This window comes from Lissotriton helveticus, chromosome 12, assembly GCF_964261635.1.
Source record: "Lissotriton helveticus chromosome 12, aLisHel1.1, whole genome shotgun sequence".
NCBI lineage: Eukaryota > Metazoa > Chordata > Amphibia > Caudata > Salamandridae > Lissotriton > Lissotriton helveticus.
The window spans coordinates 796,231,713-796,520,070 of NC_136073.1; the positions used below are offsets into that span (position 1 = coordinate 796,231,713).

A 288,358-nucleotide genomic window follows, 5' to 3' on the forward strand; every position below is an offset into this window, starting at 1 on the left:
GACTGAGACTGGTCGAGGGATCCGTTTGTCTCGAGGAAGGCAGAGAGTTGTTTGTTGACCGTCTTCTCGATGACTTTGGCAGGAAAGGGGAGGAGCGAGATGGTTCGAAAGTTCTTGAGGTCCGTGGGGTCCGCGGTGGGTTTTTTCAGGAGGGCGCTGAGCTCGGCATGCTTCCAGCTCTCCGGGAAGGTGGCGGATGCGAAGGAGCTGTTGATGACGTCCCGGAGTTGGGGTGCGATGATGGAGTCGGCTTTGTTAAAGATGTGGTGTGGGCATGGGTCGGTAGGGGAGCCGGAGTGGATGGTGCTCATTGTTGCAGCGGTGTATTCGGTGCTGACCGGGGTCCAGGTGCAGAGGGTGGTGGTTGGGTGCGCTGGTTCGGTGGTTGGGTGCGTGGTCTGTGCGCCGAAGCTGTCGTGTATGTCTGCGATCTTGCGGTGAAAGAACGAGGCGAGTGAGTCGCAGAGGTCTTGCGAGGGTGTAATGTCGTTGTTGCAGGCGCTGGGGTTGGAGAGCTCTTTAACGATGCTGAAGAGTTCCTTGCTGTTGTGGGTGTTGTTGTCCAGACGTTGTTTGTATGTAGTTCTCTTGGTGGTGCTGATCAGTTGGTGGTGTTTGCGGATGGCGTACTTGAGGGCTGTCATGTTCTCTGTTGTCTGGTCCTGGCGCCAGGTTTTCTCCAGGGAGCGGCAGGTTTTCTTTGAGTTCGTGAGGTCGTCGGTGAACCATGAGGCTTTCTTGCTGTGGGGTCTGTTGGGTGGTTTCTTTAGTGGTGCGAGTTCGTCGGCGCAGTTGGTGAGCCATTGTGTGATGTTGCGGGCTGCTTCGTTGGGGTCCGTCGTGATGGTGGGAGGGTTCTGGCTGAGGGAGGTGGTGATCTGGTCGGTGGTGATCTTGCTCCAGCTTCTGCGGGGGCCTGTTGCTGGTGGTGGTGGGTCGTGGTTTTCCTGAAGGAGAAGTGGACGCAGCTGTGGTCTGTCCAGTGGAGTCCGGTGGAGTGGTTGAAGGAGATGTATTAGCTGGAGGAGAAGATTGGGTCAAGCGTTTAGCCGGCGTAGTGGGTGGGGGTGTTCACTAGTTGCTTGAGTCCGAGGTTGGCGAGGTTGTCCAGCAGGGTGGTGGTGTTGCTGTCATTGTTCTTCTCCAGGTGGAAGTTGAGGTCTCCTAGGAGGATGTAGTCTGGGGAGGTGAGGGCGTGCGGGCTTATGAAGTCTGCCATGGCTTCGCTGAATTGAGCGCCTGGTCCCGGGGGTCTGTAGATAAGGGTGCCTCTGAGGGTGGTCCTGGGGTCGGTGTGTATCTGGAAGTGCAAGTGTTCGGCGGCTGTGAGGGTGTCTTCCGAGTTGGTCGTGATAAAGATGGTGTTTCTGTGGACGATGGAGATGCCTCCTCCAGTTTGGTTGGTGCGGTCCCTCCAGGTGATCTTGTAGCCGTCCGGGATGGCTATGGCGATATCGGGGGCTGAAGAGGCGTTCATCCAGGTTTCTGTGAAGAAGGCGATGTCGGGTGCTGTTGTGTCTAGGAGGTTCCAGAGTTCGACTGCGTGTCTGTGAACGGAGCGGGTGTTGACCAGGATGCACTTGAGGTGATTCTTGCTGGTGGTAGGCTTGGCGGGTACCCGGCCCGGGGCGGCTGCAGGTGAATTTGCACTCTTGGCAGGTGAAGGGTCCGTGGGTGCGTTTCGGGGTAGCCAGGTAGCATGCGGGGTTCCGGTTGGTGTTGAGTGCGCGGAGGGTGGCGGCTTCGTAGGTTCATCGGGTGCGTTGACATCGTCGAGATCCAAGGTTCCTGGCGCTGGGCGCGGTCCAGGCGTGGACGGGCGTAGACGGGCTTGCCTTTGGAGCGCCTTCGATGTGACCGCTGCGCATACGCGCCGACTCCGCCATAAATGGCCGGAATGAGGAGGGAGGGAGGAGCAGCTGGGAGGCGGGAGCGGGGTGGCGAGATGGAAGGGGAGAGGGTACGGTAGGAAGAAGGGGGCGGGCCGCAGGGGAGCAGCGGCAGGGAGCGGGGTAAACCGTGGGAAAAGGCGGCAGGAAACAAAAAACGCTAATTCAGGGGCACAATACAGGGAAAGGCAATCCGAAGAAAGCTGGCACAGAGAAAGCAGAAGACAGGGAAAAAAGCAAGAACCTCGGCCACAGGGGCAGCGGCGAACGGGGGCGGAAGCGAGGGACACCGGGTGCACTCAGGAGGAGCCACGCAGCGGGTGGAGCGACTGGCTCTGACAAGGTCAACAGTAAGAATTCTTTTGCTCATTGTCTTTATTTATTTTTCCATATTACTTCATTGTTTAATTTCTTTTCATTTCTTGTTTTTTGTTTTTATCTTATTTTCTGTTTTTTCAAAGTCCAAAACTTAACAAATACAAAAGATAAATATGAACATTTCTATTCCATATTATAAAATCAATCCTATACACAGGACACAAACAACATTATTGTAAACCCTGGTTCGTGTACAATAAATACATATACCACCTACTCAGTCATACCTATCCATACACTCAAAAAACCTCATACATATAACACCTGTACATGGTAGATACAACCAGATGAACAGCAGACCCCTCTATAATCCAGTTTTTAAGGGTCATAGAGCTCAAGGCTCATAATAAAACACGCGTTTCGGAGAAAAAAGGAGATTAAACCACCTTCATCAGGACCTTGTCAGATATCGATACACACTATGCACCACTCCCAGGGATTCAATAAAAGCTCAGTAACTAAGATTTTTCTACGGGATTCCTTTAATTTGATCAGTACATTGAAGTGTTTTGGGATCTTGTCAGCCTCGTCTCCGCCTCTTATATCCGGATCCGAATCACATCACTCCCACACAGATATCTTTTAGTTTGGCACTAATGTCACCTTCCTATACCATACGACACAATGCTGCCTGCATGACATCCAATTTCTCAGTCACAGAATGTAATTCCAATCTCTACGTCTCTCTTCTTGGAAGGTACACTAATATTCCTATCATTTCTCCAATTTCGTACTGCACTTTATTGTCCAATTTTCTTTTTCATTGGCACTTCCATCATCAAGTATTCTCCCACTGTTTCTTCGGCGTCCGTCAATTGATTGACGGACCCCTCTGCTCCCTAGTCTTTAAAGAATTTCCCATAGAGGGGGTCCCCTAAATTATGCAGTAGCAATAGCTGGCCATGCCTAAGAAGAATCGCAGCATGGTTACATGTTGTGGGGGACAAGTGGATGACAATGCTTGTACTTTTTCAGGGTCAGGAGCCATTCCCCTTTCAAAGAAAATGTGTCCAAAGCATTTGAGTTTGGTTTTGTGAAACACACACTTTTTTGCAATTAAAGATAGACCTGCATCAGCGAGCAGACAGTATACGATTAAAGCCATCCTGAAAGGTTTCTGCGGCCAATGACACACCAAAGCTAAGTCTTTTGTATCTGAACAGACCAAAATTAGTTGAAAAAGTAGTAGTGTACCTAATGTTCTTTTCCAGAACAAGTTGGTGGTATCTTTTGTTCAAATCAAAACGGGAGAAGACTTTGGAACCGTTTAGCTGTGTAATCATGTCCACTGTGTGTGGACCTGGATGTCTTTCTCTCTCAATTGCTTTGTTGGCCTGGCGCATATCAACACAAATGCGCATTGGACTTCCGCTGTCCTTTTTTGGCACCACCACTAAAGGTGAAACCCATGTCGTCGGACCCTTTGAGCACTCGATGATGTCATGCTTTAATAATGCTTCTAGTTGCACAATGGCAAAACATTCACCCCCAGTCACAGATCTGGGTTTAATCCATCGTTATTTTGCTCACCAAGCCTTTTGTATCGCTCCTAGGAAGCTTGTTTCCGGTCCAGGGAAGGCATGGCTTGGCAGTTCGGGCTGGACTGTTCCCATGAGGCACAGGGTCAGACTGAATTGCATATGGGCATGTCTGAACTGGGGTGGCAGAGTGGGCTAAAGAACAGTGATGGATTAAACCCAGATCTCTTGACTGGGTGTGAGTGTTTGATTGGTTCAGATGCTCTGTCCATCACCACCCCCTTTTGTACCGCTTTGTTCGCCATAAGTTGGCAGGGTATGCTCAGACGTGAGTCCCTTGCTCACTTTGCCACTGGATTCAAGCAAGCCTGGCTGAAGACGGCTGAAATGCCAGAAACCGGTCCTTGGAAGCTTGATTCCGGTCCAGGGAAAGCATGGCTTGGCAGTTCGGGCTGGACTGTTCCCATGAGGCACAGGGTCAGACTGATTTGCATATGGCCATGTCTAAACTGGGGTGGTAGAGTGGGCTAAAGAACGGTGATGGATTAAACCCAGATCTCTTGACTGGGTGTGAGTGTTTGATTGGTTCAGATGCTCCGTCCATCACCACCCGCTTTCGTACCATCTAGTTCTTTCTCAGCGGCCCCTGTAAATGAAAATCAATCCGACTGTGTCGCTGAGCAACAGTGCGAATGGCCTCATTAATGTGAAGTTGCACCTTCATTTTCTGGTTGTCTTGAGTTTCCCTAATCCATAAAACAATGACAGGAATTGACCTTATATTTCACAATGTGCATTAAGGTTGTAGTTGATGGATATTAGTCCCATGTCAGCAGTAGTGCTGAAACTGAGTAAACATGCACTTGGCGAAGTATTTTGGAGGACATGAATGGGTGCTTGGACTGTTGTTTTCTTATAGCTCATGGTCGTTACAAATGACCCTTGACTTTGCAATGGCGTAGGAGCAGCCCATGCGTACCCTTTGTTTTCAACGGCATTCAACATGGTACCGGAGACTGTTTGTTGTATTTCTCTTATGGCATGATATTGATCGTGCTCCACTGTCTATTATAAAAGTTATAGGGCAGCTATTCACTTTTAGCGTGATATTGGGGCAATGTCCAAATGAGTCTTTCTTTGACTTGTGTTCTTCTTTGCAAACAGTCAATCCTACATGTGCACGTTGTTCTGCAGTCGACATCATCATTGCACATCTATCTTCTTCACTGTCGCTCGATAGTGATGTTGATGAGGCTTTGGAAGATGAATTTGATGACAATTGACTTTGTTTAGTCTCTACTTGCCTCAATTGATGAACCTTTTGTGCTTGTGAGCGTGGCTAGAATGCTTCTGGAACTTTCTGGTGTCCATTTTCTCTTCTCGTCATGACACACTTAGTTTCTCTTTCACTTTGCAGACTGTTATGAATTGGTTTTCTTTCCCACAGCCTTTGCATATCAGTCCAATGGCAGGACATTTACCTTTGTGCAGAAATGAAAATCCACATCGGAAACACAGTTTCTTTTTCTCCAGAGACATTGTCTTATGGGCTTCCGCTTTGTGGTTCTGCTCTTTTAATGATCAACGCTGATTCATTCTGGCTGTTACAGCTTCTATATCAGCAGACTGTCGATCAGCACGTTCCTCAGGTCTCGCAGCCATGAATACCTTTTCTAGACTGAGTGTCTCTCTCAGCATGGGTCGTCTGAACGAATCAGAGAGGCAACCATTGATGACTGCGAAGCATGGCTTCTTTGTCATTGAATTTACTGTACTTGCAGTGCCTGGTGAGGGTATCAAGTCTTTTAACAAACATTATCCATTGTTTCACAAGCATGCAGTCTTGCATGGTTGAAAATGTACCTTTCATAATCGACATTCAGCATTGGATTGAACTTGGCATCCATCGTTTCTTTGATAAGACGGTGTGATATTTCATCAGCTTGTGATATTTTCTTTTTCAATTTTCACTACATCACCTGCGAGATTCTTTAAATATTTGATGATCTTTTTGTCATCCGCTTCTTCTACAGCATCTGTGAAGTCATTGAACATTTCGATCCAAGCAGTCCATCTGGTGCCAATATTTAGCTTTTCGCCAGTATCGAAGGGAAGTGGTGGTTTCAGGAAAATGGCTGCACCGTATTTGGTGCTCCCTTCCGCAGCCATTGAAAAATGTCACTATTCCAACTAGCTTTTCGTCAGATTGGATGCCACCGGCTACTTTGGACGAACCAGCCTTCTACCAGGGTCCAATCTGATGTCGGGTGGCACTTCTTCGTTCACGCTGGTAAGTGCACTTGTACTCTCTGTACTTTTTTTTTTTTTTTTTTTTAGAGTTTTAAACTAGACCCGAGACATCGGGTATCAGAGCACATTACATGAGCACCAGTTTTGTTACAAATGGACACATTCATTTTTGTTAGGCACAGGGAGATTAAGTGATTTGCCCAGAATCATAGGATGTTGAGTGTCGTTGCTGAGACTCGAACCCGGTTCCCCAGCTTCAAGGTGTACAGCTCTAGCCCTTAGGCTACATCCTCTTTGTTACTGCCTTTAGCGTTTCTTCGCACCTGGCCATCTCTGCCTTTAGCGCTTGCTTGCATCTGACTGTCACTGTCTTTAGTGCTTCTTTGTACTTGGTTGTCGTTGCCTTTAGCGTTTCTGCTTTGTATGGACGCTGGCTCTGTGTTACACTGTGGCACAGAAACTCTTCTTTCAGCCTTACAAGTAGGCTTGTGGAGGCTTTCTGACTATGCTCCTCTGTAGGGCCTTCACCTTCTTCAAGGGCCTTGTAAGAGCTGGAGAAGAGCTTTGACTACACATATGCCAACCATAGACTGTTTCTTGGGGCACATGCACAAGCAGTTTGCTGTTCCTCAGAAAACTCTCAGGGAGAGCAGTCTTGTTCCATGATGGCACGCATCGCCTACTCGCCGCCAGTTTTTGCATCCCTCCCCAGCCTGGAAGTATACAAGTGACCACGCCACACACGCAGCTCTTTAACACACTTTTATTCTTCGGCATGCAACCATTAACTCACGTACTGTGTCATAAACTTTAATGACCACACCCAGATACCTTCCAACTGATTACGTAACTTTGTAAGAAGCTCGCCGAGAACCACAAGGGTCCTATTGCTCATGATCCCACGACACTACACCTTCTGCCAGAGCACTCTGCACCACTCCACTCTGCACATCTACACTCTAATCTACGCCACTTCATTCTATGATGATACATTGTATGCCGGTTAATTCTAAGCTGCTGCACTCTACGCCACTGCACTCTACCCTGCACCAAGCCACTCTACACCACCTCACTCTATTCTGAAACACTTCACTCTATGCCAATGAAATTACACCACTGCACTCTACTCTGTACCACGGTACTCTCTGCCAATACACTCTACGCCAATGCACATTACGCCAATGCGCTCTACAACACTCTACTCTGCAACACTGCACTCTCTGCCACTGAACTCTGCGCCACTCTACTCTGGAATACTGCACTGTATACCAATGCACTGTACGACACTATACTCTGCATCATTGCACACTACCCCAGTCCACTCTGCATCTCTCTTCTTTACGCCACTGCCCTCGCTGCCACTCTGCTCTGCACTACTGCACTCTACCCTGCACCACTCCACTTTGCACCAATACATTCTACTATGCGCCACTCTTTTTTGGGGGGGTGGGGGAAGTTTTATGTAGCGCGAACTAGACCTGAAGGTTTCAGAGTGCTTTACATGAACACCAGTTGCGTTACAGACCGACACATTCATTTTTTTTATTTTTGTTAGTGACTGGGAGATTAACTGATTTGCCCAGAATCACAGGTTGTTGAGCATCCCTGCCAGGACTCTACTCCACTTTTCGCCATTCCACTCTAGGACACTCCATGCCACTCTCTTCTATGCTGCTAACTTTTAGCCATGCTTAACAGCAGCCACACTGGTGTAGAGCATGGCTAAGACACATTGGCAAAGCCAATAGCTCTTGCATAGGTGAGACCTATTGGCTTTGCCAATGCTTGTTTAACAAGGCAATTCTGCCTCAGTTTACTTTATTAATAGTGTAGGGGATTAATACGCAAAGTACAGCCCGGGAGCCGCATGCGGCCCTCCTGATCTTTACATGTGGCCCCCTGGTCAACAGCACCACTGGACTGCTGTTTACTCTACTTAGTACTAAAAATAAAAATATGTTAAATAGACAGGCAAGCATTTATTTAGAGATTATTTGATGTTAAAGAAACAATGGAACTAGTGAGTCATGCACAGCTTAACTTTAGGAACACCTTCATTTTTTAAGACATCTTGCCTCAAAAGTATAAAAATATGACAAACGTTTTTCAAAATTCAAAAATGTTTTTTATTGACATTCAGAACCACCTTTTCACCTTAGTACATCAGATCATATCAGTGCATTGAGAATTATTAATTTACAAGTAATCATTTTCAAACATTAAATCCCCTCCCACCCCTCTACCGCCCCACCCTGACAACAATTCCAGTTGTGAACAAAAAGGCAAGTCAATTGTTACTTGTACTCTTAGTGTGGCTTGGGATCCTATTATACATGAACATTATAATGTTTTAAATCAAACACAGGAGAAAGTGCACATAGTGAAGTCATGTATGCATACATGCCAACCCTCCCAATCCAGGTGGGAGACTACCGATTCCAAGGCTAGTCTCCCGCCTCCTAATTCCTGCATGCAATATCCTGATTCCTCTGTGGGCTTCAGACATCAGGGACTGGTCTAGTTGACTCAGAGTTTGCACTGCCAGTAACCTTGCCCTGCAGGTCAGTGCACAACATTTTTACCATGCTTTCTCTGCCTGCCATACCGCTTTCTTTGTGACCCTGACAGGTAAGAAAACCCCTGTCTACTTGCATTTCTAATATGCAATCCTGCAGCAGCAAACTTGCAAGTCCCATACATGACAATAACCCGATTCTGGCCTCACTAGAAGTCAATGGGGGAAATGCATTCTCCCAATTCTTTTCTATAAATCTCTCACTTTTCTCTTCTAAAATGTTGGCAGATATGTGTATTTCGAGATCCTCTTATATGTTATAATGTAGAAAAAGGAGGGAAAATGAAATAAAACAATTGACTAGGATCACACAATTTGGTAAAGCGAGCAAGCCCGGATTAATCCCATGTTTTCTGGTTTCACACTGTTCAATTAAGCCACTAGATCAGTTCTTGATTTGAGGTGGTGGTTTCCGGTGTTTGGCACTGGCACTTAGTTGTCAACACAGCACCTGTGACAGTCTGCCATATGGTGGCACTCTTTATTTTATTTAGAAATGGGGAAAACAACAGTTGTTTATAAATTCAATATACATTAAAAATAGCTAATACTAGTCGTACAAACCATTCTAATTGCTTTTGGGGGCCTGGAATAGTCTGAATTGTCACTTGTTGGAGTGTGATAGTAGTTGTGTATGTATTCTCCATGGCAACGCTGGCAAGGGCAATAAGTGGTGCAAGCAAAAGTGGCCTCCTAACAAGGACCCTGGCACTTTTCGTTTTACAAATTAAGACCTGGGTATATGCTTTGCTTACCCTACACCCACCATATCGCCAAACCCCCTTGACCCCTCTTTGCCCGACCTCCACCCTGTTGGCATCAATGTGACCCCCGGTTACATCACAAACCAAACTTTTTGGCCCCTGGGAAAATGTTTACGAGTACCCATGGTGTAGGGGAAGTTTTAAAAAAATTAAAATATTTTTTAAGAATTCTTTTCATATATTTGCTATTTTAAATTTATGTTTAAAAGGATAAAAGTGCTACCCTAAATTACATTGCTTTTGTGCGAGATCCTAATATTAACTAAACTTTACTTCAATACTGGCTTAATTATTATTGTTGTTGGCCATTCTTCATGTAGTAGTAGGTGTACAAAGAAACATTTAACAGTTGGAACTGGAGATGTGTTTGTAACGGGCCCTTACTTACATTAAAAGTATTCTCGATTAAATATGAACTTTTTTTAAAGTCCCAGCCTTTTATTTCCCTTGACAGGCAGGCAGTTGGTTTTCGAGACATTGTACGTTATAACTACGTTAAACCTGCGCCTCGTCTCCAATAACTACGGCATGAGATTATGGTACCGCTGAGCTTTAAACCAATCAAGTAAAAGAAAGAGTAATCTACTACTGGTATATGACCTTGCATTGGGCGAGGACGGATGTCTTGTCGCGGATTGGGCAGGGAAGTTATTGTAACTTTCTCATTGGCAGTGGGACCCGCATGGCTGTACCGCGCGCAGTGATTAGCTGAAACGATGATTGCCAGCTGTTCCTTTGACTGAGATAGTGTCCAAGACGCGCGTGCTTGTGGCACGTGCCACCTCCATGAGTGGGCGGGTTCTGACCTTAGAATGACTATTCCACTTAAGAGAGTGTTTCCTGGGGAGCTGAGACGCATTTCGGCGCCCCCTGTCACGAGCGTGAATACCAGAATGGTAGGTGGCGAGTAGGTCGGTGTCCAAACCGACGTTGCTTAAACTAGACACCGACTCCTCCCCACAACAGTGTTTGTAGCACCATCCGCCCAAGAGAGCCATCCGGACTGTAACTACGTCACGAGTAAGTCACTTCCTGTATACCTCCCTGTCCCATTCTCTCTAGTACCGCGCCTGGGTTCAGGCCCATAGTGTGCCCCCGTGCTAACAGCAGAGTGGTCCTCGTGTGAGGGGAGCTTAGGCCCGCAGTCCTCTCCGGTTGGGCGTCTCCGACAACCCACCTTTGGCTCGCACTGTGGCCTCTACGAAGCGGGTGAGTCTGACGTGCGTGTGCTCACCCTATGGAATTAAACTGCAGTTGGTTTTGAAAACATTGATACAAGGGGGTCTGAATGTCCCTTATCACAACTGCTCTGAGGGCAAACTGTCATGGTACTGTAACACTCGGTTATGAATGTACTTGGATCATTGCCCCCATGGGGTTGTTATGCGTTGGTTACTTGGATTGAACTAGTTTGTCAAATTGACAGCAATGGTTTGTAAAGTCTAGACACAGAAGGCATGTGGTGACATGGAGTGAGGTGGATAGGTTTCACCATTCTTCTGTTTATGCAGTTTGTCTAATACCAGACTAGTCTCTGTTAGATGTGCGCTTCTGTAGGAATCAAATGCTGCATGTGTGCTTCCGAGGGCCCACTGTTTATTTCATGATTTCAACCTCTGGCTTGTTAAGAATGTGGACAAGTGTTTTACTAATGTTAATGCATTTCTAAAAGGATCTCTGAAGGGGTGCATGGTATTCAGTTGAGCCCCGAGCCGTGTGGGAGAACTGCACCCTAGTATTTCTGACCACAATGCCTTGGACATGGGCGTCTTCTTCTAGGGAACTGTTTCGGGGGTGTGGTGAAAGGTTTCTTAACCCAGGGAGTGTGTGGGATGCTGGAGGAACATGAAGTTGATTGCTGCCTGTCTCGGGACTTCCGGTTGTTCTGTCATATGGAACTGGCTGACATCTGTCAGGGAGAGTGGTAGACATTCACTCAGTAACGCCCTGCCTTTGGGCTTGAAGCAGAAGGATGCATCATTCTGACTCCACTTCATCAAACGTTCCTGAAAAAGGAAACCTCATCAGTTTGCATGAAACGATTTAACCCACGGTCACTTAACGTGGGTGGAAGGGTGAGGGTGGAATAGCATGTGAATGCCACGAGATTATCTAGTGTTTGCAGCTGTATTTCAAAGAATGTAACACTAATGCTCATGGAGCTACCTGAAGTATGTATTAACAGGACCTAAATATGAGAACGCCCCGACGCATAGAACCCTAGCTCTAACTACTTTCAAGGTTTTTGTGTTAATTGCAAGTCTTAGACCTTCAGGTACTACGTGACTAGCTTCTTGACCTTCTGTATTTCTGCCTGGCAATCCTGTCGCAGATGCCACATGACACAACTACCAACTCGCAGTAGAAGCACAGCTGATAGTGGCACCGAAGTGCTGCGTCTCCTTGTACAGTTTGGGCACCATCCATATTGCAGCAGCTGTTCCGGGTATCTGAGGCAGCTGGCTTGACAGTGGACACTCGGCCGTCGGAGTGTGAGGTGGTTCTATCCTGTTTTTTTTTTTAAACTTGTTTTTATTTCGGGATGTGTTTAGCAGGATGTGTTTAGCAGCAGTGTCCAATTCAAGCATACATCTCATACACATTGTTCACAACTGAATTTGTAAAAGACATGTGAAAGTTGCATGTCCAGGTATGTGTTATGGTCAAGATGGTGAAAAACAGGCTGCAAATCCCTCTTTTTCGTCTTTTTTGGCAATTAAGCAACCACAGTACAATTTGCTGCTATACATATCTATATATATAATAAAAACGAATGTCTGTCTGTTTGTCCTTTATGCATTACTACACCATTCATCTGATCGCCATGAAACTTTGGGAAGTTGTTGAATACACTCCAGCGAAGGTTTCTGGCATATGCATTACTACACCATTCATCCGATCGCCATGAAACTTTGGGAAGTTGTTGAGTACACTCCAGCGAAGGTTTCTGGCATATGCATTACTACACCATTCATCCGATCGCCATGAAACTTTGGGAAGTTGTTGAGTACACTCCAGCGAAGGTTTCTGGCATACATTTTTTTAAATTATCAGCCCCCCAGCGCCCTAATCTTTCTAATACTGAATTTTTCCATTTATGTATCCACAAATACTCGAATAAATAGAATTAAAACGACACTTTGAAATGTTTTCCATATTAAAATGAATACGTTTCAATAAAAATGACACAATGTAAATTGAATGTTATCATAACAAGTTTCCTTGAATATCCTTTCTTCTGAGATCGCAGCAACGCGCATGCTAGTAACTTATAAATGAAAGAAACTAAACTGGGCAGCAGTTGACAGAGCAGCACTCCTCTATATTTTCTGACATCAAGGACCACTAAGTTTTACGGTTATATCTATCCCTCCTCTGTCTCTGATGGATCGTTTTTCCTGTTCTAGAGTTGAACAAAATAACGTGAGAGGTCTCCTGGCCTTCACGCCTCCCGCATGCAGGCTTACCTCTTCCCGCACTTTGTAGTGGTTGAGGTTTTAGTACTCCTGGGAGGTGTAGACTGGACATTTGAGGCTTGCTTTGCCTTCGTTTATTGCAGTTTGTAATTATGGGTCCCAGTTGAAAAGTACTTCTTACCCCCATCATGCTTTGTCACGGAACCTAGCTGTGTGATAACATTTGTATAATGCAATTATACGATCTCTGTGGCACTGCAACCCAACCAGAGTCCTGGAACAGTTTCCCGTACTGTTTACGAATTTATAGCTTGTAGCCCAGGATAACTGGTTTAGTGTGTGGTCTGTAAAGATGAGTTCATTGTATTGGCTTCTAATTGCTAATATTTATTATTGTGTGAAGTGGACTCTGCTTATCCGACAATAGATCTGTCGTATGATCTGCTCACAACAAAGTCATGGCATATGTCAAAAGTCTTTGCGTTTACGTGTTTTGATGTATATTATTTTGTTCCTGCCCTCCATTTGAATTTTGGCCAATTTGTGTGTTTTACATATTTTTTTTTGTGATGCTTACATAGCACAACATACAGGAAGTTTGCCATTTTAAGAAAAGGAAACATGCTTTTTCCAGTTTAGTGGTACTGTTTTTACTGACACTGGAAGGTTGAAGGACGGAGTTGGCATTGCATGGAATCTAAATGCTGCGAGTATGCCACTAATTGAACCATTCCTCCTGTTTACTTCAAGGAGAAGTGGAGGCAAGTGTCCGGAGACCGCAGTGTTTTTTTTCTAGTTCCTTGATAAATATACTTGTCCTGTAACAAAGTCCTCATGTCCCTTTGGTCCATGTGTGCAGGGACAAATTATGACCTTATTTTGGTTATGCCAGAAATCATACCATAATAAGGTTTTAATGTTAGCAATTCCCATATTTTGACAACTTTCCGCAGATCTACTACCTATTGGGCCTGGAGGTAGTGGTAAGCAATAGTTCCTCATGGATGGAATGCCCCTCTGAGTCTGTGTAAACCTACTAACTTGCATGCTTAATGGGCTTTTATCAGCTTGTCTTTAATATTTTCCCGTACAGAGAAATGTTGGAGATTTACTCCTAACCAGGGCAGAAGTAAATTTCTTCCAGGTTTGGGGAAAAAATTGGTTGGTGGGATAGTGAACTTGTTACCGTTCAACAGATTTTCGCCTGAGCATTTCACATGCATATTTTCTCGTGCTAAAATGCAGTTCACAAATATTTTCTAGGAGTACTATTTCTGGACCTACTTCTGTAAATTCTTGTGAATTCATGTAAGCCATAAATTAGCACTAATACAGGACATTTACCATGGGTGCACTTTTGTGACTTTCTATAAGAATTGGGTGCCTATTTAGATCTGCCGTTAACCAAGACCTTTTAGTTTCTTATTAGAATTCATTCTCTCTCTCTCTCATCTAATCTGAGAGCCTCCTAAAAGCATTATACGTATTCATATTCTTTAACTTTGCAAACGATGGTGTACACATTTTTATACTGGAACAAAGCAGTAATGCAGACTGAACTTACATTTTCTTAGACCGCTCACCCTAATAATAAAGTCTTTGTATTGAACCATAAATACAATTTCGAACAGCATTAAAACATAGACACAAATATTACCTTAACTGCAGACCATGCCCTTCCCTGATCCTTAATTTGCTATTGTAATCTGGCAGTGAAAGGGTTCATGCTGCAGATGGTTGGGTCTACTTGTCCCAAGGACAAAATAAACATGAAAACTTGTTGTCCTAGGTGTCGGGCTATAGGAATTCCACACCCCTTAATTTATTAATGCAAAGGCTTTACTTTTAGGACAAGGTCTATATAGAAATTAGTGAACTCCGCTTGAATTACTGTAAGTAGTTTCAGTTTAAAAGCTTGTCTAAATGTTTCAAAATGTAAATTTTGAGGCTACTTACAATGCTCCATAGCTATATGCAAATATAAGCAGGAGCCTGAAAGCATGACTGGTGATTGCTTTAAATATATAATGTACGCAAAAATTAAAACTTGGAATAAAAATTACGACATTTGGATAATTTGTATCAAAGACATTGGGTAGTAAAATGATTTTCGTGTTTGTGTGTATATGTATGTATATAGACTATATAGAAAACCCACTGCGGGCAATACTGTGCTCCACGCATCGAGTCACCATCCGCGGCACCTGATACGCAGCATCCCATATGGTGAGATGCTGCGTATCAGGCGTATATGCAGTTCCGACGTGGAATGTGAGATTGCACAGGAAGCCAGCAAACGCCGTTTCTAGGCTAGGGGATATTCTGCCAACATGATTGATGTAGCCATGAAATAAAACCAAAAACCTATCTAGAAGTGAAGCATTGATGCCTAAAACACAGAAATCAGTGCAGAGTAACTCAAGATCTAGCACTCAGTCTAGGATCATTCTCACTTACAGCAGGCAGCATCAGGAGCTCAGGAAAATTTACAACCGTAACTGGAACCTGGTTCAGGGGGATCCACTTATTGGAGACTTGGTGTCCAACAAACCAGAACTTACATTCAGGAAATCATTTTCATGAGCAACAGTTTAGTTAGCAGTAGCCCCGACGTGGCCATTCCAGTAACTTGGATGGCCCAGGTTAACGGTTTCAGACAATGTCCTAGTTGCAAGGCGTGTCGATTTGGGTGTAACAAGACCCAATTTTCCAGTCCCTTTAAATCAGAACCCATCATGATCAACAAAAGATTATCATGTGAGACTGAGTTTGCTATTTATGTGCTGGAGTGTCCTTGTGGGCTCAAATATGTGGGTAGCACTAAGCTACCGGCCCACAAACGGATACTCCAGCACATAAGAGCCATCACGGGGAAAGACCAAACATATCCAGTCGCCAGACATTTCGAGCAGACCCACAATAGTAAACCGAATTTCCTGCAATACTATGTGATAGATACGGTGTACCTATGAAACGTGGAGTCAACCGGGAGGCTAAACTGCGCCTCCTGGAAACTCGATACATAATATAGCTCGATACTAAAAATCCAGCTGGATTGAACGCTAGCGAAGATTTCCATACTTGCTTATAGTCTCCCTTTTGGTATAATGATCATTGGTATAGAAACTTCAATGTGGGCTCACATTGAATGAAATATGAGAATGTCAGCTGCTGTATATATGATCTGGTTTTTACACATGAATTGATTCATTGTTTATTCTTTATGAAATTGTATTTTGAAATAGTTATAACAAATATTGTTTTTAGATACTCTCTTTGGGGAATAATAGCTGTAGACAGGAGCACCTTTAACGGGTGTTTATGTTTACTAGGATATTTAGTAATTTGCACTTATTTTTGAGTAACGGCATTAAAAGATGTTGAGCACAGGATGAAACCTATGACTGTATTAGGAAGAAACATTGCCCACAAGGGGCTTTATCTAGTACATGGATTCAAGCAACTGTTAAAAAAAAGAAAGTAATCTAACTGTTCAGATTGTGCACAATGGGTATACGGTGGATCTAAGAATAACTGCCCTTAACACAAATGCATGTGCTTATTACCTAATTGTGGTTTAGGATTTCAAAAGGGCTGTTGCCATATATACTGTATCAAACATCAGACATTGTGGGTGTCTCAAACGAAAATATTACCGTTTTTATAGCATAAAGTTTGTGTGTATATACATACATACACTAAATCAGTGTAAAACATGTATGTGCTCAAATAAATTAGGGATCTAGTTCTCAAAGAAAGTAAAAAAAGTGCCCACAAAGGTATTTATTCTTGTATTGGCGCAGATGTATGACTTTGAGGAATTCACTAACCTTTAGTTATACAACTGGAAAGTGTGTTCCTAGCAAACTTTGTGTCAAGCTTTTCCCCTGCACTTGTCAGAAGTACATTTCCAACCTTTACCAGTGTTGAAAGAGATTTGAGAGGAGTTGGTGAATAACCATAAACATAATTAGGTAGTAGTGTTCACAAAGGAAACGTCCGCACCATTCATTCAGAGACAATATTATTGTATAGACAGGTAAAAGCGTGATATATTAGGTAAAGTAGAACACAGTTTACACAAAATGGGTGCTAAAGAAACTAAAGGCACCTACTACCTCAAGGTGCTTATAGGTACACACAAATGTGAAACCAGAATACAACTGTTAAGGAATGAGGTTCTGATTACAGCACACCTGACAATCAGGAGTATTTTAGTCTTGGCTTAGATAATACGCCCTCAGAAAAAAACTCTATCTATCATAGAGAGCAGAATTAAGCACATAACCCAATGTTTAAGCAGAAGGGATCCAGGCAGTCCAAGATACATTCAGAGGGAGTCCTCTTCGGATTTCATCAATTCTTTCTTTATCAATATTTCATAAAAAGATCTCCCAGCACGTAAATCACCAACACGTGTTTCGTCCCACACAGAGACTTCATCAAGTCATAAATATGGTTGAATAATTTCTATTGATCCGCCATATCATTAATACAAGCAGCATGTGCAGTATATAGGAGACGGAGCACCACAATAAGTATAAGTGGGTGACTGAGCATTTACGGAGCCTGTTCGTTATTTTGCGGCACGCAACTTATCATGGTTGCGAACTTGGATAGACTTTAATTAGTGGACGGTCTTTTGCTACAATACGGATTCCTTACACACTGGCTATTTACTATATGGAGCCCGTATACTATCTTTCATGTTAAGTCACATCTTCTTATACATGGTTGATGCTGCGGCTTCCTTACAAATTTTACTCCGGCTAACCAGTGATGTTCTGATATACTTTCTATACTCATCCACTTATACTTATTGTGGTGCTCCGTCTCCTATATACTGCACATGCTGCTTGTATTAATGATATGGCCGATCAATAGAAATTATTCAACCATATTTATGCCTTGATGAAGTCTCTGTGTGGGACGAAACACGATTTGGCGATTTACGTGCTGGGAGATCTTTTTATGAAATTTTGAATATTAATAAAGAAAGAATTGATGAAATCTGAAGAGGACTCCCTCTGAATGTATCTTGGACTGCCTGGATCCCATCTGCTTAAACATTGTGTTATGTGCTTAATTCTGCTTTCTATGGTAGATAAGAGTTTTTTTCTGAGGGCGTATTATCTAAGCTAAGACTAAAATACTCCTGATTGTCAGGTGTGCTGTAATCAGAACCTCATTCCTTAACAGTAATAACCATAAACATCTAAGTCTGTGAGTGTGCAAAGACTTAAAGAATTTCAATTCAGGGCTACCACTCCCTCCTATTATAGTCCATGTATGTAGAGTTGCAGTCATTGGAGAAGCTTGATTGGCAGAGTTTCAAATTAGATAGAGCACTCAAGGCCCGGAAAGACTCATCGGGAATTTTCACTGAGGAGGCACATTGTAGACCCTGGTACCCAGCATGTTGTGGTCACATAGATGTAAGAAATGCCTGACCAAATAATCTTTTGATAAGCCTTGTGCTGGAGAGTAAAGGTCCTGTGTTTACATGCGTTGGTCCTTGCATCCAGTACCGCTACGTAATGGAAGGGTGTATGGAGGTAGTGAGGATGGAAACTTCTGTAATCTTGGCAAATTCATTCCTCTAAAGAATATTTATCACTCCAGTCAGGAGACAATTCCATATCAACAGGTAGGTTCACAAGGACCTATGAGTAAAGTGAGTCAATTAGAAGGGATAGGTGGCAGTGTACGCTAGGAAGTATGTGGAACGGAAGACTATTAAATGCCGAAGTAGAGATGAGGGATCAATAGAAAGAGGGCGGAAGATAACCAGCTGGAGCAAACGGGCGACATTGAGGACGGGAGGCCAAAGGGGTGAGAATGTAAACCATGTGGAAGACCAGGAACCACCAATAAGGAGAGTTTGTGGGATTCGTACAGAGCAGACAAAAAACATAGAACTCCGTTTTAGTAACAGAATAGAAGGGCAACATTAATTGCAGAAAAGGTCATGTCTTTGGAGAGACTGGCTAGTTCACCGTGCTGAGAAATCCTTTGCTAGGCTATAAATTATTGGTGGGACAACAAGGTTTTAGAACAAGGGAGAGACCAGAAACCTTGTGGGAAGGCATGAAGGGACCAGTACTGTGCGGAACAGTGTGGGCTGCAGGGCAGAAGAGCACACAACAGAAAGCTAATAAGAGATGCCACCGAGTGAGTTCTAAAGGACTCTGATGATACACCAGCGAGGGGAGCTGGCGGGCCGTGAGCGGATGGAGACTTTAGAGTGCCAGGGCATAGACAGCAAAGATCTGTGTCACATTTCTACATGCCACTTGTCTTTCTCCATTCTTAGGCTGTTAAAATATGGCCTACATCAGTGGTTCTTAACCAATCTGCTAAATCTACTCCGGGGGAGAGGGGGGCAGGGGGTGCTTTGCGGCTGCTTAGAAAATTACATAACATTAACAGAGTAATGAAGTGTGTATATAAATAAAGAATCAAAATGTAAACATGGAAAATTAACATTTTCTGTAGATGGAATGGATTTAAAACTGTAGGCTAAATATTAAGTTAGTATCCTCTGATTTTTGGGAGCAGCGCATGTGCACCAAACAAAATATAGGATGGAACGAGTGAGTGGCCTCAACTAAATTTAGAAAAGCTCCAACCTTCCCATTAAAATTTTGCTAAAATAAAAAAATCTGTGAATTAAATGCAGTATTTCATTATTTGTGTATTTGTTTGATCAATTCTTGTTTCTGTATATTTTGTGTATTTTTTGTTATTCAAATGCTTAGGCCAGGGTCCTTCGCTTCCAGTAATGACTCGGGGTCCTTGGATTCCAACAATAATTTAATGGAGGCCCTGGGTTTCAGCAGTGATTAAGTAGGGGTTCAACAGAAGTCAAAAGTTTAAGAACCAATGGCCTAGATTATTCTGTTTGTAAAGGTAATACCAACATATAGCTTAGTTTCCATTCTATTTTTCAAGTTGAAATTGTCCGTTCAATCCAGCCGTCACTCTGGATCTCTGGGTAAATACATAAACTGCTTAATCAAGACTGAATAATTAAACTAGGAAAGTCGCACGGGTCACATTTACAGTTGAAGGGGGTATAAGAGGTCTCTGGTTAAGGGTTAGTTCCTTTGCATCGGATGCTGATGCTTCCAAAGTCAACCATGTGTAATCCTAGTTTTCTAACATTTTTCAACTTCTCACATTCCTTCACTTAAAGCCACTGTGAAAGGCAGTGTGTGCATATAATGTAAAAATATATAAAGGCATCTTAATCTAATCACAGAATGTGATTTACCTAGGCAGCAAAGAAACCACGTTGAAGTCTGCTTGACAGAACCACAACACATCCCAGCAAGAAATTCACATTTTGTCTTAAGGTAAGCCATAATGCCACTCTCTATCTATATATCAACTTCAGGTATGAAATTGTTTACGGTGCTGTGCATTCCTAAGGGACATCTTCGTAGAGGTTCCTCAAATCCACGTGCCATTCGGCCGCCAGGTCTCATTGCTTTGGGATTCGATGCTCATGCCGGATAATATGGTATGAACCCCCGTTTATACTATGAAGTGATTCTTCTCTTGTCACACAACACGTTCCAATTTAATGGCCTGTATTTTGACTGACTTCCTTGCCTACAGAAGTAGATGGACCTCCTCCTGCACTTTGCAGTAGCTTTTGTGAAGGTGTTGATACTGCAGGTAAGTGGCACTAAGGAGGTTGGAGCCTAACAGCTTATAGTTTGTGCCTGGTCCTGATCTCAAATATAGCTGAGTAGGCTTTCGTGTCAGTGCTTTCAGAGTCTGGACTCTGTTCGCATATGTTCAGGGATATCTAGTTTGCAGCCAGGAATATCTTGTGTAATGTTTGAGTGAAGCCAGTTTGTATAATGCATTACTTGGTATTGATTCTGCCTAGTCCCTTTCTCTGTGTGGTACGCTTGGCCACTGCAAGAACAATACACTTTAATATTCTGTATTTTGTATTATAAAATTGGTGGTAATTATATAAATAGCAAATGAGTGAGAATGTTAATCACCATGCTTGATAATTGAGTAACGGCTGCAGCAGGTCTTGATAGCCTATTTCTATGCTATGGAGTTTTTATATAGCACGAACTAGACATGAAGGTATCCGAGCTCGTTAGATGAGCACCAGTTACATTACAGACGGACACATTCAATTTTGTTAGCCATTGGGAGATTCAGTGATTTGCCCAGAATCACAGAATGTTGAGCGTCCCTGCCGAGACTCGAACCCGGTTCTCTAGCTTCGAGGTTAGGCCACATTCTCTCCCTGTCACCAAAGTGTTTTAGAAAACTGACATGCTCCCTAAGGTACTGTTTTTTTTTTTGTTGTTTTTTTTTTGGTTACTTAAATAGTACTAGAGTGAATGCAAGTTTTCTTGCATTTTCAGGGAAAGGTATCGTATCCAGCAATGAACTTCCAAAATATGAGAGAACATGCTAGCTTGTTATGGTACTGTTTCTTTATAAAAATATCAGTGTGATCAAATCATGACAGCAGTGCATTCAGAAAGAATCTTCGTTTTCCATCTTCTCTGAATATCTGATGTCATGACTATTGATCTTGAGTGGCATTTGGCTCTTGCCACTCATCCATCTTCAGGTTTCCCATAGTCCTATAATCATGATCGCTTTTTCAGTTTGTCCAAAATAGATCACTGTCTCTATTCATCAAAACAGCTCGATCTGGGTCTTAATGTCGTTCATCCTCCGTGATAATTAAAATTACTGTTAGATGGACAGGTGATTTTTTACCTTTATTTGAATTGCTTGTCTCTGGAAATGAATAATTCAACCAAATGTTTCCCAATTTCCTCAATCTACTTGTTCAAAAGTAAAGCTATTTTGTAAGTACTAAAACAAAGTCCACTTTCTTCTTATACTTGGGTTTGGGGTGTAGAGGGATATGCAAGTGTATGTGGTTTTTCAACCTCCCGTCTCCTTATCGACTGTGTTATCCAAAGTAAATACGTAAATACCCTTGACTCATCAATTGCAACAAAGTCTTACTTCATCAGCAAAATTAGTTTTTAATGGATAGTGGTAATAGAAGCCTATAAAGATCTGCTCCTGGAATATTTAACTGTTTAAAGTGATGCTTATCCGCAAAGAAATGTTAGATTATAACCACCTTAACTGAGATGCTTCATTTCCTAATCTATTGTGACAAGGCTTGTACTTGATCTTAATTTCATATGTGTATCTGGACCACATGACCTGGCTCTTATTGTCAGAGAAGCATCTGTATACTCCAATTTCTACAAATTTGATTTGTGTAGCCCAGTTCTGTTTTATAATTTACTCAAATTCAGAATCTAAAAATATTTTCCCATTTTAGTCTTTTGGTTTTTAGGGGCGTTCAACTCCATAATTTGAGTCCATCATTGAACATTGTGTACCTTGGGCAGATGCAGAGTTCCCTGGTATTCCACGTGCCTTGACAGAACAGTAAGTGTTTTCATAGACAAGGGAACCCAAACGTATGTAAGGACCATGGGTACAATTATTTATAAAAGAACAAACGGTCCCTACCTACAGATACATTAAACAATGAACATAGAAGTTAAATACATTCTATGTCAACAGAAAACAAATGAGATGATACAAGTATTTATTAAATCTTGAAAGAAGAAAAAGCATAATGGAAGTGGGAAACACACAAGACAGCAAATGAGTTAACACAGCTCAGACATTTTCTTAGTGACTACAAAAAAAAATGAACAAATAATGTCACATCTTCTTGAGGTACCAATGCTATCCTCTTTTTGCATGGTTGCCCCCACTCTTTGCCAAACTGTTGATGTACTTTGACTGAGTGTGCCCTGGGTTCCTGCTTCCCTGGGCCTATGTTCTTTCCCTAAATTGTACTGTTGCAAAACCAAATTGACAACTCTCTGGCCATATGTAAGTCTCTTTGTAAAACGTACTATAGGTACCAAGGGCACTGTGACCAGGAAAGGCCTCTAAGGGCTGCATCACTCTTTGTGCCTCCCTGGAAGGAAGGAAGGAAGGAAGGAAGGAGAGAGAGAGACACACACACACACACACACACACACACACACGCGCACACACACGTTTGGTGTAGAATAAAGTGAAGAGTCGACTTGGCACACATCCTGTGTGTGCCATGCCTTCAACCCACTGCCCTGGCATATGTAAGCCACCTCTCTAGCTGGGTGCAATATACCAGTGGCGAGGGTACAGGTGCATGAGCCCTGTACCCCTACAGCGTCTAAACCAATTCTTAGACATTGTACGTCCAGTATTGCCATTAAGCATATATGGTGCTGGGAGTTTGTCATTACGAACTCCACAGCACCATAATGGCTTTACTGAAAACTGGAAGTTTATCAAACTCTCAGCACATTAAACATACACTGATGCCAGTGTGGGATTTCTTGAAAAATGCACTAGGGGGACAACTTAGAGATGCCCCCTGAAAAACGACCTAAGTCTAGTGTCTTGGCTGAGTGCCTGCTCGCCAGCTGCAACCACTAGACCTGTTTATGTACCCCTAGGTCGAGAACCTGGCGCTTTTGGGGGTCCTGAAACAATGCACATACAGGGACGATGTGCCAATCCTCCTCTCCCAGGATGGGCAGGGTGCACGGACGGGAAGCTTCAAAGGCCTGCCGCCTTTGTGAGCTACCCCAGCCATTTGCTGTTTCCAGCAACTGGCCTCCACTTTGTGCAGGAGAATCCGTGGGAAAACCAATTTAGGAAGGGAGGTGTGCCCACCTTTGCCAACCCCACCCCTCAGGTGGGGGAGGCGAGGTGAAGCACAACTCTGTCCCCGCCATCTTGCAGGTGGGGTGACCCAGTCAACAAGGAAAGGCATATACCCCCTCCCACTAGAGGGTGACATAATAGGGGATGTACCCACCCCAACAAAAGGACCCATTGGTCCTGACCTGTAACACCCCTAAATTTAGTATTTAGGGCAACCCCAAACTTTGTCTCCGCAGACAAGAACCGACTGGAAGAAGACCTATGCTGAACTAAGAAGAGGAGGACGTCCACTGACTTGGCCCCAGCCCTACCAGCCTGTCCCAACCTTGAACCTGCTCCAGTAAAATCCCGGTGTGACCTGCAGCCAGGAGCCCCAAGAACCCAGAGGACCTGACCTGACCTGCCTTCCCAAACCAAGACTTTGTTTCCCGCAAGCCCCCGGTTGGCTCACCAACACATTCTGGCTCTGACCAAATCTACACCACTATGCACCCCAAGCCCACTGCCCGAGTTTGAGTGGCCCAACACCAAGAGGAGGTCTCCCAGGCGATCCTGACCCGAGATCTGGTGCTGTCCGACCTTCCTTGAATCCCCAATAACCACCTGCAGCCCCTTTCTGGAGGATCCCCGCAACCGGAGCTGGTAAGAAAACCTGACACCTAAAGACGCACCTGACGTCCCACAACCTTGGGTGGCCCAACCGATAGTGTCCCAGCATCCCCAGGCATCCCAACTTACCTCTCCAACCGGTGGTCACCATCAAAAGGTCTTCGTCCCCAAACCTGCAGTGTTTGTTACAACCGGAGAATCCACATTGAAATCAACAGGACACCCAATGCCAAAACGGCGCCCAGCCGCCCCTGTGCCTCTGCAGGTGCACTTTTGGTGCTAACTCAAATCCCCCTTTGCCATGAGCCTAAAACAGGGTATTTGTGCCCACAACATTGTGGCCTGCTCGTGAGCAGCCACCAACCGGAGGCCCCCTATCTCCCATTGGATAACATTGGGCCTCAGCACTCTGCACCCTGCTGCCCTAGTGCCGCTGAGGGTGCTTTGAGAGCGCATCCTCGACCCTGGGGGAACCCTGGTTCTAACCACAGGAACTCGGCTTCCACAACCAAGTACTTACTGCAAACTGATAACTCTATTTCCTCTCTTAGGATTGCATTGACTGCTTTTCTTGAAAATTGTTTCAAGTGTAGAGTTGGTTTGTATGGAACTCCAAGATAAATGCAAATATATAAAAGCTGCTTTACTCGCCATTTCTCTAGGAAATGTTCTAGTGTGATATCTAGGCATATCAAGCAGAGTAGAAAAAGTAATCCATAAAGTAATATGTAAAGGTATCTAACAGTAATGTCAACTGTATTCAAAGCATTTACAAACCTGTAACAGACATTTTCATTCAGCTTGCTTGTATTGATCGACCTGCCTTGAAAAGTACCATTATCACTTACCTGTGCCAAGCTGGCTTTGTTCTAGGAAATAAATATACCTACATCATATTTTTATTCAAGCAATTTGGTCTGAGTTCAGTTTTTGAGTGTGTGACATCATTTCTTGCCTGAGTGTGTACAATAAAGGATTAGCACCACCCTCTGATAAAAGCCTTACTTCTCGCCCACACTATCACAAAGAGAATATGGTATTATCTACTTTTACCTCTGCCTACCTTTGGGGTTCCACTGGACTCTGTATATACTAAAAGTAAGGTATAGTGTGCACAGAGTCCGCTTCCTACATTTACCTCTTGAATAGAAAACAATTGCGATAGTCGTGGTGCTCCATGTCTAGCTAGATTACTTGTGGTATCCTCTATTTCTCTTGTTAGTTAGTGCTCCAGAACTGTCTTAGGTAATGGCATTGTGATGTATTTCCTATGGGAACTGTATCAATATTCCTGCTTCTGACCCTTGCCCGGTTAATAAATCAATAGTGGCCATACAACGGCACAGAAACCCGCTTTCTGATTAGGTCATAGCGCATGCTACCACATTAAGCAAGCACTATTCCTCCAGCCCCCATAGAAAGCATACCGAGTTCTCAAAACAAATCAAACCTCCAGCAACCTGGGAAATCCCCCGCAGCTATTGTTTTGATTTAGCCAAGAACTCCAGTAAAGAATGTAAGAACGACCAGTTCTTATGACATCCTTATTGACGTATTTATGTCCATCCTTACGTCCATCTCGGCACCTTTCAGGTATAAATATTACCGACATTGCCCTAAGCAACACACTGTGGTGGTGACGAGATTGGAGCAGCGCGACTTGCCGAGGAGCCCAGCTGATGCAGAGAAAGCCCACGGACGCTGCCCCTCCCTTTTGACGCGCTGAGAGAGAGACGCTGCCTTTTCTCTTGCCGAGAAATCCAGCTCCGGCGTTTCCAGCCGCCCTCGCAGGCAGCTGGGATATCAAGTCCTGAGATAGAGATACCAGCCCTCCAGCCTTCTAAATCCCAGGTACAGAACTGAATAACCCCTTACAGAGAATTCTTGAGTCAGACCCTTGGCAAAGCAAACTTAACTTAAACTGCTACTTATCTACTCCCGCCCACGTATTAGGCTTAGGTCAGGTACACCGGGGTAGGCATAGTTAGAAGCACCAGTTGAGTACGATTAGTCAATGTATATATATGTATGTATCTATTTTATCCATTTTAAAGTATCATATGGCTAAGAAACCATATCAATGCTTTTACAGTATTATTTTATAATTCTGCTTTTACTGTATGCACTGTACTTAACTATAAGTATTGCAATAATAGCGATTCATTTCTCTTGTACGAGAAGAGACTGATCAATAAATAACACCTTGTTTATTGAACACGCCCGTCTCTTCCTTTTCTCTACAATCTGGTGAAACTAAGAATGCACGTACTGACTGAGTAAAATAAGTTGCCTTTTGTTTTCACACGACTCTAGAGATATACTCTTGATTAGGGGAGAGCAAAGTTGTCATGTTCTATGGTTGTCAGAAACTAAATCCCTTCTTGTCTATCCAGGGAGGTTAAACTCCTCCTTGCCTATTCGAGAAAGTTTCTAGTGAACTCTGAGCTAGCTGGCACACATAAACTTTAAGTCTAATATCGTCAGTAGAAGACCTAGTTAACCCCAGTCCTACGTCTATACTATTGAAGATATTATTCCAATGCGCAGAGCCTATTGGGATAATAGGAACTACACTACATGGCGCCCAACGGTTTGGATAGGCAATAAATCTAACGCAAGACATTAGAGTAACTCAGTCGTGCTTTTTCACACAGACCCTTTTTTCCCATAATACTCCAAAGACGTCTGGAGTGGGTGAAAGGTTAAATCCGCCAAACTTAGTAGGAGGAGACTCCTATGTATGGTTTTTTGGTTTATTCAACGTTGAAGGATACACTGTTCCAAAATATTGTGCATCTAATCTTTGTTTCCGTAGAAACCTGATCTGCAAATAAACAAAATAACCTTCCTGTCAGTAAAATGTCAGACAGTGAAGTAGAAAGGGAGACAGCTAGAGTAGCAGCTCAACTCCTAGCAGATGACAATAGTCTCCTACAGCAAGACCCGGACGCAATACTCATCCCGGTCAACATAAGGAAAACTATAACTTTAAAACTTATAGAAAATGGGCTGACACCGAGAGGTGGTACAGTAATATTCGTAATTGAGGCACACAAATATCGGCAGACAGAGGTATTCTATTCATGGATAAACTTTCCAGCAGCAAACGCTGTAACAAAGGACTTCCACTATTACAAAATAGAGGAACCTCCGAATGAGTATACTCCTTTCGAGGAGGTGGAAATACCACTCAAATATCAAGAGCACTTGCTCTTGTTTAATGGCGCCCTAAAACACAATATTCACATCACCAGGCTCGGTCCACTAGGTAGACCAGGAGCAACGTGGCCGGTCCTAGCCGGATACACACCACATCTAGACATTGAAGAAATGCCTGCACCAGATCTTTTAGCACAGCTAAAACAACTAATTAAAATACATAGACAACTAGTCCAATATGTAATGCGGACTTCAACAGTCCAACCAGCTATTAAAATTCCACAGCTGACCCCTACTCAGGGGAACACAAATAAAATTACACCACAGAACATACAGTCCTGTCTAGGAAAAGTACCCGCAAAAGGGAACAAATTCCATTCTGGTTATCAGAAAAAATCACTCAAATAGAGGCGGTATTTCCGGATACCACCCCTGTTGAGAAACACAGGATTCTGACTATCTGTCTTCCAATGGGAATCGCACCACATGTGGAGGACTGTGACACTTGGGGTACAGTCTTTGCTTCCATTTACACAAAAACACATGGTGTTCCATCCATGTCAGTAATACCAGATGTGCTAAAACAAATTCAAGATGAATACGGTCCAGAACCTGCTTTAACTCTTGGTATGAAATTACTGAAAGACTTCAAGCAGGGCTCGGCAATATTACTAGCCAATATAAAGGGAGAAGCAGCAAATGTGGCGATCCGCCAGAGGTTGAAAGAGACAAATATAACAGACCAACCATTTGAAATTGCCAGAATCCTAGAAAAATCCTATGAAGAACTAGGTAGAGATAGTTTGGGTGGGAAACCAGTGAAACCCAAACTAATTGTAAATCCTGAAAAGGTATTTATTAAAAATAATCTAAACACTCAAAAAAAGAGCTGGGATGGAAATAAACAATCCACTCCAAAGGAAAAAAGATTCCAAACCAGAGGAAGGTCTCCTCGGCGGAGAGAAAGATCTCCGGACCAAGGACACAAGTCTCCCCAAAGGGAGCCCTCTGGGAAAAGATACAACCGTAGAAATAGGGATAATATAAAAAAACCTGACAGATATCAAGATATTGATACACGTCCCTCTCGATCTTTTCAGACTTCCTCGCAGAAATCGGAAAGAAGAGGACGATCAGAACCCAGGGAAGAGCACGTCAAGTCCAAAGACAAGGAACCTGCTCATCAAAATAAAAAATTACAATTTCCAAAGAAGAAGGTAGCCAGTATCAAAGTAATCAAACATGCCGAGAATACTGAGGACACAGCTGAAAAACGGAGAATGGGCTCAGACAATGCTAGACAGCGCAGCAGAAGTGAGCATAGCTCGCAAGATCCTGATGAATCATCTGGAGACAGTGGACACGAATGAATACATTCAGGTGGAAACTGCAGATACCAGAGTTAGCAAACCTCATAAAATATATGAAATAACATTGCGTATAGAGGGGGATAAGACTAGGAAAATAAGGGGTCTATTTTGGGATAATCTCTCCAAGGGCTATGACATCCTTCTAGCTGAAAAAGACTGGCCACCAGAGTTTGTCAGGGAGTGCCCTCATGGCGAAGAAATAATTATGCCTGCCTTCTCAAATCATATTCCAATACATAAAAAATATACACTTGCAAGAAAGTGGGCAGTAGCCCAAGCTCCTGCATTATATAAAAACCATGTGGGGATGGGATGAGGACTCTCCTCCTCACAAAATCCAGTTAAAATCACAACCTACTGCACAGAGGCAGTACCCAATTAAGCAAGAAGCTAAAAAACAGGTAAAAGAGATCCTAGATCAACTTGAATACCAGGGGGTGATTGAAACTTGCACCTCACAAATGAACAATCCTTTGTTTCCTGTCTCCAAACCAGATGATACATATCGTCTTGTTTTGGACTACAGACACTTGAACTCATGTTGCAAAACTTTTGCAGTGCAAAACTCACACAGTGCAGCACTAATGAATAACATAGTGCGCAAAAAATACAAAACAACATTAGACATCTCTAATGGATTCTTTTGTCAAAATATAGCACCAGAAAGCAGATATTTGACCGCGTTTTCAATAAATGGCGCACAAAAAAATGTCTGTTGTTTACCACAGGGGTTCAAGAATAGCCCAGGATTATTCTCAGCGAGAGTAACAGAGCTACTACAAATATATGATGATGAGGCATTATCTTATGTCGATGACATCTATCTAACAGATGATGACTTGGATACTCACTTGAAAAGAGTGAACACCATAATACTTGGGTTCGCAGCAGAGAGTTACAAATTCAACTTTAAAACTGTCCTGTTTTTAGGATATGAATTATCTATTGAAGGCAAAAGCCTGGCTGACAATTTCCTAGAGAAATGTGCTGTAATCCAAGCACCCAGAACACTAAAAAACTTACAATCAATTCTAGGTTTCCTAAATTTCGGAAGAACTTACATTATAAATTATGCAGAGAGGGTCAAACCCCTCTATGATCTAATAAAACCAGATTTTAAAAGACTCAACTGGACTCAAAAACACACAGAAATTTTGAGATCTTTACAAACAGACATGTTAGTTAAAACAAAACTACAAACACGCGACAACACACGCAACCTTGTGATTCGAGTCATCCCAGAAAGATGCAGATTCACATACCTGACCTCTAATGAGGGAGAAACGGTACCAATTGCATACAAATCACACTTGTACACAGAAGCTGAAAAAACGTTCAGCATTAAGGAAAACATTGTTCATGCGGTTCAAACGGCTGTAGCAAGAGAAAAAGACCAAGCTGACGGTAGACGTATTACAGTCAGAACAGCAGAATCAGCTTTTGAGGCATTAACAACCCCATGTAATTTACCGACAACGGCATTGAATCCAGAATGGATACAATGGGTAAATTCTATTGCTACAGACAAAGTAAAATACTATTTTGATCCGGAATTGAAGGAATTAAAATATCTAGAATATGAAAGAGAATATCCTCTGCCAATCGACATTCTGCCTTTACGACAGTACGCCTGTGTAATCTATACAGACGGACATGCTCAACCCTCAGTTTGGGGAGAGCAAGCATACAACGCCACATGCGAAATTGTAAAAGACGTGTGGCGCGGAGGTAAACTGAGACCTCTATTTACGAAAACACACTCAGTGGAAAATAATTCAGAACAACAAACTGAAATAATAGCGTTAAAAATGGCGCTAGATAATGCAGATCGCGAATTCCCGACACTTGTAGTGTGCGATTCGTATTACTGCGTCAAATCATACAATAACGATTTACAGAAATGGATTCAAAACGGTTACAAAGATGACACAGGTGCCACAATAAAGCAAAAAGCGCTTTGGGAACAAGTAGTTCTTTTACAGAAAGAACTACCAAAAACTCACGTGATACACTCACTGAGTCATCAGCGTGATGGCGTTCACGTTGCAGGGAATTCATTGGCTTAGACAGCGGCAGCAACTAAATCGGCTTCCGTAGCTAGAAAAAAGCGTTCAGTAAAATACATTGACGGTGAAACTGTGCTGGCGGTAAAAACGTCATCAAAAGGCGAGTGCTCAGCGCTACCCATCAACTATCCACTCAATTATACATACATAATCGATGCAAACTCCATTCCTTTTGCACGAATCCCTGGAGTGGGAGATAGAGTAATTCCAAACACGGACAGGAGAAGCTTGTTAATAGCAGACGCACATATGGGTGAGGGTCTTAGACACCTCAAGCTTAAAGATTCTCTGGAAGAATTACAATCGGTGTACTGGTGGCCAGGCATGAGCCTGCATCATCACATCTTTGTAAAAAACTGCCCAGACTGCCTCAGAGATCGCAGTGCGACCGAGACGGTGTATTACCATGGCGTTTCGCTCCAGATTAGATCAACAATAAAAAATAAAAAACCCAGTATGAATAATGCGTCAAATTAACATGTAAAGGCTATTTTCACTTATAATGTAGACCACAGCTCTCGGCTGACGTCTGAACTGTTATACAAAGATTTGCGAGTCTATAATGGCATATACGCTAGGAGCATGCTACGTTCTGACCAATATCTTTCCTTTAGCTCTCGAGCTTATGGGGAGGGCATGGCCAGAATGAGCATTGCATTGCGGGAATCTTCTCACTTCCTTCCTGAGGGAAACGGGATGGTGTAAAGAAAAAACCAAGGCATAAAGCAATCTATAACAGCAAAGGTATTAGGTTCGGGAGCTGGGTGGGTCAAACATCTAATAAGTGTCCAACATAGTCTTAATAATCTGCCAAGAAATTCTCTGAGAGGTCTCAGTCCGTACGAACTATTGTTTGGGACCAGAATGTTAGTCCAGGACTTAGATAGTCACACTTCAGTGGTTAAAGAAAAATGCTTTGATATCAAAGATCGCTTGGCTATTTTACAGGACTTAAATGAAACAAGAAAGGACCTGAGCAACATAAAGTTGAAACAACAGCCAACAACCACTGAAGAGAAACCACCTGTCCCAGTAAGGCCTGTCAGGATTCCAAAAATCGGGGATCTGGTCAGAGAGAAGATCGCGGTAAAGAAGGAATTTGGGCCTTCTTACAGAAAAGCAGTTCCTGTCTTGTCTGTCAACGGGACAAGATCAGTAGTACTACCGCCCCTTGCTGGTAAAAAGGAGAACCGAGTTGTATCCGTCGACCTGGTTAAACCACAATCATGTGGCCGATAACAAGTAGTAGGCCAAGTGGACTCCCAAGAAGTAGCAGAACACCAAAGTTTGCTACAAACACAGAGGTTCAAACTGAAAGACTAATCACATTTGAAAAATCTACAGTGAATCAACAAGGACTATGCAACAAAGCAATAGAACTTGAACCTCTTAAAACCCAAATCAAAACTTTTCATCAAGAAACACCAACCTACAATGAAGTAACAAATGACTATGCTGATGAAACAAAACAAATTCCAAAAGCAAAAAGTAATCCAGAAGCAATTAGAACAATTGACAGAACGGCATCAGGCTACTTCATCAACTTCGATGATTTTTCTGAAGATCCAAGTGAACCAGAAGTACAACCGACAACCAAAACTTTTAAAGATAAAGCAAAGGAACTTTTTCATCAACTAAAAGAAACCTATCTGATTTCTCCATGGATTGAAATTTGGGTGGCATTTGGTGCATTTATCCTCATACTTTGGCTCATCATGGTACTATGCTTGGGACATTTCATTGAGGGAAAATATGCTACAATAGACACAGCAAGCCAGAAAATCAACTTGGTCCTTAAACCACACACATCTTCACACGTCGAGAAAAGAGAACTTTCTTCAGTAAACTTCACAGCCAATCCTATACCCGGCGGGGTAGCTTGGGACAAAACTGAATATGAAATATATGGTCCGGTTGAACTCCTGAAGTATCCACACCAATTTAAGATTTCATTGAGTGACTTTGTAAAACCCAGCACATTTGCTGATGATTGGGACTTTGAAAGTATTAATGATATGATGTCTGATCTAGTGATGTCAGCTAAATTTACAGAACATGATTATTTACAAGGTTCATCTAATTACGATCAAATGTTTTGCTACAACCACTATGGTAACCATTATCTGCATAAATCTTCTCAACCTAGAAATGTTTTAAAATTTAACCAATGGGAACATTGTGCAACTCCACCAAAAGGCAGTTCAAAAACATTTTATGATAAATATTCATACTTTTCAGGGTTTAACACAAGTAATGCAGAAACATTCCATTTCAAATTGTTAAATAAGACAGGAGTGAAAACCATGCTTACAAACACAAAATTGATATATTCAGACTCATTTTTTGAAAAAATGAATACATTTGGTTTTGATTTCTGGAACAATAACATTGAAACGAAAACGATCTGGGGCACAAAAGATTGGCAAGTGCAGGGTATAGAATCATTGTTTAGAGCCTGCATGATCCCAAAACAAATTATATTTTTGAATGACACGATTCAACAGACTACCTGTCTTGGCCTAGCCAAAATCAAAGACTTAAATAAACCGTCTATTCCAAAGCCAACAACGGACAGTAATAGCACTACGGATGTTGAGATAGACGTAACCCATATTTTCAACCAAAACAGAACCCATCCTGATTGGAAACAATGGTTGATCTGGCCCACAGACACGAATAACTGTCAAGACAGATTCCTGAACAAAATACAGGGGTTCACATTGACCAGGCCAGACCCTAGATACTCCCAAAGACAACATCCAGGGATTGTAACTACATACAGTGTGGGAAAGCTCTGCCTTCAATGGCTACATACCTCCACACTGGCAGAAATTAAGCAACACCTAACTTTACTTAAAGAAGGTGCTGACTTGCGCGATTTCATTATGGGACCACGCAAACAGCGTAAAAAACGTTTCATAGCGGCCTCTATATATGCAGCTTATAACGAAGCTTGGAAAGAAACTCAAATTGAGACAGCAGAAAAAATACGGGAAATTGACCGTGTTAATTTGGAAAAATCACTTTCTGTTTTGGACAATGGGTTAATGACTCTGTCTTCCAGAATATATTCACTGGACAGTATTGTATCTTCACCCATCGATATAATAGAGCAAGACTTACTGATGTTGCAACACGGTCAGTCTCAATTACGTTCTATTGTACAGCTTGGCTGGACGTTACAAAATCTGCGTTCAGGCTATGTGCCTTGGCGTTTAATCAACACAACGTCACTATTTAATATCTTTAACCTTACTGATAAACAAATCAGTTTGGCACAGAAGGGTGCTGACTATACAATTCTGAGCATTGAAAAACTTGAGAGATTACCATTGACAATGTCAGAACGACCTGTCATTGAATGGATAATACATGGGATAATAAATATTCCGATAACAACTTTCCAGTTTCAATACTGCCAAAAATATATACAGGCAGGCCAGTATGAAAGGTTGGGTAAAGGATACATTAAGTCAACATGGAACTTGCCCTATACACACACATGTGTCAGTAATAAAGGACAGAGTGTATTTCTTAGTGGCAATAATTGTGCAAAATCACTAAGCGGTATACTTCTGTGTCAGGGTATAAATTTGCATGGGGCCTGTGAAGGGACTTCAAATAACCTTTCATGTCACCAGCTAGGCGCACCTGCAGCACTAATAGAACCATTCTTTATGAGACTCTCGAACGGGAGTTACATTCTAATTGTAGATCACCAGTGTTGTGGCTTAATGCCCGGAAAACCTTATCTCGTAAGCGTGACTACCAGGGTCATGTGCTGTGAAAGAGTATTGTTCCCGAATGATGCTCCAGACAGGGAGGCAAGGTTATGGCCCAGTTTTAATTTCTCTTCTATTCTAATTGATACTTTAAGCAGAATGAAGACTGTGCTCCTACAGACGCCAACCCAGTTGACGTCATCAAAAGAAACGTATGATCTCCAAGTTGCAAGGACAACGGCAGAGATTCATTCACTGTTATCAACAAATAGCCCCCTACACTTCGCAGAAATACTAAACGAAATCTTAAATATTTCTGATACAAATGGTAACGCAAGTGTATTTAAGACCGTTTTTTCGGGAGCTTTGACCCCATTCAAAGCCATCCTGGGTATTTTTCCAAACTTCGTCCATTCCATCTTTGGCGGACTTCCTCTCCTGTTGGGACTAGTAGCAGGCGTCCTATTTTTGCTACTTTTGCTTCTCTATGGCAAACCATGTCACAGACATGACTCCAGCAACAATGGAAGAAACGATCCTAGCTATCCGCTACCGGAACCGCATAACTAAAGTCCTTGGACTAGCACGGCTACGAGATTTAAATATGACTTGGTTTCTTTCATTCAGACCCTTGTGGCAGTCTTGTGTTATGCCTGTATTAAGGTGCATGCTATGCGGCGAGGAATGCGTGTTGGACACCTGTCTCGCACTACAATCAGAAGTGCCATTGGATGCAGAGACTTTGTTGAGTCCAGTTAAGGCTCATGCATTGTGCTGTCCCCAGCGGCTACCAATCCTGATGACTGCATTCGTTTTAAACTTCACCACTGCGATTGAAGGGTAGTGAAGTACAAGATGAAAGCAGCATCGATCAGGTACGACCATCTGTCAGCAATGCTGATCAAACCATCACTGAAAGCAATCATGCTCATGAATGCATGTTAGCGTCATTTTCCAACTTAGTCGAACTCTCACCGGAAGCTGTTGACTGTTTTTTCGAACATCTAAATGATATGATGTTTTCACCAGAACAGAAAGAATGACTTTGAGCAAACATGCACACAGCGTTCCCTGAACTCTGAATTTGGCCTTCAATTTTAAAAACAAAGCCACTGAGAATTTGTTCGAGTCTGCTCCTGCAAACGGGAACTTTTTCTCCTACTTCCAAAACATTTACCTTTCAGGCACTTATCTTCTGCTTAAAGTAAACTATTCTTGGAGAACAGAAACTTCTATTTTTAGGTACCTCCTATAAGACTTTACCTCGACCTCTAGGTTATCTTCAAGTAGAATTACATTTCTATGTGATGAAATGGTCTCGCACTTTTTCTTCTGTATTAAGAGCCATTTCATGTGTTATTTTCGCAAATCATTCGTGCTGATATAAAAAGTGCATCCTCTTTGAATGATTACACTGCTGGAATGCATACAGTAACTATATTCATATTTTTCATGTGTTACGCTAATCCAATTAATGTATTTTGGGGCGGTTTAAATACACATTCATTATTAGTTATGTTTACTATGCTTAGGTTAGTAAATATGGACATAGATTCCGTGGAGTGGGTGTGATGTATTTCCTATGGGAACTGTATCAATATTCCTGCTTATGACCCTTGCCCGGTTAATAAATCAATAGTGGCCATACAACGGCACAGAAACCCGCTTTCTGATTAGGTCATAGCGCATGCTACCACATTAAGCAAGCACTATTCCTCCAGCCCCCATAGAAAGCATACCGAGTTCTCAAAACAAATCAAACCTCCAGCAATCTGGGAAATCCCCCGCAGCTATTGTTTTGATTTAGCCAAGAACTCCAGTAAAGAATGTAAGAACGACCAGTTCTTATGACATCCTTATTGACGTATTTATGTCCATCCTTACGTCAATCTCGGCACCTTTCAGGTATAAATATTACCGACATTGCCCTAAGCAACACACGGTGGTGGTGACGAGATTGGAGCAGCGCGACTTGCCGAGGAGCCCAGCTGATGCAGAGAAAGCCCACGGACGCTGCCCCTCCCTTTTGACGTGCTGAGAGAGAGACGCTGCCTTTTCTCTTGCCGAGAAATCCAGCTCCGGCGTTTCCAGCCGCCCTCGCAGGCAGCTGGGATATCAAGTCCTGAGATAGAGATACCAGCCCTCCAGCCTTCTAAATCCCAGGTACAGAACTGAATAACCCCTTACAGAGAATTCTTGAGTCAGACCCTTGGCAAAGCAAACTTAACTTAAACTGCTACTTATCTACTCCCGCCCACGTATTAGGCTTAGGTTAGGTACACCGGGGTAGGCGTAGTTAGAAGCACCAGTTGAGTACGATTAGTCAATGTATATATATGTATGTATCTATTTTATCCATTTTAAAGTATCATATGGCTAAGAAACCATATCAATGCTTTTACAGTATTAATTTATAATTCTGCTTTTACTGTATGCACTGTACTTAACTATAAGTATTGCAATAATAGCGATTCATTTCTCTTGTACGAGAAGAGACTGATCAATAAATAACACCTTGTTTATTGAACACGCCCGTCTCTTCCTTTTCTCTACAATCTGGTGAAACTAAGAATGCACGTACTGACTGAGTAAAATAAGTTGCCTTTTGTTTTCACACGACTCTAGAGATATACTCTTGATTAGGGGAGAACAAAGTTGTCATGTTCTATGGTTGTCAGAAACTAAATCCCTTCTTGTCTATCCAGGGAGGTTAAACTCCTCCTTGCCTATTCGAGAAAGTTTCTAGGGAACTCTGAGCTAGCTGGCACACATAAACTTTAAGTCTAATATCGTCAGTAGAAGACCTAGTTAACCCCAGTCCTACGTCTATACTATTGAAGATATTATTCCAACGCGCAGAGCCTATTGGGATAATAGGAACTACACTACAGCATGAGCATAGATTCTGTTTCAGATTCTTGTGTTGTGGTTTAATTGTATGTCAGTTGAGGAAAGGTCTTGGACCTTGTGTACTTAGGAGGTTGTGCCTAAGTTTATTTTCGATAACCTACTTCAAGACTTACTGGATTTGAATCTGTATCAACACTAGAGTACTGTATAACTGCTTTGGGCATGACTTCATCTTCTTAATTTAGTCCAGTCTTGCACTTTAGATTACTATCAAGAGAAGCTTTTTCAGGAAATTAACTTTTCTTTTCTTCCCGAAGGCAGCCTCCCCAAGAACTGGCCTTGTGAGGCTTTATTTTAGTGGACCACAAATTTGAGCAAGTGATGAGAAAGTTTGCCGAAGTTTCTGCAACCACCAGTTCACAGTAACACAACATCACAATCATGTCGTACTTGGACCAACAAATGACTTTGTTCCAGCGAACAATCCTATCCCATCTGACAGGCAACCTGCACTGGTGTTTTTTTTTTTATTATTACTTTATTTTTTTAATTTGTGTTTACTCTATTGGAAGATGTGCCTTTCCAGTTGGAATCCTAATCTAGTGACGGCGTTGCAAACTATTTACTTCCAGTCAACTCCTTCCGGAAGAGTAGATTCACTGTCCTATATTTATGAGCTGGCTCCTGAGAATACCTTATTGTATTACTGGGTCTTCCACACTGGGTGATACTCATGATGTGAACTGATCCGCTTTCATTTCAGTACAAGATCCTACAGTCTCCTATATGCAAGATACTCAAAACGTGCAAATCGAACTCACTGGTAATGTAGTGGCTGAGATCGAGAGCATAGCACCCCTACATGTCATTGGTTTAAGATTTGTTAGGCGTTCCTTTCTAAATACATCATACACTTTCTCCATCATATGGCCATCTGATTCATGGAAGGTCAATACAATTAGTAGACATCAGCCTCCACAAAATCACAGTAAAACGCTAATAACGAGTGGTAAGACTTCTAGATGTATTTCTTAATGTCGCCCAAAATGCAGTCATGAATGTACGATAACCTGGGCACCGTTCGTGCATGAAATACAGGATCTAGAAATCCATCCTGCTTGTTTAAACAGTGCTGTTTGATAAAATGTGTGCTTGGTTGCCATGCTTTAAGAAATGGCTGCTTTCTACACATAGAAGGAACATTTTCATTCTCTAATGCTTTTTAAGCTCTACAGCCGGAATATGGCTCAAAGGAAATGGTGTCATTGCAAGTTTCTTCTGCTTGGAATGAAGGAAAAGTAACAGTACACTCTTGTGCACTTCCTACTTTTAGTTTTGACCAGAAGTATCATTCACCGCCCAGTGCAGCAAAACGGAAGCACAGCATGAACTGACCAATCCTTCATCTATAGGGCACCATTAATAAGCAAGTAGGAGGGGCCATATTCGGCATGCACAGACCCTTTGATGGAGCGATTTTTAAATAGTGTCTTGATGGCACTGTAACGTACATCAGGAGGCATTACAAGACATGGCTTAATAAGAAGGACCAATACAATCAAGATTGCAGACCTCTTTTTTTTTTTTTTTTTTTTTTTTTTTATAATAAAGTTGAAGTTTGAAATAATTGGCTAGGTATGTGGGGATGTGTTGAAATATGCGGATTATCAAATTTTTGACCCTGTAGTGCTGCGTTTATAATACTTTATAAGAATCAAATATTGTTTTCATATAAATATGATTTAATCTTCTTTTAGTATGAAATCACAATTACCGTGTGGCATACTGATGTTTGGAGTTTGGATTGGGGCGCTCGGAACCACCTGCCCATAAGAGATTGGCAGTAGACAATGCTCTTTTCCACAACCGTACTGTAAACTGAAATTCAGTTTTGTCCTTGACTCAGATGAATGTCCTGTGCGTTGTGTGATAGGAATATCACACCTGCGCTGGAAGGTTCAATTTTTCTGGTCTACATTTTAAATAAATGTATCTATAGTAGCTCTTAATGGAACTATTTGTCTTCGGCAGTGGCTAGTAACCGAATCTGGCGTAGGTCTTGTGCTCCTGGATCTGTTTGGCATCACTGTTAAACCGAATGTTCAGCAGTATATGTTATATGTTATAACTTATAATCCATTTATAACGCGCAGAGATACTCGAGAGTGTCCCGGCGCGGGCGGTGAACGTGACAGTAGGGTTCTGGGATTAAATGGGCTTATTAAAAAGTAGGGTCTTTAGTTGCTTCTTGAACAGCCTAGTATCCTGAGTATTCTAAAGCTCCACGGGGAGGGAGTTCCAGGCTTCCGCTGCTTTGACAGAAAGGGAGCAACCCCCAGTTGAGTTCTGCAGAAGCAAGGGACTGTTGCCAATCGCTACCAGGCAAAACGCGAAGTCTTGCGAGGGACATAGAAGGCAAAGCGCCTCCTAAGATACGCCGCCCTAGCCCATGCAAGGCTCTATAAGCCAGAGTAAGGGCTTTGAACTGAACTCTGTGAGCTACAGGGAGCCAGTGGAGATCCCACAGATGCTGTTTCACGCTTGATCTTCCCGGAATGTCCAGCAGAAGCCTGGCCGCCGCATTCTGTATTGTCTGCAATTTTTTTAGCAGGCAGCCAGGTATGCCAATGTGTAAAGCATTGGCGTAATCAATGCGTGACAAGATCAGAGCACGAGCCACCATTTCCTTGGCTGGCCTGGGTAGCAGAGGGAGAAACTTTCTGAGCGATTTGAGTGTGCCAAATCATATCCCAGCAAGCCTATTAATCTGCACGGAGAACCTAAGGTCCTCCCCAAACCATACCCCCAGGTTCTTGGCAGGGTTACCCACTGAGTTGGGCACAGGGTACTCTGAGGGCCACAAAGTCTCCCTAAAAGATGGGGGGGAAAGATCCATACAAAATGACCTCCGACTTGTCCTCGTAGCACTTCAGCTGCACTAGTGCAAGCCTTTTAAAAACGGTAGAAAGACCGTTATGAGCTGTTTCCGGGGACAAGTCATTTTCCCTCCAAGTATAGAGGAGCTGGGTATCGTCTGCATAGGCTATGATCTTGGCTCTCAGTTCCTCTGCAAGATAAAGCAGAGGCGTGATATAAATATTAAAAAGCAGAGGACTCTGAGTGGAGCCCTGCGGAACTCCAATGGACACCCTTCTGGGGGCCGACAAGAATCGTGGCAGCCAAACTTGCTGGGTGCGATCCTAAGCCAATCCCAGGCGCATCCAGACAGCATGTACTGACGACTAAAAGACTTGACAAAAACCTGCTAGATATGCTCCTATAACTGGTCTGAACTATCTTCTAGTTAAAAAGTTGACTGTCTTTGGTGTCCCTTTAGAGAATTCGGTTACTTTTCTATTTACCTTTTTCATGGCTTCACAAGTGATATTGCACTATGACCTGCAAGGAATTTCACCTCCCTTGGTAAATCACTGGATTGAGAAAGCACATGTGGAAGCAGACATTCGCTGGACAGTAATCTGCAAAGTAGAACGGGACCCCAGAGGTGGGGATATCGAGATGAGGCTATCCCAAAAAGAAGCCATGCTAATACAAAAATTTGATACGGCTGTGTCAGGTTTGAATGAGATGTCTGAACTATACAATCTGTAAATACATTTTTGCAGGTATTCCACTGCAACTCCAGCAAAACTTGTAGACCATTCCTGTTCACATCTCTGACGCGGACATCTTTACACGGCAGACCCCTCACTCAAGTCCATTCCTGAGTTCATATTCACTTGCATTTGGATTTTGGTGGACAAAAAATCCTTTCTTTTGTGTCCACTTTATTCCCCCTTCGCTCATTTTATGCACCCTGAATCAAATCACCGCCATTAACAGTCGTGGCTCCCGTCTCAGTGCCCAAGCCATGTGGAACATGTATTCCACGTTTTGGGTTGAAACTGCTACCGTGTCTTATTAAATGATTTGACCATTTTCCAATGCCACTTTCGGATTAGATCTATTATTCACACTAACCGTATGATCATCTATCCACTAGGGTATTAACTACTATCATCGACATACTCCGTGTCCGCCATGCATGTTTAAATTGAGGCGTAGTTATGTTTCAGAGGAATTCTATTCTTTGGATTTTCTTTAAAAAAACGCTTCGTATTTAAACAAATAAGCAGGACATTGCGTATTGCAACTTGTAGACTACTTTGTTCGTACGCATCATCTTTCCCAGGGTTTATACTACAACTACCAACAAGCCTTGCGTCCATCACTCTAGTCGGAACAGAGGCCAGATCACGTAAAATGAGTTTTGATTTCCGGGTTTTATACACGACTTTACATCAGCAGACGAAAGACTGGTGAAGTTGACAGAGTCCAGCCGAAGACTGAAAAAAGACACCAGAACGGAGAGGTAAGCCTCATCTTAATGACCATGAGTTAGAAGTAGCCCCAATCAGTAAAACGAGAGACCGTCCTAACCGGTTTGCTTGATTCCAGCTGGCGACAGTCTGTGGAACTACATTCATCCCACTCCTTTCGGCGAGGGGAACCAAAGTTCAATATATACTCAGAGGACGAGCACTTGACTTAGAAGGGACGCTTTATTTCAAAACGTGGACATTGGGTTTTTTGACAAATCTTGACACACTGACCACTTTTGATATTACACATATGTTTTGTCTAGGTGCCGAAACACGGGGGCATTATTATTCTGTAGTAGGGGATCTCTGTGTATAGTCCTAATCTAGTGAATAGTCCCGCCCATGTGCGTGGACCCCGGAGCAATCAAAAATAATCTCTTACAGTGTCAAAAAAAATGCAGAAATGCATAGACACTTAAGAGAGAATTTAAAGACAGATAATGCAGCCAAAAAGGCTACACTGTCCAGTACTTCAACTAGAAATTCCACCACAAAATTCACAAAACAGCAAAGCCTGTACAGATTTCCCTTGCTTAACAGCAAAATCCCTCAGGAATGATAGAGAGAAGAACCTGGACAGACAAGCCCCATAGGCTGCCATTATGTGGCTTAATTAGGATACTGTGCCTTTAAGGAACCTTCCAGAACCTTCTCCCAGTATCCCAGAATGCATAGCAGGTCCAACTTAGCCTCAGTTCTTTTTTCCGGCTCCTGCAAGCAGGACCCTGGAGCATTGAGCTCTCCCTTTTCAAGGGTTTTGTTGGTGTTTACACTAATTTCGATTTTTTGGTGCTTTAAAAGTACTTTGGTGTCTTCTTTCTTGTGTTTCTGCACTCTTTTTTTGTCCATAATGCCTGCATTATTCGACAAGTGCCCGGAGTGCTCAAGGAAGAAGGCCAAGTCAGACCCCCATGAGGTCTGTATTCTCTGCCTTCCCTCTTCCCACATCCCTGAGGACTGTGTGATCTGCAGAGGCTTCTCTGGAAGGACCCTGAAGGAGAGGAAGAAGATCAGACTTCAGGGCCTTGAAGAAAGGAGGTTGAAGGCACAAGGTGGGTCAGGAGGGGCTCCTTCTGTCCATGCTGAGGCCTCTGGGGGGGCTCCCCAGGGGCAGGAAGACCAGCCCTCGCCCAGGATCTCCGTCTGGGTCAGTTGCTCTGACCACGACGTCGAGGGGGCGGTCAACGGCCAGTTCCAAGTCTCCCCAGGGCTCTGGGTCGAGAAAACGTCGCCCGTCGACGTCGAGGAACGTGTTCCGGCCGCCGTCGAAGCCGGTGTCGATCTCCTCGTCGTCGATGTCGGCGTCGAGTGGTCGACATCAGAGGGCCCGGCGTCGGCGCTCGCCGTCGAGGCGACACCGCCGTTCTCAGTCGAGGACATCGTCGTCAAGGGGATCCTCGTCGTCGAGGCCGCCGTCGAGACGGAAGAAGTCTCCGGCGCCGAAGAGGTCGACGTCGATAAAGTCGACGTCGAAGCATCCGAAGAGACCGTCGTCGAGGAGGTCGACGTCGAGACGGACCGAGAGGTCGACGTCGAGACGGTCCGAAAAGTCGACGTCGAGACAGGCGAAGAGATCGAGGTCGCCGTCGAGACACCATCGCCCGTCGTCGAGGTTCCGTGGCTCGTCGATCTGGTCGGGGTCGACGTCGAGACGCAGACACGGTTCGACGTCGAGGAGTGAGAAACGGTCGACGCCGAAGGGCCGTTCGACGTCGAGGGACCGTCGGTCGTCGTCTGGGCACCGATCTTCGGCGTCTAGAGGTCCTAAGGACAGGCCCAGGACTGTGGGGGGCTCCCCACGCTCTGGACGGGATGGTGGCTCGCCGGGAACGGCGCATTCCGGGGTGGATACTCCGATGAAGCCCTCTACACCTCCTTCGCGGCCGGCTGTGCCGAAGGGTCCGCCGCCGAAGGCTCTGACCCCACCTCTGAAGCCGGCTCCGCTGACCCCGCGTCCGGTTACTCCTCCACCTCCGGTCCCGCCGAGGGAGGTGTCGATGCCCAAGTTTCCGACGCCACCGAAGAAGACTCCTAAGAAACCTAGGATTCCTGACCCTGGGAAGCCGAAGGAACGTTCGAGACCCAAGAGGTCGAGGTCTCGCTCGGGGAGACGGGACAGATCGAGGAGTGGACACGGATCTTCCTCACGATCCAGGCATCATCATAAGAGACGTCGGTCCAGGTCACATTCTGCCTCTGGGACCCGTTCCTACTCGCCCACGTTGTCCGATTCGCCGGAGACTAGAGTTTCTCCTATCGACGATATCGGCACGTTTCAGGAGGTTCTCCTGCGTGGAGCGGCGAAGTTGGGCATCAAGGTCGAAGCGCCTACGACTTCTACCTCTGTGATATTTGAGACATTACACAAAAGGCACTTGTCTCGCCCCCTGTTACCTCTGGTGCCGGGGCTCCTTGAGCCCGCCGAACAGCTATTCCTGACGCCGGCAGCGGTGAAGTCTGCGCCTTCCAGGATCCTTAAAAAGTACAGGGCTCCGGACTCAGACCCAGCCTTCTTGAGGAAGGACCCGGTACCGGATTCAGTCATCGTGACTGCTGCACGAAAGCTTCATGCCACCTCCCCTGCGTCCACGGTGCCTCCGGACAAGGAGAGCCGCTGGATCGATTCTGCTGGTCGTAAGGCGTGTGGGACGTCCGCCTCGTCGATGAAGGCCGCCAGTGACTCGGCTTTGCTGGGGCGTTACGACCGGTCCCTGTGGGACTCGATGGAGCAGTTTGCGGACCTTGTCCCTCGAGACCGCAAGGAGGACTTCATGGAGATCGTCCAGGAGGGGATGCTGGTCTCTAACCAGGCCATCGGCGCCGCAGCGGACATATCCTTGCTGTCGGCGCACGGATATTGCCACGGGATTCACCAGAGACGCCATGCTTGGCTCAGGTTGACTTCACTGAAACCGGAAGCACAGCAACGCGTGGCGAATCTCCCGTTTTCCGGAGATACCCTCTTCGGGAAACACGCGGATGACGAGATGGCCAGGATGAAGGCCGAGGCGGAGACCCTGACGGCAGTGGGCTTGGAGAAGCCCAAGGAGAAGAAACCCTTCCGACAGTACCAACGTCGGTTTGGGTCGCAGGGTCGTGGAAGGGGACAGTCTGCTGGACAACATCAACAGCAGCAACAGTACAGGCGGCCCTTCCAGAAACGCCAAGGTGGTAGAGGTCGGCAACAGTCCTCTACTGCGACCAAGGGCCCGGCCGGGTCCCGGCCCTGAGCTGTTACTTCCCCCTCGTCCGTTACCCGCTCCGGTGGGGGGAAGCGTTCAATTTTTTCTGGCAGAGTGGAGAAAAATTACTCAGGACAAGTGGGTGCTGAATATTGTTTGCAATGGATACAGTCTACGTTTCACCAGCCCTCCTCCATCGATTCCTCCCGTCAGCTCGCAGTATCAACTGCGCGAGCTTCAGGCGGAGGCGGACATTCTGCTAAGGAAAAGGACGATCGAAGACGTACCTCTGTCTCAAAGAGGAAGAGGTCTTTACTCTCGGTTCTTTCTTGTCCGCAAGAAGGACAAAAACGAGTTCAGGCCCATTCTGGATTTGCGACAGGCAAACAAGTGGATTCGCAGAGAAAAGTTTCGCATGCTGTCGTTGCATCAGATCTACCCTCAGCTGCAACGAGGAGATTGGATGTGTGCCATAGATCTACAGGACGCATACTTCCACGTGCCCATTGCATGCAAACACAGAAAATTTCTGCGCTTTCAAGTCGGCACCAATCACTATCAGTACACGGTGCTACCCTTCGGACTGAAGTCTGCACCCAGGACATTCTCAAAATGTATGGCAGTGGTAGCTGCACACCTGAGGAAGAACAAGGTGTTTGTCTACCCGTACCTGGACGATTGGTTGATCAAAGCCTCCTCCTTCTCGGAAGCTCAAGCACACTTCCAGAAGACGTGCGTTCTCTTGAACAAGCTGGGGTTGCACATCAACATGTCCAAGTCGGTCCCGATTCCGGTACAGTGCATCCAGTACTTGGGGGCCTCCATCAATACGCTGTCAGCAAGCGTGTCTCCTTCCGAAGAGCGACGTTTATCGCTCGTTCGGAAGGCTCAGGCTCTCATGAAAACTCCGTCTATGACTGTGAGGACGGTGTCTTCTCTACTGGGATCGATGGCCTCTTGCATCTTTCTCACTCCTCACGCACGGCTACAGATGAGACCTCTGCAGGAGTGTTTGGAGGATCAGTGGGACCAGAGGAGAGGTTCTTGGGACGACAGGATACGACTGTCTCTACATGCTCTTCAGTCTCTGAAGTGGTGGTGCTCGAAGGAGAATCTCCTCAGAGGGGTTCCCTTCCACAAGGACATTCCCACACAGACCATCGTGACGGATGCGTCTCTCCAAGGCTGGGGGGCGCACTCCGGAGACCTGCAAATTCAAGGGACGTGGTCCCCGACGGAGTCCACGTACCACATCAATTTCCTGGAACTGAGAGCTGTTCACTTGGCACTGAAGGCCTTTCATCCGTCCTTTCAGACCAACTCTCTGCTTGTTCAGACGGACAACACGACAACGATGTATTACCTCAACAAGCAGGGGGGCTCGAGATCGCGCACTCTGTCGCAGGAGGCGCAGGCGATCTGGCACTGGCTTCTGGCTCGAGGACTGTCGATAACGGCCACCCATCTGCCAGGTGTGCAGAATGTTCAGGCAGACGAACTGAGCAGACTCATGCAGGAAAACCACGAATGGGTCATAAACGACGAAGTACTAGGAGAAGTCTTCGCAAGGTGGGGAACTCCAGACGTAGATCTGTTCGCCACCGCCGAAAACAGCAAATGCCGAGGCTTCGCCTCCAGGTACTACCAGCCGGGGACGCTGGGGAACGCGTTATGGATCAACTGGTCGAACAGCTTTCTGTACGCTTTTCCACCAATTCCCCTGATTCCGGCGGTTCTCATCAAGCTGTCTCAATCCAGGGCGAGAGTGATTCTGATTGCCCCGGAATGGCCCAGACAGTGGTGGTTCACGGACCTGCTTCACCGATCTCTCCTTCCTCACATGAAGCTGCCGTGCAGGCCGGACCTTCTCACGAAGTTCGGGGGGCGGATGGTGCACCCCAACCTCTCGTCTTTGAGTTTGGCGGCATGGCTCCTGAAATAGTGCAATATGGCCATCTGAATCTCCCAGAGGATTGTATGGACATACTGAAGGAGGCTAAGCGACCTTCCACTAGGACTTCTTATGCTTACAAGTGGAAGAGGTTTTGCATCTGGTGCAAGTCTAAGAACTATGACCCTACGACATGCAAGGAAGATGTCATCCTTCCATATCTGCTTCATCTGGCGCAGTCGGGCCTTAATGTCCATTCCATTAAGGTTCATCTGGCTGCTTTGACTGCCTACAGGAAAGGCCCTTCACAGACTTCCTTTTTCCAGATCCCTGTGATCAAAGATTTTTTGGAAGGCTTGAAGAAAGTGTTCCCTCCTGTCAGGCTTCCTTCGCCTTCATGGGACCTGAATGTGGTGCTGTCCAGATTGATGAAGGAGCCTTTTGAACCCATTCATAGGGCTTCGTTGCAGCACCTGTCCTGGAAGGCGGCGTTCCTCGTGGCCATTACATCGGCCCGCAGGGTGAGTGAGATTCAGGCATTGTGTTGCCAAGAACCTTATACTGTATTTCATAATGCTAAGGTTGTTATGCGTACTCACCCTAAGTTTCTTCCCAAGGTTGTTTCTGATTTTCATATCAATCAGACTATCACTTTGCCAAGTTCTTTCAGAACACTTCATCTCCAGCGGAAAGGTCTTTACATTCCCTGGATGTGCGGAGGGTGCTGAAGTTTTATCTTGATAAGACTAAAGATATTCGTAGGTCAGACCAATTGTTCATCAATTATGGCTGTCAGGACTGGTCTTGCTACCTCTAAACAGTCCATCTCGAGGTGGATTGTGTCCTGCATACAGTTGTGTTACTACAAAGCTAATAAGACCTTAGGGGGCAAACCTAAGGCTCATTCCACCAGGGGCAAAGCTGCTACGACAGCTATGCTCCGTAATGTTCCCATTGCAGAGATCTGCAAGGCGGCCACTTGGAAGTCGGTCCATACCTTTGCTAAGCATTACTGCCTGGACACTGATGCCAGGGCAGACGCTCAGGTTGGGCAGGCTTCGCTGCGGAATCTGTTCGCACAGTAGTGGCGTTATTTTATTCTCCACCGCCGCTTGGTGTGGGGATGGGCTTGCCATTCTATTCACTAGATTATGACTATACACAGAGATCCCCTACTACAGAAGGAGTAGTTTCTCTCCTGTAACTCCAGTTCTGTAGTAGGGGTATCTCTGTTATAGTCATAAGCGCCCTCCCGCCTCCCCGGTGGAGAGTTATTCATGTTCATAATGCTACAGGTCTGGCGTTTTCTACGCCTTCAAAAAGAACTGAGGCTAAGTTGGACCTGCTATGCATTCTGGGATACTGGGAGAAGGTTCTGGAAGGTTCCTTAAAGGCACAGTATCCTAATTAAGCCACATAATGGCAGCCTATGGGGCTTGTCTGTCCAAGTTCTTCTCTCTATCATTCCTGAGGGATTTTGCTGTTAAGCAAGGGAAATCTGTACAGGCTTTGCTGTTTTGTGGATTTTGTGGTGGAATTTCTAGTTGAAGTACTGGACAGTGTAGCCTTTTTGGCTGCATTATCTGTCTTTAAATTCTCTCTTAAGTGTCTATGCATTTCTGCATTTTTTTTGACACTAAGAGATTATTTTTGATTGCTCCGGGGTCCACGCACATGGGCGGGACTATTCACTAGATTATGACTATAACAGAGATACCCCTACTACAGAACTGGAGTTACAGGACAGAAACTACTCCTTCTTCACACCATTCTTCTATAAATAGGATTCCAAGTCCAATAACAAGAGGGAGTAAGTATACAAGCTCGAAATGAAGAACTTCATGTACCTTATGCCATGAAGAGGATTATTGATAACAGGACGTTTTTATTTGTGTTTATTTGCTTTTATTATTATTTTTTCTTTAGATTCATTCTTTGACTTGTTTTTTCGAGGAAGTCCACGGCGGTGGTTATTCTTGAAATTGGTAAGTCGTGGCCAGGTGCGAATTCTGAGGAGTACTGGGCAAACTAAGCTAGAAGTTAGCTCTGACATTTTTCTTTTGTTTCTTGTTTTTACAGTGGTTGTTGGTCCTGATGAGAACCCCTACAACGATTGGGGTTTGAAACGCGTAGATCTTTGTGAATGCCACTCCCATTTAATTTATGTAGACTCTGTGATTAATACTGATGCTACATTATAAATGACTGTATCACTAAAACTGTTTAGTTGTGTATGCAACTTATAGGCTTTTTTTTCATATTTTGGTATGGTAGTGGTAAGGCCTGTTTTTTCAGTAACCATACAGGCCAATTTAGGACTTTGTTATAGGTGTTGAATGTGTAAAAAAGGGTATGTTTGTATGAATGATTTGTGAGGATGGAGTATGAATGAAAAGTTGTGAGTATATTTATTCTGTGTTATTACACGTTTGGTCATTTGTTGGTATATATCCACTATATATTTTTCTTAAATGAAATCAAAAAACTTTTTGAATATTGCAAATAACAAGCTTATGGGTGTTTGGCTCCATTTCCTTGCACTGTCTATTCATCGACATAGGAATTGTTTATCAGTATTGGCAACTGTTTTTGGTTGTGTAGTGCAAGGAATTAAGGCATGAGAAGGAGGCAATTTTATATTGAGAGAGTAAGCAATTGACCACAGCTGCCTAGTATTAGGTGGGCAGCGGCTGTTACATGGTATTATTGTTCATGGGTGTGGATGATCGCAGTATGGAATGGAATGCGGCTTCAGCTGTGATGTGGCAAAAACATTGTTCTCCTGCCTTGAACAACTCATAGGTATACTGGGTTGGCCTTTGAGGATACATGTGCTCTGTTTATGGGCATTAACTATCATTTCTGAAACCTAAATTTTAACAACATCTTGCTCCAATGACCTAAACGTGACTAGAGGCTGGACTTCCATACTTGAAGATACACATGGAAGAAGACCCAAGATCTTAGATTTCTCAACCTAGTGGTTCTCCAGTCCAGCTGCTGTGGAAGAAGATAGAATCAAAGCCGCCAACCAACTACACTAGTAACTAAGCTGCCTAGATGCTTTCCATCATCATTACTGACTCCTTTCAGACCATCCTGTATTCTTAGAGCCCGTATCTGGCTGTGGAGGTCTCAAATACACTTATAGTTTTACCTTATTCACTCCCTACATTGGAGTCAGGTTTTGCTTCCAAGCTGATTCCTGCATGGTGTGAGTTAGCTCTCTGGTCTTTTTCGCTCCAATGAAATCCTTGTTTTAAGTCCTAGTTGGTACCTTACCCTAATATCCTTTGCCCTGTGGGGCCTGTTGAAGCAACAATGTTCCATGGATACTAAATCAGACCAAAACCTCTGCCTCTACTAACAGTCTTGATACCTCCGGTGGGACTGATATGTTGGGTGCTGACCAGTTAAAAACCTTGCTTATTATAAGAGCTTAAGACCATTGGGAGTGAACTGTTAGCAACCTGAACATACAGCTGAGTTATTTTTGTAGGACTATCGCTTCGTTCGTGTTTTTGGGTGGAAGGATTTTGCTACTTATGCGACTGGAAACTCTGCAGCTGGGTTTTCAAGTCACTGAGCCTCTAAGCGCAGGACACCTTTGTACTCCGCAAGTGTCAGTGCAGGGCCTTCAGCATCCTGAGGAGCACTCCTCTTCAAACTGACATACCTGCCCTTTCCCAGAGTTTGGAGAACCGAGGAAATAAATCAAGGATGTGTACGTTGAAGCTTTGTCTTGATCTTCCACCTGTTTCACATGGCTCCTCCGCAGGTAAATGTATAGATAATATGGAGGCTGCTGGATGCTGTTTGAGTTTGGACTGTAACAGGGAGTAGAGGTATCTGCTTTTTACTCCCTTCGGTTTGGTGGGCCTATAAACGTTTTAAGAGATTAGCATTGGTTATAATCACTTGACGGGCCCCAATGTCGGTCAATTGCTTACATTCTCACTGCCAGTCTCTTCCAGCATGCCTTGATTCCCTCTTTCTGTCTCTCTACTCCTCCCAACCTGACAGTAACTAAGCAGTGTGACTCACATCGGATCTGTGAGAAACACCATCAAATACAATACCAATAATTCAGTGACCATTCCAGTGCCATAACTTGCGTACGGATTGCAAAAGGTTATCAAGACAACAAGAATAGTTGTAACACCATACACAATTTCAATAAATATAACATTGCATATAGCATGAATCCCGAATAAAGCAAAGGTAATCTGTGAAATGCTGGGAGTAATACAAGAGATTTCATTGTTACTGGACAGAGGAAGGTTGCTACGGATAAGGGCTAACATTGGATCTAAGGCCATTGTTCAAGAAAAGCTAGGGCGTAGTTCCAATGTGCATCACATTTTTAAGTGCTCTTGTTTTTTGGTATTAATGACCTCTATATGTGTGGCTGTTGAGCTTAACTGGAGTAGTTTGTTGCAGCAATTGGAGTGTTCTAGCATTGGTAGCAATGGAACATGGGTGGCAAATAAATTCAATACTCCTCCATAATTAGGACGCCCAACAAAAAGGACAAAACCAGATATATCTATGTGAGTTCATCCGAATAATTCTGACAGTTGTTTTTCTAACAACCCTTAATTTCTTCACATGCACAGAGATCCGATTTATTAAAAATCCAGCAAGATGTCTGTGTCCAAGCGTGAGCTGGAGGAGATGAAGCCATGGGTGGAGAAGACAGTGAAACGGTTCCTCGGTTTTTCGGAGCCTACTGTGGTCACAGCCGCGTTGAACTGCGTGGGGAAAGGAATGGACAAGAAGAAAGCAGCAGGTAAGTTCTGTTAGTCCTTCACTCTGCTGCATGAACCTTGCCTGTGAGTTGCTGAACATTAAAGTTTAAGGAATGGCCCAGAGCTCCTGAAACATTTGCCTTTATGGCTTGATGGCTTCAATTATACCATAAACAAGCATTGGAAATGCAATAGGTCTCGCAATAACGCGAGTCTGAACTATCAGCATTGTAAATGATAATGCCCTTTATTTTTGCGTTCTGGTTTTTGGAACATAAATAAAAGGCTTTGTCATTTACAAGGCCTATAGCTTAAATTTGAGTTAAAACGAGACCTATTGCATTGCAATGGTGGTGGTGCTGCTGAGTTTTTTCTGAATCTGCACTCTGAATCTGCACCCACAATCTGCACCTACAATCTGCACCCACAATCTGTGAGTGGCGTTGCGTGGCTGAGTGGCGTTGCGTGGCTGAGTGGCGTTGCGTGGCTGAGTGGCGTTGCGCGTGTGAGTGGCGTTGCGCGTGTGAGTGGCGTTGCGCGGCTGAGTGGCGTTGCGCGGCTGAGTGGCGTTGCGCGGCTGCGTGGCGTTGCGCGGCTGCGTGGCGTTGCGCGGCTGCGTGGCGTTGCGCGGCTGCGTGGCGTTGCGTGTTTGAGTGGCGTTGCGTGTGTGAGTGGCGTTGCGTGTGTGAGTGGCGTTGCGTGGGTGAGTGTGGTGTTGCGTGGGTGAGTGTGGTGTTGCGTGGATGATAGTGGGCTTGCGTGGGTGTGAGTGGCGTTGCGTGTCTGTAAGTGTTGCTGTGTGGGTGAAAGTGGCACAGAGCCTTTGATGTGGCCTGGCGCAGGAGAAATGCTGCTGCTGCTAATTAAATACAAGAGCGGCCGGGAAACACAAGTACGGCCGGCCACATAATTAGGGGAGGAGAAGCTGCACAGCACACGCTGGGAGAAGCCCTTTGATGTGCTGTGCGGCCGCAATGCGCGCTCTGTGCTGGGGGAGGGCCATTAGCCTGAACTCTCGGCAAGATCAAACGAAGGGTGGGAGGGACATTGAGGAACAGGAACAGATGGCCATGAAAGTGTATGGGCCAAATGCGCGTGCCTGTACGTGCACTCGAAGAAAACGCCACGGAAAAAAGCGGTGGTTTGACAATCCGTTTGAGCACTTGAATTCTCCCCCATTTCCCATTGCTTCGCAATGGTAAAGGACGAGACCTAAAAATAGTAGGCCATTTACAATGCTGCTGGGATTATTATTTGAAGATTTTATTTGGACAAACATTTTGGGTCATCCCTTTGCAGGTGATGAGTTTTACAATACGTCAGAACTTTGTATTCAGTGTATTTGTTTATGTATTTATCTGCCAGATCTTTTTATTGAGCTCCGATACAGTATTGCAGAAAATGGACACATGACAGACATCTGCCCTATTTAACAGCTGCAGAACCTCGCAAATTAATAGAAAGACTTAACTCATACACAAGAAAATATAGGGGAAATAAGGGTGGTAAGAGCGAAAGAAACAATAACTGACACAATCCGCCCCTTCCAGGATGCCCAGGCCCATCTATCACAAGACAGAACATAACATAGCTCTCCAAAATTAAGGCAATCCATGGCAACTGGACCTCCAATGTCCTGGTGTAACTGACAAGTAACACATCACCTTCATGCTGAAGTGCCGTCTTGGACTCTGTTCGAAAATATGAAATATTTAGTCTTCCCCTCCGAGATCAATTAACGTTTTGTTGCAAACCTTACCAGTGCCACATTTTTTTACTTGTTTGCATCTCTCGCTTTGTAACTTGGAGCGCCTCCATCCTCTTTTTGGTTGGCCGCTTATATTGGATCAAAAAGAGTATCTTGCGGACCCCGTATTTAAGGTCGTTCTTAGTGATACTTGCCACTTCTTCTCTCTGTCTGGGGCGGATGAGCTGTGATATACAAGTCCCAGCACATAATTTCTTCATTCCAGGGCCCACAGCTTGTATCTCATAAGCTCTAGTTACCTCAAAAGCAGTCTGACGCATCTCCCAGGAATAGTCCCTCTCAAACTGTGACATTAGAAGGTTACCATTCTGTAATTTGGAAATGGGTGGAAACATTAAATCTCAGATTCTAAAAGCATTCACTGTTTTGTCAGACATTCTACCTCCTGCAACAATCGAGCCGCGGCTTGAAATGCAAAGTTAATTAATATTTTTTTTATTTTTAAATCTCAATCCTTGCAGTCTGGCTCAAGTTTCCAGTGGTTATACCATCTCCACTAGGTTGAGGACCTGCCCTTCCATACATATAACTTTCCTTTTTAGTTTCTCAAGTGCCCTCTGTCAACGAAACCTTACAGTCCACATGCTTAGTTGTGGTCCTTATTTTGCAGGTAGTTCAGCAAGGGCTTGCCCTGATTGAAAGAAGCCCTTCAAGGGCCGTGGCTACCTCTCAGTATCTACCTAATTGTCAAGTAGAGGTTGAGCGAAGACTGAAAAACATCAGTGTTTAGCAAGGGCACAAGAGACCTCTGAAAGTCCTAATTTGCAACTTGGTGTTCAGTAGTCCCACAAAGGGACCCCTCTGAAAGTGTTCATTCCTCGAAATCATCAGTAGTTACAACTTGATAGTCACAGTTGTATCCACTGATGTGAGAAACCACCACATTGCTGTAACTTTATTCCGACATAGCCATTCATTTATTCTGTACTCGGATATATTTTAAAACATTAATTTAAGTTTGTGTTTAGAAGTTACTGTGTTAATACAAAGTGTCCTGTGCAATGTGTAATCTGTACATAAACCCAATTTATTGGTGTATATGTATGAATTATTAGCTTGCAGCCGCTTTAGATGTTTGTAGCACCTTATATTTTGTATGTTTATATTAACTTGACATCATGCATAGAATGTCATCACCTTGTTGCTTAACGCCTTAATCGTGGCGTTTTTTCCGCCGCGTTGCGGGCGTTCTAAAGGGTGGGCGGGGCTGCGTCGGTCGTGCGCAGCACTTGGGAGGGAGGGCTCCTGTCGGCCGACGGGAGCCTGGAAGGGGTTAGTCATGTGTTCCTCAAGAGATGTCTGATAGTACATGGCAGACTTTTTTTTTTTCTTCACCAAGCAGCTATATCTTTTTTTTTCAGACCAGCTTAGGCCATTTCTTGATGACACCACTTCACGTTTTGTGGAGAAACTGTATGATGCAGTCGATGAAGGTCGTAGTTCCCGGCACTCCAGATCCAGTAGTGACCGCAGTAAAAAACGGGAGATAAAGGTAAAAAAAGTGTACATTTTGGCTGAGTGTGTCTTGAAATGTAGGATGTATACTGATCTTCTACAAGTTGGAAAGGCCTGTTGTGCTGTTTGATATGCTGTGCACAGCAGCTAGAGGTCTGTCATAAAAGTTTTTTAAATGTAATTGTTGGTTTTAGTGGATGAAGGCTAGACCTGGAAGTATGTTTTTTTTTATATATTTTATTTGTACTTTACTATAACTGTAGTGCATACTGCTTCTAAAAGATGTACATACTACTTTAACAAAAAATGAACCGGAATTTAATTTCAAATTTTTTTAATCAACTCCTATACATTGCCACTTATATTCGGCAACAATTGGATGTGATTTTATCAGGAGTGCTTTCTAAACTGTCTGAACCGGTGTAAATTTCAATCCAATAGAGTTGTTTAGATCCGAATAAATTAGGTTGAGCAGGCACGGAAGGTGTTTCTACATAAACTGATAGGCTTGTTTTCTTTCTGCTTACCCAGGATGTGTTTGGAGATGAGACTGACCCTTCCAAAGACTCTTCCAATAAGAAAAGACGTGTTCCTCGGTTTGAGGAGGTGGAAGAAGAACCAGAAGTTATCCCAGGACCTCCACCCGAGAGCCCAGGCATGCTGACCAAGCTACAGGTATGTCTTGCTTTTAAGTATCTGAAGACATTTTTGTTAGTTGAAGGGGTTGTGAGTGGGGGAGGGAGTTCCCAAGCTGATCTTTTAGCCTTCTGGGGTGGTCTGTTAGAGATTATGTCAGAGCTTGTAAAGTCTTTTAGAGCTAGCGCTGGATCACAACTTAAACCCTTCTTCTAAAATCTATTCTTGTAGACAGTGATGCATGGAGTGCAGCTTTCCTCTGGCGTATTAGTTGTGACGTGGGGAGGCTTCCGTACGTTCTAATATGCACATGTGAGTTTATTTTGAATAACTTTACCTTGTTGGTTGGGCTGTATAGGTGAATTCCACCTCTGTTGTTCGTGACATGCACTTATGTGCAGGGTTAATTGGAATGAAGGTGTATTAATCGCAAAGATTTACACTCTGGACTGGTTATTCTATGGGGCAACCTTCAAACTTTCAATTTAAAATTTAGGTTCGAAGTGAAAATGGTTGTAGAAACAGGGATGCTCCCTCCCGTCTTATATCAGAAGCAAATGTGAAATCCTTCAGCAGGAGCTCACCTGGTCTCTGTAGACCTCTTCAAACTTGCTGTAGAAATGTACTTCTGCTGTTAATCATAATGCATGATTGTGCCTCCGGTGATGCTAAAGTACTGTAGCCTGCTTCGAAATTTGGTGTACATTTATCACATTTTCTTAATGTTTTATGTCTAGGTTTTATCTGTTGTCATTCAATCAAAACCACCTAGGGCAAACTAGAGTCACCAAAGAATATTTGAGAGGGTCTGGCTAATGGGGATGCGTGTTACCAAGGAGTTTATCTGCAGTTTCCTCCAGTGATTAAAAACAAGGCATATTTATCTTGAAGGACAAAGCTAACTACTTAAAACGAGTTATGTGCATATAGAGCCAGACCTACCAAGAGCAACTCCAGTGTGTTTTGGGTTGAGAGGCAGAGTGGACCATCTATTATACTGTTTGAGCCTCTTTGCCATGCAGTTGGGGGATTCTTGCGACCCCTGGAGTGGTATGGCTTTAAGTGACAGGAATTGAAGGTTGTTGCAGGACTAGGTGCATAGACTGAGCAGGTCCAATGCAACTTTTTTGAAGGAGAGGGTTGAAGGGTCCTTATTGGTGAATTGAAGTTGTTATTAGAAGGCGGGAGCAATAAGGTGAAGAAAAAAGGATACCGACTAGAATGCTTAAATTGGTGTGACAGCTGTTTGCATAAGGTGGGGAACTAGCGAAAGACTTGAAGGTGTTTGTAGCATGTAGTGAGATGGGGAAATTAAAGCTATTTAAAAATCGATGAAGGACTTGTGGTGGTGCGAATTAAAACTGTTTGAAGTGGATGGGGGAGTCTCAGTGCAGAATGTGAATTAAAGCTACTTGCAAGTTTGGAAGATGGATATGGTACATGAAGTCAATTTGCAGATAGATCTCCGGATAGAGTTCACTGAGTTGTTCATAGGAAATGTTTGAAGGAAGTTTAATTCAATGATGGGTGGTGAGAGATAAAAAGGGAGGAGGTGACCCTATTTTGGATGCTGGACCATGAACGAAGAGTGCAAATATGGTGTTTGCAGGGTCAGTGACCATTGACGCTATGGAAGCTGTTCATGCTTAGGAAGTGGTGGAGGTGCAGTTTGGCTATTTCCATGATTGGTCAGGATAGTGAAGATTGTTGTAGCAGGTGGATAGACTTAGTGATATGTTTGCTGGGAAGATGGTATGTGGAAGGAAATAACGGTTTGTCTTTTAACAATTGTAATAAATAATAAATTGTGTAGTTAATAACCTCTTCATAATTATCTATCCACAAGCTGGACAGGGGTATGCCAAGCTGAAAATGCACTGAGGAAAAGAGGTCCGGTTTGGTATACACGCCACCAACCACTTCCTCCTTTTCATAGCTTATAAACTGATAAGCCCTCACACTTAGCTCTACAGTTGCTATTTGATCGGGGAGTGCATCAAAGGAAGAGGACATGGCACTGGATGCTATATTGGTTTAGTTATTGACTATTCCTCCCAACCAGATCCGAGCTTTTTAAAAAACCCACCATGTATATAGAGCTGCCTTGCTGTTTGCCACTCTGGTAGCTAGAAAGGAGGTGAGTTTGTTAAATGGGAGGAGGTAGTGCTTTAATGGACTGGTGCTTTAGGGAAACCGAGAGAGATGAGGTATGCATATGTGGTAAGGAATTTAGGATCTCAACTAGTTGCGCACAGTTCACTGAGTGTTATCCAACACTCAAAATGATAATCAATATAAACACAGAAACAATGTGAAACTCCAGTTATTTTAATCCATAACCTGACACTTCTATAATCATCATAATGATATTGCAACACGTAATTATAATTCAAATGAGCACATTATCTTGTGATTCTCAGTTCTATACACAATACATTTTTCTCAAATAATCACAACGCAAAACATATAATACTTGGTTTTCATGTCATGCCCAATGCATTTCGGCACAAAGGTGTGCCTTCATCAGGGGCTAATCTCTAGTGAAAGTAAGGTTCTCGAATGAACTAGATCTGTTTGAAATTAAATGCCCTGATCTGCGTTGGCTATTCCAATCTTATACGTGCTATTTTCTAACCTGTATGAAGCGTCGCCAAAACTTTAAACAGTAGGTTACAACCTCGCACTTCTGTTTACCGACGGCTAGTTTCGAGACTATTGGAAGTAAACAGAAGTGCGAGGTTGTAACCTACTGTTTAAAGTTTTGGCGACGCTTCATACAGGTTAGAAAATAGCACGTATAAGATTGGAATAGCCAACGCAGATCAGGGCATTTAATTTCAAACAGATCTAGTTCATTCGAGAACCTTACTTTCACTAGAGATTAGCCCCTGATGAAGGCACACCTTTGTGCCGAAATGCATTGGGCATGACATGAAAACCAAGTATTATATGTTTTGCGTTGTGATTATTTGAGAAAAATGTATTGTGTATAGAACTGAGAATCACAAGATAATGTGCTCATTTGAATTATAATTACGTGTTGCAATATCATTATGATGATTATAGAAGCGTCAGGTTATGGATTAAAATAACTGGAGTTTCACATTGTTTCTGTGTTTATATTGATTATCATTTTGAGTGTTGGATAACACTCAGTGAACTGTGCGCAACTAGTTGAGATCCTCTCTCACTTAAACCTGCATTTAAGTCACAGGCGTGACAAACCTGATTAGTTGCAGCACCGATTGTATAGGTTGAATATATTGTTTATAACGGAGTGCTCCCCACAAACCCCACAAACTTTAGTAAGGAATTTAGGGGCATTTTTGTTCTGCGTACCAATCGTCCTTCTGTTGTAGTGAAAGAATACAGAATAGAAGTTCTTCCCTGATATTGTAATATAACCACAATATTTCCAGATTCAAAATTCTTAGTGGTTCTTTGAAGGGGATTGATGTTATTTGCAATATATTTCTGTAGTTTATATCACATTGACCCTGGTGTGTATTGAAATAGCTTGAAAGGAGAAATAATTAGATGAATGTATCCTTGTTACAGGAGTCGGTGGTTTTATAAGGATCTGAATTGATGCTTTGTACTGGATAATGAATGATGGCCATATGAACCTGTCTGAGCCAGTTAAGGAGAATGGATATGCGGGGTTGAAACCATTTACAGGGTTGTGAAAAAATATTCGCAGAAAGTGTGGTGGTTATGGGTGTGAGTTCAAACCGCTTCCATAGTGTGGAAGCAGTTTGTGAAATATGGATTGGGTGAAACTCATGTATTTTCAGGGTGTGGACTCTATCGAACAGATGAATTCAAGTAAATTGCTTTGGGTCATGAAGGATGGATAAGGTGAATTGAATTTGCTTTGATAGGTGTGGGGTGAATGGGTGGAATGAAGTAAAACTGTGCAGTGTGTGGAGGGTAGATGGAAACATTCATGGATGAAATGTAAGCATCTCATAGTGGGGGAGGAAAATGGATTGGGTAAAATAAATCTCTCTCTATCAAGGGCAGGAGGAAGTGGGGTGATGTGAAGCGGTTAGTTATGAGACTAGAGGATGGATTTGGAGAAACTACAGTGTTTGGTGCAGTACATCTGTTTTGGATTGTTGTTTTTACCCTTCTGGTCTACCTGAATTTGCTTCAAACCCTTGAACCTGAATATGAATTTCTTTCCCCAGATAAAGCAAATGATGGAAGCAGCAACCCGGCAGATTGAGGAGAGGAAAAAACAGTTGAGTTTCATCAGTCCTCCGATGCATTCACAGGTAATTCCTCGGCACAGCAAATGCAAGTCTTCCTCTTTCATTGAAGCAACTAAAAGCCTCATGCACTTGAGTTGTAATTTTCCAGACGACTTCCTAAATCCCAATGCAGCAGCAGTGGGGAATAACTGATAATAGGATGACAGAATGCATATCCTGTACCACTGCAGTTGTCGGAAGCCAGTCAATAACACATCGCTGCCAGTAATTTGTTCAGGTGTACCATTTACTTGTAATCCCTTCTGCATCCAATTACAGGTAAGCTCTTGGGCAGACCCACTTGGCTGTTATGTTCCCCGTACCTCATGAAGTCTGAAAGGTGCACTGTATCCCTTGTATCTTTGAAGAAATGCGATGGCTAATTTTTGATTGTTAAGTTTTAATGTTCCCTGTTTTTCAGTCTGTTTCTTGCATGGTGCAGATCAAAGTGTCTGCGCTCCAACTTGGTTGTCATACAAGGCCTAGGGCACCCGGTAGGCCACTTTACAGGCAACAGGACAGACAGTGCATGTTTTAGGCTGTGCCTAAATGGACAATGTCTTCAGTCCACTGTCTTTTCCAGACTGTTTCTTGAAGTATGAAATCTGTGCCCCCCAGTGCACACCGTGACCGTGAATCGAGATGCAAACAGCATGATCTAAAAAAATAAATAAAAAAATCTAATCACTGTACAAACTGTTGGGTGAAGCTTTACATGATTGTTTTTCTCTCTGAAACAGAGAGTCTCTTCTTCCAATTCAGAACGAGCACCACCCGGAAGCACGATTCAGCCGTCTCAAGCTGCTACCTTCATGAACGACGCCATTGAGAAAGCAAAGAAAGCTGCAGAGCTGCAGGCCCGTATCCAGGCTCAGCTGGTCCTTAAACCCGGACTTCTAGGGAATGCACCCCTACCTGGGTTGCCCCACTTGAATGCACTTGCTGTTGCCCCTCCGTGAGTACCCATTCCCTTTGCTTTCTGTGTGTGTTAATGTGAATACTTCTGTCCTGTGCATCAGGAAGCTTTGAGTGGGACCTAGTAAGCCCCATCAATAGTTTGATACTTCACTTTAATCAAGTATGTAAAAAAAAAAAGCATTCCCAGCATGAGCACTTTATGGTAGCCTCTTGTTTGGTTCTTGCATCCATGTGGTAACAGCACGACACTCTCAATAGACTTTTTACTCATGTAAAGGAGGATAAATGTGAGTTTATCTCTTGTAGTATTGTTTGATAATGCCATCCATGCAGATAAATTCTTTATCAGTACAGTGCACATGTATTTGTTCCCATTTATAGAGCCCTGCACATGTAGTGTGTGCTGAATTTGCCAACATTATTATTGCAAACATGTTGTCACCTTTTGCTGTCATCTTTACTAAATGTTTAGATTATTATCAGGGAGGTTGTTCAAGCTGCTTCAGTTCTTTTCTGAAGTCTATGCTCTGCAGTGAAAGTCTGCTCTCTGCTTAAATGCGCTCCTTCGTGATAATACAGCACTGAGATCCACAGGGCGACCAGTTTTTAAGCACTTTTAAACAGTAGCATAATTATAGGAAAGTGTACATTCTTTAACATAAGAGGGGAATAAAGTTTCAAAAGACTCCCTTTGTTTTCCAAGATTAAAAATGACTTTGACATAACTTTACTATTTACCACTGATATTCCGTCTTTGGATGCCAGTTTCATTTCACTTGCAGAAAATGTTGAGAGATAAAAACAAGGGGCTGCAGTATATTAAGGGTGCACTGTAATGCACCTTTAAGTAAATGCAACAAGTGCACGAAGGGAAAGTGTGCCAAATTTCTAATGAGGTGGAGCCCGGCGGTATTTACAAATCACTGCAGTCGTGGGAGCAGCACACTAATGAAGGCTGGAGAGACTCTTCGAAGAAGCTGTTGTTCTTTAGCAGTGCATGTGTCACGCAGCATGCTTTACAAGAGGGGAACAGAGATTTCCCCCCCCCCCTTTTTGCAGGCCGATGCAGTGAGTGACTTTGAACAAAGTTCCTAGTGAGTTATTGCAAGATTGTGCTCTTTGATGTAGCATTCTATTGCTCATTGATTGAAATCTGGAAATCTGTATTCCTAAAAACGGGTTTAAACAAAAATGAAACTTCCAGATGATTGGCACTTGTTTATTTCTGTCATTCCTTTATTAGGTCGAGCGACCTATCTGAATGCGCATGCGCATTGAGCGAGAGCGAGATATATTGGGGCTTAAATAAGCTTTACCTAGACCGGCGATTGACTGGCGATTTGATGCTGTGCCCGTGCGCTTATAGGTCAGTGCGCAAGCACATTGACCTAAAATGCGCGTGCACATCATCAAATCGCCAGTCAATCACCAGCAGCACTCCTCCCACACCTTTTTAGCTTCACTTCAAAGGCCCCGGCTGCTTCACACCCTCATGCCGCTCTCCCCGCTCCGCCCCCTCCCCTGCCCGCCGTGTCGCATTTCTCCTCCCCCCTCCCCACAGCAATGCCCTCCGCCGGCCGTACTTTCACTTTGACGGCCGCAGGCCGTCTCTCATGTTTCTCCTTGTCTTGTTATGGCAGCTGCTGTGTGGACTCGCAGCTGGCATGCCAAAACCAAGCCGATGTCTACCTATTTGCACCTCTTCCGTGCCCTGTGCCTGAACCTCTGGTCCACCAACATCCTCTAGCTAACCCACACTGCAAACATTAGAACCCTCCTATCAACATCTCTCTCTCCTAGCCGTTGCTTCCTACGCAACACATGCTCCCTCTCTATTTCTGCCATACAAGTCTTGGAGCTCCATCATGACCTCCCACCAGAGCTCCTGTTCCTCACAGAAACCTGTTTAACCCCACTTCTGCTCCTGATATTACCATGGCCACCCAGCTCAGATACAAAATCGTTAGGCAAGACAGGCATGATTAAATCTACATGTGTAAATGTACCATTGTAAATAGTATTACTGCCAGTGGAGCACGACATGATTAGTCAACGATCAACATTTCCGACTTTTAATAACCCCTCCTTACACGTCTGGATTTCTGTGGCGATAGTAATTATTAAATCACTCGCACCAACATTTGCTCTGCTTTTCCTACCTTTCGTCGCCTCTCACAACTGCCCCTCCCCCACCACAGAGCGTTTCACGGCCGTCACATTCACACGGCCGTGTCTCTTTCACAGCCGCCCTGCATGTTTGTTTTGGTAAATGCCACTTCTCCTAAAAGTAGCCACACTTCTTTTAAAGCTCCCCTTGCCCTGCTGAACGCCCCCACCCTCCAGCAGCGCTCCGGTCCTGACCGGTTCCGTGAAGGCAGCAGGGCTTGAACCCGCACGACCCTCGGGTCATGCAAACACGCAGCCCTTGTGGGCAGCAGCGCTATTGCGAGACAGACTAATCTACAGAGGCAAACCAACCAAGAAGTAAGGGAACTGTAGTGAGAAAACCAAGTTTCCAAATGCGTTTTAAGGGAGTCTGCTTCAGAATTGTGAGTGGGCTCTGCCTTTCATGCTTCTGAAGTAGATAAAGCAAGCAGCATGCATTAGACCCACACCTCCCTCATTTACTGATCTGATTGGTCCCTAACCAGGTTTCTTTCGCTTTCTAGCCACCCACTTCCAAAAGGGCGCTCAGGAATCGATAAAACGTATAGTGCTTCGTTGCTCTCCCAGAGTACGAAGCGCTATGCACGTGCACCAGTACCATGATTAACTATTGTCTTCAGTGGCACAATGTGAACAAGCATTGGCATAGCCAATAGGTCTCGCTTTTGGGCCCTTCTAAGTATTTAGTTATGCACCACAATGTCCTTGGTGCAACAACATTAACTGTTGTGTGGCTAAAAACTTATAAGGTCCCAAAAGCGAGACCTATTGGCTATGCCAATGCTTGTGTTTATCTAGGCAAACCATCTTATCTAGTTTCCATTGTTAGATTACCAGGCATTACCTACACCTTGAATACATGCATCAAATTGTCATTGTGGTTAGAAAAGCACTGTATACATTCGGCATTGCAGAAGACAAAGATCTACAATAATTTGTTGCAGAATTTCTGGTCCCCAGAGTCCATTTTAGTAGCTGGAAAACAGATGGTTCAAGAGGAGTGTGTTGCACTAGTGCACTACTAACCCATGTTCCTGGCTTGCTTTTTCTTTTTGTTTTTTCCGGCATCACTGTTTCTATGTAATTTTTTGTGTGCGCAACTAACTAAGCACCAGATGGACAAGAAAGAAGGGTCCCTACATACACTTGAAGACAAGCAATACTTCATTTTATAAGCAGAGTGAAGATGCTTGAGAAATGCAAAATACTCTGATAAGAGATCTTAGCTAAGTGATGTCTGAAGAATCCTAGAAAAATACCACAGAATGTTCTTGGGCTGGTAATCCCTTATCTATAGTCATTTGTTAAAACAGACCATAGCTTTGCTTTTAAAAAACAAGGCGTAGAAAATATTCCTTTATTTGGGTGAATTCAATCTCTTTGTGCACTTTGCAGACAACACAGATCTTTGATGTACATTGGGTTTCCTTATGATGGAAACCAAGTCTAGACTGTATCTTGCATGTATCCCACACATCTCTCCTTACTACTGGAGTGTTTTGTTGCCTATCGGTGTCTTAATGTTTCTGAATTTGCGTTTCTAAGGATTTTACATTCTTGATTTCTCCTCAGATCTGTGGCAGCACCAGTAGCAGTTGTTACCCAACCAGCACACCCAACTCAGTTTGCTACAAACCTAAACTGGAAGGAGCACTTTCCTTTGGGGGAGGCAGGGAAACACAGGTATGTTGTCTTTTACGGCCTATGTGTTTTGTCATCTTTGTACTTCTGTACAAGAGGTCGTTCATAGTACAATCAGACAGTGGGCCTGCTAAACCTCTGCTAAGCCCACCAGGGTGACATGGGCTTATGGAGAGCCACTGTGTTTTAATGTAGTAAATGGCTTATGAAATGGTTGTTAGAGACCTCTTCTACCCCTCCCATGAACTTTATTATCAGAAATAGTTTCAAAATCCGAACATTGCCAGCGGCAATTTACGAAATGTTTTCTTTACCGAAATTACTTTGTGATGCAAAATACATTGTTTCCTGTACTGGAGGCGATCTTTCTCCGGCTCCACAGATCATTATAACAGTGTGATGGGGTCGCTCCAAGAAAAGCGATGAAAACGTTTAGTAGGTGTGTACAATGAAGGAATTGCCTTATCAGATATAAGAGCCTGTTACTGGGCTGTGCAGATTCTAGCAATAAATGATTGCATTTACACACCGAAATATGACCCTTCTGTTAGACTAGAAAGATAGACGATGGAAAGATCCGCTTTTATGGACTACATTTATGCTGCAAGCGGAGAAACATCTGCTGCTAGCCACACAGTCCTCACTGGCAGTTTGAGATGAAAGGGTAAGGCACACAAAATTGGGCTGCAATAAACTACAAGAATACTGGTGGAACATCCCATCTGACGTGGGACAGGTCCTAGATTGTGTTATCCCCCACCAAATATCAGGATAAGACCTACTAGAATCATTTTTAGGCTTTGTGTCCACTGTTGGATTAGGAAATGATTTGTGCACTGGTTATGATCTGTGATAAAATCCCAACATTTCATTTTTTTCTTTTTTTTTTAAATCCATGAATTGGCATCTGAATTGTTTGACACACATACTTTAGTGGGTCATTTTTGCTAATAATTATAAAATTATTGAGAGTTGTATATATTTTTAAGCACTTTAGTACATACATCAGGCCTTTTCCCCTATTCCGATTTATTACCCAGATTAAGTTAATCAGGTGTACTATCATATATGTTTATGCATAATAACAATTGCTAACTCTGCCCTTACAACTTTATACATGCCAGTGCACTCTTAAGAGAATTTGTATCTGAAGGGCAGCAGAAGTGCACTCCTTGCACTTAAAATTTTGCACAAATTTAAGTTCTACCTACATCCTAGCTACGATGGTTTGTTGAAAATCATAAAGCAGCCAATACACCATTAAAATGTGTTATCTTCCCATTTACTTCCATTTCAGACTCCAGGTCACCTCCAATTCCTTACAAAAGTATAAAAGCAAACTATCCCTGGGTAGAAAGGATTTTTGTTCTTGATTGATTGGAGTTACTAGATGTTTTTTCCATGCCTTATGTGTAGGAAAGTGCCTCTCTTTGACATGTTCACCGACACTTTTTGCCTGGTTTCTGAGGCAATTTTGTCAGAAGTACTCTGAGTTCCTACTATCCAGGTCCCCAGCTAGTTCTCTAAACTGTACAATTGTTTCCCCTACTGGTAAAACCTATAGCACCTCCTCTAAGTTCCTAGTAATTGGTACCCCTGGTACCTATGACCAGGAGGCTAAAGAGGGTCCCCAAGGGCTACAGCATGTATTGTGCCACATTAAGGGATCCCTCGCCTAACTCATGCAGACTGTCATATCATGCTGAGTGTCTTGCTGCAGATAAGTGAAAACACGACATGGCACACATCCTTCTGTGCCATACCTACAGACACTGCATGCAGTATTGGTAACATCACTACCACTGGCCTTACAGTCCTATGGAGGGTGCACTATACTACATGTGCGGACATATCTGCGTGAGCAGATATGTCCCAGTGATGTCTAAGCAAATTCTTGGATGTCACAAGTGAACAGGGAAGCCATTTTGAGTAACCCTGGGCGTAGGACTATGCTACGCGCGTGTAGTTTGCACAACTACGTGAACTGCACGTAGCGCAGTGCAAAAACGCGTAGCGGGCATGTTTTGCTTGCTCGCGGCCCTCAACGTCAAGTTGGCGACCGCAAGCGTGCAAAATAACATGCCGTCAAGATTTTTTCCTCATTCACGATTGGCAACGTCAAGTTGCCGATCGCGAGCGTGGAAAAGAAACCTCCTGGTGAGTTTCTCAATGCGGGGAGGTCAGGTTTCTCACTGCGAGTGGTCGTGTATGCTCGCGATGAGAAACTACCAGTCCGCGTTGATAAAGCTGCCGCTTGAGTACAAATCTACTCGAGCTGCAAAAAACGACCCCTTGCACTGTGCAAGATGCAGTTTGCATGATGCACAGTGCCGGATGCTTGTCCGCACTGTACAATCAGTGCGAACAGTATTTTGCACAGTGCACTGCGTAGCGCACTTAGCGTAGCTACGCGTAGCGCTACTACGCGAACTACGCCGAGGGTTAATTTTGAGTACATGTGCTGGACACTGGTAAAAAGGAGTTCCCCAGCCAAGTGATGGCTTCACTGAAATCTATGGTGTTTGGTATCGAACACCTTGTATTATTATTATTAAAACCACACTGATTCCAGTGATGGATTTATTGATATCTGCACCCACTGGGTGCCTTAGATGTGCCCCTGTAAACCTACCAGTCTTTTTTGTGCTGGCTGACTGGTGTAGACCAGCCTGCCACCTCAGACAGGTTTCTGACCGCCTGCTGTCACCTCCTCCAAGCAGAATGGCTCTGTAATCAGCATATCAAGGCAGGAGGCTTTAAAGGCCTCTGCCGCCTTTGATGTGTGATTCTGGCTTCCCCAGACAGGGGAAATGTCACCCCTGCCCTGGGCCCATTTGGCACCAGGACAGGCAGGAAATTAGATATGAAGGGAGGCGAGGTGCACTACCAGGCCAGTCACACCTCTAAGGTGAGCTGACAGATGCACCCCTACTTTAGGATTTTTGAATTGGGAACTCTGGGACAGGGTTAAGCCCACTTCCTACCAGAGGGGTCATATAGCGGGTGTAGAGACACCACGGGTAAGTAGGCCATTTGCTACCACCCTTCACTCTCCCTTAACACCCCTACATTTAGATTTACATTTGGGTAGACCCTGGCACCAGGAAAGCAGATTTCACTGACCAGAACAGAAAGACACCGAAGAGGCGTGAAAAGTAAGAACTGAGGAGCAGCAACTGACTTGGCGCCAACCCTGCCGGCCTGCCAGCTGTCCCCAATAATTGTGCCAAAGACAACTCGTCCTGCAGCTGCTGTGCCTCCAAAAGCCTGGGAGGACTGGAGGCACTTCAAGAAGCAGCCAGAATCCCCCGTAGATCAGAGGAGCTGCTCCCCTGCAGGCACCCAAGAAGAACCGTGAGGACTCCGAATCTCCAAAAGCCAGACAACACTGCACCTGTGCCTCGCAGCCCAAGTCGAAGTGAGCCAATGGAGCCAGGGAGGTCCTGATACCTTCCAAAGTTGAACCCCACATTTGGTTTGCCCAGACTGGACTCCCGGTCACTGTCTGCAATCTCTTTATGCAGGCCCCCTGTACCACGAGTGTCTCCTACAGTGAAAACCCGATACCTCAAGACCACTGCACCCGAGCCCCACAGCCAGAGGCGAAGTGGACCGAAGGTGTCCCTATGTGCCCGGACATCGTGAGACCTGAGCCCTCTGTTGGTTCAGCCGTAGTGGACCCCCAGTCCCTGCGTGCAGCATCATACTCCCAGGACCATTCCCCAATTGAAACCAACGGGGTTCTCGATGCCAAAAAGCACATCGGCACCTAGACGACCCAGAGCCTCCTGAGGTGACCTGTTGATGCTGCCTTGGACCTTGCCCCGTATGTACTTTAACAGAAGTTTGGTTACAAATAACCCGTATGCAGTATGTGAGTTTGCAGTGTGAATCTTTCTGGATTCACTATGCTGTGCATTATTCCGCGGTCTAGTGGTTGGGTCCGGAATCGTAGTCTTTTCTTAGTTTTTTTTGTTTTTTTTGTTTTTCGTAGCCCAGGTGGGCGTCGACGTCCCACCTTTGGTGTACTTCCTGTGACGTCTGCACGCTTCCTGCGGAAGCTCCCACCTTTGGGCGCCATCTTCAGATTCTTTTTTCCGCCGTTGGGTATGGATCGTTCCCGAAAGTGCTCCAGAGTTTTGGAGAGAAGAAAACGCAGAAAAGACGATTTTGCAGAAAAATCAAGCGAAGACGACGAGGAACAACACGATCGAGCACGGACGAAGGAGAAGGGGAACTTCGTGAACTTCGACGTCCAACGGAGGATGCGCGCACAGGGGGCCCCCTGAGCACGAGAAATGTACGGGACACTGTTTTAAATTCTGCCAACACAAGTACACGCAGGACCAGCACCAGGTTTGCAACATCTGCCTACCGGTCGACTAAGAGAGCAAGAACTGCAACGCCTGTTCCGCCTTCACGCCGAAGACTCTCCGGGTTAGAGAGCATCAGAGACCAGCCAATTACAGCATGCAGGGAAGGGCCAACCACCGTCCCTTCGAGACCTGGGGCTATCAAAGAAGACGGCTACATGGTCGTAGAGACCGATAAGAAGACTTCAAAGGAGGTAGAGTGGACGACCTCAAACCCCCTGAAAGACCCCCGAAGGTCTGAGCAAGACTCTCGAAAAACTGAGTCAAAGTCCTCGAAAGGAGCACTGGTGCCGAAACCCTCGACGGCCGCAGATGCATCCAGGGACAAGCAGCACAGCGGATCCTTAGTTAAGGACTTCCAGGTGGCAGAGACCGGCGAAAAGCCAAAGTCGTCGAAGAACGTCGCCAAAAAGGAGCGTTCGTCTTCGAAAGACAAAGATCCGAAGGGCGCCTCGGCGTCGACCAAGGATCCGAAACCCTTCTCAACGTCTACGTCGAAGAGATCGGCCGAACAGGGGGCCGAAATGGAAAGGAAGAAAAGACGGCTCCAAGCAGAGATGGATAACATCCTGCAGAGGAAAAGGGAATTCGATGAAAGAATGAAGGGCTTCGCGATTCCGCCGAAACAGAAAACGGTAATCGTCGAATTGGAAAAGGAGAGCGACTTCGAGGCCGAACAGCTGCCGAAAAGTCCTGAGAACCTGGACCAAGCAGGGGAAGAAGCCTCCTACTACGAGGAGGAGGGCGACGACGATTGACGAACGATCCTCGGCTCAATATCCTCGGGGACACAGGACCTGGAGTGGCAGGACCTCGACGCCGAAAATCCAGAAGAAGGCGTAGACTCGTACCCCTCGAGGCCTTCGCCGCCAGACGACATTGGGGCCTACAATATCGCTGTCAAAAATGCGGCAGCAGCTTTTGGAGTTAAGATGGAAGAGGAGAAGCCGAAGGCAGACTTCCTCTTGGACTCTGCTCCCCACACAAACTAGGAGCCAGTACCTCCCCATGCTGGACAGTGTCATGGCCCAAGGGAGAGAGGCGTTCAAAGAACCGGCAACTTGCAGGTCAGTGACGCCGAGGACCGAAAAGAAGTACAAGCACTCCTCTAAGGTTCCTCCCTACATCAGAGGATCGGTGACGGCGGACTCCATAATTGCGGCGACCGCCAGAAAAAGGGCTAATGTTTCAGCAACAACAGGGCCACCACCAGACAAGGAAAGCAGGAGGATGGACCTAACAGGGAGGAAGATGGAGAGAAATGCGGCAATGCACTGGTGCAGGGCAAACTCTAACGCCCTACTAAACCGGCACCAGTACCAGATTCTGGATAAAATCGGGCAGCTGCTCAAACATCTACCAGATGAGTACCAACAGAGGGCGACACACCTCGACGAAGAGGGAAAAAATGTGGCAAACTCTTGCCTTAAGGCAGCCTTGGACGGTGCGGACACGTCCAGCAGGCTGATGATGTTGGGAATAACGGAAAGGAGAACGGCCTGGCTCAGGATATCCGGTTTCAAACCGGAGGTGCAGAACAACATCCTAAACACCCCGTTCAATGGGGAGACACTGTTTGGGGCACCGGTGGATGAAAAACTAACCCAACTCAAAAAGGAGAACGAAACGGCATGGTCCATGGGGGCCTTACAGTTCAGGGGCACAAAAAGGGGTACTCCGTCTCGGAGGCCAAACGGAAGAGGGGGAAACCAGCCAGGGACGTCCCACCAGACCTTCCAGCAGTCCAACCAATGGGACAGCCAAACACAACAAGGGCATCAAAAACAAACCTGGCACTACCAGCAAAGGGGCCAGACCTTTCGCGGGAAGGTGAACTGACGTGGACAGAATAAAAGACGGGGCCACCAACCCACCTCTAAGTGACTTCCACACGCACTACGTGCCCACCCACACAACACCTCCCGGGGTGGAGCACGACAAAACAAACACAGGATTACACAGACAGAACACCAACGACCATGTAACACCAGTAGGAGGCAGGCTAAGTCACTTGTTCAAGCAATGGAAGAAGATAACGGACAATTCCAGTTTGGATATTGCATAGAACTGGAAAGGACACCACCAAGCAGGAGACCAAAGAGCAGGGCGCAGTCGGGAAGAGACCTAGAGCTACTTCAAAAGGAAGCGCAAGAACTCCTCCAAAAGGAGGCCATCGAACCAGTACCTTACAGAGAAAGGAACAGGGGAATATACTCAACATACTTCCTGGTTCCAAAGGTGGACGACACACTAAAACCCATCCTGGACCTAAGATTCTTAAACAAGTACGTAAGAACACAGAAGTTCAAAATGACGTCCCTGCAAGAGGTCATTCCTCAGCTAAGAGACGGAGACTTCATGGTCACCATAGACCTCAAAGATGCCTACCTGCCTATCCCAATGAACAGGCGGCACAAACACCTACTGAGATTTGCCATCAACAAACATCACTACCAGTTCACAGCCCTGGCGTTCGGACTAAAATCTGCCCCAAGGGTTTTTACAAAGTGCCTTGCAGCAGTGGCAGCGCACCTAAGGAGAGAAGGGATACATGTATACCCTTACCTAGACGACTGGCTAATAAAGGCAAGTTCACACAGAGCATGCAAGGAACATGCTCAGTGCGTGACACGTACACTGATGGACCTGGGATTCTCCCTTCACTGGGGGAAATCCTCAATGGAACCAGAGCAAGTAAAAATCTTCCTGGGTGCACAGATCGACACTATACAGAGCAGGGTGTGACCCAGCGACAAGAGGACACTGGCCCTATTGAAGGAGACTCACCTCTACCAGAAGGGGCGAGCTCTGACAGTGAGGACAGCCAGCAAAATCATGGGCATGATGGCCTCCTGCATACATCTGGTCCCAAATGTACGGCTCCACATGAGACCATTTCAGAATGGCTGCAAGAACAATGGTCACAAGCTACAGGAAGTTGGGAAGATCTAGTGGTTTTAACGCACGCAGTGCAGGAGGAGATGTTGTGGTGGAACAAGGAGAACATAACAGAAGGGAAGCCTTTAACACCACCGACCCCAACAGTGACCATCACCACAGACTCATCCCAGAAGGGATGGGGGGCTCACATGACCAAACTCAGGGTGCGGGGAATGTGGACTCCAGCGGATGCGGTCAAACACATTAACTACCTGGAACTAAAGACAGTGTTCCTCGCCCTGAAGGCCTTCCAAACGAAACTATACGGCCAGAGAGTGTTGATCCAGACAGACAACACGACAACTATGTTCTACATCAACAAGCAGGGAGGAACACAATCAGCACCGCTATCGAAACTAGCTCAGGAGATATGGAGATGGGCCATACCGCTAAAGATAGACCTGCTAGCCATACACCTACCAGGGAAGGACAATGTGGAAGCAGACTGGCTCAGCAGGCAGACATCGGCATCACACGAGTGGGAACTCAATGCACAGGAAACGCAAAGACTTTTCAGAAACTGGGGAACACCGACAATAGACCTGTTTGCAACACACCAGAATGCAAAATGCCAAAGCTTTGCATCCAGGCAACCAGGGGAAGGATCCCTGGGGAATGCCCTATAGATAGACTGGTCGAAAACATTTGCCTACACTTTTCCCCCGATACCACTGATACACAGGGTACTCAGCAAGTGCAGAACCAGCAGCATGACCCTGATCCTGGTGGCACCACAGTGGGCCAGGCAGAGCTGGTACTCACAGAAAATGAAAATGGCACAGGGTGCACCCCACAGGTTCGGGAAAAGGAAAGATTTACTCTCCATGCAAGGCGGAGAAGTCTTACATCCAGAGCCAGAGAGTCTCAGTTTAGCGGCGTGGCTCCTGAAGACTTAGAGTTTGCGCACCTAAAGTTACCTGAGAGCACCCTGAGGGTACTACGAGAGGCAAGAAGACCTAGCACACGACTGTGCTATGCGGCAAAATGGAAGAGATTTACACTATGGTACCACAAGAAAAAGCTACACAAGAAGATGACAAGAGAATTAACGGTGTTAAGATATCTCACACACCTGCTGAAGGAAAACCTAAGCTCCTCCTCGCTTAGAGTGCACCTTGCGGCGATAGTGGCCTTCACAGGGGGAGAAACGGGGAAGAGCCTCTTTACATCACAGATAGTGAAAAGATTCCTAGAAGGGGCGAAGAGGATCGCACCTCCAAAAAGGATGCCACCTATTGAGGTATGGAACCTCAATTTAGTGCTAACAGAGCTCATGAAGGCGCCCTTTGAGCCTCTTCATAGGGCATCACTACAAATGCTAACTATGAAAACAGCCTTCTTGGTGAAAATCACCTCGCTGCGCAGCGTGAGCGAACTACAGGCACTAACACTACAATAACCCTACATCCAAATACACAATGATAGAGTGGTAATGAGAACTGACCCACACTTTATGCCAAAGGTGGTATCAAGGTTCCACATCAACCAAACAATACAAATACCAAGCTTCTTTCAGAAGCCAACAACAAGCGCAGAGAGGGCACTGCACACTCTGGACGCTAGAAGGGCAGTAATGCACTTCATATAAAGGACAAAGGAGCACAGGAAAACAAAGCAGTTCTTTGTGTCCTTTGCAAGCAGTTACCTGGGTAAACCAGTAACTAAGGTAACAATCGCACGATGGATTGCACGGACCATACAATTATGCCACAAACAGGCAGGCCAAGAGCTAGCAGAGGGGACACGAGCCCACTCTACTAGGAAGAAGGGAGCAGCAATAGCCTTCCTGGCTAACACACCCATTCAAGACATATGCCTGGCGGCAACATGGGCTTCAGTGCACACGTTCACTAAGCACTACTGCGTGGATATACAGATGAACAATGAAGCACAAGTAGGACAAAAGGTGCTTCAATATATATTCAACAACCAACACTCCTCTTCCACCCAGCCGCCACAATAACAAACCGCTACAAAGTCTATGCACAGCATAGTGAATCCAGAAAGATTCACGCTGCAAAACGAATAGTTTCTTACCTGTCGGTGTAGTTTTGCAGCTTGAAGATCTTTCTGGATTCACTAGCGAACCCACCCACCTCCGCCAGAAAGATGAAGCTGTAGAAGAAGGTGGTAATACAAGGACAAAACAGAAAACTGACACCTTGAAAGACAAGCGGGGAAAAAGTTACTTACTTGAAAAAATACAGAAGAAATTGCCAAAGGATTCACAAACCGAACAATCCCCCCAAAAAAAAGAATCCGAAGATGGCGCCCAAAGGTGGGAGCTTCCGCAGGAAGCGTGCCGACGTCACAGGAAGTACACCAAAGTTGGGACGTCGACGCCCACCTGGGCTACGAAGAAAAGAAAAAAAACGAACAAAGAAAAGACTATGGTTCCGGGCCCAACCACTAGACGGCGGAATAATGCACAGCATAGTGAATCCAGAAAGATCTTCAAGCTGCAAAACTACACGACAGGTAAGAAACTATTTGTTTCCCCCATAGGATAACATTACCGCGTTAGAGACCATCCAAATATATTTACCTGTTTTCTTTACAAAACTATTTTAAAGGGTACTTACCCAATTACTAGGTTCTTGGTGCTAAAAAAATTATAAAATGTATGATACTTTTCTACATTGGTGTGGATCTCTTGTGTACATATCATCATTTATTGGCTGTGTAGGCAACAAATGTCTAGCAATCCTCCTTGATGAACTTAAGGCTGCCTGACCACATTATCACTAAAAGAGCAACTTGGGATTATTAAAGCAAGCCCCTGTCAACTCATTAGGGATACCTGGAGTCTATACAATATACCTCTTTTTGGTACATTATATAAAGAGCCAGCGTCCTATAGTATTTTAATGATTTTGCTTTTACTGTAGCCAGATGCAATCCGAAGAACAAAACACATTTTTGAACCATCAAATTTGGACCCAGCTGGTTTTATTTTGAATAATTCATGATCCTGTTTCAATTTTGTATAGTCCTTAATAATATTTTGCGTGACTGTCATTGCAAGGTCACAATGGCTCAAATCTCTAAAACTGTTCCAGAGTATGATGTTAATCTATCAACGGCAGAAAGTCTTTGCAGAGGATGAATACCTGTGCCGAACGCATAAATAGAGTAGACATAAAATGAGGATAAAATGTGTTCTTGCTACGTTTGTCTACACTGACAAATTAACCACTTAACGTAAATATTTTAATGTCTTGAATCTTCATACCATAAAAGTATGTGATTAAATAATCAAATTCAGCAAGGATTAATCGCTTGGATCATATTTGTTTAATCGGAAATGTGGTCTATCTGGCAACAACATATTTAAGGAAAAAAGAACAAGCTTTGTTACATTTCGTTATTTATTGAATTTGCCATGGTTCTGCACTGGTTCATAAAGTTCTCACTGTGAAACCAGTCCTACTCTAGAAGAAGCAATGCTTATGTTATATCCTTTTCTTTCTTAAGCTTCAATTTAGCAGCATTCTAATTCAATCCAAATGTAACTATTGCATTTCAGAAAATTGGATCTAAAGGACCAGACAAAGCCCTCGCCACTTATCCTGGATGACCAAGGACGCACAGTGGATGCCACTGGAAAAGAAATTGAATTAACCCACCGTATGCCAACTCTCAAAGCAAACATCAGAGCTGTGAAGCGGGAGCAGTTTAAGCAGCAACTGAAAGAAAAGCCTTCCGATGACTTAGAGTCCAACACCTTCTTTGACCCGCGTGTCACGATTACTCCTGCACAGAGGCAAAAGCGAACTTTCAAATTTCACGACAAGGGCAAGTTTGAAAAAATTGCACAACGGTTGCGGACAAAGGTAAATTTTTGTTGTTGTTGTTCTCCTATTTCAAAGCCTTAAATCTTCCATTTAATTTCAGTGAGATCTAGTATTGAGTATTATGTCCATTCTGTTCTTCCATCAACAGAGTTCCAGAAATGGATACCATCAAGTGACTTGTTTTGGAAGAATAATCTCAGAAATGTATTTTAATTTCAAATACACAAAAAAAAAAAAATACTTCCCATAAAAATGTGTCATGAATGAAAGGGAACTTTTTAACTGTTTTTGATCATGGAAATACAAAAATGTATCTTTGCTTACTTAACACCGTATTAAGGAGGATTGTGAATGAAGGGTTAGATGAATCATTTCATTACCATGTTCCGAATTACCTCAGAAGCTTTAAAATTAGAACTGTGATATCTGGTTGACTGCATCCCATCGTTTATCCATTTTTGATTTTAGTTTGCTTTTTCAATCTGCATTTACACTGAAGTGGATTTCAGATACTTCCCAAATGTGGTTCGTAAGCTGGGTTTGCTATTTGTGTTTTTGTTAAAGTGGTACACAAATTGGAAAGTAAGATTGTAACCGTTTGAAAAAGGCATGATGTGACTTGTGAGCTTGGCTTGCATAGCGCTCAACACCCATCTATATATCATGCCCGCCTCTATGCTAGTGGACCAAAATGTGCAGCAGCGGGAAAGCGACCCCTGCTAATCACGCTTTGGTTATTGCAGTAATGAAAGATTCCCTTGATAAATAATTTGCCACAAACGAAGAGAGAGGACCACAGATACGGAGCATTGTAGGAGAAGGATTTTCTTGAATGGTTCACTTTACAGCCCTTGTTAAATCTGTGCTTCTAGGTTCGCTTGCAGCACCGACAATTCATGCACCTAAAATCTGAAGAATCAACCTGTGACACTAAGGCATTTTTTAATGTGTGCCCCAGAACTTTAAAAATACCTTCTGGATAGTTGCTTGAATGACCTCACATTGCTTTTATTTATTTTAATTTCAATAGTGAGAGCTGTTACTTTAGGAAGTAGCTGGCAAGACACCTCTGTGAGTGAAGAACTGACTGTCTATACATGCTGCGAAATGCAATCCAATTGTTTGAATCCTGCAGCACTAACTCAACCTTTTTATCCTACTAGGGATAATACATTTTGTACCCTTAAATTGGCAGCAAAACCTACTATATTTTATACCAATTCACAGTCCTTTGCAAAGTCTTTGGTTTGGGGACTTGTGTAATGTTTTAGTACACTTGAATATGGTGTAGAGTAGAGGTTGAAGTAGGTTTTGGAATATCCTGGGCACAACACATAATTTCCATGAAAACACCCCGCAGCCACACATGCTATAGTTCCATGGTCCTTCCCCGCCCATCACGGCAACACTTCTTCAGCTCTGTTAAGAGACGTTTATGACTGTTCCACAAACAGAGATGTTACGTGATCTTTCCACTCCGCCACCCCATGTCATGAAGGTTAGTGTGTCCATCCTAGTTTTCTGCCAATGGCACTTGGGGTGGTAGAAGCTTCTCCTATGCTACCTCTCATTTCTGGTTACAAATCCCAGAGCATCTGAGGAATCAATCTTACTTTCTTGCTTTCAGAGAATCACTTAAAACCTGATTGTTTGCTACTCCCATGTAGATTCCTTTTAGGCAGTTTCCTCCTTCATACAGAAGGCAGTGCCAAGATGCCCTTGGGCATACACCACGCTTTAGAAATTTAAATAAAATCAAATCTAGGCATGCTGAAACTGGTTGATGGCGAGCCCTTATTTATAATATGTACGCAAATACTACACCACCTACTATGCTTGGGGCAGTTGGTGGGGGCCGTTGTTATAGCACAATCCAAGGATAGTATGTTTTACCAGTCATGTTAAAGTAGATGCTAGTACATTGCTCATGTTGGAGTTTGTTATTCTGTTTTACTTTTGCTCTTGTTTTAGTGATGAGCCCAGTCCTAATTTTAAATCTGCTAATCTGGCGAATAGTATGGCATAGAGTGAAGTCTGAACTTTAGAAGCACATTTTATTTTTTACTAGTAACACTGAAGACTGAATCTTCTAACTTTCGAAACAAAACCTGAAGATGAACGCTGCTTTTAAAAATGAAAATGTTTTCTTACTTTCTTTGACTTTTTAAAATTTGTTCCATACAAGTTCATAAAGAGCAGTCTCTTATTAGCGAGTGGTGTCTTGTGCACTGCTTTCCCAGCCAGTGCTCTGGTTGAAGTAGTGTAAAGCCCCTTTTTCCAAGGGTGGGACCGCTCATTTTAATTAACCTGTAATCTCCACAGTGCATCAATGAGAGACTGTTTCAGTGCTTGGAGATTGGTCTTCTCTAATGCTTCTGAAGACACCATAAGAGAATGTTTACATTGTGTGTTGCTGCAGCAGCAAAATATATGTCCCTGTGACCAGAACTTGTTGGGAGATTTAGGGGCATTTGCAAAAGTTCAACAGCTGCCTCGCATTGCTGGTCATGTGGCTAGTTTTGTGTTGACTTGGTCGAAGACCATCATTGCCTAGTGATCGAGTTGCACAAAATGACATCAATGATTTACAGGGCAGGTAGAAGAGACGGAAGGATAATGATGCTGTACATCTTGCACCCTCTTGAGTCACCATTGCAAGACAACGCACACTAGTGGTCCTGCTGCCAAAACATTAAACGGGATGTTATTGTTACTATAATATGCTTTGTTTAATAGAAGGTAGTTTAATTCCGTTGAACAGAAGTATTATTGGTTCTTCTTCTGGACGCCCTCTTTTAACTCACAATTTTATTTTCTTTCTAGACTCAGCTGGAAAAGCTCCAGGCAGAGATCTCCCAAGCTGCCAAACGAACGGGGATACACACCTCAACCAAATTAGCCCTTATTGCTCCAAAAAAGGAATTAAAAGAAGGAGATATTCCGGAGATAGAGTGGTGGGACTCTTATATCATCCCAACTGGCATCGAGCTGTAAGGGTTTGTTCTTGCAGTTTAGTTGAATTAAATCTGATTAAAAAAGTATGGCAAATAGGATGGGATACAGCAGGCTCTTTGTTAAATTCATAAGCACTAAACGCTTCACGATAGAGCAGCTTTTTATCAAGTGAACGATAGCTTTGTGAAACTAACTGTACCTTTCTGAATTAACCTTTTTTGTAAGCTAGTCTAGAGTTGAATCTAGCGCGAACGCAAATAGCTGGGCAAGCATGAGCCCATATCTTTTAGAACGATTCTTGAGCTCTGTTCCTGTTGATATTTCATTGTTCTGTCACTAGAATGGAAAACTAATGTGTATTTGCTGCCTTAAAGTAGTGTATTGGCTTTAAAGACCTCTCTGGGGAATTGAGGCCATCCACATTTTATTTGGGGGGGGCACAATGATAATTGTGGCACAATGATAATTGTGCCTGGTGTAATACAAAGAGTTGTACGATTGATAGATGGTGATGGATAACTGGAAAGGAAAAGATTTTCTGGACAAACTGAACATGCTCAGTAAAGCATTCCAGGTCATCTTGAAACATTTTTTGGATTGTTTCCCAAATATAGGCCCAGAGCCTGAGCCCAGTAGCTATTCAAGGAGGAGACCGCTCTTCTCCTCCTCGTGCCCTTCCAGGACTACACTGTAATAGCCACAGTCACTCCAGGATATAGGGCGCGTAGCTAGTCCCATTTGTTATAATAAAAAGAAAAATCAAATGTAAACAAATTTATGGGAGGAATGCATGAGTTAATCAGCCACAGATAATTATTCTTGGCCGCGTCCCTATCCATCGTTTTATTGCCCAGAATGTCCAATCGGACAGCAATAAACCATATGCAAATGAGCCTGGGTCTGTTCCAGCAAGTATATACCATTCTGTATACAGACAAGCTGTTCTCTGAAAAGAAACACCAGCTACCCCAGACCAGTTACTGCCTAACTTGGACATTTCAATTGGGTTTACAGTTCTCTGGTATAGTGAGCACATATTCACTTTTGGGCATCCCTATTGCACTTCATGGAGCACTTTTGATCAGCGGGTCTCTCTGGCAACATGCAAGTTAACATTCAACATGGAGTTGCTAGCTTGGAGCCTAATTATTTATAGTATATTTGCAGTCATCAGGGGGCCTGGTGGTGACTTTAAAGTTACCAACACTCTCTGGTTATGATCCAATGCTTTAAGGGTTGGTTTTTTCTCAAAATTGAAGCTCCAAGTTCTCCTCAAGGAAAGTATCATCAGGTTCATTGTGCATATTAGGAACCTCTACAAAGACAACGGTCCAAGAGGAGATCCCCTTCAATGAATTAGATCAGAAATTGATTGTGAAGGCCTCTTAGGGACCTTCTTCCAGAGTGTCACCTTGTCCATTCTCAAACTCAGATGAAATAACTTTTGAACAACTCCACCAAATGCGATTTTGTTCAGTGTTTCTCATCTACAAAGGGCTATAATCTTTGACTCTTCAGCCTTAAACTCCATTTGATATTCATATCCCCTACCATTGAGACTTTTTTCACACCTGTATCAGGGAAGACAAACAAGGCCAGATTAGAAAAGTAAAACGCACATTCCCTTTTCTTCAGAAGCAGCCTTCTCCAGATTCAAATATTTTTCTCTAGGCCTCCTAGAAAATGAGCGCCACTGGATTACCTAAGGCAATGAGGTTTTAGGCTGCAGTGTCCTTTCTTCAGCTCTGCAGAATAGATGCAGTGGATCACAATTGGAAACCAGCATTGGCATAGCCAATAGGTCTCGCCTTTGGTACCTTATAAGTTTTTGGCCATGCAACAGTTGATGTTATTGCACCAAGGATACTGTGCTGCATAACTAAATACTTATAAGGTCCCAAAAGCGAGACCTATTGGCTATGCCAATACTTGTTTTATTTAAAGCGACTTTGAAAGAGGGTTACGCGATGCTCTGGACTTCACCCCTCTTTTGTATTTCCCCAGTAGTTACTCACTGAAGCGGAAAGAAGTTTTCCAGAAGCCCCTACCGGTTTCACATTGAAAGCTTGAAGCTACGCCTCGCCAAAAGCCTTGTTGTGAGGTCTCACCACAGATTTACTCCTGCCAAGCACCAACTAAACGGAAAATAAAATAAGTGGCAACGAGGGACGGTTTAGAGCACACCTTCCAATATTCCCCCACTCCCCAACTCGAGAAGATATGTTTGGGATCGACAGTCTTGTTTACTGCTGGAGAAGTGGTTTGTGTGTGGGGAATAAGCCTCGTTATCGGTTCTTAACATGTTTTGGTGCGAGCACCCTTGCTGCAGCCGGCAATTTTCGATGGCACCGAGTCTACTTTTGGAAGCAAATGTGTATAACGTGGGTGTAAAGTGGTGAGGAATAGGTTAGTAAAACTTGGTGTTGTGGCTGCCATGTGGGTGCTTGGCAGCACACAGCCAGGTCGTAAGACTGAAACCAGCAGTAGAACCTGGAAAGGGGGGGATGGGGTGGCATGCTACATGTAAGGGTACCAGATAACTCCACGCCAACAAACAGGCAATGCCCCTGTCGACTGCTTTTCTGATTGTTGAACTCAAAACAGGAGTGGAACACTGTGTCCTTGGTGACATGGATTTATCGAATACCCTTGGAAAGGAAGCTGGAAAAAAACAAAACTGGAGGGTAAATAATCAACATTGGAGACAGAAATTGGGATAGTGAATCACAGAAATTAATTCTTCCTATTGTTGTCCTCGCATATAAATCCCTGACCCTGCTGCAATATCAAAAGTATGGCGTCAAACAAGTAAATTACTGGCACCTCGTAGTACTATAAAGTTAACAATTCCGGTAGTGCCTCGCTATTTAGTTGTTACAAGTTGATCTGCAGTTTCTTTGTTTATGCTACTCTGTCAGGCACGCCTCAAGTAGGCGGTCCGTGCAAGGCTCTGATCGGAAATATTAGAGCTTTCGTATAGGACAACTATTAGAACAATACCTGTATCAGGGAACGGCCAATGGTACACATTAGCAGAGAGTATATTCACCACAGCTACATGAACCTGGTGAGACAGAGGAGCCAAGACAAGATTTCATAGTGTCTGCTCACAACAGTGCAGCCCAAATGGCAACCATCCAAGCGAACAGGCTGATGGTAATAGGAAAGTCGCTGTCAGACAAATCTTTGCCAGTCTTGCAATCCTGTGGTGCTCCAATGGCTTGAGCAGAATTGGAATAATGTATATGAAGTGCACAGTGAACCAAAGTATCATTGGATCCTAGGTAATGTACTATTAGCTTTGTCAATGGTTGTTAGTTGCATGCAATAAATAAGCAACAACTGTTGCCGCACCCGCGCTTTACTTTTAACGTTAAAAGTGAAGCGCGGGTGCTGCGATTATAGCAAAAGTAAAGAAATAGAAAAAAATCTATTTCTTTCCTTTTGCTATAATCGCAGCACCCGCGCTTCACTTTTAATGTTAAAAGTAAAGCGTGGGAACCACGATTATAGCAAAAGTAAAGAAATGGAAAAAAACATCTATTTCTTTACTTTTTCTATAATCACGGCACCCGCGTGCTATAATCGCGGCACCCGCGCTTTAACATTAAAAGTGAAGCGCGGGTGCCCCAACTATAGCAAAAGTAAAAAAATGAAAAAAAACATCTATTTCTTTTCTTTTGCTATAATCGCGGCACCGCGCTTTACTTTTAATGTTAAAAGTAAAACGCTGGTGCCACGATTATAGCAAAAGAAATAGAAAAAAAATCGATTTCTTTACTTTTGCTACAATCCTGGCGCCGGCGCGTTACTTAAAGGTAAAGCGCCGGTGCCGTGATTGTAGCAAAAGTAAAGAACAAGCAAATGGTGCGTCCAGGAGGAAAGACAGATGGTATCTGCGCGCGTGCATGCAAGCTTGAGGCCACCAAAAGCCTGTGGTAGCACTGTGAAAACCTGCTTACAAAATGTCTCTCCGAGCAGCGCATGGGCTGGCTCAGGCGAGACCTAAAAAGGGAGTTACTTGCTAATAACAGTGTTTGTGTCGTAATTTATGCGGTGGCCATAGGATCCTCTGGGACTATGACAGTCCCCTTTAGGCGTGGTCATCACACCTGTTGTGACAGTGTTTTGATAGTAAAGGTGTGTGGGGTTAACCAGATTTCTTTTCACTACCCTTTTTGTGTAATATATGACAGTGATTCTTCATCATAGTTATGTTTTTGAGAATTGGTAAAAAAAAGTGATGAATACCAAGAAAAGTCAATTGAGAAAGTTTAAAGTTTCAGATAGGCTCCTTCCAAAGCTTTAGCTGTCGAAAAGAATTGAGGCAATTCTGCCAGTGTACTTTCGATCCCTGTGTCTGGCAGCTGCCCAGCTTAGGTGGTGTGAAATTTACTGAGGGCATGTGCTAATGTTTCACTTTCTTTGTTCTCTTATTGCTTTTTTGCTTAACAATATATATATATATAGTCTTGTTTCATTTTATATTTTTATCCTGATTACTACAGATAGCTCTTTCAAGACAAAACGAGAACCTTTAATGAAACCTTCGAAAATACTGCCCGTCTGAAGTTGATATTGCTTTCCCCTTTGAGTTACTTTTTAGAGGGAAAGAATGATCATAGGATCATCTTAAATCTCTCTAGCTCTTCACTCCCCTACCAATTCTATAAAATGCACCATCATAGCTTAATTTAAAGGATTGAAGGCATTCCGATGCTAATGGAGCTTGGTTCAGGTCCTGAGTTCTGCAATTGGTCTTCCTTGCCAACCACCTAGAAAAAGGTAATTGTTGTTTTTTTTGTGGCATCATGTTGCGTTTCTAATGAAACCAAAAAATGTCAAAATGGCACTTGCTTCAGAGTCTTATTCGAAATGTAGAAGAGGCAAAGATATTCACATTGGCAACAAGACCATAAAGCTGGACGATAAAGGATCACATGACATCTTCAGCATTTGGTTGCTCACATTTAGGTAATGAATCTTCCAAGATTTTATCAAATTGATTGATAATCTTGTGGACATTGCGGAAGCTATTGCTTCTAATTGCAGCTGGTTTAACAATGGACTAAAACATGTTAATTGATACTGGTTTTAATACTTTGCTCAACTGATGGCATACTCTCTTCTGCTACATCTCATAATCCTCTATGCCATCTTGCAACTTCACCTTTGTACGCATATCTTGGAGTTCTTTTTCCTCGTTTGTGTCTCTTCAACTTGCACTGCATTGTCAATTGCGAGAACAGACTGAACAACCTGTCCCCATTTTATAGTACACAGTCTTATGACCTAACCTTTTCCAGATCTGTGGAATCACCACTGAGGTTGATTCCGGCTGCTGAAGTGAGATGCTAAGTGTGTCCCTTAAGAGCTCTGGCATACCAGGTGAGACCAAGATGGATGTTAGTCTAGAATAAGAACTTTCTAGAACTCTACTAATAAGGGACCAAAGTGTGGCAGCAGATTGTAAAACCCTTCAGTTTAACCCGTTTGAACTACTCCAGGGAAGGAGTACTTGTACAGGAACTTTGCCTCCCAAAAGCCATTTACCATAGCCCTAAAAAGTAGACCAAAACCTTAATAGTCTAAAAAACATGTCCAGTCTTTCAAGTAGAAGGGCCAACAATAGCACTTGAGTTCTGGAAGGTATGAACTTGCTCTTCTCGCTGAAGCTGAAGTTTTCCATCATTCTTGCTCATAGCGTACCCCAGACAAAACTGCTTGTCTAGCCCGCAAGCTGGGACAATTCCTTACTTCCAGAGGAATGGAATCAAATAAAAATGTAAATTTAATTAAATTTTACCTGTGCTCACTCCTATGTGCTCAAAGGCAGGTTCTGCCAAGCCCTCAACAACCTATGAAGGTTTGCATATTTCTTTATTATCTACATACTAGGATAGCAAACCGAATTTCTGAACCAATTTGTCTGCTCTTGAGATTGTTACATCTGTATCAGAGTTCTAGGTGATAAAATGATCTCCATGCAGGGCTAGCTTGCAGCTATACTCCCTGCATTTGATGGCGATAACTCCTATGTCCAGCCTTGAAAGTTGTTCCAAGGGCTCAAAGAATAAGTTGTAAACAGGAAAAGGACACTTCTCAGAGCTGTGTGTCTGATAATTCCCCAAAATATTGGCGGTGGGTGATTAATAGAAAGCTTGTACTGCTTTGCGGAAGTGCTGTCCAAGATTAAAACCTTGAGGAACAATAGATAGAGCAGTTATTTAAATGTTTTTACTTTGAGGCCCCCTTGAACAAAATGGTTTGAAATCTGGCCACCCTCCAAAACTCTATGGCAAGGATTGAGGGGGGGTGCAGTGTAGAGCACAGGGAAAGAGGCTTATGAGTTCATGATCCATATTAAATGTGAGACTTCTAAAAGAGGAAATGCTCCAAACAAAAAAAACTGGCCAAAAACACTGCTCTCCATAATTGAGGTGATGTGAGCGCCTCCCGCTCCTGGGTCCCAGTGCAGATGCACTAATGATGGCAATGGCTCTGAGTAGGAGGCTGGCTCCTGTGCTACTTTTACCCTTTATCCACCATACCTGGTTATCACTCCAATCTTGAAATAGGCGATCAGTAAATTACGAGAGAAAAAATTACACCACAGATGTTGACCCGCCTCTGTGCACCAACAGTGCTTTCAGCCATAAAGTAAGACTGTGATGTAGTCTGCCTTCCAGGCCCTGAAGCCCCAGTGCCACTGCACCTGCTTCACTGATGATGGCTACTACCTCACAAAGTGGTTTGTCTCTGCCCTTTCTTTAAAACCTGGGCCCCCATCATGCCACTTCAGCACCTCAACATCTCTCCGACTTCAAGCTAAGGATTCTCCTCGGCTTCAATTTTCCATTCCCTTAGATCCATTGCTCTGGAGCCCAAAGCAAACACCAGGAGATGATGGACGAAGCGTTGCAACTTTTCAGACACTCATGATCGGTCACAGATCTGGGTTGAATCCATCATCATTCTTTAGCTTACTTCGCCACCTCAGTTCAGACCCAGCTATAGCCAAATCAGTCTTGACCCTGTGCCTCATGGGAACAGTCCGCCCCGAACTGCCAAGCCAGGTCTTCCCCGAACCGCAAACCAGCATCCTGGGACCAGTTTCTGGTTAACACCCTTCATCAGCCAGGCTAGCTTTTGAATCCAGTGACAAAGTGAGCAAAGGATCCGCATCTGGGTATACCCTGCAAACTTAGGGCGAACAAAGCAAACACAAGGAGATGACGGACGGAGCGTTGAAACTTTTCAGACACTCAGTCACAGATCTGGATTGAATCCATCATCATTCTTTAGCTCACTTTGCCACCTCAGTTCAGACCCAGCTATAGGCAAATCAGCCCAATGGAGCCCAAAGCAACACTGGCACATTAAGGGTGCACTGAGCTGTAATAAAAGAAAGGATACCAAAACAATAATAATTGGGATTTAGTTGGCCTTCTGTGCAAAAACAACAAAAAAAGGGGTCTAAGCCCTACATCTTGCACTGCTGATTGGGCCCTGCTCCCTGCACAGCTACGGTGACCTGTAACATAGCAAGGACATTGCCCCCACATTTCTCTTTTTCGTAGGACAGCAGACATACATGGGGTGCTGTAGCCTTACCCACTGCACCGACCGCATTCATGATAATAATGACCCTTGAAAAATGCCCCCCCCTCCCAAAATGTTGTCGCCTTCTTCAGGGCACCTCTCGGAGGAAGCAGTATTTAATTTGTAAATTAAATGAATTCCTACATAGTGCCCTCTCCTCTGGGCATCTCTTTGATGGTATCCATGGATCTCGCTCCTTTCCTCTTTCTCCTGGGCCATTACCTTGAGCTCCCAGGGGTCGGGGTGTTGGGGGCTCCGCATCTGAAAGAGACCCTGCCGGCCTCCTCCATGACCCACCAGAAAGAAAATATGCATGTAAACGGAGGTTGAAGTGGGTAGGATCCAAAAGGACCAAGTACTAGTGCTTTAATTTGACAAAAAATGGCTTATCGGACTTTTTATTAAATAACAACTGTACTTGGGCAGTAAATGCGTAACTTAAGGTACCTCTGACGGAAAAGGAAGAGGCGGTGTGTCTCCAGTGTTGTGAAGCCGAGAGGGTCAGAGCGCTAAAGAATCAAGCCTTTTCAGTGTGCCTGCTGCAAGAAAGAAATGGAAATTTGTGTGAAATTGGTTATTTACAAAATGCAAAGGCTGATTGGGAGCCTGTAAAGACCAGATGGAGTCATTTGCTGCTTCTTTGTGACAAAGATTTATTTTTTGAAAAGTAGTGTAAGTGGGTTATCAGCAGAGTTCTTCAATGCATCATTCTAATGGATATTTATAAAAATGTTGCTCTAGATACAGTCTGATTACCTATTGCTAAAATATATACTTTGAAAGCAATTGTTTTATCTTAAACACTGCAACACTCCATATTAGACTGGGTGCAATACAGTCTTAAAGTAATGACGTACATGTTCAGTGTTTTCTGTCACAAACCGGGACCTCGTAGCACTATAAATGCACAGGTCACTATTTCTCACTGCACCAACCAGGATTCAGTGACTTTCTGATCTAGCATACAGACACCTACAGAGATCACACTAATTGAGGTTTCATAAGGTAAAAGAATGGATTTCCTTCTGGTCAGTTTAACTTGCATTTCTATTTCATTTAAAGTGTGTTTATTATTTTACATGCAGTAACCTGAAAGAGCAACAAAATAGTTATTGAATATTATGATCTTTTTAGACACGTCTTTGACTCTGCCACCACACTAACTTACGCCTGCCACCAGAGCACTCAGGATAACTGGCCTTTTTCATGCACTTCAACCTCTGTAAATGAAAATGCCTAGAAACATGACCACAAACCAGGTTGTGCTTCTAGGCCATCTTCATTAAAAGTAATCACAGAGCCATTTGTTCTCCTCTTGGAGTACAGCCACAGACCTCCAGGGAGGTGTGCCTCACAGTATGAAGAACTTTGTCATAGATGGCTCCAGTTACCCCGGTCAACCATTTTGACTGCATCTGAGGTACAAATCAGCAAGTTTCTTTGCAGCAGCTAGGTAAATTGAACCCACATCAAGTATATTGTAAAGATATGGCCTTGAAATAAAGCTTTCGCAATCGTCATTCATTATACTCCTAATAACCGGGTATTGTTGCATTTTAGAGTTCGATTTCATTCTGATACATTAATTTTAGCAGAAATAAGTTCAGATAGATACAATTAGATTAAAAACAGAGCTCTGCACTATGCTTAGAAAGTCTTAGGCTTATAAATTAAATGAAGACTACTCACCTAATAGGATTACGATTAATCAAAATTCCTGAATAACAGAAGCTTGGCATTTATTTCCACATTTCATTGAAGGAATTCTGCACTGCACATAAGTGTGTATTCACATTTCCATAGTAAGATAAATGAGAGAAGTGAGATTGTAGGGGAGCCTTGCCAGAGGGTGGTTACACCAGTTAAGTAAGCACTGTTATGGGATGTAGCCATAACCAGCCCCTGTAAATACTGGGGTGCAATGCAACAAAGTATTTTTCAACCCCACAAGGTAATAAAGAGGGGGCAAACATCCATGTCTGGCTCCCCTTCTTATTTTCTCTTATTTCCCGAATTTGGCTGAGCTAGGAGCTACATTTCCATTCTATATTACACCCAAAGGTAAAACTCTGCCCCTCCCTCTGACTTTTCTACATTTCACAGCTTGATCTCGATCGTCTGTGTAGAATATAAGCCCTGGTGGATATTGAGGGTGCAAATTACCTATGACTGGCCTCGAAAAACCCTAAAATGTTACCAGACCTGGAGGTCTAGTAACTTAAATAATCTGCTAACTTAAATAATCTGCTCGACCTAACTGTAATGCTCGTGACCCATAAACTGTTTTCAAATTATATGATCCTGGGCAAATATTATAATTCACTGAGCTGCCATTTTCTTCACTATTGCATATGAGGGCACCTTCAAACCCGCGAGTTCAGCATGTCTGCTGTACAAAAAACACTTGTTTTGTTTAATAAACTAAACTTTTACACAATGTACAATAAGAATCTAGCCCACATATAGAGTACACATGAACCCTGACTTTCCTCTTAGTTCATGAACAGCTTTGTCATTGGGGTGGGGCAGGAATGATTCTCAAATCATGTTTAAAATCTATCACTGTTTATAAATATATCATTAAAACATGACGTGATAGCATTATGTCATGTGCAATCAGCACATTTTCCATTGAAATGGCCTCCACATTTCCCACTGACATGCGGTTTTACTTATAAAACTATACAGTGTACAAACAAAAATGTTTGGAAATCGAGCTCCTGCATATATTTGTCATTTGCACATCACCAGATAAAATGTTTTTATTTCTTTTGCTCCTATTTAAATCTTAGTTCGCATCACACTTCTGAATTACAAAAAAAGTGCATTCGTAATTCCTGATATATTTTGAAATATTTGTACTATTCACTTACAAGGTATTTAAATGTGTTGGGAAAAAACTGACATCCTACAGCCTTTTGTTTCTCCACGATTGTCAGACTGCTCACTTGACAAATGCCTCTAACTGTAGTAAGAGAAAGAAAAGTAAACACTATTTTCCAGTATAAGATAAGCAGCAGTTACTAAAAAGACAAACTGAAATTTGACCTCTGCCATTGAACAGACAGCAAATGTGTCTAGATAAAATCAATATTTAAGTCCTCTTTATTGCTAATTCACTTTCTGAATGAAGCTGTTCCTTCCCACCTCAAGTTCACTCTCCTGAACAAACCAGTATGTCCTAAAAATAGCCCGACCTGATAAATCTGACTCGCCATTGCGATTGGACAAGTAGATTTTTCGATGCTTTCATGATCTATAATATGATCTGCATCTTGCATTCCATTAGATGCATTGCTTCTTAAACGGACCAAAATAGTTATTTATCAGTTGCATCATAGAGCTACTTTGATCATATGTTAACTGGGACTGTTATTATTTGCTAGATCGCTACACCATATTCAATCTTCTTTCCTGCAGCCCACTTCTATGTAAATCAGGGCTGCACTTATTGGATGCGTGGAACAAAACATGCTTCTTTAAAAACTATGCTGTAGAGCCTGTCCCCATGCATAACTTCATATTCATTGTTATGAATGGATGGCTATGTGTAGCTTGAACTGGAAATTTCAGTTTGGGAAATTTGCTGGTCTCAGATATATCGGCTAATTGGAGAGCTTTAGGGAGGATGTTTTGTATGAATGTATCATGGCTTTAAGCAAGAGTAGAATTGATCTGTTTCTGAAGCTTAACCTTAAAAGTTTTGTTTATTTGTAGAACTGAAGAAACAATATCTAAAAGAAACGATTTCTTTGGAATCACAAACTTGGTGGAGCACCCGGCGCAGCTGAACCCCCCAGGTAATCTTGATGAACACTAACCTTACTGCCTAAGAGAAGTAGGAGAAAAACACATAGAAAATAAAGGGAAATCCTACTGCCTACATGCATGAAAAGGTTTAAATTAAAGCGTCGTGTGTTTAAAGGTAACTCCCATATTTCGTAATTCCCAGGGTTTTTTTGCAGCTCACGTAAAAAGGAACCCAGAAGACTGGTAGGGTTTGGATGCCGTTTTTTATTTTTATTTTGCAAGTTTTCACTAAACCTGATTCTTCATAGTCTCACATCTGATCGAGTTTTCCTCCTATTTTGGAGAGAATGCAGGCTTTTTTTTATGCTTTTCCCAACTTTTAGTCCATCATAACTTTACTGTTTGTGAAGTGTCCATCCTGTAGCCAGAAAAATGACAGCAAATGACCAACGGACTGTATGCACGTGGTTTGTCAGCCATCCTCAAGAAATGTGAATTTGACTCAAACTGTCAGAGTACTCTGAAAGACAGGGAAGCCAATGCCACTCAGAGGCAACTGGAAGAAATATGGAGATGTAGAGGAGGATCTTTACTTGCCAAATAGCCCTCAGTACCTTAAATGGAAAGCAATAAGAAAGAAGGACCTTCATTCTAGCTATTCCATGCTGGAGACAGTCACAGGCCTGAAATTCGTGCTTTCACCATCACGGTTTCGAATCATCATCATTGCCATTCAAAAGCGAAGGCACATTGGCGACAAGACATATGCTGATATAAATTCATTTGACATTTTGTTCTTCATCGCCACACTTTTGACGTCCCTCCACTTCACTTCCTCCCATAGCTCTTTGATGTCAATACATGGAATTTCGGTGCCTATAGTGTGGTCATCACATTCTCTGACATGTAGGGCTGCTAGTCCATCCTGTGCTTCTGCTGATGGTAATTTAACAAAAGGTTCCATGCAAACTCCTTTGCAACCATTGAAACTGCCTCCAAATTCTCCTTCAATGTTCTTACTGGTTCCAAGTCAGGCTTTTATGCTGCAGCATACTACTTCAGCACCATCATATGGTGTGCCAGCACATCCTCTACAGTCTTCAGATCCTGATCGTCCTGCATAAGTTCTGATGGTGGCTCCACCTTTTTCACCACACTAGCCAGAGGATCCCTGGAAAATGATTACACAGCAGGAGGAGAGTCACAGCAATAATCATGACTTTGGCCCTACTAAATTGAGAAGAAAGGGAATGTTGAGGATATCCTGATTAAATGTTACAGAATTTCACATTGTATTTGTGAACGGTGCTTAGAAACTCAGCATTCCACTTGAAATTCCGGAGGTTGCGGAATCTGTTGCCATTCTACAGTTTTAAAATAAATCCCACAATCAATGTTACTCCAGATATTCTTGATGCCACTGGTTCCTTGATTGTAATATCCCTAATGCAGTCTCAAACAGACGCCAACCACCACAACAAATTGTGGTTCTCCTATTCTTCAAAAAAATGTTTGTTGCTACACCTGCCCTAAAGCCAGTCAGTAATACAGCTCTGTTAGACAATGATGACCGGTTCCTGGTGGACAGTCTACCAAATGTATGAAGGCTATGCTCAAAGTTAAGACATCCTTAAACAAGGCCTTCTAGTCTCCAGTTCAAATCTCGACTACTCTGGTAGATAACGGTTGCTTACCCAGCCCCATTCACAACTACTCGTCAGCAGCAGTGACCTCATAACTTCTCCTTGGGACTTTGTTTTTTCATTTGTCATTTCAATGTTTTAAATAGCTTCAGGAGAGCCAAGCAGCTGCAGTATGCTGCCAGTACACTCCTTTCCTTAAAAACGCTTTTCCCACACTGTTTTTGTGGGATTTTTTGTTTTGTTTTTTAAATATCATTTACTGCTTCAAACTGGGTATCCACTATTTTGGAATTGTACATTTAAAAAAATGCCCACTCTGTCATGACATGAATGTCCATCCATAATTGTGTGTTTTTTTGTTTTTTCTCTCCACATAACGTGTTCATATAGGCAGCTAGCATTTGTTTCCTCTCATTAAGCAAAAGCAAAGCTAAAAAGTTGGCCAGCTCCACTGAAGCTTAAAACCTGTTGGCTGTGCCAAGTCTTGTGTGTAAGATGAGAAGAATAACTCACATGCCTTCTCGAAGTCTGCACAAGTTTGTTTAGCAAAACAAGCGAGTGTGATATTGCTATGTAAAGCAGCAGCATTGTCTAACTATCCGGTTATGAGCATTCCACCGTGGAATGCAGTCTGGGGTTTGTGAGGTGTAATTTGTAGGAGGCAGTGTGAAAACTGTTGATGATTTTTTTTTTTTTAACAATCTTTATTGATGTGAATGTTAAAAATGTACATACAGTAACATAGTCGAATCTTAATTCTGCATACATGTATTCGTTCGCCTGATGGGTAGGATATCTGTCACATGTTTCTTACATACTTTTAGTTTGGGGTATCCCAAAACGTTCAGGGTCATAACTATTTGCGCCCAAGGCTTTGTTGAGCGCAGTCTATAAATGCTTTCCGATGTGTACGTCACATCTCATTAACCTTCAGAACTTTGGAACTTAAAACTGAAAACATAAGTCATCACAATTCGTTCATCTTCACATTTGTACATTGAATAACCCGCCACCCCAGAAAACCCTTGTCTCGCCATTCAACATAGCTAATGCTGAGCAATACCCCTTCTGATCCTGGAAATTCTGCAAGCCACCACCCAGTTATCTACTCGTCGTCCTCTTCTGAGTCTAGATCCTCTCCTTTCGGAAGGGGTTCACAGATCTCCCCCCTATATACATTCCATGCTGCCCATACCTTGTTCCACTTGGGGGGGCAGGCTCTGAGCACATAGACCTCCCTTTCTGTGACCATCAGCATGTCCATGTTAGCCCATCTGTGCGCTGTAGGCAGTTCTGGCGCACCCCACTTCTGCGCAATGTCCCGTTTAGCTACTGTAATGGCCAGCGTAGCCCAAATCAGCCCATATCTATTCAGATCATTGGGATCCCATATGTTCAACAAGCATTTGCGAGGTTCTGGTAGAACAGAAATTTTAAGCGCTTGTGAGACTGTGCGCATGACCTGTTTCCAAAATTCTTGTATCAGTGGGCAGTCCCATAGCGTATGAAACAGAGACCCCTCCTCCCCGCACCCCCTAAGGCAAAAAGGGTGGGGCGCTCTATGTATTTTATGAAGTAGCGTCCTCGTGTAGTAAATGCAGTGGAGTATTTTGAGTTGTACTAATCTGAATTTAGCCGAAATGCCAACTTCTCTCGGGGAGGCTAGTGCTTCATTCCATTCTGCCTCATCCACCTCACCCACTTCCCCGACCCATTTCTCTTTTAGTTTCAATGTGGGATCTTCTAGGTTGTTGACTAGTTTTTTTATACGTGAGGGAGGTTGCGCTTTGTTGCATAAAATCAGTAAGCAGCCTATCCTCTAATGGGGAGGACTCTGGTAGCTCAGTGCCTGCCGGGATCGCCTGTAGCAGTGCGTGACGTATCTGCACATATCTAAACGTCTCTGCGGGGCTCAGGCCATATTGTTGCTGAAGCTGTGGGAATGTGATCACCGTTCCCTTATCCCATAGGTCCCCCACTGTGGAAATTCCAATGTGGTCCCATTGTGTAAAGCCTTTACAGAATCTGAGGTTTCCTAGTGATTTCGTGTCCCATAGCGGTGTTAGTTTGGTGATTTTCCCCTTCCACCCCAACCGTGTTTGCGCGATATGCCATAGGGCCACCGTGTGTTGCGTCGGTCCCAACAGTTTTTTGACACGTTGTTTGTTATACAATACAGAAAGCATGCCCTCTGTCCCCAGTTGTGACCAGTCCGCAGTGTATGCTGGATCATTTCGCGGGGCGTGGATCCACTGGTTAATTATTTTAAGCTGGGCTGCCCAGTAATATAGTTGAATGTTAGGTAGAGCAATTCCCCCCTCGTACCAACTTTTTACCAACTTGTCGTACGCTATACGCGCCGGGCCATTATTCCAGAGTAGGTTGGAGATCAGCGCTGCCACCTGTTTGAAGTATCTCGGTGTGACAAGATAGGGGGTGTTTTCCAGGACATAGAGGAACCGGGTGAGCGCCATCATTTTATATAGCGCCGCTCGTCCGAGGAGTGTCAGTGGTAGGGTCGCCCAGTGTTTAACGTCTGCGCGCAGGCGTTCCATAGGTGGCTTTAAGTTTTTATCAAAAAATTCCGTGTCAGTCTTTGTAATGACAATGCCCAGGTATTTAAAGGAGTTTGCCGTCAACGCCAGGGGGCAGCCCTCCTGCAACACCGGCTCCGGACCCTTCAGTACGTATATTACTGACTTGGACCAGTTCAGGGTATAGCCTGACGATATCCCATGCGTGTTACAGAGATTTAATAAGGCCGGGATCCCGTTCTCCGGGTCAACCATGTAAATGAGCATATCGTCCGCATATAGGGAGATTCTATCCTCCCATCCATCCTCCCATGAGATTCCCCTGAGCAATGGCGTTGTTCTAATCAGAACAGCTAGGGGTTCTAGCACTAAGGCAAAGAGTAAGGGCGACAGAGGGCACCCCTGTCTAGTACCCCGACCCAGCGGGAATGTCCGCGAGATGTGGCCGTTCGCCACCACCTGCGCTACCGGTTTTGTGTAGCCTAGTCTTACCCATGCTATAAAGTTCAGTCCAAAGCCCATACGAGCCAGCACTGCAAAGAGGTATTCCCACTCCACTAGATCGAAAGCCATTTTGGCATCAAGGGAGAGAATTACCGCCTTTTCCGGGAGAAGGTGCGCACGTGCCATCACCCCATGGACCCGCCTAAGGTTCAGTGCTGTACTCCTGTGAGGCATAAAGCCTGACTGATCAGGGTGGATCTGTGTCTGCAGATGCTGTATCAGACGGCTTGCCAGTAGTTTTGCCAGAACCTTGGCCTCTACGTTTAGCAGAGAAATTGGGCGGTATGAGGTGCATTCGGTCTGAGGTTTCCCGGGCTTCAGTATGGCCACAATCGTGGCTGTACGCTGATCCAGCGTCAATTCTGCCTTATCCCGGCTTGCCAGATACATATCTAGAAGTGGTTTGCTAAGGTCGGAAGCCATCGACTTATACCATTCCACCGGTAGTCCATTGGGACCCAGCGCTTTACCCGACTGCAGCGCCTGAATCGCCAATTGAACCTCATCCATTGTCGGTTCCGCCTCTAGTTCCTGCCTTGCCTCGTTTGTGAGCCCAGGGATAGCAATGTTCTCAAGCGAGAGTTACGCCGTTGAGGCTGTGATGTCACGTTCTGGGGTATATATCTCTTGAAAATGGCGCGCCAAGGTGCTTACTATTTCTTCTGGGTGTGTCTGCAGCTGTCCGTTAGGTGCGTGTAGCCTCTGTATCCCTCTATTACAACCCCCTCGCCATCCAACCATGCCAACATTTTCCCGGCCTTATCACCTACATCATATATTCTATGTGTGGTGCTTGTGATGTATCCCTGGACTTTTGTCTTCAGGTGGGCCTGATATTGCTGCTGCCGCAACTGCAGGAAGTGTGCTGTTTCCGGGGTGGGATTCGCCATGTGTGTGTTGTTCGCGTTGTGGAGTGCCAGTTCGAGTTCTGCGAGATCCTGTCGGGACTCTCGTTTGTGACCTGTTATGGCTGCAATTGCTTCCCCCCGCAGGACAGTTTTGTACGCCTCCCACAGATCCGCTGGTGAAGAAACCGTTCCTGCGTTTTCTTCAAAATAGTGTGTGGTCGCCAATCTGAGTTTCTTCCTAACCTTAGGGATCTTTAAATAGTTGGGGTATAAAGGGTAGATTCTAGCGCCTTTCTTTTCTTTGGTGGAAAGTGACAGCAACATGGGTGAGTGGTCAGATATGCCTCTGGGCAGGATGTCCATCGTGTCAATTTTCCCCAGTCCAACCCCCAGGAACAGGAAGTAGTCTATTCGCGATAGGCTATTGTGTGCCGCAGAGTAGAACGTGTATTGTGTCGCTGCAGGATACAGTTGCCGCCATACGTCTGTAATGCCCATTGCTTCTAGAAAACCAGGGAGCGTTGCAGTCCCTCGGGGGCTGTCCCTGATGGGAAATGTATCCAACGTTGGGTCCATTATCGCATTGAGATCCCCCCCTATAATTGTGTCTCCCTCCGGGAGGTCTAGGAGGAATTTACCTAGGGCAGGCAATGCTATAGAGTGGAGCGCCGGGGGGATGTAAACGGACACCACGTTGAGGGGCCTCCCCTCCCACTGGCCGTGCAATGCCGCAAAGCGGCCCTGATCGTCCATTCGGCGGTGTTCCACCATAAAGGGCGATGTCTTTTTTTATAAGTATCCCTACTCCCCTGGACCCTGTTGTGAATTCCGCATGTACTGCCATTACATATCCCCGTCTATCGAGGGCTTTACAGGTTGTCCCGGAGAGGTGTGTTTCTTGGAGCATAACTAGATCAGGGTTCTGGCGCTTAACTGCCTGCAGAACCAACCCCCTTTTTATTTTATCCCCAGTCCCCTGACGTTCCATGTGAGCAGGCGCAGGGGGGGTACATCCATCGTCATACTAGCGCCCTCAACTGGTGCAGTGCTTAACCGTTGGGTCATTGGATCGTGTGGGTAGTATTTTGAAGGACAGGCTGCTGGGTCCCGTGCAAGCGCATCGCTCCTCGATAGTGCAAAGGAGTGGTGTATTATATCTCGCGGGCATGTACCATGTGGTGTATGTGATGACTAGTAACATTAACATGAACTGAAAAACTCCCTTGCCATCCCCCCTCCCTGCTCCCCTGCTCCACGGACACAACCCCGCCCGCTTCCCCAACTTTGCAGAGTGCTTAAACCCATTCCCAACTATCTTACTTGCTCGTGGGGTCGGTGAGTCCCCTACAGGCACCGGCTCTGCCCACCCTACTCCGCTTCACCAGGTCCAGGGTCCGCAGCCCGCATCCGGGCCAACCCATCCTCAGTCTGTCCTCGGATTGGGCCCGGCTGTCCTGAGTCAGTTGGGCGTTGATTCCCATCGGGGTTCGCTCTCGTTACATCTTCTCGTTGCTCCTCCTGGTCGGTCCGCCTGTTCACGTGGTCACCGTTGCGATGGTGCAGTCGATCCCTGTGTGGACGGGGGGGTCGTCCCACCTGTCTCCAGCCGTCCAGCCAGTCCTGTGCCACTTCCGGCTTGTCAAAGAACCACGTCTTCCCTTCGGCGACAATCCTCAATTTGGCAGGGAATAACATCGAGTACTGCAGTTCTCTGTCTCTTAGCGCCCTTTTAACCTCGGTAAATATTTTCCGGCGTCTGGCTACTTCCGCCGTGTAGTCTGGGAAGAATGCCAAGGTTGAGTTTTGAACTTTAACTGGTGGTGAGACTCTCGCCGCTTGCAAAATGGCATCTCTGTCCCTAAAGTTGAACAGTCTAGCCAACACAGGCCGTGGCGCCGCCCCTGGTTTGGGCGTGCCACCAGGCACCCTATGTGCCCTTTCAACGGAGAAGAAGTGCGACAAGCCTTTAGGTTGCAGCTTATTTTTGATGAGATCCTCGACGTAGAGGTCCATTGCCCTCTTACCCTCTGTCTCCGGAAGACCTAGGATGCGTACATTATTTCTTCGAGAACGCCCTTCCTGGTCGTCCAATCTGTCCTGCAGGTGCCTGGTGACCTTTTCCATACGTTCCATAGCTATTTGTAGGTCCGAAGTGTCTTCCACAAGGGATTTTGTAACCACTTCCACCTGTGACACCCTTTCAGTCATTTTTTGGAAGTCCGCTCGCAGCAGGGTGACCTCGGAAGAGATGGAGCCCACTGTCGTCCGCACTTCAGAAAGGGTTTTCATAATGTCTTCCAGCGTCACCTTCTTGGTCCCTTCAGTTTCTTGAGTAGCGCCCGTGGAGCTGCGCCCAGGTACCTGTGATTGTCCGTGCTGGCTATAGGCGAATTTATCCAGTCTGGCCTGGGTTGATCCACTCCTTGTTCCTTTCCCCGCCATGTCTCGAGGTGTTTGGAAACCGGTCCCAGCTCCTGCGAGTACTGTGGTCACTGCGCTGCTGGCTGCTGGTCGTTTTCGTCGCGGGTCTGGGAAGAGCCGCTCGGTGTGTCTCCCGTCTCCCCGTGGATCAGGTAGAACGCCTCACTCTGGCTAATCACGGCTCCCTCAAGCCGGGGTGTTCAGCACTGCGTGCCCGTTTCGCACCTCGATGAGCCCCCTACTGTGTAGTCGTCTGCGCGTCTCAGCCCCTTCACCAGTCGTGCTCGTCGAGTCTAGCGCTTATCATCTGTGTTTGCACTGGCCAGGAAAGTGGTCGTCTGTTCAGGGCGGCGTGTCCTGTAGTGTCGCCGCTCGTGTGCATTCACCACACAGTGTCGGGCGAAGTTCCGGTCGCGTTCTGGTGGCGGCAACCTCGGTGCGTTAGCCTGTTGTGTTTACTTGTGTCCAGGCAGCATGGCCGCCGCTGGCGTTGTCGTGTTTAGTGGCCTGGTTAGAGCACTGAGGTGTTGTTTATGCCTTAGCCGGCGCAGTCATCGGTGGTGCCCCAGAGGTTCTTCCAGCTTCTGTTGGCTCGGGGGGTCCTCGGCGACGTCTCGGTCTGGAGGGCGGCGGACGTCACTGGAATCAGTCCGGTCAGCCCTCACTTCCGCCGGGGTCGGTCAGTCACTCGATGCCGGTGATGCACCCCAGCCGCAGGCCCAAAGTCTGCAGGGCTCGAGGACGCAGTTCCCTGAATCCGATTCTCTCCTGGGTCGGACCAAACGGCGCCGCTTCTGCACCGGACCCGGTCACCGCTTCTTCGGGTGGGCGATGCCATGGATTAGTGTCTGATTTCAGAAAAGGCCGTAATGCCTTAGGGAGCTCTCGGTTTACGCTGCCGCCATGCTAGGCTGCAAGCCACGCCCCCCCAACTGTTGATGTTTTGATGTTCACACATATTTAACTGACTAGATAAACTGGTGAGATCCTACCTTTTAAGCTTGTTCTGGGTGTAATTTAAAAGGGTCTGCTCAAAAGTGGTAGATGAAACTGTTCTTCACAGTCTCACAGAGACTGGGACCAGGTACACGTAGCTGATGGAAGAAGCCACTTGTGTACTGTAACTAAGCCAAAGATGGTCCAGAGCTGACAGTAACTTAGATAAAATAAACCCTGTTTTGTGGTACTAGAGCTAGGCTACCTTAATGTGTATATTTCTAACCATTTTTTATAATTTCCTTTTGTTGTGTTCATGTCTGCCCTGTTTTCAGCGGGCTAATGCTTTGACAGTAGCCGCTTGAGTGTTGTCAACTCTTGGTCACTTACCATGTTTGTTAAACAGTATTTGAGTTTACATTGCCTCTTGGGCTATACTCATTACACCTTCCTCTTTCTTAAACAGTGGACTCTGATACACCTGTGACTCTGGGAGTTTATTTGACCAAAAAGGAACAGAAAAAATTACGTCGCCAGACACGGCGGGAAGCCCAGAAGGAAATGCAGGAGAAGGTCAGGCTGGGCCTGATGCCACCTCCAGAACCAAAAGGTGTGATTGTTGATTTAAACTGTTCCAGAACTAATAGGCAACATAGTGTGTCTGTGCTAACAATGGAATTTGCCTGCTTAGCCTGTTTTTCCTTATTTTAGTATCAAGTCAAGTCAAAACCACTTAATTCGATTTAGTTAAAAATCATAAAAGCATTCTACATTCACAAAAAGGGGGCAATACAAATTTCTGAGAAGTTGAAATAATCAATAGGTCAATAAAATTTACATTCACAATATTAAAAACAATTAAAAACATCATAAATAATTCATATATTCACAGTGTAAAAATAAAAATAAAACTAAAAGGAAACAAGGGTTTTTTTTTTTTCCAAACCAAGGATTTTTTCCATTTTAACCTTCCATGCAGAACCCTTATGTTACATTATTAAGTCTTCTCCTCCTGATCCTGACAGCAGCAACAAGAAAATTGGCCACGCTAAACATAGCCAACACAGAGTCCAATAATTGAAGATACAGGAGGGCAGGTTTTGCCTGATGGAAGGCTTTATCCTTCAGTAATGGAACCAAGTATTTCTGTCTGGGCTCATTAAAAAAATGACAAAACAGCATATTTTAGTATGTTCCTTACTGCTTTAAATAAACCTTTGGGTGGGGGGGGGGGGGTTGGACGAACCACAGAAATATTCGGATTGAACACCCTTCATACACTGCACTGTTAACTGAATTTGGGCCTTATTAAGAGTTTGGCAGTCCTCTTGTGTAGGACTGCCGCAACGGTCCCAGGAATACCGCCAAGGCCCTGGTAAACCTGCCTGCCGACTTACAATAGAAATCCAGGGCTTGTGGTGCGGCGGATGCCGTGTCGCGGCGGCGGCAATGTTTGGCTCATAGGAGAGCCTAAAAAGCATACATGACAGTGCCTCTAGCAAGTCCGTGCGCGTCTGTGCGCTTTGTGGCATGCACCATGTCATGCATGCTACGCAGTGCACCCATACCTGTGCACTTTTGGGAGGGGGCACTTCACGTGCCCCCCACCCCCATGGGCAAATTTGAGCCGGGGGGCCGTTGGTGGCACCTTTACATGCCTTTCCACCAAGCATTTCATGGCAGGGTCCCCGCCATGAAATGCTTGGTGGAAAGGCAGGTCGTAATCTGCACCGCTGCTATTCCAACCTGCTTTCCCCACCGCTGCTGCTGCAGGATCCTGGCGGTAGCAGTGGTCTTGTGACGGTTCCATCGCCACCATCATAATCGGGCGGAAGGCCCGACGCGCTGGCTGTGGTCGGACTCTCATCCACGGGTGCTGCGGTCCCAGGGCCACCATACTCTTAATTAGGCCCGTTTTGTCTCTTGGGCCTCAGGCAAGGGGAGGGGTGTCTGACAGATCTAACGGAGAAAAGGACTAATATGGGATAGGAATACTTCTCCATAATCTAAGACTGTTTTACTTGCAGAGGTCGTGTAACACTTTGGGGCGTCTTCATGAATGACTAATTCTTGATTTCCATTTATTTCTCTGACATTTAAAGCAATAGATCAGACTGTAGCCCACGATTGAGCATGTGTTAAGATGAAGAGGGCAATAGCAATTATGGCAGGTGCCATTTGTTTTCAGCTGAATTGTTAAGTGAGATCATAGGCATGTGCAAAGGCCCTAGGCTTCCATGTTCCTTAATAAATTCTATCTTTGAATTGAGTGTTTAACCACTTGTGGTCTTCTCTACAGTCCGAATATCTAACCTGATGCGAGTTCTGGGGACAGAAGCAGTTCAAGACCCCACGAAAGTTGAAGCTCATGTCCGTGCACAGATGGCCAAGAGACAAAAGTAAGTTGGACATTGATGGCGCCATAAAGGCTCTCTTCTGCATGTAAGGTTTGCAGCGTAGATGGTCATTCTCGGAGGTAAAATCAAAGAATGCAATTCACAAAGTAGTACTGGCAAATATGTATTAGAGCGCATCACATCTGTGCCCCTGGTGAGAGCTGAACAAACTGCATCATTAAGCAAATGTTTACATTTTTCTTGTCTATCCTTTGGCAGGACAGCCTGCAAACCTGCTGTTATGCCGAATCGACCCACAAGTTTCTTCATTGTTTTTGATTGCAAATGTTAGGCATGTTGCTTTTTTTTTGGTTTGGTACACCTTTGGACATTGGCCTTTCTTCTTGGCTGGGAAGTGTGTCGCTGTATGCAGACTGGTGTCTTTTGCTTTTGGGTTTTCTCAATGGGAAATCCAAATTGAGGTCAGGGTCTTGTCACCTGCACCCAACTATTGTCAGTGGTCCTTGGTTCCATTATAAGGTACAAATATTGTGCATCAGCTGGCATCTCTATTTGCCTTTGTCACCACGTCTGAGTAAGCCTATCTGAGTGTCTCTGGCCTATTGCTCATATCAGCATTTCTCTTAATAAGTGACCATGTTTGTTTTGCCTCTTAAGCAGAAATGTCTGATATGGACTTTACCAGCTCATCACAAAGTAAGCCACCATTTTGTGCTGAACAGACGCAGGTTCCAGTGGGACCTACATTCACCAGTCCACATTTGGAACACAGATGTCACCAACACACACATTATTCTACACCCTCGCCCTGTCCATGTTACATGATGAAGATAAAAGACCTGACTGGGGGGGTTTGAACACCTTTTATGAGGAATGATGCGGCCACAGCATATCATTGGTGGAGAGGGTATTACTCGGTGTCACTTTAGATGGGAGCAGACTTTGGGGTTTCTCCAGAGTCACAGAGCAACTAATTGACCCAGAGAACATACATCAGACTTGGCGTAATTGTCACGCCATCTCGGGGTAAAACAGCTGTCCTGGGGGAAAAATTGGCAAGGCATTACAACTGGATCTCTAATTATGCAAATTAGAGACTATTTACCATAGGTGCCCTATTGCGTTTTTTACCTTTACCGGGCTGAGAATATGCTAAAATTAAAAGTCTCTTTAACCAACTCATTGTAATCCAGCACTATTTAAAAAGATTTGAGGACTGAATAAGTGTGGGTCCTTTGAACTCAAAAAGGAGCTCCTATATTGAGCCCATTGAACGTCCGTTAAACTGGGAAATGGAAATAGAGTGAATCCCGCGAGTAACCGTGTAATCCCATGGAGTGTGAGTGATAGGTATGCAGATTGAAAAAGATGCCAAAATAGATAGTTTCAAAATCAGTATCCTTTTTTTTTCTGCAGCGTCAGTCTTTCTATGTATTCTCCTGCTATCTAGTGTTTGGGACTGGAATGGTCTCCTCTCTTTTTTTTTTTTTTTTTTTGTCGTCCGCAACGGGATGTTTGGTCCCTTCTGTTGTGACGTCATATGTGCGCCCTGGAAACTCCAATGCATAGTTGTCATCATTAGATTCTTTTTTCCACAATTTGAATTCAGTGAAGGTGGACCCCAATCAGTTTCACTGTATTCTTTCTCTGTTCATTGTCTGCCTCTGAGTATCAGAATCTAATAAGTTGACATCTAAGTTGTGATGACTTCACATTTTGTGGTGAGCATCAGTTTCGAGCAGTAGTACCTTGATTTGTCACGGTATCAAAAATCCAACTCTCAAATGTAATGTCCTTACTGAGAAATCAATATTTTAATCTTGAGCTCGTACTGTGTTTATCTAAAAAACATACTGTTGATTAGGCTTTGTTAGTAATTGGGAGGTTTTAGTGTGCCAAAATTAGATGATACATACTAATTAGTAATTGTATATTATTTGCAAAAGCATTAAACCCCATAATGTATTCGTTAAAATGACCTTTCTTGGGATAGCTTTGACTCAAGATCATTTAGAATCCAGCAATTTATTGCTTCTAAGGTGCTCTCATAAGTGCTACCCACCCTACAGTCATAGGTTGTGCATCTGGCCATGGCTGTATCCTGGTACTTGGAAGTATGGACCATGATGCTTCTAAGAGGTCTCTGTAGAGGTACAAATGGGAACTAATCAAGTTTTCAGATTTGCAGTAAATAAATGTAAGCATCCATGATGATCGTAAAGTACTGTAAGAACAAATACTGCACTCCGGATGACTGATAACTAGCTTTTGCCTTTTTTTGTGATAGAGCACACGAAGAGGCGAATGCTGCACGAAAACTAACATCTGAACAAAGGAAAGAAAAGAAAGTAAAAAAATTAAAAGAAGATATTTCACTTGGGGTTCACACTTCTGTATATAGGCAAGTATGTCTTTCCTCAATAGCATTTTTCTATTCTGTGTTTTTTGTACTCAAAATTAAATGTATGGTGGCCATGAACCAGTCCGTGTGCGATTTTACTATTCAGGGATAAGTTATTTCGCCCTTCATAGATTCCAGGAAATTTGTTGATTCTTCCTCCATTGTTAGTCAATCAATTTGGGTCTCACAAATTGTGAAAGCTGAAGGTTTCAGAAACTGGCCTACGACTGGAAACGAATACTGTAGGGGGTCGTTTTTAAAAGGCCTCTTGGAATTGATGAATATGTAAACCAACTGACAATATTGTTACTATTTACACCCAATTTTGTTGGGGCTTCAAACCATGTTGAAACGTCGCTTCAGAATATTAAGAATTTTGCAGCCCAGGTGGTGACTGGTACTATGTGTTGTGAATATGAAAGATATGCTGTTTGGAGCCTCCACTGGCTTTTTAAAGTTTACCCCCAATTCTCATCATCCATTAGACCACAAACTAGCCATGAAGTGGATGGCTTGCCTGGATAACTATGTTCAAACCATATCTTGTACCTCGTGAGGTCCCAAGATCAAGAATGCTTAAATCCACTAGTGACTAGGACAAACCAGGAATGCATCCCATCTGAGAGACTCCCTGCCACGTTCAAGAACAGATTAAATATCCCCCCTTTTTTTTTTTTTTTTTAGTTTTGTTTGGGCAAGTGTCTTTTGTGACCACTGTTGCCGGCGCCACAGGTTTTGCTGACCTACAAATACCAATTGATGCAACTGGATATGCAGTTTCATGGATTTTATTTTCTTTGTTCCTTTTAAATCATCATCATTGTAATGGTTATAGATTTGTTTACTGTTACGCAGTCTGAAATGTAGAACTTGCTCTCCCACGGGGATGTTCTCTGGAAGAGGATGTATAGTAAAGGTCACATTAGTTAGGTGGACATCAGGTTTCAGATTGTGAAGTGGACTTGTAAAAGTGCAGAGATACCACTGAAAGTAGAAGTGATATGATCTGAGGTGTTGTGTCAAAGTTTAGGGGAAAAGGATCATGTGTGGTTCAAACATTCAGCCAAAAAGTACAGAAAGTGATTTGTGTTGTCCCTTTTGAGATTGCCAAATTGGGAAGGAATGCAGCGTGGCTACATAATGATCAAATGTGGATTATGAGTCAATTGGCAATGGAAGTGTTTGGTGGACCTTTTTGCTAGATACTCCTATAAAATGTGTAAATGGCTGATTAGCTTCTGTGGGGAAAACCATTGTTGAAGTAAAAAAAAAATGAAAGCTCATAAACAGCAAATATAGTGAAGTAGAGTTTCTTGAGGTACTACCATAAGTGAATCGAAAAAGCTAAAATAGAATCGGCAACCGGCATCGAGGTAACTGGACAACAGATTGGAACCATGTTTTTCTTTCAGCAGGAAACGCTACACTGTGAATAGGAGAACGAACATCTGGGGAAACGTAACATTAAAGATGAATACCCTCTTTTAGTTGTGCTTGAAATGCCACCACGTTTGCCTATAAATACGATCACTAGGCGTGCAGCCAGCCTTTGTTTGCGGAAGTATCACTGCTCTGACGGGGGGGGGATGCACATGTTTTGCGCTTTATGCCATGACAGTCACAGGGCAAGCAACCCATCCAGAGAGTTCTAGGACTGTCTTTTGATAAGGACAAAGCATGGGAAACAGAAGTGGCATAGGGGAACGCTCTGCCACTAAGGAGTTACTCAATGAGATTGAAGAAAAAAAAGAGTTAACAAAATGCTAAATAAAACGAACCTGTAGGAAGCTGGCACTGTATGCGATATAGTAAAATGTTGATATGTCATGTAAAGAGTCCAGGGGTTCACTTATGAGCGGACAGGGGCTTGCTATGCAATCCCAGTGTGCTTTATTAGGGGGAAGTGTGGTCAAGCAATTTCAGGCTTAAAACACAGGAGTGCAAGACGTTTGCAGATACACACTCAAGAAGGAAATCCGCACCAACTTCTAAAAATAGCAGACATCTTTATATATGTTTAAGCATCAGAGAAAAATCTTTCAGGTAAGTACGTTTTTAAATATAAATTCTTTTCACTTTAAAAGTGGACACAGGGTAATTTCTGAGTTATGCAATGTTATCCTGTCTAAGGAAGAACAAGTTCTGCAAGCAGGTATAGTACAGAAACTTACAAATTCAATCTCCTGGAGTTAAGGTGAGAGGTGGGCAAGGTCAAAGGCCACACCAGGAGTACACCACCAGGGCCACGAAGGTGGCTGGGTGCATGGTGCAAAAGCACATCGGGAGCCCAATGTATTTCAGTGGCAATAGGTCACTGCGGAAACAGGATGCAGGCTCTGGCCAGGAGGCCAGTTGGGCTGATCCAGCAAGTGGGTCCAGCCTTGTGATGCTCTGGGAAGGCGGGGGGAGGCCGAGTTGGGGGGGAGATGAAACGCACCTTTCAAGGCCCAGGGGCAACGTGTGCAGGGGTGTCCTTAGGTGTCTGTGTTTTCTTTACTGGAGCAGTCTCGATTGAGGGGACCTGCGTGCAGAGGCCGCAAGCGATGTCTGGGATTCCAGGAGGGGTGAAACCATGATGGATTCTGGCTCTGGAGGGCTTGCGGACCTTGTTGACACCAGTGGCCCACTGCAACTCTGGCTGGAGGCGGCAGGTGTAGTGGTGACTTCGGGTTTTGGCGGTTCCAGAGGCCTCAGTCTTCTCTTTTGTAGTTTCTTCAGAACAAGTCCACTGTTTATGGGAGTCTTTTTTTTAATTTTTTTTTTAAGGCAGGCAGTCTTCCCAGGTTTCTGGAAGCAACCGCTTCAGGCCGAGTCAACTTCGGTGCCTTTTTTTTGCGATTGATGCAGACAGGCTACCGGGGCTGGTATTAGATCAGCTGCTGCTTCCCTCCTCTCTGCTTTTGTGGCTATTCAGTGTTCTCTCTCTTCTTAGGTCATCAGAGTCTGTTTCCCAGGTGCAAGGGGCTCCCCATAATACTGAATTTAGAGGCGTTAGGGGAGTGCTGGGTATTAGCCAATGGGCTACTCACCCTTGGGGTCACTATGCCCGCTATAGGCCCACTTCCTGGGGGAAGTGGGCAAAACCCTGTCCTAGAATTCCGAAGTATGCCCACAAAAAGACAGCTACTTCTGAAAAATGGTGTCCACCTCACAGTAGCACACCTTACGGGTGGTACGAGTCTGGAGGTGGCACGCCTACCTGATTAGCTAATTTTCCCACCTGTCCAGGTGCCAAGGGGATCGTGGGCAAAGGGGGCGGCTTTTTCTCCTGTGGGGAGAGCCAGATTTGTATTCCAAAGCTGGCAGCTCTTTGAAGCTTGCTGGCACAAGGAGGCTAATCAGCAGGTCATCCTGTGGAAGGGAGTGTTACACCCTCTTCCTGGACAGGCTTTTGTTCTGGTTCTCCTGAGAGCAAAAGGCTCATCCCCCCCCCCCCCCCCCCCCGCCCCCCCATCTGGGTTGAGAGCCTCTGCTCTCTGGGACCAGAAACCATCCACATCCTTGGCGGGCACAGTGCTCGAAAGGTAATCTTCAAAGTCCTGCCACCTTTGTAATGTGACCCCCCCCGTTGAGGTGTGCCCACCTCTGCTAACTCTACTCTTAAGGTGGGGGAGGCGAGGTGAAGCACATTTTTCAGACCCCCACCACCTTGAAGATGGGGAGACCTCTCCAGCAGGGCTATATCTATGCCCACTCCCACAGGAGGGTGGCTTAATTGAGCGTGTAGTCACCCTAGGTAAGGTGCCCATTGGCCATACCTGCTACTACCCGAAAACACCTCTAAATGTAGTTCTTAGGCAGCTCCCCCAGACTTGCAAACTAGTTTATGCCAACCTAAAAAGGACTAAGAAGATGCCAGGCGGTGAAGACTGAAATCGACTACTGACTTGGTCCCAGCACTACCATCCTGTCTTAAGCTTCAAAGACCCTGCGAGAAAACTATGCCTGTCCTGCAGCCAACGACTTACAGAACCCGAGGAAAACTGCCTGCCCTTCGACAAAGACCAGAGACTCCAGAGGACAGCGGATCTGTCCCCAAGAGCATTGGACGCCAAACGCTGTGTTAGCACCCTTCACCCGGCCGCCCCTATGCCGCTGGTGGTGTATGTTTGGTGCTGCTTTGTGGCCCCCCCGTGCCTGCTCTAACCCCCAAAGCTGGGCCTCTGCAACCGATTTACTTACCCACAAGCAGTGTGGCTCAGAGCACTCCCAGTCTCCATTGAAATGCATTGGGTCTATCACCGAATTTGACCTCTTCACCCAACCACCCCTGTGCCTCCGGTAGTGCAGACTTTGTGCTAACCTGAACCTTGCACTCTGCTGACCTTCACCCCTGAAGACTGGTATTGTAATTTGAGTACTTACCTGTAAAATAGCATTGATGTCTTCCTCTATGGGTTAACATTGAACTGTTTGAAAATGTCACTGTCGACTTTTAAAAGACATAAGTATTTTTCCTGAAAAATGTACTTACCTTTTTGCAAAAGTCTTGGTCCTAAAATAAAACTCAAAGCTTATTTTTCTAAAATTGATGTGGATCTCCTCTTTGACTCAGTTATTGGTCAATGTTGTGCAATAATATCTTATACTGCTCTGTGTTCGGTGTAAGGCTGCTCACCCACACTACCGCTAATAGAGCACTTTGGGTTTACATTGAGCCCTGTATACTTCTGGGGAATCTATGGACTCTATGCAAAGTATAACCACCTAGTGGTATACCATGTACAGAGCCAGCTTCCTATATGTCTTAAGATGGCTTACCTGGTCACTTGTATTGGCAGTAATAGGACTGGCCCGCACAGGGGCACATCTGCTCCTGCAGGTATGCCCTCACATGTAAAATTCAGCACCCTACCTTAAGGCTGTCAGGCCTGCTGTAGGAGTGACTTACAAATATTACATGCCTTGTTAGGGACATGGCAACATGTTGTGTTTTCACTTTTGTCCACATCAAAACACTCTGCCTGCAATGGAAGTCTTGCATGTGCCTGGTGGCTTTAATCCCTCAAAACTAGCCTTTACTCCGAAAGGGCAATAGAGTGTGTGAGAGGGAGAAGAAGCATAAAAAGTAGGAGGCTTCAACAACAAAAATACATTGCCTGGAATGCAAACAAAATGCTTTCGGTGTCTTATTGAAGTGCTGCCTCAAGACTGAGATGGAAGTGTTGATGGAGAAAATAAATTGACTCCATGAAGAAATTCCAAGTCCCCCTAAGGGCTGAGAAGGCCACAGTACCCCACTTGTCTGGCTGAGCCTGTCGCCTGTGACAAAACAAATAAAAACTATCCATATGAAGGCAGTGTATAATTAACGGAAAGACTGTTGTGGCATTCGAAATGAGGGTAAGTTTGGTACCTGAGTGGGCCATTTCACCTCACTTAAATAAAAAGAGAGAAAAAAAATGCAACACTATAGTCTGGTGGAATTTCTGAGGTCCGCCCTCTGGGAAGGATCCACTGGGGAGCGGCACTTCTCTCTCTCTGATCAGTGCTTGTGAGCAGAGTTATGTCCTCCTGACGCCGATCAGAATGAAGCATCCATACCTAATGGTGCAAACTGTTTTGCTTTTGACACTGTGATGTCAGTGCCCTGTGTGCTCGGATTGTCACTAACAAAAACCTAAAACTGAATTTAGGACTCAAGGGAATCTCTCTTCACGTGCTGATTTTAAAAAAAAGAAAATCCTACTGGTGCTTGCACAAGAAATGTGTTCTCATACTCTGCGGTGGACGAACAGATATCACGTCCACTGCACTGCTGAGGTGGTTTAGTGCAGTGGACCTGATTTGCATATCCAATGCAGTTTAGCAATTAAGAGAGAAGATATGTAATATGTTTCTCATGGATACATCTACCTGTAGATTCCTCACTTTTTAAATATCCCCAGTGCGCCTGCATTCCACAGAAACTTTTCTTTACAGCTCTCCCACGTCGACTAGGACTTCATAATGGCACAGCACCACATGCGACTCCTCATGATGTCATCGGAGCCATAAGAAGCCATTGTCTGCGTGCTGACGTCCCTTCCCTTTTTTCCGTGCGTTTGGCACGCAACATTTTTTTTTCTTTTCTAGGCTGTCCAAAGTGTTATGTCTCGCTACATTTTTTCAAGGGAAAAGCAACGTGTTGGAGTGGAAGAATGTTACTACCGAGGAAGTCTGGATTCAAGCCTTGCAGGGAATGTGAGGGTCAGATGTCGGATCCTCAAGGCGACTGTTTTTGGTGTTAAAGTCTGGATCTCAATGTCGACACCTGTTCTTCTTGCCAGAAGATGAACCCTAAGGTTTTGAAGGAGAGGAAGGCGAAACTCTTTATGGCCAGGGCAAAAAAAGATAAAATCGGAGGTTTCTCCTTCGGTAGGAGTTACCGTCTCCCCACTCTTTGAAGTCGTCTAAAAGGAAACACAAGAAGCGGAGTCATGGTTCCCGGCGTCGTTTACAAGGCATGCCTCCCCGAGGTCTGTGTCCCCGAGTCCGAGGACCCATGAATGCAGAGATGAGGTGTCTCTGGCTCCATCTCCGGGTGTCGCTTCAGCGTCACCTTCAAGTCTAAGGGCTGGGACTCCTCCTGAATGTCTGACTCCACAATCGGTACCAGGTCCTGTTCTTCCACTTGCGTCGGCACAGCCTATGCCTCCTAGACAGGAGCAGGAGTATCTGGCGTTTCCAGCTCCGGGTTCCGAAGCGTCGATTTTTCTGTATAGCATTGTTAATGTACGTCAGTATTCTCATCAGACAGCATGATTGTAATGTTTGTGTAAAGCCTTCAGACTCTTTTAGGAAAGGGTGGAGAAATTTCCATCTGTCAGTTGGAACAACTTCCGCTGTTTCAGAAAGTTCACTGGACATGAGGAATCCTCCCTCCTCCAAAGGACCAAGAAGGGTACTTCCAATTGTACTTTAACTGTATTGTTCAGGGGAGCTGGTGTGCAGGTTCTTCATCACATTATCCACTCTAAAAGCAGAAGTACCATAGTGCGAGGAGGGGTGGTGGGAGGGGGAGTTGCCTGCTTGAAAGTGAAATGCTTGGAGATGATGCAATTGTCCATTTTGCATACCATTCTAGTATTTGCCAAATAGAGGGAACCCATTGTGTTGGAAAGCAATGTTAAATTTGTTGTTCCATTTTAGTTTGTAGGTAAACAATAAAAGATAGATTTTAGTGTTTTTAGTTATATTACAATTCAACCATAACACTCATTAACATAAGTATTCAGTGCATGCATATCATGCATACTAATACAGGCAAAAATACCTCTTGATTGTGATCATTAGCAATTGGACCATTTCATTTTATGAAATGCATATGGCTATCATTAGAACCCCAGTTACCAACAGTTCTCTGCAATACATAAGTTCAAAAACATTTAAAATGAATATTTGATCTAGATCCTCTACAGTTTCTTGTGTGCACACTGAAAGATTCATTTCTTTGTCATTACCAGTTGTCTAAAAATGTTTTCTTTCTTTAGAATCAGAAATTTGACAAATCCAGCAAAGAAATTCAAGATTGAAGCCAACGCAGGACAGCTCTATCTGACAGGAGTGGTGGTGTTACACAAAGATGTGAATGTGGTGGTGGTGGAAGGAGGTATGTGCAGTTTCTGCATCCTGGGCTCTTTTTACTCCCTGCCTAGTGCACACTAAGAAATCTCACTAGAAAAATGCATGTTTTAATACTAGGTGCTGTTCCAGGATGCTGTGGCATGATTCATGCAGCCCTTGTTGTTAGCACAATTGCATTTTGTATAATCTTGTTGCAGACCAGTTCACTTTAACAGAGTCATATAAAAAAGATTCTTCGGCCCAAAAGCTCACAACTCCTATTTCAATTATAACCTCTGACGGTGTGTAAACTGCAGGTTTCTACTTCAGTGACTAATTATCCTGCTCTCATTTTTCACTTTAAATAAGCAGCATTTTGAACATACAAGGGTATCCATTCCATATTCATCATCTGAGGAGAATATTTGGGGTTGAATACAATTTCTAAATCTGTAATCCTCCACCTACCTCTCTCCATTTTTAGTTTTTTGGTAATTCTGGGCTCATTTCCAGTGTGGAAGCATGAGTGCATGGCCACTCAACATAAATAGTGGCTGCATTTTAGGTACGGGGCATTCATGAACTGTGAATTCCTGAACCTATCTGCAGGTTCTAGAAACACTCCGGAGGAGAAGCACTGTTATGTTTGTTGTTTTAACACAAGGTTACCTAGAACCACACATCTTTGAAAAGACAACAGATACAACGTTTTAAGTGAAACTGCTTATTGTTTCTTTACTTTACTTTTACTTTAGAAACTCTATTCGATCATTGGCACATAAGATCATAAAAGTGCATTATACAGCGATAAGCTAGAAGTTACTTCCGTAAACCATGTACAGGAAGAGTACAGTGTTCAGAGCTTATTGTTTCAAATAGAAAAAAGTGCCAGAAATTGAGCTGTTAGGAAGCACAAAGTCACACATAGGAAATCTGCATCATGCTTTTAAGCCATGTTTTTTATCCAGCCAAGCCGACCTTCAAATCACTGTGGTCACTGGTTAGGTCGCTGACGGACCGTTTATTTTGAATTGTGAGCAAATTTAATTTTCATAATTTCCTGGGAAGTCGCGGAGGTGGGTTTAAGAATTCCATTGTGGATTACCATTGTTTCAAGTAATTCTCCTCTTACGGTAAATGGATTTTAACTGTATTTTTTTGGGAGACAGGTACTCGTCCAAAGTGGAGTGCTGTTTGTGCTAAGCATGCTGCAGCAGTGGAAGGATGAGTGGTGGTGGGCTGCATTAAAACTCTGTCTTGGAAATGTTGATCGTATTAGGGGCACAGTGATGCACGTTTTCAGCCAAGACGAGGAACATCTCTCTGTTTTAGACGTCCTGTGAGTTCAGTAGTTGATGAGTTTCCTCGTTTGAGCCCAGTGTGTCCTCTTTTAAGGGTATTCTACTTGACAGTCTCAGCTGTTTTAAAGCTAATACCACAGGCACCGGTGATATTTAGATTGCAGAAGGTTAAAGTTTAGCAAGTCAACCACTCCACTTGCTTGTATTCAGGCAATACTGGAAGCATCATCCAGAGAAGATGCAACTTCTCACCTGACAGTTGTGCACAATTTAACTTCTTGCAGCCGAGAAGGGAGCACACAGGTTTTCTCCTCCCTTTTTTTTTTAAACAGTCAATTCTGACAACCCGCAACTAGGGAAGGAGTCAATTCAGAATGACCAAGAAAGGAAAATGTACTATTGCGTGGTCTTTCACAACACATCCTTTTTGGAGTGTATGACATGCTGCGATCTTGTATGGCTCGAAAAAATGTGGAAATGGATGTGTGGTGCACTGTAGGTGTGGGATGTTGCTTCTTTGCAACATCATAGCTGTACAGCATAACTCTGATTTTTTTTTTTTTAAAGTTGTCCTTGTCTTATTTGGACTATTTACTGTGGATAAGCCTATGTGTTTACTGCTCAACAAATTTCAGCATTCCCATTTTGTTTTTCCTTAAAGGTCCAAAAGCACAAAAAAAATTCAAACGTCTGATGTTACATCGAATAAAATGGGATGAAAAGTCAAGTTCGAAAGGACGCAGTGAGTGTTTATCTTTATTAAGATTGTCACTTGCACTTCATCTCTCGTTCTATCTGCTTTAAGCTACTTTTTTAAAAACACATTTTGTTGTATTTATAACCTACACATTTCAACAATGCAAGACCAATACAATTGCAGTACAGAATATATAAGCATTTCAACAATCAGATCAAACCAGTCGGTAATAATTCCACCAACATCCCGATATATTTTCTTATGTTTGTGTGGGCACCCTCTGGCTTTGTATATGGCTTTTTATATGGGGTCCTCCACCTTGGAAACACCAGTCCATTGCCTTGTTCCAGGCATCATTCTGGGTTGCATTTGCAGAGATTCACACCCTGGCTACTTGTCTTTTGAAAGCTAGGGTGCCGAGGCCTACCAAAGTCTATCACTGCTGCTCCCTCTCCGGACTTCCATTAAGCCAGGGAGCGCCATTTGCAGCATGGGATCAATAAGACATTAGAGCACTCTGTACAGAGAACAAAAACGGCCCTCCAATAAGTGCAAGTCTGCTCAATGCTTGTCCCATCTGGGGCAGGCATGTGAGGAGCGCTTACGAGCCTTTCACAGCCGCAATGGTGTCAGGTAGGTGGTGTGTAAATATCTGAATTTGATCGAACCCTGACTGATATGGCCAGTTCCATAAGGGTTTCTGTCTCCTTACAATCCTCCAAGGAGCCTACCCATAACTCCCATTTAGATCTCCCCAAGAAGAACAGGTTGGGGGAGTAAACAACCAGCGACTTGTAGATTTGGTAGATACCCCCCTATCCTAGTGTCCCCATGAGTAGTTTGTTCTACATTAGGCTAAATTCGCTGCCCCTCTCCCCCCAGTGATACTGTGTAGCACGTCAGGGCATGCCAAAGTTGTAGGAATTTCTAAAACTGGGACTGATGGAGGTGAGAATCTATCTTGTTGAAGTAGCTCTTAAAATGGCAGATATAAGGTTCCAACACATTACTAGCCAGTTTTTAGAGAAAAGCTTCTATTCCTATTTTTCCTCAGCTAGCTAAATTTGGCCTTAATGTCCTGATAAGAGTTCATAACACATTTGTAGAAGGAACATTTGTGCACGGGTGATGCCCCAGTGCCTGTTGAGGAAAGCACAATGCTGAATGCTGCTGATAGCAGTAGGAGCTGCTACCCACTAGAGCAGTGGTTCCTAAACTTTTTTGGCCCGGGGCTCCCTTGACCTAACTGGCAGTTAGCCGTGGCTCCCCACCATTATTTTACCGGTGTGCGTGTGCCGGCACTATAAGCACAACCTCTGGAGTACTTCCTGTTGGCTTCCTTAAAGTAATTGTGATGCAATGAAGGTAAACCCTGGGCATGTGCAGCAAATTTAAACCGAGCACAAGCATGCCAATAGAGCACATATAACAGAGCTCACACATGCCTGCATGCACCAATGCTGCAAATAGAGCAGACCAGAGACAAGCTGTGTAGCACATTCAAGTCATCGAAGCAAACACACGAGAGCACACACAGAAACACTACCATTCACACATAAACACACGCAAATGCTGAAAATACAGCTCTGCACATCTAGTCTTTGTCCCAGTCAAACAAAGCCTGTTTACCATTTCTTTGGCTCTTTTTATCGTACCACAAGTGTTTGCTTTCAGAATTTTTTATTTACTTATTTAAAAGCACTCCATGAGAATGCCTGTTTCCCCTGTGTTTTTGCCACATTTGATTAATGATAAATGCCATGCCGATCTTCTGTCCAACCTCTGTTTACACCCGTATCACCTGCATTAGTTTTAGTGTAAAAAGATGGGCTCCACCGAGCTTGTTAACCCCTTCGACGCTCATGACGAGCTGGGCTCGTCATGCAGTAGCCTCCCAGCACGCTCATGACGAGCCCAGCTCGTCATGAATAATGGGTTTTTGTAAATCCCAGCGCAGCAGCAGAATATGATGAGCTTCCAAGTGGTTAAAGAAATCCGGCATAAGAAGCCAAGGCCTTCTCTCTGGCAGCTTTAACGAGCTCAGTGGAGCCCGCCTTTTTACAGTCTGGTTTCTTGGCTTGTATATTACTGCTGTACTCCTGTTCTACTGAACGGGAATCCCTCCCATGCCAGTTCCTTCTTAGAGAAAAAAATGACAGCATTGAATTTATTGCACACTGTGATTAGATGAAAAATAAAACAGTATCCGGTCTAACAAGAGATATTCGCTGACAATGTCATGGGCAGCAACCACGTTAATAAACATTTTTCTGTCTCCCCAGTCACGCAAACACTAAACCACGCTTGTGATCAGGTGCCTCTCTGTGGTTGGAGGATTGGGGATTAGCTTCAGATTCCAGAAGCTTGTGTTCCCAACACAGATCCTCACCCTTGGCCACCCCTAACATCTCCCAACTCTCTACCCTGCCAATACCCATTGAACTGCCCATCCTCTGCATATTGCTTTGTGTTTCGCTGGACACACTATGGTGATTGTTGATAAAGCACAAAGCCAAACACCCCCAATCCCGCTGAACAAGATGCAGCCTTGCTGGCACCATCACATGTGACTTTACAGGGATGGTGACTAAGACAGTTCAGAATAACACATATTCCACTGGTCCTTCTAGTAGGATGCTGACTTCTAGTTCCCTTTTCAAGCACACTTGCAGGCATAGAGAATCTATGGCAAGCATTCTGGATTCAAGCCGTGATATTGCATAGCTGTGCCATTGTGTCAAATGATAGCAGAGGTTGTCCCAACAGCTCTGGTAATCCTGCTAGTGCCACCAAAGAAAAAATAAGGTTAGAGTTCTCAAATCATCTTTATTCCAGCTGCTTCTGAGGGTATTCTGATCTTTAAAGGGCTATATCTTTAATACTGTCCAGCTCCACACCCTCCGGTCCATGGGCTAAACGCGACGCCGGGGGAGATTGAGCGCTTCCTCATGGCCATGTGGAATCTCTCTCCTCCGACGGGCGGTGCCTCCGGGCCCAGCGGACCCGTCTGGGGCCTCTAGCGGGTCGGGGGCTTCGCCCCGACGCCGTCGGGTGCTTCGGCCCCGCCGCCGCCGACGCCTTCGGGCCCGGCGCCGCTAGGCCCCACAATCCCGACGCCGCCGGTGCCTTCGGGCCCGGCGCCGCAGGGTTCAGCGGCCCGGCGCCGCCGGCGCCTTCGGGCCCGGCGCCGCAGGATCCCCCTGGACCTTCTTCGGGATCTGGATCGTCGCCGGTGGACCTTACGACCTCCCCGGCGTCGGACCATGGGGTGTCGCGCCGTCCCCGATACCTCCTTCGTTCCTGTTCCGACGTCGGGACGGCCCCGATGGGCGCCGCTCCAGACGTTGTTTGGAGAGTTTCCCTTCAATGAACAGGCCCCATTGGTTGAGAACCCTGAGTATCAGGAGATGGGTGATGAAGGGGATTGGGAGGGGTCTGAGGACCCTCTGACCCGAGAGTGTCAGTCTCATGAGGACTGGGCAGGAGACCTTGGACACCTCTCCAGACACTGGTTTTGTCTCCCCTCCTTCCGTGGCTTCGGAGGAGGGGGAAACCTACAGTGTGGTGTTGATGAGGGCTGCCAAGGCCTTGGGCCTTGAGCTCCCCGTCGCGGCCGTGAGGACTAATCTCCTCACTGAGGTCCTTAAACCGCAGTCAAGCTCGGCCGAGCCTCTGCTGCCCTTTAATGAGGCCTTGACTGACGTTCTTCTGGGCACTTGGTCCAAGCCCGCTACGGGTTCGCCCGTAGATAGGAACGTGGCCAGACGCCACCGCCCGGCCCTGGGCGACCCATGTTTCCTGTCCCCCCACCCCACCCCCGAGAGCCTGGTCATCCAGGCCTCCAATTCCCAGACCGCGTTCCCGTCGGCTCCGCCGGACAGGGACTCCAAGAGGTATGAGCAGTATGGTAAAAAGATCTTCTCATCCCTTAGTCTGGGACTGCGGTCTTCCAACACCGCGTGCCTCTTGGGCCGTTACCCCAACTCTCTGTGGGATATGGTTGCGGAAGTGCTGCCAGAGTGTCCGTTGGAGGTACGGGCCAAACTCGGCCAAGCCCTTGTGGAGGGCTGGGATGCAGCCAAATATTCCATCCGGTGTGGGCTGGATACCACCGACTCGCTAGGTAGAGCGATGGCAACGACAGTGGCGGTCAGACGCCACGCCTGGTTGAGGTCCCCCAACTTTTCGGCAGATGTCCAGAACACGTTGATGGACATGCCGTTTGATGGCCGTCGCCTCTTTGGCGACAAAGCAGACCATGCACTTGAGCGCTTTAAGGACTCCAGGGCTACGGCCTAGTCCTTGGGCCTCTCGGCCCCGCGCCAGCACTCGGCTGCTTTTCACTCCTTTCATGGCCACGGAAGGGGTGTACCCACACGTGCTGCCAGCCACGCTCCGCAGGGTAATACCCAACGCGGTGGCGGCCGTGGGAACCGCCGTCCTGGCGGTAGGGGTCAACGGTGAGGTCAGTCCACACCTTCCCCCGCAGCATCCGCCTCGAAATCCTCCTAGTCTGTGCTTTCAGGCCCATGTGACGCCAGTGGGGGGCAGGGTTCGCCATCACCACATCCACTGGCGCACTGTCACTTCGGACAGGTGGGTGCTGCAGATCGTCCGAAGGGGCTACTCCCTCCCCTTCGAGGCGACTCCTCCAGCCATGCCACCGCAGAACCACCGTGTATCGGGGGATCATTTGCGACTTCTGCAGGAGGAAGTTACGGCCCTCTTGGCCAAGGGGGCCATCGAGCGCGTTCCTGGGCCAGAAGTAGGGTGTGGTTGCTACTCCCTGGTACCCAAGAAGGGCAAAGGGGGCCTACGCCCTATCTTGGACCTAAGGAACGTCAACGGCTTCCTCCGGAAGGAGAAGTCCAAGATGCTGACACTGGCTCAGGTCCTAGCTGCCCTGGACCCAGGAGACTGGATGGTAGCGTTGGACTTGCAGGACGCTTATTTCCACATCCCCGTCCTGCCGGCCCACCGGCGCTACCTGCGGTTCACGGTTGGCCACGAGCACTTTCAGTATACCGTGCTCCCCTTCGGCCTTACCAGCGCCCCACGGGTGTTCACAAAGGTGATGGCGGTGGTCGCAGCTCATCTGCGCAGGTTAGGGGTTTCAGTCTTCCCCTACCTCGCCGACTGGTTGTTGAAGGCGGGCTCGCCCCAGACAGTCGTCAGCCACCTCCAGACTACGGCAGATCTCCTGCACCGGCTGGGGTTCTCCATCAATGTGCCAAAGTCACTCCTGTGTCCCTCTCAGAAGCTCCTCTTCATCGGAGCGGTTCTCGACTCGGCGCGGTTTTGGGTTTATCCACCCGAACAGCGGGTCCGGGATATTCAGGCTCTGATTCCCATCTTTCAGCCGTTATCCCGGGTCTCGGTCAGGTTGACGCTGGGGCTGATGGCCTCCTGCATCCTACTGGTGCATCACGCCAGGTGGCGGATGCGGGCTCTGCAGTGGGACCTGAAGTTTCAGTGGGCCTAGCATCAGGGCAACCTATCCGACCACGTCCTGATCTCGGAGGGCACTGCGTGACAGCTGCAGTGGTGGCTCACGAACCGCGATTGGGTCAGCGGCAGATGCCTCTCCCTTCCCCAACCGGAGCACTTAGTTGTGACGGACGCGTCCCTTCAGGGCTGGGGAGGCCACATGGGAGAGGCGGAGATCAGAGGCCTCTGGTCTCCGCCGGAGGCCCTGCTCCACATCAACCTGTTGGAGTTACGGGCGATTCGTCTAGCACTGAAGGCATTCCTCCCCTCTGTCCGGGGGAGTGTAGTGCAGGTGTTCACGGACAACACCACCGCCATGTGGTACTGCAACAAACAGGGCGGGGTGGGGTTGTGGACCCTTTGCCAGAAGGCTTTGCGCCTCTGGCAATGGCTGGAACGCCAGGGCGTGACCCTGGTGGCTCAACACCTGGCAGGTTCTCTGAACGCCAGGGCGGACGAGCTCAGCCGTCGGTGCATGATGGATCACGAATGGCGTCTGAACTCGGATGTGGCGCAAGGCCTCTTTCAGCAATGTGGAGAGCCTTGGTTAGATCTATTCGCCACCGAAAAGAACGCGCAATGTCATCAGTTCTGCGCGTTGGAATTTCCATGGCGACACTCGCTCGGAGACGCTTTTCGTCGCGAGTGGAGTTGGGGTCTATTGTACGCCTTTCCGCCTAAACCACTTCTGCCCAGAGTGCTGAAGATCAAGCGCGACCGGGCCCAAGTCATCCTTGTGGCTCCGGACTGGGCAAGAAGGTACTGGTATCCAGAGCTACTCAGTATGTCAGTCGATCCCCCGGTTCGTCTGCCTCTTCAGGAGGACCTTCTGTCGCAGCAGCAGGGGACGGTCCTCCACCCGAACCTGTCCAGTCTCCACCTCCATGCTTGGAGATTGAGCGGCGACAGTTGAGGCCATTTGACTTGCCTCCTGATGTCTGTAACGTCATTCTGGCAGCCAGGCGTCCCTCCACAAAGTCGATATACGCCTGCAGGTGGAACAAATTTGTGGCATGGTGCACAGCAAAGGCTGTGGATCCTCTTGCTGCCCCTCTCTCTGAGGTTATTCTCTTCCTTCTTTCTCTTGCCCAGCAGGGCTCTGCTCTGGGCACTATCAAGGGATACCTTTCTGCCCTTTCAGCCTTTCTGAGGCTGCCTGATCAACCTTCTTTGTTCAAGTCCCCTATTGTAAGTAGATTTCTAAAAGGCATCACACGCACATTCCCTCCTGTTCCGTTTTTGTTGCCTCAGTGGGACTTGAACCTGGTTCTTACGTTTCTGATGTGCGCTCCTTTTGAGCCACTTCACAACTGTCCTCTCCGCCTTCTTACTCTGAAGACCGCATTCCTGGTTGCCATCACCTCTGCCAGGAGAGTGAGTGAGCTCCAGGCTCTTTCTTGTACTCCACCTTTCCTTTCTGTCCATCCGGACAAAGTGGTGTTGCGTACTAAGCCATCTTTCCTGCCCAAGGTTGTCACGGCCTTCCACATCGGGCAGTCTATCACCTTGCCAACCTTCTTCCCGCCACCGCATCCCTCTAAAGAGGAAGAGCGGCTCCACCGTCTGGACCCAAAACGTGCGCTCTCATTTTACTTGGATCGCACACGCCAGTTCCGGGTGGATGACCAACTCTGTGTTGGTTACGTGGGCGCTAAGAAGGGGAAAGCGGTGCACAAGAGGACCATCTCCCGGTGGATCATCTTGTGTATCCAGGCATGCTACTCCTTGGCTAGAAAGGAGCCCCCTGTTGGCTTACGGGCTCACTCCACCCGAGCCACGGCGACTACAACTGCCCTGGGCCGGGGAGTGCCCCTACAAGACATCTGTCAGGCAGCTACGTGGGCCTCGCTGCACACGTTTGCGAGACACTACTGCCTCGACAGCCAAGTCCGGAGGGATGGCTTCTTTGGCCGTTCTGTCCTCCAGGACTTTCTGGTGTGATTATTGGTAAGCAGACCCACCACCGGGGTTGGTATTGCTGGGGTATCTATTCTAAGGTAAGGAATCTAATACTAACGTGTCTCTTTCAGATGCACAAGTTACTACTTGTGTAACGATATATCTGTAAGAGACATTAGTTAGTATTAGATTCCTTACCGACCCACCCATCCTCACCGTTCTGCGAACCGATATCTAGGGTTAGGGTTACCCCCTTTCAGGGCCCTAGTTTCAATGGCACCAGTGTTGGTTTTTAACATGGCTCTGCGTTTCTGGCGCGGAAAAGCTGTGTCTAAGAACTGACGTCAGCACGCGGAGGCGGCGTCTAAGTACTCCGACGACGTCATCACGGCGCCGAAGACGGACGCGGAGCCGCAGACGACGCCTACCGACGCGCAAGGGTACTGCTACGTAAAAATTTCCGGATCCAGTCTGACGCCTGGGGATATTCTAAGGTAAGGAATCTAATACTAACTAATGTCTCTTACAGATATATCGTTACACAAGTAGTAACTTGTGCTTTAATTCACGCTAATTGCACAATTTACATATATGAATATCACGCTATAATCGGTTTGTCCACTATTTCCTCCTAGTTTTGCAATGCCAGGGCACGCTGTTTTAGAAGTTCTGACTTTGTGTGAGAACCTCTGGGGTCCAGATTTATTAATATTTGGTGCAGTACAACACAGCAAGGCAACATGCTGAATACATGCAGGAAATAATGTTCAGGGCAACCTATTGAGACAGCGCGTTGAAGGTGTGTTGCATTTACTAGCATTATAACCACTCTACCCCGCTAGTAACACGACACAATAATAAGCTTTTCATATCATTTTTTAAAAGGTGTCAATAACTGTATTTATGGCGCTGTTATTGCCACATCGAGGTTAGCGTGGGGTGCGCTGGTATTTCCCCCTTGTTTATATTGCCTTGTGTTCGCTGGATCCGGGGGCTGGCAGGGGCCCGCTCAGAGCTCATATTCTTCTTGCAGTAGTATTACACCAGCATGCCTGAGTAAATCCACGTGTTAGTAGTGGAAGGATTTTTCAGATTTTAAGATTTCGTGTAATTTAAAATGGAGGCGCGCTGGCTGCTTTTACAAAGCACACAGCCAATCAATCAATCAATCAAAGACATCTATAGAGCGCACTACTCACCCGGAGGGTCTCAAGGCGCTAGGAGGGGGGGGGGGGTGCTGCTACTGCTCGAACAGCCAGGTCTTGAGTTTCTTCCTGAAGGAGAGGTGGTCCTGGGTCAGGCGGAGGTGGGTCGGAAGGGAGTTCCAGGTCTTGGCGGCCAGGTAGGAGAAGGACCTTCCTCCTGTTGTCGCTCTTCGGATGCGGGGGCGGCGGCGAGGGCGTGGTTGGTCGATCGGAGGTGGCGTTTGGGAGCGTAGAAGTTGAGGCGGCTGTTGAGGTATCCTGGGCCTTGGTTGTGTAGGGCTTTGTGTGCGTGGGTGAGGAGCCGGAAGGTGATTCTTTTGTTGATCGGGAGCCAGTGCAGGTCTCTCAGGTGTCTGGAGATGTGGCTTCTTCTGGGGACGTCGAGGATGAGTCTCGCCGAGGCGTTCTGGATACGCTGGAGTCTCTTCTGGAGCTTGGCGGTGGTTCCGGCGTAGAGGGCGTTGCCGTAGTCCAGACGGCTGGTGACGAGGGCCTGGGTGACCGTCTTCCTGGTCTCGGTGGGGATCCACCGGAAGATCTTACGTAGCATGCGCAGGATGTTGAAACAGGACGAGGAGACGGCGTTGACTTGTCTGGTCATGGAGAGGGAGGAGTCCAGGATGAAGCCCAGGTTGCGTGCGTGGTCTGTCGGTTTGGGTGCGGTGCCCAGGGCGGGGGGCCACCAGGAGTCGTCCCAGGCGGAGGGCGAGGAGCCCAGGATGAGGACTTCCGTCTTGTCTGAGTTCAGTTTCAGGCGGCTGGTTGTCATCCACTCGGCTACGTCTTTCATCCCTTCGTGAAGGTTGGCTCTGGCGGTGGCGGGGTCGTTGGTGAGGGAGAGAATCAGCTGGGTGTCGTCGGCGTAGGAGATGATGTTGAGGTTGTGTTGGCGTGCGATGGCCGCGAGGGGGCTCATGTAGACGTTGAAGAGGGTGGGGCTCAGCGAGGATCCTTGAGGGACGCCGCAGATGACTTCGGTGGCCTCTGACTTGTACGGTGGTAGACGGACTCTCTGTGTTCTTCCGTCGAGGAAGGAGATGATCCATTCCAGTGCCTTCTCATGGATTCCGACGTTGCTGAGGCGCTGCACTAGGGTGCGGTGGCAGACAGTGTCGAAAGCCGCGGAGAGGTCTAGGAGGATGAGGGCCGCTGTTTCTCCGTTGTCCATCAGGGCTCGGATGTCATCAGTGGCAGCGATGAGGGCGGTCTCGGTGCTGTGGTTGGCTCGGAAGCCAGACTGTGAGGGGTCGAGGGATCCATTCGTCTCGAGGAAGGTGGCCAGCTGTTTGTTGACGATCTTCTCGATGACTTTGGCTAGAAACGGGAGGAGCGAGATGGGGCGGTAATTCTTGAGTTCGGTGGGGTCCGCTGTAGGTTTCTTGAGTAGGGCGCTGAGTTCGGCGTGCTTCCAGCTCTCCGGGAAGGTGGCGGTGTCGAAGGAGGTGTTGATGATGTCCCGCAGGTGGGGTGCGATGACAGCGTCGGCCTTGTTGAAGACGTGGTGAGGGCAGGGGTCGGTTGGAGATCCGGAGTGGATGGAGTTCATCATGCGGACGGTGTCTTCGGTGCTGATCGGAGTCCAGGCGCGGAGGGTGGTGGTGGGGGGTGGTGGTTCGGTCGTGGCATGCGTCGGTTGAGTGCTGAAGCTGTTGTGTATGTCCGCGATCTTGTTGTGGAAGTAGGAGGCGAGGGAATTGCAGAGGTCTTGCGAAGGGGTGATGTCGTTGTTTCCGGCGTTGGGGTTGGAGAGCTCTTTCACGATGTTGAAGAGTTCCTTGCAGTTGTGTGCGTTGTTGTCCAGCCGGTCCATGAATGCAGTTTTCTTGGTGGCGCGGATCAGTTGGTGGTGCTTCCGGGTGGCAAGCTTGAGGGTGGTCATGTTGTCCGGAGTTGGTTCCCTTCTCCAGTCTTTCTCGAGGGTTCGGCAGTTCTTCTTGGAACTCATGAGTTCGTCGGTGAACCATGGGGCCTTCTTGCTGCGGGGTCTCACAAAGGGCTCCTCTGACACAGTGCATCACCTGTCCAAACGGGGGCGCCATTCACTGCAGACAGCTGTAGTGAGAAATATTACATAGCAATGGACAACTAGCAAGAGGGAAAAATGCCTGCACATTGCCACAGACTACTAATCTTTTATTCATGGGAGCGACATGAAAGAGATGGTGAGGCCAAAGGGGCCGATATTCAGCAAAACCATTGTTCCTGGATTATGCAGGTGGCACGTATTTTGCGCTGCAGCTGCAATACACTTCATTTTCCTAACGTGAGCGCGGCGTCCCTGGCTACTCATGACGGCGCACCGGGGTGCCGCGGCGCATAGTTTGGGAATAACTGGAGGATAGCTGACTCTGTCAGTCTTCTCTCCCACTGACTGGTTCAGTGGGATGAGTTGCTAGAGTTAGAGTTAGTCCAACATCATATAGGCTCTTTCAAAAAGAGGGGAGGAGATAATTGCAGAGGGCGGAACTTTCTTATGCTTCCATCTGCTGCACTCTTGACGCTGCAAACACTACATCCTGGGGGCTCAATACCAGTATCCGTCTCAGACGACCTGTCTGGCTCTGTAGCTCGGGTTTTAAACCTCATGTTGGCAGCATCTGCTCAATCTGCTTTTTGATGGAGATCACTTGTTGGACCTGCTCGTTGATCAGATGTTAGAAAAAATGAAAGGACATCACCTAGGGACTCCTTCTGGCAACAGTACTACATAGCAGACTCTAAAGCTGCTTCCTCAAACCTCACTCCCTCGTACCAGAAGCAGTAGCCACACCATCAGCAAACTGCATGAGGGTAGACAAGGGGTCTCTAGAGAGCAACTACAACCGAGGCAGGGGCAAAGAAGGTTCTGGTAAAGAGGCATCTACCTCAACTCATTTTCTCCGCTGCTATCATCCGTGAGCACGCACATGTTGAGGGGAGAGTGGAGGATTTTCTTCCCTACTGGCAGGAGATCACATCGGACAAGTGGGTATTAGCAGTGGTTGGTCATGGCTACTACAGAGACCTTCCCACCCCCACCCCCCCCTCCAAATGTCCATCCAGCAAAACACACCCTCCACAGCCACCATCACACCAATCTGCAGGAATGGGTACAAGCGATCGTTCAAAAAGGGGCCATTGAGCAAATGCCCCCGCCACCGGGGAGGGGGGGGTTTCCTCTCTTCACTTCCTTAACCCTAAGTACTGCTCGCTCATACCTTAGGTCCTCGACCTTAGGACCCTGAATTGCTACATCTCCCTGAACACTTGCACATGGTAACACTGCCGGATGTCATCCCTCTTCTTTAGTAAGAGGACTTAATGACCGTATTAGACCTCAGGATGCCTACTTCCACCTCCTCGTATATCCCACCAATCGGCCCTTCCTCTGCTTTGTGGTAACTGCCCATCAATATACATTCAAGGTATTTACCTTTGGTATCACCACTGATGAAAGTGTCTTCACAAAGTGCCTAGCAGTAGTAGTCGATCATCAGAGGAGGGGTGGCATATACTTGTCCCCTACCTCGATGATTGGCTGATCAAGAGTGCAGCAAGCATCAGTGCCTTGGCTACCATTTCCCTCCGAAACAGATCCACAATAAATGCCACCACATCACATCTGCAATCCCTTCATGTACAGTCCTAACTAGAGGCTGTACTAAATTCTGTTAAAGGGAAGTCTTACACCAGCCCACAGAAGTCGTTGTCCTTCTAGCATCTCAAACGAACAGGAGGTACACGTTTTAAAGCCCGAAGGCATCACACACTGTTCCAGACGTGAAGCGTCAAAAAGGGGCCTGAAAACAGGCCAGAGAACCGCTTACTCCGGATCTGTGTTGCACGCGGAAAAGAAGGAAACTGACGTCGGCGCGCCGAGGGGGACTTGTATGACCTCGCTGACGTCACGTCCGTGGGCGAGGTCCGGGCAGGGTCGTGTGGCGCCGTCCCCCGGTGCGCAGAGGTGTTGCTGCCAAAAAAAATCCCGATCCAGTCTGACGCCTGGGGGTATTCTAAGTTAAGGAATCTGCGGCTAGACAACGTCTCTACCAGATACATCGTTACTGAAGGTAAGTAACTCTTACTTATAGCTGAAAGTGCTGTAGATTCACATGCCCCTCCCCAGAAGTATGTGGCTCTGATAACAGATTTAGTCCTTTTCAAAATAACTATTTTCCCAAGCACAGGTACACCATAATTTCTGTAGTAACCACTCCATTTTACTCTCACCCACCATGCAAAAAACAATCTAACATGGAGTCTGTGCTCATGTGCATTGCCAACTAAGGAAGGAGTCGCGAAATACTTTATTTGAAGAAAAACAACTTGCAATGTCAGAGCACGACAATAGATCGTAGGAGTATGCAGAGCATGTTAATCTACAGCACTACAGACTACAAACCGATTCTTACAGAGCGAGTAACATTTTCCATCCCCTTCATAAGGCTGTTGTACACCCACGTTCAGGAATGCCTATACCGCATCTTTCAAAGTCCCTTTCATGAGCCCCTGATGTTACATGTCGATAAACCTCCTTCAAAACATATTCATGTTCGAAATCACTCTCACTCCTCATGTGAAATGCAACCGTCACTTATTGTGTGTTGGTAACCACCCATTCTCCATTACATCATCCACCCTACCTCGGTTCCAGCACTCCACGATAATCCACAAAGGCTATTTCTCTACCAACCCTGAGCTGTTACCTACCCGCTGACTGTAGGAAGGTAGATCCCTGACTATGGTTGCCCCCAACTTTTTGCCTGGTGTTTTGCTGGTTTTCTGACTTAGTTGACCTGGGACCCTGCTATTCTGGGCCCCAGGCCTACTGCTCTCTCTGTAAAATGGATTCCATGTACCTTAGGTACATATCTAATTGGATACTGAGTCACCTTATCAGTCCCTGTATCGTGTACCTTAGGTACCCAGGGCATAGGTGTACCCAGGGCCTACCAGGGGCTGCAGCATGTATTATGCCACCCCTGGCTGGCCATCCAAATCTGACACAACTGGCTGCTTGACAGCTGGGGCAAGGTGGTGTAATCACCCTTTGCTTTAGATATAGTATACCCATATCTAACCCTAAAATGGACACACAGATCTCCTATCAGTCACTCCTATGGCAGGCCTTAACAATCCTGAAGGCAGAGTGCTTGGAATCGTGTGAGATAGTGCTCTGGCATGAGCTGAGCCTGTCTGCGGCTTTCGGGATCCATCCCTTAGCCGTTTCCATGATATCGCATACCATATACTCTTAAGTGCATTATAATCCTCGCGGTTATATGCCCACTCTGGTATCGCTTTATCAAAACATGTCGAGTAAGGTGTCATACGAATTGGAATACTAACCCCTCGCCAATTCTGGCGACGGGGTTAGCATTCCACCCTTCTAGAGGGACACGACATGTATGTAACCTATAACCCCGGTTAAAGTCAAACAGAGCCTTAGCTCCACAAAATGGATGCTGCCACCGAGACACAAGTCTGCCCTCCTGCTGCTGGGAGTCCTCCCAGAGCAGGAGGCAAGGACAAAGGGTTTCCTGCCAGGGGCGGTGCCAGCACCGTCCCAGACAGGGTTTTGTGTATTCTAGGTAGGCAGGGCTTCAGAGGAAGGTGACTGCAAGTGGCACCCCGGTGCTCACTGTGCATAGGCCGGATGGAACCAGTTCCAGGGGCACACCAGACCCTGGGCTGGAGAAAGCCCGCCAAAGGAGAGGGGTGTAACCACCCCCTCCTAGTCCCACCCATAGGGCAGGACTTAGTCGCGTGCCAGCCCCTTTTTGCAGGATAAAGGTAGGAACTGGCCCCCTTCCAAATCAGATCATCTTTGAATCCTGAAACTACTTTCCACGAAAGGAACTCAAGACTTCTTCCCAAGATTCTCCCTTGTGACTAAGGAGTAGTCACCCTGCAGCAGCAGGCACCAACCAAGCATCGCGGTTTGTTGCCAGTCTCTCCTCCGGATCAAGACTGCCCAGCTCGACGAGAACCGGCTTCTCTGGCACCTCTGACCTCTACCTGCATCATCAGTCACGCTGAGATTCGTGGGTGTGACGAGACCTCGAGGGACCGGCCATCTTCAAGACTGCACGACGCTTGCCCAGCACGACTCCCGAGTGACCCTCGACCGAGTGCTTTGGGGTAAGAGAAGCCCCGACCCTGAGCAACTCCAGCACCGAAGTTCAGCCCCCCTGCATCCACGAGATCTGCGTGGGGCCCTTCTGCTTTTTGCTGCTCACCGCGTTGTCCCGGTCACTCGCCCGTTGGCTAGTGACCCTCTGACGACGAACCCTAACGACAAACACCGCTGGTCTGGTTGCTCCAGACTAGCCCTTGCTCCCCTCCAAAAGAGGAGCACCCTGGACCCTCCTGGTCCCCTCAAGACGCCATTTTAGGTCCACCGCGTGGGCCTTGCATTTGCCAAGACTTGTTGCCCAATCCTGGGTCCAGCGACGTCGACAGCAAGAACCTTCGTGGGACAGCTCGCACCTCCATCCTGGTCGCCGACAACGCCTCCTAGTCCGAGAGACTGCAGAGCCCAGCAGCGCCCACTCACCTGGCTGAGGTGACTTCGTCCGGTGCCATCCTGGTGCCCACTCAAATCACTGGCTAGTGATTCAGAACTTGGTCCCCTCTGCTTACAGGTTTCTTCTTCCCTGATCCAGGCTTGGATCACTCCGAACTTTCTTCACTGGCCGCCTGCCAGCAACTCTTTCTTCAGGCTCCTGGTTCTTCAACGTGGGTTTCCGACGCAACTTCAACCCTATGCAGCCGCAGCCCCTGGGCTAGGTAAACCAAGTACTCCGGTGCTTCAGCATAGTCCAACACCCTAAGTGTTCGGATCCACCCCCGTTTTCGACCCACCTAGTCGGGTTCGCCCGAGAACAGTAACTTTGCAACTGCTAGCCTCCATATACTTTTTCCCGCCTTACGCGTGAGAGTTCCCACTCTGCACACGACGTCCACAGGCCTCCTGCATCTAATTCCAGTGTTTAGAATTGTAGGCCTAGCGATTCCTGAGTCTAGAAAAGTACTACTTACCTGCTAGCAAGTTCGCATTCCACTTACTGTGTATATGGTTTTTCGTGCCCCTAGGGCATTGGTGTAAATTGTGCGACTTAAAGTATTTTCGTAAGAGTTTTGTTGTGTGCTTAGCTCCCTGACTCATAAAGAGTTCAGGGTAGTCTTGTTATAAATAAATATCTGTTTATTTTCATAACAACTTGTGTGGTGTCCTTTCACTTGGTGTTCAAGGGGTAATGTGATGGTAAAACAGCTGGCTTAACACGCCCTCTAGAGTCTTGGCCTTAGACTGCTCGTATCCATGCTACTAGGATAGCTGGTCTATAAGGTTGACTTACAACCAATCATCAATAAGGGTTGTTTGGACTGATACATAGTGATCACTAGAATAGTGAGCACTGCATATCAGGCCAACTTCTCACACTGACACCCCTGTATTTTTTGTCATCCATACTTATGACACTCTTGTCTTTGGTTCTATTGGTTTCAATACAAATGCTGAGGCAATGACTTTACTCAATTCTTTGAACTCCCCCTCAATAAAAAAATATATATATATATTCAATTATTCATTCTTCCACTCAAGGTTTTGTGTTGAAATTATTTAATGGGCTCTGTATATGATATTGCCACTAGATGGTAATACCCTGAACAGATACATGGGGTTCCTCAAAAGTTCACAGGGCTCCGTCTAAAACCCAAAGTGCTCTATTAGTGGTAGTGAGGGCGAGTACCAATAGGCCGAACACAGGGAAGTGTAAGACATTACACAACAGTGCTCAATAATGGACACACATCTCATGAAGGAGAGCCAGACCAATTTTCCGTAATTATACTTTGTACTGTATTTAAAGACCCTGGTCTTCGTTATCAGGTAAGTTTTTAATTAAATACTTCTCACTTTGAAAAATCGACATTTATAAACTTTTTCATATTGTCCAATGTTATCCTATGGGAAAAACAGTATTACACTTAAATAGGTAAGTATTGCACTTACAGTCTCAGTCTTCAGAGCCAAAAGTCAGCAAGGGCCAGGGATCAGGTAAGTACCAAAACTGCACCATCCGTGGCACTGGGGCGGCCCGGTGCAGAGATCAAAATCGGAAGTCGGCTCAATGCTTTCCAATGGAGACTGGGTGTCAGGAGCCACACCGCTTGCAGGTAAGTAGATCGGATGCTTGGTCAAGCTTTGGAGGTTAGGTTAAGCACAGGGGGGGGCCATAAAGCAGCACCAAACATACACCACCAGCGGCACAGGGGCCGCAGGGTGCGATTTCGACATTGGGCGCCCAATGCTTCTCAATGAGGATTCTTTCAACGGAAAAGAGGCTGCAGGCGTGGTACCGGAAGTTGCAAGAGGAAGACCAACGACGGCAGACGTAAGTTGGGATGCCGAGTGTCATAGGGGCAACTTTGGTTCAGCACACAAATAGTAACTTTAGGAGGAGTTTTAGGGGGGAGCAGGTAGGAGCCATGGGCACCTTACCTGGGGTGACTACTGTAGGAAGGTAGATCCCTGACTATGGTTGCCCCCAACTTTTTGCCTGGTGTTTTGCTGGTTTTCTGACTTAGTTGACCTGGGGCCCTGCTATTCAGGACCCCAGGCCCACTGCTCTCTCTGTAAAATGGATTCCATGTACCCTAGGTACATACCTAATTGGATACTGAGTCACCTTATCAGCCCCTGTACAGTGTACCTTAAGTACCCAGGGCATAGGTGCACCCAGGGCCTACCAGGGGTTGAAGCATGTATTGTGCCACCCCTGGCTGGCCATCCAAGACTGACACAACTGGCTGCTTGACAGCTGGGGCAAGGTGGTGTAATCACCCTTTGCTTTAGATATAGTATTCCTATATCTAACCCTAAAATGGACACATATATTCCTATCAGTCACTCCTATGGCAGGCCTTAACAATCCTGAAGGCAGAGTGCTTGGAATAATGTGAAATGGTGCTCTGGCATGAGCTGAGCCCGTTTGCAGCTTGCGGAACCAAGTCCTAACAGCTGTTCCATGATAACGCTATACCATATACTCTTAAGTGCATTAAGTACCTCGCGGTCAAATGCTAACTTTGGTATAACATTATCAAAACATGTCGAGTAAGGTGTCTTACGAATTGGAATACTAACCCCTCTCCAATTCTGGCGACGGGGTTAGCATTCCACCCTTCTAGAGGGACACGACATGTATGTAACCTGTAACCCCGGTTAAAGTCTGACATAGCCTCAGCTTCCACAAAATGGATGCTGCCACCGAGACACAAGTCTGCCCTCCTGCTGCTGGGAGTCCTTCCAGCGCGGGAGGCATGGACAAAGGGTTTCCTGCCAGGGGCGGTGCCAGCACCGTCCCAGACAGGATTTTGTGTATCCCAGGTAGGCAGGGCTATAGAGGAAGGTGACTGCAAGTGGCACCCCGGTGCTCACTATGCATAGGCTGGGTCAAACCAGTTCTGGGGGCACACCAGCCCCTGAGCTGGGGAGAGACGGGACAAAGGAGAGGGGTGTAACCACCCCCCTCCTAGTCCCACCCATAGGGCAGGACTTAGTCGCGTGCCAGCCCCCTTTTGCAGGATAAAGGTAGGAGCAGGCCCCCTTCCAAATTAGATCATCTTTGAATCCTGAAACTACTTTCCACGAAAGGAACTCAAGACTCTTCCTAAGATTTCTCCCTTGTGGCTAAGGAGTAGTCACCCTGCAGCAGCAGGCACCATCCAAGCATCGCGGTCTGCTGTAAGTCTCTCCTCCGGATCAAGACTGCCCAGCTCGACGAGAACTGGCTTCCCTGGCACCTCTGACCTCTACCTACATCATCAGCCCAGCTGAGACCCGTGGGTGCGACGAGACCTCGAGGGACCGGCCATCTTCAAGACTGCCCGACGCTTGCCCAGCACGACCACCGAGTGACCCTCGCCCAAGTGCTTTGGGGTAAGAGAAGCCCCAACCCTGAGCAGCTCCAGCACCGAAGTCCAGCCCCCTTGCATCCACGAGATCTGCGTGGGGCCCTTCTGCTCTTTGCTGCTCACCGCGTTGTCCAGGTCGCTTGCCCGTTGGCTAGTAGCCCTTCTGACGACTAACTACGACGACAACACGGCTGGTCTGGTTGCTCCAGACTGGCCCTTGCTCCCCTCCAACAGAGGAGCACCCCGGACCCTCCTGGTCCACTCCAGACGCCATTTCGAGTCCACCGCGTGGGCTTGCATTTGCCAAGAGTTGTTGCCCCAATCCTGGGTCCAGCGACGTCGACAGCAGATACCTTCGTGGGACAGCTCGCCCCTCCATCCTGGTCGCCGACAACGCCTCCTGGTCCGAGAGACTGCAGAGCCCAGCGTCGCCCACTCACCTGGTCGAGGTGACTTCGTCCGGTGCCATCCTGGTGCCCACCTAATCACTGGCTAGTGATTCAGAACTTGGTCCCCTCTGCTTACAGGTCTTCATCTTCATCGATCCAGGCTTGGATCACCACGAACTTCTTCACTCGTCGCCTGCCAGCAACTTCTTTCTTCAGGCTCCATAGACTGCAACGAGGATCTCCGACGTCTTTTCAGCCCTATGCAGCCGCAGCCCCTGGGCTAGGTAACCTGAGCATTTCGGCGCTCCAGCATAGTCTAACTATCTAAGTGTCAGGATCCTTTGTCGTTTCAGCTCTACTTAGTCGGGTTCGCCCGAGAACACTAACTTTGCTTTTACTAGCCTCCATAGACTTTTTCCCGCCTTACGCGTGAGAGTTCCCACTCTGCACACGACGTCCCTAGGCCTCCTGCTTGCAATCTGAAGTTTCAGTAGATTAGTCCTAGCGATCCTAAAGCCTATGAGAATAGTTACTTACCTGCTAGTAATTCGCATTCCACTTCTTGTGTATATGGTTTTTCGTGCCCCTCGGGCATTTGTGTAAATTGTGCGACCTTAAGTATTTCTTTAAGAGTTTTGTTGTGTGCTTAGCTCCCTGTCTCATAAAGAGCCAGGGTAGTCTTGTTATAAATAAATATACGTTTATTTTCATAACAACTTGTGTGGTGTCCTTTCACTTGGTGTTCAAGGGATATATGTGATGGTAAAACAGCTGGCTTAACACGCCCTCTAGAGTTTAGCCTAAAGACTGCACGTGTCCATGCTACTAGGATAGCTGGTCTATCAGGTTGACTTACAACCAAACATCAATAAGGGTTGTTTGGACTGATACATAGTGATCACTAGAATAGTGAGCACTGCATATCAGGCCAACTTCTCACAACTACACCCTCCTGTGGGAGGGTGGAATAGACCTAACCTTGATTAGACGGGTATCCCCACCTGACAAGTGGTATTTCACTTTGCCACCCCCACCTTAGGGGTGAGATTGGAAGAGGTGGGCACACCTCCTATTCTTTTGAATTTCTCCCACCCAAAGTGGGGGTGAAAACCATGGGCTGCCATCTGCTGCTAGCAGCAGAGGCTGGCTGGGGGTCGCATTACAAAGGTGGCAGCCCTTTAAAGCTCCCCTCTTCGAGCACTGGCCCATCTAGGGGAGGAGGCATGACACCTCTGCCCAGGATATGCATTGTTTCTGGGCCCAGACGGCAGGGACTCTCTACCCAGGGTCCAGAAACATGTCTGGTGGTGTCTGGCTGCCTTCAGTCGGTCAGAGACCACGCCAGGTTTGGCAGGTTTTCAGGGGGCACCTCTGAGTTTCCCTCTGGGTACATGGTGCCTGGTGCAATAAATCACACACTGGCATAAGTGTGGGTATTTTGAGAGGAGTAGTTTGTTACCAAACACTCCTGTGTTCAGTGAAGCCATCATGGTGGTGGGGAACTAGAGTTGTCTAGTTTCCAGCCCATGCACTTGGTTTCACGGGCACTTACAATATTAGGAAATGGACCCCAATAATGTAGGGGCATATCTGCTCAGGCAGAAATGCCCTCACATTTGGTATACTGCAGCCTACCTTAGGGATGTGAGGCCTGCTAGAGGGGAGGCATATCTATGCTTTCATGCAGTGGTAGTTGGCATGACATCCAGGCAGGGTGCCATGTCAACTTTCGTTTTCTCCCTCACAGGGGCATGCAAGCTTCAAAGGCGGTGGCATGGTCCCAGTGACGGGGTTCCCAGGGGACCCTCTTCAGCTCCCAGGCCCTAGCTACTTACAATTAGGGATTTGTTTTTAGGGAAGGAGCACAGGCACAGGGGACATGGTTGGCAGAGACCATGTGCCCTACATTTGAAACCACATGAAAACCAGGCTAAAAGTGGGGGGCTAACCATGCAAAAGAGGCACTTTCTCACACTCCCTCCTGCAACTCCGGTGCAACTCCTGCAGCCTGTTAGGCGAAAGCAGAATCCTTATTGAACAGTATTGGGTGCCAAATTCTGAAATTGCACCCGGCCGCCCCAGTGCTGCTGGTGGTGCGTGTTTGGTGCTGCTTTGTGCCCCCTGTGCTGGTCCTAAACCGCAAAGGTTGACCCCCTGCAACCGTTTTACTTACCTGCAAGCAGTGTGGCTTCGAGCACTCCCAGTCTCAAAGAACCGCATTGGGCCAAACTCAGATTTTCACCTCAGCCCCTTGCCACCCCTGTGCTGCTGGTGGTGCAGTTTTGGTACTCACCCGACCCTTGCCCTTTGGTTCCAAAGACTGGAACTGTAGGTCTGATACTTTTAATCACATTTTTGTTTTCCTCCATAGGATAACATTGAACTGTTCAGAAATGTTTTGTGTCAACTTTTTAAAGTGAAAAGTACTTCTATTTAAAAACGTACTTGCCTTATTGTGAAGATCTTGGTCTTAAAGTACAAGTAAAGCTTATTTTTCTAGAATTGATGTGGCTCTTTGTGAGTCGTGTGTCCGTTATTGGTCAATTTTGTGCAAAAATGTCTTCCACTCCTCTGTGTTAGGCTTAAGGCTTCTCGCCCACACTACCACTAATAAAGCACTTTGGGTTTTACATTGAGCCGTGTACACATTTGGGGAACCCCTGAACTCTGCACATGGTATAACCACCCAGTGGCCATACCATATACAGAGCCAGTTTCCTACAAACTGAAGGACTGTAATGTCATCAAGTTGTCCACTGAAACAGTTCTCTGTACTCATGATCCATTTCTAGTAGCTTGGATGATCTGGGACGCAACCATGATGCTTAGCAGTAGCATGGCTACAGCTTTAAGAGGATAGTGGCACCATCCGCCTCATCAGGGATGATGAAACCTTATTGTCCCAGTCACAAAAACATCACCATCAAGGTTGGCAGCAAGAGGAACTTTGGGAGCATTCAGTCATGATCCTCTTAATCGACCATAGTGGCGGTTTTATCCTCTTCCGTGCTCATGACAGCTCGACGCCATCATGAGTCGCGGGCGGCGTGTGCTCATGACGGCATGGAGCTGTCATGAAACTGCCGCTCTGCCCACGCGGCACTGATTACACGCCTGTGCGTGCAAATTAGTGAGTGGGCGGGGTCACGACGGCTCCACGCCATCATGAGCACACACCGCCCGTGACTCATGATGGCATGGAGCCGTCATAAGTACGGGAGCGCCACGCCACCCCCTAGCCCCATTTTTCGCCGCGGCGAAAAGGATATACAAATGAAGGTTTTGAGTGAATTGATACATGCAGATAGGTTGTTAGTATTATCCATTGACGTAATACCATCAGATATCACTTCCTACGTTTGCAAACCAGATGCCTTTAAACATTTAATAGATCTAACGACTTAAAAATCTAAGAAAAAAATAACTCCTGGCAACGAAACATTCTCTCAAAGACTGCCAAGCACTGAAATTAAGTCTACACAGCAGCCATGCATATCACTTACCATGCCAAATGTAACTTATCAAAGATCTATTCCAGTCTGAAAGAGAAACCCACTTTACACGGTCATCTAATATTACAGGTTTATGTAATAACTTGTAAGTGGGTCATATGAACGCTGCACAAAAATGTTATTTGTAAAGAGAATCCGCTAGAAATGCTCTCTGCCTCGTTCTCTGTAACATCGCAAACAGTGAGACATGCATAAAAACTATTGACAAGTGTATCAAGAAATAATGTATTTCAATAATTAGTCATGTTCAAGTCGTAATGACTACCTATTAACATTTTTAGTGTCATTTTTAGTGAAACTACAGCGTTTTATTTTTACTTTGTTAAATTATTTATACATATTTATTTTGTGAGAGGTTACAAAATGCTACTTAGAATGTGTGATGATGGAAACCACAATGGCTCGTCATCTACTGCACCTGACGCTGTACAGATGAAATAAAATTATTGTGCCTGGAGATTACCATGGTTTAATTCAAATATGCAAAGTACACTCTAAATCTCGTCGGTGGTATATTTGAACTACTGTGATCGAAACCTAGCCATATAAATTATGCTATCAGAAGACCACGGTGAAATGCTCATATCCATTTACAAACTACATTTTTGTGACCTATGCCACACTCTCCGTTTTCCAGAATGTTTTAATCACAGGTAACGCCTTAAATGTAAAGTACCCAAGAGCTGTTTTTCGAGACTGTGGTGCCCTGCTCCCCATGTTGAGCCTGGCAACCTTGACTGGTGAAGTGGGTGAAACTCCACAAACGTCGGTCAGAGAGAACAAGTGGGGAGAAGCTTGAAAGGAGATCTCTTTTCAGTGTTTTTCGTGGTCCTATTCTAATTTAAAGAGTGAGCTGTGTATTTTTTTTAAGCATACTTTTCTTTCTGGATAGTTAACGAAATTATAAACTTGCCATATGTTAAGCGTTTGGATTTGGGAAATAATGCTGGAAATAACCCAGGTAGATGAAAGTAAATTCCTACAACTCGGTCTGAGAAGCGTTGTAAAGGTCAGTTCCCCATAATTGTATCACTCCATTCCAAGAAGAGGGTACCAGACAATCTGCAGCAGCTATCTTTTGAATAGAGGAACAGGTAAATGGCTCAAGTGTTCAAACTTCGTTCTGAATGTCAGTTTTATGGTCAACAGGTCAGAGCAGCTCACTGATCTAAGTGAGTGGCCGGTTCACATCTTTATATGGTGAGGTCAGTGGCCCCTTCTCGAGAGATAAAACATTAGCCATGTATGGTGTGCATTATTACATGATGCTGACAGTGTGCAGCTGTCTGTGTGTGCAGTCATAACAGATACAAGTATGAGTTTTGAAGGTGAAATATCTCATTACATGATCTCTCTTTGGTTAGTTTTTATTAAGACGAGCACTGATATGCACTTTAAACCACTGTACAATAGCTGATTTAAATTACGTTTGTTTTCAGATGATGATGAGTCCGACGAAGAAGCAGCAAAAAAAATCAACAAATGCACACTCGTTTGGGAGGTAAGCACTCTGATACCGGTCTGCCTGAGTTAAGCAAAATGATAGTCGCAGAATATCTCTGTGATATTTATATTGGTGGTGGGTGGAATTTGCTTCTGCGGAAGTGCATTAAAATTCCGCAGAATTCCGCAACTGGAAGGAGTGAGCATTTGGCACTATTTTCTTGGCACACAGTGCGCCCTCTCGTTCAAAAATGGATGTGTTTTGCACTAAGAAATAGCGCTGCCATATACCAAATGCACTGCTGTGCGTACCCCTAGGCGTCCTTACATACTCTGCAGTGATTACTGCAAAGTATGTAAGGACGCTGAGGGGTATGCACTGCTGTGCATACCCTTTGGCGCTTTTACATATTCTGTATTAGAAAGTGATTGCTCCATCCTTTCCGGTTTGGCCCTAAGATCCTGGAACATGGTGTACCTTCTGAGTAGATCCACACATACTTATATAATATGGCCAGCAAAATCTTTGGGCCATGCAGGAAGATCTCAGGGCCTCACTTTCTCGAACGACACATGGCCACGTCGTGGCAAAGTACATCTAGCTTGGGCAGCTCTGACTGTATCACTAGAGCTATCCGCATCAGTGTAGTACTTGGAATATTAATCCTGGATACGCTCAACTGAGTTTTCAGAATATGTAGTGGATGCCTTATGGACATATCTTTGGGTTAAGTGGCTCTAGATTAATTTAGGACGGAGACTGATATGGCCATTGAACAATTTAAGGGCAATGAACTAGAGCCATAGCCCTTGGGCATAGTGTTTCCAGCCGAGCCGTTCCTGCTAACGTTACAAGATGTTTCGGGATTATTGCAGCGTTTAGTCTACAGACAACACTAGCCTCTGCAACCTGTGCAGCAGCAGCCCAATCCTTTTCGGGTAAAGTTGTTAGTGGGAGCTGACGCTCTTCACCCTCACAGAGACAGGTCTCTTCGGTCACTTCTACCTCTTATGCTTTCGGCCCTATTATTGCTTCAGATTGCTCAGACATTTTAGACATGTTGAAATTATTTTCAAAGTAATATCCAGTTACAATGAGCCTTGTACATTATGCACTAAGAGGCAATACTTTTTACCTGTTGTCCCTAAACTTCAAAGTGGCTCCTAAATTGCGATCAAGAGCTCGGTTCAATATGTAACTGAATTGCATGGAACACACTGGTGGCTCATATCCAAGCAGAGCAGAGTGGCGGTGCGCGGGGGGGAGTGAGGACAGTCCATGATGATGCAAAAGAAAAGTAAGGAAAACTACTTACCTTGCGCTCGCTGCATTGCCGACTCAGTGCTTTTCTGCTGCATGGTACTGGCTCCCAGACTCCCCTGTGGTCAGTCCAGACACTGCTCTCTTGCATGTGAGCAGCATCCAGATGTGCCTGAGTGCCCTCCATTTGTCCTCCCAGAGAGACTGGGAGCCTGTGCCTGCTTATCTCTAACCCGGCAGTGCAGCTCTAGTTGGAGACTTGTAGTGTGCATGTCTGTTTGGCCATCCTGAGACGGCCAACCAACCGGACATGCGCACTAACAGCATTGCAGAAACACCCACCCATACCCTCCCCACCTTCCGCCTGTCATCAGCTGGCCCGCCCCCAAGACTTTAAAAAAAAAAAAAACTATAATAAACATGTTTTTATTGTTTTATTTTTCGAGTTTTGCGGCTGTTGGCTGGGGGGGCGTGGGGGTTGGGATCTACGCTCCTCTGCCATAACTTGAGGAGTCTCAGCTGATGGAACAAGGTGAAAGTGAGCTTTAGTTTGGGGATCTTTTGTATAAATTGTTCTCACAAGAAATGGATTGGGGAATAGACCTAACAGTCTGTTTGAAGCTGTGTGTAATTATGGCATATTTGACCATATTGTTTTGTAACTCACTTATTCTGCAATTTTAAAATAATATTTGAATTGGAAATATTTGTATACGAAGATTGACTTGTAACTGACGGAGAGTTCAGACCACTGTGATATTATTGATAATTTGATCTGTGCAAGTAATTGTCTAAGATTTGTATTTTTCCTTAAGGGGCATATTCGATGCAGCGTAACCTCAACACACCCTGATTGTTTCCTTTCTTCTTCAGGGTACTGTAAAGGAGCGTAGCTTTGGGGACATGAAATTCAAGCAGTGCCCAACAGAGAACATGGCAAGGGAGCATTTTAAGAAGCATGGAGCTGAGCACTATTGGGACTTAGCTTTGAGCGAAAGTGTTCTGGAATCTACAGACTGAGGCTATGTCAGGATGCAATTAATTCTAATGCAGGACCGTGTTCAAAGGATATAGAAGGAATCCTGAATCCAGTATTGTACGGCTAATGGAGTGTGGAGCATCTGAAGAGCTGCCTTGAAGTATCAAACAGCAGAGATGCACATTGTTAACCTGGAACCCACAAAGCCCACAATTTTTCAGAACTTCGTTTAAGAGACTGGACAACTGGTGTTGATTATTAATATCGAAGTCGAACTTGTTTGTATAAAATTGCTTTAGAACCAGAAAAGGGTACACACATATATATGTTTATTTTTTTTAGGGAGTTTATATACTGTAGCTTTACAGTACCGTTTTGGATGGTGGTCCTCGCTACAGTCTTGCACCTGAGCAGAGGGAAAGCCTTAAACCCACAAGCTTGGACAGCAGGACATCATTGGAAGAGCCAGTAACTGGCGGATGCAAAGTCATTCTCGAAACAAAGGTTGTCCTTGCCTCTTGAGCAGAACAGCCTTTGTATTTGCCATGTAGGAGATGGGGATTTAGCCCATATCCGATCTTTATTGAATAAACCTTTTATAAAGATGAACAGAGGTGTCTGGTCACAAGTTCTTATTGGCCTTTTTTACATATATAGGTACCAAACGTGGCATTTGTTTAATCAGTGTTTATTGTACACTAGGGTCTCAAACAGTGGTGGCTGGTGGAATTTGAAAGTGGTGAGGCGTAAGACCAGTTAATGTACATTGGCGTACACGCAGATGGAATGAACAGATTGACCTTTCCCAGGGAGATTGGGGGTTCTCTGCCTGAGAATTTTTGTGTATAAATTAGTCGGAAATTGTGCATTTGCAAGTAAAATTCTGTAATAAATGATCCAAAAACACATGGATGTTTGCCCAGATGTAGCGCCCACTATTGCTCCTCCTCATTAACAACACATTTTAATTCAGATGGTTGAGGAAAGCTCAAATCCTGTTTCAAAGGTGGTGTCCAACATGACATGTAGATAACACTAAGAAAGAGATGCTGTTTCAGTTAAATGGTTGCCTAGAAAGTTGCATTCTGGGCAAACTGCATAGAGTATGCAATCTGGAACCCTTGTTAGCTGTCGTGAAAAGTGGTTGAAGTACATAAAAAAACAAAGTACAGGAAGTGTGATTCTGAGTGCCATGGGGGCAGTTAGTGTGGGGGCAGGGTCAAAGTCTTGCATAAAGGACAAAATGTTTTGTAACTATTTTTTTATCTTCAGATAAATGCCTATAAAATAACACACATACCTTAAGTGAAAAATAAATGTTACTTAAACTAAGCTGTGAGAAATTGACTTTTACGTTATGAAACCTTCATTGGATTATGCGATAATGCAGATATTAGTGTGTCTACCCAGAGAGTCGCAGATTTGAATCCTGGTTGGTGCACTGGAGACTAGTGATCTGTGTATTTACGATGCTAATATGTCCATTGTCCAGCCTGTTACTGAAGGCACTGTGAATATGTAGTCATTATTTTAAATAACACACAATTTGTCGCCAAATGTAGAAAAATAACTTGGTGGTTAAGATAAAACAAGTGCTTTCAAGATGCATATTTTAGCAACAGCACTACGTGTGCACCTAGTGTGAATTTTTGTGCCTATTGAAAGAACACACTCCAGAACTCTCCAAGTATTATAGCCTTACACCAACTCTGAAAAAGAATAAATATTAGTCTCCCACCATGAAGCTTAAAGAGACTTCATCAATTAAAGCCCATACTGATTGCCAAACAACATTTACACTTGTGATTGACTAACTGCACACATAAACATGTCTTTCAGTTAGCAGCAGGCGCTTACCTTTAAAACGAGATTGGGCCCATGGGCCAGTCAAGCTAGGGCACAAAGGACAGTCTTTTGTTTTTCTCCAGCTCCTTCCAAACAAGGTCAAAGGGCGCATATTCAAGAGCTGGGGGCTGGCTATGTAGCACGGATCCTCATTCTTTTAAACAGTCGGGTCTTAAGAATACTATTCCTGTATGTCTTCTCCCGACCACCCCCTCTCTCTCTTACTAACAGATCCTACAGATTTGAGCCATAGGCTGCTGTTCTCCTCCTAAACGTTGAGGGGAAACTTGCAGCATTAGTTGTGCCGAAATTGCTCTCCTAAGAGGGTGGTTCCTTTTTGCTGCCGGTAGTGACCCCGGGAAGGCTATCCTTTGATCTCTTGGGTGCTTCCTGGATAGAATGGCTATCCCTACCATCTTACCATCCACTGAAGGCGGTTTGTTGCCCTGCTATGCTAGGGTCACTTTACTAGTGCTGTACAGGAGGACAGGGATAGGAAAATGGGATCTTCTGATGGATACAAATGCCTGTGGATTCCTCCTCTTTCAAATTATCCCAATGCGCAGCATTCCACAGAAACTTTTTCTCCGCTCTCCCATGTCATCAAGGACTTCACAATGGAACGGCTCCACACGCAACTCTGCATGACGTCATCGGAGTCCTGAGAAGACTTCGTCAGTGTACTGATGTCAGTTCCATTTTTTTCTGCGCCATCGTCGCGTAATGGTTTTTTTCACAGGCTCTCCATTTCTGAGAGTTATCCAGTATTATGGGTGTCTTTCATAGATTCACATGCCTGAATCATTCCCCGTCGTCGAGACAGGAGTCTCCGGTACATAGAAAAGTAATGTCCTATAGACATATATAGAGAGAAGTAGGCCTAAGGGCCTCACCTTAGTAGCCTATCTACGTCCTTTTGTGAAAAGGACCAAACTCTAGAAGAGAGCCAATCGGCTAACACCTCCTTCTAGAACCTTCCTGTCAGGAGCCTCAGTCCCTCAGATTTTCTACCGCACGTTGTGCTAAGGGAGTCTCCACCTGAGTTCCCCTCAGGTTTCTTTATTCAAACTTATCTCTTCACAATTTTGGATTTCTTCACTGAAAAAATAGATATGGCTGATCCTCAGAAGAAAGGTCTCTTCAGAGCGTGTAGTTCTTGTGGTAAAAAGAGGTTACATGTGGAAGACCAGCATAAGACCTGCTTATATTGTCTGTATCCAGACCATTCACCAAAGGATTGCAAAATTTGTAGAACATTTTCTACAAAAACGCTTAAGGACAGAGAGGGACGTCTTTTACTCTGGCTTAGCAGGCTCAAGGACAGAGTCAATTTGGAATCTTCAGAAGAAGGAGAATTCTTCAGTTTCCTCTAAGCTGTCTTTAAAAAGGCCGAGGGTGGCTTTCCCGAGCCCTCCAGACGCTCCTCCAAACGCTCCTCCAAAGAAGGCTACAAAAAAGTTTTCAGAGACCCAGTCATCAGTGTCTGACAAGGAGGTTCATACCTTCAAAAAGCCTGCGCCGTCGACGACGACTACCTCGTCGACGCCATCATCGGCGCAAAAGAAGACTGTCTCCCGTCTACGTCTCGATGTCGACGACGAGAGTATCGACGACGACGGCGGCGGCATCGTCGACGTTCACTTCATCGACGACGACTACACCATCTTCGACGGCGGGTAAGCCCCTGTCGTCGGTTGTTATTAAAAAATCGTCGTCGACGCCCAAGATCCCGTCGACTACTTCAGTGGCGACGTCAGTGTCGACGTCGGAGCAAGTGCCGTCGACGTCTTTATCGTCGACGAGAACATCATCGTCGACGAGTGTGCCGCCGACGAAGTCATCGATGACGAAGAAGGCACCATCGACAATTACGTCGTCGACGAAGGCATCGTCGACGAAAGCGTCGACGACGAAGGACATACCGTCGACGGTCGCCCCGTCGACGAAGACGTCGTCTACGACTCAATGGAAGCAGTCGACGACTATTACCCCGTCGACGAGAAAGTTCCAAGAGCTACAATCGGTGGACAATGTCGTCCACGACCCTGCCGTCGACGGGCCCTTCATTGACGACTGAAGCTGAGTCGCAGCCTGCTTCTCTAAGGGTAAAGATCTAAAAAACGGCAATCACACCGGAATTGACGTCCCCAAGCCGAGTGCAAGGTTTACCTCCAGCTTGTCTCCTGCAGGATGAGGAGTCGGATGAGGAGGATAACATGCTGGCTCACAGCCCATCTGATCTGATAGTCAAATGCCAGAGCTCTGATGAGGAAATTGCCCAGGAGCATACTGTTCAGACGCAGGTTAAGCCCATGGTCTGCCTTCCAGCATCTATAGTGTCTGATTTGAGATTTCTCATTCAGGACTATAAACAAAGGTTCCCAGAGTCATCAGCTCCTCCAGCAGCGGGAACAATTCCGTCTCCACGGCCTAGACCACCAGCCTTGGTGCTCCAACGGGAAAGGGAACCATTGCCAGATCCTCAATCATCTGACGATGAGGAAGAACAACAAGAAGAGGGTGAGGTCCGGGATGACCAACCTAATCATGATGACTATGATGATTACATCATTTCTTCTCCAGCATCCCCTGAGCCAGCTACTTCAGACTCTCCTCCTGCGGACATAGGTGGGTTCCACAATCTGGTGGAGAGGGCGGCAAAAAGGTTCCATATGACAATGGAGTCCCAGGAAACAGACTGTTTCCTGTATGACTTTAAAGAGCCGCTTAAGAAGACAACTAGATCAATTCCGATAATCGATCATGTATGGGAGCAGGGTGTGCAGTTGATGCAGACTCCAGCCTCAGTCTCGGCGGTTGTTCCAAGGCTGGACAAAAAATACAAGGCCCCATCATCCGCACCAACCTGCCTTACAGGACACCCCAAACCGGACTCTGGTGACACAGGCGGCACAGAAAAATTCAAGGAATCCTTCCTCTCCCTTGACAGCTCCACCAGAGGGCAGGAAACTGGACAATATCGGAAAGCGTTTTTCCACCATGTCTGCAATGACAGTGAAAGTGGCAAATACTATTGCACTTCTAGGAAGGTATAATAGGCAGTTGTGGGCAGATATTGCTCCGTATTTTTCTGAACTGCCAGACGCCACAAAAGAGGAAGTTCAATCTCTTCTTCTGGAGGGTCAAACATCGGCGTCTAAATTGATTGACTGTGCTATAGATGTAGCAATGACTGGATTCAGACTGCTGGCAGGAGCAGCAGTATTGTGAAGGCAGGGATGGCTCAAAGCTACCTCATTTCGGCAGGAGGTGCAAGCGAAAGTCTTAGACATGCCATATGATGGACAACACTTGTTTGGAGCCAAAATCGATGAAGCGCTTCAAACAATAAAAAAGGACACGGACACGGCGGGAGCGCTAGGCACGCTGCAATTTAAAAACCAGTCCTTTCGAGGGAGCAGGGGCAGAGGACAATCCTCTTACAGAGGTATTTTTCAAAATAGGTCCTCATATTTTTACAACCAGGGTAAATCCCAATACCAGCAACGTCAGCAACAGCAAGGACGGCAGTCCTCTTATGGGAAGTCCAACTTTAGAGGCAAAAACCAAAGGAAGAACACTGGCGGACGCCAATGACCTATTCCTACAGCCAGTCCATCCCTCATCTCTTCTTTGAAAATTGGAGGAAAACTGACCCATTTCCTCAGCAATTGGAAAAGAATTACAACAGACCGGTGGGTCCTCCAATTGATTCAATTTGGCCATTCCTTCGAATTCGAAAATATCCCTCCAACAACTCCTCCTCTCCCAATGCAACACAAAAACTTGCGACTTCTTCTTCAAGAGATCTCGATTATGCTCAAGAAAGGAGCAATAGAGAGAGTACAGTCGGCTAACCGGGGAGAGGATTTTACTCCCGCTTCTTCCTGATTCAAAAGAGGGAGAAAAAATGGAGGCCCATTCTAGACCTCAGGGCGCTAAATGTTTTCTTAAAGAAGCAGTCGTTCCGCATGGTCACGATTCAGGAGATCTTGGGTCTCCTAGAGGAGGGGGATTTCATGACGTCGTTGGACCTACAAGACGCATACTTTCACGTCCCAATCCACAAAGCTCACAGAAAATTCCTAAGAAGTGCAGTTTCAATTCTGTGTCCTCCCTTTTGGCCTCCAGTCTGCGCCCCGTATCTTCACCAAGTGCCTTTCCCCGGTGGCGGCATTCCTCAGGCAGCATGGCCACCAAGTCTTCCCATATTTAGAAGACTGGCTGGTGAAAGCGCCATCCTTGACTGACGCAACCAAATCTTCCAACGCCTGTCTGCATCTCTTCAAACACTTGGGTCTTACGCTCAACCAAGAAAAATGCATGTTACACCCCTCCCGGGTGATCACCTTTCTCGGAGCGACACTAAATACAGAAGAGGCAAAAGCATTCCCATCTCAGGAGAGGAAACGCAAGCTTGTCGCTCTGGCCGCATCAGTGACTTCAAAGAAAACTTTACCAGTTCGTACCTTCAAATCCCTCTTGGGACTGATGTCCTCTTGCATCCTGCTCGTGCCGCACTGTCTTCTTCGAATGCGTCCGCTTCAGGAGGCCTTGTCCAGACAGTGGACGCAGAGCACAGGATCGTTCGAAGACCGCATAACGATAACAGGACAAATCACCAAGGCATTGCAGTGGTGGAGGTCCATCAAGAACCTCTCGCGGGGATTGCCGTTCCTGCTTCCAGCAGCTCCTCACGTCATAACAACGGACGCCTCTCTGGAGGGTTGGGGAGCAGTCCTACAAGAATTAAGGATCAGTGGCAGATGGTCAGAGCCGGAAAAGCAGCTTCACATCAACCTGCTAGAGCTGAGGGCCGTTTTCCTGGCCTTGCAGTCCTTCTTGCCAAGGATCAAGTACTCCCTAGTGCTTGTCAGGACCGACAACACTGCGACAATGCACTACCTGAACAAACAGGGAGGGACGCGTTCGCTAACACTCGCGCGAATCGCAAAAGATCTGGAATTGGCTCATTCTCCACAACGTATCGGCGAAAGCGGAGTATGTCCCAGGCAAGGACAATGTCATCGCAGACGCGCTGAGCAGGCAGAGGACTCTGTCGCACGAATGGGAGCTGGACCAGACGTCCATCGCTCAAATCTTTTCCAAGTGGGGATCGCCGCAAATCGATCTGTTTGCAACCAGGGAGAATGCCAAATGCCAAAACTTCGCAAGTTGGCATCCCCAGTCAGGGTCTCTCGGGAATGCATTTTCCATCGCATGGCGAAACGTATTTGTGTACGCATTTCCGCCATTTCCAATGCTTCCCTGAGTCCTCAGAAAGATGAAAGCGGAGCCTTGCACTTTAATCCTGGTAGCCCCATTCTGGCCAAGGCAGCATTGGTTCACAGAACTGCATCGCCTATCGCTGAAGCCGCCGATCCGTCTACGTCAACATCCATCTCTGCTTACAATGAGCAACGGGCAGGTTCAACATCCGGATCTGAAGTCTCTCAGGTTATCGGCTTGGCTCCTGAGTACAGAGAATTTGGCAGGCTCAACATTCCGCAGGATTGTAAGGATATTCTGGCCAAAGCAAGAGCGGACAGCACTAACAAGACTTATTCCCTGAAGTGGAAACGCTTTTGCATCTGTTGTGCGGACAGGGGTCTATGTCCTTTTTCCACCTCTCCAGAACAAATTTTGCCCTACTTGCTGCATCTGGCGCAGTCGGGCCTTGCCCACTCCTCCATAAAGGTACACCTGGCGGCAATATCGAGATTTAAAATGTCTTCGAAAGGGCCCTCTCTCTGGTCTAGTAGACTAATAAAACAATTCCTTAAGGGTCTGTGTGAGAAGTTGGCCTGATGTGCAGTGGTCACTATTCTAGTGATCACTATATATCAGTCCAAACAACCCTTATTGATGATTGGTTGTAAGTCAACCTTATAGACCAGCTATCCTAGTAGCGTGGATACGAGCAGTCTAAGGCTAAGACTCTAGAGGGCGTGTTAAGCCAGCTGTTTTACCATCACATTACCCCTTGAACACCCAGTGAAAGGACACCACACAAGTGTTATGAAAATAAACAGTGTATTTATTAGAATCACAACAACCCTGTACTCTTTATGAGGACAGGGTGCTAGGCACACAACAAAACTCTTACGAAAATACTTAAGTTAGCACGTTATACACAAATGCCCGAGGGGCACGAAAAACCATATACTCTAAAAGTGGAATGCGAATTACTAGCAGGTAAGTAACAGTTCTAATAGGCTTTGGAATCGCTAGGACTGGACTAGGAAATCGTTAGATTACTACTAGGAGACCTAGGGGACTCGGGTGCAGAGTGTGCACTCTCACGCGGGATGCGGGACAAAGTCTATGGAGGCTAGTAAAGGCAAAGTTAGTGTTCACGGGCGAACCCGACCTGGTAGGAAGAAAACGACAGTGGATCCTGACCCTAGGATAGTGAGGCTATGCTGGGACACCGAAGTGCCGAAGTTACCTAGCCCAGGGGCTGCAGCTGCATAGGTCTGAAAAGACGTCGGGGATCTCGTTGCCGGACCAGGAGCCTGGAAGGAAGAAGTTGCTGGCAGGCGACCAGTGAAGAAAAGTTCGATGGATCCAAGCCTGGATCAAGGAAGAAGAAAACCTGAAAGCAGAGGGGACCAAGTTCTTGAATCACTAGCCAGTGATTAAGTGGGCACCAGGATGGCACCGGGCGAAGTCACCGCAGTCAGGTGAGTGGGCGCTGCTGGGCTCTGCAGTCTCTCGGACCAGGAGGCGTTGTCGGCGACCAGGATGGAGGTGCGAGCTGTCCCACGAAGGTTCTTGCTGTCGACGTCGCTGGACCCAGGATTGGGCAACAAGTCTTGGCAAATGCAAGGCCCACGCGGTGGACCTAAAATGGCGTCTTGGGCGGACCAGGAGGGTCCAGGGTACTTCTCCGATGGAGGGAAGCAAGGGCCAGTCTGGAGCAACCAGACCAGCAGCAGAAATGTCGTCGGGCGTCGTCGGGAAGGCCACAAGCCAGCGGGCTAGTAGCCAAACAACGCGGTGAGCAGCAAAAAGCAGAAGGGCCCCACGCAGATCGTGGAGATGCTGGGAGGCTGCACTTCGGTGCTGGAGCTGCTCAGGGTCGGGGCTTCTCGGACCCCAAAGCACTCACCAGGAATTCACTCGGCGGGCTTGCTGGAAAGAAGTCGTGCAGTCTTGAAGATGGCCGGTCCCTCGAGGTCTCGTCACACCCACGAATCTCAGCGTGACTGATGATGCAGGTAGAGGTCAGAGGTGCCAGGGAAGCCGGTTCTCGTCGAGCTGGGCAGTCTTGATCCGGAGGAGAGACTTGCAGCAGACCGCAGTGTTCTTAAGATGGTGCCTGCGGATGCAGGGTGACTACTCCTTAGTCACAAGGGAGAAATCTTAAGAAGAAGTCTTGAGTTCCTTTCGTGGAAAGTAGTTTCAGGATTCAAAGATGATCTGATTTGGAAGGGGGCCAGTTCCTACCTTTATCCTGTAAAAAGGGGCTGGCACGCGACTAAGTCCTGCCCTATGGGTGGGACTAGGAGGGGGGTGGTTACACCCACTTCCTTGGCGGGCTTTTCCCCAGCACAGGGTCTGGAGTGACCCTGGAACTGGTTCCAGCCAGCCTATGCACAGTGAGCACCGGGGTGCCACGTGCAGTCACCTTCCTCTAAAGCCCTGCCTACCTACAATACACAAAACCCTGTCTGGGACGGTGCTGGCACCGCCCCTGGCAGGAAACCCTTTGTCCTTATCTCCTGCTCTGGGAGGACTCCCAGCAGCAGGAGGGCAGACTTGTGTCTCGGTGGCAGCATCCATTTTGTGGATGCTAAGGCTCTGTCTGACTTTTAACCGGGTTATAGGTTACATGCATGTCGTGTCCCTCTAGAAGGGTGGAATGCTAACCCCGTCGCCAGAATTGGCGAGGGGTTAGTATTCCAATTCGTATGACACCTTACTCGACATGTTTTGATAAAGCGATACCAGAGTTGGCATTTAACCGCGAGGATTATAATGCACTTAAGAGTATATGGTATGCGATATCCTGGAAACGGCTAAGGGATGGGTCCCGAAAGCCGCAGACAGGCTCAGCTCATGCCAGAGCACCATCTCACACGATTCCAAGCACTCTGCCTTCAGGATTGTTAAGGCCTGCCATAGGAGTGACTGATAGGAGATCTGTGTGTCCATTTTAGGGTTAGATATAGGTATACTATATCTAAAGCAAAGGGTGATTACACCGCCTTGCCCCAGCTGTCAAGCAGCCAGTTGTGTCAGATTTGGATGGCCAGCCAGGGGTGGCATAATACATGCTGCAGCCCCTGGTAGGCCCTGGGTACACCTATGCCCTGGGTACCTAAGGTACACTGTACAGGGACTGATAAGGTGGCTCAGTATCCAATTTAGATATGTACCTAAGGTACATGGAATCCATTTTACAGAGAGAGCAGTGGGCCTGAGGTCCTGAACAGCAGGGCCTCAGGTCAACTAAGTCAGAAAACCAGCAAAACACCAGGCAAAAAGTTGGGGGCAACCATAGTCAGGGGTCTACCTTCCTACAGTCTGTATAGATCTTTCCCCCAAGCACGGATGGTCCCTCCAACAAATGTGGTTCTTAACCAACTGATGAAACACCCTTTCGAACCTATCCACAGGGCAGACATAAAGTACATCTCGTGGAAGATGGCTCTCCTCCTGGCGCTTACATCAGCAAGGAGGGTCAGTGAAATGCAGGCTTTCTCCATCCAAGATCCCTTCATGCAGTTTAAGGACGACAGGGTGATTTTAAGAACCAACCCTAGGTTTATTCCTAAGGTCCTGTCGGACTTCCACTTAAATGAGCCTGTGATTCTCAGAACATTCTTCCCAAATCCCAGCACCGCAGCTGAGAGATCACTGCATTCATTGGACCTTAAAAGATGTCTAAAGTTTTATATTGATAAGACCAAGAATTTCAGAAAGTCTAATCAACTCTTCATAGCCTTTAGTAGACCTAGGAAGGGTCTACCGCTTACCAAACAAAGCATCTCCAGATGCATCTCCTCGGCAATTGCTTTTTGTCACGACAGAGCCGGACAGCCTTTACACTCTAAAGTCAGGGCTCACTCTAGAAGAGCCATGTCTACATCTATGGCACTATGTGCAGGAGTGCCAGTTATCGACATCTGCAGGGCGGCAACATGGAAGTCGCCGCATACCTTCACCAGGCACTACTGCCTTGATACAGAGCTGATGAAGGATGCAGCAGTGGGACAGGCAGTGCTACGCCATCTATTCCAGTAAGGTGAGCCTTCCTCCATCCTTTTCTGGTATGCACATTTCTTTGCTAATGCTTATTGTTGATGTCTTTTGATGGTTCATAGTCGCATGATATGTATTATCTAATGACTTGTATATGCTGTTCCATCACAAATGTGCACTTGGCATTGCTTGCTACTCTGATTCAGGCATGTGAATCTATGAAAGACACCCATAATACTGGATAAGAAATGCGTTACTTACCTGTAACTGCAGTTATCCAGTATTGGTGTCTTTCATAGATTCACATGCAACCCTCCCGCCTCCCCTGGAAGGACTCACCTCTCTCTCTCTCTCTCTCTACCAATGTCACGCCTACTTAGCTTAGTGCGTAGGAAAATCTGAGGGACTGAGGCTCCTGACAGGGAGGTTCTAGAGGGAGGTGTTAGCCGATTGGCTCTCTTCTAGAGTTTGGTCCTTTTCACAAAAGGACTTAGATAGGCTACTAAGGTGAGGCCCTTAGGCCTACTTCTCTTTATATATGTCTATAGGACATTACTTTTTTATGTACCGGAGACTCCCGTCTCGACGACGGGGAATGATTCAGGCAAGTGAATCTATGAAAGACACCAATACTGGATAACTGCAGTTACAGGTAAGTAACGCATTTCTTTCTTTGTTGCAGATTGGCATGACTTTGTAGCCATCGAGGATGACTACTAGAAAATCAGGTTTCAAGCCATGCAGAGAATGTGGGGACCAGATGTCCATCACTGACCCCCATGAAGACTGTTCACGGTGTCTTTCGTCTGACCACAACGTTGAGACGTGCACTTCATGCAAGCGCACGAATCTCAAAGCACTAAAGGAGAGGGAGGACAAACTGTTCAAGCCCAAGAAGCAAAAGAGGGGTCGTAGAAAATCAAGGACCCGTACGAAGTCGCCGGCTCCACATACTTCGAGGTAGTCAAAGAAACATAAGAAAAAGCGGCACCCATGGTTCTCAGCTTCGCTCATCGAAGGATGCAACTCCCAAGTTGGTGTCTCCATGTCCCAGGCATCATCGAAGGAATAAGATCTCTCCGTCTCCTTCACCTGAGGGGACTCCGTCCCTACCTGTGGCTCCAAGAGCAGGGACTTCACCTGCTCCAAGAGATGCAACGCCTCCACCGTTGCCGAAGACTACCACTCCATCTCTGGCTCCGGGGTCTCCGGCGACGGAGTCGATTTGGTGCCTCCCCGAGCACTTCAGAGCCTGCAGTACCAGATCTGATGTATCCTGCTTTTCCCACTCCGGGTTCGGATCCGTCACATTTTTTTAATGCAATGTTTAGGTTGTTTGCCAGAGTGGCAAACCCTACTGGTGCGCCTGTTGGCCCCATGGGTCTGTTGGCATATTCTCTGGGAGGTTTGCCACCTCACTTTCCTCGGGTACCTTTCTTGCCTATGGCTGTAGGGACTTGGCCTCTTCCGACACCGAGTGGCGAGTACCGCTGGATGGTTCGTCCCTGATGCCGTCTAGTTCCAAATCAGCGCCGACTCCACTGGCGTAGACTCCTGTTCCTGCAGACCTCCTTTAGACGCTGATTCCAAAGTCACTGCCGCCCCAGATGCCTGTTCTGAGGATGTGATCTCGGAGAGAGGCACAAAGACTTTTGGAGGAAGAAGAGTACCAGGAGGAGCATGGTGCGGCTGACGAAGGAGAGATCGTGACTCCTGACCCAGATTTTGAAGGTTTATAGGAGACTAATGGCATGGCCACCTCTTCTGAATGGGAGCTCTCCTCTCCAAAGGGTCTGACACAGGAGGTGCCCACTTATCTCGCTGTGATCAGGAAGGCTGCGGATCTGTTGGAATTGCCTCTTCCTACAGCGGAGTTAAAGTCTAATATCCTTACGGAGGTGCTCCATTCTACTTCCTCTATTTCAGAGCTCTTCTCTTTGATGAGACTTTGACTGAGCCCATCTCGTGTCTGGCAGAAGCCGATGTCTGCTCCAGCGGTTTCCAGGACAGTGGCAAGGAGGTACAAGGTGCCCCTGGGGAATCCTGCTTTTCGGTCCACCCATCCTTCGCCGGAAAGCTTGGTAGTCCAGGCTCCGTGCTCCTCGAGGCAGCATGCAGGTTCGTTCCCATCTATGCCTGCATATAAGGAGTCAAAACACATGGAGCAAGCGGCAAAAAAGGTGTTCTTGTCGAGGAGTATACCCCTCAAGTCGACTAATGCTACATGACTTTTGGAGCGCTACATTCACGCCCGCATGTACACAAGGAGGTATTCCCAAAATTGCCTGAGGAGGTATAAGGGCATTTCTCAGAGATGTTGTCCGATGCCCAAGCTGCTGCCTGCTAGGTGATACAGTCTGGACTGGACACGGCTGATTCGGTAGCCAGGGCGATTGGATAGTCTGTGGCTACTATGAGGCATGCTTGGTTGCATGTTTCAGGGTTCTCGCCTGATGCCCCAACTACTTTACTGGATCTATCATTCGATGGGTCTCGCATGTTTGGGACTAAGGCAGATTCAGCGCTGCAGCGCTTTAAAGACGGCAAAACCACAGCAAGGTCATTGGGACTACAATCTCAGCCCAGGAGCTTTGGACTGTTCCGCAAGTTTCATGCCAGGCAACAGCTGCAGCAGCCCTTGTACAGATCCTATAGGGGAAAGGGCAGAGCTCACCTGCGGGGTGCTGTACTACAACAACAGAACTCCTCCTCCTTCTCCAACTGGTGTAGCAGGGAAGCAGCTCTGCCCCCACCATCCTTTAGGATACTTGCCCTGTTGCAGGACGGGTGTCCCATTTTCTACACCATTGGAGGTCTGTTACTACAGATATCTGGGTGTTCAACATAGAGAGTGGGTATGCTCTACCCTTCCAGAGGTTCTCTCCCCCCCCCCTCCTTTCCCTCCCTGTCAGGGCTTGTGCTCGGAAGAGCACTTTCTGCTTCTCCAACAGGAGGCTCTGTCATTGCTGCAAAAAGGTGTGATCGTGGTGGTTCCAGAGCAGAAAAAGGGTCTAGGATGCTACTACCAGTACTTCCTGATTCCCAAAAAGGGCGGCAGTTTGAAGCTGATCCTCGACCTCTGTGTTTTGAATTTTTTCCTCAAGCGATAGAAATTCAAAATGTTGACCCTGGCTCAGGTTCTCCTTGCCCCGGAGAAGGAAGACTGAATGGTGTCAATAGATTTACAAGATGCATATTTTCACATACCCTTCCTGAAGTCGCATCAGAAGTATCCCCATTTTACGTTGGGGTCTCAACATTATCAGTTTGCGGTCCTTCCGTTCTGCCTTACTTCTGCACCTCTGGTCTTCAAAAAGGTGATTGCGGTGATGGCAGCTCATCTCAGAAGCGCGGGGATTCCTGTTTTCCCCTATCTGGGTGACTGGCTACTCAAAGCAAAGTCGCCAAAGATGATGTTATATAATTTGCGAGTAATGACACAACTGTTGTTCGACTTGGGGTTTTTGATAAATGTACCCAAATATCACCTGGTGCCCTCTCAGCCCAACCTGTTCATAGGGGCAGTACTGGACACTACTGTGAGTCATGCCTTCCCACCTCTACAGAGGATTTAAGACATCCAGGCTATGATTCCACTTTTTCAGAACGGAGCGGTTGTTCCAGTCCTGAAGGTCTTGCGCCTGCTCGGTTTGTTTGCTTCCTGCATACTGTTGGTCAACCATGTATGCTGGCATATGAGGGCCCTCCAGTGGTACCTCCGCAGACGGTGGTTTCAACACCTCAGATCTCGAAGAGGTGGTCAGGATCTCCAGAGACACTACAGCAGAGCTGTTATGGTGAAGTGTTCCATGCAACCTGTCTCAAGGGAAGCTGTTTCAACCTCCTGCTCCAGTGATAACTGATGCCTCCACTCTAGGGTGGGGAGCCCATCTGGAGGTCAAAGGTCTTTGGTCTCCAGAGGAAAGATTGTTTCACATCAATCTTGAATTTCTAGCGATACATTTGTCTCTCAAGGCCTTATCTGAAAGAAACAGGTTAGTATTAGATTCCTTACCTTAGAATATCCCCAGGCATCAGTCTGGATCCGGAAACTTTTGCGTAGCAGTACCCCTGCGCGTCGGTAGGCGTCGTCTGCAGGCGTCCCCTGCGGCTCCGCGTCGTCGGCGTCGTGCGCCGTGATGACATCGCTGGAGTATATAGACGCCGCCTCCGCGCGCTGACGTCAGTTCTTCTTTTTTCCGCGCCAGTTAGCGCAGATCCGAAGAGCAGTACTCCGGTCTTTTGACCTAAGTTTTTTGTTAACTATAACTCTTTCAGGTGCCGGTAGGATGCCCGGTTTCAAAAGTTGCGACGGGTGCGACCGCATGATGTCGGTCACCGACCACCATCGACTCTGCCTCCGGTGTCTGGGTGCGGACCACGACGTGGAGTCCTGCGTCGACTGCCGGGCCTTGACGGGCAAGGCTAGACGGGAGCGGTCCCGCAAGCTGCTCGAGCTCCGGGTGTCGGCCCCACGTCGAGAGCGGTCCCGGTCCGGACGGAGGTCGAGGGAGCGGTCGAGGGAGCGGTCGCGGAGCCGCCACGAGCGCTCCGGAAGTCGTCACCATTCCTCCGGTTCCTCAGGTAAGCGACACAAGAAGTCGGGGCATCGCCATCATACCCCCGACTCCCCCCCGACGCCCGCGCGATGCGGCCGGGGGGGGGGGTTCAGGTGGCCCCACCCCCGCGGCCCCGCGTGGGTCGCCGACGCCGCCTGCTCCATACCCGTCGGTCCCTGGGCAAGGCGCGTCGCGTGAAGAGGTGGAAGAGTTCCTCATGGCCATGAGGGCGCTTTCTCCTCCGGCGGGGCCTACGGCGCCTGCGGGCCCGTCGGTCCCGTCTGGGGGCCCGAGCGGTTCGGGTGCACCTGCCCCGACGCCGCCGGCGGTTCCGGCCCCGGCGCCGCTGGGCCCTTCAGGGTCGTCGCCGGCTGGTCAACCGGCCTCTCCGGCGCCGATTCCATCGGGGCAACCCGTGGTGCCGCCTCCGCGCGGTGCCGTGCCTCCGACGCCAGCGCCGGCGCCGCACGGCGCCACCCCCATTCCCTCTCCGACTCTGGACGCGGAGTCGGACCGGCATCGTCCGGCGCCGTTGGGGCCCGTTGACTCCTAGGAGCCGGTCTATATCGTTGACTCAAACTATGGCGATGAGGACGATTATGGAGAGGGTTGGGAGGGGTCTGAGGACCCTCTGTCACGAGCATGCCAGTACGACGTGGACTGGGTAGGTGACTTGGGTGAGGCCAGTGGTCTGGACGAATCGCCTAACCCTGGGTTTGTCTCGCCCCCCACTGTGGCGTCGGAGGCTGGGGCTGCCTATTCGGTGGTACTGATGAGGGCTGCCAAGGCTTTGCGCCTTGAGCTCCCCGTCGCTAAGGTGAAGCCTAACATCCTCACCGAGGTATTCAAGCCGCAGTCATGTCCACAGGAGCCTCTGCTGCCATTTAATGACGCCTTGACGGATGTCCTTTTGGGCACGTGGTCCAGGCCCGCTTCCGGTTCACCTGTTGATCGGAACGTTGCCAGGCGCCACCGTCCGTGTGCGGACGACCCTGCCTTCCTGTCTACTCATCCCTCCCCTGAGAGTCTGGTGATCCAGGCCTCCACTTCCCAGTCCGCATTCCCGACGGCCCCGCCCGATCGGGAATCTAAGCGGTATGATCAGTACGGCAAGAAGGTCTTCTCGTCCCTGAGTGCGGGACTGCGGTCTTGCAACACCGCGTGCCTCTTGGGCCGCTATACCCACTCTCTGTGGGATACGGTCGCAGGGTGCCTGCCGCAATGCCCGCAGGAGGTACGGGACAAGCTCGGCCAGGCTTTGGTTGAAGGCCGAGACGCGGCGAGGTACTCCATACGGTGTGGTCTTGACACGACCGACTCGCTGGGCAGAGCAATGTCCACGACGGTGGCGATTCGTCGCCATGCTTGGCTGAGGTCCGCCAACTTCTCGCCGGACGTCCAGAATGCTCTGATGGACATGCCATTCGATGGCAGTCGCCTGTTCGGCGACAAAGCGGACAACGCGCTTGAGCGCTTCAAGGACTCCAGGGTCACGGCCAAGTCCTTGGGTCTCTCGACCCAGCGCCAGCAAACGGGTTCGTTTCGCTCCTTTCGTGGCCACGGAAGGGGCGGTCCCACACGTGCTGCCAGCCACGCACCGCAGAACGCTCCTCAGCGCGGTGGCGGCCGTGGATTCCGCCGTGGTGGCGGTCGGGGACAGTGGCGAGGTCAGTCCACACCTCCCCCCGCAGCAGCCTCCAAATCCTCCTAGTCCGAGCTTTCGGGCCCATGTGACGCCAGTGGGTGGCAGGGTTCGCCATCACCACTCCCGCTGGCGCACTATCACATCGGACAGGTGGGTGCTGCAGCTCGTCCGAAGGGGCTACTCCCTCCCCTTCGAGACCACTCCTCCAGCTATGCCACCGCAGAACCACCGTGTGTCGGGGGACCACTTGATACTTCTGCAGGAGGAAGTTACGGCCCTCTTGGCCAAGGGGGCCATCGAGCGCGTTCCTGGGCCAGAAGTAGGGTGTGGTTGCTACTCTCTGGTCTACTTTCTGGTGCCCAAGAAGGACAAAGGGGGCCTACGTCCTATCTTGGACCTACGGAACGTCAACGGCTTCCTCCGGAAGGAGAAGTTCAAGATGTTGACTTTGGCTCAGGTCTTGGCTGCTCTAGACCCGCAAGACTGGATGGTAGCGTTGGACTTGCAGGATGCGTATTTTCACATCCCCGTCCTGCCGGCCCACCGGCGTTACCTGCGGTTCACGGTAGGCCACGAGCACTTTCAGTTTCTCGTGCTCCCATTCGGCCTTACCAGCGCCCCACGGGTGTTCACGAAGGTGATGGCGGTGGTCGCAGCTCATATGCGCCGGTTAGGGGTTTCAGTCTTCCCCCTACCTCGCCGACTGGTTGTTGAAGGCGGGCTCGCCCCACACAGTCGTCCACCACCTCCGGATGACGGCAGACCTCCTGCACGAGCTGGGGTTTTCCATCAATGTGCCGAAATCACACCTGTGTCCCTCTCAAAAGCTCCTCTTCATCGGAGCGGTTCTCGACTCGGCGCAGTTTCGGGTTTATCCTCCGGAACGGCGGGTCCGGGATATCCAGGCCTTGATTCCCATCTTTCAGCCGTTATCCCGGGTTTCGGTCAGGTTGACGCTGCGGCTTCTGGGGCTGATGGCCTCCTGCATCCTTCTGGTGCATCACGCCAGATGGCGGATGCGGGCTCTGCAGTGGGACCTGAAGTTTCAGTGGGCCCAGCATCAGGGCAACCTTTCCGACCATGTCCTGATCTCGGAGGGCACTGCGAGACAGTTGCAGTGGTGGCTTACGGACCGCGATTGGGTCAGAGGCAGATCCCTCTCCCTTCCCCACCCGGAGCACGTGGTTGTGACGGACGCGTCCCTCCAGGGCTGGGGTGGCCACTTGGGAGAGGCGGAGATCAGACGCATCTGGTCTCCGGCGGAGTCCCGGCTCCATATCAACATGTTGGAGCTGCGGGCGATTCGCCTAGCACTGAAGGCATTCCTCCCCTTTGTCAACGGGAGTGTAGTGCAGGTGTTCACGGACAACACCACCGCCATGTGGTACTGCAACAAACAGGGCGGTGTGGGGTCGTGGACCCTTTGCCAGGAGGCCCTGCGTCTCTGGCAATGGCTGGAACGTCAGGGCGTGACTCTGACGGTTCAACACCTGGCAGGTTCTCTGAACGCCAGGGCGGACGAACTCAGCCGTCGGTGCTCGGTGGATCACGAATGGCGTCTGAACTCGGACGTGGCGAGAGGCCTCTTTCTGCAATGGGGAGAGCCTTGGTTAGATCTATTCGCCACCGAAGAGAACGCGCAATGTCATCAGTTCTGCGCGTTGGAGTTTCCAAGACGGCACTCGCTCGGCGACGCCTTTCGGCGCGAGTGGAGTTGCGGTCTGTTGTACGCCTTTCCGCCTATACCACTTCTGCCCAGAGTGCTGAAGAAGATCAGGCGCGACCGGGCCCAAGTTATCCTTGTGGCTCCGGACTGGGCTCGAAGGTACTGGTATCCCGAGCTACTCAGCATGTCAGTCGGTCCCTCGATCCGCCTGCCCCTTCAGGAGGACCTTCTGTCGCAGCAGCAGGGGACGGTCCTCCACCCGAACCTGTCCAGTCTCCACCTCCATGCTTGGAGATTGAGCGGCGACAGTTGAGGCCATTTGACTTGCCTCCTGAAGTCTGTGATGTGATTCTGGCAGCCAGGCGTCCCTCCACAAAGTCGGTATACGCCTGCCGGTGGAACAGATTTGTGGCATGGTGCACAGCAAAGGCTGTGGATCCCCTTTCTGCCCCTCTTTCCGAGGTTCTCCTCTTCCTTCTTTCCCTTGCCCAGCAGGGCTCTGCTCTGGGCACTATCAAGGGCTATCTTTCTGCCCTTTCCGCCTTCTTAAGGCTACCTGATCAGCCATCTTTATTCAAGTCCCCTATTGTACTGAGATTCTTGAAAGGCATCACGCACATGTATCCACCTGCTCCGTTCGTGATGCCTCAGTGGGACTTGAACCTGGTTCTGACATTCTTGATGTGTGCTCCCTTTGAGCCGCTTCATTCCTGTCCTCTCCGTCTTCTCACTTTAAAGACGGCCTTCCTGGTTGCCATCACCTCTGCCAGGAGAGTGCGTGAGCTCCAGGCTCTTTCTGTTAAACCTCCTTTCTTGTCCGTTCATCCTGACAAGGTGGTTCTTAGGACTAGACCTTCTTTCCTGCCCAAAGTGGTTTCTGCTTTTCACATTGGGCAGTCCATCACCTTACCCTCCTTCTTCCCGCCTCCGCATCCTTCAAAAGATGAAGAGCGGCTCCATCGTCTGGACCCAAAACGTGCGCTTTCATTTTATATGGATCGCACACGCCAGTTCCGGGTGGATGACCAACTGTTTGTTGGCTACGTGGGTGAGAAGAAGGGTAGGGCGGTACAGAAACGAACCATCTCTCGGTGGGTCGTCCTGTGCATCAAAGCATGCTACTCTTTAGCTCGGAAGGAGCCTCCTGTTGGGCTGAGGGCCCATTCCACTCGGGCCACGGCGGCTACTACTGCCCTGGGCCGGGGAGTCCCTTTGCAGGACATTTGCCAGGCGGCTACGTGGGCCTCGCTGCACACCTTTGCGAGGCATTACTGCCTGGACAGTCAAGTCCAGAGGGACGGCTTCTTTGGCCGTTCGGTCCTCCAGGATTTTCTGGTGTAGGATTGTATTGGTTCGCAGACCCACCACCGGGGTTGGTATTGCTGGGGTATCTATTCTAAGGTAAGGAATCTAATACTAACCTGTTTCTTTCAGATGAACAAGTTACTTACCTTCGGTAACGATATATCTGTAAGAAACAGTAGTTAGTATTAGATTCCTTACCGCCCCACCCGTCCTCCCCGTTCTGCGAACTGATACCTAGGGTTAAGGACATCCCTTTCAGGGCCCTAGTTTTCAAATGGCACCAGTGTTGGTTCTCACATGGCTCTGCGTGTTCTGGCGCGGAAAAGCTGTGTGCAAAGAACTGACGTCAGCGCGCGGAGGCGGCGTCTATATACTCCAGCGACGTCATCACGACGCCGATGACGCGGAGCCGCAGGGGACGTCTGCAGACGACGCCTACCGACGCGCAGGGGTACTGCTACGCAAAAGTTTCCGGATCCAGACTGACGCCTGGGGATATTCTAAGGTAAGGAATCTAATACTAACTACTGTTTCTTACAGATATATCGTTACCGAAGGTAAGTAACTTGTTCTTTAGGTCGAGGACCGTAGGCTGCGCTTGCCCAGTCTCGGTGAGAGATTTAATGTTTTGTAGTATGGGGGCTTGAACCCGCCTCTCTCCTCCATTGGCTGGCTTCCTAAACAGAGGCCAGCCATTTGAGCAGAGGGGCGTCCCTCCATTTCAGCCCAGTCCTTTTCGGATTCTGGGGCGTGTTTTTTCGTTTCTTTGGCTCCTCTTCCCATTGGCTTACATTCCAGCCAATGGGAAGAGGAGAGAACGAAAAATTACGGCCCCAATCAGAAAATGTCGCCGCTTTGCTGAAGCCACTTCAGCCCGACTGCCGCCGGAAGAAGTCGTCCTCAGGTGAGTGTTTGCTGTCCTTTAACGCCCCCCCGCGTTCGTTGTGCTTGCTGTCCTGCTCCCTCGTTCAGTGTGCTGCCCCCCCCGCGTTCGTTGTACTTGTTGTCGATTTGCCCATAGTTCCAGGCTCTGAACGCGACCTCGAGGCTCGAAACCGGGTCTACTACACCCGCGCCGGCAATTTAGAAGGTCGGATTTTAAGCAAACCTGGAGGCTCGTGAATGAACTCAAATACAGCTTTACAGTGCTTGGAACAATCTTAACTAAACTGTCTCCTCCCACGAGTTCTTTAGAAAAAAGAAAATAACAGATCGTAAAGGGTTGTTTACAGTTCCCCCCACCACTCTCCGGTCTCACCGCCAGAACACGGACACTAATGTCTTGCGATGCCCCCTCCCCGTCTGCAGAGCACACAGTGTCAGACACGAGTCTGCCGAGAGCCCCTCCTGCAGGATAAGACGGATGTGATAATTGGGCCCCGGAGCCCGTCGGCTGAAGAATGACCCGCATGGTGCTCGGTGATAAGTCTCTACCGGCACAGAAGTTTGTTTACACTTCAGATATCATTGTATCCAGCTACAGGGCAACTGCGGCATTGAAAATCGCAATCGCTCGAAACATCCATTATTTAAAACCAAATTCAGTATACACAGTAAATATGGTTTCCAGGTTTGCTTCAGATAACGACGTTTGGCAATTATATATACCGTTATCCTAAACTATTACACATTACCTTCCGACCTCTCACCCCTCCGCCCTGTATGACGTGGAGTTTTCCATTATGTAGCCAGGTGAGCGTCGAACATCTCACACACATACACACATGCATGGCCCCTCTCCCGCCCCCTTACCTATTACAAAGTAGTTTTAACCCAAGCAGCGTGTGATCTTTCAGATTTAAGGTGCACAAACTCCAACAATACAGGATGTGGCCTAACGGCTAGGGCGGTGGATCTCAAATCTGGGAAACCATGTTAGAGTCTCGGCAATGAGGCTCAACATCCGGTGATTCTGGGCAAATTCCTTAATCTCCCTGCGCTGAACAAAAATGAATGTGACCCTGTGTAAGGCAACTGGTGCTCGCGTAAAGCAGTCTGATACCTTCGGGTCAAGTTCGGGCTACATGAAACTCCTAAAAAAAAAAAAACATTATAATACAGTCAACTCTAGATTTCTCAGCAGGTTATGGCTATGTATAAAATCATAGGTGCAAACTGACATACTGCCAAATCAGCCTGTTATTCCCCAAGCTTGATATAGAGACTTGGGCTAGTTATTGAATTGAAACTGCGTGTACACATAGCTGATTATCATACCCTCTTTACTACTGTAGATTTACTGTGTGCTGTGTTTTACTGGGACCGCAGAGTTTCATATGCACTCTTCCCTCCAAGGTCAACGCTTTCAGTCCTTAATAAAAAAAAATGAAGGGCTATTTTGGTAAAAGAGAGCAGCTAATTTGGAAATATTGTTAAGGGGATTTCTGTAGCTGCATTAAGATAAACAGTGGAGTCTTATTTTGGAAGCGAGGAGGCTGCATCAGTAGAGAAAGTGAGATCTGAGTTGTGTTCAGAAGTCCAGCAGGTTGTTCTATCTGTGGAGCAGGTGAGTCCCATGGAGAGCGTACACCAATCTGAGGCATTATATGTAAGTGTATTCCATAAATGGGTAGAGCAGGTAAACATGCACAACTCCAACAAGATCCCCCCTAACTGTGTCTCCCAACGGTCCTTCCCCAACATTCTCTCCTCCACATTCCACCATAGAACTGAGAGATGTTACACTTATGACATCAATACAGTACTTCTCAACACCACACATCTCCCTCTTTACAATTGTGTGTGGCTCTGTGTGGGTGGCTCTGTATGTATGTGTGTGTGTGGGTGGCTTTGTGTGTGTGGCTCTGTGTGGGTGTAAATGCAATAGGTCATGCATTTGCGAGCGATTAAGCTATTGGCATTGTAAATGACAATGCCATTTATTTATGATTTTAAAAAAAATCAATAAAAAATGTAATGAGCAATGCCAATAGCTCTAACTTTAATAATGCTGAGACCATTGCATTGTAAATGCTTGTTTTCCCTTCCTTCGCGGTCAGTCGGTTCAGATCCTAACGGACAACACTACCGCGATGTGGTACATCAACAAATGGGGAGGAGTAGGGTCATATCTTCATTGCAGAAAGGTTCTGCGACTCTGGTCTTTGGCCCAGGACCATAAGATTTGCATGATTGTGAATCATCTGGCCAGATAACTGAATTTGCGTGCGGACCAGCTTAGTTGGCAGTATTCAGCCGTTCACAAGGGTCGTCTCCATCCGGAGGTGGTCCTTTTCATTTTCAGGATGTTGCTGTTTCCTCAGTTGGACTTGTTTGCCACTCATGAGAGCATGCACTGCCCAGCATTCGGCAGTCTCCGATGCGGGGAGCTTTGGGAGACTCGTTTCAGTTAGATTGGGGCTCACAGCTTCTTTACACGTTTCCTCTCCTACCCTTGATTCCTCGAGTTGTGAGGAAGAATAACCAAGATCAGGCCCAAGTTATATTGATCGCTCTGGATTGGCTTTGAAGGGTGTGGTACACAGACCTCCTTTACCTCTCATCGCACCCTCCACTCTGTCTCCCTCTCAGGGCAGACATCCTCTCGCAGTTGATGGGGCAGGTTCTACACCCCCCCCCCACCTCCAGAGCCTGCACCTTCATGCCTGGAGATTGAATGGGGCAATCTGAGCTCTTTATTTCTCCCGCCGGATATGGTGGATGTTATATTATCGGCCCGAAGACATTCCACCAAATCGCTCTATTCTGGTAGGTGGGCCAAGTTTGTTAAATAATACGGAGATCGATTGATCCTTTGCACTCCCATTTGTCTGATATTCTGAGTTTCTCTCTTTCCCTAGCACAACAGGGTTGTGCAGTGGCTACTGCTAAGGGCTGCTTGACTGCCTTGTCGGCTATTCTGTGTTTACCAAATCAACCCTCGTTGTTTAAATCTCCTATAGTTATGAGTTTTATTAAAGGTCTCACAAATAGGTTTCCTCCCACTCCTGTTATCATACCTCAGTGGGATTTGAATTTAGTTCTCACGTTCTTGATGAATTCACCTTTTGAACCATTACATAGTTGTCCCTTAAGGTTCCTAGCGCTTAAAACAATTTTTGGTTGCAATCACTTCTGCTGGGAGGGTGAGTGAGTTGTAGGCTCTTGGCTCCAAACCTCCGTTTACATCATTTCATGCGGATAAGAGGGTTCTTAGGACCAGAGCTGCTTTTTTGCCTTAGGTAGTCACTCCTTTCCTTTTAAGGCAGTCCATCACCTTACCCACTTTCTACCCTCCTTCTCGCCCATGAAAGGAGGAGGAGATACTTCATTGCCTGGACCCCAAGAAGGCGGTCCGCTTCTACCTGGACGGAACCAAGGACTTCAGGTTGGACGATCAACTCTTCATCAGACATGGGGGAAAGATGAAGGGCAAGGCAGTCCACAAGAGAACGCTGTCCAGATAGATCATCTTCTGTTTCAAGATCTGCTACGCCTTGGCCAAGAAGGAGCCTCCTGAAGGTAGTTGCGCTCATTCTACCTGGGCTAAGACTTCTTTTTCGGCTTTAGATAGAGGTGTCCCTATGGTCGACATCTTCAAGATGGCAACTTGGGCCTCCCTCCACACTTTTGTTAAGCATTATTGCTTTGATTCGGAGGTGAGGAGGGACGGCCATTTTGCACATTCTGTGATGCAGGATTTGTTAGTATAAAAGGGGTGGTGATGGACGGAGCATATGAACCAATCAAACACTCACACCCAGTCAACAGATCTGGGTTTAATCCTTCACCGTTCTTTAGCCCACTCTGCCACCCCAGTTCAGACATGGCCATATGCAAATCAGTCTGACCCTGTGCCTCATGGGAACAGTCCAGACCGAACTGCCAAGCCATGCCTTCCCTGGACCGGAAACAAGCTTCCGAGGACCGGTTTCTGGCATTTCAGCTGTCTTCAGCCCGGCTTGCTTGAATCCAGTGGCAAAGTGAGCAAGGGACTCACATCTGAGCATACCCTGCCAACTTATGGCGAACAAAGTGGTACAAAAGGGGGTGGTGATGGACGGAGCATATGAACCAATCAAACACTCACACCCAGTCAACAGATCTGGGTTTAATCCATCACCGTTCTTTAGCCCACTCTGCCACCCCAGTTCAGACATGGCCATATGCAAATCAGTCTGACCCTGTGCCTCATTGTTCTGCATTCTGTCCATCAACTGTTGTTTTGCATTTGTCATCCCGAGTGGGACGGGTATGCTCAGACGTGAGTCCCGGCTCTCCACACCACTGGAGTCAAGCTATCCTGGCTGAAGATGGCTGATAGCCAGAAACCGGTCCTAGGATGCTTGATTCCGGTACAAGGAAGACATGGCTTGGCAGTTCGGGCTGGACTGTTCCCATGAGGCACAGGGTCAAGGCTGATTTGCATATGGTCATGTCGGAATTGGGGTGGTGTGGTGAGCAAAAAAACGATGGATTTAGGCCCAGATCTCTGTACTGGGGTGAATGTATGACATTGTTCTGCATTCTGTCTATCAACTGTTGTTTTGTATTTGTCACCCCGAGTGGGACGGGTATGCTCCGACGTGAGTCCCGTGCTCTCCACACCACTGGAGTCAAGCTATCCTGGCTGAAGACGGCTGATAGCCAGAATCCGGTCCTAGGATGCTTAATTCCGGTCCAAGGAAGACATGGCTTGGCAGTTCGGGCTGGACTGTTCCCATGAGGCACAGGGTCAAGGCTGATTTGCATATGGCGATGTCTTAATTGGGGTGGTGTGGTGAGCAAAAAAACAATGGATTTAGGCCCAGATCTCTGTACTGGGGTGAATGTATGACCTTGTTCTGCATTCTGTCCATCAACTGTTGTTTTGCATTTGTCACCCCGAGTGGGACGGGTATGCTCAGACGTGAGTCCCGTGCTCTCCACACCACTGGAGTCAAGCCATCCTGGCTGAAGACGGCTGATAGCCAGAAACCGGTCCTAGGATGCTTGATTCCGGTCGAAGGATGACATGGCTTGGCAGTTCGGGCTGGACTGTTCCCATGAGGCACAGGGTCAAGGCTGATTTGCATATGGCCATGTCTGAATTGGGGTGGTGTGGTGAGCAAAAAAACGATGGATTTAGGCCCAGATCTCTGTACTGGGGTGAATGTATGACATTGTTCTGCATTCTGTCCATCAACTGTTGTTTTGCATTTGTCACCCCGAGTGGGACGGGTATGCTCAGACGTGAGTCCCGTGCTCTCCACACCACTGGAGTCAAGCTATCCTGGCTGAAGACGGCTGATATTTGAGAAAAAACAATCCTAGGCAATCCACATATATAAAATAAACTACAATAATGTAATCAAAAACACTACAAACAATAATTATGAAATACCCAAGTGTGCAAATGTATATAAATTTAATAAAGAATTAAAAAAGACAATTTATACATTTCATTATAGTATAGTACTTAATATGCATTTCCATATAATAAGGACATTAAAAATATATAGTGGCAGGTAGAACAAAATTTTGAAACCGGTCCTACGATGCTTGATTCCGGTCCAAGGAAGACATGGCTTCGCAGTTCGGGCTGGACTGTTCCCATGAGGCACAGGGTCAAGGCTGATTTGCATATGGCCATGTCTGAATTGGGGTGGTGTGGTGAGCAAAAAACGATGGATTTAGGCCCAGATCTCTGTATTGCACTGGGGTGAATGTATGACATTGTTCTGCATTCTGTCCATCAACTGTTGTTTTGGATTTGTTAGTATAGGCAGACCGGCACCCTCCACCGTGAGCGGGACTGCTTGGGTATTCAATTCAAAAGGTGAGGAATGCATTAGAAGAACAAGTTACTTACCTTCGGTAACGCTGCTTCTGGTGGATACAGTATCTGCCTGTAGGTTCCTCACTGGTCTACCTGCCTCCCCATTGCCTGTCTGCTTATACCGAAAAATAATCAGTGTATATCTTATGCGATTTGTTGTTGGAATCATGTGATGCTTGGCACTAGGAAATGTCTATGATGAAGAATTTCCAGTTTTAACTGTGTTCACATACTGTGTATACTTGCGAAAATATTGTCGATTCGCCTCGAAGGCACGGAAAAAATGGGCGAGCTAAGGAGAAAAGTTTCCTTGGGATGCTGCGTATTGGGAAAATTCAAAAGGTGAGGAATCCACAGGCAGAAACTGTATCCACCGGAAAATGTGTTACCAAAGGTAATTAACTTGTTTATTAGGTTATTATTGAATTGATATGCTTAGTAAATTATAAAAGGGTTATCATTAACCTGTTGTAACTTTTTCATTACCTATCAATTCAACATTATAGTAAAAACATTACGGCCAAGCACATGCCTCTGCTTTATGCCTAATCGCTCCGCCTCATGCATTTTTGCTATGAACCATTGGGAAATGGGTAACCCTGGCAATGGCTATCCAATTCATTTAAACAAATGTAACATTTTACTTTAGAACTCTAAACTTTGGTGACCACTCTACAGCTAATAAGTGTCCTCGGAAGAGATACGCTAAAGTAGCTTTCGAGTGAGACTTCTTTTTTGAAAGCTGAACTTTCCCCCAATAATTTCCTTTATTGCTATTATATAGTGCAAACTTGGTCTTAGGGTATTGGAGCGATTTACATGAGCACCTGTTACTTTACACAAGGTCATATTCATATGTATATTTATTTTTTGGTGCTTCGAATTTACGTGATTTTCCCAAAATCTCAGGATGTTGAGCATGCACCACAATTTCCAGTTGCAAAGTTGGCAGCTCTGGATCTCTATGATGCTTTAGGAAAGGGTGGGCGTGTGAGGCAGTGAAAGTAGCATGCAGCCCCGGGCAGTACAGAGATGATAATCATGGTGCTCCTGGCAGCTTCAAAAACGGAATCTCCTGCACGTCATCTGGCACTGGATCCAAAAGCAACCAGATAAACACAGGCCAGGGCTGCAGTGAATGAAGTCCTTCGGTCTCCACAATGTCAGTCACATGCGCACTAGTGCATGTGTCAGAGAAAGTTCCTGCCGGGCTGCCTGACCCTTGCATAAAGCAAGCATCAGTGTATGAAGTCAACAGAAATGACCTGCAGTGGCAATAGGACGTTGGATCTGCTATTTTTGTCATGCTTTAGGTGCCATCCTCACTGATAATCATAATGCACAGTGCGTAATGTCATTATTTAACTACCAATGTCTGTCACATAAAGCACAAATATTAGGGGGCAGAACACCGCTGCCCAAAGCAAGCAACCGCCCCTGGTCTGAAATGAAACAGGGACAGGCTTTATTCCTGGAAATGTACTGCAAATATGTAAATTTGGTTTGTTCCCAACAATGCTGCCCTATCAATGGCTCTACAATCCCCAATGCATCTGGTGGCCAGTGAAGTATCTATGAATTATCTATCATGATATGTACTCTGCCATTTATTAACCTGTAATATATCCCAAGATGTGCAGAAACCCAAAAAACACTGTTCTCTTTAGAGTTCACACAACTAAGTCACTAGGAAAGGGAATTTCATAGAACACTCTTTAGAGTGCATAGAGGGTGGGTTACTTGCTCAGAATTCTACAATTGTTTTATACAGTGGTCCATTAATTGTCTGCAAAATAATCTTGGGTATAGATTATCAAACAAGCAGATCCATAAAGAATCTGAGAAAAATTAGAGAATCCAGGCAACAAACCCGTCAGAAAGACAACCGTTGCATCTTAACGCAATAACCTGTTCTGACGTAGGAGATTGATATTTGGAGTTAGTAATACTTAGATTCTGACTATATACCTAGGGCTTTTCATGCATTGTGTATCAATTTATGATATGTACCCTTCTTTTCTTTGTAGCAAGCTTTGTTCTTATTACCATTGCTCCTCTTTGTGGCGAGTCCCTCTGTACTATCTTTCCGAGACACACAAATGCTTATCCCAGCAACGCCAGAAGTAGAGAGGGTTCTATCGGAACCATCTTACTCGAGTTGTACGCTTTGATTAAAAAATCAGCTGTGAGGGTGCACCACACCAAGTGGAAGAACTCCGCTCCTTGTATTCCTCGTCTTGGACATTTTGTCAGATTGCTATTCGTAAATCTGGTGTATTATTGATAACCATTTACACTGAGCCCAATTCATTGACAGGCAGATATATTTTCACTGTTTATCCCTTATGGTAAGATTTAGGTCTCGCTCCCATTTTGCTCTAGTTCAGCCCAGACCACAAGGCCAGCATGGTTCACTGCCTTGATATATGTGATTTTATTGGCATGCTATTCAAAGCTGCACAATTATGAAGTGAGGGAGCATGAACACTTCTAGTTGAGAAGGATAGTTGACTATCAATTCTTCGATGACATCTTTGTCAGGGATAGTATTGTAATTCCAGAGAGTTGTGAGGTCTGAAGGACAAATTTTGCAAGTGCTAAAAATTTACCGTCTGTCAATGTGTCACTGTGAGAATCTGGCTTAGTATATGGTGCACACTTATGTAAGTGGGCACCTTGCACTAATCCAGACAACCGTTATGGTGATTTTAGTGGTCTTAGACAACCCTTAGAAGGCTCTCTAAGTGGTCGCTGTGGAGAGCAGGCTTCTGGCTTAGTCCAGAAGGAGTGTAAAGCAGCTTGTTTTACCAGAACATAATCTCACTGCTTTTCCACGGAGGGACGAAGTGGTACTGTTGCCTGATTGCTGCTCTTTAACCCACTGCTCGCGGCCCCCGCTTCGCGGGGGCCGCTCGAGGCCATCATCTCAAAGGACTATCTGACAATTTGAGGAGCCAAGTAGAGACTTCCCACCCCTGCGGGACTGCGAGGACCAGCGGGCGCTGCGCTTGAAAACTCGCCGCAGCTGGTCCTCTTCCCGCCCCCCTCCCGCCTGGATTAAACACACTGAGGGTCGGATGCTCACTCATACTGCTTTTCCACGGAGGGACGAAGTGGTACTGTTGCCTGATTGCTGCTCTTTAACCCACTGCTCGCGGCCCCCGCTTCGCGGGAGCCGCTCGAGGCCATCATCTCAAAGGACTATCTGACAATTTGAGGAGCCGAGTAGAGACTTCCCACCCCTGCGGGACTGCGAGGACCAGCGGTCGCTGCGCTTGAAAACTCGCCGCAGCTGGTCCTCTTCCCGCCCCCCTCCCGCTATATATTGACAACGCTTAACGCGCACATGGGACGCGCGCGGGTCAAAGCGCGGGGCTAAGCCCGGGCAAAGGGCGGGCCCTCTGAGGCCCTCAGAGGCTGAAGAAGGCTGTGCTGTGCCCACCCCTTTTAAAAAGTATTTTATCTGTTATAACGTTTATTTGTAGGTCTGTGACTGTTGTATCGTGCATTACTGTTCCAGTGATACCCTTGTGCCCTCCCTAGACTCATTCGAAATGACGGCCAAAAAGCTTAGGTCTGGAAGACTATTGGTTGGAAGGTCGTGTTCCAAAACAAAATCGAATCCCCTTCGCAATAAAGTTAATCATGTTGTACAACTTAAGGGTACCTGTCAGTTATTCAATCTCTGGGAACGGGGGAAAAATAGAGCATCAATTGTTGAACCTGCCTATGATTACACGGTCAAAGCTCCCATTTCTCTGATGGGATTGAGTACTGAGGGTTCGGGGCATGAGAATAACATGGAAAAGGGAGTCATTACTCCAGCCGTAGTAAGAGAAGGCTCGGCTTCTTTGAACAATTGTGTGTCTCCCACCCTGCTTAAATCAAAGGATAAAAATAATCGATTCCCTCTCCCCCTACAAATCCCCCCTGAAGCTATTTTACAAGCGGCGGGGGTGCTAGAACATGTTTCTCTTTCTAAAACTAGTGAGCCTCCATCTGAAAAACATGAACCAAGTCTTTCTTCACCTAGAGAAGTGTATAATAATGATCTAGCTTTTTCTGATCTGGATTTGGAGCTCTGTAGGAGATATATCGAGGTTGATACTGATAAGGTTAGGGATCTCATAAAAACTCCTATAACACCAGTTCCACCTGTTCTCCATCTCAATAGCAGTACTCCCTCGAATATCTCTCAGTTAAATATCTCAACGAGCTCTAATCTTAATATAACAGATATTGACGCTATGCTTCCTCCTAGGTTGGATAAACCTGTCTCCGATTGCCTATCCTCTCTTGAACATCTGCTTCCTTCCATCCTAGTATTATTGGAGAAATTTGTTGGGGGTTCTGACTGTGTATTGGAAACAGTTACCCAAATACTGAAGGTTTTATTACACAATAAACTTGAGAAGAAATCCTGCTCAATTTTAGATGCCGTGGGAGAAGATCTTGTAGAGCAGAAAATTCTTGGGTCAAAGAATGGGTTTCCTAATATTTCCCATCCACCTAATGATGGGGAACAATTAGTCCTCCCCTTGAAAACCCCTATCTCAAATTGTGTAGTTGATATAGTTCCAGTAGTAGAGGTTTTACACGAAATGGTGTCAAAGGATGATATAGAACTACCTCCAATAATAAAGGATCTATATGAAATGGATCCTAAGGAAGATAAGGAACTCTTTCCGATCTTTAATAAACAGCATAGTGTGGGTGACAAGGAGGTTCCAGAACCAGAAGGCGATAGAAAAAAGGAGAATTTAGGGAAAGTTAAAAAGAATGGGACAAAAAAGAGGAGACTAATTAGAAGAATCGAAAAAAATAGACGGAGAAAAATTATTTGGAGAGAAAATTTGGAAATGGTCTCAAATCAAGAATTACATCAGGCCTCCCTGCTGGTATTAAAAGATGAAAGTGAGGACGCAAAAATAGCGGTGGATACCCCTACCCCCGCAGCACAGAGTTCTGATTCTCTACCATCAATTCCCTGCTCTTCTGGTGGGCCCTTTATGGTTAAAGGGGATTTGTTAAACTCAATTCCCCAAAAAAATGAGATCATTTCTATTGGTTCTGTATCCTCCACTCTTAATCCTTTGGCCAGTCCCTACTCCGTTAAAAGGGAAGGAGTAGTGGTTTGTCAAAAACCTCCTGAAATTCCCATGGAGGAGAGCGTTGATACCCTTATTCTTGATTTCTTCCCCTTATTTGATACTGATTGCATTCTAAATAGATCATTGCTTCTTAAATATTTCCAGGAATCGGCAAATTTGAAATTGCTACAAATCGCAGATATAGACTTAGTACGGATTCTGAGTACAGAGGGTGGAAATTTAACGAGGGTAAAATTCTACTCCAAATTAGTGGTAAATCTAATTTTACAACGGTCAGAAGATTTCCAGAGTAGAGGGATTGATGTTATGCCTTTTGGGGGGAATTTCCCCTTTGTTAGACCTTCTCTTCAAGGCCTTTAGGGTCTTCTTTATCTCTCTTGCAGGTAGCACCTGGAAATGTAGAACAATCAGGCGGTTTCGATGATTTGAAAATTCGCTTATCAAAAGATCTTCGTCTTGTATCTTACCCTAATCCTCCTATACCCCTCTCTCAGGATAAGGTTGTAGATGAAACTCTTCGCTGGAACTGGTTACCTGGCGTTCTCTCGAAGATATTGACTATTCAGTACCCGCCCAATCCTCATCTTTAGCGACAATATAATGTTATTATCTTGGAATTGTGCTGGGTTAAAGAATTGTCCTGAAAAAATTCAATTCCTCTCGTCCCTAAAAGCCAGTGTGATCTGTCTCCAGGAGACTTGGTGTTCGGAGAAACTTCAGATAGGAAGGGATTATTTTGTTCTGGAGGGTTACGCTGTTCCCTCCAGGAGAGGCCATGCTAGGGGGGGGGGATTGCCTGTCTACTATCCAATCGGATAAAATGGAATTTCTCCCACTATTTGGATTCTTGTAACCTTTTTCAGGCTGTAACGCTGTTTAGCCAGGACAATGTTGAGGTGTCTAAACCCTTAGTACTGATCAACGCTTATATTCCCCCTAAAGTTAGTTTTAACGTAACTTTAAAAAGGGTTTTCGTCTATATTCAGAGTCTTAGGGAGAAATCTCCTCCCCCTAATATAATTTTAGTAGGGGATTTGAATTGCAAAATCTCTAATTTAAGCATGAGTCTCTTTCGCGATAAATATAAGGAAGAATCATTACAGATCCCCCAAGCCCTCCTTCCCGAGAGGATTAAAACAAATAAGCGAGGGAAGATACTTCTCAAAGAACTGTCCGTTATGGATGGGATCATAGCGAATGGAAGGCTCCCTTCTGATTCCCCTGCAAATTTTACTCACAAATCTCATCAGGGAGAATCTATGTTAGATTATGTGATAGTTGAGAATTCTACCTTTGCCCTATTAAAGGATCTTAGGGTTATTGAAACGGTTTTCAGCGACCATAAATTACTTTCTTCCTCTATGAATATAAATCCTCCGAAATCCGACCAATGGTCACTCAATAGCGACCGGGTAAGTTTTGGAGCGAAATCAGGAAGATGTTATTGGAACACAAAAGCTCAACAAGATCTGGAGAGTGTTCTTGACGCTGCAATTGATGACCTTGCTATGTGGCATGGTTTTGAAATTGTGTGCTTCCAAGATTTTATGAAGTTAGTGACTTCGGTAGCTAAAAAACCAAATAAGAAAAGGTGTTTTGCAATACCCTCTTGTCCCCTACGTTTACTTAATATAGAAATAAATAAGCTAGTAAGGGAACAATACTTGCGTAAATCGGCAGAAGGATCACGCAGAGTAACTTTATTAAAAAGAAGGAGGAAAAGGTTACAAGTGAAATTACGGAAAGAATGGGAGGATACTATTTGGATAAAATTAAGAGAGGCTGCTTTTAAAGGGGAAATGAGACAGTTCTGGTCTCTCATAGGTGAGGGGTGTGGATCAAGAACAAGACCGCTTCCTATCCCCATTGAAGAACAAACATGGGTGGATTATGTCACAACCCTATATGCAAATAATGGAGCAGCGGTTCCCCGGATAGGTTTTACTGAAAGTGGTCAGCTTTTGGTCCCTTTATCTGAAAAGGATATTGAAACAGCCATAAAGGAAATGCGTTCCTCTGGGGCAATGGGGCCGGATGAACTTCCAATCTCTGTTTTAAAGCAAAGCAGCGAAAAATGGAGCAAATTGTTATGCCCTGTGTTTAACATTTGTTTCTCTAGCGGAAAGATTCTTCCCTCGTGGAAAGGGAGCATTTTAGTGCCCCTTTTAAAAAAGGGTGACCGATTATCTCCCCAAAATTATCGCCAAATTGCCCTTTTGGATGCAATTGGCAAAGTCTTTGCAAGATGCCTTTTGAAACGAATTAATGATTGGGTGGACCAAGCAAATATACTTCCACTTGAACAGACGGGATTCCGAAAGAATCATGGTACCGTGGATAACTTAACTGCTCTGCAAGTAATAACTGATAAATATATCAGGGTCAGAGGAGGGGGAGTCTATGCAGCCTTTATAGATTTCTCCACGGCTTTCGATAAAGTTGACCGTCCTTTGCTGTGGAAGAAACTACTTACTTTGGGTAGGTGTGGCGGTTCAGAAGGAGGGACACTGACAACCGGGTGAGGTAAACGGGGTTTTATTTTAATGAATGTCTTCTTCTTGCGCTGGGACCTCCTCTCCCTTGCTAGGGTGGCTGGATCCAATGTTGCAGCTAGGTCGCGGGCTCTACGGGGACTTGATCTTCCGTCTTCCTCCTCCGAGTCTCTGTCTCGGGCCGGGTTCCACCGCCACATAAAAGACAAAAGAGATAGGCTCTCAGGTTTACTGGTCCTGTATCAAGCGTTCCCTTGGGGTACCAGGGTTAGTGAGGACACCAGTGAGAGAGTGCTAGTCCTATATAAAGTGCAGGACGAGTGAGGGGGCTTCGTGAGGGAGGACGGTCACGGGGCTTTATATAAAGGGGAGGAGTGTTTGGAGTGGGTTGTGACACTGTACACTATTTACACGGCGGCTCCCCGCCTTCCCCACCAGCCTGCTACCCGGTCACGCACCTGTGAGAGCCACACTCCTCCTCCTCTTGGAGTGTGGCTGGGCGCAGCGTGGTATCGCGGGCCTCCTGGCGCCGCTCCTCCTGTATTCCTCGCGTCTTCTTCCTCCGTCCTTACTCCACGTTCGTCCTCTCCGTTCGGGTCGTTTTCTCCTCTCGTCTCCGTCCTCGCGGTGTCGGGGCACACCCGTCCTTCTCCTTCCGGGTATTTGTTGTCTCCTCCTCGCCACACGTCATGAGAAGGCGTGACCACCTGTCCCCTACCGCATTCGCCGACAGTCACCAGTACGTCATAGGGGGGTGTGTCTTCCCGCTCTTCATCGACGTGGTTAAAGGCACAGTCCTCCTGCTGGGTCCACCATTCGTCCGTCTCTGGTTCCCATGTAGTCTGTGGCAAAGAAGGGGCGTGGTTAACGTTAGGATTCCACCAGTTCGTAATCGCAGGGAAACCCTCCACCCTGCTACATTCCTCCCCCCTTGGTTTCTCCCGATCGGGGAGTCTGGACAGGAAGTCTGCGTTGCCATGGTCCCGACCCTTCCTATGCTGAATCTTGAAAGAAAAAGGCTGTAGGTAGAGGAACCATCTCAGGACCCTTTGATTTTGAGATTTCTGCCGATACATCCATTGTAATGGTGCATGGTCCATAAACAAGATAAAATGCTTTCCCTCGAGATAGTATTTTAATTTCTCAATAGCCCACCGTATCGCCAAACACTCGCGCTCTATGGTAGGGTATTTCTTTTCCCTAGGGTGTAGTTTCCTGCTTATGTACAATAGGGGATGCTCCAACCCATCCCTCCCCAATTGTGAGAGGACAGCCCCTATGCCGGTGTCCGATGCATCTGTGGCTACCAGGAATGGTTTGCTGAAATCAGGGGGTATTAGGACGGGACTGGTGGTTATAGCTTCCTTCAGACTCTCGAAGGCCTGTTTTTCTTCTGGGGAGGGGTTCAGGAACCGTTTCGGGGTCACCCCGTTCTGGAGGAGGTTAGTTAGGGGGCTAGCTGTGTTCGCAAAGTTAGCGATGAACCTCCTATAATACCCTATGAGCCAGAGAAAGGCTCTTAGGTCTTTTTTGTTGTGGGGGAAAGGGGTCTCTTTTATGGCTCTGACCTTCTCTATTTGGGGCGCTATTGCTCCCTCGCCCAGCATATACCCCAGATACTTCACTTTCGTGTACGCTGCTCGGGATTTCTTCGAGTTCACATGTAACCCAGCCTCCCTGAGGGCGAACAGGATGGTACGTAGGTGTTCTAGGTGTTCGGCCCAGGATCCGCTAAAGATGACAATATCGTCCAGGTACACGGAGCAAAATGCCCGGAATGGCAGCAGGATCCCGTGCATCAGCCTCTGAAAGGTAGCCGGGGCTCCGTGTAGTCCGAACGGTAGGACGTTGAACTCTAACAGTCCCTCGTCCGTGGAGAAGGCCGTTTTGTGTCTGTCTTGCTCACGGAGAGGTACCTGCCAATACCCCTTCGTGAGGTCCAGGGTCGTTATGTACCGTGCCTCCCCTATGCGTTCGATTAATTCATCGACCCTAGGAATAGGGTAGGCGTCAAACGTGGAAATTGCGTTCGATTCTCTGAAGTCCATACAGAACCGGGTGGACCCATCCGGTTTAGGGACCATGACGATTGGGGATGACCAGCTGCTGCAGGACGGTCTAACTACCCCTAGGCGCAGCATCTCTTGTACCTCCTTCCTCACGGCTTCCCGTCTAGCCGCGGGTATTCGATATGGTCGTAGTTTCACCTGTTTACCGGGCTCCGTCTCTATTCTATGCTCGATCAGCCTGGTACAACCAGGCCGGTCGGAAAACAGATCGGAAAAAGGTCTAAGGGTGGCCTCTAGTTCCTGCTTCTTGTCGGTCTCAAGCTCCTGGTTTATGGGCAGGTCCTCTAGGGTGGAAGTCTCAGTCGCCGTTGGTATGCTGACCTGAGCATTGCGGGGCGGTGACCCAAGCCATTTTTTTAGCATATTGATATGAAAGCATTGCTTTCTGGCCGGGGAGATCAACAGACGGTAGGTGGTTGTTCCGATGGTTTCAACAACCATGTAAGGCCCCTTCCACTCCTTTAGGAACTTCTGCGTCGAAGTAGGCAGTAGCACCAAGGCCCAATCCCCTACGTTCAGTGTTCTCAATTTCTTGCCTCTATCATAGGTTCTTTTCTGTCGATCCTGACTCCGTTCCAAGTTGGAGTATGCAAGATCCCTCAACCTACCCAACTTGCTCCGTAGGAGCTGGGTGTATTCCAAGAGTGACCTTGACTCCTCTTGTTCTTCCCTTTCTCAGGCTTCCCGGGTTATCTCCAGAAGGGACCTCGGTTGCCTTCCATACAGCAACTCAAATGCTGAAAAGCCAGTCGAGCTTTGTACCTGGGCCCTCAATACATAAAGCGCCAAAGGAAGGAGTCTGTCCCAGTCTTGTTTTTCTAATGACAATATCTTCCTAAGGGTGGTCTTGAGGGAATGGTTGTACCGTTCCACCAGCCCATCTGTCTGGGGGTGGTAAGCCGATGTGCGGATCTGCTGGACGTTCAGGGACTTCGTTACCTCTTTCATAAGTCTGGACACAAACGGTGTACCCTGGTCAGTGACTATCTCTTTAGGGAAACCCACCCGTGAAAATAACTCAAGAAATCTCTCCGCTATGTTCTTTGTAGTGGGGGATTTTAGTGGGAAGGCTTCCGGGAAGCGGGTGGCGTAGTCCACTATAACCAGGGCGTAGGTGTTCCCTTTGGAAGAACGGGGTAATGGTCCTATTATGTCCATACCCACCCTCTCGAATGGCTGTCCGATAATGGGCATAGGCTGTAAAGGCACGGCCGGGGGTCTCTGTGTATTCCTCCGTTGGCATACCTCACATGATCTACAAAAGGTGCTAGCCTCCCAGTATAACCCTGGCCAAAAGAACCACTTTGTGATGTTCTGAATCGTTTTCTCTGCCCCTATGTGCCCTGCTGTCAAATGTGCATGTGCATAATATAACACCTGTTCACGGAAATCCTTCGGTACCAGAAGCTGCTTGGGATCCCCCTCCTTTCCCTCCCGGTACAGTAGCCCGTCTTCCATGATGAACCTGGGATAAGGGATGTTAGCTACCCCTTGGTTGGCATGTGCGGACTCCCAGGCATTCAAGAGAGTGGAGTTGTTTGCCTGTGCAAACCGGAAATTGCGGTCTAGCGTCCAGGGATCTGCGGTGATGAGGGTGTCTCGGGTTCCTTTTGACATCTGGGGGTGAGTCCTGAACATGGCTAAGAAATCAGGATTGTCGACCCCCAGGATCAAGTCCTCTGGGAGCGTCTCTACCGCCCCGACCCTGACTTTACAGGCGGGTCTACCTATCGGTTGTATTACCACCTCCGCTAGGGTATAGGGTTTTACATCCCCATGAACGCACCTGATGAACACCTGAGACCCCTCTAGTAGCTGCTGGGGTTGGATAAAGGACTTTAGCATGACTGACTGACGACACCCGGAATCCAGTAATGCCCTCACCCACTTTTTGTTAACCATGACCCTTACGTAGAATGAGGGACCCATTTCAGCGGTGTACATCACCGCTCTGGGGGCATAACCGACTTCCATGGGTTCTTCGCTAGGCTTCTTTCTGGGGCACATTCGGGCTATGTGGCCCCATTCGCCACAGTCGAAACATTGGGGTCCTCTCATCACAGGGAAGTCGAGCCTGGGAGGTTTTGGTCTTGGTGCTTCCAAGGGGGATCGGAGTTTCTTTTCCGGTTTAGAGGGTACCGGAGTCTTCATCTTATCTCCCTCCCAGGGGTATGCCTTGGGTTGTGCCCTGGCATACGTGGAGGCCATTTCGATTGCTTGCTGTGAGGTCAGTCCGGCATGTTGCTTTAACCACCTCTGTGTCCCGTAGGGCAATGCCTCCATGAATTGCTCTAAATATATACAGTCCATAATCTCCTCTTTGGTTTTCTCCTCGGGTCTAATCCATTTGTCTGCGGCTGCCTTTAAACGGTAAAACAGGGTTTTTGGATTTTCACCTGTTGCACCTTTTTCCTTTCGAAACCGGACACGGTAGGCTTCTGTGTCCATGCCTAACTGGTCCAATATAATAGTCTTGATATCACGATATGGTGTCGCCCCTGTAGCGTTAGCCACTTGGTAGGCTGCCTGTGCTTCTCCGGAGAGAAGCGGGGCTAGGAAGAACGGCCACTTATCTTCTGCCCAGCCGCATGCCCGAGCAGCCCTTTCAAAATTTGTCAGGAAGGCGTCGGGGTCTTCACCAGGGTGGAATTTTTGAAGAGACACCCCGGATGGATGAGGTACGGGAGCTCGTCTTTCGGTCAGAGGCACACTGCTGGGTTCTTTTAGTGCTTTATGTAGTCCCTCTATCTGTGCGGACATCGCTGATTGGAATGTCTCGCGATCCGCCTGGGCCGACGTCATCTGGCGTTCGACCGCCCATTCCAATTTCTCTTGGCCCTTGATTAAATGTTGGATTAGTTGGTCCATCTCTATTGTCGGGATGGAGGGTTCCGATCCCACTTCTGACACCAGTTGTGGCGGTTCAGAAGGAGGGACACTGACAACCGGGTGAGGTAAACGGGGTTTTATTTTAATGAATGTCTTCTTCTTGCGCTGGGACCTCCTCTCCCTTGCTAGGGTGGCTGGATCCAATGTTGCAGCTAGGTCGCGGGCTCTACGGGGACTTGATCTTCCGTCTTCCTCCTCCGAGTCTCTGTCTCGGGCCGGGTTCCACCGCCACATAGAAGACAAAAGAGATAGGCTCTCAGGTTTACTGGTCCTGTATCAAGCGTTCCCTTGGGGTACCAGGGTTAGTGAGGACACCAGTGAGAGAGTGCTAGTCCTATATAAAGTGCAGGACGAGTGAGGGGCCTTCGTGAGGGAGGACGGTCACGGGGCTTTATATAAAGGGGAGGGGTGTTTGGAGTGGGTCGTGACACTGTACACTATTTACACGGCGGCTCCCCGCCTTCCCCACCAGCCTGCTACCCGGTCACGCACCTGTGAGAGCCACACTCTTCCTCCTCTTGGAGTGTGGCTGGGCGCAGCGTGGTATCGCGGGCCTCCTGACGCCGCTCCTCCTGTATTCCTCGCGTCTTCTTCCTCCGTCCTTACTCCACGTTCGTCCTCTCCGTTCGAGTCGTTCTCTCCTCTCGTCTCCGTCCTCGCGGTGTCGGGCCACACCCGTCCTTCTCCTTCCGGGTATTTGTTGTCTCCTCCTCGCCACACGTCATGAGAAGGCGTGACCACCTGTCCCCTACCGCATTCGCCGACAGTCACCAGTACGTCATAGAGGGGTGTGTCTTCCCGCTCTTCATCGACGTGGTTAAAGGCACAGTCCTCCTGCTGGGTCCACCATTCGTCCGTCTCTGGTTCCCATGTAGTCTGTGGCAAAGAAGGGGCGTGGTTAACGTTAGGATTCCACCAGTCCGTAATCGCAGGGAAACCCTCCACCCTGCTACAGTAGGCCAGCTAGGCTGCTAAATCTAGTTCAGGAACTCCACTCTGATACCTGGTGTAGAGTATTGTTGGGTGGGGAGAGAGGCCTATCCCAAGCAATTCCCTCAGCCAATGGTCTTAAACAGGGTTGTTTATTAGCTCCTTTGTTGTTTTCCCTTTATGTTTGTGATCTCCCCCAGACCTTATCCTTGAGCGAAGGAATTGCCCCCACTTTAGGGGACAAACCGGTTGCATGCTTAATGTACGCAGATGACATACTTCTTTTAGACCTTACTCCAAAGGGACTCAATAATCGTCTGCATGCATTGCATTTATTCGCTGAGTGCCACCATTTGAAGATCAACATGTCTAAAAGCAAGGTAATGTGCATTACAGGGAAGAAAAAAACGAAATCTGGAAATTTAAGTTGGTTTTTAGGCAGTGAGAAACTGGAAATTGTAAAAAATTATGTCTTTCTGGGGAAAATAGTATGTGGCAACTTGAGTGTCAAGGCTCACATAGATAGCAACATTAGGAAAGCCAAGACTCAGGGAAATGGACTGAGTGCTATTTATAAAGCCACCGGCAGAAGACATTTTGTCCATCTGCTAGAGGCCTTCCGAGTAAAGATTCCAGCTTCCCTGCTCTATGGCATTGAGCTAATAGATTTGAGGCAATGGGGTTTCCTAGATACTATCGAGGGTAGACTCTTGCGACATTTATCGTCGGTCAATAATGCTTGTACAGTGGAATCCCTCAGACTTGAATGGGCATACGAAGTAGTTGGGTTCAGGCCCTGGCAGGAGTAATACGTTGGGTCTTTCACTTAGCCAAGAGCAAATCGGCTACTTTAAGATTTCTGATTAAAAAAGAATTACTGGGTCCTATGAAAGAACATTCTTTACTTATAAAGAATTTCAGAAGGGCTGTTACTTTACTAGAATTGGAGGAATCAACTCTTTTTTAATTATCTCCACATCAGCTAAAGTTGTGATTAAAATGGGCTACATGGGAGTTAAGTTTTAGGAGGGATAGAGATGTCCTCATTACAAAGAAAGGTGTTACTGAGGTTGTCAACTCTTACTTATTTAAACATATACAACCCTAAGCATTTTGGACCCTCCCCCACGGCCTACGCCGTTTCTGGTTCCTCTTGAGACATGATCTTCTCCCTTTAAATAAATTATTAGCTAGATGGCATGGTTGTTCCGATAAATGTAATCTATGTAGCAATGACAACTCAATTCAGGATATTGCCCATATCCTTTTCATATGCCCTGCCCTAATGGCCCATCGTCGAAAGTGGGTGAGACCAATATGTTTAAAGTTAAGCATTTTCTCTGTTAAATCTTTACTCGATGCCATTTTCAACCCTCCCAATGAAATGTTCTGTTACAGAATTTTTAACTTTTTTAAAGGTTTTTTAGAATTATATTAATAGATATGATTCCCACTTTTCAGTTTCTGTATAAATGGAATGTATTTTGAGGATTTTATGTTTTGTAATTTCTGTTGTCATTTATGTTTTGTTTATATGTGGATCTCAATCGAGTTCCAAATCATATTCAAATAAAATTGAATTGAATACTCATTGATTTAGATTAAGTGAAAAAGAACCACACAGGGTATTTATAAAAATATGTATTCATTAAAAGACATTCACAAACACATACAAATATCTCCTACCCGGAGATATACACAATGCAAACAATACTTTGCAAAAAAACAGGTAAGTATCACGAATACCCAGTGGTCGCCAGGGAAGAGACCAAACCGTATACTAAAATAGTGGTATGCGAACCACGATTCAAGTCAAGACTATACCCAGAAGATGCAGAAATGCCTGGGGACCCAAGGAACCACCCGAGGTAAGTAACCAGGAACCCCACAGAGACTGTGTTTAGAGTGGGAACAAGACTGCATTCTCAATACAAGTCAATGAGTAAGTCACTGTTGCAATTTTAAAGAAGAACTCTTCCCAGTGGACCCTGAAGAAACCCCGTGGAAGATAAGGTTGGAGATTCACCCCTCCCCTGTGGATACCCTAGGAAACCGGATACCTACACCAGGGAAGCCAGGCGCATAGGTGTGAAGTGGCATTGGAAACCACCGTCAAACTCAATGGAGGACTTCAAGAAGATGCCACTGCTGGGGAAGGTTAAAGTGTCCGGTGGAACCCAAAGGTGGTGAAGATAAGAAGTACCTGCAAGCAGAGGGGACAGAGTCTATGCCACTCAAGAGTGACCAGGAGGCATGAAGAAAAATTTGCCCACAAGTGTCTGGTGTTGCAGGAGAGCTGACGATGACCTTGGAGCTGCAGCTGTGCAGACCAAGCAACACTGTGGAAGACCAGGAGCCATTCACGAGCTGTCCCACGTCAGATGTTGAGAGTTGAGGGGTCGACCATCGAGCACCAACAAGCATTGGCAACTGCACTCAATGTGGAAAACTAAAAAGATGCAGTGTTGGGAACAGCAAGGTCCAAGTGACTCACCACAAGCAAGGGAGCTTCGAGCAGGCCCCGAGCAATCAGAGGAGCCTGCTGAATTCATAGAAGACCCTCAACAGGAGCCCACAGACCGGAGGCACTGGAGTTGCAAGAAGACCTTGAGCAGCTCACTACAGATGCAGGCCCACTATGCAAGTGATGTGGTGAGGAGAAAGATCTTGGTCACAGGAGATGCTTGAGGTGGGGGCTACATGAAGCCCGAAGTTCTTGGTGGAAGAAAGCCACCAAGCCTTTGCAAAGGCAAGTTGTCGCGGTGCACAGGGGTTCGGTCCCTGCGGCTCCGACGAGAGATACTGGCCTCAAACTTGGTGAGAGGACAGGGCAGGCCTCGAGGGATGTGAAGAACCACCACCTGTGTTTCTGAGCCTTTCGAAGTCTTTGGGAGCCCAAGATCAGCAGACCGGTCAGCTTTGTTGCGGTGCCTGCAGATGCAGGGAAGTGACTACTTCACCTCAAGGGAGATTCCTTCGGATGTCTTGGATGTCCACAGGCCTAGGAAGGTTCCTTTATGGAGCACAGGCACGGACATTGCAGCAGACGAGCAGGGCGACAAGACCAGAAGCAGCAGGAGTCTTCCCAGTTGCAGTCTTGATGCCCAGAGCGAAGTCCAGAGTGCCCAGACGAGACGGTCGAAGAAGTGGTGTCTTGATATGAATCTTGTCCCACAACGAATCTAGGGACCCACCCTAAGGAAAGGGTTGGTTCGATTCAGGGTTCCCTCCCAGGGGAGGGGTCTGGCAGTGGGAAGAAAACTCCCATGTCCTTTGTCTAGTTTTGCGCCAGAGTGGGAGCCAACTGCTCCCTGAGCTGGTTTAAACTGGACCATGCAAGGAGGGCACCAAATGTGCCCCTCCAGCACACTGAGACAGGATACCTATTGTTCTGCCTTCCCCTGCTCGGTTCACCAGCAGGAGGGCAGAATCGGGTGTCTGGTCGGTAGCAGCCATGTTGTGCGGTCCGGGTCTACAAGACTGGTACCGGGAGCACCAAGGGCCTCCCAGAGCAGCTTTACAGTCCATGGAATCATACCTACCACACCGTTTATGGTGTGGGGGTATGATTCCAACAAGAAGGGGTTAGTTACAGCCAGTTTAGAGTTAGCCATCGCATAATGACGCATGGCCACTCTATATATCGGAATGGCTGATGCACTTACAACCCAGGAGAATGGTCTCCCAAGGGTGGCATAATACATGCTTCAGCCTATGGGGGACAACTGGTGTACCCATGCCCTGGGTACCTCAGCACCATATATAGGGACTTATAAGGATACACTAGAAGTCAATGTTGGGTGTACCGAAGTACTCTCCATAACCAATTTAGGGGAGAAAGCACAGAGACCGGGGTCCTGATTAGCAGGATCCCAGCCAGAAACCGCATACCAGGCAAAAAGTGGGGGTAACTATAAGAGCAGATCGTACTTTCCTACAGTCACCATAAGTATCTATTCTGTGTTTCAGCAGGGCTTTTTGCTGCCTTTCAAAAAGATTACAGGAGGGTCTGGAATATTTTTTTAATAAAATTAAAACAACCACTGGACTATCTTCATGCTTGACAATTTAATTTTCCAAACCAATCTGCCATGTGTTTCTCAGAGCCCGGATAACCAGGTTACCTCTAGTCTGTAACTCTAGTACTACCAGAACTTCCAAAGGATGGTCTGGTTGAAAGTAAGTCTGTTGTTGGTCACCAGCACACCTCGAGTTGGTAATGTGCTTGCTCGCTTACCATCCTATATAGGTTCTGTGAAGATGCCTTTGAGCCTAACAAAGGTTTTGCTGAGTAATATACAAACATTCATAAATTACAGCAGGAATTTAAGGATGATTAGGGTTTTGATCTGATATTCTTCCAAATAAAGATAGGAGTGTACCGCAACACTATCATATAAGAAAGGAAGTCACAGACATTACATATCTTAAATTCTTGAACATTATCAAACAAAATTCAGCTTAGTGTAACTCACGAAATTTAGCAAATCTAGAATATGAGCATTTTTTGGACAATGGTTTACGTAGGATCTACCTCACTGTGGCTTACATAATGGGATAACCATGATTAATATGACTGGTACTTCCGCTGTGTCTCGGGTGGGAATACTTTGTACGTTCGCTTACCCTGACATGCAAATTCTTTTTCACATGCGCATGTGTGTGTAACTGGAAGCACACCTGCTGTTCGCATTGCCACTGCAGCCACACTAGCATAGTGGTGTCGCTGGTGATGTGGGTCTACAATGTTTAAGTCACAGGCCATCAATCTCGTAGCATGCAAAAGCGCTCCCAATGACGGCCCTGTCAAAAATTATTAGCTAGCCCCCACGGTGCTCTAAAAGCTGCAATAATGCAACACGCGGGTCTCTTTGGCGCTGGCGGACTTGGGAGTTGACACTGACTCGTGTGTTTCTAGTGATACTTTACTCAGAGAGTGTGACCAATGCGGCATCAGCAGCAATGGTCTTCTAGCCCCACTCTCGAGACATCCTTGATTGGGTCATGAGTGACTTCACTGTGTCACTCTCCGAGTCGGACCCTTGTGGTTGTGAGACCTGGTTGTTATCGACTTGTGACTCGTGTGGGCCTGGCGACGGCAAACCTGTACAAGCACAATCAGTAAGTAAGTACTTCTTTATGAGTTTAATTTTAATTGCGTGTGTCGTGATGTGGACATGTGGGCCACTGGCCACTGCGGCCATAAGTTCACTGCATGGTGGCCTGAAGTGGCTCCACCTCCGCTCCGCAGTGCTGTCCTTTCTGTGCCGGCCCTTAACCCTGTCTGCAACTTGCTAAGCAAACAGCTGTTAGAAGGTGGTCCTGACCATCTGAACCGCCTGGATTTTTCACTTTCTGAACACCTATTTTTTTTAGCTTTGACTGTGGGAGAGCCTCATAAGCTTGAACTCACCCACAGTGAACTCATGATGAAATAGACTGCATGTGGATTGCACCGGTGTCCGTCTTGTGAGAGAAGGCTGCTGTGCTGCAGGCAGGGTAACTGGCACTGGACTGGTTACATGTAGACACGTGTTCACCCGTGTAAGGGCTGCATGATGGAGATTCCTGTCGTGCGCAGACCAGGAGCAGGTACAGATAGAATGGTGCGGCAGAAATTATGCAGTTGGGTGGTGACATGGAATAGGCTTTATAATGTGGGGAGACACATGTATGGGAAATTCAGTGTGCTTTACTGTTACACTGTAGGAACACTCCATTACTCTCCTATGAAGACCGGGATCACATGGGGGTAGTTTCACTTTCCTAGGGCCTACAAATTCGAGACACGCACCAAAGTACACTGTAAGTTGTGTAAAAAGAGGTATTCTGCTGAGTCCAAAGACATATCTGTACTTCTTATGGGTCATCCAGAAATGTCATATTCCTCTGACTCCAATCATAACCAGAGCTTGGCCAGAAGTGACCCTGCCAGGCTGGATTAATTACCTTCCTCCCCAAGCTGTAGCATCAGAGGCCTAACCCTTCATGCAAGCATTCCATGGGCAAAGGTCTTTTCTCCAGGAGGGAGTGATGGGGATGAAGCTGCAGGCTATCCATCAGCAACTGTCACCTGGCAACTGGCACTAGGTCTGTTCCGGACCTTGGCCATGAAGTCAGCAAGGGGGGAAGGGGGCTTTTCAGAGACAATGTGGCATGAGACCCCTGAACGACATCATCTTGAAATATCCCAGATGTCTGTGCAGGAAGGAGGGAGCTGGGGCAGAGAGGTGATGTATCGTCGCAGGATAGGGCAGAAGTGCCTTCCTGCCGCCCCCTACCAGTTCTTTTAACCCTTTGACCGTGGCTCGAATTCTGCAGAAGTGCCGGCATTTTAATCAGTGGGCGGGGTTCGGACGGCCCCCGGCTGTCTTCCGCACATGCCCACTGTCACGTGGGACAGCCGGGGGCCGTCCTCAGCACAGAACAAAGGAGCTCTCTCTGGGGTGTAGTCTTGATGAGGAGAGCTGGCGCTGGAGCTTGGCACCATGGGCAGTTGGAAGAAGGAACCCCCTGACTGTACCAGGATTCTGGACTGTGCCTTTGAGGGAGTGCAAGGCCAGTGAGGAGAAACCTGGGCCTCTGCACAAGGAGAAGAGAGGCCCAGAAGGGGAGCCAGGTCAAAGGCTGGCGCGGGGAGCCAGTGAAGACAGCTCCTTGCCGAGTCCCCCTCTTGGAGGCAAGGAGGGTGGTGAAAAGTGCTCCAGGTGACTAGGGCTGGCCACCAGGAGCAAGAAGAGGCTAAAATGGAGAATATCGGTCCCCTGGGGGCTAAGATATGCCCCCTAGAAGGTAGGTGACCTTTGACCTCTGATGAGATGGATGACGAAGCGCGTGGGGCTCCGCTGCCGGTCCTGGATGTGCCCCTGAAATGGGTCCGGTCCCGGGGGCTGCCCCTAGAAGAAAGTAAAGTCGGGGAGCGCTCTCCGTGAAATGGCTCCAAGGGGTGCCAGGAGCCCACCCTGGCCCATGACGAAAACTGAGGTCTGGGAGCGCCGTTGCGCCCCCCAGAAATGGTGCGAGGGACCCGGGACCCCCAACTCTGGGCCCCACAGAAGTCGGGGAGTGCTGTTGCACCCCCGTGAATATAGTCCTGGGGCCCGGGACCCCAACTCAGGGTCCAGAAGAAAAGGCGGAAGTCGGGGAGCCCCATCGCGCTCCACGTGAAGATTTCCCTGGGGGCCTGGGATCCCCAACTCCGGGGCCTGGTGTGAGAAGAGAAAAGGGGCGAGCACCGCTGCACTCTCCTGCAGCAGGAGGGGGGAGTGCCGCCGCACTCCCCTGAGGTCCTGCCCAACTGGCAGCATCATCAGTTTCTGCCCGCCAGAGAGGGCCGACCAGAATGAAGAGCGACTCCCGAGGCAGCACTCAAGGGTGCTGCTTGCCAGTTGGGGAGCTGGCGAAAGCAGTCCGGGATGGGCTTCCGGAGCTGCCCTCCAATTCACCTGGATGGGACCAGGCCCCCCAAGGGAGCAGAGATGCAGCGTAGGGTTGCCGACTGAGGCAGAGCGTCTCTCCCCTGAGCAGCGGGAGAACCGCTGCTATAATGGTTAGGACTACACTGATGTGTGAAAGACGGAACATGGATTGTTTTGGTGGAGACATCCCCTTCAGGTGGAAAGGTGAAATTGCACAAGTGGTGCCTTTTCATTAGGGGTGGGCGGAATGTGCGTAATCGCGTTACGCAAATCTCTGCAAAACTGTAAAAAATATCCGCGAACACGCAGAAATTCCGCGAACACGCGGAATTGCTTGTTCGCGATGCCTTTTTACTGATCGCAATCGCTGTTTCCGTGCTCGGGGGGGAAATATCTCACGAACACGCATTTGAGAACGCGAACAAGCAATGTGGCGAAGTCGAGGAACACAGAATTTTGGGCAATTTTGCGTTCTCCACAGAACGCGAAATTACCCAAATTCCGCAAACGGAACGGAATTTACCGCCCAGGCCTACTTTACATAATGTTGTTCCTTTTGGGGACTGGAAGTCACATCTGATATGTGAAATGATAAGAAAATTGGAGTTATGTTGCTAGGCATTCTTGCTAGGGTGCCTGGTTGTAAATGCTTACTTCTGTGATTATAACTGTGATTCCTTTTAGGGGCTTTAATTGCATTGAATTAAAACTGTTATTATTAGATAGTATAAATACCTGTCATTCTAAGGGATACTTAGAAATGTATTCTTGCTACTGCGTTAGTTGTACAACAACCCAGACTGTCCGCCACTGTGATTCAAGGGTGTATACTGTATGGTCAGTATGAGATGCTCAGTCAGTCAGGGTTATGTGTCACTATGGCAGGTGTTCCCACTATAAATGCTTGGTGAGATAATGGGGTGGGCCACCACTGGGATGGTGCTAATAGGAAGGGTCCTCGCTCCAGGTTATGGTCAACCCACTGAATTTGGGAGCAAGTTGATGTGCATATATGGGAGTGGTGGTACTAGACCCCCCCCCCCCCCCCCGCGGGAGGGCTGGGAATGTTATGTAAAGTCACAAAGTAATTCCAACAGCTTATGTATATTTGTAAATTGATGCATAGTATTGAGTAGTGTGTGTGTGTAATAAATATACTCTTCCTTTTTATAAAGAAAAGTATAAACTGGACAATCAATTATTGAGTGTTATTTCTGCGTACTTGTAAATGCCGATTACTAGCCCACACCACCTCCCTTGAGTAAGCCTTAGACTGCCCTGAAATGCTACCCTCTGAGAGTCAAGCGCTACAATGGGTTGTTTGGTTCCCAGTGAAGGACAAATGTAGACGTATTGTTTGTGCAGGCCTCACAAATAATGCTCCGTTTTCCAACATTGATGTCTAGCGGAGTGAAACATAATATCCCATTCTGGTACGCATTGATGGCATTTGGGAAGACCAGATTTGCCACACATTACCTATGCAGTAATGAGCAAATGATAGACCACAAGGCTCTGAGAAGGGTTCTAAGGTTTGGTTATGTGAACTAAAAGTATGGGAAAGGAAAGCCCCTGCACGCATATATGTCATTATGTCATTTGAAGATATTATGGTTTAAATGTTAAACTGTATTAATACGACGGAGTTATGTTGATTATAATGTGATGGCGGGTTGATGCTTTCCAGGAAATGATTGCATACAAGTGTCCTAAGCCATATTGCACCCCTTTTAACCCTAACACTACACACTACACCTGCATGATGAGGGGGTCTTCTTAAGAGGTATAGGGACACCAACTGATACTCACATCACAGATTGGGGTGTAGGGGTGGATCAGACTGGTGGGTGTGGGGGGGCAGGAGAAATCTGGGGTCCTGAGAAATTCCAGCGCTTTTTAAGGGCAGGCTAGGTTTCCACAGGAGGGGCCCCAGCTAACCTTCCCCCGCTGAAATTTTTCTTGCCATTGGCGCAGGCCAAAACCACTGGAAGGGTGGGGCAGGAGGATTCTTAACCCCAAGTAGTGGCACCCCAAGGTGGGGGACCCCAAGAAACCTTTCCCACGGTGGGAGGAGGGTGCAGAAAAGTTGCGGGTCCAGCAGGACCCCAGGTTAACTGGTAGGGAGGGTGAGCAACCCAGGGGTGGCCCATGGTAGTGGGTGGCCCGAAAGGAGAGTAGTTCTCGAGCTAGGATGTGTAGTGGTAGCCCCTAGGTCCTCTAGGTGGGCTAGGTAACTGACCCAAAGAGATCTGAGAGGAGGTGATGTTCTCCCTAGATTCCAAGTGAAGGGTTAGTTGTGTCTGGGGAGGGTAGGTTGGATACCCAAGGAAGCAACAGGATGTAATTCTGGAGATTGTGTTGTGAACCTGAGATGGTGGGTGGGGCGATGCCTGGCCGGTGACCAATCAGGTAGGTCCTGGGGGATTGGGCCCCAGGACCAGGAGCATGGGGGTGTTCTCCTAGCTTGATGCAGGAGGTGGACTTCTGCCTGGTAGTACCACCCTGAAGAAAGGTGGGGCCCCCCTTAAGTGAAGGGACCTTATGCTTCAGAGGAGGGTGGTGCAGGCCCAGCCGGGAGCTTGAGGGTCCCTGGCTGATTGTAGTAGTACTACCCTGAAGACAAGAAGGGCCTATCTTTAGTGAAGGGACCCTGTGCTTCAGAGGTGGGTGGTGTAGGCCACCCAGGGATCATGAGGGTCCCTGGACGGTCTCCCAAGGTGCTACAGGGAGACCAAGGAGGGCCTGGGTGTAGTTAACTCAGGGCTCACGGGCTCTCTAAGGGAACTCCGGGAGGAAAGTGCGTCTGTCGGAGGGAAGGGTGCATAGGCCCTGTTATCGCAGTGGAGAACAAGGAAGGGGTCTAAGTTCCCGGGGTAGTTCCCGTGGGGAGCAACCAACGGGGTAAATGAGCTGTAGGATGTCTGATTAGGCACCCTCAGTGTTCCTCCCTAGCACTGCCAGTGTGATGGTGAGGCCAGTCTGAGCTCCTATCATGGAGCCAAGCCAGGGGCCAAAGGGGCTTCTCTGTAAGGAAGAAGCACGAGTGGGCTGGGCTTTCTTTAGGGAAGACAGTCATCCAGAAAGGGTGGTGGCAGCTGAATGACCCCAGCGACAGACTGAGGGTGAGGGTCCAGAGAGGTTGCATCTTTAGGGTGCACGGACCAAGAGAAAGAGGGTACTGGGTGGGATAATCTCCAGAAGGGGGACCAGCTAGCGACACAGGGGATGGGTTTTAGACCTATCCCAGGTGACTGCATCAGTGCTGAGGCACTGTGCCCTTGTCCAGAGAGGTGGTAGGCATAGTGTTGCGTGACCAAGGGCAAGGGTAGCAATAGTTAGGCTCAGTCCATGTAGACCGTGAGTGACCTAGATGCATCTAACCTGGCGGGAGGGGTCGGAATGTTATGCAAAGTCACAAAGTAATTCCAACAGCTTATGTATATTTGTAAATTGATGCATAGTATTGAGTAGTGTGTGTGTAATAAATATACTCTTCCTTTTTATTAAGAGAAGTATAGACTGGACAATCAATTACTGAGTGTTAGTTCTGCGTACTTGTAAATGCCGATGACTAGCCCACACCACCTCCCTTGAGTAAGCCTTTCACTGCTCTGCAACGCTACTCTCTGAGAGTCAAGCGCTACAATGGGGTGTTTGGTTCTCAGTGAAGGACATATGTAGACATATTGTTTGTGCAGGCCTCACAAATAATGCCTAATTTTTCAACAACGACTTGACACAAAAACACCAGTTTTGGTTGTAGCTGAAGCTGATTTCTCTTAGCTGAATAGGCCTAAAAGCATGTTACAAACAGACATGTAATAAAGGTACCAGCCTAACACCTAGCAACATTTATCTACCAACACACCACTGTCCTCAACCGACATGGCTGAGCAGACCTGCGCCTTTCCCGGGGAAGGTTAAGGACCTGTTTTATAACTAGGGTGAAGTCATTACTCGTTCAACTTCACCTCCTTCCCCCTGACCACCGCTATTCAGACACTCCATTGGTTTGCTAGCTAGCCTGCCCTTCACTCAGTTTTTGGCATTTTGGTACTGTGGAACTCTCCTGCCTGTTTCAGATATGCTTATCAAACAATTGTGGGCAAAGAACACTATTGCCCAAGATTCAAGCCACAGACTTTGATTCCTACAGCCCCCTTTCAATGGCAACTTATTTGTTATTTTTTAGGGAATAAAACAGCGTTTGAAATGTCCCATAAAACCTTAACCGATTGTTAGTTGTTGGTATTGCCTGTGCTTTTGCAAGTGTACAGTTCCTTGTACAATAATCTTCATACAACAAAAAGAAACTTTAGGGGCTCAGGAAATCTCTGTAGACTGAGATAAGCACACAAGGGATGACTACTGATGCCCATGGATCACAAATGCTTTTCACAAAATACTAATACCGTCACACGAAGAAAAATATGTCAGCGCTGTCACTCAGCTGCTTAGTCACAAGGTAGTACAAATTCTTACACACATCCATATATTTAATTAGTTAATAATTAGTGGAGGAGTGTGGCTCACTGATTAGAGCGGCAGACCCTGATGCAGAGGTCTGGCCCGGGACCAGGGTTAAATTCCCGACGCGGCAGGGTCCTGAGCCCAAAAATGTCCACGGACTCGATAATTCTCGCCTCGGTGCCTATTCTAATCATGGGGTCCCACGCTGCAACTCTGGGCAATAGTTGCTTAATCTCCACTACGGCGGCCCACCCGCTGCGGGATGCCTGGCTTTCACCCTGGGGAGACCCAGTAGGGGTTATCTCACAGGGAAAAAGCCAGGACGGTTCCCAAGGCAAGCGCCTTGATGCCTTCGGGTGATACGTGCGCTATATAAGTCGCAATACAATTAGTCCTATATCTGTGCAGCGCGACAATCAAATGCTGTTTATGGACCGACAGGACAGATTATGCATTTCTTGTTTACCCTGAGGACAGGATGAAGCAGAGCCTGTTGCTATTTCACCAGTCTCCGACTATTCTCACAGTATTAAGCATATTTTTGCTGTACAGAGAGTTTGCAATAAATCAGCCCAGAAATAGACAGCTGCGTTGTAATGGTTGTACGACGGTACAACGCTGGTAAATGCATCGTAGGCCTTTGCCTCGAATTTTTTATCACGCATGTTTTACCGCGATTATGCATTTACATCGCATGCCAATACCATGCATTGTTTTCATATTTAAAAACAATGTATTTGTGGGGAGAGACCCTCCACCCCTCAACTTACCTTAAATGTGTGGTATTGGTATGCGATGTAAATGCATAATCGCTGTACAAAAATGTGGGCTTAAAAAATGCGAAGCAAATGCATACGATGTATTTACCTCGTTGTTAAGGCTGTCTCCCTAAAAAATTTGAGGCAAAGGCATACAATGCATTTACAAGCGTTGTACCGTCGTACAACCATTTGTGGGGAGAGACCCTCCACCCCTCAACTTACCTTAAATGTGTAATATTGGTATGAGATGTAAATGCATAATCGCGGGAAAAAAATGCGTGCTAAAAAAATGCGAGGCAAATGCATACGATGTATTTACCTCATTGTAAAGGCTGTTTCCCCTTTGTAATGACCCCCGTGATTCTCTGGATCTGAAACCAGTCACAGAGCAGGCTTCCATGCTTGAGAATTCCTCCTTTTAAGCTGCGCACAGCCAAAGACTGAAAGAGAGATGGGAACAAAAATCGCTTTCCATCCCTGACCACAAGATGTCTTAGTTTTCAAAAAGTTGAGAATTGAGAGGCGAAAAGATCTGCAAATCCTCCACATTTCACAGGCACCTTAGTAAACAAGCATTTGCAATGCAATAGGTCTCGCATTAGGAATGTTTGAGCTATTGGTATTTTAAATGACACATTTTTTATTTATGTGTTGGTTTTGAAAAAAGCGAAATTAATAGCTTTGTCATTTACAATGCCAATAGTTTTAACTTTCGCAAATGGGACACCTATAGCATTTGTAATGCAATATGTATTGTATTTACGTGACTTAGATGTATTGACATTACAAATACCAATGGCTTTTATTTTTTTTAAATAATTAATACTTAAATAAAAGCTATTGTAATTTATAATGGCAATAGCTTAAACTTTTGTAAATAACTTTTGTGAAGATTATGTTCAATGTATTTTATTGTGACGAAAATCCAAGAACAGAAGTGAAATATTAACATCTTTTTGTGACATTTGTAATAAAGCTTGAAACATTGACAGAACTTATTTGAAACAGTTGTTGTTGAATGGTTGCACAGATTGATGCTGTGATGGCGCGGAGTGATGTTGTGGTGGCGACGAGTGATGCCGTGGCGTTCAGTGATGCTGTTGTAGCGCATAGTGATGTTGTGATGCCCCTGAGTGATGCTGTGGTGGTGGAGGTGGTGTACGTGGTAGTGGTGGACATGGTGGTGGTGGTGGACATAGTGGTGGTGGACATGGTGGTGGTGGTGGACGTGGTGGTGGTGGATGTGGTGGTGGTGGTGGTGGATGTGGTGGTGGTGGTGGATGTGGTGGTGGTGGATGTGGTGGTGGATGGGGTGGTGGTAGTGGTGGTGGACATGGTGGTGGTGGTGGTGATGGTGATGGACGTGGTGGTGGAAGTGGTGGTGGACATGGTGGTGGTAGTGGATGTAACAAGTGACATGCGTTTGAGGTGCGGTAGTTATAAGTTAGGCGCTACAGTGAAATAGGATGACACCAATTCACACCAGCGCTTCTTTTCCGCCCAAGTCCCTCACCTTTCTGTCACTTTAGATTTAAAATCCCGGTTCTGTGTAAATAATTCACTTTCTGCACCTTCAAAATGCTGCCGCACGCGTTCAGAGGCAGAAAATAAAGAAAGGACAGTAAACAAACTAAGCATTTGGTGAAACATTGCTGGAACAGAAGAGAAGCTGGCTGCTGGGATAAATCCGGCATTCGGCTTAGATTCACTGCGCGGCAGGTGCCCTGAAGTCAGTACCAAGAAGGGAAAGAGTATATGATACTTCAGGAATTTCAACAACAGAAACACGTTTATAAGTGGTTAAATTCAGGAAAGTGCTGAGAGAAATACAGAACAGAACGCACGTTCAAAAAGAGTGCTAACTGGTCGAAATAAAGCGAACATTGTCTAGGATCTGGCTTTGAAACGAAAATGTTTCCCCAGCAGGTGGTGCAGTTTTCACTAAAGTAAGACACTTCCTTTACCCTAAAGCACACTGGGACTTCAATAACATGAGAATGTAAAGCATTAGCAAATAAAAAGCGCCAGTATAAGTCAGTGGAACACGATTGGAGAAGTTAGAATTGCCCACAAACAGACTAAATCGCTGTTGAGCTATCAAACTAAATATTCAATTAAAAATTCAAAGACATTATACTTTTTCCGCGTTCGTGAATTCAGTTCATAGGAAAAAATATATTTAAATATATGTATAATCCTTTCACCTGTTTTGGAAGTGCACTGTGTTTTTTTATTTTATTCTGTAAGTGTTCATTGAAAATTATACTAATTGACATATTCCTAAATGTATATGCGTAGTATGAATATTGATAACTGTTTCGAATGTGATAATTTGTTTTGAAGCGTGTTGATATCACATAATCCACAAAATGGTCTGCAGTAGACATACAGTACTTTGAATGTAAAAATCGCTAAAACCCGACGTCCGACAATTCATTAAATAATAAGAGCATGAGTTAAATAGAGGGACTGCTCGAGCCTTTTCTCTTTGATCTATTAAAAAAAATATGTGTATATATTTGTATGCCTAAGTGGTGTAATTTTGAATATGATTTTCATTGTTCTAGTTAGAAAATGACTTTTTCCAGCATATATATTTATTAAGTATTTAATTTTAAATGAATTGTACCTTTATCCGAAATGCAAATGTCATGCACCGATGTAGAAAGCAACATTTTTGGTATTATAGGTGAACGTTATTTATAAAATACAGATTCATATTTTTGTCTTCTTTGGTGGTGGCAAATGAGTTCGATCCATAACCAATTAAAAGGAGTTTTTATCTTTTATAAACACATGGGCACTTTTGAGGTACAGCTTCGTAGACATATATCTAAAGCACGTTTCATTTTTTTTTTTAAACGTAGTTTATTATTTTTTGTACAAAACAAACAGACATCCTTGCATTTAAGAGCTTCCATCGCATCCGCAAAGTAGCAATCCGAAATCCCCCCTACAGTTTTACTGTACATGGTGTGCCGATACATTATTCCTTCATAAAACAATACCCCAAATGCAGCAGACCCCCCAGTGCCATTTCTCTTTTCTTGGTACTGCTAAAACAATAACTTCCCTCCCCCCTCCCTAACTTCCCACCTCCGACGCAGGGGACCATGTCTATTCTCTTTTAGTGTGTGTACTCAGGAGTGGCTATGTAGTGATCTGTACGATGCACCTGTCATACTTCGGGGCTAATCTTTCATTAGTGAACTGCTCATCTCAGTCATTGTGTGCCTCATGTTCCCGTAGTGCCTGCACTAGTGTTTCCCACGCAGCTGCAGCTTCTAGTGCTTTATCATCTGGTCGCCGGCGCGCTAACTGGAACCTAAGTGTACTTTCACTAGTGGCCCACTTCAAAAACTCATCCTTCCATCTTTTATCGGTGAGACCCACTCTTGCCTTCCAGTGTTTTGTAATTTCACGTTTTGCCAATATAAGTCCCATATCTATAAATTTACTAGTGATCTTGTTCTTGGATGTGTGGGGGAACCAGTGCAGTATGCTAGTAGCCATGTCAAACTCTAGCTGCCTCTCCGTTATCTCATTCAAGGTATCACCCACATCTTTCCAATAGTGTCCTATCATCGGGCAGGACCATAGCATATGGTCCAATTCTACTCCAGTTCTCATGCATCTGGGTCAAGCTGCCGCATCTACCTTAAAATATCTACGGATTTTCCCAGGTGTCAAGTATGCTCTGTGGAGTATGAAGAAGTGCACAAGTTGAAATCTTGCGTTCCTCGTACTCTTCCAGGCACGTCGTATTATCTGTGCCCAGGTTGTTTCCGGGATATCTTTACCTAAGTCAGTTTCCCACTTTCCTTTCAGTGCGTCTAGAGGCTGCAGGCCTTCATTGAGCATTCTAGAATACAGGCAAGTAACTGCCTTAAAGGTTCCTGCCGCCATCACAGTGTACTGGCAGGCCATCGACGTCTTGGGTTCCACCAGCCCTTCTTTCCAGTGCGCCTGCATTGCTCTAGTTAAAGCTGCATGTAACAAGAAATCACCTCTTGGCAAGTCGAATCTCACTTGGAGAGTTTGGTAGGGCAGCATAGCACCATCTTCAAACAGGTCTCCCAATATTTGCAACCCCGCTTCCTCCCAGATCTGCAATTGTGACCAGTCTCCGCCGTGCGGCAATGCCGTCACCATCCCAAGCGGTATCTTGGGTGCATATGGATGCAACACTCCCGCTCTACGTTGGGAACGATTCCAGCAGAGTCTGATTGTTTTTTCCTCTGTGAGGAGGTGTCTAAGGTCCAGCTTCTGCTGTAAAGCTATGTATGAAAGAACATGGCGGGGTGTTCCTCTCCCCCTTCTGTGTCTGGTCCTCTAAATTCCCATGCTATTTCTTGTGTATAGACCTGCAATTGAGCTGCTATATAGTATAGCTCGAAGTCCGGGACCGCCAGTCCACCCTCAGCCTTGGGTCGCATAAGCGTTGCCAGTGTGACTCTACGCCTGCCTTCACTCCAGAGAAAGGACACCATTAGCGATTGCAACAACTTGAATGTGGAACCGGGTATCCACACTGGCAGCGTCCTAAAATAATAAAGGAAGCGAGGTAGTACCACCATTTTCAAGAGGGATATGCGGCCCGCCACCGACAGCGGCAGTGTGGGCCAGAAGGCCATGCTACCCCTCAGCGCCCTCACGCCGCGGTCCACGTTCCCCTCTAGCATGTCCTTCGCCGTGTGATAGATGTGCACGCCCAAATACTTCAAGCAGTTGGGTTCCCAGCGCACTGCCCGAGCCAAGTTTGGTTTAGCCTTTCCCTGCCTCACCGGGAACAGGCAAGTCTTGGACCAGTTAACCCTTAGGCCTGAAAGCTTTCCAAAATCCGAGAGCAGTCTGTCCACCCCTGTCAGTGCTCTATCCGCATCCTCAAGAAAGAGCAACAGATCGTCCGCGTAAAGCGAAATGTACTGTTGCCCGCTTCTGCTCCCCAGTCCCCCGTAGTGTCTCCCAGTTCTAATCTCAACCGCAAGGGGTTCTACTGTACAAGGCGAACAATAACAGGGACAGGGAACACCCTTGCCTCGTTCCACCGGATATTGCGATGATACCATTGTCCCAATTCTTACACTGGCTACTGCCGATGCATATAGTACTCGTGTCCATTGTAGATAGCCTTCTCCTAAACCAAATCGTCTTAACACGTTATATAGATATTCCCATTCTAAACTATCGAAAGCCTTCTCGATGTCAACTGATAATACCATTGGGATTTGCGTCTGTGGGTGATCCTCGTCTAAGAGCCGCACCATTCTTCTGATATTCGCGGTCGTGTTTTGCGTTGGTATAAAACCAGCTTGGTCTTCGTGCACGAGCGTGGTCATGTGTTGTAACAGTCAGGCTGCCAAGATACTGCTCAGTATCTTGTAGTCAGTGGTTAACATCGACAATGGTCTATACGAGGCAGTGTTCTCACTCTCCCTACCCGGTTTCAATAGGGGAATCACCAATGCTTTACGCATCGATCTAGGTAACTGTCCCACCTCTCTTGCCTCTCTGTAAACTTCCTGGAGTCTTGGCGCTAACAGGTCAATATATTTCCCATGGAATTCTATGGGTAGGCCATCAAGTCCCGGCGTTTTGTTATGAGCCATACACTTAATAGCCTCTCGGATTTCTCCGAGTTCTATATCTCTACCCAAATCTTTCGCCTGTTCTTGATCTATTACCGGCAAAATCATGCCGTCCAGGAAAGTATCGATGGCATGGTCCCCGATCTCTAACTTGCTTCTATAAAGTGCCTCATAATAGCGCTTGAAGCACTGCAATATTTCGTGTTGGGTATAGGCTATGTCACCCCCCTCCGTTCGCAAAGCTAATATGGGGGAGCTTCTCTTCGTGGGGTTGGCCAGCCAGGCCAATAATGTCCCCGCCTTGTCTCCTTCCGCGTGTGCTCTCACCATGTATGCCTTATGGTCGAAGCAGCGCAAACGTTCTACTTCAGCTGCTACTGCCTCTCTAGCCGCTCTGACCTCCTCCTGTAGTTCAGGGTGGCCAGGTCTTGCCTTCTCCGCCTTCCGTAGCCGAGATTCAGCCATTTCCAAATCAGTTAGGAGAACCTTCCGTATCCCCGCGTGTTTCCCTATACAGAGTCCCCTGACAACTACTTTAAAAGCGTCCCATTCTGTTGCCCTCGTCGCAGTTGTTCCAGCGTTCTCCGCAAAATACCGTGTTATCCCCTCTTCCAGTGCAGCATGGAAAAGTGGGTCGCCTAATACTTCGGGGCGTAATTTCCAAGTAGGGACACACGAGAGCTCAGTCATCCAGTCCATGGTAATCAACAGAGGGTTGTGATCTGATATCGTTCTCGTTAGGTATTCAGTTTGTACTATAGTTGGCATTATTGTCGGGGAGCATAGCACCGCATCTAATCTCACATGCAATTTATGCGTACCAGAAAAATAGGAGTAGTCTCTATCTCTTGGGTGTTGCACGTGCCAGGCATCCAACAGTCCCCATCGCGTCTGCCAATCTAACCTACCTTTGGTCAAACGATGCACTGGGGAATCTGCCAGTGGTGGGTGAGATCTGTCTATGGAGACGTCCGTAACGGAGTTGAAGTCCCCTCCCATGACCAGAGGCCTCACAAGATAATGCGCCAGGGCTCCCGATATCTCCGCCAGGAAGCTCAACTGATCTACATTGGGTGCATATAAACTACAAAAGGCTATGTTCCTGCCTCTTAGCTTCCCCTCAATAGCTACATATCTACCCTCTGGGTCAATTTTTTGCCTAGTCACCTGAAAAGGGACCCCTGCCCTGATCCAAATCAGTGTCGCCCTAGTAAATGCGGAGTAAGTGGTGTTATATACTTGGCCCCTCCATCTTCGCTGTAACGCTACCCCTTCAGCTTTTGTTAAGTGTGTTTCTTGGAGTAGTGCAATGTGTATTCCCCTCCGGACTAAATATGCATGAACCTTATGTCGTCTCGTCATATTATGAAGTCCACTCACATTCCAGGTTATACATCTCAATTTAGTGGTATCAGCCATTCTCCCAGAGCATCCTTCGAAACCGCAAATAATCACTTGTTTCTGCGTCGGTAGTGGCCCTACCCCAACTCCCCTCCAACTGTCCCAAACCCCCCACCCTCCCAAGAACAGGACCTAGTAACTCCCACCTAGTTCCCATCCAAACCTTGACATCTGTCAAACAACTGTTAAGCCCAATAGCAGACACTGTGGGCATGCCTTATGGGCAATGAGGGGGACTGGACACCAATGAGCAGCCGCCACCGTATCCCTAGATCGTAGTGTCTCTCTATGCCCCCCCTCTTTACATCCCCCGGTGACCCCCCCCTTCCCCCAGCAGGCCAGAGCCAAATTTTCCCGACAGTTCCCAACAGTTCATATCCAGGAGTTTATGTCCATGCCCGGTCTGTGGACCAGCCATTTCTCCCTGCCAGTGCAACCTCAAACTCGCATATTCCCAGTCGCCTCCCGCGATCTCCCACCTCCCCCCCTCTCACATCAAACCTGCAGTACTGAGTCCAGTAAGTTCGAGGCATTCACCACGAGCAGTCTTATGTCTGCCTCAGCTCTCGTCTAGCATCCCATCTGCCGTGTCCGGGGTGACCTTCGGGAGGTGTGCACTATTTTCCTCAGATTGTTCAGCGTCTGTTTCTTCTTTATCTTTGTCAGAGTCTGTTCGTTCCGGGGACTGTTGGCCGGTGAACAACCTTTACGACGAAACTTTTACAACGCACTACCATTACAACGCGGTCATTACAACGCAAACCATTACAACGCATTGCGCTGGGGGGCGCTCTAGAATAGGGAATAAGTTTAATTTACTATCCAACACCTTCCCTAGTGTCCACGGGGACTGGAGTTGGAATAGTAAATTAAACTATTCACTATCCAGCACCCCAAAGCGCTATGCGTTGTAATGGATTGCGATGTAAAAACCGCGTTGTAAAGGCAGGCGTTGTCATAGCCTGCGTTGTAACGTCATGCATCCCTGTTGGCCGTGAGGGCTCGACAACGCCATCACCGCATCAAGTGCTTTTCGACGTTCCACCTCCGTTTCTTGTGACAGCGGTCTCTGTGTACTCCTCTGATGACGTCGAAGCCTCTTCGATCTCCTGCGTAGTGCTCTGCGTATTATGTTCTATGCCATCTTTACCTGCCCTGTATAACTCCAACCATGCACTTGCCTCTTCCGGTGTATCGTAGAAGTTCGTCGAACCATCTATAATCACTCGCAGTCTAGCCGGAAACAGAAGCGAATACTGGAGCCCTTCCTCCCTCAATTCTCTCTTAACTGCTAGAAAGGAGGATCGGCGCCACTGTGTCTCATATGTATAATCCGGGAATAGGTTCACCTTGCTGTTTCCCACCTGGTACGGGCCCTGCGTTCTCGCTCTCTGAAGCAGGAGGTCCCTGTCGCGGTAATGCAACAATCTCGCCACCACTGGTCTTGGGGGTCGGCCTTGTTGTGGCGGTCGAGCGGGAACCCTGTGAGCTCTCTCCAGTGTATAGAAGGTCGATAAGCCCTCTGGAGCCACCGCCGTCTTGAGCCATTCCTCCAAGTATCCCACCATGTCGTTCCCTTCTGTTTTTTCCGGAAGGCCCACTATACGGATATTGTTTCGGCGACTGCGCCCTTCCGCCTCCTCCGCCCTTTTCTCCAGTGCTCTAACCCGGTCCAGAACATCGGTCATGGTGGCCTTGAGGGCAGACTGTGCTGGACCCATGGTCTGGAGCGTGTCCTCCACCTCCGTAACTCTATCCACAAGCTTGCCATGGTCCGCTCTCAAAAGACCCAGGCCAGTGGCTACCTGCGCGATATCTTGCTGCAGCGTTGTTTTGGTGTCCACTATCGCCTCCAAGAACTTGTCCAGCTGTTGTTGTAGGTGCGGGTCGCACGGGCGGTCGTGCTCTTCTTGCTCGCCGTGCCCCGATAATTCTGTGTCTGATTGCTGTTGTGTGTCTTCTATCCTGCCTTTAGGTTTCCCCATGTTGGGTCGCCGCCGGGTAACCGTCCCTTTTTATACCCTTCTGGCCCGGATGGTTCGTAGTATCGTTCCGCGTCAAAGGGTCCTCTCGTTCTCCTCCGCAGTCAAACAGCTTGTCGGCCGTCCTTGCACAGGTGGCCGTCCTGCGTTGGACAAGCGTTCTCCCCTCACGTATGAGTCTCCGGACCACCAGAGCGGCTCCCTGTCGGCGGCTTCTCCTCCTTACTTCACCAGCGCCGTAAGTGATTGGGTCGGACGGCGTGCAGCGCCACCCAGGGCGCTCAACCCTCGTGTGGGTCACCACCAGGGGGGAACCGCAGTGTCCCGCAGTCAGCTCCCAGATATGCAGCCGCTGCAGTGAAGTCAGAGCACGACGACAGTATTCCCCACCGGCCTTCAAAGCCAATTCCCAGTTTCTAGGGTCTGCAGCTGGTAACCCTCTGGTGCATCAGGCCCATCAAGGAAATGGTTTAGTACTGTTGATTTCCTTTGTGGAATGGCTGTTACTTATGCAAGATCTTCTATTTGGCGGAGTCTTCGCTCTGCAGCCCTCGCTATCTATTCTAGGCTATCTCCATAGCCCACGTCTGTGTTGGGCCTCAGGGTGCAATTGATCATTGTCACAATATCAGCTCCTCTAGGGCCCTCTACTCCGCCGCCTCCGCACCCATCGCCTCCATTCTATGCTTCCAGCCGATATACCCCCACAGACGTTGGGCACTGCAGGCTGCGGACAACGGTCAGCGCGGGGGCGGCTTATGGGCGAATCAGCCGACTCGCACGGCAGCTAGCGTACTTCTTCAGCTCCGTTTCCGCTGCGCCATAAACGGGGCCGCTCCGGTGTCAGCCTCCAAGCGGGGTCAATCGAGGCCAGCCAGCAATCGCTTTACTTTCCTCCTCGTTTGGTATCAGTATCTCCGTGCTGCGGTCTATTGTCCTCCGCAACCCGGCTGTGGCTGATTACCGTCGGGCGCAGATGTACGAGCGCCTCCGGTCACTTCTAGTGTCTTTTCCTCCTACAGGTCGCCATCTTGGGGTCGCACCGGCCAAACTTTAAAAGTCCGTGTCTCAGGTTGGCCGACCCAGATCCGCACCGGATTCTCGTCGATTGGTCCTAACCCCTTTTATTGACCCCAGAGTGGGTCAGGGGGGTCCGGGGAGTCTGTGAAGCAGGATAAATACGGGCTTAGGGACGTAGCTCACTATCTAGGCGGCTTTAATCCGTGGCTCCAAGCCACGCCCCCTTCTAAAGCACGTTTCATGACATTATTCCCCATGAAGCTTTGTAATTGTGAACTATAATGAGGGCAGATAATGTTAATAAATGTTTTATCTTAGTATATATTCCATCAGTTCACCTGTCAGTCTTAGAAAATAGATATGATAAGGAAGGGAATAATTTGGTAACCACTTAGAAACCACAGAGAAGGAAAATATATCTGCTGTTCCTTCTTATCAAATCGAGTTAATTATGTACCACGCTCGGGTATTGGATGAAGAAACCGCCAAGAAAGAGACAAGTGGAGAACAAATACTGGGAAGCACTAAGAAAAACACGCCAAAAGCAAAGCAGTTGCTACATTGGAACACAAGCGATGCGCACTCTGTGCTGGGGGAGGGGGAAGGCCATTAGCCTGTGAGAACTCGCGGCGGAGATCAAAGGAAGGGTGGGAGGGACATTGCCGAGCGAGGGTCGAGGAGGTGTGCAGCCTGGTAAGCTGAAGTGGCAGCAGAGGCAGAGCGCAGCGCGTGCGCACAAAGTGTCAGGTGGCAAATGGAAGCTGTGCACAATGCGCGTGGTTGTGCTCACATGCACTGTACCCGATCCGCACTTTGGGTGCACTTTTGGAAGCCCTTACTTTAATCTCGCAAAGCATCCCTAACAGGATGGCTTCAGCGAGACCTAAAAAGAATAGTGAGTACCGTCTCGCAGATATCATGGGACAATCCAACTCCCCCTACCTGTGAATGATCTATCAGGAAGCCAGTCTGGTGTAGAATAGGCTGCCGTCCTTTACAGGATAGAGACTGGAATCATCAGGGCTGCATCTCAGTCACAGTGTCTAGGATAATCCATAGAAGTGCCCCTCTGAAAAACTTAACTCAGAGGCAGTTTATGTAATGAAAGCCTGGTTCCATTTGCACTGTATCAAGCGGATGTGATTGTGATGTGTCTTTAAGATTCAGAGCTGTTTCCCACTGTTCAATAAAAAGCGAAGGCAACATGCTCAGTGTATTGTTTTGTTTTCTCCTCTGAGTCCTATGATTATGCTGACTCAATACTCTTTGGGCTATGTCGGACACTCCCAGTCTGATACTGGTAGCTCTACGACGAGGACCATCTCGCTCTTGGAGCTTGGTAGAAGAGTTTATCTCAGCTGGTTTCTTCATTAGCACTCATGCAAGTTTTCGTACCAGTAGGTGGGTTTTCCTCTTTCCAGAAGCCTACGCCTCTCAGCTTGCTGAGTGTGGGTACAGACAACTTGAGCGTGCACTGAAGTGATTGGTGGCGAATGAGGATAATAAAAAAAATTTAAAAACCACATGCTCAGTGTTCCCTAGCCTTGGACAGAGTGTACAAATGTCATGATAAAGCAGTGTCTCCAATTAAAACTGATGTAGGCTTTCATGTCTCTATGATACATTTAACAAGCTGCTCAGGAATTAGGCAATGCACTCAAACACATGTGGATCTATTACAACAAAGTATTTTTTCAAGCCTCCAATGGCAGGGTTAGCCTGCAGGGAGACTGCAACACCCACCAATCCTGGAGTTGCAGGGGCGGGAGAATTCTACCATGGACACGTTAGATTTGTGAGCATGGTAGTTTTAGCGTCTCGGCATTAGTTAAGCCAGCAAGAGGCGGGATATAGCTATCAGTACCCAGGCTAGCACATTTTAGGAAAACATGCGGTCAGCTATCAGCTGATTAGCATGGCAAATGTTAAACAATGCCCCATCTACATTAATCTACATTATAATGTGTTACTCTAACACTAGATACTACATATTTGCCAGAGCTGTGTCCAGAAATCTTGCACATAACAGAAACAACACTCAATGTGCTCTAATATTGGGTTGATCCTGAAGATTCTTTCAAAACTGATCTTACAAGCACCGGAATACCCTCATGGTGGGGAAGATGAGCACAAACTGTGTTTGGTAATCTTATGTTTCTGTTTTATTGGTGCTGCCAGGTTCCATCTTTCAGGCAAACCTGCAGAGTAGTCTTTCATCTTTGACAAGGCTGATTTAGTAATAGTAACAACAGTGGTGAAAAATCACCACTTCAGAAACAAAAATAATCATACCTGTATCATTCAATTTATTTAATGTTGGCCTGTATGGCCACTAGCTGGATTATACGATAACACTGGTGAGGACCGAGTGTTTTCACCAAACCTAGACATGGCCAGCAAGCACCACTGTTAAAGAAGTTCATCCACCTTGGCTCCTTACTGAAAAATTTCACTGTGATCCATCAAACAAGGCCTAAAAAAAGAAAAGGAACGTTACCCACATTTAGTCAGGCCACAACACAGCAATTTAACAAAGTGTCAAATCCTTGCACGGGGAACCAGTAAGCTAGGATGTGTTGAGTATGATGGACGATAAAGATGAAGTCATATCATATGAATGGCTGACTGCAAGACAATAACAAATAAGTTTGCACTGATGCGTGGGATGCATGTTCAAGTTCCTATAGTCATGGTTCAAACAGACACAGGCTCATCACTGTTACCTTACAGAACGCATCACAAGAACTGTATCTGACTCCACAACCGAATCAGCAATTTTTTCATAAGACAGCAAATCCCCCATCCCAGTTGAGGGATTCTTTGTTCCAATTGTGACACACCATTGTCACGCTTTTTATTATCAAAGCAGGAAGTAGCATTCAGTCCAGTTGCGACACTGCAGACACACTCCGACTTATCGCTTTCGCAATCCACCTCAGGAAGAGATACTAACAAAATGTTATGACTTTTTCAATGACCTGGGCTCACAGAAAGCAAAAGAATCAAATTAAGCAATGGGGAATTCAAATTGGCATCCAGGTGGGACGTGAGGGACAAAAAACTGAAGGCTGTCATCACTGCGATAGCAGTTGGCTTGTCACCATGGATCTCCAAACAAATCTTTACCAGAAAACTGAAAAGTATGCCAAAGTCTGCAACTGCATATGGGATGTCCATGTCCAACAAAAACATAAAAAGGGAATGTGCTATCTCATCCACACTCCTCAAGGATTGCTCTCAGAGCAGGGTATGATGTTGAGTTAGCTGAGCCCTCAAATAAACACTACTTCTCTATTAACACAGGTCCAGGGCAGTAGAGACATATGAATTTGGGAATATCAAGTTCTACCATTGTATTGCAGAATTGTATGAAATGGGTATTATCTAAACTAGAACGAGTTATAACTCTTAGCAATGACATTTTGGTACATGTTAGCCCCACCGAAGAACAACATACCAGGCTCTGACTTTTATTCAAGAGGATTAAAGACTCTGCTCTCCCCTACTTTGCAAGAATTCTAAAACTGGAAACAGAAAACTCTGTTTTTCTGGTACCATTTCTTTGCAAAAGGTCTTACCCTATAAGTCAGAAAGGCTGATGATATCCATTTGGCACCACTGCTACAATCAGTATGCAATTTATTGGGAATGTCACCCGGTGTGGATGTTTCATTACAATCTAACTGCACTGACCAACACAATGTCAGGACTCAGTCTGGGACACTGGCATGTGTCTGGGATACTGGCAAGGACAGGTGGCTGGGAAGACAAAGTAGGCAGGATACTGGATACAGAGCTGCCCAAGATCACACTGCGAGTCAAAGGAGAAAAGGAACCCAAAGAGGAAGCGCTGTACCAGAGAATAAGAGAGTTAAGGCTCAGAAAGGACAGGCACTCAAAAGGCCATTTAGCATTCAGAATAATTAACACCAAGGTCGGGTGCGTAAGACACACATGAGGCCTCTAAAAGGCATATTCAACGTAAGAACGGCGAGAAGAGATCCTTTCATGACGCACAAAAATACCAGAAACAATGTCACTCTTGTTGCTATTTTCTTTTACTGACACCAGCACAAAAATACAGGCCAGGTCAGAAAACACTGTGCTGCAGTCATGGGGGGTGTTGAGGCACACTGCGTCATGTTTGCAAAGGGAAGCAAAAACATTGTAGCTCACTACGTGTGAGAAACGGTACATTGAAAAGGATGTCTGTTAGGACTGCTAAAGGAGAGGGACTCTATTTTATGTCTCGTGATGCCTCTACAGAGCTATGGCTTTTTAACAACACGTTGTATTATCAGAGTTCTGATGGAGCGAGATAGAAAACAGAATTTTGTTTAAACTCGCAAAGTCATATTTCCATAACATGAATAATAATATTAATGATTTGTGATGTGTTGTGCTAATTCAATTTAGATTAAACTTTACACATGGGGGGACTAACATATGTGCTCATAAATGTGCATAAGTGTTGCATCTTTTTGTTCGTGCAAAATAATAAAATAATTTGTTGTTTTCGTTTTTGTCATTACTAACCGCAGCAAACCTAAAAGAGGCATGTGCTTATTTTGCTTTTCCTTGTCTATGTGATGTCATTTCTACTATACTAGGTGCACATAAGTTCATGGATTCATGAAGATTGGTAGATATAAACGCTGCTTTAATTGTTTGCATTTGCTAGGTAACATTAGACTAATTGGGAGGGTTAATTAATTAGTAAACTTAGGGTGGATACAGAATCAACATTATTTCTTACATTAATACTTTTCTTGTGTTTGTTTATTACTAGAAAACATAAGTTGCCTGCTTTTGGGCCTAGTTTGCTCGAGTTTGCTAAAGCTGAATTTTACTTCTGCAAAAGTCACGAGATGCCCATTCTGAAAAAGTGTTCGTCAAAGCTGCATTCACTAAGTAAATCTGACGTACTGTCATCATTCTGTCGGACGTGGCCAAGGTCGGAAGTCAGTGATAAAGGACAATTTTGTCAGCTCTAACTTGGCACCCGCGGAAGTGAAATGAACGCTGCGAGAACATTAATTTACAAATGTTGCAAACCAAGGAAGCTCCTGGTTGCATTCGGAAAAGACAATGGTCCTTAAGAAATGTGACCTAATGGAAGTTTTGAAATGTGGGTGACATGTCACTTGTCACTCTCAACCAATGGGACATCGTGGATTTATGAAAACTTTCCTTTGCTTAGATTAGTTAGCATAGAAAGGTATAAAAAGTCATGCCCTTAGGGATGGGCTGGCTGCCGCTTTCTGACTTTCCGATGAGGGTGAAGTGCTACTGGACTTTGCGTGGAGCACGTAAGAATCCTCAAAGAACTTTACTTTATTTTCCATTTATTTAGCTTAGTTAGGGACTTAGACTTTAGAAATGCTAAACTATAAAAACTTTACTTAAACTTTGAATTTCTTACTTAAACTGTATTTTTCTCATGAAGCTTTTCAACTATGCTTACTTTAATGCTAATAAAATTACATTTATAAAATTGCATTTTGAAATACCATAATTTAGTAAATAAAATTCTTACTTTTGACAAATAAGCTGGTCTTGATTATTCAGAAGTGCAGGTTACCATTAGCTAGATCACATTGCAAATGGTGGTCGTTTAAATATTTAGGATTTGTTATAATGACAATATTCCTTCCACAGATGTATAAATTGTATATAGTTTATAAATAAATATATATAGATTTAATCTGACCACCTGATTCAGTAGGTCCAAATATGTCATGTTTATAAATGGGTCCATAAATTAGTGTAGAATTTTGTTCATAGGTTATAAAGTTGGGTAGCGTTGTTTATGATATATTTTCTATAGGCCGCTGGATCAATTCTCTGGTAGCAGAAATTGATGGTTGCTAAGGGTAACCAAGGTAATATGTTGGTTGCTAAGGGTTACTAAGGTGTTATGGTATGGAAATAGGATCGATGTTTTAACACATGTTGAGTTTGTTTTTCGTGCTATCTGTAAGCTATACCGGTATAGATTGTGTGGCGAGAAATTAGTCACGCAAGTCATCTGTTCTGTTTGCAGTGATATCGCCGAGTATCACAAGTGGTATCGCCGTGTACCATAGTGTTGTCGCCGTGCAGCACAGTGTTAGGGCTAGGTATGAATCTTGTAAAGTGAGGGTTTTCTAAGAAATTAGAGCAGCATGAGAATAGGGACAAAGCGCCTTCCATAAAACTCACTGTGATAAGAGTATTAGTTATATCCGAGCTTGAATGAAGGGCAGAGTAGCGTCGGTGCATGATTATCTATAAACAGGTTAGAGTCCTGTAGGGATACATGTTTTATATCTATAAACAGGTGAGAGCCCTGTACGGATAACGTCGATTATTTTGCTAACGGTGCATGATTTCTATAAACAGGTGAGAGTCCTGTACGGATTTCATGTGTGTTTGAATTTAGGGAATTTTTCCGTGTGAAAGTGCGAGTTTGATTTGTAATTTATGTTCAAGTGGAACTCTTAGAACTGTCACTTCGCGGTGCGTTCAGAGGAAAACGAGTTCATAATTTTACGTGTTAGAAGGGTGGGGTAAGAGTTACTCTACTGACAATTGAAAATTATCCTTAGTGTGAATAGCGCCGACTATTCCGAAGTGTGGATACTTGAATGTATGTAAACTATCCTAAATAGTGAAACAAACAGATGAGTCCTTATTGTCATTGTTTAAGAATTAATTTACACTGAAAAGTGTTCTTAAAATGGCGCTGTGAAAAGATTTTGTGAAGGAGGGGTAAGCGCTAAGAGTGAGAAGCGAGAAACCGCAGCTACTGTGTACGTCACAGAGCCGCGCTGGGATTGGGTAACCTACGTCACAGACTGTTCTCTGATTGGCTCTCGAGTCTCTGACGACCTGTAAGCTGATTGGTCCTTCAGAAAAACTCCATTTTTATTTGTTGAGCAGAAAAGTGACGTAGCTCAACTGTCATTGGTTTGTTGGTGTGTTTCGCGCACGGATTGGTTGCTTCGCGGAACATCCCGGAAATATTTTACGAACGATTTTGCAAATTAAATTTAACTCTTAAAAATGAGTTATCATTTTAAACATGTTGAGAAAAAGCCAACATTATTTCAGAAACTTAAAAATTTATTTTCACCTGACAAGAAAATCGAAACGCGAGGTGGTAAATTACTTCATAAGTATAAAACGCCTGCAGCGTACATGGAAGGTGAAAATGGATATCATACTGTTTTATGGTTTGATAGCTGGAAACGCTATACAAAGAATGACGGTGTTTTAACTTGGCCTGATGATGGTTCATTTAATGTAAAAGTCTTGAGAAATTTACGAGAGAAAATGAATGCTCTTATTCCAAAACCGAGACCAACTCAATTTGAAGCTTTAGTTGAGTGGGAAGATGAGATGTATCAGTTACAAAGAGAAGCTAGTGGAATTAAAAGACCTTCTAAAACTCCAGCTTGGAGAAGAGATACTCATGAAGACAGATTGCGAATGTGGAGGCAGGGTAACATGAGTGAAGGATTATATTTAATTCATGAAATGGTTATGGGTACTCCTGCTGGGAAATCTATAGAAAGTGAATCTGAAGATGCAGTTATGGAAGAAATATACACTACAGCTAGAAAGAATCAACCTTTGAGACCTCCTAGATCATGGTCTACTCCGGTGGTTTCTACTGAAACTTCACCGAGTGCACCTCCAATTAATGAAACTCCAAAACTTTATCCAAATAATTGTGAAATTATTGAAACTCCAAGAAGACCAGAATTTGATAATGCTCGAAATGAAGGTAGACATTTTGCAATGACTCCAAGAGCAAGAGAAGCTCCAAAAGACTATACAAGGGAAACAAGAAATGTTGAGGCTGTTGATTCTGCTGAATATTTTAAATCTAAGGAAGAATTAATTAGACGAATGACAAAAAGCATGGAAGCTGTGACAGTTCCAGTAACGATTGGTCCTGTTCAACCTGTATTTGACCAAAGAGAACCAAACAAGACAGGGTTAACTATTCCTTTAAATGCAGAAATTCAAAATGTTGCTGAAAAATTTTACTCAGACATATCTGAAATAAACTCTTCGAGATCGAGAATGCCAGATTTAACCTTTAATGAGGATTTATCTCCAAAAACACCAATGGGTGCTATTTCAGATGTAGGGAGTCCTGAAGTTAGGGTGACCACTCCGAAACTTGATGTGGCTAAATTAAAAGCAAATATTGAAGAATTAATAATTGGAACAATTGGTCCAGATAGTTTGAATTATTATCGAGATGATGAACTACTGTTCATTTGTAAAAGTATTCAGTGGAAAACTAAAAATAAATATGATCAGTTAGAGGAACTAGCAGCGGAACTTGAAATTGATGTGAGTAAACAAAAGAATTTTGCAAAGCATTACAGATTAGACTTTTCAGAAAGTGACATTGAGAGTTTGAACTCAATGGGAAGAATACTGCATATAAAAGATTTGATTGTTTACATCAAAAAGCTGGGGGAACTCAATAAATGGAGAGTAAAATGGACGAAAAAGAAGGAAGATGAAAGATTGGAAAAATTGTCAAAACAATTTCCAATGAGAGAGATTGCAGGTGGAGGATATGTTCATGTCCCTTGGTCAAGACAGGACATACTGCTATTCACAAATGACTTTCCAAAATTGAGGGAGAAACCAGTAGAGTGGTATAGACAAGTGGATAGGTTTATCAAAGTGTCAAAAGTTCTGTGGATTGATTTAGATGGATTTTTCGACATTGTCGTTCCATCAGATCTTTGGACAGAATGTAAAATATCAATAAGTTGGCCAAAAACAGAACCTGAGCGTATTAAAGAAACAGGTGCTCCAAATCCTCTTGTAATGGATTTTTACGTAAAAGTGATCGTTTGGATGAAAAACAAAATTCCACCCAAAGAAGTTGATTGGGTTAAAATAGAAAGGACAAATCAAGAAACAAAAGAATCAGTTCATTCTTTTTATGAGAGGTTACTGTTAATTTTTAAACAATACAGTGGCTATGAAAAATTGGATGAAAAGGATATGAGTCATTTTGTCTATAGATTTGTTTATGGACTAAAACCTGAAATAGCAGACATGATCAGGAATAGCATTGTAGGATGGCAATCACTTTCTGTGGATGATATTCTGAGAAAAGCTAAATATTGCAGTGATGAGTTAGAGGTAAGACAGAAAAAGCTCAAAGAGAAAGCCATGTGGGCTCAGGTAAAAGTGGCTGAGCAACAAATTGCCAGCATGGGTAATAAGAACACAAATTTTGTTCAAACTGGAAACACGAATCAGATACAAGGAAAGCTTAAAGGTAATATTTTTACAAGAAAATTTAGCCCAAAGATTGAGGAGATGAAACAAAGATTACCTTGTTTTAATTGTGGCGAATATGGACATTGGAGAGACGAGTGTCCTAAACCTCCTAAAAACTTAAAGAATCCCTTATTAAATCCACAGATGCAGAATGGTGTTGACCTGCAGCAACAGCTACAGATGCAACAGGGGTTAAACGAGTTAAACATTCAGCGACAGCAACAACAACAGGTGAATAACCGTCAGGATCAATTGCCACAACCACCATTTCCGAATTGTGGGGGAGTTCAAAAATATAATCCAAGTGTGGGATTTCAGGGAAATGAACAGGTAATAAAACCGCAAAAACAGCAAAAGCAACAAAGGGTGCAAATGCAAAATGCTTCACAACAATTTTTCTTAACAGAAAGCCAAGACAGTGATTCTGATGATTATTGTTGACGGTGCCCGAGAGAGGAGGAAGAGTGTGTTGTTGGAGCCACTCTTGAGGTTGACCAGTCTGGTCCATTTGTAAACGGGAAAGTTAACGATGTAGACATCACTTTTCTAGTGGACACTGGTGCTACCCGTTCTACTGTTAGATCAGTGGAAATTGAAAACCTACCTCTCTCTGGGGATACCATCCAAGTTGTTGGAGTAAGCAATCAACAAATTAAAACTGATTTAACTGATCCAGTTCCAGTTGAAATTGGAAATTATAGAGACAAACACAGATTTGTGGTTTGTAATAGTAGTCCAGTAAATTTATTAGGCAGAGACATTCTGTGTAAAATGAATTGCAGAATATATTGTTCTCCTGATGGAGTTGAGTTACAAACAATGGAGGAAGATGGTTTGTACAGGATGACAATGATGATGATGGAAGCAGAAGAAACAAAATTGTTTCCTGCATTGGAAAAGAAAGATTTGCCCGAAGAGCTCAAAGAAACAGTGAAATCTGAAATATGGGATTTTACTGGGAATGAGATGGGTCTGATGAAAAACGTAGATCCAGTAAAAATTACATTAAAACAGGGAATAGAATTTCCTAACATTCCACAGGATAAAATGAAAGCAGAAACAATTGAAGGTATTACGCCTATAATTGAAAAATTAATCAAACAAGGTGTATTAAAAGAAATGGAGAGTAGTCCTTGTAATTCACCAATTATGGGAGTCAAAAAGTCAAATGGAACATTTAGGATCGTACAAGATTTGAGAAAGGTTAATCAAATCGTTGTTCCATGTTGTCCTGTGGTTCCAAATCCAGCAGTAATTCTGTACCAGATTCCACATGATGCTGAATGGTACACTGTCATTGATCTTTGCAATGCATTCTTTACTGTTCCTTTACATCCAGACAGTTATGAAATCTTTGCTTTCAGATTCCAAGGTAAGACCCTCGGATGGTCTAGAATCCCTCAGGGCTATACAGAAAGTCCTTCAATCTTTAATGAGTTGTTAAAAAGATCTTTGGAAAACCTGGACTTACCTGGTAGGTCTACGTTGGTGCAGTATATTGACGACTTGTTGATAGCTGCAAAGACAAGAGAAAATTGTGTGACAGACACAATAATACTGTTAAATCGCCTTGCAGAAGAGGGACATAAAGTATCTCCAGGAAAATTACAGTTTTGCAAGTAAGAAGTAAAATATCTTGGTCACAGAATTGCAAAGGGAAAAAGGCAAGTGACAATTGAGAGAATTAAAATGATTCAAGCAATGCAACCTCCAAGGACACAGAGGCAAGTCAGAATGTTCTTGGGAATGGTTGGTTACTGTCGACAATGGATAAGTGGATTTTCAGTAATTGCAAAACCACTACAGAGACTGACAAAGTCTGATGTAAAAGATCCGATTATTCTCAATGAAGTTGAGATGGAATCTTTTGAGAATTTGAAAAAGAGCTTATGTCAAGCTCCTGCTTTAGGTATGCCGAATTATGAGAAAGATTTCGAACTGTACTGTAGTGAGAGAGAAGGATGTGCATTGTCTGTATTGATTCAGAGACATGGGAATTTAAAGAAACCTATTGCATACTTCTCTGCAGTACTTGATCCCATTGCAAAAGCATTACCAGGTTGCTTAAAAGCAGTTGCAGCTACAAGTGTTAGTCTTGAACAGAGTGAAGGAATCATTATGGGATTTCCTGTGAAAGTTTTTGTGCCTCATTCAGTTGAAATATTGCTGACAAGAGGTAAAACTCAGCATTTGACAAGCAGCAGATTGACAAAGTATGAGAAAATCATACTAGGAGCAGATAATGTTTCGATTTCAAGATGTTTGAATCTGAATCCTTCTACATTACTGCCTGATTCTGAGATCATTGATGACATTGAAACAGAACATGAATGTTTAGATGTTATGGAATTTTGCACGAAGCCAAGACATGATATTAAAGATAGACCTTTATCTGAATCAGATTTTGTCTACTTTGTAGATGGCTCATGTTTGAGATCTGAAGGAGGTGTCTTGAAAGCCTCATATTCAGTCTGCACAGTTGCAGATGTTGAAGAAGCATCATGTCTTGAAGGAGTTCGATCAGCACAAGTGGCTGAATTAATTGCTTTGATTCGTGCTTGTGAAATATCAAAGGATATAAGAGTTACCATCATTACTGATAGTCAGTATGGATATGGAGTTGTACATGATTATGGACAACTCTGGTCTCAGAGAGGCTATATGACATCAGCAGGGTCACCAATTAAAAATGCAGTTTTCATTAGGAGATTAATTGAAGCAATACAATTACCGAAAGAAATCGCAATTGTCAAATGTGCAGCGCACACTAAAGGAATTGATTATATATCAAAAGGCAATGCCTTTGCAGATGAAACAGCAAAATTTTGTGCAAGAAAAGGTTATGCATACAATCGGGAAAGGAGTAAAGAAACTGATTCAAATTCATTAATGCTAACAACGGTTGTAGAAACATGGCATGAGATTAGAGACTTACAAAATGAAGCAGATGATGAGGAGAAAGATTTGTGGTTAAGATCAGATTGTAGACCACGTGATGAAGATGGAGTGTGGGTTTACAAAGATGGCAGAGTGGTCTTACCAAATTGTTTGATTGCTGATATGGCCAGATTATATCATGGTCCGGCTCATCTTGGAAGAGATTCTATGATCAGACTTTTCCGAGAGACTTGGTTCAATACTAAATTCAGAACAATTGCAGAATCTTTTTGTCAAAGGTGTTTATCATGCCAACAAATGAATCCAAACAGAAAATCATTGGTAGGGACAGGAATAATTGGTCGAGAGGGTGGTCCTTTTACCAGGTTACAGATGGATTTCATTGAAATGCCCTTACACAATTGCTTAAAATATGTTCTTGTGATTGTTTGTTTATTTTCAAGATGGGTAGAAGCATTTCCTACACGACATTGTGATTCAATTACAGTAGCAAAACTGCTGCTCAGAGAAATTATCCCAAGGTACGGTTTTCCAGTCACTATTGAGAGTGATGGAGGAAGCCATTTTGATAACAAACTGATGAAGTTAATTTGTGAAGCTTTGAGCATTGAGCAGAAGATACACTGTGCATACAGACCAGAGGCATCTGGGGTAGTTGAACAGATTAATGGAACAATTAAAAACAGAATTGGAAAAATGTGTCTTGAAACAGGTGTAAAGTGGACAGATGCTCTTCCACTTGTTTTGATGTCATTAAGAAGTACACCAGATAAAAAGACAGGTTTGAGTCCTCATGAAATTTTAATGGGAAGAGTTATGAGGCAAGCTTTTGTACCTGTAGGTAAACTGTTGAGTATAAATGACAGTGCTATTTTGGATTACTGTAAAAGGTTATCTGATATAGTGACTTCTGTATCTAATCAGGTGGGAACTGAAGCACAATCAGATGAAAAAGTTTTGACACATGACCTGAGGCCTGGTGATTGGGTCAGAACAAAAGTACATCGAAGAAGAAATTGTCTGGCTCCTAGATGGCAGAAGCCTAGGCAAATAATTTTGATCACTACTAATGCTGTAAAATGCAAAGGATTGAAACGTTGGATTCATCCTAGTCATACTATTCCAGTACCAACTCCTGAGAGTTCTGATGTTGAAAGTGATACTACAGATGATTCTGATTCTGAAGCAGAAGGTGAAATAAATCCAGATTCTGAAGATCGACAGGAAGGTCGACATCTGGAACCTGTGTCTGGGAATGACAATTTAACAAGAAAAGACTTGGAAATTATTGAAATAGATTCTGAAGGTGAAGAGAATCTATTAAAAGGAAAGATAACTGAGGATTCAGTTGTTTCTGTTAAAGACAGAGAAGCGAAACAAAAGGAAGTTTCAGACCAGGAGAGCATCGAAAAGCAGAAAACAAGCTCTGGAGTAAGGAACAGAAATCCAAAGTCTGGGAAGTTGGAGGTAATTGAAGAAGAAGAAGAAGACGAATTACCAAGTACCAGTATTGGAGATCAGAGAGGTGTTCCTGAAGGAGTAAAACTGCCGAATAGAGAAGTTCCTGAGTCAATTGAAATTTCAGACTACGAAACTGAAGAAAGTGACGTGGATGGTGAAAGTGAAAACAGAAAGAAAAGGGCTTGGAAGTCAGAATCAAATGCTTCTGAACCAAAGAAGAAATATGTGAGAAAAGCAGACTACTGGCCTGGTGGAAGATTGAAAGTCAGGTTGATCAAGAAACCTAAAGAGCAAGTTGAAGAAATCAGTAGTCAAAAGAGTCCTGGAAAAGAAGTTGGAGTTGGAAGAAAAATTGAAGTGGTGTCGAGAAAAGGAAAAAGAATAGTGAGACCAAACCAGAAATACAAGTCTCCTGAGTGGACTTATTTAGTAATTCCACCTGTTATTGACATTTATGGTAGTAGTGAAGAAGAAAACGAAATCGAGGAAATTAGTGACAATGATTGAAGTACAGAAATTTTAATTTGGCAAAAGGCTGAAGAAAATTTGTTAGTTGACATAAGGTCGAAGAAAAACTGTTTAGTTGAAGAAATCTTATGTATGACATAAGGTCGAAGAAATCTTGTTTAGGGTTTTAAAAATAAAATTATTTTAAAAGGGGGTATAAATAAATTAGAGTTTAGAAATTTTAAAATAAATTTTGTTTTTAATTTGGAGGCAAAACTATCCAAAAATGCCTTATGTTAAGGAGAGCACTTCAAGGTGTTCTGTTTTTAAGAGATGCTGTAAGATGACTCTGGTGTGTCTGCTCATTTTAATTCTGCTCTGGTTAGTTTTAGCTGTGATCATCCCATTAGAGATGAATAGAGAATTACACAAAGTTAACATGACAAGCAAAGCTTTGGTTAGTCAAACTAAACATAGTGTATCTGCTAAAGTTATTGATCATCAACCTAACATTCATCAAGATAAATCTATTAGTGATTTTTCAAGTAATACATTCACAAAGCTTTTGAGTGAATATGTCAAGGTAATGGATGCAAAAGACTGCTATGTCTGCGTCAAGTTACCTGCTTCTGTTTCTGAGGGAGTGACATACAATATGCTTCCTCTTACATATGGTGTAACATGTAGTGTGTTAACTAGCTTATTTTATCAAACTGGACGCTTAGAATATTACTATTCAGATTTTGACGAGATTTTTGCGAATATAAAGATTGAGGGTGCTTTAAATAAGCACAAGAAAGCCAAACAAATGAGAGAATTTTTCCTTGTTACTAATGAACTCACTTACGAGTATGCTTACAAGAATAATCTAACATGTAAATTAAGTTCTGAAGGAAAGAAATTTTTGAATATGGTTGAGGAGAGAAGAGCAATTTACAAAAGAAATGAATTAGTCAAGCAGACTAAGTCAAAATTTTGGCAAAAAGAGGATGAGAAATTAAATGGCAAAATGCTTGAAAACGTTGCAATTCACATAGACAAACCAGTTAGTGGAAAGCTTTGCATTAGAAGAGATAATACACTTTTTGATAATTATTTTGTAGGTGCAAGTAACTGTGAAGATACTTATCAGATTTTGGGAGGTTGGGGATTCAAAGGTGGAAAAGATCCAATCTTCCCTGGGATTTATTTTGTTTGTGGTGACAAAGCCTACTACAACCTTCCAGACCATTGGTATGGAACTTGTTATGTGGGAATTGTTTTTCCTAAAGTGTTTCATGTTGACAGAGATTCAGAAGGATTGTTCAAAATTCATAATTATGCAAATAGAGTCAAAAGAGAAACTTTTACAGAAGTTCTGGGAGATATTTTTCAAGCAGTGATACCTTTTGTTGGTATAACCCTAAATGCAGGGAGAATTAGAAAATTGTCCACAATTGTTGACAGATTGTCAACAGACACAGCTGATGGATTCCAATTAGTGAATGTTGAGGTAATTGCAATCAGATCTATGGTAATTCAAGATCGCCTTGCTTTAGACATACTCCTAGCAAAAGAGGGAGGAGTCTGTGGCATTTTACATGTACAACATTGTTGCACATATATACCTGATGAAAGTAAGAACATTGAGATGTATATTAAGAACATTACACAGATGCATTCAGAGATAATTCCTTTAGAAGAAGATGATTTCACAGAAAAACTTTCAAAAAGATTCCAAGCAATTAAAAATTGGTTTCATAACATTGGTAGTTCAATTCTTGGCAAGATTTTGGCACCTTTGATTATAATAGTGTTCATTTTTATTTTGACAAAAATAGGTTGTTTGTTGCATAAAAGAAAGAAACAGTTAAAAGAAAAGAAAAGGATCTATAAACTTAGAAAAGAAGAAGAAAGGGAGATTGAGTTACAGGAGTTACATAGAGAGCGTTATGCAAATTCCGAGGATTATGCAGATACAGGTTTTTAGGATTACTGACACAAATGAATTTGAATCATTTTCTCGGAAGTTTAAATTTACCAAATTTTGGGTGGTAGTGTGGTGATTTGTTAATCACCAGATGAGGGAGTTGATGGAGCGAGATAGAAAACAGAATTTTGTTTAAACTCGCAAAGTCATATTTCCATAACATGAATAATAATATTAATGATTTGTGATGTGTTGTGCTAATTCAATTTAGATTAAACTTTACACATGGGGGGACTAACATATGTGCTCATAAACGTGCATAAGTGTTGCATCTTTTTGTTCGTGCAAAATAATAAAATAATTTGTTGTTTTCGTTTTTGTCATTACTAACCGCAGCAAACCTAAAAGAGGCATGTGCTTATTTTGCTTTTCCTTGTCTATGTGATGTCATTTCTACTATACTAGGTGCACATAAGTTCATGGATTCATGAAGATTGGTAGATATAAACGCTGCTTTAATTGTTTGCATTTGCTAGGTAACATTAGACTAATTGGGAGGGTTAATTAATTAGTAAACTTAGGGTGGATACAGAATCAACATTATTTCTTACATTAATACTTTTCTTGTGTTTGTTTATTACTAGAAAACATAAGTTGCCTGCTTTTGGGCCTAGTTTGCTCGAGTTTGCTAAAGCTGAATTTTACTTCTGCAAAAGTCACGAGATGCCCATTCTGAAAAAGTGTTCGTCAAAGCTGCATTCACTAAGTAAATCTGACGTACTGTCATCATTCTGTCGGACGTGGCCAAGGTCGGAAGTCAGTGATAAAGGACAATTTTGTCAGCTCTAACTTGGCACCCGCGGAAGTGAAATGAACGCTGCGAGAACATTAATTTACAAATGTTGCAAACCAAGGAAGCTCCTGGTTGCATTCGGAAAAGACAATGGTCCTTAAGAAATGTGACCTAATGGAAGTTTTGAAATGTGGGTGACATGTCACTTGTCACTCTCAACCAATGGGACATCGTGGATTTATGAAAACTTTCCTTTGCTTAGATTAGTTAGCATAGAAAGGTATAAAAAGTCATGCCCTTAGGGATGGGCTGGCTGCCGCTTTCTGACTTTCCGATGAGGGTGAAGTGCTACTGGACTTTGCGTGGAGCACGTAAGAATCCTCAAAGAACTTTACTTTATTTTCCATTTATTTAGCTTAGTTAGGGACTTAGACTTTAGAAATGCTAAACTATAAAAACTTTACTTAAACTTTGAATTTCTTACTTAAACTGTATTTTTCTCATGAAGCTTTTCAACTATGCTTACTTTAATGCTAATAAAATTACATTTATAAAATTGCATTTTGAAATACCATAATTTAGTAAATAAAATTCTTACTTTTGACAAATAAGCTGGTCTTGATTATTCAGAAGTGCAGGTTACCATTAGCTAGATCACATTGCAAATGGTGGTCGTTTAAATATTTAGGATTTGTTATAATGACAATATTCCTTCCACAGATGTATAAATTGTATATAGTTTATAAATAAATATATATAGATTTAATCTGACCACCTGATTCAGTAGGTCCAAATATGTCATGTTTATAAATGGGTCCATAAATTAGTGTAGAATTTTGTTCATAGGTTATAAAGTTGGGTAGCGTTGTTTATGATATATTTTCTATAGGCCGCTGGATCAGTTCCAGTCTTTGTTTACCATGGAAACAATCAGATGAAAAATTCAAGGAAATGACAAAACCTCACTAAATAATAAAAATCTAGGACAAGAAAATGGCGTCACCGTTGTAACTTCGAAGAGACGTTGAGAAGTTGAAGCTTATTTAGCAGCAAAACCCAAAAAACACCTCAGGGCCATGCACCATTCCCAACTGTCGCTATAACTTCTAATTCTCAACAACAATAGAACCCCATTATGGCATTCTTATACCTAGCTGACATTCCATAGAACTCCACATTACCATCTCTAAGAATACAACAGTCACACTTAGACCACCGAGCGAAAGTAGGTCCCCTTCAAAAGCTTACGACTTAAACCGGGTACCACTAAGCACTAGAGAGGCACTTTCTCACTACTCACCTTCTTGCAACAGAGAGGTCTTTTTTGCCGCTCTCCGACTCTCTTGCCAGCTATGCACCGCCATCTTGGACGCTGAGGTATGGCGTACCCGTCACCATAGCTACAACATAGTCATGCTACTGGAAGAAAACCATCACGTCCCGGTTCTAGTGATCTTTGTTCTCCTCCGTGCAACTGACCAATTGCTTTCAAATGTGTATTTTTGTTTCAAGCTTCCTTTAAATGCTTTGTGTAGAACAGCCAGACTCATCCGAAAGCAAATTCTCATCTGTAAGCTCAGGAAGTCCTTGGTTTCATCAAAAAAATTGGATCACTCATCCTTTAAGTCTCGCAGCAATTTAACACCTTACTATGGAGGCCATCTTTTTTCAGCACATTCTTAATTATACTGCAGTTAAATATCTGTGCCCTTAAATTACTATACCAATACACTATCTCAATCATTAAATAGTAAGGATGTCAATTTCAACATGGCCGCTACTCTTACAGGGGTTAGAAAGGGGATTATCTTTACGGTATACAGCCTTTACAACGAAACTTTTACAACGACATACCTTTACAACGCAACTTTTACAACGCAAACTAGTACAACGCATTGCTCTGGGGGGCGCTCTAGGATAGGGAATAGGTTAATTTACTATCCAATAACTTTCCCTACTATCCACGGGGACTGGAGTTGGAATAGTAAATTAAACTATTCACTATCCAGCGCCTAAAAGTATTATGCGTTGTAAAAGTATGCGTTGTAAAAACTGCATTGTAAAGGCATGCGTTGTAAAAGCATGCGTTGTAATGTCATACATCCTATCTTTACTAGTGCCTCTTTTGTTTTAACTACCTTATTTCAGTACATTTCCTATCAATCTCCTGCCGGTATTTGGGTTTCACGCAGTAAGTTTTCGTTGCAGTTCGAGCAATTTGGGGTCTGTAGTTTAGAAACGTGGGAATTATATGATCCGTGTAAGAATGTGACGATCATAATATTTAAAAGGTTCTCAGAAGAAAGACGTTTATAGTCTTCCAAAGGTTTGGCAGACGGAGACCACCCTTTGGGGTTTGTTTGGAGATATTTCACTTTGAAGCTAATGGGGTATTCATTGTTAAAAAATAAAATAAACAAGTATACAGTAGCGCTTGTTAGAAGCAGAGCATTCTTTAAAAACAAGTATGCAGAAACGAGCAAAAGCAAGCGACCAGCATATTGAAAGTGAAAGCGCAAGCGCGTCTTATATGAAACTTGACCCACGAACAACAAGCTCTCGGTATTAGGGGGCGGGGCGGGGGAGAGGCATTGGGGGGCGGGGGAGCGGCTTCCTTTGAAGTGATGCCGATGGTGTTTGTTGTGCACGCGCCTGGCTCACATGAACTGTACCCGATCCGCAGCAGTTTGGGTAGACTTTTGAAAGCCTTACTATCATCTCGACAAACAAGCATTGCTAAAGCAATGCTGTAGGTGGATGTATGACGTTACAACGCATGCTATTACAACGCATGCCTTTACGACGCAAGTTTTACAACGCAAGTCGTTACAACGACTTGCGTTGGGGGCCGCTGGATAGTGAATAGTATAATTTACTATTCCAACTCCAGTCCCCGTGGATAGTAGGGAAGGTGTTGGAAACTATTCCCTATCCTAGAGCGCCCCCCAGCGTAATTCGTTGTAAAAGTTGCGTTGTAATGGTTGCGTCGTAAAGGCACTTCGTTGTAAAAGTTGCGTTGTAAAGGATGTTCCCCGCTGTAGGTCGAGACCTATTAAACATGGCCTTTTTTACAAAACTGTGGATTTCACAATTTATTTTTGCAAATCGTTAAATCCTGGAGAGTTTGAGAATGTATTTTGCAGGAGATTCAAAACTGGGACTAGACAAAACACATCTCTCCAGCAAATAGGTTAACCTCCAGAGATATCTTACCATTATTAATATCCCCCGAGACTTAGTTGGCACACAAAGATCTCTGCAGCGGGTGCCTACCCATAATATATTTTAAAATGCAGACTTTACAACCTATAAAGCAGAACAGATTTACTGTCACATTTCTCCTTGCTGACAATTTCTTTTCGGTAGAGTTTTGAAAAATAAATGTAAAAGTGGCGGTCCTTTCGGGTTCTTTGTTGGGTGGTAACAGAATGCGCTACCTTTATTTTGAATGTTTATATTGCACAAACCTATCCCAGTCGGGGAATAGCAGAATTATATGTACCAGATGGAGTGCATGTCCAACAGGCAGGGCCTCGGAACCATGCGGGAGGTTTAACCACATCCTCGCGGCACATTTTTTCCTTCCTGCGCTGGGATTTTCAAAAACCCATTATTCATGACGAGCTGGGCTCGTCATGAGCGTGCGAGGAGGCTACCTCATGACGAGCCCAGCTCGTCATGAGCGTCGAAGGGGTTAAAAACATAACAGACATTAATAGACTACATAGAATGAGAGGGCTTAGTCAATATTTAGGAGTAAGATGGCAAAGAGACTCGAAGCAAATATCTGGTGTGATGCTTGGGTCATGTGTAGGAGTATAATGGCATTTCAGATGTGATATGGGATGTTATAAATGTAGTCATTGAATGTCACAAGTGATTTAATATACAAGGGCAGAAGCAGTGCCTGGCGGGGGCAAAAGTAGTAGTTACTTTAGGGTGAATTTCAGTGGTTGGTTAGTTTCAAATGGTATGTTTTACGTGACATTGTCACCTAACTATAACATCCCTTTGACCATTGCTTTTTTCCAGTGAATTTTTAAGGTTTGGTTGATGAAAACTTAGATATTCTTACAATTCCGAACTATAACATCACTTTAACCTTAGTTTTTTTCAGTGAATTTTTAGGGTTTCTGTAATGTAAAGTAAGATGTCCATCTTAATGCGCGGCAGGGAGGCTGGACGCGTGGTCTGGCCTGGCATTGTCCTTTGTGCTGCCCCCGTCCACGTTTGCTTCCCCTAACCCCTCTCCTCTTTGCCCTCTATTGTCCAAGTCCATACCCCTTCCAACACGTCCAGCCCTATGTGGCCGTTGTTCTGCCACTGCCCTTCCCACCTGCTCGGCAGAGTTAGCTTACTGCCCCTACCCATTTCCCCCCTGCTCTCTGCTGTCCACGTCCATGCACCTCACTCCTGCACTGCAAGGTCTGATGTTTAACACTGTCCAATGTTTCCTCACTGCCCAGGGATGGACTGGGAACGCAAACATGCCCTGTAAATTGAGTTCGGACTGCCTGGCAGGAAGGGGGGGGGGGCTTGATTGTTGAATACACTGCAGCTGCTTATGTTACAAAGAGTCAATATTGCAGCAATGCTGCAAAACCGGCCCAGTAACAAAATCGCCCCCCCACCCCCAGGGGTCCAAAACTTGCCCCCAACCTGGTGGCCCACCGAGAAACACCAGGTGCTATCCACGGCAAGTCCAGCCCTGGCCATGCCCTAATACTTTTTTCTGTATGTTTGACATTTTAGCAGTGGACAAAGGGACAAAAAATGTGTTTCCCTACTACAAAACCCAAGGATCAATATTGGATTTGTTCACTAAAAAAGGAGTACCGAAGACCCTCTTACAAGTTCTAATAGAGGAAAGAGAACAAAAGGGTTGTCTGATTCTGCTCTGTCTAGCGGTGAAGGTATATGCTCACAATCTTATGACATCCCTGAAACATCCTCTACTGCCATTGCAAATGCTTCTCCATGTGCTGATGATAGTTCTGCCATTACTGATATTTTTCACATGCTGACAGTGCCGAGTGTTCATTTCACGCTGAGGTTGTAGACCCATGTTCTTATGTTGGTAGCTTAGACAACAGCAGTTCCCTGGCTGCCCTTGCTAACTGTTCATCATCCTTTGATGACAATACAGCAATCTCTTTTTTGGGGGAGTGGCATAATAGAGACACCTCAAATCAAAGAAACTAGTCAGACACCAACATAAAAATACCACCTGGCAAGTGAATTCTTGGCAGACAACTTATATTTGCATTATTATAATGAACCAGTGCAAGCAAAACTTCAAAAATTCCCCTAAACTGCATGCCACATGTTTAATGGAGATTACATAACCCATCCTTGGGTAGAGTATTCAGTCCTTTAAGATGCTGTTTATTGTTTTGCATGCATGCATTTTAGTGCTGTTTCTGTGGGAGGAACAGGACGTGAACCTGGCAATGTTGTGTTCGTTGATATTGGCTTCAGTAAGTGGGAAAAGCCTACTTATTCTTTGTCCAAACACTCACAGTCAGAGAAGCATAAATCATCAGTTATTGCTTGGAACAACTTCAAATAATTACAGCAGCCTGCAAACCATCAGCAGTCCGTTTCTTACATACTAGTAAAAGGTGCGGAGCAAGAAATTGAGGCAAATAGACAACATGTGGAGCTGCTGCTCAATGTTGTATGTTTCTTAGGTCATCAAGGGCTTGCATTCCGTGCCACGGATGAAAATGAAGATTCTCACCACAGGATAAAGTTCATTGAATTCTTAGAGAGGATTTCGGATAAAGATGAGAGGTTAGGATCAAAAATGTCCAGGAGGTATGGGCACTATACATGTCCTGATTACCATAGTGATATATTTGTGGTGGCAGCACTTGTCCGTGAGCGTATTGTCAAAAAAGTGACAACATATTTTGCAATGCTTGTTGGTGAAACCAAAGATGTCTCACATAGAGAACAGCTGAGTTTTATTATCCGCTTTGTTGATGGAAATGTACAGGAGAAGGCACCAGAGTGTTGCCATATGGAGAAGTTAGATGCCTCCAGTATTGGGGCAGCCATTGTTGAAGCAGTACAGAAACCTGGACTTGACTGTAAGAAATGTGTTGCAGTGCTACGATGGAACATTCATTATGATTGGCTGTTTTGATGGTGTCCAAGCAAAAATAAGAGAGATCGCCTCACAAACATTGCGTTAGTGCAAACAGTAACTTACATATAACAGTAATTTTCAACATTGCAAGCAGTTTGTTTTTCTTTCACAAAGTTCACCCCGCCAAGACCTCTTTGTGAAACTCAGAAAGAGAGTAATCTATATGTAATGAGGCTAGAAAGACTCTCAGGTACGATTTTACTGGTACTCTTGTGCTACAAAAGTACAGATGCGGTTTGAGTCTATTATCTTTGTTCTCTGTGTAATAGAATCACAACAACGTGGCAAGGAGGCTAGTTCAGAAGCCAAAGGAAGTCTTAAAAACATTGAAAACTTTGGTTTCTTTCTTACATTGCAGTGTATGGAATTCATTCTCTGGAAGATTCACAGTCTACCTGAACTACTACAGAGAAAAGACCTTCACTTGCAGGGAGCATGTGACCTAATTAAGACCTAATTAAGTCACCGCAAAGTGATTTGGTAAAACTCTGTCAAGACAGTCAGTGAACCGAATTATTAAGTCAGGCTAAGGACTTAGCAGAGCAGTGTGGAATTGAGATTCAAGAAAAATCCAATCCAAGGGCTTTACCTTTGAGACATCATAAATTGAGTAACAAACTGCCAGATTATTTTGTCAATACCTCTGTAGGGAAAAATCCAGTCATTTTAATGTCTCAAAGTCAATCTCCACTGTCTAAGTGTGAGAAAGGGGCTCTGTATATACTGTTCCCAAATAGGTACAGTGTGCACAGAGTCCACAGGCCCCAGAGGTTTGGCAGAGGCTAAAGTTAGATATAACCTAAAAAAATTTTTTTTTTTAAAAGTTAGATATAACTTTACTCTCTAAAGTGGTAGCTTGGTCGAGCAGTAAGGCAGTATCAGAGGACAGTGTAAAGCATTTGTTGTACACCCTCAGTCAGCAAATGGTCTCCCACTCATGAACTGAACTCTAGGCCAATGGTTTTATATGAAAAGATATAGTTGTTTTATTTTAGAACCAACAAGGTATCAACATATACTTTCTCAGAATGAGTTACTTTAATTAAATACTTTGCAAATAGGCAATAGACTTTTGGAATGCAATAGTTACAGTGTGTTGCAATAGGCAACACAATTTCAAACCCAATAACACATTGACCTCAATGGGAATTTCTTAAAGGATGCAATAGATTACTTCCAAGATTACTTTTCTAACTGCAGGACTGGATCCTAGACTCAGTCCTGAGACAGGTACTGTAAACAGTTGAGCAAAATCGGTTAAGTCACAGTAGTCCTTTTAAGTAATATTTTGGTATTTTAAAAATTGACACTTAGAAGAAATTTCACAGAAAAACAGTCAATGATTCCCTATGGAAGAAATTCACTTAGCAGGTAAGTGAGGTTATGGTTACTCTTTCTAACTCAGGGATGGATCCTAGATGCAGCACTGGTACACCACCTGTAAACAGTTGAAGGATTGTGTTTTTGTTATACAGGCGATTTTTAACGAATATTTGTAAGTTTGTAAAATCGACACTTAGAAACTTTTTCAACAAAAACCAGGCAATGGTACCCTACGGAAGGAAATTCAGATTGCAGGTAAAGTATGTTTGCGTTACTTTTGTAATCCAGTGCTGGGCTCCTAGGTCCAGCACTGGGACATCTATCTTAAACAGGTAAGTAATTACGTGTTTGTAGTTTGTACAATTTTGTAAGCAATATTTGTACTTTGCAAAAATCGACAGAAGAAATCACAGAAAAACAGTCAATGGTTTCCTATGGAAGAAAATTGAGTTAGCGGTAAGCACGGTTGTAATTACTTTTCATGGTCAGTGCTGGGCACCAAGATCCAGCACTGGGGTCTCTCCTGATAGCAGGTGAGTAAATCGGAATTCGTTGTTCTGCAGATTTTAGATGAATATTTTAAAGTTTCAAAACTCCACACTTAGAAGAATTTTCAAGTGAAACCAGTCCATGTTACCCTGTGGAAGAAAAGTGAGTTATCTGATTTTGGGTAAGTGCTCGACTGGCAGACTTAAGGTTCTGGGCATAGACTCAGGGGTCTCCCAGGGTCAGGTAAGTACAGTTGTTACACCCTAAGCGGCACAGGGGCAGCCGGGTGCAGAGATAGTTAGGCCCAATGTTATCCTATGGACGGCTGGGGGCCCTTGGTTGGTGGCTACTGGCTAGCAGGCCACGTGGCTGTGGTAGCCGAGCTCCTGGTCACTTACTCAGGGCAAGTTATACGGGCTAAGCTCTTGCCTACAATTACCTATGGCAGCGAAGCACAAAGAGGAAGAGACGCAGTGATTCTGGAAAAAACTGTAACAGCAGCATATAAGATTATCTTCGGTCTGCCAAAACATACCTCCCCGGCACAACTTAGGTTAGAGTTTCGTGGCCAAAAGCCATCTCTGGCAAGACAAGGGGCCTACATAACCACGTGGGACAAAATCAGGAAGGCCAAAAAGGGAACTTTAAACAGCTTCTTATGGGCAGAACTACAGAGAAATCCGGCCTCACCTGCTGCCAAATACTTGGAAAAAAGTTTGGCGACCCTAGGCATACAGTAGCTGTGGAACACCCCTACTAATCATACCACGGTCAAAAGATTAGTGAAGAAAACAACAAAATATCTCTCATGGATAGAAGACAAGGCGACTGTTGCCAAGAGGTCACACGGATGGATTATCCTAAACTCTTATTCCAAACAAGGCCAACAGACCAACGCGACCAGGGGTATTCAAGAATTACAAAACTGAAATTTCTAAAGTTCAGATTGGGCCTGTTACCCTGTATATGTCATCTTCCACACTGGCTGAGGGATAAAGGGGGCTCCCTCTGTCGTTTATGCGGCAAGGCAATTGAGGATATGACACATCTGCTGTGTTCCTGCGACAAACTGCTGGAGGAAAGAAAACGCTTGCTGAAATTCCAGTTTAACCAACAAGGAATACTTACTCGCAGACATGCAGTTCTTGCCTGTTTCACACCAGACGATCCGCAGCTGAACTGCAGCTTGGTAAAGTTTATGAAGGTGGTGGAGAAAAAGATGCAGGAACCTAACCTTCAACTAAGATCGTAGTTATTCAATTAAGCTGAACTATGACTAAAGTGTTGCCTAATAATATCAACTCTAAGGAGTAGCAGAAATGAGTATGTTTTAAGCTCTTAGAGAACAATGAAATCAAGATGAATTTTACTTAATAATGTTGGGTAAATTGTATTTAATCCTCATGTTTTTTTAAAAAATTGTAAATTGTTTTATACGTTATATTATTGATATGGTGAAAATGCACAGTACATATATGTCATTTTTTAATGGATTAATTGCAATGGTTTTTATTAGGTCTCGCCTACTCCATTCCGCAGGAATGAGTATGCGAGTCTAATGCAGCTAAACCACTACTTAAACCCAAGGCTCTCAAAAGGCTCCCAAAAAGCGGATTTCCAGAAGAGCACGTCCTCGTGCACGAGCTTGCCCGAGCCTGCTGCCTATCAGCCTCCCTCCCACCTTCCCCCTAATTGCTTTAACTTTCACGGCCTCGAGGCCGTGAGCTACTTGAAAGAGATCCGCTCCGCAGCTAATCTGACATCAGCACTCTCCCCCTCCCACCTCCCACGGCCGTCCTTTCTGCCCGCCTCGCACACCACATACGAGCTTGCCCCACCACATAATGTGCACCGTGGTTATTTTTTGACAGCGTGCGATGCTTTGCACAATATTCCAGTGCATGTTTCTGTTTGTTTTAGCTCGCCAAAGCGCACGTCTTCTTCATCTGCCTACCTAGTAATGCTTCTCTTCCTCCCTGCCTTGTCTCGCCTGTGTGGCTCTCCCCTGCGCCCTTCCATGTTGCGCTCTCCCTAGTGTGCTCCCCCAACCCACGCTACTTTCATGTCTGCGTCCTTCTCAAGCTCCACCTTGCTATTGCATGTTTGCTCTCCCTGCACCATCTATATTGTTCTCTAGCTTCTGGTACCCATTTACTTCTGCCCTCCAATGTTGCTTCAGCCACTCTCAGGCTCACCTCCTGCTCCCCCTCTCACAATGCGCATGCACTCCCCCCACCCCTCCCATTTGTTCTCTATTCTTGCATTTGTTCACGGCCGCCAGGCCGTGACACCACATCAAAGGGCTTCTCCCAGTGTGCGCTCTGCGGCTTCTCCTCCCCTAATTATTCATGGCCGGCCGGCCGGCCGTGCTCTGCGGCTTCTCCTCCCAAAATTATTCATGGCCGGCCAGCCGGCGGTACTTTCAGTTTCCCGGCCGCCCCCCACTTCCCATGCATGTCTTGTTTGACGAAATGTTACTCAATGACCTTGCTTTAAACAAGAATGCCCTTAAGACTTTCTAAACAGGCTTATTCTGCCACCTTTATTCTGCTGCTAAGTGCTGTTAGTTTAACTCGCACGAAGTCACATTACGTAAAGAGAAAGGCTATATCCAAGTGAGTGCTTTACCCATCACCCACTGAAACTGCTGACCTGTTGCTCCGGCATGTACACAAGAGTGGCATACGCTACGCACTACGATCGCTGCATTGTATGCGGCCATATTGCTTGTGCTGTTCACTTCTGCTAGCACTCCGTACTGTCACCAAGCTAGCTCTCAGGGAGTCTCTTGTGTGCTTTAGCCTGCAGTTTATCGATGTAAACATCCCACGCATTCCGCTGGGGCGCCACCCCCTGCTGCACAGACAGTGTTCTCTACGTTACCGTTTTGACAGCCGCCCACTCAGCCAGTGTCCTAATGTCGGGGCGGGAGTGGACTTCCGGGGTATATCTTCAGAGCGCTTCAATGGTGCAAACCCTAGTTTCTCTTGTGCAGCAATGTGCCAGAAGCGCGTCCCTGCCTCGTCTTCCCAGCGCACACACCTACTCACGCCACTGAGCATCAGCGATGGGTGGTAATAAGACTGTTGGAACTGGCCCTTCTTGCAGGGTCATCCTCAAACTTTTTGCTTCTTCATCCCTTATTTTTCCTGACCCGTGGCTGTTGGCAATAGGACTCTGCGCACTTTACCACTGCTGATCAGTGCTAAAGTGCATATGCTCTCTATGTAAAGTGTTATTCTGATTGAATATACATGTTTGTCATATTTGTATCACCATGAAGTCCCTAGTAGAGTGCACTGAGTGTGCCAGGGCTGGTGATGACAAATGCTACTAGTGGGCCTGCAGCACTGATTGTGCCACCCACAGGAGTAGCTCTGAAATGGTGTCTCAGGCCTGCCACTGCAGTGCCTATGGGCAGTTTAGAACTGCCATGTCCTCCTGGTCAGTGTCCCCACTGACCAGGCCTAACCCTTCCCTTTTTGTACACATCAGTCACCCCTATGGAAGGCCCAAGGTACCCCCCTGGGCAGGGTGCAGTGTATGTGAAAGGCAGAGCATGTACTGGTGCAGGTAACATGTTCTGGTAGTGAATTACAGCCATTTTCGTTTTTCACTATTGTAAGGCTATCTTGCTCCATAGATTAACATGGGGGATGCTGACTACAGTGGTTAACAGCATTTCTTCCCATAGGAACAAGATAGGACATAAGTATCTAGTATCCCTGAACTCAGAATTTAATAACACATATTTTAGGAAAGGTTGTTTTTAAATCCTGTGTTTGAGAACAGCACTTTTAGAAAGTTGCTGTTCTCTTGTCTGACCCTTCTGTGTGCCTGGGCCTGTTTGTGTATTGACTGTCTGGTTTCAGAGTGATAGGGGCTGGGGAATTCCCCAGGAGGCTGGATGAGTCAGCACTAGGCTGAATGACTGCATTTGCAACTGGAGTGGTGGGAGGAGTTAGCACCTGGGCTGAATAGGGCTGTGCCTGCCTTCCACAATGCTGGCTCCACCCCCCTGCTGGGCGGCTGAGGACCCTGCCACTCACTCTGAAAGGAAAGAAGCAGCCAGCAAAACAAAGTACTCAGGAACCACCCAGAACTGGTTCAGACCGGGCTCAGGGCCCACATGCACCAAGAGAACAAAGCCTTTAGGGGTATAAGTACAGGACCCCTGACAACAGAAAATTAGATCATCCTGGAAATCAAGAAGGAACCTCTGCCAAGGAGAAAGCTGAAACTGAAGAAGGAAGATTGTCCTGCTGTTGCTCTGCTGGACTGACCTGTTGCTTTGCTGCCAAGGAGAGGGGAAGGACTTTGCTGTGTGCTGTGTCCCCTGTCTTGAAGGAATCTCCAAGGGCCTGAGAAGAGCTGGCTCCCTGTTTTGAAGTCCCAGGAACAAAAGGACTTCACCCCCAGCTTCCCTGAACTCTGCTGAGAGAGTTCTGTCCCTCCTAGAGTGCTTGATCCAGTTGTGGGGCCTCTGGAGGTTGTACCTGTGCTGGGAAGCTTGAGACTAAAGCTTGAGAGACTTTTGAAACTGAAAAGTGTCGCATCGCTCGCTTGCGGAGCGCATCCCCGACAGTGCGAGAAGTTTCCCGCCGCTACGAAGGTCGAGATCGTCGCAGAGACATCGCATCCTTCATTTGCGGGACGCACCAGACCGGTGCGGGAAAATCGAACATCGCTGCGAGTGTCGTCGCAGAGCCTGTCGTCGCTGGGTGAGATCGCCGCACCGCTTGCTTGCGGACCGCATCACGTCACTGCGAGTGTCGTCACAGAAACCATCGCATCGAGGAGCTGCGAGAGAGAGGATCACCGCTGGACCGCGCATCGTCGCCCCGGAGATCGTCGCAGCCCCTTCGAGATCGTCGCATCGTGCCTTTGCGAGAATAGACTTCCTACGGCACCTACGCACCGGAATCCATACAAGTGGCCTTCCTCCCCACACAGACCGGATTCGTCGCAACACGCCCGCTGCTGCAGCGGGGCTGTCGCAAACGCCTCCCCAGGGTCTCAGGAGCAACGCATCGCTTGTTTTCCACCGCACCAGCTTCTGCTTTTGGAACTTTGTTGCAACTAAAAGGTACTGTGAGTAATCGCAACGTAGAGAATTCTATCGCAACCTAAAGAATTTTAACGCAACCTTAAGAACTCTTTTGAAACCATATTCTTGAACTGTGTATGTTGGATTTTTGTCGTTTTGGTCTGGTGTAGTTTAGATTAAATACCTTTATTTTTCTATAACTGTTGTGGAGTCAGTTTGTGGTGTTTTCACTGTGTTACTGTGAGTGTTGGTACAAATACTTTACGCATTGCCTCTGGTTAGCCTAGACTGCTCGTGCCAAGCTACCTAGAGGGTGAGCAGGGGTTATCTCAGAGGGTTATCTCCTTGCCCTGACTAGAAGCAAGGGTCCCTATTTGGACAGTGGTACCTACCTCTGCCAACTAGAGACCCCCAGTTCTAACAACGACCCAAAGGTGAGCCGAGGAAATTGCCAGTGCCCACCACACCCAGCGATCGTAGTGCGTAGATGGTAATGGCTTCTGGTAACACAAAGGCACCCGAGTGACTTACGACACACTTAAAATGGCCAACAGCAAATACATGCAAACAATACATTCTGCAGGACCGCTGCTGCACACCGCAACACATGCATTGATGTCAAGAAATGGAAAAAACACTGGTAAATGTAAGCATAATTGTATAATAGCTTTACTGTCTTTTTGGATTTTTAAATTACTTTACAATTGTGGCGTTGGCGAATTGATTTTGGTGCATCCCACCACTGCCTGCCACTGTTATCATAGCATACCGATCATTAAAAATGCTGACTCTCAAAGGCCCCGATCTTTAACATCGGGTGAAAGTAGCTTGTATATATAGTCATCTTGTGCTCTCGTTATTCCTCATTACAGAAAACAAAAGAATGCTAGCTAATGGGACAGCAATTTACCATTTTTTACGGGTTTCCTATTCTAGTTTGCATTTGTAGCTGAAGACTTAGATAGATATCTTGTACACTTTGATACGCAAGACCCACAGCACTCACAGTGATTACACCATTCTCGAGGTGCCTTCCACAGATTAGTGCCATTTAAATAGGTGATAACACGCATCATTCCCTGTTTGTCTCCACATCCACTAGTTTGAACACATTTCCTCGGACCTTGCTATTGGACAGCCGTGTTGTGTTGGCGTTAATATAGAACTCTGTGACTGCCTGTGCCTTGCATTAAATACATTAATTAATGCGATCAAAGGCATGCTTGTTGATATTAGATATGTGACACCCTGCGTTGTTCAATATCCGACATGTGATACAGTTGTTATACAGAAAGGCGTTCTGCCATGGAGCTGCTTACTTTTGAAAGCTAAAACGTCTTTATAAACACACACACAACCACACACACACACACACAACCACACACACAACCACATACACAACCACACACACACACACAACTACACACACACACACAACCACACAAACACACACAACCACACACAACCACACACAACCACACACACCCAACCACACACACACAAGCACACACACACAACCACACACACAACCACAAACACAACACACACAACCACAACCACACACAACCACACGCACAACCAGACGCACAACTACACCCACAACCACACACACAACCACACTCCCAACCACACACACAACCACACACACAACCATACACACAACCACACACAACCACACACACAAGCACAACCACACATACAAACACACACACAACCACACCGTCAGTGCACAGTTTCACCAGGCTCAGACACCATCAGTCGTCAGTGCATGCTTTCACCGGGCACAAACACCACCAGCTGTCAGTGCACACTTTCACCGGGCACAAACAACACCAGCCGCCAGTGCACGCTTCCACCAGGCACACACCACCAGCCGTCAGTGCACGCTTTCACCAGGCACACACACCACCACCAGCCATCAGTGCACGCTTTCACCAGCCACACACACACACCACCAGCCATCAGTGCACGCTTTCACCAGCCACACACACACCACCAGCCATCAGTGCATGCTTTCACCGGGCACAAACACCACCAGCTGTCAGTGCACACTTCCACCAGGCACACACCACCAGACGTCAGTGCACGCTTTCACCAGGCACACACACACCACCAGCCATCAGTGCACGCTTTCACCAGTCACACACACACCACCAGCCATCGGTGCACGCTTTCACCAGGCACACACCACCAGTGCCAGTGCACGCTTTCACCAGGCACACACACCACCAGCCGTCAGTGCACGCTTCCACCAGGCACACACACCACCAGCCTGCAGTGCACACTTCCACCACAGCACCAATCAGCACCACCACAGCACCACTCAGCACCACTACAGCATCACTCAGGGGCACCACAACATCACTATGTGCTACAACACCATCACTGAACGCCACAGCATCACTTGTCCCCAAAACAACATCACTCAGCGCCACCACAGCATCAATATGTGCAACCATTCAACAACTAGTTCAAATATTTTCTGTCAATGTTTCAAGCTTTATCACAACGTCATAAAAAGATGTTAAATGTTTTCACTTCTGTTCTTGTTAAAACATTGTGATTTGTCAGATCAATACATGTAAGACAGGGGAAAACTAAACATGTACCTTTACTAATGCTATAGATGTAACATTTGCTAACTTTATAACTATTGGCATTTCTAATAACAAAATTAATACTTTTATATTTTAAAAACAAAAAAAATTCAAAAATGTTTACATTTCACACACCAAAAGCTCAATCTTTTCTATTGCGAGTCCTATTGCATTGCAAATGCTTGTTAACTATGCAAATAAACTTACTTACTTACTTACTCAGGGCAAGTGGGGAAGTGGGATAGGATAGAGGTTGCACTCCCAAGGGCACTCGGGTGGCTGGGTGCAGGGTGCTGTTGAGCCGTAGGGCGCTCAATGTTTTTCAATGGAGATCTTGGAAAGTTAACAAAGGTTGCAGGCTCGGGGACGAAGATTCTTCAGATGCGACCACCACTTCGAGAGGTAAGTTGGGAAGCTGGAGGAGGGGTGGACACCCAGGAGTTGGTCACAGGAGGCCGTGGGGCGCCGGGTGCAGGGGTGTCTTTTGGCGTCGGCAAATCTTACCCTCAGCTCATCGCGGTAGGGGGGGAGTTCCCTGGTTCTGAGGCTGCAGGCGTCGTCTGGTTCGTCGAGGGGGATCTTTGGGCACTGGACTTCGGGTCCCAGTCGCCGGGGGGACGTCCTCATGGTCTTGATTCACTCCGGCACAGGCCAGGCTTGGCGGGTGCAGAGAGTGCAGGGTTCGCGGTTCCAGGCTGATGCCAGGGCTTGTTACTTGCTGGGAGCAGTACCACTGCTTCTGGGAGACCCAGGTAGTCAGAGTCACAAGGCAGTCATGTCCTCCGGGGTTTTTGAGGTCGCTGACCACTGGAGTCGCCGGGGTTTAGCAGGAGCAGGTTCGAGGGTCGACAGGCCGGTAGGGCTGGGGGCCAAATCAGTTGGTGTCTTCCTCTTTTTAGCAGCTGCACGGCAGGTCTTCTTGTTCCTTGTTCTTCTTTCTTGTTTTGGAATCTGGACCTGAGGAAGGAAGGTTCAGGGGGCCCCTAAATACTAAGTTTAGGGGTGTTACAGGTAGAGTGAGGGCAGGGACCAATTGGTCCCTGCCCTGGGGTGGGTACATCCCCTATCCTGCTCCTCTCCTGTGGTAGGGGGGCAGGAGCCTATCTCTGATTGGGCAGGGCTGCCCATCTTCAAGATGGCCGGAGCCCGGAGTTGTGATTCACCTCTCCTCTCCAACCTGAGGCGTGGAGTTGGCACAGGCTGGCACAACCCCTTTCCTCACTGAGGGTTTCCCACCAGTCTTCCCGCCAGAGTGGGGGTCAGAACTGGTGGGGGCCAGTTGCTGAGTACAGCAAGTGGCCTGGAGAAGCTTACAAAGGCAGAATGCCTTTGAAGCTTCCCCTGTCCATCCTGGGGGAGGAGACCTTGCACCTCGCCCAGGATGTGCATTGTTGCAGGCCCAGGAGAGCGGGGGCTGGCCACCCAGGGGTCCAGCAACATGCCTGCTTGTGGCAGCCTAGGCAGCCTCTCAAACAAGACGTGGATTGTAGGTTAGGTTTCAGGGGGCATCTCTAAGATACCCTCTGTAGTGCATTTTACATTAAATCCCACACTGGCATCAGTGTGGGTTTAATGTGCTGAGAAGTTTGATACCAAACATCCCAGTCTTCAGTGCAGCCATTATGGTGCTGTGGAGTTCGTAAAGACAAGCTCCCAGCACCATATACTCTTAATGGCATCACTGCACTTATAGTGCCCAGGAATGGCTCTGGGTACTGTAGGGGCACAGGGCTCATGCACCTGTGCCCACACCACTGGCATAAGGCACCCAGCTAGAGGGGTGGCTGATGGATGCCAGGGAAGTGGGTTTGTGGGCATGGCACACCGGGATGTGTGCCATTTCGACTCTTTGTTTAGTTCTGCACCAGGACACTCAGTCTGCAAAGACAGTGTGTGGGTGTCAGGGTACAGGGCCCCTAAGGGTGGAACAATACGTGCTGCAGCCTTTAGGGGTCTTCTCTGGTCACAATGCCCTGGGTACCTAGGATACCATTTACCAGGGGCTGACATGTGGCCAGAGATGCCAATTGGGTTTAAGCTTTAGTACAGTTTTGGGGAAGGAACACAGGCCCTGGGTACCTGATTGGCAGGTACCCAGGGCACACCAAGGAAAAGTGCATCAGGTATCAGGCAAAAAGTGTGGGGGGGGGTTACTGCAACAGAAACCCACTTCCCTACACTGAGTGCTTAAAGCGTGAAGCTTATTTCCCTACTTTGGATAGATTTGTAAATGAGTTTGATGCTCGGTTTACAGACAACATGGGCCTCATGTCTGCTGTCGGGATGCTCAATCCAAAAGCTGAACATGTTTTGGACTTTTCCTCTGCACTAGTTATTGTTAACAAATATCCAGAGGCTGCAGTACAACGAGGTCTTCTACAATCTGAACTGGAAACTGCAAAATCGTATGTTTAAGACAAGAATGTACCGGGTCACCCTGTCATGCATCTACCAGGAGCATTTCCTCAGGTGTTGGATCTTTTAAATCTAGTTCTTACATTACCTATTACTATTGCTACAAATGAGAGATTATTCCCCTGTATGAAAAGGGTAAAAAATGATTTGCACAATAAATGTGGAAGCAAGAGACTCAATGATTTAATGATAATGGCTTGTGAACCTAATGAGGTAAAACAGCTCAATTTGAATGAAGCCATGAATAGATTTGCTGACATGCGCTACTGGAGGTATCCTTTTACAAAACGAGCTGGTCCTTTCCCTCATTCAGAAAAGCAGCCTCACACTTTGCCAGCCAGACAACAGTTACTCCTCAATCATTCTCTATTCCGCCAACTGAATAAATCTGCCAGTAAAATCTCAGGAGCCAGTACCCTATGCAGGGTCAAGAAAACAGATGCTATCACGCTGCCGAACAGTATTGGCCTTCTCATGATGGCTAGGCAAGCAACAGCTATTTCCCATCAGTCTCAGTCACTTCTCACCTTGAGGCATATGCCCCCTAAAGATATCAGCCAGGGATCGCAGAAGTCAGTGACCTATGCGGGGCACACAGACATTGGTTACCATTCTGGAAAACATATCCACCTCCTCAACATGGCCAGGCAAGCAACTGCTGCTCTCCAGTCAATCCGTTTACACCTTGAACCATTTACTGTCTACAAATATCAGCCAGTGATCACCGAAGAAAGTATACTCTGCAGGGGCAAGAAGACAGCATCTACCATACTGTCATGCAGTATCTGCCATCTCCTGATGTCCAGGCAAACAAGTTACTCCTCAATCGGTCTCTATTCGCCTTGAGGCTTATGCCACCTGAAGATATGTGCCAGTGATCGCAGAAGCCAGAAACCTATGCAGGGGCAGGAAGAGAGCAGCACGATGCTTCTAAGCACCAACTTGCTGTCCATTTTGTATCTTTCTTTCACAGTGGATATGCAGCCTCATCACATATGGGGCTGTATTACAGAAGTGCCTGGGGGCGCATTGGGTGTTTGTGCCCACATTGCATGCCCCGGGGCTTTTTTGTAATACAGAAGGGGCCGCAGACGCTTGTGCATCCACTTCTGTAATATCAATAGCGCTGGCATACAAAAAGCTCCAGTACTATAATCGGAGGGTGTTCCCTCATTTGCATTGGGGCCCTGACCTGTGCAAATGAGGGAAATCCCTTTGCCTCTGCGCCCACGCTGTATTATAGATGCGGGTGAAGAGGCAAAGAAGCTGTAGGGCGCACTGTCAGTGTACCCCCTGCTGGCAGCCCTCTGGAGAGAAGCAAGTGGGTCCCATGGACCCTCCCCCCCCCAGACATCTCCTCTAAAGTGCAGGCGGGAGCAGTCACTCACTGCACCCGCCTGCAAGGGGAATCTCTAATTCCCCTTGAAAGTGCCTCCTGCAATGTGAAACACAGAGCGACTTCAAAGCAGCTGCTCCGTTTTTCACAAGAATGCGCTGCCCCTAGGGCAGCTCATTCCTCATAATACTGTGTATTTGTCTTGTTTGCTCTGGGCGCACCTTTTAAAAGGTGTGCCCAACATAAACAAGGAAAATGAGCTGTATGTATGATACGGCCCGAGTTGGATGTATAGAAATATGGAAACAGTTTTACAAAGCACTGTAGCCACCTTGATTTCCTGCAGTCAAGCACTTGCTGTCTACCAATTTATTATCTCATCAAGACTGGCAATTATCAGTACAGCAGTGTTTCTTTGTACCAACCAGTATCCCGTTCAGAGATCTTTATACCGTATCTGTGGCACTGTCAGCCTATTCTGGATTTCAAATTAGCTGAGCATCAATTTATCCACAAGTCAGTCTCTACATGGGAGGATGCCCTAATCATCACCAGAACCAGCTGCTGCTCATACCAGCAGATACAATTCTAGATGGGGACATGTGAAATGTTGGTCTCTCTCTATCCGTACTGTCAGCGCCTTCTTCTTTTCAAGGAAGCTGAGCAGCAGCATCTCTTCTTATCCGTAATGTAGTATCAATATGATAGCCCGTATCTCCCTCCTTGTGAGTAAAATCCGCCCAAATTTTCTTAACACTCTTTAAACATGCTAATGCAGAACAAACATGTTATTGAGCAACACAAGTACTGTACCAGTGATGTGCATGTTTTCTGTGGAAGAAATGAGTGATAGTAAACCTGGAAAGATTCAATGGCTCTGCAGGTTTAGAAGTATGTATACCATGTCATGGAAATGAAGGTTGCTGGGAGAACTTGACCTGCAGTACATAGCACTGATATGTACGTTCCAAGACTTAGATTTAATTACATGGTACTCTTTATTTCTAAAACAAATGATGAAGTGAACTTGTTTTGAATATTATAGGCCCATCAACCTTCCCATTTTATATGTTATTTGATATTGATAATGGCTGATTTAAACTTGATGAGTGGATTCTCCATTGTTGTACACTATTTATCTGAAAGAAACACGTTAGTGATAGATTCCTTACATTAGAATTACCCCCAGGCGTCAGACTGGATCCAGAAAGTTTTTTTGTCAGCAGTACCTCTGTGCGTCGAAAGGTAGCGTCGGTCGGCTCCGCGTCCGTCTTTGGCATCATGATCGCTGGGAAGACATCGCAGCAGCTACTTAAGGGCCGCCCTCACGCGCTGACATCAGTTATTTCTTTTTCCGCGCCAGCCAGCACAGATTCGGAGAGAGCAGTACCTCCATTCACTTTTTGACTGGAGTTTTTGGCGACTTTTGTCGACGTCTTTTTTGAGTTTACAACTCCTGGTGGCTGTCGGGATGCCCGCTTCAAGGCAGGCGGTTCCTGTACCCGACTGATGTCAGTTCCGGATCCGCACCACGTGTGCCTCTTTTGCCTGGAGCGCGACCATGACCCCAAGTCGTGCTCCGACTGCCGGTCCATGGCTCAGAAGGATTTGCTGGAGCAGTCTCAAAAGCTTCTTGAGCGCCGGCAATAGCCTCCGTGCCGTTCGAGGTCCCAGTTGCGAGGGAGGTCGGGGGACCGGTCTCGGAGCCATCATCATTCTTCCAAGTCTTCGAAGTCTTCGCACTCTGGGTCGGGTAAGTCGAAGCATAAGAAGAAGTCGAAGAAGCATCATCGCTCTTCAACTTCTCCCAGTCGGTCGGCTGACATGACGAGGGATGTGGGCGGTGCCACTCCCGCGGCTCCGCATGCAGAGCCTGCTGAGCCAACTCCGGGCTTTCCTGGGACCGGAGCGACTCCTGCCCAGCTTTGTACGTTCTACGAGGTGATGCACGCCCTCTTTGGGCAGCCCAAACACGCCAGCGCGCCTTTGGGCCCCGTGGACTCGATTGGGGGGGCCCAGGCCTTCTCCGCCAGCTGCTCCGGCCCCAGCGCCACAGGCCCCCCTGGATCCTGATTGGCGCCGGTTGACCTTATTACACCTCCACCAGCACCCCTTATTCCAGCACCTCTACCGCAGCCGATGCTGGTCGTGCCCCTGGCCGGCGTCGACCCCAGCCTCCATCCTGATGTTGACCCGGAGCCAGACCGGCTGCGCCGGATCCGGCACGGAGAGGGGTTTTTGTGCCCCTGGTCACTCCTGGGGTCCCTTTTCGGCCAGATTGGCCCTCGGGGGATGATGGAGCAAGGACTTGTATAAAAGAGACTTGCTCGGATGGAATCCTCTAATATAAACCCATAACATAGCATTAATAATGTATTGTGATACTGATATGCACCACATTTCATATATTTTTTGTTAGATGAAGCTTGCCTAATGTGTTTTACTAATGAGTAACCCAAGTGTGACTTAAAATGGTTGCTAACGTGGTAAACTGTATTGCGCATGCATCAGCTGCATCTATGCAGAATTACATCTTTACGCTTGGAGGGAAATTTCTGCTTCTGCGCAAATGCATTTAAAAAGGCAGCTTGGAAACTCACATGCTAAGCATTTGCTTTGCTGAACCTAAAATGAGTTATATACTAAATGCTAATGCATGGAGAGTCTTTATGAGTAAATGGGGTTAGAGTAGAGATAGGTGGTATACAGTGAAATCATTTTATTTCCAAATGAATACTTTTTATTTTTTGACTTCTCTATTAGTTTGTATTTGGGCCTCTGAACGATGCTAAAGTCTGCACCCCATGTTGTTCCTCACACAAGCGAAAAGATGACAAGCCAGAAACAGTGATGTCAAGTCTTGAAACTCGTCCAAGGACGTTCTCAGGACATGTCCTGGGAACCAGCTGGACATCCTGAAGACTCAATGGACAACTGTAAAATGTATACATTGTTGTTGGTAAAATTGAGAATACCGGTGGGAAATAAAGCTTGGGGGGATACATTAATGGGCGGGAACTTAAAACAAAGAACTAAAGAAAATCTAATAAAACTTAGCATGGTGTGATGATCATCCCCTCAGCATGTCCTATCAGAAATAGCAGCTTAATAAAGTTGAAACATTTAGGGGAGGTACATGTCATTACGAAAATATAATTGAGGTAGTTAGTTAGAACAGTGAGCCGTCGCAGCAAGACAATGCTGAGAGACCGGGATGCTGTCCGAATGCTGATCGTATATCTGAAGAAGCAGACTTAGACTTTTAAAAGCTATAAGAATTAGAAGAAGATCGCAAAAGAATCGAGGAGGTAATAGAATTAGAAGATCATGGAAGAATCGAGGAGGAAGTTAGTGTCACAGAGGGGTGAGATGCAGGCGTTAAATCCAGAAGAGGTCACCTATCCTGTCCTGAATGCTATCCTGAAGTCCTTGTCACCTGATCCTTCCAAGGGACCCATTAAACTCTTGGCCAGAGGAGTCTGATTTCACATCATCCTAGGTAAATATATCTCTGTGTATTGTGTCAATGTGCTTCTCTCTCTATCCTCTTTTCCTGAGGTACTTGTTGTGAAAATTTAATTAAATAGAATACTAAATTGGATATATGATCTTACTTCCTCGGATAAGACGGAGTTAACACTGTAATTTGTTCTGCTCATATGATATAACTAGATAAAAACATTTAAACTTTCCTGAGTCTGTGGTTATTTAATAGATAAGAGGTAAATTAACTATGTCATATCACCATTTACTAATTCCAACTAAATGGGTCTATTGACTAATAAGAAAAGGCTTTTTGATCAGTGAAGAGATTAGTAAGATGAGATTGGTCACTGATCCAATTTAAGCTTTATAAAAATTGACCCCCAGCGTTGTTAACTAGCCTATATTAAGTGAGTGTGTATATGGGCCCACATGAATATATGGTGTTAGATTTTCATAGGTTGGTAGCCCGCTGGATCATGGATCAGGAGAAGGACTGGGAGGGGTCAATTGAACCTCTGACTGATCAGCTAGACTCTGAACAGGACTGGAAAGAGGAACTGGGGGATGCCAGTGGTCTAGACACCTACCCTGACCTTGGCATGTTGTCTCCTCCCTCTGCGGCTACGGAGGAGGGAGCGTCATACGCAGTGGTGTTGCGTAGGGCGGCCGAGACTGTCAACCTTGAGCTTCCTACGGTGGCAGTTAGGACTAACCTCTTCGGAGGCTCTGCTGCCGTTTAATGAGGCCCTTACCGACGTCCTTTTGAACACTTTGTCCAGCCCCAACACAGGGGCTCCCGTGGACAGGATGATTGCCCAACGCCACCGCCCAGCCCCGGGTGACTCCACTTTCCTCTCCCAACACCCCACCCCGGAGAGCTTGGTGGTCCAAGCCTCCACTTCCAAGAGCGCATCCCTACCACTCCACCGGAAAGGGAATCCAAGAAGCTGGACCATCTTGGAAAGAAGATTTTTTCCTCCGCCAGTTGGGACTGCGGTCAGTAAACATTGCATATCTATTGGGCCTTTTATCCCACTCTGTGTGAGACATGGTTGTGCAGGTGCTGCCTCAGTGTCCGGAGGAGGCCCGGACAGTGCTCTCCCAGGCTGTTGCCACCGGGAGGGATGTAGCGAAGTTTACCATCCATTGTGGGCTGGATACAGCCAAATCTCTGGGCAGAACAATTTCCACATCGGTAGCTCTTCAACGCCTCACCTGGATAAGGTCGACTGGCTTTTCTGGGGATCTCCAGAATACCCTCATGGACATGCCTTTTGATGGCCGTCGCCTTTTTGGCGACAAAGCAGACAACGCTCTAGAGCGTTTCAAGGACTCCCGGGCTACGGCCAAGTCCTTGGGCCTTTCCACTCGCCCAACGCAGTCTGCTTTTCACCCCTTTTGTGGCTACGGAAGGGGTGCCCCACTCCGTCCTGCCCAGAGCAACAGGCAGCAGCAGGTTTCCCAATCTTCACGCGGCCGGGGACATGGGAACCACCGCCGTGGTTCAGGGGGCGGGCAAATCAACCAACCTCCCCCCCTGCAGCGGCCTCCAACCCTTCCTAGTCTGACCTTTCAGGCCTATCAAACACCAGTGGGCGGCAGGATCCGCCATCACTTCCCCCACTGGTGCATCATCACATCGGACAGGTGGGTTTTGCATAGTCTGAAGGGGCTACTCCCTGCCACCTCAATACCACCCCTTATGTCGGAGGATCATCTGGGCCTTCTCCAACAGGAAGTTATAGCTCTCTTGGCCAAGAGAGCCATCGAGCGCGTTCTTGCCCCAGAAGTAGGTCATGGTTGTTACTCCCACTACTTTCTGGTGCCTAAGAAGGACAAGGGCCTGCGTCCAATCTTGGATCTCAGAAACGTCAACTGCTTCCTCCGGAAGAAGAAGTTCAAGATGCTGACCCTCGCTCAGGTCTTGTCTGCCCTCGACCTTGGAGACTGGTTGGTAGCGTTGGACTTGCAGGACGCTTATTTCCACATCCCCGTCCTGCCGGCCCACTGGCGTTACCTGCAGTTCACAGTAGGCCATGAGCATTTCCAGTTTACTGTGCTCCCCTTTGGCCTTACCTGCACCCCTCGGGTGTTCACAAAGGTGATGGCGGTGGCCGCAGCTCATCTGCGCAGATAAGGGGTTCCAGTCTTCCCCTATCTCGATGACTGGTTGTTGAAGGCGGGCTCGTCCCAGGCAGTCGTCTCCCACCTCCAGACTACGGCCGACCTCCTGCATTTGCTGGGATTCTCCATCAACGTGCCGAAGTCGCACCTGATTCCTTCTCAGAAGCTCCTTTTCATCAGAGTGGTTCTGGACACGATGCAGTTTCGGGTTTATCCTCCCGAACAGCGAGTCCAGGATATTCGGGCTATGATTCCGATCTTTCAGCCCTTATCCCGAGTTTTGGTCAGGATGACCCTGAGGCTGCTGGGCCTCATGGCCTCCCGCTTCCTGCTAGTCGATCATGCCAGGTGCCATATGCGGGCTCTGCAGTGGAACCTGAAGTTCCAGTGGGTGCAGCATCAGGGGAATCTGTCCGATTGCGTCCAGATCTCGAAGGGCACTGCATGTCAACTGCAGTGGTGGCTCAGGAACCAGGATTGGGTCAACGGCAGATCCTTCTCCCTTCCCCAACCAGATCACACAGTGGTGACCGACGCATCCCTTCTGGGATGGGGCAGCCACATGGGAGAGGCGGAGATCAGAGGCCTCTGGTCTCGGCGGAGTCCGGGCTCCATATCAACCATCTGGAGCTTTGGATGATCCGTCTTGCACTGAAGGCATTCCTTCCCTCTGTCTGGGGAGTAGTAGTGCAGGTGTTCAATGACAACACCACCGCCATGTGGTTCTGCAACAAACAGGGTGGGGTGGGGTGGGATTGTGAACACCATGTCAAGAGGCCCTCCGCCTCTGGACATGGTTGGAACATCAGGCCATATCACTGGTGGTTCAACACCTGGCAGGTTTGCTGAACGCCAGGGTGGACGAACTCAGCCGCAGGTGCATGATTGATCACGAATGGTGTCTTCACTCGGAAGTGGCGCAAAGTCTCTTTCAGCAGTGGGGAGAGCCTTGGTTAGATCTATCCGCCACCGGAGAGAACACGCAATGTCAGGGATTCTGCACGTTGGAATTTCCAAGGCGAGTGGAGTTGCGGTCTGTTGTACGCCTTTCCGCCTATACCACTTCTGTCCAGAGTGCTGAAGAAGATCAGGCACGACCGGGCCAAAGTCATTCTGGTGCCTCCTGATTGGTCACGAAGAGTCTAGTATCCCGAGCTGCTCAATATGGCCAACGATCCTCTGATCCGACTGCTTCTTCTGGAGGATATTCTGTCGCAGCAGCAGGGCACTGTCCTCCACCCAAACCTGTCCAGCTTCCACCTCCTTGCATGGAGATTGAGCGGTGGTAGTTGACTTCTTTTTATCTTACCTCCCGAAGTTTGTGATGTTATCTTGGCAGCCAGGCCTCCCTCCACTAAGACGCTATACACCTGCCGGTGGAACAAATTTGTGACATGGTGCACAGCAAAGGCTGTGAATCCCCTTTGCCCCTCTTTCGGAGTTTCTCTTCTTCCTCCTTTCTTTAGTCAAGCAGGGCTCTGCTCTGGGCACTATCAAGGGCTAACTGTCGACCATCGCCGCCTTCCTTTGGCTTCCAGATCAGCCTTCTCTTTTCAACTCCCCGGTTGTTAATCGTTTCTTGAAAGGCATAGCTCATCCCTTTCCTCCTATTCCCTTCGTTTATGCCTCAGTAGGTCTTGAATTTAGTCTTAACCTATTTAATGTGCGCTCCCTTTGTGCCGCTTTACAACTGTCCATTTGAGGCTTTTAACTCTTAAGACTACATTCCTTGTGGCCATCACATCCGCCAGAAGAGTGAGTGAGCTCCAGGCTCTGTCATCCAAGCCCCCTTTCCTGTCTGTCCATCTGGACTAGATAGTTCTCAGGACTCGTCCATCCTTCCTGCCCAAGGTTGTCACTGCCTTTCACCAGACCATCACTTTGCCCATCTTCTTTCCGCCTCCGCATCCATCGAAAGAGGAGGAGAGGCTCCACCGTCTGGACACAAAACGTGTGCTTTCCTTTTATCTGGATCGCACCAAACAGCTACAGCTCTTTGTTGACTACGTGGGCACCAAGAAAGGTCGGGCCGTGCACAAGTGGACTATCTCCCGATTGGTCGTTTTGTGTATCAAAGCCTGTTATTCTCTGGCAAAGAAGGAGACTCTAGTGGGACTGCGCGCCCATTCCACCAGGGCGACGGCAGCCTCTACTGCCTTGGGATGGGGTGTTCCTCTAAATGACATCTGTCAAGCAGCTACATGGGCTTCGTTGCACACATTTACCAAACACTACTGCCTTGACAGTCAAGTCCGGAGAGATGGCTTCTTTGGCCGTTCTGTTCTCCAAGACTTTCTGGTGTGAACTTGGTTTGCAGACCCACCTCCGGGGTTGGTATTGCTGGGATATCTATTCTAAGATAAGGAATCTATAACTAACATGTTACTTTCAGATGAACAATTTACTTACCTTCGGTAACGATATATCTGTAAGAAACATTAGTTAGTTACAGATTCCTTACCGCCCCACCCATCCACCCCACTCTGCGAACTGATTTCTAGGGTTAAGGATATACTTTCAGGGCCCTAGATTTGTGCACCAGTGGTCGGTGTCTTGCATGGCTCTGCATTTCTGGTGTGGAAAGTCGTGTACAGAACTGATGCAGCATGCGACGTCATCCCGGCGACCACGACGCCAACAACGGCACGGAGCAGACTGACGCCACCTTTCGACGCGCGGAGGTACTGCTGACGAAAAAACTTTCCGGATCCAGTCTGATGCCTGGGGGTAATTCTAAGGTAAGGAATCTATAACTAACTAATGTTTCTTACAGATATATTGTTACCGAAGAGTAACTTGTTCAATAAGTTCTTAATCAATGCTACATTATCTTAATTGATTTTGGAAAAAGGGGTGGTGATGGACAGAGTTTCTGAATGATGCAGAATACTCTTACCAAGTCAAGAGATCATGGTTTTAATCCATCACCTGTTTTTTAGCTCACTGCACCATCCCAGCTCAGAACCTGGCTATATGCAAATTAGTCTGTTCCTGTCCCAGTGCATGATGGGAACAGGGCAAACCAAACTACCAAGCCAATTCTTATACTGGGAAGGAAACAAGCTTCCGGGGACCGGTTTCTGGCATCACAGCCTTCGTCGGCCCGGCTTGCTTGAATCCTGATGGTGCAATGAGCAAGGGACTCACGTCTGAGCATACCCTCCCACACATAGTGTGGATAAAATCGATTTTGGAAAAACGTGCGGAGGTACTGCTGACGAAAAAACTTTCCGGATCCAGTCTGATGCCTGGGGGTAATTCTAAGGTAAGGAATCTATAACTAACTAATGTTTCTTACAGATATATCGTTACCGAAGAGTAACTTGTTCAATAAGTTCTTAATCAATGCTACATTATCTTAATTGTACATCTGAAGATACTACCTGAAACAACAAATGCAGCTGCATTTTCAATAGGATTTAAAAAACATTTCTGTTCATAGGTACTTCTTTTGTATCTGTAGAGATGTTCCAGCCTCTGTGTGTGATGTAAGTAACCAACAACTAGAAATTAGATCACTTCCTGTGACAGCACCAAGTCAATGGTCAAGCAATGTCACTTCCTTTGATTTCATGGGGGACCAAAGGGTAGGTAATGTCACTCCCTGTGATGTCAGCAGGCAAAGGTTCATGTGATGTGACTTCCTATGATGTCATCAGGACAATGTCTGTCTGATATTACTTCCTGTTGCATCAGGTGGGAGGAGGGAGGTCACATGGCTTGTGATATCAATTCCACTACTCCAGCATTTTGATGATTGGCTCCCACGTTTCAAGCAATAATCTGCTTTTGGGGAAAGTCTCAGCTCTTTGTCGATTCAGCAGGGAGTTTCGGTCCTCAATAAGGCCATGCTGCAGATCTGCAGTGCTGGGGAATGAGCACTCCCCAGTACTGAGCACCAGAACAACACGGCGAAGATGATGAAGAGGCAGATATCTGGTTACCTATGCAATATGTGGGTGCTGGCTTATATCTTAACTTGAATGCCAGTGGCTTAGGTACCTCTAAATAATCTGCTGTTGATTCCCCTTAGTGTCCGTACACCAAAGAAAGTGCTTACAACACAGTTGCAGTAGTGGAGGAGTGTGGCTCACTGATTAGAGCGGCAGACCCTGATGCAGAGGTCTGGCCCGGGACCAGGGTTCAATTCCCGACGCGGCAGGGTCCTGAGCCTAAAATGTCCACGGACTCGATAATTAACGCCTCGGTGCCTATTCTAATCATGGGGTCCCATGCTGCAACTCTGGGCAATAGTTGCTTAATCTCCACTACGGAGGCCCACCCGCTGCGGGATGCCTGGCTTTCACCCTGGGATACCCAGTAGGGGTTATCTCACAGGGAAAAGCCAGGACGGGTTCCCAAGGCAAGCGCCTTGATGCCTTCGGGTGATATGTGCGCTATATAAGTCGCAATACATTACAGTAAGGAGTGCAACCGATGTTGTGGAAATACTTTGAAATCTGAACCTTCTTCTTCAGAGTCTCTGTTGCATTTAACAAAGTTGTTGTTAACCCGATTATGGCAGCATGCTCAAAACTTTTTTTCTACCAGAAATAAATTGACCTATTGCTAAGTCCACCTTCTGGTGACCCGACGTTCTTTAAACATCATCCCACTTAGTAGAGCATTGTGGTACAGGTCTTCACTTGCAAGGTGAACACTTACTTATGCCTTGCAACTCCTGCAGCTAGAGTCTAAGAGAATTGGTGCTAAGGGTAGGGATGTTTTTTTTTCTTTTTCTTAAGATTGTCTGGCACTACGCTCATTGAATTACATGTACAGATTAAAGCTCTGCTTCTGGGCTTGGCACATGAGTTTAATCCTGCATGGCCAAAAGTCATGCACAATGCTTACAAACAGTTGAAGTTGGACAAGATGCAGCTAAGCAGATTCTGAGTTCTATCCCGGTCACTAGCAACTTGATTGCTGATTTAATGGACACCTGTGTCATTATCAGGCAACATGCATGGATGTGCTCCACCTGAGTACCCAGGAATGTCCAGGCATCATTGAAGGTGATCCTCTTTAGGGGGTCAGACATTTTGGAGTGAAGGCTGATTTTGCTCTGGAACGCTGGTACACACGTTCCTCTAATTCCACCAACAGTACATGAAGTTCTATGGTTACTCTAGGGCCATTGCCTTCTGCCAACACCAACTATCGCAGACCATCCAGCAACCACTGAAGACGTTTCTTGGTACTAGAGGCAGTGTCCAAAGGTTCAAGTCAGCAGCAGAAGCTTCTGTTCTCTTTCCCCCTTCTCTTCCGAAAATGCTTCCAAGCCCCATTAGCTTGACCTCACATGAGCAACTGGAGATTGTAGTGGACCTAATATGACCTTGGCTACTTTACTGACATTCTATTATTTTTGATTTATTAGTCATCTTTATTCTCCAAATTTGTTATGCCTGTCATACTTTCCAGCAATCTCACTGTTTACAGACACATGTTGGCAGTCTGTGCATGGTTCCTTTCCAAGAAATATTGACATTGTTCACCATGGAGGCCTGGAAGCACGTACTTGAGGTGGAACATTAAACAGGGTGTTGTGTTTGTTCCTGATCCCGGAGAAGGACTGGGCTTGGGAACGATAATAGATCTCGGAGTACTAAACGTGATCCTTAAGACTGAAGTTCAAAATTAAGACTCTTGAGCAGGTTCTGCTGGTCTTGGACCACGTGAAGTGGATAGTGTCCATGTTTTACTAGGACCTGCAGTTTCATGCACCAGTTCTGCAGTCCAACAAGAAATACCTCTACTTTCCAATGGGATCAGACCACTACCAGTTCACTGTCCTTCCTTTTGGCGTAACATCGGTGTTGTGTCTTTACAAAAGTCAAGTTGGTGGTCAGTTTCCATCTTCACAGGTTGGAGATACAGGTATTATTATACCTAGACGAGTGGCTGCTTAAGGCTGGTTTGACACAGCTAGTGTTAAACCACCTTTAGAAAGTGTCTACTCTGGGATTTTCCATTGAGACTAGGCTCATCATCAACATGCACAGTAGTTGCTGTTTATGTGTGGGGGAGGGGTCTGCTACATAGCCACTGTTATGGTATTTCTACCCCTGCAGCTACCACAGGACAATCTGAGTATATTACTGATCCACAAGGCATGTGTATAGTGGATAAGGAAGAAGCGCAATATTGAGGGTGGACAATGCCAGGCAACCTGCCGAGTATACTTTACACCTCACTCCTTCCAACTTCTGGTACCCCCTGTCTGGTGGATGAGTAGGAAAAGTGCCTGGGTTGAGCTTGGTTGTGCAGGACACCGGACAACAAGGCTTTCCAGCAAAGGGAGACACAACATTGGGCCTTGGGTTGTTTTCCTCAAGCCTCCTTCAGGGACTCCCAAAGTAAAGCAACTGTTCTGCTGGCATGGTGAGGATGTTTGGGATGTGCTCAACAGAAGGGAGGGCAACCCAAGCACCTCTGCTGCTTTTATAAGAACAGTGTAGATTGCCCCATATCCACTGGGGCAGGACCCAGAGGAGGGTCTAAGATTCAATGACGTATCTAGCCTACTTACATTCTATAGAGCTAGCAAAGCTGCCATCTAAGATACAGAGAAAGGATGAAAGGGCTCATTACAATGTGTTCTAGATGCCACTCCAAAAGGTGACCAGGAGTCAGAATTTGTGCCAATGATATTGTCCATGGTGTCCCAGTAGCGCTGATGGGCACCATCACAATCATCCCTGCACTTCTCCTCATGCAAACACAGCCTCCATCCTGGTCAGTGTTGTCAAAAGCACCAGCGAAGAAAGTGGTGCATCATAAGCAATGGGAAAGAGCCCGTCCATATTTGTGTATATCCTTATCCTGTTACCCGCTGTCCAAAAATAAAATCTAGCAGTAGGTACTAGAACAAACAGGCACAACCGAAGGCAGATATTGTCAGCAGACACATCTGCCCCTTCCCTTCTTCTTGTTTACCCTATTCTTCTCCCGTAGGAAACCAGTGCCTCTTTCAATAAAGAAACGTGGTCAGCAAATACTCTATAACCATGCACCACAATACCAACACACCTGAATTGGACACTATCAAAAAATTTGTTTCAGCAAAATTGGATGAGGCCTGGCAGTAGCGTTGGCAATTTTACCATAGAACAATTCCAGCCAACTGTTGCCTTAAGAGTCTGCAAAGGGCTGGGTATGGGATACAATAGGACCTTAAATAAAATCGCATGTATTTCTTGTGTCATGAGTTTTCTGCTTTTGTTTACTTTCATTATTAGAGCAATACAAAAGGGGATGATGGACGGAGCGTTTGAGCAAATCAAACACTCACCCCCAGTCAACTGATCTGGGTTTAATCCATCACCATTCTTTAGCCCACTCAGCCACCCCATTTCAGACATGGCCATATGCAAATGAGTCTGACCCTGTGCCTCATGGGAACAGTCCAGCCCGAACTGCCAAGCCATGTCTTCCATGGACCGGAAACAAGCATCCTGGGACCGGTTTCGGATTCATAATCCTCATCAGCCAGGCTATCTTGAATCCAGTGGCCAAGTGAGCAAGGGACTCACGTCTGAGCATACCCTGCCACACTTAGGGCGAACAAAGCGATACAAAAGGGGATGATGGATGGAGCGTTTGAGCAAATCAAACACTCACCCCCAGTCAACTGATCTGGGTTTAATCCATCACCATTCTTTAGCCCACTCAGCCACCCCATTCAGACATGGCCATATGCAAATCAGTCTGACCCTGTGCCTCATGGGAACAGTCCAGCCCGAACTGCCAATCTATGACTTCCATGGACCGGGAACAAGCATCCTGGGACCGGTTTCAGATTCATAATCCTCATCAGCCAGGCTATCTTGAATCCAGTGGCCAAGTGAGCAAGGGACTCACGTCTGAGCATACCCTGCCACACTTAGGGCGAACAAAGCGATACAAAAGGGGATGATGGACGGAGCGTTTGAGCAAATCAAACACTCACCCCCAGTCAACTGATCTGGGTTTAATCCATCACCATTCTTTAGCCCACTCAGCCACCCCATTTCAGACATGGCCATATGCAAATCAGTCTGACCCTGTGCCTCATGGGAACAGTCCAGCCCGAACTGCCAAGCCATGTCTTCCATGGACCGGAAACAAGCATCCTGGGACCGGTTTCGGATTCATAATCCTCATCAGCCAGGCTATCTTGAATCCAGTGGCCAAGTGAGCAAGGGACTCACGTCTGAGCATACCCTGCCACACTTAGGGCGAACAAAGCGATACAAAAGGGGATGATGGACGGAGCGTTTGAGCAAATCAAACACTCACCCCAGTCAACTGATCTGGGTTTAATCCATCACCATTCTTTAGCCCACTCAGCCACCCCATTTCAGACATGGCCATATGCAAATCAGTCTGACCCTGTGCCTCATGGGAACAGTCCAGCCCGAACTGCCAAGGCATGTCTTCCATGGACCGGAAACAAGCATCCTGGGACCGGTTTCGGATTCCTGGCTGATGAGGATTATGAATCCGAAACCGGTCCCAGGATGCTTGTTTCCGGTCCAGGGAAGACATGGCTTGGCAGTCCATCATCCCCTTTTGTATCGCTACTTTCATTATTAGCCAGGGATCATTAACGCAGCTCTAGAACACATTTAAAAGTCCTTTCTATTTATATTTGTTGTTTAGAGTATGTACAAATGAGCACTAAAAATACTGACTTTAGGTGATTTTTCATATTTTTTTTACTGGCCAGGTGCCAACCCTACTTGGTAGCATATATAATACAGGGGGAACCCGATTAACCCATAGGCATCTGGGTAAACAATACAATAAGTAAAGAATGTGAAGCCTACGGAACAATTACACATATATTTTTCTGTCCTACTTGGTAGTCGCCTTTAGAACACCACTGAAACACACTCCAACTCTGGCTTATTCCTTCCCTTTAATATATAATTCACCTTGCAGCAATGCAAACGTGTGTCATAATAGATAGAATGAGTGGAAAACAGCATTTACAGCGAGGTTTTTACCTCTTTGTGCCTTTACCACACATTTTTTAGCACGCATATTTACACAGTTGTTTGAAATTGGATTTTTGGTAGGCCAGGGCATGTGCCAAAGCCAGGCAGAAACCACCACTCTAGTCAGGATAAGGGAGATACACTCCTAAAATAACCCCTGCTCACCCCCTTGGTAGCTAGACACGAGCAGTCAGGCTTATCTTGGAGGCAGTAGGTAAAGCATTTGCACATAACCAACAGTAATACAGTGTAAGCACTACAAAAGGACACCATACCAGTTTAGAAAAATATCCAATATTTACAAGACAAGACCGAAAATGATAAAAATCTACAATACAGTACTTGAAAATCTTCAGTCATTAAAATATGCTTGAAAAACAGTTCCTTGATGTTGATAGCTCCGTCCGGGGCTACCACGGCGTCGTGAACAAACAAATCCAAACAGTTCTGGCTGACCGCGGCGTCGCGGGCCAGCTACTGTGTCGGGAAGACCCGCCAACAGTACCTTTTAGAAATGCATGGCGTCTGCGCCCTCTCGTTGAGCTTCCGAAAGCACAGCATCCGCATGCGTCGGTTCCGGAGTCGTCGGGGGCCCTCGACGTCACACGTGCTGCAGATCGATCTCTTCTCTGTTGGAGTCAGGAGCGCTGGCGTCCGCAGGTATTGGGTGCTGTGGTACAAAGTGCAGAGGTGCGGCGTGTGGTGCCCTCTGGTCGAAGTGCGAGCAGCAGGCTCGGTGACGGCGTCAAATGGCTTCATCGGTGAGACCAGGGTCGCGGTGTGAAGTGAATGCAGTGCTTGTCGCGGTGCTGGCAGATCGTGGACCAAGAAACGGCGGCGTCGTTGCTGAAGCGCTGTCGTTGGCTGACGAACTGGAGTCGATGGCACCGGAGTCGGTAGGCCGAGGCTGCGGTGTGGGATGAGAGCGGTGTGTCGTGTAACTTTACGAGCTGTGCCCTCAAACCACGGTGCAAGCAGCGGCGTCGGGGAAACTTAGGCATTGCCATGAAGTGAGGCGGTGCGGAGTGCAGGCTCACAGGTCGCAGTGTGAGAAGCGGCTCGGTGACGGCGTCAGCAGGCATCTTCAGTGAGACCAGGGTCACGGTGCGGCAAAATACATTGTTTTTAAATCTAAAAACAATGCGTGATATTGGCATGCGTTGTAAAAGCATATTCGCGGTAAAAACATGCACGCTAAAAAATACGTGGAAAAGGCATGCAAAGTAAAAACCTCCGTTGTAACGTCGTACAACCAGAATGAGCAAGGCTCTTATGAAATGTATTAGATCAATCTCAGGACACCACAAACGCTTCCCCTAGCATACTTAAATGTGTGCTTACCAACAGACCAGATTCAGGAGGGAGACTTCAGATTTTATGACAAGACCGGAGGCTCATATTATGCTTATTTCTTGTTTTATTTAAAACAGCCGCCAAGAAAAAAACTACAATACCTAGAAACCCTGGGAAAGAACATACATTACATCACAATACAGTATCCAATAGGACGTTGACTACAATAATAAAAATCTTGACTGAGAGTAACAGCACTCCTTTCTTGCTGCTTGCAGTCAAAATAAGTATTCTGCTTGCAAATTTTTTATATTTATAATGTTGGCTAAAATATTGGTTATATTGTGTATGCTTACTGGTTGGGCGTTTTGTTGTATTCCTCGCACCTGAGATCATGCTAGCAGTTGCACTTGCGGCGTTCCATGACCGTTGCCCCTCGCCGTTTTCCTTAGCGGCTTGACTCACTTCATTTATTTTCCTGAGCTGACGGTTGTGGTTTTGTGTGTTTCCCTTTCTGAGCGCGTTCGACTGGCACTCATTTAAGTTGGGCCTGCGGGGGTTTCACTTTGTTTCCCGCTTCAGAGTTTCACTCCGTCTGTGACGGTTTCCGTGTCCTGGGCCTCCCGGTTTGCGGCCCGCCTTCGGACACACCCCTGTTTCTGGCAGTCCTTTCTTGAAGGCTAAGTTAACCTTTCAGCCTCTCTGTCTGTCTGCTGTATTTAGTTACAGTGTTTGTGGGCTTTAAAGCCCTCTTTGGTCGTTTTTATTGTAATATATGGCAATGTTTGATGATGAGGTAGCCCAATCCATGAAGGAAAATGTAAAATCTTTTATAACAGATTCTGTACAGCATGCTGTCTCTGATTCTATGTTAGCTGTATCTACACATGTGGAGGCCTTTATTTCTAAGATGCTATATGGCCCTAACGACATTCCTTCCAAAAAAGGAAAGAAATGTGTTGCCCCTATGAGTGGTTTTTCAATGGCGATTCGATTAAGATTGATCCTCCCGCCAGAGAGGTTGTATTTTTGGGGCTTCCTACCTCCCTCCTAAACATTACTAATTTGCAGGACACTGATATCGATGATGATGATGGCATCCTAGATGACGACAGGGCTGATTCGATTATCATTGATGATTTTTCTGATAATGGGCCTTTGGAGAAAAGGGGTAAAATTTCTCCCTCTGAGGGTACGTCCCTTCCAGTGTCCAATGCCCTTGTGGATCATTTGGAGGAATGTATGCTCGACCCTGTACTGATATATCACCTGAATTACACAGAGTTGTTTCCTTCTGACCATGTGTTAGATTATGTTTCTTTTTATTTGAGGCACTCCATGAACAAGTCCTCCAGAAATAAATTGAAATAGGAATTTCCCCACAAGCTGACTCAATGGGTCAAAGCACCTTCACATTCTGGTGGCCATCTTATTGATCTGGTGTGCTCTAATTTTACCATGATTGTAGGAGATCCTGAACCCGTTGCCTGGTCCGACAACTATTTGATCAGGTTCTCTTGGGTCTTGGGTAGGTCCTTTCAAAGTCATATCTCGCCTCCCGCCCTGCTTCCTGGGAAGATTAATCTTCCCGTTTTTTCGGAAGCGTTACATCAGCTACGTCCGGTCCCTGCCTCCGATCTGGAAGGGGCGATCAACAGTTTTGATCGGTGGATCAGGCAGGGAGTTAGTGTCTGCACTAAACCAGTTTGTTGTAGTAAACAGCGCTCTCCTCCTGCTCAACTTTGGTTTTCCAATGCTCTTAAGGAACTGAAATTGGGGTGCAAAAATCTGGAGCGTTGTTGACGTCAGCAGGTATACAGCCTTTACAACGAAACTTTTACAACGAACTACCATTACAACGCAACTTTTACAACGCAAACCATTACAACGCATAGCGCTGGGGGGCGCTCTAGGATAGGGAATAGGTTTAATGTACTATCCAACACCTTTCCTACTATCCACGGGGACTGGAGTTGGAATAGTAAATTAAACGATTCACTATCCAGCGCCCAAAAGCATTATGCGTTGTAATGGTATGCGTTGTAAAACTTACGATGTAAAGGTAGGCGTTGTAAAAGTATGCGTTGTAACGTCATACATCCACGTCAGCAGTATTGCCCTTCCGCCAAAGCAACCCTGCGAATAGCTCAGAGGGAGTATTATACGGCCATTAGGAAAGCCAAAAGTGACTACTTTGCGGGGAGGATTGCGATGGCTAGCAATAACAGCAAGGAGATCTTTGCCATCGTCAGGAGCTTTTTATCGCCGAGTGCGGAACATAAGACTCTCCCTGTCTCTCAACAATGGTGTGAGGAGTTGTCCACCTTTTTCTGTTGACAAGATATCAGGTATTCAGGATAGTGTGGGTTCTCATGCCAGGGTATTGGGTTCCCGTCTGGTGGTGTCTCCCTCTTTACCTAGCACTCCTATTCCCTTGGCTCACTTCGGCTCACTTCGTCTGTGGCTGAGTCCGACATCTTGGCCATTCTGAGATCTCTGAAGTTTGGCTCTCCCAGTGATCCATGTCCGGCTCGTGTACTAGCTGGGGTGGCTGAGGAGGTTTGTCCCGAAGTAATGGCGATTGTTAATCTTTCCCTCCAGACTGCCACCGTTCCCGTGAAATGGAAACAGGCCAAACTGTTACCCCTGCTTAAGAAACCTTTGCTGGACCCTTCGGTGCCAGCTAATTATCAACCTCTCTCTCTTCTACCTGCCTTAGTTAAAGTTTGCGAGAAAGTTGTGTTTCGGCAGCTTGAGACTTTTGTTGAATCTTCGGGAGCTTTACATCCCGCCCAATCCGGGTTCAGAACTGCCTACAGCACGGAGACCGCTTTGGTGGAGATGTTGGAGGCGATTAGGGAGTGCCTGCACGGGGGTGGCAGGGAGCCTTGATTTTACTTGACCTCTCTGCCGCCTTCAATACGGTACCTCACCAGATGCTTTTGGCTCGGCTCTCCTCCCTAGGCATTACGGGCCTGGCTTGGGAGTGGATTAAATCTTTTTTGGATGCTCGCACGCAGCAGGTCTGCATGGCTCCCTGTCTTTCCTCTGTCAAGGAAACTCGCTGCAGGGGTGCCTCAGGGCTCTACTTTGAGCTCTCTGCTTTTCAATGTTTATCTGACCCCTTTGATTTATCTGTCAGAGGAGCTTGGGGCAAAAATTATAGCGTATGCGGATGATACCCAGCTGCTATTTACTTGGAGGGGCTCGGATCTGGACACCAACATCGCCCAGACGTGCCTTGCGTCCGTATTTCGCTGGCTTGCTCATGCCTCCCTGAAGTGTAACGAGGACATATCGGAGTTCCTCCTGTTCGGTCAGTTCCTGTTGACCTTTAGACAATCTCTCTGGCCCCCTGATTTCCCATGCCCCAACTCTGTGGGAGCCCCGGCAAAGAACTTAGAGGTATGGTTTAGCGAGAATCTTCGGTTCGCTGACCATGTCAAAAAACTGACTGGTGTCTGCTTTGGGACCCTCAAGGCACTTAGAAAGTTTTTTCCTCTGCTCCCTAGAGAGGCCAAAGAGACGGTAGCCCGTGCTCTGTTTCTTTCCCGTCTTGATTACGCCAATGCTCTGTTCATTGGCATCCCCGGGTATTTGCTGAAAAAACTGCAACCATACAGAATGCTGTGGCGAGACTCCTTTTTAACATCTCTAGGAAATCTAGCGTCCGACAGCATCTGCGGGATTTGCACTGGCTGCCTGTGGCCCAGCGAGTACAATTCAAAGCTCTCACCCTCGCGCACAGGGCCCTTTATGGTTTGGACCCATGTATCTCAGGAGACGCTTCAACATGTATGTTCCCAATCGATCTCTGTGGTCTGCCTCTTCATGTCGGCTGGTTCTGCCACGTTTCCGCAGAGCTCGCTTGGGTGGTCAGTCTCTTTCTGTCAAAACAGCAGTGGCTTGGAATTCACTTCCTGCGGATCTTCAGCTTACTCAAGATTTTCAATTTTTTTAAAAAACACTTAAAGGCACACCTTTTCAGTCAGCTCCCTTAATTGGCTTTCATCTGCAGCGCCCCAGTTCACTTCCGCGCCAGGACACTCTTGAGTATTAGTGCGCGTTACAAACTTTCTATAACATAACATAACAAGTCCCTTCCCAATAAAGTGGCTGATACCCCTTGTATTGTCCCTATCACTGTTTTTGTACTAAATTTTGGAAAGACCCCAAGAAAGGGATTGATCGAGCCTGGTCTAATTACCAGGGCAGAATTTAAGATCTGGTGGGTCCATTGACCAGGATTCTGGATTTGGCCGAGGAGGCTAAGATGGAGGGAGAACAGGTGGATCCCAACTCACATTTGTACTGGGCTCAATGGGCCACATGTGTGTTAGGTTATGGGAATGCTTACATTTCACAGGAGAGACAGAAGAGTGTTTTATTGAAGATAAACCCAAAACTGAGTAGCCTGGCTGCTAAAGAAGAAGGCCCTCAGGCTAAAGGCCTTTTATTTGGGGATTCCTTCATTAAGGAAATGGGCAAGTACATGTTCACTTTTGCCACCACTGATAAGGTCCAATTTAATATGAAGAAGATATTTTCCAGCTGGGTTTTTGGTAGGGCTGGCAAAGGTAAGCGTCGCTTTGCTGACTGTTATTCCGCCAGGGGTCAATCCCTCCACAGAAGCTCCTTTAATCAAGGCTCTCAACAGGATTTCTATCAGGAGTACAAACCCCAGTTCTATCCCCGCCGTTCCTGTGGATTCCAGAACAAGGGATACAGAACCAAAGGACAGCAGTTTTCAGGCCTTCCTTCAGTAGGAGGCAGATTGGTGCATTGTCTAGATGCTTGGTTGTCTCTAACCTCAGATCCTTGGGTCATTCAGTCCATCTAGGGTTATTGCATAGACCTTTATCAAGTTCTGATGCAAGGTCGTCTTCCCCATCCCCTTCGCTTTTCACAGGATCAGTTTCTCCTTGTGCAGACCTTAAAGCCCGCCGTCTCTGAAAATTGATCCAGTTCAGCCATAAAAGCCGGAATAGAAGTCTGGGGGTCTTCCAACGTTGCCACCACATTGTATGCATATTAGCTAAGCATATGTTTATCGCCCCCAAAGCGTACCCCAGATATAAGAGGGTTGTCGCAAGCTTCCAACATAGTTGGTGGGAGTGATAAAGAGGTTCCAATGTCATTGTAGGCTCTAGTGAGGACAGGGGCCAGAACAGAGCTGAAGGCCTTGTAAAAAAGGTGTAGGAGAGTAGGGTCTGCAATCCTATGATCACCCAGATTTTTGCTTTTTGCTGCACTGGTTTACGACTTTCCCTGGCTGTGGGCCTGCTAATCAGACCCACAGCCTAGCTGTTCTCTCTATCCAAATTGTACTCAGGTACTGAATTGGCACTGGGCCCTCTCCAAGTCCCTGTACCCAGGGCTGAGGTGTACCCAGAAGTCTCCCAGGGGCTGAAGCATGTATTATGCCACCCCTGGATTGACTAACTAAAACTGACACAACTGGCTGCACGACAGCTGGGGCAAGGTGGTGTACTCACCCTTTGCTTTAGATATAGTATACCTATATCTAACCCTAAAATGGACACACAGATCTCCTATCAGTCACTCCTATGGCAGGCCTTAACAATCCTGAAGGCAGAGTGCTTGGAATCGTGTGAGATGGTGCTCTGGCATGAGCTGAGCCTGTCTGCGGCTTTCGGGATCTATCCCTTAGCCGTTTCCATGATATCGCATACCATATACTCTTAAGTGCATTATAATCCTCGCGGTTATGTGCCAACTCTGGTATCGCTTTATCAAAACATGTCGAGTAAGGTGTCATACGAATTGGAATACTAACCCCTCGCCAATTCTGGCGACGGGGTTAGCATTCCACCCTTCTAGAGGGACACGACATGCCTGTAACCTATAACCCGGTTAAAAGTCAGACAGAGCCTTAGCATCCACAAAATGGATGCTGCCACCGAGACACAAGTCTGCCCTCCTGCTGCTGGGAGTCCTCCCAGAGCAGGAGATAAGGACAAAGGGTTTCCTGCCAGGGGCGGTGCCAGCACCGTCCCAGACAGGGTTTTGTGTATTGTAGGTAGGCAGGGCTTTAGAGGAAGGTGACTGCACGTGGCACCCCGGTGCTCACTGTGCATAGGCTGGCTGGAACCAGTTCCAGGGTCACTCCAGACCCTGTGCTGGGGAAAAGCCCGCCAAGGAAGTGGGTGTAACCACCCCCCTCCTGGTCCCACCCAGAGGGCAGGACCTAGTCGCGTGCCAGCCCCTTTTTCCCAGATAAAGGTAGAGACTGGCCCCCTTCCAAATCAGATCATCTTTGGAATCAAGATACCACTTTCCACGAAAGGACTTCACGATTTCTTCCTCAAGATTCTCCCTTGTGGCTAAGGAGTAGTCACCCTGCATCCGCAGGCACCATCTAAGAACACTGCGGTCTGCTGCACGTCCTTCCTCCGGAATCTGACTGCCCAGCTCGACGAGACCCGGCTTCCCTGGCACCTCTGACCTCTACCCACCTCTACAGCCCAGCTGAGAACCGTGGGTGCGACGAGACCTCGAGGGACCGGCCATCGCCAAGACTGCACGACTTCTGCACAGCAAGCCCACCGAGTAATTTCCTGGTGAGTGCTTTGGGGTCCGAGAAGCCCCCACCCTGAGCAGCTCCAGCACCGAAGAGCAGCCCCCCAGCATCTCCACGATCTGCGTGGGGCCCTTCTGCTTTTTACTGCTCACCGCGTTGTTTGGCTACTAGCCCGCTGGCTTGTGGCCTTCCTGACGACGCCCGACGACATTTCTGCTGCTGGTCTGGTTGCTCCAGACTGGCCCTTGCTCCCTTCCAGAAGAGGAGCACCCCGGACCCTCCTGGTCCACTCAAGACGCCATTTTGAGTCCACCGCGTGGGCTTGAATTAGCCAAGGCTTGTTGCCCAATCCTGGGTAACTTCGACGCCAACGACTTCATCCTTCGTGGGACAGCTCGCACCTCCATCCTGGTCGCCGACAACGCCTCCTGGTCCGAGAGACTGCAGAGCCCAGCAGCGCCCACTCACCTGACTGCGGTGACTTCGCCCGGTGCCATCCTGGTGCCCACTTAATCACTGGCTAGTGATTCAAGAACTTGGTCCCCTCTGCTTTCAGGTTTCTTCTTCCTTGATCCAGGCTTGGATCCATCGAACTTTCCTTCACTGGTCGCCTGCCAGCAACTTCTTCCTTCCAGGCTCCCGGTCCGGCAACGAGATCCCCGACGTCTTTTCAGACCTATGCAGCTGCAGCCCCTGGGCTAGGTAACTTCGGCACTCCGGTGTCCCAGCATAGCCTCACTATCCAAGGGTCAGGATCCACTGTCATTTTCTCCCTACCAGGTCGGGTTCGCCCGTGAACACTAACTTTGTGAATTCTAGCTTCCATAGACTTTGTCCCGCATCCCGCGTGAGAGTGCACACTCTGCACCCGAGTCCCCTGGGCCTCCTAGTAGTAATCTAACGATTCCCTAGTCCAGTCCTAGCGATTCCAAAGCCTATTAGAACTGTTACTTACCTGCTAGTAATTCGCATTCCACTTTTAGCGTATATGGTTTTTCGTGCCCCTCGGGCATTTGTGTAACGTGCTAACTTAAAAGTATTTTCGTAAGAGTTTTGTTGTGTGCTTAGCACCCTGTCCTCATAAAGAGTACAGGGTTGTTGTGATTCTAATAAATACATTGTTTATTTTCATAACACTTGTGTGGCGTCCTTTCACTGGGTGTTCAAGGGGTAATGTGATGGTAAAACAGCTGGCTTAACACGCCCTCTAGAGTCTTAGCCTTAGACTGCTCGTATCCATGCTACTAGGATAGCTGGTCTATAAGGTTGACTTACAACCAATCATCAATAAGGGTTGTTTGGACTGATATATAGTGATCACTAGAATAGTGAGCACTGCACATCAGGCCAACTTCTCACATTGGTGAGCAGCGGTTGGGATTTGAGCTTGCTGTTGTTTTACCACACATGCCCTAAGAATATCTTGTGAAAGATCACATAAGTACTAAAGGTACATATAACTTAGCTTAGAATACTCTGAGTTCTACTGAACCAGCTGTTGTAGCTCCTAGGGCCTAGCACACCCTAAACTACAACTCTAGCAAGGGATCAGTAGGCAAACATATAGTGTAGGTAAGTGCACCACTTACACCTCACTAGAAAAGCATGTCGACTCAGGGGGACTCTACTGAGACTCCCCTGGTCAGTGTTGACCCTCCACAGGTCACTTCAAGATATGCAGCTCTCAATTTTCAGGAGATGAGGCAACTCTGTGTCTCCAGGAAACTGAAGCAGGGGTCTAACCCCACCCTTCCCTTTCTGATAGGTCTCTTAGAGACATATGATGCCAGAAAGCTCTCTCAGTTACATGAGAGCATGCCAGCCTTAGAGGGAACCTCTGGGGATCCAGACCTCCCCAACACTGATTCAGCAGTTGAGGAGGAGGATGAGGAGGTACTCTCTGGGGATGAGGTAGACAAGGGTCTTGAGGTAGTCAGAAGGCTAACTAGGACCAACTTAGACTTACTTGGGCTAGGATCTGGGGGCCCCCCAGTACTAACCCGAAGTGGGCCTAACCTTGGAGTTAGGAGAGATAGATCTCTTTCTAGGGACTCCAATAGATCTCTGCACTCTAATACCTCTTCTCAGGGGAGAAGGAATCCTCCACAGAGGAGATTTACTTCCCCTCAGAGAAGGGAGCATGAGGCTAGGATGAGACAAGCTGAACTGAGGATTGAAAGGGAAGAAATTGCCCTGGCCAAAGAGAAGCTTGCCCTGGCAAGAGAGCAGCAGATAAGTGGGCTAGCTCCCACTGGTGGCAGCAATCTCCCAAGAGATAGAGAGAAGGGTTTAGATACTAAACACCTGACTAAAATAGTGCCCCCCTTTAAGCAAGGGGATGACATCCAGAAATGGATGGCTGCTCTGGAGAGGGCCTGCACTGTGCAGAACATTCCCCAGAGTCAGTGGGCAGCTATACTGTGGCTCTCCTTTGATGGTAAAGGTAGAGATAAGCTCCTCACTACAAGAGTGGAGGATGCTAACAATTACCAGGTCCTGAAGAATACACTGGTTGATGGGTTTGGTTTAACCACTGAGCAGTACAGGTTGCTGTTCAGAGACACCCAGAAAACTCAGTCTCAGGACTGGTCTGATTTTGTGGATTGTGCCACTAAGGCTTTGGAGGGCTGGTTGCTGGGTAGCAAGGTGACAGATTACACAGGATTGTATAATCTAATGATGAGAGAACAAATTTTAAACAATTGTCAGAACCAGTTGCTGCACCAGCACCTTGTTGATTCAGATCTGACCTCTCCCCAAGAATTGGGAAAGAAGGCAGACAAATGGGTCAGGACAAGGATCAAGCAGAACCAGAACCAGAACCAGGGTGGTCAGAAGAAAGCAGACCAGAAGGGTAATGTTAAGAATGAGCAAAATGACCAGAAGTCTTCACCAGGTCCCCAACAAACCAAAGAGGGTGGGGGTCAGGCTTCCCAGAAGAAGAAGACTCAAGAAGGCCAGTCAAAAAGGTGGTGCCAGTACTGCAAAAGTAAATCTCACTGGTTTAGTGAGTGCACCAAAAGAGGAGGAGGACAAACTCCTACCACTACAGCTCCTAAAGCAACTGCACCCCCTAGTACAGTCAGTAGTGGTAGTGTCACTCCCAAGGCATTAGTTGGGTTAACCTTGGGTACTGAGGGGTCTGACAACTTAGTTGGCACACTCACTCAGGCTGTCCTTGTCTGTACAGGGGATATGGATATGTCCCCTGAAATAAGTCCCAATACTTTGGGCAAATACAGGCAGACACCTTTGATTAATGGCAAAATGGCTCAGGCCTATAGGGACACTTGTGCCAGTGTCACCATGGTGACACCTAACTTTGTGGACCCTGGACAGATCATGCCAGGTACTGATTTCCTGGTGACCAATGCCAGCAATGTCACTACTAGTCATAGTGTGGCAATTGTAGCTTTCTCCTGGGGTGGAGTGAAGGGACAAAAGAAAGTTGTAGTCAGTTCAGACCTCCCAGTTGATTGTTTGTTGGGCAATGATTTGGAGTCATCACAATGGTCAGAAGTGGAGCAGAGGACTCACATGGAGATGTTAGGCTTGCCAGCACATGTGCTTGCTGTGACTAGGTCACAGGCCAGAAGATGCCCCACTGAACAGGTGCTGGATCCTGAAATTATGGACCAGACACCTCCCAAGAAGAAGAGCAGTAAGGGTAAGGCTTTGCCTTCCCCCTTGCCCCAGGTTGAGGATCAAGTCTCTGAGGAGGCTGATCTAGAAGAGCTGAGGGAAACTGAGCCTAAAGAGCTTGAACTTGATCAAGTTGAGTTTCTGGGCTCAGGGGGACCCTCCAGAGCAGACCTGGGGAAGGAACAGTTGAGCTGCCCTTCCCTTGAACCCCTCAGACAGCAGGCTGCTGCTGAGGCTGCAGGGAATGCCACAGGTGCCCACAGGGTATACTGGGAAGATGGACTCCTGTACTCTGAGTCAAGAGACCCCAAGCCTGGTGCAACCAGGAGGCTGGTCATCCCCTTGTCTCTGAGAGGTTTCCTTCTCACCTTGGCCCATGAGATTCCCCTTGCAGGTCATTTAGGTCAGACAAAGACTTGGGACAGGCTTGTCTCACACTTTCACTGGCCCCATATGAATGAGAATACCAAGGAGTTTTGTCGCTCATGTGTCACTTGCCAAGCCAGTGGTAAGTCAGGTGGCACAACAAAGGCCCCCCTCATACCACTACCAGTGGTGGGGGTCCCCTTTGAAAGAGTGGGGATTGACATTGTTGGTCCAATGGAACCCCAGACAGCATCAGGACACAAGTTTATACTGGTGGTGGTGGACCATGCCACCAGGTATCCTGAGGCTATTCCCCTTAGGACCACTACAGCCCCTGTAGTGGCAAGAGCCCTAGTTGGAGTGTTCTCCAGAGTGGGTTTCCCTAAGGAGGTCGTTTCTGACAGAGGTACAAACTTCATGTCAGGATATCTGACTGCCATGTGGAAAGAGTGTGGTGTGAACTACAAGTTCACCACACCCTATCATCCACAATGCAATGGGCTTGTTGAGAGATTCAACAGGACCCTGAAAGGGATGATTCATGGACTACCTGAACCTCTTAGGAGAAGATGGGATGTCCTGATCCCCTGCCTCTTGTTTGCTTACAGAGAGGTCCCACAGAAGGGGGTTGGCTACAGCCCTTTTGAGCTTCTGTATGGGCATCCTGTAAGGGGACCCCTGTGTTTGGTGAAGGAAGGATGGGAGAGACCTCTCAAAAAGCCTGCAACCAACATAGTGGACTATGTACTTGGTCTCCGCTCCAGGATGGCTGAGTATATGGAAAAGGCATCTAAAAACCTTGAGGCCAGCCAGGAACTTCAAAAAGCTTGGCATGACCAAAAGGCTGTACTGACTGTGTACCAGCCAGGACAGAAGGTGTGGGTGCTGGAGCCAGTGGCCCCAGCAGCTCTGAAAGACAAATGGTCTGGGCCCCACACCATCATTGAGCAAAAGGGAGAGGTTACCTACTTGGTGGACCTTGGAACTCCCAGGAGCCCTCTCAGAGTGCTCCATGTTAACAGGCTCAAGGCATATGTTGACAGGAAGGACATGAGCTTGCTCATGGCCACAGATGAGGGACAGGAGGAAGAGAGTGACCCTCTCCCAGACCTGCTCACTCAGAATCCTGATGATGGGTCAGTTGATGGTGTTGTCTTTTGTGGCAGCCTCACTGAACATCAGCAACAGGATTGCAGGCAAGTTCTGCAATCCTTTCGACATATGTTCTCTCTGACACCCAGCCAAACTGATTGGTGTACCCATGATGTTGACACTGGAGACAGTCTGCCTGTCAAGAGTAAAATCTACAGGCAGCCTGATCATGTTAGAGACTGCATCAAAACTGAAGTGCAGAAAATGTTGGAACTGGGAGTCATTGAGCCCTCAGATAGCCCTTGGGCTAGCCCAGTAGTTCTAGTGCCAAAGCCTCACACCCAGGGTGGTAAGAGAGAGATGAGGTTTTGCGTAGACTACAGAGGCCTCAATGCAGTCACTAAGACTGATGCCCACCCAATACCAAGAGCAGATGAGCTTATAGATAGATTGGCTTCTGCCAACTTCTTAAGCACATTTGATTTGACAGCTGGGTATTGGCAAATCAGGTTAGCTGAGGAAGCCAAACCTAAGACAGCATTTTCTACCCCTGGAGGGCATTATCAATTTGTGGTAATGCCCTTTGGACTGAAAAATGCACCTGCCACCTTCCAAAGGTTGGTGAATCAAGTCCTCACTGGGCTGGATGACTTCTGTGCAGCTTATCTTGACGATATTGCTGTCTTTAGCTCCACCTGGGAGGATCACCTGGTCCACCTGAGGAAAGTGTTAGAGGCCCTGCAAAAGGCAGGCCTCACTATCAAGGCCACCAAGTGCCAGATAGGGCAGTCACAGGTTGTGTACCTGGGCCACCTTGTAGGTGGAGGCCAGGTTCAGCCACTGGAGAGTAAGATACAGGCCATCAAGGACTGGACTCCTCCAATCACCCAGACTCAGGTTCGAGCTTTCTTGGGCCTGACTGGGTACTATAGGAAGTTTGTCAGAAATTATGGGTCCATAGTGACCCCCCTTAATGACCTGACAAGCAAAAAGATGCCAAAGAAAGTTCAGTGGACAGCAAGCTGTCAGAAAGCATTCAATGACCTAAAGCAGGCCATGTGCACAGCACCTATCCTCAAGAGTCCAGATTACTCCAAGCCATTCATTGTCCAAACAGATGCTTCTGAGTTGGGTGTGGGAGCTGTTCTGTCTCAACTGAATTTTGATGGTAATGATCAGCCTATTGCTTTCATTAGTAGAAGGTTGACACCCAGAGAGAAAAATTGGTCAGCCATTGAGAGGGAGGCCTTTGCTGTGGTCTGGGCCCTGAAGAAGCTGAGGGCCTACTTGTTTGGCACTCACTTCACCATTCAGACAGACCATAAGCCCCTCTTGTGGCTAAATCAGATGAAGGGTGAAAACCCCAAACTGCTTAGGTGGTCCATTTCCCTACAGGGGATGGATTTTACAGTGGAGCATAGACCTGGGACTGATCACAGCAATGCTGATGGGCTCTCCAGGTATTTCCACTTAGAGCAAGTAGACTCACCTGGTCAAGGTTAGTTTATTGTCCCAAAGTTTGGGGGGGGTCATGTAGGAGAGTAGGGTCTGCAATCCTATGATCACCCAGATTTTTGCTTTTTGCTGCACTGGTTTACGACTTTCCCTGGCTGTGGGCCTGCTAATCAGACCCACAGCCTAGCTGTTCTCTCTATCCAAATTGTACTCAGGTACTGAATTGGCACTGGGCCCTCTCCAAGTCCCTGTACCCAGGGCTGAGGTGTACCCAGAAGTCTCCCAGGGGCTGAAGCATGTATTATGCCACCCCTGGATTGACTAACTAAAACTGACACAACTGGCTGCACGACAGCTGGGGCAAGGTGGTGTACTCACCCTTTGCTTTAGATATAGTATACCTATATCTAACCCTAAAATGGACACACAGATCTCCTATCAGTCACTCCTATGGCAGGCCTTAACAATCCTGAAGGCAGAGTGCTTGGAATCGTGTGAGATGGTGCTCTGGCATGAGCTGAGCCTGTCTGCGGCTTTCGGGATCCATCCCTTAGCCGTTTCCATGATATCGCATACCATATACTCTTAAGTGCATTATAATCCTCGCGGTTATGTGCCAACTCTGGTATCGCTTTATCAAAACAGGTCGAGTAAGGTGTCATACGAATTGGAATACTAACCCCTCGCCAATTCTGGCGACGGGGTTAGCATTCCACCCTTCTAGAGGGACACGACATGCCTGTAACCTATAACCCGGTTAAAAGTCAGACAGAGCCTTAGCATCCACAAAATGGATGCTGCCACCGAGACACAAGTCTGCCCTCCTGCTGCTGGGAGTCCTCCCAGAGCAGGAGATAAGGACAAAGGGTTTCCTGCCAGGGGCGGTGCCAGCACCGTCCCAGACAGGGTTTTGTGTATTGTAGGTAGGCAGGGCTTTAGAGGAAGGTGACTGCACGTGGCACCCCGGTGCTCACTGTGCATAGGCTGGCTGGAACCAGTTCCAGGGTCACTCCAGACCCTGTGCTGGGGAAAAGCCCGCCAAGGAAGTGGGTGTAACCACCCCCCTCCTGGTCCCACCCAGAGGGCAGGACCTAGTCGCGTGCCAGCCCCTTTTTCCCAGATAAAGGTAGAGACTGGCCCCCTTCCAAATCAGATCATCTTTGGAATCAAGATACCACTTTCCACGAAAGGACTTCACGATTTCTTCCTCAAGATTCTCCCTTGTGGCTAAGGAGTAGTCACCCTGCATCCGCAGGCACCATCTAAGAACACTGCGGTCTGCTGCACGTCCTTCCTCCGGAATCCGACTGCCCAGCTCGACGAGACCCGGCTTCCCTGGCACCTCTGACCTCTACCCACCTCTACAGCCCAGCTGAGAACCGTGGGTGCGACGAGACCTCGAGGGACCGGCCATCGCCAAGACTGCACGACTTCTGCACAGCAAGCCCACCGAGTAATTTCCTGGTGAGTGCTTTGGGGTCCGAGAAGCCCCCACCCTGAGCAGCTCCAGCACCGAAGAGCAGCCCCCCAGCATCTCCACGATCTGCGTGGGGCCCTTCTGCTTTTTACTGCTCACCGCGTTGTTTGGCTACTAGCCCGCTGGCTTGTGGCCTTCCTGACGACGCCCGACGACATTTCTGCTGCTGGTCTGGTTGCTCCAGACTGGCCCTTGCTCCCTTCCAGAAGAGGAGCACCCCGGACCCTCCTGGTCCACTCAAGACGCCATTTTGAGTCCACCGCGTGGGCTTGAATTAGCCAAGGCTTGTTGCCCAATCCTGGGTAACTTCGACGCCAACGACTTCATCCTTCGTGGGACAGCTCGCACCTCCATCCTGGTCGCCGACAACGCCTCCTGGTCCGAGAGACTGCAGAGCCCAGCAGCGCCCACTCACCTGACTGCGGTGACTTCGCCCGGTGCCATCCTGGTGCCCACTTAATCACTGGCTAGTGATTCAAGAACTTGGTCCCCTCTGCTTTCAGGTTTCTTCTTCCTTGATCCAGGCTTGGATCCATCGAACTTTCCTTCACTGGTCGCCTGCCAGCAACTTCTTCCTTCCAGGCTCCCGGTCCGGCAACGAGATCCCCGACGTCTTTTCAGACCTATGCAGCTGCAGCCCCTGGGCTAGGTAACTTCGGCACTCCGGTGTCCCAGCATAGCCTCACTATCCAAGGGTCAGGATCCACTGTCATTTTCTCCCTACCAGGTCGGGTTCGCCCGTGAACACTAACTTTGTGAATTCTAGCTTCCATAGACTTTGTCCCGCATCCCGCGTGAGAGTGCACACTCTGCACCCGAGTCCCCTGGGCCTCCTAGTAGTAATCTAACGATTCCCTAGTCCAGTCCTAGCGATTCCAAAGCCTATTAGAACTGTTACTTACCTGCTAGTAATTCGCATTCCACTTTTAGCGTATATGGTTTTTCGTGCCCCTCGGGCATTTGTGTAACGTGCTAACTTAAAAGTATTTTCGTAAGAGTTTTGTTGTGTGCTTAGCACCCTGTCCTCATAAAGAGTACAGGGTTGTTGTGATTCTAATAAATACATTGTTTATTTTCATAACACTTGTGTGGCGTCCTTTCACTGGGTGTTCAAGGGGTAATGTGATGGTAAAACAGCTGGCTTAACACGCCCTCTAGAGTCTTAGCCTTAGACTGCTCGTATCCATGCTACTAGGATAGCTGGTCTATAAGGTTGACTTACAACCAATCATCAATAAGGGTTGTTTGGACTGATATATAGTGATCACTAGAATAGTGAGCACTGCACATCAGGCCAACTTCTCACAAAAGGGAAGTGAACCCATCAGAGCCCGGGAATTTAAGCAATTTCTGTTTTGAGATGCCAGAAATCACCGCCTCTATCCTGATAGGGGACTCGAGAGACTCAACCTGGTCTTCTGTTAATATAGTGGTGGCCGCTTCTCAAACGTAGCAGGCCGGGGCATCTGGGAGAGGTATTGCGCCTCCTAGAGCCCTGCGTAGAACTGTCAAAATGTTTCGGCAATCTGCTAGTCTGTTCCTCTACTCTCGGGGTAATCACCAATGTGATCCCGGATGCCTGTCTCTGTAGTCTCAGCCTGTTGGCCTCCCACATCTGTCGCCTACAGTGTAGAAGGCATGGCGCAATCTAAGCGCCGCATACTCTGCCCTGTCCAGATCTAGGCTAGACAATTGGGCTTGTGCGGCCTCAAGCTGTCGCCAGATTGGGGGGCGCCGGTCCGTCAATATATGTACTCCTGTACCTGTTTTGTCAGGCGATCCCTCTTGTCTCTACAGATCTTATTATCTGAAGAGACAATAGCAATAAATTCTCCTCTAATCACCGCCTTCAGGGTTTCTCAAAGGATAGCTATGGGGGTCTCAGGGGTGTCAATTGTCGCCAGGAAGTCTTGTAGTGGCTTCGAGATCAGTTGTATCACCTCAGGACGATGCAGTAACGTGTCCCCGAGGCACCAATGTCCTGGTGGAGGGTGAGTGAAAAAGAGAGAGAGGGCCAATGTCACCGCTGAGTGGTCCGACAGTGTGCGGGTCAATATGTCTGCTTGTTGGGTGTGGAATACGATGCTCTGGTGCCCTGAAAGTAGTCAATTCTCATGTAGGTCTTATGGGAATGGAAGTAAAAGGTGTATTCCTGGGCCGTGGGGTGCAAGGTTCTACAAATGTCTGTTAACCCCATCTCTTTTAACATTTGTAGCCCCTCCTCAGAGAGGGCCCCAAACTGTCCCAGATGTTGAGCCAATCTATCTAGTGCATTGTCAAAGGCAAGGTTTAAGTCGCCCCCCAGCAGCAGCATCCTGTCGGTGTATCTAGTAAGCTCAGTCACTGCCGTTCACAGGAAGCCCTCTAGATCCTCATTTGGGACATAGACCCATCCCATTGTGAGAGTGTGTGAGCCTAGCATGAAGGAGTAGGCCAGTAGGCTGCCCTTACTGTTTGCTTGTTTGGAACCAATCCTTCTGGGGAAAGCAAAAGAGACAAGGATGGCAATCCCTAAAGATTTAGTGGACTGGGAGGACAAGAGCTGATGGGAGAATGCCTTGGAACGAAGCCTATGGGTATCATCAGGGAGTAGATGGGTTTCTTGGAGGAGGCAGATGTGGGCTACAGAGTGCTCAAGGTAGGAAAGGATGGCATGTTTTTTGACTGGGTTGTTGAGCCCTTTCACATTTAGTGTGATGATTTTAAGAGTATGGGTCATTACGAGGGTCTTTAAGTGGATCTATTGAAGCTCGCTGTTTGAGGGAGGGAGAAGTGTGGTGACCGAGGATAAGGGAGTAATCCACCTGAGGCCAGTGGCTTAGAGATGGGGCGGTCAAGGAGTCCGATCTAAGGGAACCCAGGAGTGGGAGGAGGCCCAAAAAACCCAAATCAATACAACAAAAAGATAACATTATATAAAAAACATAATTAATGTCCTGGGTGGTGAGACCCATGAGAGAGGGATGGAAGAGGACAGCAACACCACCCCCCCATCCGGCCAGGGCTGGCTGCCGCTATGGAGAAAGGCTAGTGAAGGACCATAGGAAACCAAGATCTGATTGGAACTGGTAGAAGAACAAGGATCCATTCACGCCGGGCCGGCGTTGTCATCTCCAAGGGAGGCCAAGACCGTCCTACGTTCTCTGGTTATTGTTTCTGGGTCTGGGGGTAGCTGGGCCAAGGCGCGACCCACTGTCTTCCATTTACGAGTCCCCTGGGTCTCTGCCCGAGCCGGCAGCTGGAGGATGGTGCTCTGAGGGATCATCGGTGATGTTCAACAGTTGGTGGGCGTCCTTCACTGAGTAGATCTAGTGGATCCTTCCATCCAAGCGGAAGATTAATCAAAAAGGGTGTTCCCAGGAGTAAGGGACTTCGATAAAGCGGAGATGAGCCCTGATCGTTCGAAATACCCTCCTTTTTTTACAGCCTAGAGACAGCAAGATCTTGAAAGAGAGTGGGTTGATGTCCCCAAAACTGGATTCGATGAGTGTCTCTAGCCTATTGGAGGATGTGTTCCTTTAGCTGGAAGTCATGAACGCAAATAAGAATGTTGGCAGGGGGTGCCGGTGAAGGCCTCTTCGGGCCAACATGCTGTATTCGGTCTAATTTGATCTCCAGATCAGGAGGAGCCTCCATAATCGATCTAAAAAGATCTTCCATGAATAAGGCAATGTTTTGATCAGCTGCTCCACTTGTAATCCCCCAGGTGCGTATGTTATTTAGTCACAAACGGTTTTCTAAGTCTTCGGCGTGTGCTTGGAGGTCTAGGTGCTGGTCTCTAAGGTGGACCACCTCTTGCTGTAGTTGTTCAATCTCCTCACCGCTAGTCATGCCCTGCACCTCCAGTGTGTCTACCCTGTCTACCGGCGCATCCACATCTTTTCACACCTCCCTGAGTTCCTGAGCGAGTTTCATCTTCATGGTTTGTAAGTCATCTCTCAGAGAAGCAAAAGCATTTCTATGAAGGAGCGGGGGCTTGGTATCGCTAGTATCAGTAACTACTTGTGTTTCTAGAGGGAGTGCAGAAGTGTCACTACTGGAGCTGGATGCTTTAAGAAGTATGTCCTTGACCGAGCAGTCTTTTTTCCCCTTGGTAGTCGCCATGATGGAAGAGTGAGGAGTGTGCACTGCAGGTGGGGAGGCTAATTTCTCATTCACCTAGTGGTCTGGCCGTACTCAGGTGTGGGGGGAGTTCGCAACTAGGTAGATTTCCCAAGGATCTAGGTCCACTGTCTGATTCCAAGCCTGTCTCCCTCTGAGACCGGTCTCTGTAGACCTGAGAGTCAGCTCTTGTGGGAGACTCTTGATTAAAGGGGGAGGCATCTTTGCATGGGTATGAGTAGCTCAGTAGTTCCATTTTAGTGGAGGTTCCCAGCTAAATGGGCGCACCCCCAGGCGTCATAGGAGGGCCCAGCCAGACAAGCAACTCTCTTCTCCAGGACGTGGCTATTGCAGGATCCTGGCGGCTGAGGTCACGGATGCAGGGTCTCGGGGGGGGGGGTTGCTCGCATTGTATCATGCGTATGTAGATCACCTGCTGGGTCCCCCTCCGTCATTCCCACCTCTAGGGGGCAGCAAGGCGGCCACCCACAGGGGGTAACCGCTGAAGGTACTCCTCCCACGCGCTGCAGCTCACCAGGTGACAGCTAGGTAGTGTAACAGGCCTGGTGTCGTGTCCACGGGGGTGGGGAGAGCACCACTGGTCTGGGACTCCCGCCTTTGTGTCCCAACATCTGGACTTGTGTGACTTCAGAATTTCTGGGAGCCTCTGCCATGCGGGCAGTTCTTTTCGGGCTCAGTAGGGGAGGAGGCCCTCCTTGTTGGGCACCCTCCAGGTTTACGGCCTTGCGACTTGTGACAGCAGGGAAGGAGGCCGCAGCACATAAATCTCTTGGTGTAGCGGGAAGGGCTTGTCGTTTCACCTTCTGCGTGGCAGGCCCCGCGGCCCCATCTGGTCAGAGCTTTCTACCTCTTGGGCCCTCCTTGGTGCACGCGTCTATCCTTCAGCGCTGAGGGTGGCCCTGGTCTGTTCTTTGTCTCTCTGGCCTGCCCAGCTCCTATGACGTCTTGCTACTGGGCTGCCTGCACACCTCACTCATCCTCTGGGCCTCCACTAGGCAACCGGCCGATCACGGGGCAGGGCCGTCCAGCGGGTTTCTCTCAGGTCCCAGTCGGCTGGCTTCCTCCGTTGCTGCGGTACACCAATCGATGTTAGAGGCCGGCCAGGATCAGTCAGCCGACCGCTGGCGGTGCAGGTGCGGAGTCTGGTCTGTTCTGGCCTCTCGGTTGCTTGTGGTCTGTTCCTGGGCCTGTGCCGCTGATTTCCAGCTTTGAGACAGTCTCTTGGCTAGCTCACTGCCTTCGGGGATTGTCAGGAGCCCGGCCAACCACTGCTGGTCTTGCACGGCATCGGACCACCAGCTCTCTCAAGGCATCATGATCGCATCTCAGCCCACACCTCTACTGGTTCTCAGTCATCTCAGGCCACCGCTTGACCTCTAGGGCGACCAGTGGAGTTCTTATACTGGTCCTCTGGTCCGGCATGACAAGGCTTGGGCAGTGGGCCCTGTCGGCAAGACAGAGCGGCGAGCAGGTACGTCCTACTCAGTCACCATTTTGGCCACACACCCATCTCTGTGTGCAGGAGGAAGTGCAATCCCTTCTTTTAAAACGGGCTATAGAAGAGACTGCCTTCGATCCAACAGGGTACCTCAGCCCGTTTTTCTGGTTACCTCATGGGAAAAGTCCAGCCAGAACTGCCAAGGCTCCATAAGGAACAGGGTCAAGACTGATTTGCATATGGATGGGTCCAAACTGAAGTGGCATAGTGAGCAAAAGAACAAATTAAACCCAGTTCTTTGACTGGGGGTGAGTGGTTGAAAAGTTTCAGCGCTCCGTCCATCATCTTGTTGTGTTTGCTACGTTTGCCCTTGGTGGCCAAGGGTATGCCCAGACATGGGTCCCTTGCTCGCTGTGCCACTGGATTCAAGCTAGTCTAGCTGATGAGGAGTAATACCCTGAAATCTGTCCCAGGATGCTTGTTTCTGGTCCAGGAAGGACCTGCCCTGCCTGTTCCGGCTGGTCCAATGAGGTACAGGTTCAAGACTGATTTGCATATGGCTGGGTCCAAACTGGGGTGGCATAGTGAGCAAAAGAATGATCCATTATTTTGTTGTTTTTTAATAAAATCTAGCATTTCAGACACCAAGGCTAGGAAAATCTCATTTTTTAAGCCAAAAATTGCGTTATTTCAGTTGTCTCCCATCTAAAATTGCCTCTACTTGAATAAATGTTAATAGGGAAGATTAATTCCCCTCCCCCCAAATCTCTCAATTCCCTGTTGTGAAATATTGGCATGTATGCACAAGACTACTGGAAGGCACCTTGGAACGTCATGATCTTACAAGAGAACTCGCACTACTCTTCGTTACTTCTCGCCACAAAAAGGAAGGATACAATCTTATATTTATTTGTAATGCTTATGGAGCTATAATTTTTCAAAAACAACGTGCCCGATGAATTGATTAGAGTGGGAGACCGAATAGTTGAGTACATATTACTCTGTTAGTTTCAGTTTCCTAAGCGGTAGCGCTTGACAGCAAAGCAATTCGTTTTCCCACCGTTCTACGCCCAGACTATTGTCCGTAAAATGCTTACACTGTCCTATCTACGTGACTACTGTTGCCTTCACGTTTAATATGCGGTCCATGCATATAGTATATCACCATAGGTTTGCGTTTTGAATGAATTCCGAACCAGAAATACCCTACTTTTCGTGATGGTATGGCCCAAATCCCCAGCGCATGCGCACAATTCCAACCGTTTAGTCCCCTCGTTTCACCTAATGGTATCGACCGTACGTCAACGCACGCGCATTAGTCGCCGCGCTAGTGTGCGAAGAGGGTGTCAGTGAATGTGCGCGCGCGCCGTAGGGAATGAAAGCGCAGAATATTGAGGCCGTGCAATAGATCACAGAGGCGCCCACACCAGGGCGTTATTTCGCTCTTTCAAAGCTCGGAGTTGAGCTCAGAGGGGGGGCACGAAAAAGAGAGAGCCTGCGGGCTCTGGCGAGCACGTAGGCGAAGACAGCAGCATTGAGCGTGCACAGATACACAGCTGCACGGGGCGGAGCTAACGGATACCAGACGCTCACCAAGGGGTGTGTCGCGTCAGGAGGCGGGGCTTCCACTGTGAGAATTCCGTACTGCGCATGCGCGTCTGCTCCGTGTTGTCCTGAACTGTCGCGCGTTGTAGCTAAGCTCGAGCTGTCGCGTGCAGGGGGCGCGCTCGGTGCTTGAACGTGCGCGCCACCCGCCAGTGCGGGAAGATGGCGGCCGGGAGCAGCTCTCACAGCAAGGGCCGGGGCCTGTCCGGGGCCCTGGAGATCGCATTGGACAGGAAAATGCAGACAGTGACCAACACCATGGAGTCCATCCAGAGCCTGAGCGCCTGGTGTTTGGAGAACCGCAAGCACCACAGTATGGTCGTGCACTACTGGCTGAAGTGGCTCAGGCGCTGTAAGTATCAACAGCTATTCTGTTTCTGCACATACCCAGCCCTGTGTGTAGCTGAACACCCCTATAAGCAGCCATGGACACCAGTGTGTAGGCGTAGACGACATACGATACAAACCACTTTAGTGCGCACTGTCTTTCGTCAGTGCCTGCAGGTTGTCCGCTGTTCAAGGTCTCCCAGAGGCAGTTTGTTTATAAGCTTGGGTGACCAGACGTCCAGGATTTCCCCGGACAGTCCAGGGTTTCACGGGACTGTCTCAGTGCCCCTACACTTTTCTTAGTTTTGGATGCATGTTTGTTTTTGTGCCATGGAGCGGGTCAGAATTGAAAGGTATGCTCTCCTTTCACTCGGTCCTCTGATGTCTGAAATAATGAAAGTAACTTATGTGTTTCTGTCAGGCAGCACACAACTAGGCCCGTTGCATGCCCCTAGCAACAGGAGAGTGGAGGAGAGCTGGGGACTCGTAGTAGAGGTCCTGCCATAGCTTATTATATATATTTTTTTACATGGACAATCCATATATAGATAGAAGTAAGACTAAAGCTTTAGTCCTGCATTTATGTATGGCCTGTTCCTGTTTTTGCGTCTCAAAATCTGGTCACTCTATTATAAGCATACACATCCCCCAAGAGTGACCTAGAGGTGAAAAGGGGTCATGCATAGTAGCAAGAACTAATTTATACTTGTCAGTAATAATGATTGGTCAGCTATTTCTCTTGTACAGTAATTCCTGGCTACGATATGTTATAGAATGTAAATCATCAGGACTGGTTCAAGTGTACCTGAACGGTAGAAGCTTTTGAACTGATTGTATTGTAATTGCTTTTTTTTAGTACTTATGCTGCTGACAAGGCAATAGTGCGACTTGTGGCGAGTAGCCTGCTACTCCAGAATCCAAGGTTGGTGGATACTTTTGTAGTTTAAGGTTAGTGAGTTTCGTTGTGTTATCATAAGAAACCCCTACAGACACTCCTCCAGATTGTGGTGACATCGGAAGAAGTTAGATATCTTTGGTAGTGTGGTTGGTGGTAATTAGTGAGGTGAGTAGGAATTGTAAGTGGAAGCTCTCATTTTAGAGTTAGACGTCCATGCCCTTGGACATGGGGAGGGAGGCATTCAGACATATGTAAGCTTGTGTGAAAGAATGGGGAGTGAATAGATAAGGCAGAGGAAGCTTAAACACTTGCTGTATTGCAGGTGTGTGATTACTAGTTTGACAAAGAACAGGTTTTAGACTGAGAGATGAGGCATAGGCTATTTGCACATGTACATATAGAAAAAAGGCATATAGCTTTGCAGGACTCGAAAAATCCACTCGCAATGTTGAGTGAGATTTTTTCAGGTCGCGCTATTTTTAGCTTTTACTCGTCCGTGCTGGCAAGTTAGCTTTACACTGGAAGGAACAGGTGTTCTGTTCATTCAGAAAGTAAATAAAGACACTTTTAAACCTTGTTTTTTGTCTTGACACATTTGCTGTCTGTTCAATGACAGAGGTCAAATGTCAGTTTGTCTTTTTACCAATTGTTCCTGGAAAATGGTGTTTAGTTTTCTGTCTCTTATTATAGTTAGTGCTTTTTGTCAAGTGAGTTATCTGGCAATAATTGTGAAACAAAAGGCTATAAAATTTCATTTTTTTTCGAACACAACTTTCAAACAGCATGTAAATGAATACCGCAAGTACTTCACAATATATTATGAATTATGAAATAAACTTTTTTTTGTAATTCAGAAGTGTGATGCAGACAAAGATTTATATAGGGGCTAAACAAATCAGAACGCTTGACTTGATGATGTGCAAATGATGAATATTTGCAGAAACTTGATTTCCAGACGTATACTATATAGTTTTAAAATCACGTCCGTGGGAAATTCTGAGGGCATTTCAATATAAAATCTGCTGATTGCAAATTAGTGTGCTGCTTACGTTATGCTTTAGTTATGTATTCGTTAAAAGTGACAGTTTTTAAACATGAGTTGAGGACCACTCCACGCCACAGCACCACGCCACAGCACCACGCCACGCCACGCCACAGCACCACGCCACAGCACCACGCCACGCCACAGCGCCACGCCACAGCGCCACGCCACAGCGCCACGCCACAGCGCCACGCCACAGCGCCACGCCACAGCGCCACGCCACAGCACCACGCCACAGCACCACGCCACAGCACCACGCCACAGCACCACGCCACAGCACCACGCCACAGCACCACTCCACAGCACCACGCCACAGCACCAATTCACGCCACAGCACCACTCCACAGCACCAATTCACGCCACAGCACCACTCCACAGCGCCATGCCACAGCACCACGCCACAGCACCACGCCACGCCACAGCACCACTCCATGCCACAGCAGCACTCCACGCCACAGCGCCACGCCACGGCACCACGCCACGTCACAGCGCCACTCCACGTCACAGCGCCACTCCACGTCACAGCGCCACTCCACGTCACAGCGCCACTCCACGCCACAGCACCACTCCGCGCCACTCCACGCCACAGCGCCACTCCACGGCGCCACTCCACGCCACAGCGCCACTCCACGCCACTCCACGCCACAGCGCCACAGCGCCACGCCACAGCGCCACGCCACAGCGCCACGCCACAGCGCCACTCCACGCCACAGCGCCACTCCACGCCACAGCCCCACTCCACGCCACAGCCCCACTCCACGCCACAGCGCCACTCCACAGCGCCACGCCACAGCACCACTCCACGCCACAGCACCGCGCCACGGCTCCACGCCACGGCTCCACGCCACGGCTCCACGCCACGGCTCCACGCCACGGCTCCACGCCACGGCTCCACGCCACAGCACCACTCCAGGCCACAGCACCACTCCAGGCCACAGCACCACGCCACGGCACCACGCCACGGCACCACGCCACGGCACCACGCCACGGCACCACGCCACGGCGCCACGCCACAGCACTACGCCACAGCACTACGCCACAGCACTACGCCACAGCACTACGCCACAGCACTACGCCACAGCACTACGCCACAGCACTACGCCACAGCACTACGCCACAGCACTACGCCACATCACCACGCCACATCACCACGCCACATCACCACGCCACATCACCACGCCACATCACCACGCCACATCACCACGCCACATCACCACGCCACATCACCACGCCACATCACCACGCCACATCACCACGCCACATCACCACGCCACATCACCACTCGGCGCCACCGAAGGCCACGGCACCACTCGGCGCCACCGAAGGCCACGGCACCACTCGGCGCCACCGAAGGCCACGGCACCACTCGGCGCCACCGAAGGCCTCGGTGCCACCGAAGGCCACGGCACCACTCGGCGCCACCGAAGGCCTCGGCGCCACCGAAGGCCACGGCACCACTCGGCGCCACCGAAGGACTCGGCGCCACCGAAGGACTCGGCGCCACCGAAGGCCACGGCACGTCTCGGCGCCACCGAAGGCCACGGCGCCACCGAAGGCCACGGCACGTCTCGGCGCCACGGCGCCACCGAAGGCCACGGCACGTCTCGGCGCCACCGAAGGCCACGGCGCCACCTAAGGCCACGGCACGTCTCGGCGCCACCGAAGGGCACGTCTCGGTGCCACTGAAGGCCACGGCACGTCTCGGCGCCACCGAAGGCCAGGGCGCCACCAAAGGCCAGGGCACCACTCGGCGCCACCAAAGGCCAGGGCACCACTCGGCGCCACCGAAGGCCAGGGCACCACTCGGCGCCACCGAAGGCCAGGGCACCACTCGGCGCCACCGAAGGCCAGGGCACCACTCGGCGCCACCGAAGGCCAGGGCACCACTCGGCGCCACCGAAGGCCAGGGCACCACTCGGCGCCACCGAAGGCCAGGGCACCACTCGGCGCCACCGAAGGCCAGGGCACCACTCGGCGCCACCGAAGGCCAGGGCGCCACCGAAGGCCACGGCATCACTCGGCGCCACCGAAGGCCACGGCATCACTCTGTGCAACCATTCAACAACAGCTGGTTCTAATATGTTCTCACAATGTTTCAAGCTTTATTACACATGTCACAAAAAGATGTTAATATTTCACTGCTGTTCTTGGATTTTCATCACAATAAAATACAATGAACATAATCTTCCCAAAAGTTATTTACAAAAGTTTAAGCTATTGCCATTATAAATTACAATAACTTTTATTTAAGTATTTATTATCAAAAAAAATAAAAGCCATTGTTATTTGTAATATTAATACATCCAAGTCATGTAAATACAACACATATTGCATTACAAATGCTATAGGTGTCACGTTTTCAAAAGTTAAAACTATTGGCATTGTAAATGACAAAGCTATTAATTTCGCTATTTTCAAAACCAACACATAAATAAAATATTTGTCATTTACAATACCAATAGCTCAATTTCCTAATGCGAGACCTATTGCATTGGAAATGCTTGTTGTGTCTTTATACAAGGTCCAGTTACATGTCCCATGGATTTCTTAAATCTTTTTCCTTTATTGACTCCTGGGGTTGTCGGACATGGATGGCAAGAATCAAACCTCCAAATTGATTGGTTTGTCTCGCAACATATAATCATCACATTAACTTGATGATTGAAATTCTAATGGAAGAACTGGAATTTAATTACAAGCATTGGTAAAGCCAATAGATCTTACCAATGCCCAAGCTATTGGCCTTGTCAATCCCCTTTAGCCATGTTGTCAAGCAGCACATCTGCTGTTCACCTTGGCTGAAAGCCCAGAATCACAGGATGTTGAGCCAACACAGTCTCTTCGCCCTCCATGTTGAGTTTATTGTCCTGCCCCTCCTTACACAAAAAGCTCCAAAAATGTAGGGGTCTGTGCTAACAATGCCACCACATCTGGGAAAGGTGAACTATAAAAAAAACTGATCATGTGTGGGAACAGATTATAAACAATTATTTCAATAGAGAAAAAATAAATTGATCCCTATTCATGGGTACCGTATTCCCAAACTGCATATGTTCACACAATTCTAAACTCACGAGCCACTTCCAAAAATAAGGTATCAAACGCTGTTTATCCTACAAATACATTTTCTCAAACCATACAATATCACATTGCATCAATTATATCTGTTACAAACAACTTTTTCTTTCACACCCTATCATTTTTACATATTGGTTGCTGCAGAAAACACTAGTCCAAAGCAAGCCACATTAGAGGTAGTCTGATACACACTAGAGGGAAAACCAAGTCCAGGGTGTGTATCCAATTTTTTTATGTCATAATGATCAGTCAGAATCCTCCATTTCCGTACAGTTGACGTGTTTCGGCCCAGCGATTCGGACCTCATCAGGACATGGGTAGAAGCAAAAGCACACCGCATGATTACTAATGCAGGTCACCAAAAGGATTTCTCCGTCTTGGTGAGGCACCGTCACACATTTGTATAATGACTTCAAAAGATTGGAGTCAAGAGAAGCCACAGGTCAACCTCTGGAAAAATGGTTATGACTAACAGCGGTTTATCCCTATAGCAACCTTCGTATAAGTATCTTGAACGTCCTATTCACTTAGTGTGCCTTGCTCCATGCGATTTCCATAATGCGCAGTCTTTGCCATAGGCAAAAGCTCAGGGTGGGAGAAGGGAAGTGGCCAGTGCGGAACCGTACCACGGAGTGAATCCTGAAAAGGAAGTGCAAAAAGCACTATGGCGTGTCCTGCGCTGGCCGCATCATAGCGTTTTTCTTTCAGTGATTTTCCTCCATGCTGAACAGATGTGCTGCTAGACACCTTGCCCAAAAGACATTCACATTGACCATGCCAATAGCTCAGGAATTGCCAAGATGTATTTGCTTTTCCAATGCTTGTTCTGTGTTGACGGGGGTCTTGCTGAACAAATGTGGATGTGAAAAATTGAGGAGTTTTGAAGTGAAGTGAGGATGTGGTGTAATGACCTAAGCAGTCGACAAGGAAACTGGGCAAAGAGGTTTGAATCTCTGGGTCGGCTGAACAGTTTGAGATTCTGGGCAAATCACATACTCTTCCCTATAAGTATGACAGTGAATGTGTAATTGTGTAATGTAACTGGTGAACAAATAAAGCTCTCCAATACCATCAGCTTGTGTTAGCACGATGGCAAGATGGAAAACGGAACAATTGGTCCAATACTATTGGATCGTGCAAAATTTAAAAGCAGCAGCGACAATGGTAGTAGTGGGGTGAGTGGTGAAGCAGGAGGTGGTGGGGAGATGGGCAAGCAATGGTGGTAGAGGAAACCACAATGAAGGGTTAAAAAATACCTTAATTGAACCAGGATCAGCAACAGAAATGAATGTGTCATTGTGAAATGTAACTGGTGAGCACCTAAAGCGCTCCATATGTCCCCGGCTCAAGTTTGCGCTATGGCATGACGGAGGCTGGAGCGAGTGCTCCACTCCAATACCATTGGATCGTGCAAAAAAAGCGGTGTTTGTGTTTTAACAAATTTTTAAGAAATGCATTCATTTATCTACACTGGCATGCATTTTAGTGGTATGTGTACAAGGGATACTGTCTGAAAACACAAGTAATCCTACGGAGTGATTGCAGACAAAGTAAAATAAGCAAAATGACAAATTTTGTACTTATGTGTTGGTTTTAAAACAGATAAATAAATGGCATTGTCATTTACATTGCCATTAGCTTAATCTCTTGCAAATGTGAGACCTATTGTACCCTACGGACGAGCTCAGCAGACAGCAATTACTACCACACACACACACCCAGAGACACACACACACACACACACACACACACGGACGAGCTCAGCAGACCGCAATTACTACCACACACACACACACACACACCCAGAGACACACACACACCCAGAGACACACACACACACACACCCAGAGACACACACACCCAGACTCACACACACACACACACACACAGAGCCACACCCACCCAGAGCCCCACACACCCACCCAGAGCCCCACACACCCACCCAGAGCCCCACACACCCACCCAGAGCCCCACACACCCACCCAGAGCCCCACACACCCACCCAGAGCCCCACACACCCACCCAGAGCCCCACACACCCACCCAGAGCCCCACACACCCACCCAGAGCCCCACACACCCACCCAGAGCCCCACACACCCACCCAGAGCCCCACACACCCACCCAGAGCCCCACACACCCACCCAGAGCCCCACACACCCACCCAGAGCCCCACACACCCACCCAGAGCCCCACACACCCACCCAGAGCCCCACACACCCACCCAGAGCCCCACACACCCACCCAGAGCCCCACACACCCACCCAGAGCCCCACACACCCACCCAGAGCCCCACACACCCACCCAGAGCCCCACACACCCACCCACCCAGAGCCCCACACACACACACCCACCCAGAGCCCCACACACACACCCACCCAGAGCCCCACACACACACACCCACCCAGAGCCCCACACACACACACCCACCCAGAGCCCCACACACACACCCACCCAGAGCCCCACACACACACACCCACCCAGAGCCCCACACACACACACACACCCAGAGCCCCACACACACACACACACCCAGAGCCACACACACACACACACACCCAGAGCCCCACACACACACACACACCCAGAGCCCCACACACACACACACACCCAGAGCCCCACACACACACACACACCCAGAGCCCCACACACACACACACACCCAGAGCCCCACACACACACACCCACCCAGAGCCCCACACACACACCCACCCAGAGCCCCACACACACCCACCCAGAGCCCCACACACACACACCCACCCAGAGCCCCACACACACACACCCACCCAGAGCCCCACACACACACCCACCCAGAGCCCCACACACACACCCACCCAGAGCCCCACACACACACCCACCCAGAGCCCCACACACACACCCACCCAGAGCCCCACACACACACCCACCCAGAGCCCCACACACACACCCACCCAGAGCCCCACACACACACCCACCCAGAGCCCCACACACACACCCACCCAGAGCCCCACACACACACCCACCCAGAGCCCCACACACACACACCCACCCAGAGCCCCACACACACACACCCACCCAGAGCCCCACACACACACCCACCCAGAGCCCCACACACACACCCACCCAGAGCCCCACACACACACCCCCACCCAGAGCCCCACACACACACCCCCACCCAGAGCCCCACACACACACCCCCACCCAGAGCCCCACACACACACCCACCCAGAGCCCCACACACACACACCCACCCAGAGCCCCACACACACCCACTTTGCTCTTCTGAAATGTTGGCATGTATGATAGTGAGCTGTGTGTGGTGAGTGTGTCTCGTGAGCAGTGTGTGGTGAGCTGTGTCTCGTGATCCATCGGTATGTTGTGAGCTGTGCGGGGTGAGCTGTATGTTGTGTGTGGGGATCAGTGTCTGTCCCCCGCGCTGCGCTGGTTTTGCCCCCCGGTCGGATCCTGCGCTGTGCGCATGCGCAGTGCCGGCTGCCGCTGCCCCTCGGAGGCTCTTTCATTGTCTCGCATCTCTCCATACATACATATTAAAAGTACACAATCCATTGCCACGTTTCACGTCTCTACCAGGACAGGTCCCACCAACAGGGTCTATACCCCAAAAGCTTTACTGTCATCTTTCTGATATCGACAAAATGGGTGCCAAACAGAAGGTGGGTGGCATTAATCTATGTAAGCATTTGGAGACAAGTCAGCCTGCACTATGAGTCATTGTACGCTCGTAGCTAGCTGCATGCTTACCACCAACACCCAGCACTGCCAGTGCCCTCCCGTGGCTTCGATTATAGCAGAGGGCACACAGTTCTACAGACTCCGGTTGCACCAGCGGGCCGGCGAATGTCTGTAAAGCTGCCCCGGACCACACAAACATGTGCAGACGCACACGACGTACCTGCAGCAAGGTGATGCGGAATACACAGCAGCCTGTCCTGCGTTGCGGCCCAGGAGCAAGCCATGGGCTGATCCATGCTGAGGGCAGTCCGCCGGGGGACTGGCGGGTGGGGGTCGCCTTAGAAGCCACAAGCACCGACACTTTAACGAGTGGAGAGTGAAAGCAGTGCGGCAGGCCACCCCATCCACCTGAGTGCCGGGGCACCACTGGAAGTTTGGCTGAGTCATGGCGAGGCTGCACAAGACGGCAGCCGAGCTGCGGCAGCCTGCAACAATGAGGCGTGGGCATGAAGGGCTGCGGTGAGAGCGAGGAAGGAGGGAGAGAGAAGGCGCGACAGGTGATCCAGAGCGAGTGTGGAAGGCAGACCTGAGCGAGGGACAGGCAGCGGAGCAGCGTGTGCGCCGACAGGCAGGGTGACCGGGGCAATGCTTCTGTGTGGCACTCAAAGGAGATCAATTTGAAGTAAGTTCCATAACCAAGACTACTACTTTATTGATAAACATTACACCGTTTTTACTTCATTTCTGATTTACGGTACCATTGCTTCTCTGTTTTTGTGAGGCAGGAACCCAAAATCGCATGCTCCATCTCTAGACAAATTGTTCCTCTTAATGTCACATTGCAATCTCCCCTCTCAGAAATAAAAAGGCTATGGTTTTCTTGGTATGAGTCTCGTTATTATGGTCTTCAGCTCTCGGACTCCAAAACAACAAGCATTAAGCACAGGCACACGGACAGCGGGAGGGGGGCGGGAACGGGCAGCGGGAGGGGGGGCGGGAACGGGCACAAGAAGGCTCGAAAAATAAAACAGCACTCACCTGGACATCTTCCGGCGGCAAATGATCAAAACATGGCGTCCCCCAAAAAAAAATAACCCTGCCCACCTCCGCATGACGTGGGCAAAAGCCTAAAATTCTCGGGAACGCCCACGAATCTGCTCCGGCATTGACGGACAGATCTCTGTTCCAATGGCTAGCCTCCATTTATGGAGCTAGCCAATGGAACAGAGGGGCGGGACAGCACTCACCTGGACATCTTCCGGCGGCAAATGATCAAAACATGGCGTCCCCCAAAAAAAAAAATAACCCTGCCCACCTCCGCATGACGTGGGCAAAAGCCTAAAATTCTCGAACGCCCACGAATCTGCTCCGGCATTGACGGACAGATCTCTGTTCCAATGGCTAGCCTCCATTTATGGAGCTAGCCAATGGAACAGAGGGGCGGGACAACACACACATACTGTCCACATAAGATTTCGCCTGCACCGAAAAGCTGCGCGGTGCGCAGCTTTCAACCGGCGAAACCTAAAAAAACACAAGAAGATGGCGTGATGCCCCGATGCCATAGTGAATGGCATCAAAGAAAAATGGGTGATGCTGAAGTTTACCAATTGTTGGAGATGGGCGGGTTGTAAGCCCACAGATAGAACACAAAACATCTCTTTGAGACAGCACATGCGCTGCCGAGCAGCAATGCGCTAGCGAGACGAGCAGCACATGCGCTATCTAGCCTAGACCTAAAAACAAAACATTTTCACACAGTGAAATCTACTCTCCTTGCCATGCTTGTTGTGTTTAGAAATGGGGAGATTAAGTGAATCCAAAATCACAAAATGTGGAACCGAGGCCAAAGCTAGGGAGAGGACGTGGCATAAGAGCCAGAGCTGCCGACTATAGAGCTAGGAAACCGGGTTCAAGTTTCCGAGTCAGCTTAATATCCTTGAATTTGGGCAAATTACATCTCGCCCTGCCTACAGAAATTAACGTGTCCTTCTGTAAAATGACTGATGCTAACGTAAAGTGCTCCAATACCTTCAGGTGGCATATGGTACTACATAAAACTTCACAAACCAATGTGAAAAGCAGAGTCGGGAGAACTGGGTCTGTGCAACGGAGTTCAGCGGGGCAGGCAACAAAGGCGGGAGATGGACGTTCCCTGTGCCTACAAAAATGAATGTGTCCTTATGTAAAAGAATTGGTGCTAATTAAAAGCGCTCCAATACCTCCAATATATCTAGCTGCATAACAAAGTAACTGGTACTAATGTAAACCGCTCCACTACATTTGGTTAGTGTTGGCAATTTATAAAACTGTTCCAAAACAAGAAAGAATCTGTGTTAAGCTGGTTTACAGTAGTGAATATGAGGAAATACACTGCATCAGCAACCACATCAAAAGGGGTACTTTTGCCATGGACACTGACAGGCAGACCTTGATGACATTGAGACTGGCTCCTTTGACGAGAATTCAAGTTAAGCAACAATGGTGCACAGAAACACTTCACTGGTGAATGCGAAAAAAGTAAGTAAGTGTCCAGGCAGGAGAACTTTGAAGAAATAGAGTTCCACCCTATGAAATGGGAAGCAACCAGGCAAGACATAAATGGTTCAATCATTTCACACAGGAGAAATGTGGCTATGAAATAACAGCCGAAGACACAGGTACTTTAGAAGCTCTATGATAACACATACCTGGTTCACTTGGTCTGATTTCTTTTTTTTTTTTTGCCCCCCAGCTATGAACACTGTTGCCAAACAAATACAAATGGTGTAAAAAACAAAACACACACACACCCTAACCCCCAAGTACCCATACATGTGGAAAATAAGTAGACTACACGTGCTAAGTAATAGCAGACGTGTAGTCATGCTCTAATCAGCATGTCACCTATATGCTAACCGGACATTATAATACAGAAAATCACCACTCACTAGAATTAAACAGACTACAATGAGGGTTTACAGGAGTGACTGGGTCAGGGGAGAGGATGATTTGTGGACTGGACAAGCACCGAGAGCTTCAAGGGAACAAACATCAGAAGGGAGGAGGTAGGGAAACGAAAAGCAGCAATGAAAGGAAAACCAGTGACGGTAGAGGGGTGATTTCTGACCGTGTCTTGGGCTGGTAGGAAGAAACTGAGCTGATAAAAGCACGAGCACTGTGTAGAGTGCTGAAAAAGTAGACCCTAAATGGCCGTAAAAATGAGTGCCGAGTGAGTTTACAAGTGCTTGGTCCATGCTAAACTCGAAGAAGTGGCATGACCATGCATGCCAGGGACAAATGGTAACAAAGAATATGAGACAGACGATGGAGCAACTAAATAGGAAGCCCACAGATTAAACAGGTGTCTCTTCGAGACATCGCATGCTCTATCAAGTCCATGCCTAAAAACGCAAGATGCATCAATGGAAGGTTTTTTGTGCTCTTAAAAGAATCGGGAATATTAACAGTTAGTGGTATGGGTT

General features: G+C 46.6%; 2 protein-coding genes and 1 pseudogene across 9 annotated transcripts in view; all 3 read left to right on the plus strand.

The window, feature by feature from the left end:
• Positions 1 to 10,045: 10,045 nt before the first annotated feature.
• Positions 10,046 to 139,588, plus strand: PRPF3 (pre-mRNA processing factor 3). 7 transcript variants are annotated; one of them, XM_078670663.1, is made up of 19 exons: positions 10,046 to 10,354; positions 20,028 to 20,105; positions 22,094 to 22,203; positions 51,332 to 51,504; positions 54,593 to 54,723; positions 55,218 to 55,361; positions 59,513 to 59,599; positions 60,316 to 60,530; positions 64,232 to 64,342; positions 75,140 to 75,446; positions 78,231 to 78,397; positions 89,682 to 89,764; positions 99,067 to 99,210; positions 100,900 to 100,999; positions 103,245 to 103,358; positions 110,831 to 110,949; positions 112,866 to 112,946; positions 136,736 to 136,797; positions 138,874 to 139,588. In XM_078670663.1, exons 4-19 carry the CDS (start codon positions 51,360 to 51,362, stop codon positions 139,018 to 139,020), a joined length of 2,157 nt encoding a protein of 718 aa, XP_078526789.1. In that variant the 5' UTR covers positions 10,046 to 10,354; positions 20,028 to 20,105; positions 22,094 to 22,203; positions 51,332 to 51,359; the 3' UTR covers positions 139,021 to 139,588. The 7 variants fall into 7 exon arrangements, with proteins under 7 accessions (XP_078526789.1, XP_078526790.1, XP_078526792.1 ...); XM_078670664.1 differs by having other exon boundaries at positions 10,064 to 10,230; XM_078670662.1 differs by having other exon boundaries at positions 10,099 to 10,543.
• A 118,706-nt stretch (positions 139,589 to 258,294) lies between these two features.
• Positions 258,295 to 258,981, plus strand: LOC144798154 (uncharacterized; annotated as a pseudogene).
• Positions 258,982 to 275,586: 16,605 nt separating this feature from the next.
• RPRD2 (regulation of nuclear pre-mRNA domain containing 2) overlaps positions 275,587 to 288,358 on the plus strand; it is a 469,322-nt gene continuing 456,550 nt past the window's right edge. Inside the window, exon 1 of one of the 2 annotated variants that reach the window (XM_078669938.1) lies at positions 275,587 to 276,231. In XM_078669938.1, coding sequence (XP_078526064.1) covers positions 276,042 to 276,231 — 190 coding nt within the window. In that variant the 5' untranslated portion in view covers positions 275,587 to 276,041. The remainder of the gene's footprint in view (positions 276,232 to 288,358) is intronic. The other variant, XM_078669937.1, reaches the window with a different exon arrangement.

Excerpts from the sequence above, each read along its gene's own strand:
- PRPF3 (XM_078670663.1), top strand. The coding sequence starts at position 51,360 with ATGTCTGTGTCCAAGCGTGAGCTGGAGGAGATGAAGCCATGGGTGGAG. Across the intron at positions 103,359-110,830 it reads GTTCACACTTCTGTATATAG|AATCAGAAATTTGACAAATC; the intron begins GCAAGTATGTCT and ends TTCTTTCTTTAG. Across the intron at positions 112,947-136,735 it reads GTCAAGTTCGAAAGGACGCA|ATGATGATGAGTCCGACGAA; the intron begins GTGAGTGTTTAT and ends GTTTGTTTTCAG.